Here is a 241,664-nt window from a genome sequence, read left to right as displayed (position 1 = left end):
CAGTTTGCGCGAGCCGGTGGGGCTTTCAACCGCCGCGACGCTCGCAACGCCTCGAGGCTTGCAGTGCCCCCGGAGCTGGCAGGGCTTCTTTTGGCCCGGGTTCCCCCGCTCCCTTCTGCTCCTCTGCCACGCGGAGCTTTGTACCTGCCTCTCGTAAATTTCCTGCCTCGAGTAGACAGACCGCCCCGAAGCCCCTTTCCAAGCCCTTGACGCAGGAGGGAACTGTGCAGAAGAGGTGTGGCACAACTACATGTCCCCCAAGGCCCGACAACTCTGCTTCTGCTTGAACCCCACCCCCAGAGCCTAAATGGGGCGTTTCCCTAGGGAAGTTACTGTTCAAATGCCAGCAGCCACATGCCAGCAGTTTAAACCTTGTGCCTCAGTGCCATTCTCCTCCTTAGGTTGTTTGGCAAATTCAGGGACTTAATGTACGAAAGGCAAGCAGGTCAGTACCTGGCACTTAGAAAGGACCAATAGAAAGTAGTGGTTGAGAACTATTGTAACTGGGCCTGGGTTGTGCACCATTTCCCCTGCTTTAGAAGCTTCTTGGAGGCCAGGAACAAGTAGTACCCTTTACTTTTTAGCCTGTTCCAAGAACGCTTGCCAAATTGACTTGAACGTGACTCAGGCCCCTCTGCCCTCAGGCAATGGGGAATCATGGTTGAGGTAGGACCCAGATGATAAGATAAAAGGCTTGGCTGGGTGGAAGCTCTGGGTGGGGGTAGGGACAGGGTCAGAGGATGATGCTAGAAATTGAGGGGTGGGGATAGGGGTGTGGAGGGAAAATAAGAGGGGCTCTCAGCTTCCACTGAGATAGCTCCCCTCCCCCCAGTTAATATGCAAACGCAGAATGGGCTACTATCAAGGCTGCCCTATAAAACGGAAGCGGTCCAGGGCAGGACACCAGGGAAGCTCACTTCCCTGAGACAGAGTACCCACGGAGCAAGAAGTCCTAGGATCAGTCCAGGGATCAGAAGAGAGAATAAAAGAGGGAGGGAATGTGTCAATGATAACCTTGATCAGCCCACGGTGTCCTTTCTAGGGAGGCACACCCTGGAGAGCCAGGAGGGACAACAGTGTTCAGCCAGGGTCAGCAACCTCCCAGGCCAACCTTCAGGGAGAAAAGGAGGAAGAGGAGGAGGGAGGCATGGGGCTGAGGGTCAAAGAGGCCAGAGAAAGACAAGGGGCATGTACACAAGCCATGGCCAGGTGCCCACAGCCTTGGCCTCTGGTGTCTGCCTGGCATGCTCCCAGGACTCTGCCCCTAGCATGAAGGTACAGCGAGAAAAAGGGAATTAAGAAATCCCAGCTGGAGGAGTAGCCTCTGGGGAGGGTAGCTGGGAGCCACAGGTAGTGGGAAGGACACTGACTTTATTATTGTTTACCTAGAGTAAAACGCACGGATTGTTTTTGATAGCTCCATGAATTTTTACGTGTATCCACTACACCTTTGCATGCAACATCCAGATCAAGATATAGAATCTTTCCATCTTTCCTCCCTGCAGACTAGCTTTGCCTGAAGATCGTATGGTATGTACTGAAGTGTCTAGCTGGCAGCTTTTGCTCAACCAAATATGTGTGGTATTAATCCATGCTGTTGCCTGTCCTAGTAGTTCATTTTCATTTGCTTAAGTGTGTAGAGTTCCACTGCAAATACACGGTCATTTAGCTATCCGCAGGAGACCAACCTTTTAGTGTGTTTGTGTGTATGTGTATTTGACCTGTTTTATCTCTTTTAAAAAAAAGAAAAAGTTTAAAACCTGATTTGAAGAAAAAAGAAGTTCCAGAATAGAGAACTAGTTTCTGGGAACATATCAGATGCACACATCACACCATGTGGTTGTAACTATAGAAGCTCTAAGTTCATTCACATGTTGGAGGTAAATATCTACTGTGAGTCTCCTTGTGGTTACAGGAGCCAGACAACTCTACTTCATGCTGGAGAACAGCAGGGTTCTAGACAGAGCATCAGACTATGATTCTAGAGCAGTGCACTCAACCTGAGCTGGGTGGGGAGCAAATCTTCTTCCACCGTGTTGCTTTGAACTAGTGTGAGGTGAAGGGATGGGTGGCAGTTGACAGAGAGCCACCCTCTTGTTTCCTATCTTGAACTTCCATTTCATATTTCACTGGAAGGAGAGGTTCTACTTACTGCTTTAAAACTATTAGAAACCCATGATTTTAGAGTAGACACGGTCAGAGGCACTCTCCAAGAAATGTCTGGTGTAAATGATTCCATGGATACACAGGGCAGATTAAAAGACTACATTTGGACACTTTGCTTCCTTCCTCCTTATTCACCACTTCCGTTACACTGACTGTTCCAGGAATGTCATGTTGCCACCGCAGGGCCTTTGCACTTGCTATTCCCTACGCTTGGAATGCTCTTCCTCCACATCCCACCCTGATAACCACATTTACAGATGCCTTACCTCCTTCATGTCTTTGCTCAAAAGCCACGTTCTCAGTAAGGTTTCCTCAAGTCATCTAATCTAAAAATATCGTCCACCAGCCCTCTATGTGTTCTTTAACTGCCTTACTTTTTTTTGTCCTTTGCACTTATCACCGCTTAACATACCATGCCGTTTACTTATCTTGTTTAGCAGATCTTTGCCCAGTAGGATAGAAGCTCTATAGCAGCAAGGATTTTTTTTTCTCTTTTTCTCCCCCACACCACCATCCCCACTCCAGCACACACACACTGTTATATATAAACACCTAGAACAGTGCCTGGTAAACATGCATTGAAGAGGATTTCTTTCATTTAACAGTAATTTATTGCACAGCAACTTGGTGGCTTGCCCCATGCCAGAGACAAGAAGATCAGATAAACAAAATAGACTTGACTTCTGTTCTTTTGGAGTTTGCATTCTCCTTGAGAAGGCCAACTTTATCTGAGTAATTCATTACGATTGTGACAACTACTGCCAAGTACAGGATGCAAGGCGAGATTGCCTAGAAGAAGAGAAAGGAAGAACATTCAGGGATGTGGAGCTTTGAAGAAGTCTGAGGCAAGCAGCTGTACCAGGAGCCCTACAACAGAGGAGACCTGAGACGGAAGATGTAGCCTTTGGCTATGTCCTGTTTGGTGGGGTGGGCTAAGGTGAAAGTACAGTCTTTATCCTAAGTGCTGTTGAAGCCACGGATGAGTTTAACAAGACTCTCTGCTGGGGACTGTCTGTGGTCTGCTTTCATGAATAAGGGCCTGGGAGAGGCTGATCCCCTTGGAGCGGGGACACAGTGGGAGAATTAAATCTCCTTGGGAGTTGAACAGGAAGGCAGTTCATAAAGAACTCCCCTCCTTTTCTTATGCCCAAGAAAGATGCGAAACTACTGGTGTCTGTCAAAGGAAAGGTCTGAAATGTCATCAGCTCAGCTTTCTCCTGTATTTACTCCCAGACAGAAAATCTAAATACTAAGACTGGAACTTTAAGTGAGAGAAAAAAGCCTTTCTCCAATACCTTAGGGCTTGCTCTCTCCATGATACACCTTCCTTTAGTCTGAGTGCAAACTATAGTTTGGGGTGAGATTGTCCCCAATCTGCAGTGAAATGAGAAAGCTAAAGGGGTAAATGGAAAAGGCAATGGCACCCCACTCCAGTACTCTTGCCTGGAAAATCCCATGGACGGAGGAGCCTGGTAGGCTGCAGCCCATGGGGTCGCTAAGAGTCAGACACGACTGAGCGACTTCACTTTCACTTTCCACTTTCATGCATTGGAGAAGGAAATGGCAACCCACTCCAGTGTTCTTGCCTGGAGAATCTCATGGACGGAGAAGCCTGGTAGGCTGCAGTCCATGGGGTCGCACAGAGTCGGACACGACTGAAGCGACTTAGCAGGAAAGGGGTAAATGTATGAATACTATACTAGGTCCAAATAAATTACCAATTAGTTGGTTCTCAGCAAACACTATTTTTTATTCTGATATTATGTCCTTCCAATTTTTTTCATTTCTTGGAGGTTTGGGTAATTTAAATGCTCCTTTTTTTAATGAGTGTTGGCAATAGTAGACGGTATTTGCCTGCTTAAAATGTCCTCGGTTGACCAAATCACAAGGACAATTCTCTGTTGGCTTCCTAACGCTCTCTCCTCATTAATTTTATCTTTGATATTTTAAGTGTACCAAGATCTGAATAACTTTAATGAAACATTCCAAGACAGTGTTATTGAGTGAAACAGGAAAAAAAAAACCAGTATCACTTAGTGAATGAAAAAGTCACCCAAGAAGGACAGAAGCTAGGAAGATTAAGATTTTTCGATCATAATTGCTAAGATTTAATGCCCTACTTTGCACTGAATATTCCTTCAGTGGTTTAAGAGAAAACATTGTTTCTTGAAGCATCTAAGTACCTACAGTATCTTAGAAACTGGAGAAAACCTAGCTCATTTCACTGAAAAGCTCAGGCCTGTGCTGGTACCACTGCAGACATCTGTAGAGAGTTACTGAAGATAGGATTAACTTCTAAAGACTCAACCTTGGAGTCAGAAAGAGGTGGAGCTTCCCAGAACATCTGTGTTTGAAACTTAACCAGATTTTTCCACGAGCTACACTGTCACCTGTGCACACACTCATCAGAGACAGCAAGTTTTATTGGTCTGCTTATTGCACAGTAGGAAATATCATGTCACATTTACAAAAATTAATTCCAAACAGGTGAGACCTAAGTGCAAAACCTAAAACTATAAAACTTCCAAAAGAAAAGAAAGAAGAAAACCTTTGTGGCCTTGGATAGACCTAGATTTCTTAGATACAAAAAACAAACAAAACCACAGGATCTATAAAAGAAAAAGCTGGTAGCTTGGACTTCATCAAAATTAAAAACTTCTGCTCTTTGAGAGACACTATTTAGAAAATGAAAAGTCAAAGACTGGGAGAAAATATCTGCAAAACACATAGTTGATAAAGGAATTACATCCAAGATATATGAAGAATTTTTACAATACAAGTGAAAAACAAGTAATCTGATGAAACATGAGGAAAAGATTTGAATGGACATTTTGTCAAAAAAAAAGTATGAATGGTTAATAAGCATGTAAAGAGACACTCTACACCATTATTCATTAAAGAAATGCAAATTAAGCCACAGTGAGATACCACTGTACCTAAGAAAGGCTTAAATAAAAAATCCTGACATTCCCAAGGGCCGGGGAAGACATGGAGCCACCCTCAAACAACACCAGTGGGAGTGCAATATGGTATGATTCCTCTGAAACAACAGTTTGACAGTTTCTTACAAAGTTAAACATACACTTACTATGTGAGCCAGCAATCCCACTTCTAGAAATTTACAAAGAGAAGTAAAGACATATGTTCACATAAAAACCTGTACTCAGATATTGATGCCTCATCACCAAAATTTGGAAACAACCCAAATGCCCTTCAGCTGGTGAATGAGAAACAATGAGCAGTAGGTACCTCCACACCATGGAATACTACACAGCAAGGCAAAGGAATAAACTCTGGACATATCTGTGCAGCACAGGTGAATCTCAAATGCATTATCCTAAGTGAAAGAAGCCAGTCTCCAAAGGTCACATAGGGTGTGATTCTATTCAGGTGACATGGTAGAAAAACCAAAACTACAGGGATGGAGAACAGATCAATGGTTGCCAGGGGTGGAGGGAGGATTTGACTACATGAGGAAGAACAGCAGAAGGGAATTGGGGAAGCAATGGAAGTAACTTACATCTTGATTGTGGAGGTGGCTAAGACAAAATACATGTCTATAAAACTCAGATCTAGTCACCCAAAAAAGTAGCCATCGCTGTATATAGATTGTACTAAGTCACTTCAGTCATGTCCGACTCTTTGTGACCTTATGGATGGTAGCCCACCAGGCTCCTCTGTCCATGAAATTGCCTAGGCAAGAATACTGGAGTGGGTTTCCATGCCCTCCTCCAGGGGATCTTCCCGACCCAGGGATCAAACCCATGTCTCTTACATCTCCTGCATTGGCAGGAGGGTTCTTTACCACTAGCACCACCTGGGAAGCCCATATAAATTATGCCTCAATAAATCTGACTTTTGATCATTTGGAATTGAAAAGGCCCCCAAGCCTCCACATTCCACATTGTCTGCCCTCTTTATAGTAATAACCGCAAAGCTACAATTTTGTAGTTCTGCTGTGTGCCTAGCACTGTGGGTAAGCCCTGTGCTTTCCTAGGTGTTCTTTCCAGTAATTCACCCAGTTACTCGGGCCATAATCCTTGGAGGCATCCATGACTCATGTCTTTGCCTTATACCCTATCTCCCGTCCTTCAGCAAATCCGCATCCTGAATCTTACCACTCCTCTTCATCCCCATTGCTATCACTCCAGGTTAAGCTGGGATCACTTTCCAGCCTTCTAAATGGCTCCCTACTTCCCCTCTTGCTCCTGGAATCTGTTAGGATAGATTCAGTTAGGTTATGGTTACAGTTCCCAAAGCTTCATGATTTATCCTGATGAAGGTTGATTTCTCACTTAAGTGATGTACCCACTGCAGGCCAGCTGCAGCTCTGTCCACCTACAAACCCAGGCTTCACCTCCAATGTTGTTCACTGCTCACACAGAAGGAAAACGAGCCCTGGAGGGTCTTGTACTGGCTGCTGCTGCTGCTAAGTCGCTTCAGTTGTGTCCGACTCTGTGCGACCCCATAGACGGCAGCCCACCAGGCTCCCCTGTCCCTGGGATTCTCCAGACAAGAACACTGGAGTGGGTTGCCATTTCCTTCTCCAATGCATGAAAGTGAAAAGTGAAAGTGAAGTCGCTCAGTCGTGTCCGACTCTTCATGACGCCATGGACTGCAGCCTACCAGGCTCCTCCGTCCATGGGATTTTCCAGACAGGAGTACTGGAGTGGGGTGCCATTGCCTTCTCCGACTGGCAATTGACTGCTTTCCCTGGAAGTGACACTTTTGACTTCTGCCCCCCCAACTCATTGGTCAGAGTATTATAGCCCCACTTGGCAATAGGAAATGCAACCCACCGTGTACCTGGGAGGTGCAAGAAATACTTGGCAGTCAGCTTAGTGATTACCGTGATTCTCTAAAGCCTCTTCTCCAAACAGTAGGCAGAGGATCCTTCTAAGATGTAGATGACAGAGTCACTCCCCTTGCTCAGAATCCTCTAATGACTTCTCATGACACTTTGGTTAAAATTCAGAACCTTTTTTTTTTCCCCTAACATTTTCTTTCTGTCTTTACATTTAATAGTCTTCATTTTATCAGTATAAAATATATCAAGGATGTTGATCTTTTCTTCTTAATCAACTTTGAGATGACAAAGTAAACATTCTGTTTTTATTCCAACCTCATAGTATATAAAAAATTAATAAATCATACATTTTCTTGAGTGATTCATGAGCTAAATTGAATTAATAACTAAAAATTACATGTAGTGCTTTAAAACGGTATGAAACCCAGAATTTTGACCCTGGTCTTCGAGGCCTGCTGACTTCATCCACTCCCAACTCAGCGCCTCTTGCAGTTTCCTGCCAAGTGCAGCCATCCCTCAGGATGTTTCTGCCTGTTCTTTCTCCAGATATTCCAATGGCTCCGTCTCTCTCATGGTCCAGGTATCTGCTAAACACCCCCTCTTCAAAAAGAACCTCTCTGACTAAGCCATCTTACCTGGTATCACCCCCCTACCACCACCACCCCCGTCTCCTCATTATGCTTTACACGTCCTGGCATAGCATGATGTATTGTTTGTTTTTGCCTGATGCATCCACTAGAATTTAATTTCTCTCAGGATGATGGCTTTGCTTTCATTCTGTATCCCTAGTGCCTAAAAGAGGGTAGGAAATGTTCCTACACAGTTGTTGCTGTTTAGTTGCTAAGTCGTGCGTGACTACTCAAAAATTACTGGTGGAACGAATGAAGCACTTTTACATCTGTTACCCCATGGAAACCCCAAACACCCCAGTGAGCCAAGAACTGTTATGACTGTTTGACGGATGAAGAAACTGAGTCAGTGAAGTGCCCAGAGTCAGGGACAGGGTTTGAATTCAAACTAAACATTGATTCCCCAGCTCCACCCCTTCATCTCTGCTTCTAGAGCACAACTTTCATTGAAAAATAACCAGTCGGTTTTGGAGGGAGCCTGAGGAAGGTGGCAGAGATGGAACTTCAGGTGGTCTTTTTTGACAGCATCGTGGGGTCCTCTTAAAGACAAGGAGGTTCTCTGCCCCAGCACATCTAGTTTATGGTCCCACGTTACTGTGAGTTCTTGCCAAAGCAGACAAGCCACATGTGCCAGGACCATGGGACTGAATGATACACATCGGCACTGCTGCAGTTGGGGCTTCGGAATATGCAAAGCAAGGGGTCCCGTGACGGGTGTGATTTCCTGCATTGATTCAAGGAAATCTGATGCCTTGGGCCCAGAAACTAATTCCCCAGTAGCTTGCTCCTGATGCTTGCATTTCCGCCCTTAGAATCACAGTCATAGAATTTTGAGGATGGAAAGGAGAGTCAAGACAATCCATCTAGTTTTGCTTTTTAGGGCAGAGGCAGAAACCTGTGGCTGCAGAGGTTATGGAGGGTTTCAGCCCTGTGGCGCCCTTGGTCCTCACAGCTATCCCCATGTGAGTCACCATCCTCTTCCTCAGAACAAGGATGCTCCATGAAGATCAGGCAAGTCAAAGACCCCTGAGCAGGTTTTTTGAGCAGGTTTTAAACACGGGCTTCAAAACCTGCTTCTCTGAGAGCAGGTTCTCAGTACTAAACCACAGAAGAAATCCCCTAAAGCCAAACACCCTGGACTTCATTATCAAGAATTAGATTAAGAGGTTCCCCTGCAGAACATGTAATGGTGGGATTTATTTACATGTTGTCATGGACTGAATTGTGTCCCCCACATAAATTCATGTGTTAAACCCTAACCCCAGTCACCCCAAAATGTGACTGTATTTGGAGAGGCCTTTAAAGCAGCATTAAAGCTAAAATGAGCCCATTAGTGTGGGCCCTAATCCAATCTGACCAATGTCCTTGTAAGAAGAGGAAGAGACCCTAGAGATGTGTATGCACAGGGGAAAGGTCAGGTGAGAACCCAGCCAGGAGGTAGCCATCTGCACGCCAAGGAAAGAGGCCTCAGGAGAAACCAAACCTGCCAACATCTTGATCTTGGAACTCCAGCACTGTGAGACAATACATTTCTCTTGTCTAAGCCATGCCCTGATCCATATCTGTGGTATTTTTGTTATAGAAGCCCAAGCAGACTAATATAGTGTCATGAGTTTGTGGGCAGTAAAGAGAGGCCACGGCAGGATCATAATAACCAACATACACAGAGTACTTACAGTTGAGATGGTAAACAATTTAAGATTTTTTGTTTTGCTTTCATTTTCTGGGTTTTTCTTTTTGGGGTGGGGGGTGGTGGAGTCTGAACCACTAGACCACCAGGGAATTCCCAACAATTTAGGTTTTTTAACTCAGTGAATGCTAACAAAAACCCTGTGAAGGGTCTGTGATGGAGCCTCTTTTATACACAAGGAAACTAAGACAAAAGTCAGTTGTCCTGAGCTGCCCATTTGGAAAGTGGCAGGGGCTTCCCACTTGGTGCTAGTGGTAAAGAATCCACCTGCCAATGCAGGAGACTCGGGTTCAATCCTTACTGGGGAAGATTCCCTGGAGTAGGAAATGGGAACCTGCTCTAGTCTTCTTGCCTGAAAAATTCCACGGACAGCAGAGCCTAGCGGGCTACAGTCCATGGGGCCACAAAGAGTCGGACACAACTGAGTGACTGAACATGCACACACACAGAGGGATGTGAACCCAGGAGGCCTGGGTTAAGTTAGTTATCATCATTCCCATCTTCCAGATGAGAAAACTGAGACTCAGAAACTTGTCCAATTTCCCACAGCCAGGGCGTGGCAGAACCAGAATTCCAAGTTCTTTATCCTTCATCACAAACTAAATGCCTGGAACTCAAGAATCCTGAAAGTCACTCATTGGAAGGAGTGGAGGGACCCACCTGGAGGGGTCAGGACAAAAAGCTATGGTCTCACTAAATGCATCTGCAGAGGAGAAGCATCTGATATGGAAGTGTGGGCCACATGAAGGTTGAGGGGAGATGATAATGTCCAGCCAGAATCTGGGCAGGCTAGGAGGAGGGGCACTGTCTTTGAGGAGCACTGTTTCTCATCTCCTCTTCACACCCTTGCCTCCCCGTGGCTACTGCTCATGGACAGAGATGCAGTAACTGGCTCCAGGTCACTCAAAAAGGAAGGCAGCTGGCAGGACTCATTCGGCTCTCCCTGACTCCAAAGATCACTCTTACTTTTAGCTTTAGATTTTAGCCTATTTACAAGGCACCCACCGTGCACCAGCTTTCAGGTGCTGACAACCCTGGGAGAGAGGCCATGGCAGGCCTCAGCTGCTGGAATGCATGGGCTGAGAGAAATAGGCCTTGAGCAGAAAATGACAGGGGTGGGGGAAGGCGGCGGTGGCCAGGTGATTGTAATTGTCCTTGTGTTCTTTTGTCTCCTGGCATTTCCCCCTTTCCCAAGCAGTTAATTCCCTATCTGAAAGGAAGCAATGTGACACAGTAGAAGCAAAAAAGGCCTGTCAGTCTCTGTCTCTTGTGTTCCCTAATTATAAACTCTCCATGTTCCCAGGGAAGCTTAGGGGAAGTATGGAATAAGCAAATCTTCAGAAGAAGAAAGCAGACAGAAGTGTTATTTTATTTTGGGGGGCCACACCACGCAGCACACAGAATTTTAGTGCCATGACCTGTGTCCTCTGCATTCAAAGCATAGAGTCTCAACCACTGGGCTGCCAGGGAAGTCTTTGGAAGTGTTTTTATGAGACAAGAAAACTTCCCAGGTGCCGCAGGAGAGACAGAAGGCAAAGAGGTAACGAGATGGAGAGGGCAAGGGCCGAACAGCAGGGGTGTCTGTCTGCAGACCTCCAGAAGGGTGGCAAGATCTCAGAGCAGGCATGGGGCTATCTATGCAGATACAGCAAAAGCCACCTTGTAGAGATTCCAGGGACCCAGCATGGAGCGGGCATTGCCAAGATAACACCTAGACTGGAAGCGGCCATGAAGAGAAAACCAGGGATGTCTCTATGGCAACCTGTGATGAACAGATGCCCTGAGACCAGGGAGTCACGTTCCTCAGCACCCTCACACCAGGCAGTCTAGAACTTGGATAAAATACTGGAGAAAGGGGAAGCACCAAATGGACCGAGATTGAGTTGGGATGGGGGCTCAGGTTAAAATCAAGGAGAGAGAGATAAAAATAAGGAAAGATATTGTTCTCACACGACTGAAATGCACACCTGCTATGTTCTATTAGTGACAAAGTAAGGTGCATGAGAACATCCAGCCAGCCAGGATTGTCTAGGGAAACAAGTCAGGGAGGACATCTGAGGTCGAGGGAACCAAATATGCAGTGATACTTGGCTAGTGGACCACAGATATGAGTGAGCTAGAACTCAGAGCATGTGTGGAGCGGTTGAAGTGAGAGTCCAGAGAAGTAAGCCCCATCTTGAAGCATCTAAGAAACCATGTGGATTGGAAGGATTTCATCTTGAAGACAAGGGTAGGCTATTGACACATTTTAATCAAGGAAGTTGCAGAATCAGTACGGAGTTTTTAAATTCTCTTTGAGAGTAGTATAGATGGTGGTGACTTGAGTCAGACTGAGAAAGGGGGCAATTAACCAGTAAAATGACAAAGAAAAGAACAGGAGAGGGTTAATGGGAAGGAAAAAATGAGAGATTTTCAACAGTAGAATCTCTTGGACTTAATTCATGATTGCACTTTGTGAGTGAAGCAGAGGGAGGAGTTAAGGATGATGTCCAGTTTTCTGACTTGGGTGAATGAGTCAACGATAGTGATACTAACAGTGATAGAGTGTTATGAGAGGAGGCTGTTTGGAGGAAGAGATAATGAGTTGAATTGTGGATATGATGAATTTGACATTTTACTTAGGATGCTTTTGGCTGCAAGTAGCAACAACAAAAACAACAAAAGAAAAGCCCATACAAACAATGAGAAAATGTATTATTTAAGATAGTTGGAAGCCCCTGTCCAATTAAGATGCCATCAACTGGTTATTAAGAACCCAGGTTCCATCTTTCCCTTATGGTTGCTGATGGTTGTCACTACTCCAGTATTACGAGGGAATACAACATCTAGAAGAAGAAAAGGAACCATTTTTAATGTATCTCTTTAAGAGGGAAAAAAAATTTTCCTAGACATTCCCAGAACTCTCTCCTGGCAGAATCAGGTCATGCACCCACTCCTTAAAGAACCCATAGGCTTTGACTAAACATCTGGAATGGAGTGGCCTTTAGTGAGTTCACCATCACCACCTCTACAAGGTGACTGTGGCACATGCAAACAGAGAAATCTTGGAAAGGTGGATCAGAGGACAGATTTTGGCTGAAGATACCACAGAGGGGCTGTGAGAGGAAGGCTGCAGGGATGGGGCAGAGAGAAGAAACAGGGGCCAAACAGAAGTCTGGGAACAGCAGTATTTAGGGGGCTGCCTGGGGAAGAGAAATGACTGTGTGGTAGTTTAGAATTTGAGTCTGGATTCAAAGAACCCTAGATGGGAATTCCAGTCCTGCTACTTATCAGCTACGTGATCTGGGGTGAAGATTACTTCATTGCTCAGAGCCTTACTTTCCTTGTCTGTAAAGTGGAACCTTAAGTCCTAGCTCCCAGACTGAAACATTGATAAGAAAAGACTCAAGAGAGCTCTGTGTGATGTGAGCACACAGCAGCTGCTGGTAGCCACTGGTGGAAAAGAGAAGGGCCTAGAGAGGGTCTGAGAGGGAGCTGACGGGCAAAGCTGAAGTATAACCCGGATGGGGTGGTGCTGTTGAAGGCACAGGGTGAGAGGATTTCAAGGAGGAAAGAGTGGGCAATTATGTCATCTGCTGAAGAGAGGTCGGGTCAGAAGTGGACTGAAAAATGCCCTTTGGATTTAGCAATTAGAAGGTCACTGGTACCCTTGACAAGAGCACTTTGAATGGAGTGCTGGGGTTGGAAGCCAGGAAATACGGGGTCAGCAGTCAAGACCGGAATTCAAGTTGCTTGGCTGCCAACATCAGCATCCTTTCTGCTATGCCAGGAGCTCCTTCATTCTGAAAATTCCTGGTTTTTAAAGTCTTGCCTCAAAAATACTCATTCAGAGAGCAGTAAAGAGTAGGACTCCACAATCTGTGAATGAAACAGTCCCTCTTCATCATTTTTTTATTTTTGTGTGAATCAAGCGAAGGTGGTTGTTTCCTTTCATTAGAAATATGTTGCATCCTTTTGGAGGGTTTGTGTTTACATTACCATTTTATTGCTATACGGTTCTTTTTTATATAACATATTTTGCAACTGCAAAAACAAACAAACAAACAAAACCCAAACAACATATGTGCTTTGCATTAAATTCAAAGAGTTCAAACCCCTCTCACTCTGCGCACATTTTTGAGGCAAAGTGTGGGATTTGGAAAACCCTAGAAGAACCATGCAATTTGGCAAATCCTCCTTTAATAAATGATATCAGTTGCTTTTGAGACTGATTTGGTCATAAGGATCATGTTTGTCAGGGCTGTCATTAAAAGCCTAACATTTTTCTTGTTGCAGAATGTCTCCAAGTAATCCAAACGTGGGCAGTGGTTAAGCACGGTCAATTTCATGACCTCCTTCCTGCTACCCACCTCCCCCTCCTGGCTATCTCAACTCCCCAGTGGATGATCCCTCATCCCTAGCAACAACTGCAGCTGCTACTGTTTCTTGACTCTGGCGAGGAAAGTGGGCTCAGGGCCAAGTCTACTGTCCAGGGCTCCCTGTGGAAGATACTAGAAGAACACTGCACACCCTCTCACTGTCCGTGACCCAAGTCCATCACCTCTGCCGAACATCTGGATTGCAACACACTGAGTTCAAAGGTCCAGCACGTGGGTCTGCACCTGGCCTGACTGTTTAAACGGAGCTGACCTCAAACCAAACACCGGGCCCCGTGCCCCGTATTTATGTGGAGGGTTGGATGCCAAATATAAATATTAACTTCAGCATCTTCTCCCTATAGGCCTTTGTGAATTTTTAAAAATGCATATTAACCATCTACTGTGCAGGAAAAACCACCCAGCTCTTCTCTGAGTCCTACTGTCTTTGCCCAAGCAGGCTGTTCTCCCTTTTGATCCCTGTTTTGAATGTTTAGTTTTTTTTGTTTGTTTGTTTTGTTTTTAGTTTTTAAAAAATTTTGAAGTAGGATGACACATTTTCAGGAGATTTGTAAAATATAGAACAAGGTTACATGTATTCCAGTATATATTACAATTACTTTTTTAAGATGATAAATTAAGATTTTTAGTTGGAGTTCCAATATCAAGCTCTCAAAAATTAATACAATAGGGAGAAGTAGAAGGATATAATAGACCTGAAAAGCACTGTGAACCAGTCTGAATGTCGGTTTACTTGAATAATATCACAGCTCCTTTCCAGAGGCGCCCACTGTAGCCTCTTGTATTTCAAGTCATCAGGTGGTGGGCCTGCTGCAGGGGTGGTGTTTCCCATCCCCAGGAGAGGCTATGAGCGAGCACCGTATGTTATTAAGACCTCTCAGAATTCACTGCCAGAGCTGGGAGCACAATCAGAGAAGAGCAGGGTAAGATGGGGCCTTGAAGTAGAAGTCGGTTCTTAATTCTCAGCAACTCTGAGACTGTCCTTCTCTTTGAAGTCAGCTAAGGAAGATGGATGAGCATGTGTGGAGGGTGTGGCTGAGAGCTGCCAGGAGCAGAACAGGGGTAGCCTGTTTAAGGAAAAGGGAGATCATGCATTTCTTGGGCATAGGAATGGACCTAGTTTTTCTGTTTCTGGAAAGAGGCCTGAAGAGAGAGGGCATGGTTTAATTTCTACTAACATTTATTAACAAGTTGGCTGTAATTATTATCCAATGGAATAAGTTCTGGGGCACATATACAATATTATAGGGTAAAGAGAAGGAAAAAATTCTAACATTCACTCAAATATTTGACAAAAGTTTCACCAAGGAAAGAGTGTTTGAATGGGATTGTTCAGTCATTCCTTCACTCAACGGGTATCTGTGAGCCTTACCGTGTGCTAGCAGCACACGGGGCACTAGGGTGAGGACAGGCAAGGTGGCTCCCGTCATGAAGCCGCCTCCTTCATGAAGCTGCACGGCATGCCTCTTTGGGGACAGGCCCTGTGAGATGCCCTCTTGGAGATAAAAGTCTGTTGAAACAAATGAGACAGTCAGAGAGGTCATTCTAAAAATGTGCCATAGGTGTTACAATGGGGAAAGAACAGGGAGCTATGGGGTGATAAGAAGGAAACCTGATCTAGTTCAATGGCTCTCAATGGTACAGAGGGTTGCATTTTTTCCTCCAAAGAATATTTTACAGTCTCTAGACACGTTTTTCTTGTCTCAACTGTGGGGAGAAGGGAGCTGCAGGCATCTAGTGGGTAGAGGCCAGGGAAGCTACTAAACATCCTATAATGCCCAGGGCAGCCCCTACAACAAGAGCTATCCAACCCTAAATGTTAACAGTGCTGAAGATGAGAAACTCTGGTTTAGTCCCAGGCTCAGGGAATGTTTTGGGGAAGAAATGCAGTTGGATTTAAGAACTGGAGGATGGTTCAGAACACTGGGAAATGGGGGTCTGGCATGAAATCAGAGGACACAGTAAAAGCAAAGAGAAGTCAAGCTGAGGATTCAGGGAAGGTAGAAGGGAGATGGTAGGAGATGAAACACAAATCCCAGACTGTTCCCAGAGAGACTAAAGGGTCGTCTATGCTACATAATGTACAGTGTGGACTTTATTTGGAGGGCATGATGGACTGATACAATCTCCCACCCATGTCCCCTTACACACACATCTATCCACTTGGAATATTTCAAATCCAGCGATATGATTCCATTTGCTTTGAGAAAATCTACTCTAACAATGACGCAGATGATTGGAGAGGGGAGAGCTTGGAGGCGCATGAGCGGCTTTCATGATACAGAGATGACAAATGGAAACAGAGGCCATGAACATAAAGAAGCTGCCACAGATTCCTAAGAGTAGAGACATTCTTATACTCTGTGATTAACTGGATGTTGAGAGGGAAGGAGTGCTGAGGATGACTTTGAGATTTCCCGCTGAGGGCTGGTGTGAATAGTGAGGTGTGTCATGGAGGAGAAGTAATTTGTAGGGGACGTAGTTCACTTTAGCAATATGGTGTTTATAGTCCTGGGAGACATCTAAGTGAGCACATTTTTTGCACAGAGAGAAAGGTGGATTAGATGCTGAGGAAAGACCTGCACCTGGAGACTATGGTGGTGGCTTGGGTCTGTGGAGGCTTAGAACTGGAGAAAGCATTCAGGGAAAATGCCTAGAGAAAGATGAGAAGGAAAAGGCAAAGGGTAGGATGTCAGGGTTCATCCACAGTTTAAGGGCAGGAAGAGAAGGGAAAACAGAGAAAGGACCAGAGAAGTAGAGCAGTGACATCTGCCAAGGAAGAGACTCACTTTAAGAATAAGAAAGTGGTCAGGCTGTCCAGTGGATCAGGGGTTCAGCAGGATGTAAAATCAGATGAAGCTGTTGGACATGTCAATCAAGAGGTCATTGGTGACCTTTTCAAGAACAGTTTCACTATAATGGTGAGTGTGGAATTTATTTAAAGACACTTGATTATCCAAATGTAGAAAAGAAAATGGAAACTGAATGTCTTTATATGTAGGCAAAATTTGTATAGCAGTCATTTTCCAGACTTGGCAAACAGAAAAGGAGGGTATCAATTAAGTAGCAGAAAATCAGATTCACAATAGGCCAAATCACAAGAACAGTTATTGTGTACGAAAATAGAAATTTGAAAGCAAGCATCCCCAGAGTCAGTCTAGCAGTTTAGCAATGTCATTAGGAAGCTGGCCTCTTTTTTTTTTTTTTTCCTGCTCTGTCACCCTCATGCTTATAACCACATGGTCACAAAATGGCAACTGCAGCTCCAAGCATCACATCCTCAGCTGACAGTACCTAAAGCAGAAAGGAAGACAGCAGGGGCCAAAATGAGGCTCACCCCACAGTACTCTCTCCTTTTCTTGGGAGATTTCCCCTTATATTTCATTGGAAACTCAATCACATGCCTTCTTCTAGACCAGTTAAGAAAAAGGTAAATGGGACAGCCATAAATGGCTTACCCAAATCATGATTCCTCCCTCAGGGTTAGGCACATGAAACATGGCTGCCTGAGTAGAACTGGTGTTCTGTTCACAAGAATAAAGGGCAATTGACAGTTGGGTTGGCAACCAGCAGTGTTTGCTGTAGGAAAGCATCCTTTCACAGGGTGAGGATGGATCATGGGGGAGCAAACCAGAGACTTTACAGAATGGGACAAGCCCTCAGTTTAAAAAGAACAATTAAGTTTTACAGTTGATATTCACAACAGAGATATGACATCCACCATTTACTTACCAACTTTTGACAGAAGGCTGATTGCCTTGCAGATCATACACTGGGCATCACCAAGATGTAGGCAATAATTATAATGATGCTGGCCATAAAGTACTCTTACTGAGTGCTTACTATATGCCACACACTTTACATTGATTATCTCAATTCATCCTCAAAACATAAGTGAGATAGATGTTATTAATATTCCTATGTTATCAAAGAGAAAATTGGGGTGTATAGCAGTTCAGTAACTTGCCTGAGGTCCCTAGTAACAGCCAACTCAGGGCTGCCTCTTCCCAAAGTCAGTGCATTCACTGACTGCCTCCTTAGATTAAAAAGAAGCCACTGGGAAGTTTTACTATATCCAAGAGGTAAAAGCGATGATATCTAAGAATGGAAAATTTGCTGTCATGAGCTTTCTCTTTCCACCAGTGCTTTGAGTTTTCAGTATTTCATTTTTCCACACAACTTTGCATCCTAAGTACATCCAATGGACAGCCCATTCCTTCCAGCTTTGCACTCTTGTTTATAAGCTCACTGGCCTAACACTGCACTTCTGGGGCCTGGAGACCAAGAGGGAGAGGCATGCTCACGGCTAAGTGCACATCACGGTAGCCAGAACTTCTTCCTGGTAGGAGAAGCAATGTAGACAAGGTTTGAAGGACTAGGATTGAATTCTGAAAGCATTCACGTGGAGTACAGGGGACCTCCAAAAAATGGTGACAAAAACTGTCTCAGGTGTTCAACAAGTTCTCAACCAGAATTTAGTTTCCCATCTTGAGATGTGAGAGGAACTGTCATTTATGAATGCAAATGTTCTTGGCTCTGTCCTCACTGTTTTACATGTGTTATCTCACTGAACCTCCCAATGAGGTTATGGAGAAGAAACTTATTATCTCTGTTTTTCAGATGAGGAAAATGAGTCTTGGAGTATTGAAGCATGTTGCTTCAGGTTATAGAGCTGATGAGAGACAGGGATGAGATTTGAACCAACCCAGCTCTGTCCCTGCAGACTGATTGTTTTATTAACCACTATACTACCAAGGTAATGCCGTGTTATAAATATCTCCAGGTATTGAATGAGACTGGGGTGAGGGGGCAGGTGGGAGGGGATCTTGAAACTCAAAATTCTCTTTCTTTAAAATCTTATCTCTGTTCCAAATATACTCCAGTGTGTGTATTTCAGGATGAGCACACATGCCTAATTTAAATCATGGCCTCCTGTTGGAAAGGCATCTTAACATTATCTAGAAACGAAAGAAAAGAGGCCATAAATACTATGTAATCCTTTAGTTGTGCCCATAGCATCCTGGGGGTTGGGCAGAAGTACTTTCAGTGTCCTCAGAAAGAAAGAGCTCTAAGGCAAGCCAGCCTTTCACTAGGTTAACACTGACCTGCTCTAAGGCCAGGGCGAGTCGTTTTGCTAACCGAGTTTTCAATTTCTTTCCCCACTATTGCCAAGACTGCTAAGATTGCCCTGTGGCTTGGATTAGAGCTGTGGGTGGAGAGACCAGCTGGGAAGTGGCAAGGAGATAACCCTGCCTTCTCACCAACATGTGGAAACTCAGTTCTAGGCACCCATGTCAACACCTCTTTCGCTTGAGAACTTAACAGAATTTGAATTCCTCTTACCAATACAGAGATTAGAGGTATTATCCAGAAATGGCATCATCACAGAACATAATCCAAACCTAAAGCAGGAGGATCTGAAACAATGTTAAATCTATCCAAGGCTGCTTCTGGACCACAGTGCACCCACATGGTGCCCTGGCTTGGAATTAGAACAGGGCACCTCTCCCTCTAAGCAATACAGCCAGCCTAGTATCAGGATTCATGACTCGATGAGTGGAGGGCAGCCTGGATTTCAGCTCTCACTGTGCAAAGTACAATAGGAAAATGACAGCCCTGACCCAGGTCTTGTCTTGGATTCCTTGGAACATTTTCCAGCGGTTAAAAGCACAAAGATGAGGGACACCTTCTCACCCAGCTTAAAAGGGAAGGAAGGGAATTCTGAGGACTCATTTCTTGTTGTTGAATTACTTAAGTCCTGCAGCTCAACCTAGAAAGACTCAATCAAGAGGAGCTGTAGGAAAACCTCAGAACCATGAAAGGCCCAAGGCCATGTTCAAAACGCTTTCAAAACCTGTTAGCATGGAACAACTTTGTTTGGTTCACAAAATTGGCATTGACTCAGCCAATATCTTTCCTCTTAGCTTCATCTCTCAGCCTCATTCTTAACTCCTCCTGGCCCAGGAGGAAGGCATAGACAGTGCTTAAGAGAACAGGGCTATAGATTTAGGTTTAGAATTGGCCATAGTTCTTTGGAGTTGGGTGAACTTGGGCAAGTTATTTAACTTTTCTGAACTCCAGTTTCTTCATGGTATTATCACAGCAAATAAATGGGATAATGATGTATAAAGCACTTCACATTATGTTAGCTCTTTGGAAAATGGACAGTACATAACAGTCATTATTAACCGAAGCAGTGCTAGAAAAAAGAATGCAAGAGTGATCCTATTTGATCATTACTAAGCCTATCTGATCCTACTTTTTTTGCCTAAACACTCAGATAGGTTATGACCAGTATGGTAAGAACTTTGAGAAGTACATATGACTAGAAGTTGGCATGAGCAACTTTGTCTTTCTTTACTTATAGAACATCTATATATAAGGCACTGAGTTAAGTAGTGCTGAAGTGGTGGTGAAGACATAAAATGAAAAAAGCTCCTCTACCCTTGAAGAGTCTGCAGGCTGGTAAGGAAAGAAGTTGGCTTCTCAGATGGCGCAGTAGTAAAGAATCTGCCTGCCAATGCAGGAGACACAAGAGACACAGGTTTGATCCCTGGGTCGCGAAGATCCTCTGGAGCAGGAAATGGCAACGTGCTCCAGTATTCTTGCCTGGAAAATTCCATGGACAGAGGAGCCTGTCAGGCTACAGTCCACAGGGTCGCAAAGAGTCAGACATGACTGAGCACACACACCCAAGAAGAGAAGTAGAAAACAGGCATCTGTTATTACCAGTTTAGAAAAAATTCTGGAAGCATCTATCATTTTCTCCTTGCCCCATCCACCACCTGGTGGAACAAGCCTTTCATGTCTCATGACCTGACTCATCCTGGGTACAGTTGATTAGACCAGAACTAAACACTTGACCACACCAAGCCAATAAGTTTCTTCCCTGGGAATTTAAAATTGAGCACATCTGAATTCAGACTTGGGATGAAGTCTGTCATGATGGTGATGGGTACAGAACTCGCAGTGATGTAAACTCAAGGCTGACAGAATTTTTAGCCTTGGGCACATCAACCATTAAGCAGAGAATTTCAGAGTAAAGCAATGATGGGAGGCCAGGCAGCTCCAAAAAGAGATGGAGGCAGTAGCCCTTTTGGATTCTTTATTTTCTTTGCATTTAAAAAAATTATTTATTTTTTATTGAAGTATAATTGCTTTACAGAATTGCCCTTTTGGATTCTTAATGCTTTTCAGTTCCTGTGAGGCTCAGCTATCCTTCCTTCAGTGGGGTTTCATGAGTCTTCTCTTCTGATAACCCACTTTTCACCTGAGCAATAAACACCCCCTTGTTCTACAGAAGGGCTAAATGTGTGGGACCCACTGATTAGATATAAAAAGCTGCCAAAGGCCATTCAGATATGATTCCTTTAATCAAAATAACTGCCCTTTAAAAGCCTGATTAGATTAACCATTTGGTTTTAATCCAAACAACTGTTTGGCAATTGATCCAGGAACACTGGAGTATCCTCCCCTCTTACTCAGAGGACCTCAATGTTATATGATAGTAGACCATTAGGAAGAGTTCCCTGAAAAACGCATACTTCTGGGGAAATAAAGTGCCAAAAGTTATAGACAAAAGGAAAGTGCAGTTAAAGCTCTTTTAGGCTTTTTTAGGTCTGCCTTGTGATTTCTAGAGGGAGCCAATTGTTTGCTTTCAGGTTTTGGGCTTGTAGGTATGTATTTATTTTCATGGCTGACTTAAGAGACAGTCTATGCCAGCACCACCCAGCTGTGTAGAAGACAAGAACAGCTGGCCATCAATCCAAATGCAGCATCCATCCAAAACATCTTTTTAAAAGGCACAAACATAATTACTTTCATCCTATCACCCTTTCTAAATATTCTGGGCGTGCTGGTACATTAGCAACATTATTTTGCCGTCACTAAAGCCTCTAAAATTTAATTCAGGGAAGTCTATGAAACGGGTATGGCATTTGAGGAATATGTATATTGCCTGTGCATCAATTGGCATCTTGGGACTGCTCTGGGGCACAGAGGTCAAAGCTTAGTGATGCATGGAGTTGTCGTCCTAATGGTAAGTATTGATTAGTAGCCTTAGAAACAACCAGTAGGCACTCAGTCTTTCTCCAGCCAGACGCCAGCCTCCCAAAGAAGGAGTGTCTTTCCCAGAGAGCCTTGAAAAACAATGCATGGAACACTCAAGCCTGCCGTACAGAGAGGCACTGAGATAGTGAATGAGTGCTTCAGTGGCTTAAGTGGAAAATGATAAATTATATTGTGAAACATCTGCATAGCTATGATACCTGATAGGAAAGTACTCAAAGCCAATAAATATCATTTTCATAGTGTAATATCAGAATGTAAATACACTAACTTTCCACTGCTACCCAAATTACCCCAAACTTAGTAACTGAAAATAACACAAATGTATTTTTTCATACCTTTTAGATCCACGGTCCCAGTTGGCTGGACTGATTCCTCTGCTCTGGGTTTCACAAGGCCAAAACGAAGGTGTCAGCAGGACTTCATTCCTCCTGGAGACATTCTGGATACATTGCTTCCAAGCTCATTCAGGTTTTTGGCTGAATTCAGTCCCTGACAGATGCAGGGCCAATGTCCCAGTCCTTGCTGGGAGCTGGTGTTTGCCCCTAGAGGCTGCCCACATTCAATCTCATTCTGGACACATTCTCCCCAGCACAGCAATGGCAGGGTTCCTCTCACACTTCAAATCTCTCCAACTTTGACTTCAGCCAAATCTCTCTTACCTCCAGCCAGAGAAAGTTCTCTGATTTTAAGGCTTCATGTGATTTGACTGGGCCCACTGGATCATCCAGAACAATCTATTTTAAAGTTTGTAACCTTAATTACATCTGCAATTTCCCTTTTCCCATGTGATCTAACATATTCATAGGTTCCATGGATTAGGATGTGGATCATTTTGGGGTTTCTACTATTTGACCTACCATGATATACATACACTTTTCTATCCTGAAAAGCAGACTTACAGGTGGACCAACATGGTGGGGTCTGCACTGCAATCTAACTGAGCAAAATGCATTGGATGGTGTGTTAGTCACCTACTGCTGCATAACAAATTGCCCCAAATTTACCAGCTTAAAACACGTCTTCATTAACCCATGGCTTTCATGTGTCAGAAAACACATGCAGCTTACCTGAGTGCCCTTTGATCTCTAAGGAGGTTGCAGTCAAGCTGTTTTCCAGGGCTGAAGTTTAATAGGAAGACCCCACTTGGGTGTCAAAGATCCACTTTCAAATTTATTCACATGTTGGCAGTTCTCAGAAGATTCACCTCCAAGTTCAATCAGATAGTTGTTGGCAGGCCTCTACTCCCCACCATGTGGATCTCTCCATAGGATGTCTGAGGGTCTTCCCAACATGGCAGCTGATGACCTGAATGAGAACCAGAGCCAGAGAGTAAGCATACCAAGAGGGAGTGAGAAAGGCTGAGATGGAAGCCACAATCTTTTTTTTAAGCCATCTTAACCATTTTGAAGGGTGTAATTCAGTACTATCAAGTATACTCACATTGTTGTATATCTCCAAAATGTTTTCTTCTTGCAAAACCAACATTCTGTATTCGTTGAACAACTCCTCATTTCCCACTACTCTCAGCTCCTGGCAACCACCATTCTACTTTCAGTCTCTTTGAATTTGACTACTCTAGGTGCCTCATATAAGTGGAACCACACAGTATTGGGGTTTTGTAGTTAGATTATTTCACTTAGGACAAGGTCTTCAAGTTCATCCATGTTGTAGTATGTGGTAGGATTTCCTTCTTAAGGCTGAATAATATTCCATTTTATGTGTATATCACATTTTCTTTATCCATTCATCCATCAGTAGGCATTTGGGTTCCTCCCACCCCTTGGCTATTCTGAATAGCCTAGCTGTGAACATGAGTATGCAAATATCTCTTTAAGATCCTGCTTCCAATTCTTTTGCCGATATACCCCAATGTGGGATTGCTGGATCAGATAGTATTTCTATTTGTCATTTTTGAGGACCCTCCATCAGGTTTTTCACAGCAGCTACATCATTGAATATTCCCACCAAATGTTCATATAAGTCCCAATTTCTCCACATCCTCACCATCACGTTTTCCCTGTGTGTGTGTGTGTTTACAGTGACCCATCTTCTTTGGATGGAAGATACATTTTTGGTAGAAATCTAAAATCATAAATAATGTCTTATCAATTCTGCTGTATTCTGTTTATTAGAAAGGAGTCAATAAACCCAGTCCACACTCAAGGGGAGCAGAACGCCAGAGGCAGGGACCACAGGGGTCATGTTAGAGGCTGCTTGCCACGATGGAGTATCCAAGTCCATGAAGAAGGGCAGTTCAGGCCTGCTGGGCACCAAGGATCTCTTCCTAAACGTTGGCTTTGATAAGAATCATTTGAGAAGCTTATTTAAAAAGCAGATTCCTAGGTTCCTGCCCTGGAGGTGCTAAATCAGTGGATCTTGGGTAGGACTCAGGAATCTGCTTTTTAAAAAAATCTCCTAGGGAGTTTTTTTTTTTTTTTTTTTTTTAAGATAGAATTTTCATGCCATAAAATTCACCCTTTAAAAGTATACAATTAGCAGTTTTTAATACGTTCACAAATGTGTGCAGCCATCGCTAAGAACAGTTCCATTACCCCATAAAGAACCCCTATTCATTGGCATTGCCTCTGCATTCCTCTCTCCAAACCCCTGTCTCTATGCGTTTGCCTATTCAGGATATTTCACATAAATGAATTACACAGTATGTTGCCTTTTATGTCTGACTTTTCATTTTATATAATGTTATTAATATTTATCCATGTTGCAGCAGGTAGCCAGCCATATGTCATTCCTTTTTAAGGGTGAATAATATTCTATTATTCACTTCGGCTGCGTCGGCGCACAAGCGCGGGCGGCTGCGACGGCGCACAAGCGCGGGCGAGAGGAGCTACCCCACGTCCGAGGTCAGGGGCAGAAGCCAGGAGGACCCCGTGCCCGAGGGGCAGCGGCCAAGAGGAGCTACCCCGCGTCCGAGGTCAGGGGCTGCGGCCAAAAGTGCCAGGCTGCAACGGCGCATGAGCGGCCGGGAGGAGCTACTCCCCGCCCGAGGCCAAGGCCGGCAGCCGGGAGGAGTTACCCCACACCCGAGGCCAGGGATGGTGGCTGGGAGGAGCTACCCCAGGGCCAAGGAGCCCTGGCTGCCCGGGCGCAGGAGGGCCAAGAGGAGCTACTCCACGTTCAAGGTCAGGAGGGGCGGTGGTGAGGAGATAGCCCACGACCAAGGTAAGAGAAACCCAAGTAAGACAGTAGGTGTTGCAGGAGGGCATCAGAGGGCAGATACACTGAAACCATAATCACAGAAAACCAGTCATTCTAATTACACTAGGACCACGGGCTTGTCTAACTCAATGAAACTAAGCCATGCCCTGTGGGGCCACCAAAGATGGGCGGGTCATCGTGGAGAGGTCTGACAGAATGTGGTCCACTGGAGAAGGGAATGGCAAACCACTTCAGTATTCTTGCCTTGAGAATCCCATGAACAGTATGAAAATGCAAAATGATAGGATACTCAAAGAGGAACTCCCCAGGTCAGTAGGTGCCCAATATGCTACTGGAGAACAGCGGAGAAATAACTCCAGAAAGAGTGAAGGGATGGAGCCAAAGCAAAAACAATACCCAGCTGTGGATGTGACTGGTGATAGAAGCAAGGTCCTATGCTGTAAAGAGCAATATTGCGTAGGAACCTGGAATGTTAGGTCCATGAATCAAGGCAAATTGGAAGGGCTCAAACAGGAGATGGCAAGAGTGAACGTCGACATTCTAGGAATCAGCAAACTAAAATGGACTGGAATGGGTGAATTTAAATCAGATGACCATTATATCTACTACTTTGGGCAGGAATCCCTTAGAAGAAATGGAGAAGCCATCATGGTCAACAAGAGAGTCCAAAATGCAGTACTTGGATGCAGTCTCAAAAAGGACGGAATGATCTCTGTTCGTTTCCAAGGCAAACCATTCAATATCACAGTAATCTAAGTCTATGCCCCAACCAGTAACACTGAAGAAGCTGAAGTTGAACGATTCTATGAAGACCTACAAGACCTTTTAGAACTAACACCCAAAAAAGATTTCCTTTTCATTATAGGGGACTGGAATGCAAAAGTAGGAAGTCAAGAAACACCTGGAGTAATAGGCAAATTTGGCCTTGGAATATGGAATGAAGCAGGGCAAAGGCTAATCGAGTTTTGCCAAGAGAATGCGCTGGTCATAGCAAACACCCTCTTCCAACAACACAAGAGAAGACTCTACACATGGACATCACCAGATGGTCAACACCAAAATCAGATTGATTATATTCTTTGCAGCCAAAGATGGAGAAGCTCTATACAGTCAGCAAAAACAAGACCAGGAGCTGACTGTGGCTCAGATCATGAGCTCCTTATTGCCAAATTCAGACTGAAATTGAAGTAGGGAAAACCACTAGACCATTCAGGTATGACCTAAATCAAATCCCTTATGATTATACAGTGGAAGTGAGAAATAGATTTAAGGGACTAGATCTGATAGAGTGCCTGATGAACTATGGACTGAAGTTTGTGACATTGTACAGGAGAGGGATCAAGACCATCCCCCTGGAAAAGAAAAGGAAAAAAGCAAAATGGCTGTCTGGTGAGGCCTTAAAAATAGCTGAGAAAAGAAGAGAAGCAAAAAGCAAAGGAGAAAAGGAAAGATATAAGCATCTGAATGCAGTTCCAAAGAAGAGCAAGAAGAGATAAGAAAGCCTTCCTCAGCAATCAATGCAAAGAAATAGAGAAAAACAACAGAATGAGAAAGACTAGACATCTCTTCAAGAATATTAGAGACACCAAGGGAACATTTCATGCAAAGATGGGCTCAATAAATGACAGAAATGGTATGGACCTAACAGAAGCAGAAGATATTAAGAAGAGGTGGCAAGAATACACAGAAGAACTGTACAAAAAAGATCTTCACGACCCAGATAATCACGATGGTGTGATCACTCACCTAGAGCCAAACATCCTGGAATGTGAAGTCAAGTGGGCCTTAGAAAGCATCACTACTAACAAAGCTAGTGGAGGTGATGGAATTCCAGTTGAGCTGTTTCAAATCCTGAAAGATGATGCTGTGAAAGTGCTGCACTCAATATGCCAGCAAATTTGGAAAACTCAGCAGTGGCCACAGGACTGGAAAAGGTCCATTTTCATTCCAATCCCAAAGAAAGGCAATGCCAAAGAATGCTCAAACTACCGCACAATTGTACTCATCTCACTTCAGTTCAGTTCAGTCGCTCAGTCGTGTCCAACTCTTCGAGACCCCATGAATCGTGGCACGCCAGGCCTCCCTGTCCATCACCATCTCCCAGAGTTCACCCAGACTCACGTCCATCGAGTCAGTGATGCCATCCAGCCATCTCATCCTCTGTCATCCCCTTCTCCTCCTGCCCCCAATCCCTCCCAGTATCAGAGTCTTTTCCAGTGAGTCACCTCTTCGCATGAGGTGGCCAAAGTACTGGAGTTTCAGCTTCAGCATCATTCCCTCCAAAGAAATCCCAGGGCTGATCTCCTTCAGAATGGACTGGTTGGATCTCCTTGCAGTCCAAGGGACTCTCAAGAGTCTTCTCCAACACCACAGTTCAAAAGCATCAATTCTTCAGCGCTCAGCCTTCTTCACAGTCCAACTCTCACATCCATATATGACCACAGGAAAAACCATAGCCTTGACTAGACGGATCTTTGTTGGCAAAGTAATGTCTCTGCTGTTGAATATGCTATCTAGGTTGGTCATAAGTTTCCTTCCAAGGAGTAAGCATCTTTTAATTTCATGGCTGTAGTCACCATCTGCAGTGATTTTGGAGCCCCAAAAATAAAGTTTGACACTGTTTCCACTGTTTCCCCATCTATTTGCCATGAAGTGATGTGACCAGATGCCATGATCTTCGTTTTCTGAATGTTGAGTTTTAAGCCAACTTTTTCACTCTCCATTTTCACTTTCAGCAAGAGGCTTTTGAGTTCCTCTTCACTTTCTGCCGTAAGGGTGGTGTCATTTGCATATCTGAGGTTATTGATATTTCTCCCGGCAATCTTGATTCCCGCTTGTGCTTCTTCCAGTCCAGCGTTTCTCATGATGTACTCTGCATAGAAGTTAAATAAGCAGGGTGACAATATACAGCCTTGACGTACTCCTTTTCCTATTTGGAACCAGTCTGTTGTTCCATGTCCAGTTCTAACTGTTGCTTCCTGACCTGCATATAGGTTTCTCAAGAGGCAGGTCTTGTGGTCTGGTATTCCCATCTCTTTCAGAATTTTCCACAGTTTATTGTGATCCACACATCAAAGGCTTTGGTATAGTCAATAAAGCAGAAATAGATGTTTTTCTGGAACTCTCTTGCTTTTTCAATGATCCTGCAGATGTTGGCAATTTGATCTCTGGTTCCTCTGCCTTTTCTAAAACCAGCTTGAACATCTGGAAGTTCATAGTTCATGTATTGCTGAAGCCTGGCTTGGAGAATTTTGAGCATTACTTTACTAGCATGTGAGATGAGTGCAATTGTGCAGTAGTTTAAGCATTCTTTGGCATTGCCTTTCTTTGGGATTGGAATGAAAACTGACCTTTTCCAGTCCTGTGGCCACTGCTGAGTTTTCCAAATTTGCTGGCATATTGAGTGCAGCACTTTCACAGCATCATCTTTCAGCATTTGAAACAGCTCAACTGGAATTCATTCACCTCCACTAGCTTTGTTAGTAGTGATGCTTTCTAAGGCCCACTTGACTTCACATTCCAGGATGTCTGGCTCTAGGTCAGTGATCACACCATCATGTACTCATCTCACACGCTAGTAAAATAATGCTCAAAATTCTCTAAGCCAGGCTTCAGCAATACGTGAACCATGAACTTCCAGATGTTCAAGCTGGTTTTAGAAAAGGCAGAGGAACCAGAGATCAAATTGCCAACATCCGCTGGATCATGGAAAGAGCAAGAGAGTTCCAGAAAAACATCTATTTTTGCTTTATTGACTATACCAAAGCCTTTGACTGTGTGGATCACAATAAACTGTGGAAAATTCTGAAAGAGATGGGAATACCAGACCACCTGACCTGCCTCTTGAGAAACCTATATGCAGGTCAGGAAGCAACAGTTAGAACTGGACATGGAACAGCAGACTGCTTGCTTATTTAACTTCTATGCAGAGTACATCATGAGAGATCCTGGGCTGAAAGAAGCACAAGCGGGAATCAAGATTGCCAGGATAAATATCAATAACCTCAGATATGCAGATGACACCACCCTTACGGCAGAAAGTGAAGAGGAACTAAAAAGCCTCTTGCTGAAAGTGAAAGTGGAGAGGGAAAAAGTTGGCTTAAAACTCAACATTCAGAAAACAAAGATCATGGCATCTGGTCCCATCACTTCATGGGAAATAGATGGGGAAACAGTGGAAACAGTGTCAGACTTTATCTTTTTGGACTCCAAAATCACTGCAGATGGCAACTGCAGCCATGAAATTAAAAGATGCTTACTCCTTGGAAGAAAAGTTATGACCAACCTAGATAGCATATTCAAAAGCAGAGACATTACTTTGCCAACAAAGGTCCATTTATTCAAGGCTATGGTTTTTCCACAGGTCATGTATGGATGTGAGAGTTGAACCGTGAAGAAAGCTGAGCGCTGAAGAATTGATGCTTTTGAACTGTGGTGTTGGAGAAGACTCTTGAGAGTCCCTTGGACTGCAAGGAGATCCAACCAGTCCATTCTGAAGGAGATCAGCCCTGGGATTTCTTTGGAGGGAATGATGCTGAAGCTGAAACTCCAGTACTTTGGCCACCTCATGCGAAGAGGTGACTCATTGGAAAAGACTCAGATGCTGGGAGGGATTGGGGGCAGGAGGAGAAGGGGATGACAGAGGATGAGATGGCTGGATGGCATCACCAACTCAATGGACGTGAGTTTGAGTGAACTCTGGGAGATGGTGATGGACAGGGAGGCCTGGCATGCTGTGATTCATGGGGTCACAAAGAGTCAGACAGGACTGAGCGACTGAACTGAACTGAACTGAATATTCTATTGTATGTATTTACTACGTTTTATTTATCCGTTCATTGGCTGAAGGACCTAAGAGATGCTTACCTGAAGGGTAGTTTGAGAAAGGCTGCAAACTACGTTTTATAGGGAGATCAAAAGCAGTTTGGATGTCTCAGGTGCTCATAAAAATGTAGATTTCGAGACCCAACCCAAATCTCCTGAGTTAGAATTAGAGGAGGGCCCAGAGATCTGTATTTTAAACAAACTTTTCAAGGAGATTCTTTTGCACAATGAAACTCAGACTTAGAGTGCAAGTGAGATGAAGTGGATAGCAGGGAAAGTGACTATTCCCTATAAAATCATTGTTCCCAAGTGGCACCTTTTTCAAAAGTTTTTAAAGACAACGTGAAGAGATGAAACCTCATCACTGAGCAATATGACTATGATGAGAAGACTTGAACAGAAGCTCCACAAACACAAATCTTGAGACACAGAGGAGGCAGTCAAAGATGATGCCTCTTACTATTTTTCCTACTTTGTGTTTTATTTCTCTGTAGACCCTACCCTCTGGTCAGGCCTCAACCCCAGATCAGTTTCTTCTGACATAAGAATTTAACTAAATAGGTGTAATGTCGTAGATTCTGAGAGCTGAGAACTTAGGAGCTTATCTTGTTCAGATGCTCCAAACGTGTGATCGTCCAGTGAGTTTTCAGGGTTCTTTGAAAAACCCTTCTTTACAACAGTCCTCTCCCCAGCTCCAGCTGTCTAGATTTGATAGCTCTGGGATCTTGACATCTATGGCTTTATGAAGCTATTCAGGTGAATCTGAGTGTCAGCCAGATATCTATAACCACTGGTCCAACACCCTCATTTTTCAGAGCAGGAAATGGACTCAACAGAAAACTGTAGGAAAGCACATTCCCTAGAATTTAGGTCCCTAAATTCTCATTGATATTCTTGCAAACCTGTGTTGTCAAAATGTCTAATCATTAGAGTAAAAACTACATGGAATTTGAGAATTTGGTTGCTGACACTGGAGTACATGTCTATACACAAACAATCAGGATTTAACTCAGTCCTCAATGTTGTTATGTTAACTGGCCGATGACATGAAATTGTGAAAGAATGAACAATGAATGAAATGGTCATTATCAAGTTAATGCCCTTAGGAATCAGTAGCCATTAGTATTTCAATTCTAGCGATATCTCCTGGTGGTTTGATTATCATTAAGATGTAGAAATTAGAAAACTTGGACATCAGTCATATCATAAATATGGACAAAATGTTCACTTGCACTTATTTACCGTAAACCTGGAAATAACAACTTTCCAGCTCAACAGTTCTCCAATTTCACTGTGTATTAGAATCACCTGGGAGAGTTTAAAAATAGACCCTTGCCCAGTCCCATCCTCAAGACAAGAGAATCTAGGTCCAGAGCCCAGGCTCATGTGTTTTTAAATGAAAACTCCCCAAAATATTCCAATGCATGGCCAGGGTTGATAATCACTAGTGTAGCTCTTTGGATGCCTAATAAAATAAAAAATAATTAGAAAAGTTTAAAATTTCTCATCATATTCCTGAAAAATATTTTCACCCTGAATGGGCTCACGAAGGATCTCATTCTGTGCTCCTACAGCCTAGGAATTATAATCAGTAACATTTGTGCCCTGCTTTGTAATTTACTAAGTGCTTTCACATACATGTCGCCACCCAGTTATGATTATTTATGAAGTGTCTATCATACCTTTTCTGCTAGAAGTTTAAGGTGGTAGAATCTCCTGTCCATTCTAAAAAGGACTCCATTAGTGAGGCTTTTCTTTTTAGAATTTTAAATAAGTCAAAGGAAAAAAATGTCAGAAAACAGGACAGAACTCTTTTCACTGGAAAACTGTGCTGTAAGTAATGACCCTGGGATACCTTGCATATTGTGTGTTGAGACTGAGCTAAATTCAGCCTCGGAGGTTCACAGACTGTTGGAGTTGAAGTAATGATGAGAAAGGAATCAGGGGGAAAAAGTGAGTTCTGGACCAGGGCTTTTCAAAGTCTGAATGCATATAAATCAACTGGGGATCTTGTTAAAATACAGATTCTGTTTTGGTAGGGCTCAGGTTGGATTTGAGATTCTGAATTTGTAAAAGGCTCCCAGGTGACACCGGTGCTGCTGGTCTGCAGATCAGTGTGAGTGGGGTGATTTTAGAATTAGGGACAGGCAGCTGGAAAAGAATCAGGAGATCTGTGCCCAATCTCTACCCCCAGGTTCTGGTACCAAGAGGCTTTGGAGAAAGAAGTCACTTCATCCCTCCAATTCTTAGATTTCTCATCCACAAATTGGGGTTGGGATACTGGTCTTGATCAAAGGTGACAAATACTTAACCCTTGTGACTGCTCTGTCAGATGCTGTGGAAAGATGCTGGATCAGTCAGATGCTGGAGACAGGATGGACATGATTTCCAGTCCTCGCATCCAAAGAATGTAGGTGGGATCTTCAGGAAGACCTTAGTTAAGTTGTCACATGTATAAACTGTGACCCATTAACTCTTTAACATGGATCTGATTATCAAAACAATTAGGTGTAGTGAGTCAGACTTGGTATGGATAAGTTGTAATGGGAAGAGAAGCCACAGTGAGGAACATGAAGCTCCCAGAGGCCCTTCAACAGGAAAGATGCTCAAAGAGAGGGAAGGAGTCCAGAGGCAGGGGAGCCACAGGGCATAGACTTAACTCACTTCCTAATATCCTGGTCCTGGGGATTACCATCTCAAACCTTGGTCTTCAGTTTCAGCCCTCAAACCTGGACTTCTTCCACAGAAGGGACTTCTCCAACCCAACCAAAGCAGAAGATAAGAGATCCCTAGAGGCAGAGCCTGCTCACTTTCTCCCTCAGGACCCAGGTATCCTTTCCAGCTCTGGCTGGTCCTGACTGGTGCTGAGAGTGGGCTTCCAGGACTTCCGAGGGTGGGGTAGAGATGGCACTCAACCTCATTTTCTGGAGTTGTGCTCCAGCATCTCTTAATTTCACAAGGAGATGGTTCTATGTCCATGAATAGAAATGCAAGTGAGAGCTGTCCAGGGATAAAACTGATCAATGCAGTCCTCAGGCAAAATCTTCAGGGGTCATGTGACTGGCACTGTTCTCAGATTTTCAAGGTTAAAAGAGATACTCCCAGAGGGAAAAGTACATATACTCAGATATAGACAGTGTGCCAAGGCACTGTGCTAGCAACTCTCACTTTTACCTCATTGAAGCAGCACAACACTACAAATTTTGTGTTATTGTTCCCATTTCACAGGTGAAGAAACCGAGGCTCAGAGAGGTCACCAAACTCGTGCAACTTGCACAGCTGATATGTAGATGACATGGCATTTGATTACCAAGTCATCTGACTCCAAGTCTGCTGCTCATGATGCTGCATCTCATTGCCTCCAAGGTGCTGTACTCGGAGGGAGGAGTCTCCATAAGCTAAAACTAAGCAAGACTGATGAAATGGAGTCAATTTTATTCCACCTCTCTAGCTGAGGACAGAACAGGTACTTAATTCGATAGAATACTTCTTACAGTTCTTCAAAAAAAAAAAAAATGTAGGCCTGGCTTTTCTGTCTCCAGGTGGTAACCGCAGGATTTTGGGGGTTGATGACATCAAGAAGGTGCTAGGATGCTGACTGCCTGCTTGAGTGGGGTCCAGCTCCTTCTAGATACAAACTGTGGATGCTCTTAGCAACTCTCATATGTATACCCCCAAACCCTGCAGTCAAGTCAGACATGTTTTGAAATGTGACAACCTGCCAAACAGAGTGGCAGGTGCTGCAAGGTATATGCAGGTGAACTATGCAGATGAAGCCCCCTCCTCAGGGCTGACCTTCTGGTTGGGAGACAGGCAAGGGAGCTGGTCACAAGTAAGACATTTTATGTGTAAGGAAGATGATGAAAGGGGGCCCTGCAGTGCTCTAGGAGCACACAGGGCCCCAACCTCTCAGTGGGCAGCGTAGAAAGCCAAATGGATGAAATTAAACTGAAACAACCTTCCCCTGCCTGGAGGAACTTGAGCCAAACCAGAGGGTGAGCCACTTGGCTGCCTGGAGCCGTGGCTGCCCTGCCTCTCATTTGCAGAAACACTCTTTGCTAAGGTTGTAATAAATCCTCCACCAACTTGGCTAAGTGCTGATGTTAAAGTACCAGGCGTGTACACACATGTGCACACACACCGCATAAACACACACGCACAGCCCACCGCACTCACAAGGTCATATTTCACATCCTTTCTCTCAGGTGAAGCCAAGTGGATGGGGTTTCCTTCCCAGTCTGCCCTGGAGATGCTGTTAATGTACTTCAAAATCATTTCCTTTGTTCTTTGGGGAATACACTAAGACATTAACAGTGCTAGACCTGGGTGGTATAATTATGGGAGAATCTTTTCTTCCATTTTTTAAAAAATCGTTTTTATTCTGTAGCTTTTCCAAATGAGCATGGATCACTTGTGTTATAAAAGAATTAAAAATAAAAATGAGATTTCCTTTGCTCCACTACAGCTGCTCTCCAGTTCACATTTGCCCTGGAAGACAAGGACACAGGTGGTGTCCTGGAGGCTTGTGGCAGCCATGGTATGATGACAAGATCATTGGATTAGGAACTACAACACACAAGTTCAGTTCCCAGGCTTCCAGAACTTTCTAACTTTGGTATACTGGGCAAGTCCCTTTACTTCTGTGAGCCTTCATTTTCTCATCTGTAGCATGGAGCAGTAATAGCTCTCAAAAGATGAAATTTTTGCATGAACGTCAAGTGGGATTATCATTATAACTATTTACATAACTGAAAATTGCCTATTTCATGTTTGTGTAGAAAGAAGAAACAAACAGTGGTTCTGTGAATAGTGGCTTAGTCAGTTTCAGCTGGTATCTGAAAGTGGTAGATGGCCTCTAGTGATTCTCACTTCCTGGCATTTATGCCCTTGGGTATTCCTCCACTGAGCTGTGCTGACCTGTGTACCCAATAGGATATTGCAGAAATGACAGAGTGTGACTTCTGAAGCTAGGTCATAAAAGAAGACATTGTTACTCTGCCTTCCTCTTTTGCATCACTCATTCTGGGGGAAGCCAGCTGCTATGTCATGAGGACACTCAAGTGTCCTTATGCAGAGGTCCTCGGAGTGAGGAACTGAGGTCAACTGGCAGCACCAACTAGCCACCCATGTAAGAGAGCCACCTTGGAAGCAGGACCATCTGTCTCAAACCTTCAGATGACTCCAGCTCAGGGTAACATCTCGACTGCAAACTCTTGAGCAACCCCAAGCCACAACCACCCAGCTAAGCCACTCCCTATTTCCTGACCCACAGAAACTGTGAGAGAAGAAGGGTGTATCATTACTCTAAGCTACTCAGTTGTGCGGTGATCATTTATGCAGCAAGAGATGACCCTTCAGCTGGCAGCAATCTAGGAAGGTTAGGGACCCACATGGCTTTGGGAAGGGAAATTCACTCCAAGCCGATTTCTTTTCCTTTTGTGATAAGGTCACCTGGTATATGAACAGGGAAGGGATGGGGGAGAGCAGTAAGCATATCTTTCAGACCTCAGGAGGGATTTTAATTTGATACCACATGCCATGCTCATCAACATGCCTGGAGGCAGGATCTTAGCATGGTTCATTGATTTGGCCCCAAGAGAATGGATGCAGGAGCAAATTGAGGATTTGAGGGAACCAAAGGAATAATGATACTGATGCCAGTACCAATACTAAGAGTAATACTCTTCACTTCTACTCATATTAGCTCTGCTAACACTCATCACATGGACACCTCCCCTTTGGAGAGCCCCAAGTTCTCTGGAATTCAGTAATCACCCTTTCCTTTAATAAACTAGGGAAATGGTTTCAACCTCCATGGTAGTGCTTTGACAAGTCTCCTTCAAAACCTCCACAGACTTCCAGAAAGATCTACCTTCTCTGGTCATGAGGGCTGTAGCCTTGGTCACTACTGTTTCCTAGTCCTTAACCATCATTCATTGCTCTTGAGGCTGCCATCCTGTGTCCCCCTCTCTCTTACTCCCAGACCACCTCACTTTCTCCACGTCCCAAAGCACCATGAACACATGGCTAGTTCCCAAAAGCTCGTGGGTAATGGGAGGGGAGTAACAGTCCTGCACAGCTGATGGGTTAAAGGGAATCTCCACCAGCCTGGTCCTCGAGTTCTTCAGCTGTCAGGGTTTCTCTTGCTCTGTAGATGCCCTTGCTGATCACTACTCCCCTGAGCTGCTTTATTTTTCCCTGAACCCTCTCCTCTCAGTCTCTTCCTTCTTTCCATCTCTAGTACTCGCCCCCAACTGCCTTTTCATTGGCTCGCAGTCCCCAACTCCAAATTTCCGTCACCTTTTTTTGCAGGCAGGCTACCTTTACTGTGAGTCACTTTCCCCACCAGGGTAACATAGACATAATAAAACATGGGCTCTGAGGCCAGAAGAGAACTGCCCACCCTCCTCTCCCCCACCCCCACCCCTTGAACTCCCAGCTCTGCCTTACCTCCTTGAATCCTTCCTATCCCTATCATACAGCTGACATCACTGACGTCTAGGGGGACAAGGTTTTGTGCAAGGAAGGACCCAGGGTGAGCAGGAAGGCTCTGGGCCAACTCCCAGGCTCTCCCAGGCAGGAGGAGAACTGGGTTGGAGATCGCTGGTTGGGGGCACCTGCAAGGACTAAATTGAGCCTGCCTGAAGCTTAGGAGGGAAGGAACATACATATAGTTCCTAGAGGACCACTGCTCATCTGTCCTGAAAAGTTACAGGGCCAGCTTTCCTGAGGTGAGGGGAGGGGGCGGGGTCATATGTCCTGAGGTCATTTCTAGCTTGATGATTCACACGACAAAATCCCAGCGTGGGTTCAGCCCCTCTGTATGTACTTTCATTTTGCATTATGATTTGCCACTTGAGCTGATGTGAACCCAAATTGATGTCACTTCCCTCCTAATAAGCTCTTGACCAGAAAACATCTGTTTCTCCATCTAACTTGGGATTTTTTTTTTCATCCAGTTCCTACAAAATCATCTTGCACTTTGCCTCAATATTTTTTCTTCTCTTTTAAAGATAGCATTTGTCAGGGCTTCTCCTCTGGTCATAAAAGTAATGTACATGCACATTTCCAAAGAATCTGGAAAGCATAGAAAGCTGAAGGAAGAAAAGAAAAATTATATATAACGTCACACCCATGGACAAACATTAAAGTGGTAGTATGCTTGCTGTCTTTTCCCCATGTATATGATACTTTTTTTTTTTTTTACCATAATTGTATCAAAAGCTTTTTTTTAAGACTTCTATTTAAGAGTGGGAGAGAAGGATTATACATTCTGGCTTTGATGAAAAATAAATTTTAATAATAGCTACACTTACTGAGTACTGACACTGTTCCAAGTGCTTTATTTGCATTGCCTTAATGAAGATAAATCCTTTAGATGCATTGCCCTGTTCAGTGCTTATAACAACCCATTGAAGATGCTAATATCCCCTGTGCCCATTTTACAGAGGAGGAAACTGAGGCTCTGAGACCATAACTTGCCCAGGACAACTAGTTCATAGCACAGTTGGGATGGACTTGAGGGAAGATCTTTACGCTTCCACAGGCTAGAATGGTCTTTATAGTACATATACAGTTCACTTCTTTTTAGCAATAATTGCCACAACTGGAAACACCACAGTGGAAATACAGGCATGATTCTCATTTAAGTGGGAATATCTTAATTGAACCATAATACATTCATGGAACAAAGACCTCACTCCATTTTGACCTCCTATAGCTCTTTGCTTGTAAAAAATACAGGCAGAAAGAAAATCCAAGTGAAAGGTCAGAAGTTTAATAGCTGTTGCTGGTGCAAGCTTAAACACACTTTCCTATAAGCTGTTGCTATTTTAGTGCCTGATGGCCATCTAACATGTCCCCAGGCAGAGGAGCAGCTGACGGATGCCAGGGTTCAATGCAGATGTTGTAAAGTGACTGCTCATTCTTTCCACGGGCATTCATTGAGCATCTACTGCATTTCTCTCAGGCACAGTGCTAAGCATGGTCTCCAAATGTAAGCAGTGTAAAGGCAGCACCCATGGGTTCAGCCTAAGTGGTGAAGTGGTCTTCTAATTAAAACACACAGAATTAGGAAATGAAATCTAATTTTAAAACAATAGCACAAAACGATCTACTGATTAAATAGCATATCTCAGGGTGCTTTGATTGCAGGCAACAGAAATGGACTCTGGCAGATCTAGACGAAAAAAGAATTTCTTGGACGGATACTAGAGAGTATGCTAGAACAAGGGAGGGCTAAAGACTCAGGCTTGCAGCTATCAGGCACCCGGTATCTCCAGAAGGTTCTTGGCAGCAGAAAATGTTCAAAAATCTCACTCAGCTGCCTCGGCTGGAATGAGAACACTCCAACTGTGCATGTTTTGGGCCTGAATCCGTGATTCAGATTTCAGAGCAGGAGCTCCCATTGGCCTCTCTGGCAGTCATGTGCTGGGGATGGGCAGTACCTGGCTCATCATTCCGTCAGAGGACATGGGAGAGCTACTAGCTGAGGAGTATGGGCAGCTGACAAACAATGAATGGACTTGCATTTCTTGAGAATGATGAGAGCCCAGTACAGAGGCTGTGACAATGTTTAAAAAAAAAAAAAAAACCCTTCCTCTTCTATCCATTTCTCTCACATGCTGATGCTGCTCCACAGAATTTCTGTCTCCAGTTCTGTGCAAATCTCCCTGCTATCCAGTCCTTTACACCCTTAGTGTGAATGAATCTGCATCACCTGGGAGCTCTTCAGAAATGCAGAGTCTCAGGTTCTGGCCCAGACCCACTGAATCATGATCTGCAGTTTCACAAGATCCCCAGGTGGTTCCAATGCAGATGGTTGGAGAATCACTCACTTATAGACTTTCCTTTCCACTCCTTTCTCAGTTTCTTTATTATACAGATAACCTAGTCTCTCACCAACCTGAAAGAATCCCTCCTCTTCAGCGAGAGGGAGATGTGTTGTCAACTACAAGATTGTTCCGGTGGGCTGAGGGAGAAGACATAAGAACATTCGCATGCTAACAATTTCTGTCTTGTAAACAAGGACTTAAGCGGACACAGTCTGTGACCTTGAAGAGCGCATGTTCTAGAGGGAGGAGCTGGCCAGCCAGTCCAGATCTTATTGAGGGCTTCCAAGGGGCATGGCACGGTTCTCAAGGCTGAGCTGGCTCTGGTATGCTAGGTCTGGTGAGGATCCAAGGTACAAAGGGACAGAATGGGCAATTAAGTTTTATTGTGCTTAGACGCATCTGGAAGGCCAGAGGTCCTTTAGGTGCCTTACCAAATGCCACACTGAGATATAAAACAGTGCCAGGTACTCAAGGCTGATCTGTCTTCCACTCAAAGAGAACAAACGGAGCTGGTCCCAGAGGAGGGCGCAGAGGGTAGCGCAGCGCCTAGAAAGTGGAAAGTTGTGAATGCAATTTTGAAAGCTTTTGTGTTCAGGTACACTGCTGCTGGCCTCTCATCATACTGGCCTTTGCAACATCCAAATAAAGCTGGCACAAGATTTCCCCTAGAGTTAGAGTCTCCTGTGACTCATTTCTCAGAAACTTGGTGGCAGCCACTCAGCTGAAAGCAGCAGTGAGGAGGAATGTCCAGGCATGTGGTTTCAGCCATGGGCGCGGTGGTGGGCGTGACTGGAGCAGGACAGAGACTGTGGGTGTGGTCACAGTCGGGGGCGTGGCTGTAACAGAGGAGGAGGGTCTGTGGGCGTGGCTGTCAGCCTCAGCAGCCCCCAATTACTGTCTGACTGGCCTCAGCTTAGTAACGCCATGGCAGGACTCCAGATGGTGCCCTTGGGCCCCAAACAGGTAGAACTAGAGCCAAAGGTGTGGAGAAGGCGATGGCAACCCACTCCAGTACTCTTGCCTGGAAAATCCCATGGACAGAGGAGCCTGGTGGGCTGCAGTCCATGGGATCACGAAGAGTTGGACACGATTGAGCGGTTTCACGTTCACTTTTCATTTTCATGCATTGGAGAAGGAAATGGCAACCAACTCCAGTGTTCTTGCCTGAAGAATCCCAGGGACGGGCGAGCCTGGTGGGCTGCCGTCTATGGGGTCGCACAGAGTCGGACAGGACTCAAGCGACTTAGCAGCAGCAGCAGACCCAAAGATGAGCACAGACCCTAGGAGGGTCTGAAAGATCAGAGAAGAGGTCCCAGTCACACACCTTGGTTTTTTCTGTCGCTGCTGTGGCAGTGAAGTCCAGCATGAGGGTGACCTGAAATGCCTTGACCCCACCCCGCCTTCAGGGTGTCTGGACTGCACCCGGGTTCAGGGAGCCCCAGGAGCCCCAGCTGGCAGTGTCTGAGGCAGAGGGGTGCACAGTGAGGACACCCCTCCCCAGCTTCCCTGGGGATGCAGCAGGATTCTCCTGCAGGATTCAACTCGCCCTCACCCTGCTCTCATCATTCAGATCCCTCAAGGCCACATGAAAGTATTAATGGCATCCCACCTCTTCCTCATCTCCTGTTCCGAGGCCTCACAGTCTACCAAATAATATCTCTTCCATCAGCAGAAATAAGTAAAGACACACCCCCACACCAACCCCAATCCCTCATACCAAGCTATGGCTTCCCACCAGCTTAGTCTTTCCGCAAACGGAAACGATCGAATTTGTTAGAACTCAGCTAGAACACTCTGTGGTGGGGTCCAACGAGTTAATGGTTGCGAAAGCTCTTAGAAAAAGACAGACACTCCTGGAAGAGTGTGATTTACATTTCTTTGACATTCTCCAGTTTCAAAAGCCACTTACCAATGCCAGTACTTCTGAGTTTTACTTCTGATACTTGTACCCACAAAGTAAGGCACCTTTCATAAAAAATTTAAAAACCCTTTAAACCATACTCTTCAAGACAGGAGAATGGAAGATGCAAAAAGAAATAATGATGAAATAAATAAACAAGCAGATCAGTTTGCGAAGTAGCCCCAGCTACAAGTCCACCCCTTGCCAGGATCTTATCAACACTGATGGCAAAGGTTCACCCAGCACTCACCTGGCAGCACTACTTCCAAGTGCTTTACAGCAGCTCTAAACAAGTGCTTTTCAAACAGGGATTATTTTTCCCTCCCCTCCCCAGGGGATATTTGGCACTATCTGGGGACATTTTTGCTTGTCACAACTGTGGGGAAGGGAGGATGGCAATTGTTACCTGGTACGTAGAGGCCAGGGATGCAGCTTAAACATCCTATGATGGTCAAGACAGCCCCTACAGCAAAGACTTTCTGGCCCAAAATGTCAATCAATAGTGCTGATCTGGGACTTCCTAGTGGTTCAGTGGCTAAGACTCCATGCTCCCAATGCAGGGGTCCGGGTTTGATCCCTGGTCAGGGAACTATTGTAGATTCCACATGGCTCAATTAAAGAGTTTGCATGCTGCAACTAAAGATCGCATGTACTGCGACTAGGACCCAGGGCAACCAAATAAATGTTTAAAAGAAAGAAAAACCCTGATCTAAGAGATAAAAATGAGCTTAACTGTTTTACAGATGAGGAAACAGAAGTTCAGAAACGTGCTTCAAGAATCTTAGGTTTATAATCGAACATAATTAGCAAAAATGAGCGAAACAAGAGATGGAGAAAAGTTTGCCAATATTTTGAAATGAGCTAAGAGAAACAGGAACTTGGAAACTGTTAGCTTTGTGTCTGCCCTGTAATTTTCTAAGTTAGGATAACGTGAATCCTTGGCTCCTATTGAACTGAATGGTTCAGGCACCGGATTGAAGGCAGTGACACTGCTTTCCAAACTCATCACTCGCTATCCCTATTTGTGAACACTCTGTTTTCCAATCTCACAGCCACACTTTTCACTCTCTTCTCAATTTGTAGCCGGTGCTTCTACCTTATTAGGTCCATTTGTGAAAGCTCAGAGCAGTGGTGATGAAGGGAGGCACCTGCCCTGCAAATACAGCACTATCTCACTTTAGACTGAAAGCCCGCCTCTACCTGGGGGTGGACAGGGTAGGTGGCTAGCTGTCTGTAGTCTCGCCTTTCTCTCCTGGGCAAAACCGCCTCAGAATCATTGGGAATGTCAGCTGATGGCTATACAAGGAATGAGGGCAGAAGGAATAAAAAAGAGGCTAAGACTTACACGGACTGTCACTTTTAAAAAATGCTCAGGGTATTTGGAATGAAACAGCCAAGTACAAAATTGAATGTACATCAATGATGACTTTTTAAAAACTTTGCACTTTTGCATATTCCATTTTCTAAATGAATATGTATGACTTTTATCAGAAACAAGTTAATTATTTTAATAAGAATGTTTTTTTTAAAAAAATCCCACATAAGGAGTGAAATGAGTGAGGTCCACAAAGGGGAATTAAAAAAATGCTCAGAGCAGCCTTTTTGTGTGTGAGAACTAAAGCCATCCAAATGAAGTGGAGAAAGGCTAAATAAACTGAGGGTGTTTTGCTACAACAGAATACATAGCAAGGGTAAAAGAGCAGATTACTACCTCCCATGGCCACACAGACGAGTGTTAGAGACATAATGTTAAGGAAGCTGGACAGAACACAAAAACGTACACCTATTTTATTTAGGTATTGTATTCAGGTGAAGCTCAAGCCTGAGTATTGACTGCAAAAGGGGCAGAGAGCCTGGGACGGGTGCGGGGTGGGGCGGCTCCCTCTCCTGCCTCACCCAGAGCCACTGTCTAGCCCTTCATTTGCATAAACCAGTCAGCAAAACAAAAGCCCTGGAGGCAACAGAAATCTGCTCCTTTCGAAGGCAGGAGGTCTTTTCCAGGTCTCATTGGAAAAGACCTTGATGCTGGGAAAGATTGAAAGCAGAGGAGAAGGGGATGACAGAGGCTGAGATGGTTGGATGGCATCGCCGACTCGATGGACATGGGTTTGAGCAAGCTCCAGGAGTTGGTGATGGACAGGGAAGCCTGGCATGCGGCAGTCCATGGGGTCGCAAAGAGTCGGACATGACTGAGCAACTGAATTGAACTAGCCACAAGGTAATGGGACTCTTAGGGTGCTGCTACCCGCCAACCCCAAACCCTTGCTTCCCTTGCTCCCCCACCACCACTAAAGGAGGTCCCATCATTACTGTTATATCAGGGATCCTATTTCACCAACATTATGCCTGTGTATTTTAGTTTCCCACTGGAAACTAATTTTTTTTAAAAAAAAATAAAAATTTTAATTGAAATCTTATTAACAATGTGTCAATTTCTGCTGTACAGCAAAGTGATTCAGTTATAAGCATATATACATTCTTTTTTTCATATTCTTTTCTATTATGGTCTATCATAGGATATTGAATTGTTTCCCTTGTAGCTCAGTCGGTAAAGAACCTGCCTGTAGTTCAGGAGACCCCAGTTTGATCCTTGGGTCGGGAAGATCCCTTGGAGAAGGAAATGGCAATCCACTCCAGTATCCTTGCCTGGAAAATCTCATGGACAGAGGAGCCTGGTGGGCTGCAGTCCATGGAGTCGCAAAGAATAGGGCATGACTGAGTGACTAACACTTATAGGATATTGAATATAGTTCTCTGTGCTATACCGTAGGACTTTGCCATTTATCCTGGTAACTGTTTTCTTGGTGCTGCTCTGCTCTGGGGCTGAGCCAGAACCCTTACTGCCTCAGGGGAGGAGAAAGATCTTTCTGAATAAAGAGGCCATTGATCATCATTAGCATCTAAGCTGAGGTTCTTGACCCCTGCAGGGGGACAATGGCCTTGAAAGGCAGGCTCTGAGAAGGGGGGCAGGTATTTCCCAATAACTCAGTTCCTTTCTCACCAAGTCAGGTAGAGGGCTCTAAGAAGGGCTTTTCAACCAGAGTGCCTCTGTACTGTCCAGGAGACTTGGTCCCCTCTGCTCTCAGAAGAGTCTGGCAGGATCTGCGTGGCTGGGGACCCTATTAGTCCTCCAGAGCAGCCCTCTGGGGTTCAGATCCTCTCCAGGACCCAGTGGGCCACACCCATTATTTCCTAGGTGGTGTTTGCTACCACATGAAAAAACTGGAGAGGTATGGCTCTTAATCAGGGCACTTTATCATTCCGAGTAACCTGTTCATGCTACCCTGGTGGTAAGGAGGAAGAACGTGCAGACCATTGATAAAATTGGATGACTCCAGGGAGATGAGATTCAGAAACATTAAGAAAATGATGGGAAAAGTATGAGAACATCGGGGTAAATGGATCACATATCCAGGGCACAGTGCAAGGAACTCTGCCAGGCCCTGGAGGTGGGGCCCTGCCTCTGGCTGAAAGCCCTGTGTCCCTCAGGCCAGCAGCAACGGTGTGCAGGTGGTATGTGAAGGAGTGTGTAGACCAGTCTAAAGAAGATGCCCTGACCCTCTGTGGCCTGTACGGGGCATGGAGGGAGACTCAGCATCTCCCATGGGCCTGATGAGGTGCCAGGGAGGCGCCAAAAGTGCTGGGAAGCAGCTCTAACCTGTGATCAGGAGCAACAAGCTGCCACAAGCAGAGTGTAAAGCCAACGGCAAATAACCTGGACTCGGTGCTGCCAGGGTCTGTCCTGGCCTATGGAATGCCTTTGTGCAAACTAGAAAAAGCCTCCTTCTGACATACTCAGCCGCCGGGCTCACAGCTCACCTAGTAAAGCTCTGGCTAGATTTCAGCCCCTCTGCGGGTTCCCTTGTGCAAGGCATAGCCCCCACTCCTGTGAGAGATGGCTCCAGTTCCACATTGCTCCACCAAAGAAAGTTAGGTGGACAAATTACTCCTCTGTGGTCCCTGGTGTAGGTAGCAGCTAAGACCAAGCCTTAAAGGAGACCCCGATCCTCTTTCACTTTCTACTTGTCCCCCATGTGGTGAGGGAGTTGAGGTGTTTGCGGTGAGGGGGGTGGGGGGGAAGGGGGATGGGGCTGGGAATTCTGGCTGTATTTCTCTCTCTGCTCAGCCATGTCAAGACTGAAGGTCCCAGAGATTATTTAAATCACTAGGCTAGCATAAAATCATATATCCCCCCTTCACTACCTGCAGGGAAGAAGATGTATTGTGGAAAAATAAAGAAGCTACTTTTTTTTTTTTTTTTGGTACATTCAAGTGTTGAGCAAGTAAAACCACAACTCTACTGAACAATTTTTTCTCTCTTGCTATATTTCTGGGGAGGTGCAAGCACCTCTTATGAATGAGGTAACCAAACGTTGCTGTTTGCCCTAGAACTGTCCTAGATTTTCCTGACCCCCAAGATCATTATTATTGGCTACCCCTTTCACTCGGAATAGATGATAAATTATGTGGTCATCTACTAACAAAGCCACAACAGATGTCAAGCTTGGCTTTTGCTGTCTTTCCTTCTAGCTTTGGTTAGTGCCAAATAAGAATGACAGGCATGGTGATCAGAGGAGGAAGGAAGGAGAGAGGAAGGAGAGATCCTTCTGGGCTGGAGAATACAGGCAGGAAGAGGAATTTGATGTGAGCCTTGAGGGAGAGAGCATTAGGAAAGGAAAGGAGTAAGCCTTCTAGGCAGGAGAGTGAATATATTAATTACTTTCATAGCAGAACACATTACTAGCAGCTTAAAACAGAAATAAATATTATCTCACACAGTTTCTGTGGGTTAGGGATTTGAGAGTGGCTTAGCTGGTGGCCCTGGCTCAGGGTGGGTGTAATCAAGATATCTGCTGGGGATGTTGTCACCTGAAGACTTGACTGGGGCTAGAAGATGTTTCCACAATGGCTCCCTCACATGCCCATTAACAGGAGTTCCTCACCATGTGGACCTCTTCACAAGGCTGCTGGAGTATCCTCCCAGTAAGGCAGCTGTTCTTCCTCAGAGCAAGTGATCCAAGAGAGAAAAATGTGAAGGTCACTCAGTCGTGTCTGACTCTTTGTGACCTTATGGACTATACAGTCTATGGAATTCTCCAGGCCAGAATACTGGAGTGGGTAGTCGTTCCCTTCTCCAGGGGACCGTCCCAACCCAGGAATCAAATCCATGTCTCCTGCACTGCAAGCAGATTCTTTACCAGCTGAGCCACGAGGGAAGCCCAAGAGGGAGCAGAGGAGAAACTGCCAGGGCTTTCATGACTTAGCTTTGGAAGCCAGGCTCCATCGTTTCTACAATATCCTAATGACTACATCAACCAGCTCTATACATATATGTGAATACAAAGTGGTGGGGTTTAGTGGGGATCATCTTGGAGGCTGGCTGACACCCTGAGTGTGCACTGAGGCACAGAGGCAGAAATAAGAAGTGCGTGCTTGGAAAACTAGTGACTAGGCAGTTGTCTGGAACATTTACTGACTTCCCACTATGTTCAGCACCGAACAGTCCTCTCTAGCCAAAGTCCAGCCATCCGATATTGGAGAATATTGATTGCCTGAGCATGTTTGAAGACACGGAACTGCAAGCCCTTAAGCATTGCTGAGCTCTAAAGCAAAGTGCTAAGAAACATTTTACTTTTGCTAGCCTGAGAAATGCACTATATAGAAAGCACACTGCTGCCTTATATAGGTGTTGAAGATTACTCCTTTTTAAAAGTACACGCTAGGAAAAAAAATATATATCATTAAAAAACAATCTTTGAAAATTCCTTCTTCTTTTTCTTTAAGAGCATTTTTCTCATTTACAAAATGATATACTGCTTGTGTAATTTTTAAAAAATTAAAAAGCATTACAAAACATACCCTGCACAGACCTATCATGCTTTTCCAATACCAGACTCCTGTGAGGCAAAAGAGAATGAGTTTCAGGAGTCTGTGCTGAAGAATGAAACAGCTAAGGTCGGGCCAAGGAGGGGATCACTGTGGTTACCAGATGCCTGGCTTCTAGCTAGGTCAGCATTTTAAGAAGGTTAGAGTAAAGTTTGAGCATTTGACTTGTGGAGTCAACTGATCTTTATTTTACTCTGTGATCCTATAATACTGGCCTATCCTTAGCTAATATGTTATGCGTTTTATACTATTGTTTTAAAGTGTTACTGCTTGAAACTGATCTGCTTGTCCTTTAGAGAACAGTGCTCCCTCACTCCACATCCATTTATTTAACAATTATTTTTTGGTCCCTAGGGCCATCATGATGCACACACAGACACAGTCTTGCCCACATGGACCTTCCATTCTGATGGGAAAGGGAAGGGAATACTGCTTTACATTTCATTTACAGAGGATCCACCTCAAGGGAAAACCTATTATTATCTTTGTCTCTTAGATGACTTTAGAGTTAACTTGAAAGAAGACTGGATGGAGATATTAGATCAACATATAAATACCATGTAAATGTACCAAGTAGCCAAAGAATCCTCAGAATCATTTATGTCTTATATCTCTCTGTGATTGCTCTATCTTTTCCTCTTCTCCATTTCTATTACAAATAAATGATGCCAACGATTTCAGCTATTAGGAACACATAATTTTCTGTGACATATCATATATCAATGGGATATAACTTGGTCATAAAAAGGAATGAAATAACATCATTGCACCAACACAGATGGACCTAGAGATGATCATATAAGTGAATGAAGTAAGTCAGACCAAGACAAATACCATATGATATCACTTATATGTGATATCTAAAAAATGATACAAATGAACTTATTTATAAAACAGAAACAGACTCACAGACACAGAAAACAAGCTGATGGTTACCAAAGGGGAAAGGAGCCAGGAAAGACAAATTAGGAGTTTCAGATTAGCAGATACAAACTGCTACATATAAAATAGATAATCAACAAGAGTTTACTGTATAGATAGTTCAGACAGTAAAGAATCTGCCTGCGATGCCGGAGACCTGGGTTTGATCCCTGCGTCAGGAAGATCCCCTGGGGAAGGGAATGGCAACCCACTCAAGTATTCTTGCCTGGAGAATCCCATGGACAGAGGAACCTGGCAGTCTATAGTCCACAGGATCTCAAAGAGGCAGACACAACTGAGTGACTAACACAGACACAGAGGGTACTCTACAATAGCTGGTAATGACCTGTCATGGAAAAGAATCTAAAAAAGAATATATATACACTTTGCTGTGCACCAGAAACTAACACAAGATTGTAAACCAACTACAGTTCAATTTACAAATAATAATAATAATATATAATTTTCCATGTTAAAAAAAAAGCCCATGTAGGTAGTAAGCACTATGTGTCAGGCACAAGGCTTATGGTCTCACTTGTATTAATCTCAACTAAATCACACAACAGCCCTACCTGTGAGATATGTCCTTTTTTTATCCTTATTTCACTGGTGAGAAAACTGTAGCTCTGAGAGGCAAGGACACATGTTCAGGGTCACCCAACTGGCAGAACAGGGACTCAAATCCTTGTGAATCTGGCCCTCTCAGCCACCACTGTGCCAGTTCCAGTCCTAACTTTTGGCTTTTAGTTCCTATAGAGTCTATTTTGACATTAGCAAGAATTTACTGGTAGCTCCTCTGAACTTAAAACGGCAAACTAAAAAAGAGAGAAGAAAACAGCTTGAAACCTGTTTCAGACCCTGCATGAGGCAAGGAACAGAGTCAGCGGAAATAAGAAGCCAGCTGGATTCAGCAAGTCTTCAAGTAAGGGGGGCCGTGTGAACCAACTTAATTGGATGATTATTTCAATTATCTAATTAAGAAAGATTACAGCTGAACAAAGCCGGAGCAGGCCTCCAAGGTGATAGGAAAAAAGAAGTTGATTAGCTGGGATGGCCCTTGGCAGCACTGGGAGGTGAAAGGGACTTCCCATTGGAGGCCCCTGCCCTTGGGACAATCAGCCACCGATAGGGCCTCCTCTCCCACCCCTCCCAGCCCTCCCCTGTTGAAAGCGGTCTTCCACCTTACTTACTATTTGAGACTCAAGTTGTCGAGGAACCCATTTTCTCCTCCCTCCCTTCCTGCCTCCCTTTCCTTCTTCCCACCATTTTTCTTACTTACCTTCCTCCTTCCCTTTTCTCTTATTTATTGTTGTACCAGTTAAAGCAAACAAAAGCCAAGAAACAGTGCAGATTTCCCCCTTCAGTTTAGGACAGGGTTTATAGTCTGGCGACCACCACCTTCTGTCTCCCCTACCCTATGTCTAGCCCACATACCTAACAAAAAGTTATTCTCCAATATTTCTAAGTCAAAGATTTCACATAAAAGTTCATATCTCTGGCTTTGTCTAAAAAATCAGATCTGACAACACTGATATGAGAGAAGGTCTTCACATCAAAGACCTTCTTGTAGGCCTGGTTCAAAATGTTTAATACTGCATATGGCTCTGTACAGTCCTGCAAGGTGCCACATCCACACACACTGGAAGGAGAGGGGGCCTCTGTCCCTCCGATGAGCTGTGAGCTCCCAGCTCCCAGGGCCTCTGTCTGTCCTTTCGTCTCCTTGACACGAGGTGAAAGTCACCTGCCTGACCCACTCACAGTAAAGAAGGAAGAGAGTATGTCCTCAGGCTGGGCTTTGCTCTGTTCTGTTATCTGCTTGGCCTGAGCTGGCTTTGATCTTATGATCCTTGTTTTACTCAGCCCAGGGCTTTTACTCTTTGACAAATATTGGTGGAGGAATTTCATCATGTGACATGGTGTAGCAGAGCTCTTGAAAGGAGCTATGGCATCAACAGTTCTGGATTCAAATTCTGTCTCACTCACCCACTAGTTGTGTGACCTTGTTCCATTGCCTGACTTTTAAATGAGGAAATTTACAAATTTGTCTAAATACTTAAATTGCCATAATACTTGTTTCTCTTACAATGTAGTTGTGAGTTTTATGGTAACATTCAATGAGAAAACATAATAAGAGACCTGGCTCAGGGAGACCTGTTTGATCCCGGGGTCGGGAAGATCCCCTGGAGAAGGAAATGGCAACCCACTCCAGTACTCTTGCCTGAAAAATCCCATAGATGGAGGAGCCTGGTAGGCTGTTACAGTCCATGGGGTGGCAAAGAGTCAGACATGACTGAGCGACTTCTCTCTCTAAATGACCGTTTGGGGGAAAAGTACCAGCTCTCATTTTTGTTTGGCTACACTCTCATAATAATATTTACAGTATAACTATGCTGTACACCCATGTGTTTTATTCCTTCCACTCAGTCCTCATGAGATCCCTAGGCAGTGGATAGCATTGCCCCCTTTTTTCAGAAGAGGACACTGTCCATCAGACATTGGAGTCTGTCTTTAAGGATCCAAGTGTAACAAGAGGATGTGCATATGGAAATATATAAGAGGGTTAAAAGGCAAAAGTACACCACTAAATGGGGGGAAGGGAGCAGTAAATTGACCTAGGGGATGAGAAGGAGAGATTAAGTTTTTTGCTGGGAAATAAATGACAGTAAAACAGTGCTTCTCAAATTTTCACGTACATAAAAATCACCTGGAGATCTTCAGAAAATGCGGATTCGGATTCAGACAATCTAAAGTGCGGGGGAAGGTTTGGTATTTCCAACAGGGCCGGAAGTTTTCCTACTGGTCCATGGACCACACTTTGAAAAGCAAGTTAGTCCTAAGTTAGCCAAGGTACTGGTAGCCAGTCACATTACCCTATTTCCATCTCCACAGTGATTGGTTCAGGCACAACCAATGGAACCAAACTTGGTCAATGAGAGTCTTCCCTGGTATTATACATGCATGTTGGGAGAGAGAAGCTCTCTGTTTCTTTTAGGGCCATTAAGTGGAGATGAAGAAAGCCTGGGTTGCTTTGAACCAGGTCAATCTGTTGTATATCCAGAAAGAGTCTCTGGTATGAGAGAATGAAGCTTCTCGAGAGAAGCCAACAGTGAGAAAAATATCTGATGACATTACTTGAATATGTTGAATCTGCTCTAGCTCTAGTCTTCCTGAAGACAAGAGCAATAATAATTATTTTTTTCTTCCCCTCACTAGTTGAATTGGATTTTTATTACCTCCAACTCAAAAACTCCTGAGTCAAATATTAGTATTAGTTAGCTTGGTGTATTCATTATTTATTACTACCTAACAATTACTCCAAACTTAGTAGTTTATGACAATAAACATATATTCTCTCACACAGTCTCTGTGAGTCAGGAATCAGAGGGGAGTTTAGCTCCCTGGTTCTGGCCAAAGTTCTTTTTTTTTTTTTTTATAATCCTTTGTATTTCTGCATTTGTATTTCTGTCTGTTGTAACCTCTCCTTTTTCATTTCTAATTTTGTTGATTTGATTCTTCTCCCTTTTTTTCTTTATGATTCTGGCTAAAGGTTTGTCAATTTTGTTTATCTTCTCAAAGAACCACCTTTTAGTTTTATTAATCTTTACTATTGTTTCTTTCATTTCTTTTTCACTTATTTCTGCTCTGATATTTACGATTTCTTTCCTTCTACTAATTTTGGGATTTTTCGTTCTTCTTTTTCCAGTTGTTTTAGGTGTAAGTTAGGTTGTCTTTTCGATGTTTTTCTTGTTTCTTAAGATAGGATTGTATTGCTATAAACTTCCCTCTTAGAACTGCTTTTGCTGTATCCCATAGGTTTTGAGTTGTTAAGTTTTCATTGTCATTTGTTCCTAGAAATTTTTGATTTCCCCCTTTTTTTTTTTTAATTTTATTTTATTTTTAAACTTTATATAATTGTATTAGTTTTGCCAAACATCAAAATGAATCCACCACAGGTATACATGTGTTCCCCATCCTAGACCCTCCTCCCTCCTCCCTCCCCATACCATCCTTCTGGGTCGTCCCAGTGCACTAGCCCCAAGCATCCAGTATCGTGCATCGAACCTGGACTGGCATCTCGTTTCATACATGATATTTTACATGTTTCAATGTCATTCTCCCAAATCTTCCCACCCTCTCCCTCTCCCACAGAGTCCATAAGACTGTTCTATACATCAGTGTCTCTTTTGCTGTCTCATACACAGGGTTATTGTTACCATCTTTCTAAATTCCATATATATGCGTTAGTATACTGTATTGGTGTTTTTCCTTCTGGCTTACTTCACTCTGTATAATAGGCTCCAGTTTCATCCACCTCATTAAAACTGATTCAAATGTATTCTTTTTAATGGCTGAGTAATACTCCATTGTGTATATGTACCAAAGCTTTCTTATCCATTCATCTGCTGATGGACATCTAGGTTGCTTCCATGTCCTGGCTATTATAAACAGTGCTGCGATGAACATTGGGGTACACGTGTCTCTTTCTCTTCTGGTTTCCTCAGTGTGTATGCCCAGCAGTGGGATTGCTGGATCATTAGGCAGTTCTATTTACAGTTTTTTAAGGAATCTCCACACTGTTCTCCATAGTGGCTGTACTAGTTTGCATTCCCACCAACAGTGTAAGAGGGTTCCCTTTTCTCCACACCCTCTCCAGCATTTATTATTTGTAGACTTTTGGATCGCAGCCATTCTGACTGGTGTGAAATGGTACCTCATAGTGGTTTTGATTTGCATTTCTCTGATAATGAGTGATGTTGAGCATCTTTTCATGTGTTTGTTAGCCATCTGTATGTCTTCTTTGGAGAAATGTCTATTTAGTTCTTTGGCCCATTTTTTAATTGGGTCATTTATTTTTCTGGAGTTGAGCTGTAGGAGTTGCTTGTATATTTTTGAGATTAGTTGTTTGTCAGTTGCTTCATTTGCTATTATTTTCTCCCATTCTGAAGGCTGCCTTTTCACCTTGCTAATAGTTTCCTTTGATGTGCAGAAGCTTTTAAGGTTAATTAGGTCCCATTTGTTTATTTTTGCTTTTATTTCCAATATTCTGGGAGGTGGGTCATAGAGGATCCTGCTGTGATGTATGTCAGAGAGTGTTTTGCCTATGTTCTCCTCTAGGAGTTTTATAGTTTCTGGTCTTACATTTAGACCTTTAATCCATTTTGAGTTTATTTTTGTGTATGGTGTTAGAAAGTGGTCTAGTTTCATTCTTTTACAAGTGGTTGACCAGATTTCCCAGCACCACTTGTTAAAGAGATTGTCTTTAATCCATTGTATATTCTTGCCTCCTTTGTCAAAGATAAGGTGTCCATATGTGCGTGGATTTATCTCTGGGCTTTCTATTTTGTTCCATTGATCTATATTTCTGTCTTTGTGCCAGTACCATACTGTCTTGATAACTGTGGCTTTGTAGTAGAGCCTGAAGTCAGGTAGGTTGATTCCTCCAGTTCCATTTTTCTTTCTCAAGATCGCTTTGGCTATTCGAGGGTTTTTGTATTTCCATACAAATTGTGAAATTATTTGTTCTAGCTCTGTGAAGAATACTGTTGGTAGCTTGATAGGGATTGCATTGAATCTATATTAGTTAGCTTGGTGTATTCATTATTTATCACTACTTAACAATTACTCCAAACTTAGTAGTTTATGACAATAAACATATATTCTCTCACACAGTCTCTGTGAGTCAGGAATCAGAGGGGAGTTTAGCTCCCTGGTTCTGGCCAAAGTTCTTACATGAGGTTGCAGTCAAGATGCCAGCCAGGGCGCAACCTGGAGCTTGACTGGAACTAGACAGAGCTCCCACAGTGGCTCCCTCATACAGCTGGAAAGTTGGTACCAGTTGTTGTTGGGAGTTCTCTGTTCCCCCCTAAGTGGACCTACCCTAGAGGCCTATTGAGGGTCCTCAAAACATGGTGGCTGGATTAAGAGAGGGAGGGAGGACCAGGAAAAACTATCTTCTTTTTATGACCTGAGAAATCACATGGTACCACCTCTTCACATTCTATTCATTAGAAGTGAGTCACTACATTTAGAAGGGGAAGGGAATTACACTCTGATCTTTGAAAGGAGGAATGTCAAAATTTTGTGGACATAGTTTTAAATTGCTATACCTAGCATGTAACATGGCTGATTAATTATAGAACCAAGATCTGGATTTCTGTCCTGGATTTACTACCAATGGACCATGTGGCCCTGGGCAGGTCATTTCATATCTCTGAATCGTGGTTTCCTCATTTGACAAATGAGGATGTTGGATTTGACCTAGTTAGCCTTAAAACCCTACAAATGTTTATAACCAAAAACGCTTAAGGCCACACACATTAGTGCTCGTGTAGGAGCCTAATTGTCTTTGCCTTCCTTAAGCCTCTAATCTGCAAAATGACTCGGACATGAGGAACCAAGATGTTTTTCAATAGTGAACATAATTTGTCTCATATTGCAACCCCAAACTCATCAAGCAGGACTTAATTTAACTAGTCACCTCATTAAACAAATCTGATCACATATGAATCCAGGGGAACACATGTGTTTTAACCAGGGTCATTTGGGAACAATTGCCCCCACACTGTTCCTCAGTCAAGCTTCACATGGGGGAGATTTCAGGATGGGATGGAAGTTGAGAAGACACATGACAACTCAGTTGGTGAAATATTTGGAGGGAAGACTTAATATTATTAATCATGATAAAGGTAATGCCCTGAAATTGAGTACCTACTGTTTGCGGTAACTGTACCAAGTGTGTCTTTTATCTATTTCTCACCATAACAATCTCATGAAGAAGATAATATTAGCACCAGTTTATGGATGAGGAAATAGAGATTAAGAAGAATAGGATGAATTGTGCAAATTCAAATACCTAAAATGGGGTGAAAATGGATTAAACATGGGTCCACTGGATTTATATGCCTGCTTTTCATCACTATACTAAAATGCCTATTTCTTTTAAGTGGCCATATAGCCTCTCAAAATTCAAATTGAAGATTTGGTCTGACTTTATTGTCATTGTCAGTTTTCTTTTTATCATAAACTTTGGTCTTCTACCTTTTTTTTTTTTTTTTTAGTGTGCTTCACAGCTTGTAGGATCTTAGTTCCCCAAACAGGGATTGAACCCAGGCCCCCATCAGGGAAAGCACTGATTCTCTCCACTGGACCACCAGGGAATTTTCATGGTCTTCTACATTTTAAAGAATGATTAAAATTTAAGATAATTTTAAATTTTATGAATTATAAACGTAATGATTTTAATTAAAATAAATTTATAATTTTAATTATAAATTTTAAAATAATTATCATTATAAAACACTCATGAGGTTCCCATAGTGTGATCCTTTATTCAAAAAAGATAAACAGACTCAGCCTCAAATGCAACTACATAAAACAAAAAGAGAAGTCCAAGATGGTGCCATGAATTGGGTAGGTGATGCCAAGGTAGTAAATGGCTCTGGAAAAGGAAGGGGAATTAATCAGAAAAGTCAAAGCCAGATGAGTAGCCAAGAGGCACATAGGGAAAGGATGATGTTGGCAAATATCTGTGAAGTCCTGGATCAAAGCTGAGCTGGACACTCAAAAGCTGGGTGAGTAGCTGGAACTGTTGTGGTATGCAAGTCAGTTGCCACAGGCAACCCAGGAATAGTCAGAGGATGAACAAATGCCTGGGGTTAGGGCACACAGAAATCAGGCAGATGATGGCTAGAGATCAGGAGGGCAACAAAATCAAGAACAGGACAAGGCAGCCAGCCAGCACAGGCAAGTAGACTTCAGACCCATGGACAGGAAAAAGTAAGTGGTAAGGATTATGAAGACACAGTTTAGGCAGGAGCGGAGAACTTGGTGAATGGACGAAGATACACTTCCATTTCCACTAACGGCAGGACCAACCTTTCTCAGGAAACAACTAAACTTGCTGGATAAACTGAGTATCTTACAGGCACTTACTAGTTAATTATATAATAAGACATTATTGAAGGAAAAACAGGAATCCAAACAGATAAGCAGAGCATGGAAATCACTTTTGAAGAAAGGGCATTGTTGATTCTAGCCATCTGAACTTTTGTTTTGATGGTCTTTGTTGGTGGAGTAAGGGAGGGAGAAATCAAAATGGCAGTCTAATTGGAGATCCTCTCAATAACAGGGACCCTCAAATCCCTGTACCCTCAGGGAAGAGGTGAACCAGAAGTAATCTAGGCCTTGTGTACTGAATTTGTAGCCATGATTCAGTGCTTGGTGGTACAGGCACCTCAAACCTGAATCTGGTTTAAAGGTCCCCAGGTTCCTGGCAAATGTACATAGATGATATCCTCTCTGGAGGAAGTTACAGTTATCCTAGACCTCAAGTTATTCCTATGGATTATTTTTCAGGTACAATGAGTGGCATATAATAAAAAATAACCATGAATAAAAAGAAATAAGGCATCAGAAATAAGAACAAGCAGAAACAACGCCAGCAGAAATAGTCCTGCTAAGACTTTAGATAATACAGATAATAAACTATGCTTAATATGTTTATGAAAAGAGAAGACAAGGTGGAGGATATCTACATGGATCAGGAAATTCTCAATTCACCCAGTAGATTTGAAAAAAGAATCAAATAGAAATTCTAATAATAAAAAATACAGAACATCATCAAAGAAAAAAACTATTTTAGACACAAGAGTATATTCCATCAAGGAAACTCCTTGGAAACAAGTCTAAGACACAATAATGGGATGATTTTTGGCTAGAGGAAAGAAAGTACCAAATTAAATGTGTTTTAAATGATAGACTATTTGCTATCTTACATATCAAGAAATCCAACGAGTGGGCTGTCCCAGGGTTATTTCTGTAGTGAAGTATTGTCATCTAGGACTCTGCCTCCTGGCTTCTTTTGAGCCACAATCCTCAGTGTGTTGGCTTTTGTTTTAGACTTGTCCTCTTGATTGTTAAGACGGCTGGAGCAGCTCCAGCCATCATATCTTTATATTATCACATTCAAAGGCAGAAATAAAGGGGACCTTCTCTTGTGCATCTCTCTTTCATTAAAGAGAAAAATCTTTTCCAGAAACAACTTCACCACACTTCTCTTCACATCTACCTAGCCGTGCTTTAGCTTCAAAGCAAGCTGGGAGAGTGAGTTGCGTTGTCAGTCTCTAAAGTAGAAGGTGGAATCTACAGCCAGAAGAAGAGTAAGAGAATGACCACAAAGTCAGCAGCCCTGACTCCATGTAGGTAGAAGGGGACAATGGTGATAGAGGAAGAGGAGAAAGATTATAAAATTGAAGCAGTCTGCCTTCAGGAGCAATGAACTTCCTTTTGTATACTATTTTTTTTTTCTTTTGGAACCATTGTCACATGTCATCTCCCTTTTTAACCCATTCTCCTAAGATCCTGAAGCCCTTTGTCTGTAATTAAAGAGGGTCTTAAAAGCAATTCATCAAATAGTTTACATTAGCTGTCTGTGTTACCATTCCCAGAAGAAGCACAAAGAAACCTGAAAGGAATGAACACAACGGTGATATTTCTGACACTGTTGACTTGTTGAGGGGTAGGGGGCAAAATAAGTAGAATGTGGGGACTTCCCTGATGGTCGTGGTAAAGAATCTGGCTGCCAACGCAGGGGACATGGGTTTGATTCCTGGTTGGGGAAGATTCTACATGCTGCAAGAGCAACTGAGCCCATGTGTCACAAGTACTGAAGCCCGTGTGCCCTAGAGCCTGTGCTCTGCAACAAGAGAAGTCACTGCAATGAGAAGCCCATGACTGCGACAAAGAGTAGGCACCATCCACTGCAAATCAAGAAAGCCCACACACAGCAACAAAGACTGAGCGGAGCCAAAAATATATTAACTAAAAAAAGAAAAATGTGGCGGGCAGTGAAGTTGGGGACACACTATCCAGTGACCTGGGAATTATACATTCAATGAACCCACGAGTCACTTGACTAGCCTGATAGAATGAATGTACGTGCGCTTGGACTCTGAGAACTGGGTGCCAGTCCTGACTTAGAAGCTGGGGCTGGCTGGAGAAAGGGCACTGCCTCTCTTGACTCCATTTCATTCATCTAGAAAACAATAAAGGTTGGCTCCTGACTTTAAAGCCCCTCTTTTTCTCAAACAATAATAAAACCCAAATCAAAATAAAAAAGCAGTAATAGTTAAAAAGGCGAATTCAAAAGAAACTGAAACAATGTTGTTGGGACTTCTTCCCTCTCTGCTTTTCAGGTCTGCCTTTGTGTGTGTTTTGGCTTGATTTTCTTCCCATAGCAGGAAAAAGGAGGGAAGGCGAAGGGAATGGAGGGTGGACAGAAGGATTTGGAGGCATTGCTACTCAGACCTCCAGACTTTCATCATTTTAGTTCAGAAAAGGAAACAGAGAGGGTCTCTATTCTAGCATTTATGTAAAAATCCTAAGAAAGGATCTTGTCTATTTCATATGTCCATGCTTTATGCCTAAGCCTGGGCCTTGTTGAGGGCATGAGGGGTGGTGGTAATGACTAGTACTATGATTAGCATCTCCACTAGAACCACAAACAATAGGAGATGCTATTACCAGAAAATGGGATTTTTCTGGGCAGGCAAAAAGAAAAAGAAAAAAGGAAAATGTCTGCCTAGTATACTTTAAAATTAAAAGATGCTTGCTCCTTGGAAGAAAAGCTATGACCAACCTAGACAGCATATTAAAAAGCAGAGACATTACTTTGCCATCAAAGGTCTGTCTAGTCAAAGCTATGGTTTTTCTAGTAGTCATGTATGGATGTGAGAGTTGGGCTGTAAAGAAAGCTGAGTGCCAAAGAATTGATGCTTTTGAACTGTGGTGTTGGAGAAGACTTGAGAGTTTCCCCTGGACTGCAAGGAGATCCAACCAGTCCATCCTAAAGGAAATCAGTTCTGAATATTCATTGGAAGGACTGATGCTGATGCTGAAACTTCAATACTTAGGCCACCTGATGTGAAGAACTGACTCAATGGAAAAGATCCTAATGCTGGGCAAGATTGAAAGCAGGAGGAGAAGGGGATGACAGAGGATGAGATGGTTGGATGGCATCACCAACTTCATGGACATGAGTTTGAGCAAGCACCAGGAGTTGGTGTTGGACAGGGAAGCCTGCCATGCTGCAGTCCATAGGGTCTCAAAGAGTCAGACACGACTGAGCAAATGAAATGAACTGAACTGAACTGATAATGATAAAGAAATTGAAATCCAGAGAAGTTAAGCAAATTATCCAAGATACAGACAGCAGGTAACTATCACAGCCAGATTCAATACTAGGTACACCTACCTCTGAGGCCCAGGCTCCTTCCATTGTGTTTCAGTGCATCCTTGTAATCACAAAACTATTTGCTTTACTCTACGTGGCAATTCTTTGTCATCATTATCTTCTGAACTAGATCAAAGGATAAGTTTTATTCATTTGTAGGTCACCTTCTATTACTGGACAACTCTCTTCATTAACTATAACTGTTCCACAAGTCATGGGAGAGGATGTGCAGATAAGGGGCAGGATAGTCACTAAGCAGCTATGGCCAACAGCATCACTTCATAACAGGATTTTGAGGGGAGATAGAACAGAGAGGAAAATGGTGGGGGGTTGTCTCCAACAGAGTCATAATGTTCTTAGCTTCCCAGAAAGTGCCCCAGTAGTCCAGGAAATGGAGAAGTGTGATAATGAATGGTGGGTTTTTAACAAAGACTCCCCAGACCTGATAGATGATTAAAAGGGTTGGGAACACTTAAGTGTCATGAGTAGAAAATGTCTACTAATTGTGCTGAAGATACAGAACTTATTACCATCACAGGAGATGTAAGGAGCAGAGGGGGCATCTTGTCTGCTGCTGCTAACAGCAGCTCACTAAACAAGCATCCAAGTTCGCCTCATTATTTCTCAGTATCTATTCAACCCACAACATCTCCAGTCTTGAATACTGCTCCTTGCTTATGTTCAGTGTTCCTGGCTCCTCTGTCAACAAAATCAGTCTCAGAATTGGTCCTTTCTGCTAACAAGTGGCAAAAATCAAGCAGGGAGGAAAGAGTGGTATCAGAAAAGGACAGGTTCCTGTTTGGAAAGGAGAAAGAGAATCAGTTCAGTTCAGTCACTCTGTCATGTCCAACTCTTTGCAACACCATGGACTGCCCCATGCCAGGCCTCCCTGGCCATCACCAACTCCCAGAGTTTACTCAAACTCATGTCCATTGAGTCAGTGATGCCATCCAACGATCTCATCCTCTGTCATCCCCTCCTCCTCCTGCCCTCAATCTTTCCCAGCATCAGGGTCTTTTCAAATGAATCAGTTTTTCGCATCAGGTGGCCAAAGTATTGGAGTTCCAGCTTCAGCATCAGTCCTTTCAATGAATATTCAGGACTGATTTCCTTTAGGATGGATTGGTTGGATCTCCTTGCAGTCCAAGGGACTCTCAAGAGTCTTCCCCAACACCACAGTTCAAACACATCAATTCTTTGGCACTCAGCTTTCTTTATAGTCCTACTCTCACATCTATATATGACTACTGGAAAAACCATAGCTTTGACTAGACCTTTGTTGGTAAAGTAATGTCTCTGCCTTTTAATAAGCTGTCTAGGTTGGTCATAGCTTTTCTCCCAAGGAGCAAGCGTCTTTTAATTTCATGGCTGCAGTCACTATCTGCAGTGATTCTGGAGCCCCCCAAAATAAAGTCTGTCACTGTTTTTACTGTTTCCACATCTATTTGCCATGAAGTGATGGGACCAGACGCCATGATGTTAGTTTTCTGAATGCTGAGTTTCAAGCCAACTTTTTCACTCTCCTCTTCCACTTTCATCAAGAGGCTCTTTAGTTCTTTGCTTTCTTCCATAAAGGTGGTGTCATCTGCATATCTGAGGTTACTGATATTTCTTTTGGCAATCTTGATTCCAGCTTGTGCTTCATCCAGTCTGGCATTTCTCATGATGTATTCTGCATATAAGTTAAACAAGCAGAGAGACAATATACAGCCTTGACATACTCCTTTCCTGATTTGGAACCAGTCTGTTGTTTCATGTCCAGTTTTAACTGTTGCTTCTTGACCTGCATACAGATTTCTAAGAAGGCAGGTCAGGTTGTCTGGTATTCCCATCTCATTAAGAATTTTCCATAGTTTGTTGTGATCCACACAGTCAAAGGCTTTGGCATAGTCAATAAAGCAGAAGTAGATGTTTTTCTGGAACTCTCTTGCTTTTTTAATGATCCAACGGATGTTGGCAATTTGATCTCTGGTTCCTCTGCCTTTTCTAAATCCAGCTTGAACATCTGGAAGTTAACGGTTCACATATTGTTGAAGCCTGGCTTTGAGAATTTTGAGCATTACTTTGCTGGCCTGTGAGATGAGTGCAATTGTGTGGTAGTTTGAGCATTCTTTGGCATTGCCTTTCTTTGGGATTGGAATGAAAATTGACCTTTTCCAGTCCTGTGGCCACTGCTGAGTTTTCCAAGTTTGCTGGCATATTGAGTGTCGCACTTTCAAAGCATCATCTTTTAGGATTTGAAATAGCTCAACTGGAATTCCATCACCTCCACTAGCTTTGTTCGTAGTCATGCTTCCTAAGGCCCACTTGACTTCACACTCCAGGAAGTCTGGCTCTAGGTGAAAGATCACACCATCATGATTATCTGGGCCGTGAAGATCTTTTTTGTATAGTTCTTCTGTGTATTCTTGCCACCTCTTCTTAATATCTTCTGCTTCTGTTAGGTTCATACCGTTTCTGTTATTGTAAGTTTATGTAATGCAAACTCTTTGCATGAGAAGTTTTAGCCCATAATATCCTTTAGTGTGTCCATAATTAGTTGGGAAAAAAGGGGGATTAACCAGGTTGCTTCTGCAGCTCTGAATGGACATGGGAAATCTTACCATATGTGAAGCAGGAATGAGAAGATAAGGTTTCAAGTAGCTTCAGAATTGTTGGTGTAAGCATGTGGATGTGCATGCACTGGTGAGTGCTCAGGTATTCCAAATTGTAGGTATGTGTATGCATGGATGTACACACAGGGACATGCATGCATGGGTGTGAGAACAGGTGTGTGCATGTGTGGGAGTGTACATACACACTATGGTAATGTAATAGACTGGAGGGTGGACCACACTTGATTTTTTCAGTCGTAATCAGAGCTACTAATTATTTAGTGCTGATCTAGGCCAGATATTCTGCAGGCAGTGTTTTATTACCTTACTGAATCTTATCTTAGTTTGGGTTCCCCCAAAGTAGAGACCCAGAAAAGTATGTGGATGCCAGAAGTATTTTTGGGAGGTGATCTCAGGAAACAACAAGTAGGGAGTGGGAAGGATGAGACAGGTGAAGTAAGACACGTCAGTGTAAGGTGAGTCGTTGAAGTCACTCCACCTTGTGGGCAGTGGAGCCCTACTGGGAGGATGTGGGTGTCTCCCAGTAACTGTCCACCCCAAGACTAAGGCTTCTGGGGTATGTATCACCCTGTTCCTGCTGCCCTTGGTTTGAGGTTCCTCCCCAGGACAGATGCTCAAAGCATCACAGAAGGCCCTGTGTGTTGTGCCCCAAGGAGTACCTGTACCTGCCCACATGGTGTCCCACCTGAGACAGGCTGGGGCGCCAGGATTATCTGGTGAAGGTCCTCATCAAAGGATGAGGAGGAATCAACTGTTAGTCTCATTTTATACATAGGGACTGGATTGGCCCAGAACCTCCCAGTTGGAAAGCAGCAAAGCCAGAGTAGGAAGGCAGGTCAGGGCTGTGAGCCCTGGACCATTGATATTTCAGAACACCCAGGACAGATCTCAAAGAGGACCATTTCCTGAGGGTCAATGACATGTCAGACAATGTGACTTCATTGCCCTTGATGACTCCTACACACCTTGACCAGATCTGAGGGGACCCCAGTGCAGGACTGTTGACTTGGCTCCTCAAGACCTCTTAACTTGGGGCTTCCAGAGCCATCCAGCGGCATCCTTCTTTCTTGGTGTCATCAAAGTCAAGTTCAAAATTCCAGAGCTCGCAGAGCCAGTCAGGACAAGCCCAGATGCCAGGACTGCCAGGAGCTTTTCATTTCATTTAGTCCCTTTGGGATCCTGCCCACATCCCAGCCCTGTGGGCATCCGGCCTCTGCTCACACACTTCCCTCAATGAGGAGCTCACTACCTCTTAATCTATTTCTGACAACTCCCAGTGTATTTCCTATAGGATTTTCTGTGACAAACTAATCCCCAAAGCTAGCCTGGGGGCCAGAAATTGTTGGTGGATAAATAAGTTGGAAAAAACTGCTTGTGATAATATTTGCTTAGAGATTTAAACCACAATAGTATATTCTGGGCTCTAAGAAATATGGCCACTGAGAAACTTCTTTAACTTTGCTTAACTGAGATTCATTTGACTACAGAACTAGAATCTCCTACCAACATCCCCAGAACCTTGTGTATCTAGGAAGTGCTGAGTCACCAAGTTTTTTTCCTGAGGTTGGACTCTCTCTTCCTGTAGGTTCTATTGGCTTCATTGGAAAGATCTGAGCTACAAAGGCCAAGATTGGCCCCTCCACAAATTGGAATAATCAGATCTAACCGTTACTGAGCATGTAGGTGGAGCCAGGTACTGTGCTGAGTACATTTCCCAGGTTACCCCACACCCCTGGTTTAACAGATGAAGAAGCAGAGAATCAAAAAGGTTGATGTCACACAGCACAAGCTGGAAAGCAAACCCAGCATTAACGATATTTAAAAAAATACTTCAAAGGGTATTTGGCATGTGGCAAATGCAAGTGTCATGTGATAAGTGTTATCTGTGTTGTGTTGTGTTGTGTTGTTATCGTCATCATTATTTGACTGAAGTAAGTAAGTGCTCATAACCACTCTGTCTCCTTTGCTGGCATCTTCAATCTTCTGGATTAAACAGTATTAATATTTTTCCATGTTACATGACGTCTCTTTCCTGTCCACTTCTCTACACTGTACAAACCAGGAAGAAAGACTGAGTGCTGAAGACATCTTTTCTTGTTGAAAGCTTTCTTCCGTTTGCTGTTTCCACAGATTTTCATCCTCTAAATCCTCAGAAATGCAACAGTAATGAATCCTTCAAAAAGGTCACTGAAGGACAGAGAGCAAGAGGCGGCTGGGGAGAAGATGTGGGGAGGATGAGCCTAACCAAGACCAGAGAGCAGCTTGCTACAGCCCACAGGCCAAATCTGGCCAGTCCTTGTTTTTCGTAAACAAGGAGCACAGCTATGCTCATTCATATATGTATTACCTGCAGCTACTTTTTTGATTGTAACGGCAGAGTTGAGCAGTTGCAAGAGACCTAAAGTATTTACTGCGTGGACCATTAGAGAAAAAGTTTGCCAACTGCTGCTTTAGATTGTGGAAAGGAGAAAGGTAGGCTGAAAAAGTTTTTGATGAGTGAATTTTGAAAAATTCACTGTTTTCTGGATACTCTTGGAAAAGCCAGCTGACAGCTGCTGGGGCCCAGACCAGGATGCCTTCTAAGAACTTGCAAAGAATATGCTGCTCTCTGCTGAAGTTAAGCTTTTAATCTATTCATGGTGGTTCAGAGCTAGGATGTGCAAAGTCAACTGTATCACCTATCTCAAGACCAGATCAATGTGGCTCTCACTAAATCAAGGTAATGGCCTATCTAAAGAGAGACAAGGGCTTCCTTGGTGGTCCAGGGGTTAAGACTGCAAGCTTCCACTGCAGGCAGCATGGGTTCAATCCCTGGTCAGGGAACTAAGATTCCACATGCCACATGGTATGGCCAAAAAAGCCTTGCTGCAACTCCATGATCTCAAAGCAGCCTTCTGGGTATGACTTGGCTGATTCTCATGTAGTTCTGTCTACAGAGAGGGAGATTCTGCACCCCAGGTCACTGGTTGGGTTTCAAGGTGACTGAGATTCCCCGAAACTGTGTGCAAGATGCTGTGGGTGTGTGAGAATGCACATTGCACCGAGGACAGGGATCTTTGTGGTCATCAGAGCCTCAGAGGGCTCCATGAAACAAAAAGGGGCTGTTTATCTCTGCAAATATTGAAGTTAAGGTTTCCGCCCACCCCCTAGACTTGAGGACAGGAACTCTGCAGGTTTCATACCATTGTTTCTCTGGCTCTTACCCTCATGCCTGGCTCCTAGAACATGCTCATGAGGTATTTGTCAGAGCAGAAATAGAAGGAAGGGAAGAGGAGAGGCTAGGAAAATGGAGAAGAGGAGGTAGGAGGGAGGTTGGGTGGGACAAGCAAATATGAGTGTTCTGGTCCCTGTGATATTCAGAATTTCCTTGAAAACTCATAAACTGACCTTCTGGTTTTATACAAGAGTCATGAGGGTGGTTAGCAGGTTTTCCCTGGGGCATAGAACTGCTCCTGGTGTGCTGCCTGCAAAGCTCATGGCCAGAGCCTGGGTGAATTCCCAAGTCACCCATGGGACTCCTTGGAGACAGACTCCTGGCTTTTTTCCCAAGTAGAAGAGGGTTTAAGTTTTGCTGTAACTGTGTTTCTACTGCAACAACGGCACTTGCTCTCTTTCCACAGTGCTGAGGACATTCAAATCCAATGTTTCAGCGTCTAGGCCAGTGTTGGCACCCAGTAGGAGTTCAGCAAGTTTTTATGGAATAAATGGATGTTGTGCTATCTTGAGGAACCAATAAAATATAGATTGTACAATTATTTGTGCTACTAAATCTATGAACATGATTGAATAACTCACAAAGTAGTTGCTATAGGCTGCAGCTAGAGACTTTCTAAAGTATAAAGGCTAACAAGAATTGAAAAGAACCATCATAGCTAGTTTTGAAGCATAGGATCCATTGACACACACAAGAGCCCAGTCTGACCCCAATCTGCCATCTTGAGAGAAAAGTGACCCAGTCTTACTTAGGATAAGTGGCAGAAGTTTACAGCTTGGTAGGCAGCAACCATGTGAATAAGTGATCTTCAAAGTGGGTTCTTCAGCCCCAGCCCCTTGGTTAAGAATGCGACTTCAATCTCGTGAGAGACCTTGGACCAGAACAGCAAACTAAGCTACCTACAGAAAATGTGAGAAATAATAAGATGTTTAATTCTTGCTTAAGCTACTAAATTGTGGGTAGTTTTTTATGCAGTGATAAATAATATAAAACAGTTATTGAATTTCAAGTTTCTCAGGTGTCAACAAGAGACTCTACCCTAGTTAGTTTAAACAGAGGATGAAGTATTAAAGGAACTGGGTCGTTCACTGAGTTACCGAGCTAAAGTGGTCTTGACAAAAACAAGACCCCTCTAGTAGGGATCCCTCTGCTGCTTGCTATTGCTGCTGCTTTGCCTCTGTAGCTAGATGCCTCCACCACCACCCCTCTTGAAGAATGGATTCCACATGGTACTTACTTCCAAACCAAAGCCTTGAGTAAGGATTAGGTCATATGCCCATGCCCTGTTTTGATGGTTAATTTTACATGTCAACTTGGCTGGGCCACAGTGCCCAGATATTCGGTCAACCATTATTTGGGGTGTTTCTGTGACTATGTTTTTGGATAAGAATAAATTCAGCTAAGTGAAGTTTGATTAAAGCCCAACTGTCTTCCAAAGCGTGGGTAGGCCTCATCCAATCAGCTGAAGACCTCAACAGAACAAACACTGACACCCCCCCCAAGCATGAAGGGTTTCTGCCGGCAGGTTGTCTTCAGATTTGAACCACAGATTACCTCCTCCCTGGGGCTTCATAAGTACAGGAATCAATTCCTAAAGATAAATCTCTCCTCCTCTCTCTCCCTCTCATTTTCTCTCTCTTCTCACCCCATCCTATTAATCCTGTTTCTCCAGAGAGCTCTAACACACCTACAAGGTACATCAGCCTTCTAAGTTACAAGCCTAAGGGAGGCTTGTAAAATGAGTTTCTAGTTTAGACATATTCAGACTCGGGAAATTTCATAGGCATTCTAGTTTCTGGGTGGCCAAGAAGCCTAACCAATATCCATCACAGTTATAATTTAAAGAACCAAACATCACAGCAATCTTTTATATCAAGTTAAACTTATCCCTCAATAACCATGTCTCTTACCAATCCACAGAGAAAATCCTAGATGACAGTTTGGTGGATATCCCTCAAGCTATTTTTTCCAAGTTGTAGACTTTAAATTAATGTGTTTGGGACATGCACCTGGTGAGATCCCAGGGAGTTCTACTTATGTTTAAGCCTTTGGTCTACAGACAGTAATGTCTTTCTTCTGTATATACCCACTTTCTTTAATTATGTACATTTGTAAATAATGACATTTCCCATGAGAGATTTTCTAATTTTATCTCTTGATCCAAATTAAAGTCTGACCATAATTCCTTCTCTAGGGAATGATATTGTATGTCTGTAAGTAAAGTTATAAGCACCACAGTCTCTTGGGAGGAAGGTGGTAGTTCTCTCTTAGCTGGAAAAATCCCAGGAAATCTCATTAATTCAGATTCCTTAAAGTTGGAGTTTGTGATTATTCAACCTTCCCTAGGTTGGAGTTTGTCTTTTCATTTTCTCTGGTCACAGGGATGAAATAAAAAAATTGCAAGAGAAATATTTTAGTAGCTATAGTTTTGGAAGGCTTTAGCACATAATTTCTTTGGGTCCAAGTGTAATCTGCTACCTAGAAGTAATTTTGCTCCCCTAAGTCAGAAGAAGTGATGGAGACTGATTCTAGTATAGAATCTTTGTTTTCTGACAAGACTGCCATAAAATTTTGTTACGTACTTTAAACAACAGCAAAGCTGGAATCTGCATGGGACCTTGAATTGAAAGAAACAGCATTAACCTAGGAATATGATATTAAAAACCAGAGACATCACTTTGCTGACAAAGGTCTGTATAGTCAAAGCTATGGTTTTTCCAGTAGTCATGTATGGATGTGAGAGTTGGACCATAAAGAAGGCTGAGTGCCGAAGAATTGCTGCTTTTCAACTGTGGTGCTGGAGAAGACTCTTGAGAGTGTCTCGGATCACAAGGAGATCAAACCAACCAATTCTAAGGAAATCAATCCTGAATATTCATTGGAAGGACTGATGCTGAAGCTCCAATACTTTGGTCATCTGATGCAAAGAGCTGACTCGTTGGAAAAGACCCTGACACTGGGCAAGATTTAGGGCAGGAAGAGATGGGGGTGACAGAAGATGAGATTCTTGGATGGCATCATCGACTCAATGGTTATGTCTTTGAGCAAACTCTCGAAGTTAGTGAAGGACAGGGAAGCCTGGCATGATGCAGTCCATGGCATCACAAAGAGTTGGACAGGGCTGAGTGACTGAACAACAACAACGATTCAGGAATGATTCATGATCTAACAGAACTATCCAAGAGAAAGGCAATCCCAAAATGACTGCCACAGTTGTCTTCTAAAAAGGCATCTACTAGACTGCAAGCAAATTCCAGGCGTGATAACAGTATTATTGAGTGCTTAGAATATTTTAAAATAAAAATAAATACCTGTAATAATACTAGCCAAGTTTCAGAACTTCAAGAGAAATATACTTCCATTAGCATGAAGGAGAAGAACTTAGGAATTATGAGTTTTCAATGAAAAGGGCTTCTGTCTTATAACCAACTGAGCTCTTGCTCAGTGTATAGTTTCCAAGTAAAGAAACTGGTCTCACCAGTTCTTGGGACAACTGGGCAGGTTCTGGGACAACAGAGTGCCCAGGAAACACATTCTGGCTTCATGTGGCCTTGATTTTTCAGTGACCGTAGAGGTATTATATCTACTACTTCCATAGGGAGCTTCCACAAGACTCTTATCCTTATGATCAGAGGGCAGACAGAAAGAAAACCACAATCACAGAAAACTAACCAGACTGATCACATTGATCACAACCTTGTCTAACTCAATGAAACTATGAGCCATTATATCTACTACTGTGGGCAAGAATGCCTTAGAAGAAAGGGAGTAGCCCTCATAGTCAACAAGAGTCCAAAATGCAGTGAAGTGAAGTGAAGTCACTCAGTCATGTTCGACTCTTGGCGACCCCATGAACTGTAGCCTATCAGGCTCCTCCGTCCACGGGATTTTCCAGGCAAGAGTGCTAGAGTGGATTGCCATTTCCTTCTCCAGGGGATCTTCCAGACCCAGGAATCAAACCCGGGTCTCCCGCATTGCAGGCAGATGCTTTATCATCTGAGCCACCAGGGAAGCCAAAATGCAGTACTTGGGTGCAATCTCAAAAATGACAGAATAATCTCTGTTCGTTTCCAAGACAAACCATTCAATATCACAGTAATCCAAGACTATGCCTCAACCACTAATGCTGAAGAATCTGAAGTTGAATGGTTCTATGATGACCTACAAGACCGTCTAGAACTAACACCAAAAAGAGAGATGTCCTTTTCATCATAGGGGACTGGAATGCAAAAGTAGGAAGTCAAGAGATACCTGGAGTAACAAGCAAGTTTGGCCTTGGAGTACAAATGAAGCAGGGCAAAGGCTAACAGAGTTTTGCTAAAAGAGTGCACTGGTCATAACAAACACCCTCTTCCAACAACACAAGAAACAACTCTACACATGGACATCACCAGGTGGTCAATACTGAAATCAGATTGCATTATATTCATTGCAGCTGAAGATGGAGAAGCTCTAAACAGTCAGCAAAAAACAAGACTAGGAGCTGACTGTGGCTCAGATCGTGAACTCCTTATTGCCAAATTAAGACTTAAATTGAAGAAAGTAGAGAAAACCACTAGACCATTCAGGTATGACCTAAATAAAATCCCTTATGATTATAAATGGAACTGACAAATAGATTCAAGGGAGTAGATCTGATAGAGTGCCTGAAGAACTATGGACAGAGGTATATAACATGGTACAGGAGGCGGTGATCAAAACCATCCCCAAGAAAAAGAAATGCAAAAAGCAAAATGGTTGTCTGAGGAGGCCTTACAAATAGCTGAGAAAAGAAGAGAAGTGAAAGGCAAAGGAGAAAAGGAAAGATAAATCCATCTGAATGCAGAGTTCCAAAGAATAGCAAGGAGAGATAAGATAGCCTTCCTAAGTGATCAACGCAAAGAAATAGAAGAAAACAATAGAATGGGAAAGACTAGAGATCTCTTCAAGAAAATTAGAGATACCAAGGAAACATTTCATACAAAGATGGGCTCGGTAAAGGACAGAAATAGTATGGTGCTAACAGAAGCAGAAGATATTAAGAAGAGGTGGCAAGAATACACAGAAGAACTGTACAAAAAAGATCTTCATGGCCCAGATAACCATAATGGTGTGATCACTCACCTAGAGCCAGACATCCTGGAATGTGAAGTCAAGTGGGCCTTAGGAAGCATCACTATGAACAAAGCTAGTGGAGGTGATGGAATTCCAGTTGAGCTATTTCAAATCCTAAAAGATGCTGCTGTGAAAGTGCTGCACTCAATATGCCAGCAAACTTGGAAAACTCAGCAGTGGCCACGGGACTGGAAACGGTCAGTTTGCATTCCAATCCCAAAGAAAGACAATGCCAAAGAATGCTCAAACTCCCGCACAATTGCACTCATCTCACATGCTAGCAAAGTAATGCTGAAAATTCTCCAAGCTAGGCTTCAACAGTACGTGAACTGAGAACTTCCAGATGTTCAAGCTGGATTTAGAAAAGGTAGAGGAACCAGAGATCAAATTGCCAATATCCACTGGATCATAGAAAAAGCAAGAGAATTCCAGAAAAACATCTACTTCTGCCTTATTGACTATGCCAAAGCCTTTGATTGTGTGGACCACAACCAACTGTGGAAATCTTAAAGAGATGGGAACGCCAGACCACCTTACCTTCCTGCTGAGAAATCTGTATGCAGGTCAAGAAGGAACAGTTAGAACCGGACATGGAACAATGGACTGGTTCCAAATTGGGAAAGGAGTACAACAAAGCTGCATATTGTCACCCTGCTTATTTAACTTTTATGCAGAGTACGTATGTGAAACGCCAGGCTGGATGAAGCCCAAGTTGGAATCAAGATTGCTGGCAGAAATATCAATAACCTCAGATATGCAGATGACACCACGCTTATGGCAGAAATCAAAGAGGAACTAAAGAGCCTCTTGATGAAAGTGAAAGAGGAGAGTGAAAAAGCTGGCTTAAAATCCAGCATTCAAATACTAAGATCATGGCATCTGGTCCCATCACTTCATGGCAAATAGATGGGGAAACAATGGAAACAGTGACAGACTTCATTTTCTTGGGCTCCAAAATCACTGCAGATGGTCACAGCAGCCATGAAATTAAAAGATACTTGCTCCTTGGAAGAAAAGCTATGACCAACCTAGACAGCGTATTAAAAAGCAGAGACATTACTTGCCAACAAAGGTCTGTCTAGTCAAGGCTATGGTTTTTCCAGTAGTCAAGTACGGGTGTGAGAGTTGGAACATAAAGAAAACTGAGTGCCAAAGAATTGACGCTTTTGAACTGTGGTGTTGGAGAAGACTCTTGAGAAGACTGGTTGGACTGCAAGGAGATCAAACCAGTCAATCATAAAGGAAATCAGCCCGAATATTCAGTGGAAGGACTGATACTGAAGCTGAAGCTCCAATACTTTGGCCACCTGATGTGAAGAAGTGACTCACTGGAAAAGACCGTGACGCTGGGGAGGAGCAGGGGACAACAGAGGATGAGATGCTTGGATGGCAACACCGACTTGATGGACATGAGTTTGAGCAAGCTCCAGGAGTTGGTGATGGACAGGGAAGCCTGGCGTGCTGCAGTCCATGGGGTCACAAAGAGTCAAACAGGACCGAGTGACTGAACTGAACTGAACTGAATACAGGTGTTACCATCTTCCAGCTGCCCTCACATGAGACAGGTTGGGAAGCTCTGCAGGAAAAGGAAGTAGGGGTGGGGATGAGACTGGAGATTCTTCTTTGTACCATTTTCTTGGCAGCTGCTTAAGTAAAGGCCCTTGATGCCTTAGTATGTGTGCTCTGGACATGTGGATGAGGACTCAGCCCATGACTATTCCACAGACCTCTGTGTCCACACCTTTCCAGATGTATAGTTTTTTCAAACTTAAAAGGTCACATATGCTTATCTTTAAATGCAAATATTCCAGGAAAAGCTGATCATAATAAAGTGAAACACCTTCTTATCCCAGAGTATTAATTGTGAAGAGCTGGGTATGTATCTTTCTGATCCTATTCTCCATGCATGGACAAACACTAAATTTTATCTGTTCTATATCCATCAGTCTATCCAGCTACCTAGCTATCATCTATCTATTTGGTCATTCTGCTTATATATCTAAATTTACTTACATTTTCCCATAGTGAAGGAGGCTCGTATGCCAGGCAATAATGGGACTAAACTCAGCTGTACGAGATAGGATTCTTTCTGGTGTCAGTTACACAGAATATGATGAAACCATCCTAAGAAGCAAAAAAAAAAAAAAGAAGAGAAAGAAATTTGTAGGTTTGCTTTGTGCAGAAATTTGGGGGCAGGTTTAATTTCCATTCCATTTGATTCAGGAACCCAAATACATCACCAGGACCCTATTTCTCTCTCCCTCCTCCTTTCATCTCCTACATTGACTTCAGACTCCAGGGATGGGCAAGAAAGTACCAGCAGTGTGGGATCCCCTGCTTTTCCAAGTTCAAACCAGGGGGAAGAGTAAAGAGACCTAAAAGAAGTCCTGCTGCCTCTTTGGCTCTCACCGCCTTTGCCCCTTGTGTTACTCTTATATCTCATTACCTTGTTTTATTTTCTTCTTAAGCACTTATTATCAACTGAAATTATTTTCAGTATTTGTAACTTGTTTTCTACCTGTCTGCCTACACTGGAAAATAAGCACCACCAGAGCAGCATCACTGCAGTGAGTCACTGCAGCCAGGGAAATACCATGCACTGACAGGCCAGGCTCAAGGCGCATGGCCCCTCCCCAACACCTGGAATGAGAATTGGGGAAAAGAGGGTACCCCAGAGGAAAATCAGAGTATCATTTGCAAAAGGAAGCTGACTGGAATGATCTGTTGAGCAGCAAAACCCACTGAGGTCCATTCCATCAGCTAAGCTTAGATGTGATTTCCCCAATGTAAAGACCAAATACTGTGGTGCTATATTTAAATATGGGGTTTGCCACTTGTTAGCTGAATGACTTTTTACAAGTTACTTTGCTTCTCTCAGCCTTGGCTTCCCTCATGAGTAAAATAAGAAATAGACCTAACACTTCATACAACGATTAGAAGTAATATAACTAAAGTTGTCAACAGACAGTGTGCTTGTGTGCTCAGTCACTTCAGTTGTATCCAACTCTTAGTCCTGTCTGACTCTTTGTGACCCGATGGGCTGTGTAGCCCACCAGGTTCCTCTGTTCATGGGATTCTCTAGGCAAGAATACAGGAATGGGTTGCCATGCCCTCCTCCAGGAGATCTTTCTGACCTAGGGATTGAACCCGAGTCTCTTGCATCTCCTGCATTGGCAGGCAGGTTTTTACCACTAGCGCCATCTGGGAAGCCCCAATAGACAGAAGATTCCGTTAATAGTAGCTTTTACTATTTTTGTAGCCCTGATTACTCATTCCTAGTGATCTTCTCCTTTTGATATTTTAAACAAACTCCAGTGCAAACACATTTCAAAAACCCTGAATGTGAGGGCATTAAGAGTTAGTTAAACTGTGCCTCCACTTGTCTTTTTTTTTTTTTTTAAAGCAAAGTTATCAAGAAATTTAACCCTAGCATAGTGTCACCCTGACACAGGAGGCTGCTGGCAAACAATGATTTGAAGAAGATCGGTGGCCTGGGTGATTTCTATAAATATTTAACAACTGGTCCAGCTGGATATTACCCAATCAGAATAATCAACTACATCAGTTAAAAAGGATGCTGGCCTTAAATAACATGTCCAGCTATCTTAGGATGCTTTAGTGGGAGGCAGGTCCAACTAGAAGTCACCTTTCTGCGAATCCCTCATCAGTGTCCATCACACAGCTTCACATCAGGAGTGGTCATGGCTGTGCTTCATCCCCATGTAGGAAGATCTTATCCACTCCAATTTGCAACTGGCAAACAACTTGGCATTTGTGATGCCATGGATGATAGCTCTCCAGCCCATCCCCCAGATTTTCCCACAGTAAACCAGACACTTGGGCTTTCCAAGTGCCTGTCCAGCTAAACTGACCAGCCAGGCGTTCACAGAGAAGGGTGCACAGTCTTAGTGGCATGGAGGAGCTAAGGGCTGCCCACTAGCTGGGGCCAAGACTCAGTCCTTAAATGGTATGTGCAGTAGCCACAATCCTGGCAGGTTATTGGAAACCGAGTAATTTTTACTGAAATCAGCATTGTAAAGACAGCATGCAGACTGAAAAGTCAGATCACTGGTAACACTACTAATGACAGCTCCAACTTTTCCTTTAGACTCTTTTCTTGGCATTTTTATAAAAATCACTGAACTGGAAGTATCAAGTTTCTCATCTCCCAAGTGGATCTATTCCTGAACCTTCAAACACAGAAAGCAAACTCTCAGTGGCAGTCCATCACCCCTTCATCAGTAACCATCTTTAAATATTATGAGTCACGCAGCCAAAAGACTTTTCAGTTTCTTGAGCTTTTTCCTGCTTTCTTGAAATACATTTTAACTTCTTTGCTTAAGATATACCCTTCAGTTCAGTTCAGTCACTCAGTCATGTCCGACTCTTTGTGACCCCATGAATTGCAGCACACCAGGCCTCCCTGTCCATCACCAACTTCCGGAGCTCACCCAAACCCATGTCCATCGAGTCGGTGATGCCATCCAGCCATCTCATCCTCTGTCATCCCCTTCTCCTCCTGCCCCCAATCCCTCCCAACATCAGAGTCTTTTCCAATGAGTCAACTCTTCACATGAGGTGACCAAAGTATTGGAGTTTCAGCTTTAGCGTCAGTCCTTCCAAAGAACACCCAGGACTGATCTCCTTTAGAATGGATTGGTTGGATCTCCTTGCAGTCCAAGGGACTCTCAAGAGTCTTCTCCAACACCACAGTTCAAAAGCATCAATTCTTCAGCGCTCAGCTTTCTTCACAGTCCAAATCTCACATCCATACATGACCACTGGAAAAACCATAGCCTTGACTAGATGGACCTTTGTTGGCAAAGTAACGTCTCTGCTTTTGAATATGCTATCTAGGTTGGTCATAACTTTCCCTCCAAGGAGTAAGCGTCTTTTAATTTCATGGCTGCAGTCACCATCTGCAGTGATTTTGGAGCCCCCCAAAATAAAGTCTGACACTGTTTCCACTGTTTCCCCATCTATTTCCCATGAAGTGATGGGACCGGATGCCGTGATCTTTGTTTTCTGAATGTTGAGCTTTAAGCCAACTTTTTCACTCTCCTCTTTCACTTTCATCAAGAGGCTTTTGAGTTCCTCTTCACTTTCTGCCATAAGGGTGGTGTCATCCACATATCTGAGGTTATTGATATTTCTCCCAGCAATCCTGATTCCAGCTTGTGCTTCTTCCAGCCCAGCATTTCTCATGATGTACTCTTATTATGACCAAATTATTATGAGCAAATTTCATCCACTTGAAATTTGTCAGTGTTTAAAAATTATGGTCACATACCTAGCACAAAATTTTGCCCTTTAAAGGCTATTAAAGTGTACAGTTTGGTGGCACTAAGCACATTCACATTGTTGTGCATCCCTCATCATCCATATCTAGAACATTTTTCATCTTCTCAAACTGAAACTTTATACCCATTAAACAATAACTCATCGTTCATTCTCCTCCATCCCCTGGCAACGACCATTCTACTTTCTATCTCTATAAATTGGACTATTCTAGGTACTTCTTCTTGCCTGGAGAATCCCAGGGATGGGGGAGCCTGGTGGGCTGCTGTCTATGGGGTCGAAAGAGTTGGACACGAATGAAGCGACTTAGCAGTAGTAGCAGTAGCAGGTACTTCATATATATAGAATCATACACTTTTTGCCTTTTGTGACTGACTGATTTCACTTAATGCAATGTCCTCAATGCTCACCCATGGTGCAGCACATGTCAGAACTTCCTTTCTTTTTAAAGCTAAATAATACCACATTGTATGTATTGATATATGCCACATTTTGCTTATCCATCCTTCTGCTGATGAACATTGGTGCTGCTTCTACCTTTCAATTATTGTAAATAATGCTGGTATAATCATGGGTTAACTCAGTGTTCATGGTTGTTATTTTTTCCCCCAGAAACTTGTTAACTAGATTCCCACCTTGAATATCAGTTCTTGTATCTATATTAAATGGTTATTACAATACCCACCTACTAGGATTTATTATACCTGAGTTTAGACACGCTGTGTCAGATTTATTGTACAATTTAAACCCAATAAGATCCCAGGTGGCCTCTTTCAAATCCTTTCACACTCTTCTGTTACAGCCACTGTCTGCTTGCAGTTCTTGTCTAATCAGCCCCAGAAAGACAATCCTCACTTTTACCTGAAATTAGAGCAGGTTTCATTTTGTCAACAGTTGGTTGGTAAGAGATAAGAAAGAAGATTTCAGAAATGGCTACCTAGTGGACAATATTCATTTTCTTTTTTATACTCTTTGGTATAGCCTACATCATCTAAAACGGTCTTGTATTACTTTGCCAATTAAAAAAGAAAATAATATTGTTTTTCTTTTCACTTGTGTTAAAAACAAAATTGTGCATGAGGAAATCTGTTTTTAAAATAGAGGTCAGCAAATTTTTCTGGCATGCTGTAGTCCATGGGGTTGCAAAGAGTCAGACATAACTGAGTGACTGAACAACAACAGAACTTTTCTGTAAAGGGCCACATAGTAAATATATTAGGTTTTGTGGTGCACAGGCTCTGCTACCACTACTCAACTCTCTCTGTCTTTAGAGTGTGAAAGCTGCCATGAGCCAGGTAGAAACACATGCGTGTGACTCTGTTTCAGTAAAACTTTATTGACACTAAAATTTGAATTTCTCCAACTTGAACATCCAACCAGTCCATTCTGAAGGAGATCAGCCCTGGGATTTCTTTGGAAAGAATGATGCTAAAACTGAAGCTCCAGTACTTTGGCCACCTCATGTGAAGAGTTGACTCATTGGAAAAGACTCTGATGCTGGGAGGGATTGGGGGCAAGAGGAGAAGGGGACGACAGGGGATGAGATGGGTGGATGGCATCACTGACTTGATGGACGTGAGTCTCAGTGAACTCCGGGAGTTGGTGATGGACAGGGAGGCCTGGCGTGCTTCGATTCATGGGGTCGAAAAGAGTTGGACACGACTGAGCGACTGATCTGAACTGAACTGAACCTGAACATTTTAAGTCATCAATAAAGATCATTCATAGTTTGAGAGCTGTACAAAAACATTTGTACCACTGATCATAGTTTGTCAGATCAGATCAGATCAGATCAGTCACTCAGTCGTGTCCAACTCTTTGTGACCCCATGAATCGAAGCACGCCAGGCCCCCCTGTCCATCACCAACTCCCTGAGTTCACTGAGACTCACGTCCATCAAGTCAGTGATGCCATCCAGCCATCTCATCCTCTGTTGTCCCCTTCTCCGCCTACCCCCAATCCCTCCCAGCATCAGAGTCTTTTCCAATGAGTCAACTCTTCGCATGAGGTGGCCAAAGTACTGGAGTTTCAGCTTCAGCATCATTCCTTCCAAAGAAATCCCAAGGCTGATCTCCTTCAGAATGGACTGGTTGGATCTACTTGCAGTCCAAGGGACTCTCAAGAGTCTTCTCCAACACCACAGTTCAAAAGCATCAATTCTTTGGCGCTCAGCTTTCTTCACAGTCCAACTCTCACATCCATACATGACCACAGGAAAAACCATAGCCTTGACTAGACGGACCTTTCTTGGCAAAGTAACGTCTCTGCTTTTGAATATGCTATCTAGGTTGGTCATAACTTTCCTTCCAAGGAGTAAGCGTCTTTTAATTTCATGGCTGCAGTCACCATCTGCAGTGATTTTGGAGCCCAGAAAAATAAAGTCTGACACTGTTTCCACTGTTTCCCCATCTATTTCCCATGAAGTGATGGGACCAGATGCCATGATCTTCGTTTTCTGAATGTTGAGCTTTAAGCCAACTTTTTCACTCTCCACTTTCACTTTCATCAAGAGGCTTTTGAGTTCCTCTTCACTTTCTGCCATAAGGGTGGTGTCATATGCATATCTGAGGTTATTGATATTTCTCCCGGCAATCTTGATTCCAACTTGTGTTTCTTCCCATCCAGTGTTTCTTATGATGTACTCTGCATATCAAGCTCTCTCTAAAAATAGCATAGATGAGATAAAAAGTCCTGTTTAAATTTTATACCAATTCCAGTCTTTTCCATGCCTTCTCTTATTGCTTATTTGCTTATTATACCTTATTATGGAAAGCTGCAGATATACACAAAAGCAGAGAGAAAAGCCTAATAATCCCTACATATCCATCACCCAGTTCTCAACAGTGATCAGCTGGTGTCTAATCATGTGTTATCTATGGTGCCACTCACCCACTCTCTGTGTTCCCCTGCATTATCTGAAGCAAATTTTCGATATCATACCTTAGCCACAAATATTTTAGGATGCATTTTCTAAAAGATAATACTTCATTTAAAAATACCATTACCAAGAATTTCCTGTCAGTCCAGTGAATAGGACTCTGCACTTTCACTGTCTGGGCCCAGGTTTAAACCCTAGTTGGGAAAGCTCTGCCAAAAGAAAAATAAAGCCACAGTATTGCATCTAAAATAAGTGACAATAATTTTAGCTTTCAATATGCTAAAGCAGAATTTTTAAAATTCCTTTAAGTGACAAGACATCATCAATGACATTCAGAAGTTCATGATAGTGTACTGGTTGAAAGACTGGATTCTAAAATCAAGCTACTTTGCAGTGACGTGGTTATGAGGAAAGACACTCGCCCTCCAAAATAAATCTTTGGAGAGAAATCATACTCATTCTTAAAGCTTCTGCTGTTAAGTGTTATTTCTTCTTTTCTTTTTAGTTACATTCCTCTTTAAAAAAATTTTTTTATTAGAGTATAGTTGACTTACTGACGTGTCATTTCTGCTCACATGCCGTTGGCCAATGCAAGTCACATGGCTGTGTGTCTCTTCAAGTGGGCAGGGAAGTGCAGCCCTACTGTGTGCCCAGAGGAAAGAGAGCTAAAATGTTTGTGCACACCCTCATGAGTGCCACAGAGTTGACCATACACAGTTTCCATCTGTGACCTCTTCTTACCATTCCAGTCATGTATATAAAGGCATTCAGAGAGAGTTACACCTGCCATCACCTCGAAAGTATACCATCACTTTCTTCCTGGACCAAAATACCCATTCTAAGGGTAATTGTGTTTTCTGGTAAGCAAAAGCAGTCTTAATTCTACTAACTTGTTCACCCTGGACTCATTTTTCATCTCTTAAGTCACTGAGTTTATTTGAGAACTTCTCAAGCTGCCTCCCATTTCTGTAAAGATAAACAAGCTGAAATTAGTCAGAATAATTAGAATAGCCTTTGACCACTGCAAGGTGACTTATTCTGCACCTTTCTGAATTAGGCTGCTGTTTTTTTGACAACTGTTGTGCTGCCAACTCAAATTCTGTCTGAGGCCCCAGTGAGCCCAGCACTGCTCCCCCATCACTCAGATTTTCCACATCTTCAGAATATTTTTCCCCTACAACTCATCCTGTTTTTGATGTACCACCTCTTGACTATAAGTCTTTCAAGTTATTAGTATTTTAATAGTAAGACAACTGGTCTATCTCCTGATACCACTCTAATGGCAGAAAGTGAAGAGGAACTAAAGAGCCTCTTGATGAGGGTGACAGAGGAGTGAAAAGCTGGCTTAAAACTCAACATCCAAAAAAATTAAGATCATGGATCAAGTCCCATCACTTCATGGCAAATAGAAGGGGAAAAAGTGAAAGCAGTGACAGATTTTATTTTCTTGGGCTCCAAAATCACTGTGGATGGAGACTGTAGCCATGAAATTAAAAGATGCTTGCTCCTTCGAAGGAAAGCTATAACCAACCTAGACAGCATACTAAAAAGCAGAGACGTCACTTTGCTGACAAAGGTCCGTCTAGTCAAAGCTATGGTTTTCCAGTAGTCAGGATCATCTGTGAGAGCTGGACCATAAAGAATGCTGAGCACCGAAGAACTGATGCTTTCAAACTGTGGTGTTGGAGAAGACACTTGAGAGTCCCTTGGACTGCAAGGCGATCAAACCAGTCAATCCTAAAGGACATTGGAAGGACTGATGCTGAAGTTGAAGCTCCAATACTTTGGCCACCTAATGCAAAGGGCCGACTCATTGGAAAATACCCTGATACTGGGAAAGAGTGAAGGCAAAAGAGAAGGAAGCAACAGAAGCTGAGATGGTTAGATAGCATCACCGACTCAATGCACATTGCATGCCCAGGCACTTCAGTCATGTCCAACTCTTATGGGCTATAGTCCACCACGCTCCTCTGTCCATGGGATCCTCCAGGTAAGAATACTGGAGTGGGTTGCCATTTCCTCCTCCAGGTAATCTTCCCGACCCAGTGATCGAACTCACGTCTCCTGCAGCTCCTGCATTGCAGGCAGATTGTTTACCACTGAGCCACAGGGGAACAGGAGTTTGAGCAAACTTGGGAGATAGTGAAGGACAGAGGAGCCTGGTGTGCTGCAGTTCACGGGGTTACAAAGAGTCAGACACAATTTAGTGACTGAACAACAACAACTACCCCCTGAATAACTAAAGCCAGCCCTTGACAGTTATTCTTACTAGAAAGTCACAGTTAAAGGGCCAAAATTTACACTGTTTAACTCAGATGTGCAAAAAAGATTTTTTTAAAAAATCTTCCTTTAACTGACCTCATTTAGCTCTAGAGTCCCCATTTCTGCAGATGGAGAAAATGTAAACTTGACAACTGGAGGTCATTCTACTTCTCTAGTTTAAAATGGTCTCTTTCAGGTTCAAATTCCCTAAGGGAACCATTTCTTTCATCTTAAGAGGTTTCCATCTTTTGTATTCTTTTTCCAGATGGCATCTATGAACCACCCAAATGTCCTTCAACAGTAGAATGGATAAACTGTGATGTAATCCCACCACAGAATTCTACCCAACAGTGGGGAAAAGGTGAACTATTACTTGCAACAGCATGTAACTTTGCTCAAATTCATGTTCCCTGGTGGCTCAGCAGTAAATTTCAGAGGCATAATATTGAATGAAGAAAGCCAGACAACAAAACTATATGCTGTATGATTCTGCTGCTGCTGCTGCTGCTAAGTCGCTTCAGTCGTGTCCAACTCTGTGTGATCCCATAGATGGCAGCCCACCAGGCTCCGCCGTCCCTGGGATTCTCCATGCAAGAACACTGGAGTGGGTTGCCATTTCCTTCTCCAATGCATGAAAGTGAAAAGTGAAAGTGAAGTTGCTCAGTCATGTCTGACTCTTAGCGACCCCAAGGACTGCAGCCCACCAGGCTCCTTCATCCATGGGATTTTCGAGGCAAGAGTACTGGAGTGGGGTGCCATTGCCTTCTCCGCTGTATGATTCTACATATGTGATATTCCAGAACTAACTAATGGTTAAGTTAAAAATTGGTTATCTTTGGTGGAGAGTATATACTGGGAGAATGCACAGGAGTACCTCCAAGGGTATAAACATGGCTGTATCCCACTGTGGGCCGTGAATACACAGGTGTGTATATCCATCAGATCAGATCAGATCAGTCGCTCAGTCGTGTCCAACTCTTTTCGACCCCATGAATCGAAGCACGCCAGGTCTCCCTGTCCATCACCAACTCCCAGAGTTCACTCAGACGAATGTCCATCGAGTCAGTGATGCCATCCAGCCATCTCATCCCCTGTCGTCCCCTTCTCCTCTTGCCCCCAATCCCTCCCAGCATCAGAGTCTTTTCCAATGAGTCACCTCTTCACATGAGGTGGCCAAAGTACTGGAGTTTCAGCTTTAGCATCATTCCTTCCAAAGAAATCCCAGGGCTGATCTCCTTCAGAATGGACTGGTTGGATCTCCTTGCAGCCCAAGGGACTCTCAAGAGTCTTCTCCAACACCACAGTTCAAAAGCATCAATTCTTTGGCGCTCAGCTTTCTTCACAGTCCAACTCTCACATCCATACATGACCACAGGAAAAACCATAGCCTTGACTAGACGGACCTTTCTTGGCAAAGTAACGTCTCTGCTTTTGAATATGCTATCTAGGTTGGTCATAACTTTCCTTCCAAGGAGTAAGCGTCTTTTAATTTCATGGCTGCAGTCACCATCTGCAGTGATTTTGGAGCCCAGAAAAATAAAGTCTGACACTGTTTCCACTGTTTCCCCATCTATTTCCCATGAAGTGATGGGACCAGATGCCATGATCTTCGTTTTCTGAATGTTGAGCTTTAAGCCAACTTTTTCACTCTCCACTTTCACTTTCAGCAAGAGGCTTTTGAGTTCCTCTTCACTTTCTGCCATAAGGGTGGTGTCATCTGCATATCTGAGGTTATTGATATTTCTCCTGGCAATCTTGATTCCAGCTTGTGTTTCTTCCAGTCCAGCGTTTCTCATGATGTACTCTGCATAGAAGTTAAATAAGCAGGGTGACAATATACAGCCTTGACGTACTCCTTTTCCTATTTGGAACCAGTCTGTTGTTCCATGTCCAGTTCTAACTGTTGCTTCCTGACCTGATTACAAATTTCTCAAGAGGCAGGTCAGGTGGTCTGGTATTCCCATCTCTTTCAGAATTTTCCGCAGTTTATTGTGATCCACACAGTCAAAGGCTTTGGCATAGTCAATAAAGCAGAAATAGATGTTTTTCCGGAACTCTCTTGCTTTTTCCATGATCCAGCGGATGTTGGCAATTTGATCTCTGGTTCCTCTGCCTTTTTTAAAACCAGCTTGAACATCAGGAAGTTCACGGTTCACATATTGCTGAAGCCTGGCTTGGAGAATTTTGAGCATTTCAAGCAATATATTATGAAGCAGTATCCTTTTCTTTGTGTATTTTATATCTCAATAAAATAACAACACAGATGATAGCTGCATATAGAGGAAAGTTTAACTAGCTTTGGGTGGTGGGAGAAGACCGGCTCATTCGTGGAAACTTCTGAAGGGGGTCTTTCCTCTCTGCTCAGGGAATGTCCCTCATAGGTATCTGTGGAGGGGTGTTTGGTTCCACATCTTTTAGGAGACACACGGCTCAAGCCTCCTCTTCCTTAGCCTCCTGTCTGGAGCTCCCCATTTTAACCCCAGACCTCTCTCTGGCTCACTGTTCTCTGTGTATTTTAGCCCCTCCTTCCCTCCAGGTAGGAAATCCCTAGACCCTAAGGAAAGAGGCCCGATTGAAGGCCTACAGTTCTGGATGCCTCTTTTAGTCTTTCTATTCCACTGACTTGGCACCCACCCCAGTCAGAGACTTTTAGGGGAGGGGCTGTGTCTCCCTGATGCCAAAAAGGGCTTCTAACCTTCCTGTCTGTTAGCAACTGCCTGTGACATTTCCTCTTTGGGGCCAGCTCCCTTCTGTTTCCTGGGAGATGGGTTACAGGTTAAGAAACTCTCCTGCCATTCAGAAAAGTCAGGTACATTGGGTGGCATTAAAAAGGTATTATACATACTACTCGATTTCTTTCATGCAAAGTTTGATTTCTTTTCATCGTGTGACTTGGATGATTCAAATGTGTGTGGCTAGAATAGAATCACAGTATTTTAGCAATGAAGCGGTTCTTAATTATCATTCCAGATTCTAAGTGGGACAGTTTCTCTTTGTGTGGTCCTAAGCATTGAATACATCGAACACCCCCTTCTGATCCCCACATCACATACATAAATGCCACTCATTAATCAGTAAGATCATCACAAATACCCCCTGCCCTGCCCCCACTTCAACACAACCATAGTTCTAAATGCAAGAAGGCAGGGTTTTAGCCTAAACTGTTTATTTTAGAGATTCTCTTAGAAGTAAAACCTAAAGCAGAAAAAGGACTTATCCAAGCCAGTGGTCAAGCAGGGATTAGACCCTGATCTCCTGATGACCAGTATGAGGCTTTTATCACACCCCACTGAATTTCAGTTTAGGTTTAAGGAACTGCCAGGGAACTTCTGTTTCTTACTGAATTTCTGCTTTCCTTTCTTGCAGTGGAAGCTGCCCCATCATTTCCTCTTTTCCTCCCTTGAGAGCTAGCAGATGCTGTGGTTCCAGAGCGTGGTTCCCTCAACCAGAGTAGCAATGGGGACAAGCCTGAGAACTCACCAACAGACACACCCAGAGCGAACCGGCACTGTTTGTCCACACTCTCCACCCTGACCTGTTTATACAGATATGCAAACACACAGCCATTCCTTCATAACCTCTGCTTTCCACCAAAAACTGATAAAGGACAGATAGAGAACACTCAGTTCTAATTGAGCTACAACGAGATGAGGCTGACAGCCTGCTGAGCGAAGTAAGAAGGACATTCAGCAGGGTTGCTGAGATTAGAACAGTTGGACCCTTTCATTAACTCATTCATTCATTCTTCATTCCAGTATTTATTGAACATTTACAATGACTGGGTCCATTCTGCACACCAGGTAACATACTGGCAAGCACAACTTTCCCTACTTTTGTGAATCTTGGCATCTGTGTAATTCCAAAAGCTGGCTCTGCTGCTTACTAGCTGTGTGTGTTTGAGTGAGTTGCTTAATCTCTCTGAATTTCTAACTCTTCATTTATAAGATGAAAAAATGGAAATAGAGTGGTGATGATTAGGTGTCAAAAAGTATGGGAAGGGACTAGCCTAGCTCCTGGCACATCATAAGTGCTTTGGAAGTGGAAGCTATTTTATTACTAAAAATTTAACATTCTGAAGGAGAAATCCTTAAATCTCCATACATATGCAATCTGGACATCAAGTTTTGGCTGAGAATTCTCCATTTTCCCCAAAAATCATGTATAATAAACTTACTTTTTCCAAAGTTGTGTAGTTACATATTGTCAACCAAAATTGTGTATACACTATATACATATTTATAATTCTGTATCCTAAGATGAGGAGAGCAATAGTTTTTATTTGTAGCACACTTTTAAAAGAGTCTTGCATAAGAAATACATGATAATGACATCATGAGTTTTTTAATATTCTATTCTCTTCCCTGGGCCTCCACTCTTGACAGACACGTTACCTTATTTAGCCTCTGCTGCCTGGTCTTGAAACCTCTAAATAGATTGGTTATTTCAGGCTGGCCAAACCCTTGAAATTATTTGCCAGCAGTCTTTTGGAAACATATCCCCTTACTGTGTGTAAGAGAGGCCAAAGGGAAGGACTGTGTGTTTGTTCCCAGTCCTCTTCCTTCTAAGCCTCTGCTTCAACTGTGCAACTCACAGGAGGAATTATAAGCCAAGGAAGGAGCCTGGCTCTGAGGTCATTGCCAAGTATGTGACCCTTGGCAAGTGACAAAGCTTTAAGAGCCTCAGTTTCTCCATTGATAAAGTAGGCGGCATATATTTAACTGTATCACTATTAGGATAACTGGTTAAGGTAATGATTAAAAGAGTTACTCATAACCGAAAGGTAACAAGAGGAAGACTTCTAATCACAATCAGGGATTCCCCTAAAAAGCAAACTTCCTGGTCTTCACAGTCATATCCAGGGATGTCCCGATATGAGGATATGACATCTCTGGAGATTTCTATGTGCCCTTTATATGAGGGGAAGGAGTAGAGAGAAGGCTTCTGCTCACGTGTGGGAGGAGCCCAGGACAGAGGGAACATGTGACCAGAACTGGCTACAGCACATCCTCTACAGCTGGCTTGTCTCCATCCGGGGCTGGCAGGGTTCCTTACAGATCACCACAAACTGACAGGGTTAGGTACGGGTCTAAACAGCTGCTTCTCTCAGAAACGCGATACACTTTAGGTGCATCAGCTGGATGAATTCAACCTGCAGGCCTTCCATGTTGCTTTCTAAGGCCCCAAGACTGCCTGCACACACTTCTGGCCCTAGAGTTCTCTATACTTGGAAAAGACTTTCTTAGCATTTTCCTTTCGAGAGTTTCCTTCTGTGACAGTTTACTCTGTCCCAGGTGTCATCTTAGGAGCTGGGATCCTAGCAATGAACAGACTAGATTGATCCCTGCCTTCTTGAACTTGAACTTTTGGGAGGGGACGGGGGAAACAGCCCATGGTCCATGTGTGATAAATATGAGGTTGTAATAAATTCTGTAAAAGACTTAGAGCAGGAGTCAGAGAGAGTATCAGAGAGGCTGTCTGAGGAGGTGGCAATTGAGCAGGGATGTGCATGATGTGACCCCTGTAGCTCTGTGGCAGGAGTATCCAGACACAAGGAATGGCAGTGCAAAGGCCCAGAGACACCAGCCAGTCATGACTATCATTCTACACATTATGACATTGAGGTTCCAGAAAATGAAGTTACTTGTCCATGACACAGAGAAACCTTAAATGCATATTACTTAGTGAAAGCCGGAGAAGGCAATGGCACCCCACTCCAGTACTCTTGCCAGGAAAACCCCATGGACGGAAGAGCCTGGTAGGCTACAGTCCATGGGGTTGCGAAGAGTCGGACACAACTGAAGTGACTTAGCAGCAGCAGTGAAAGCAGCTGATCTAAAAAGGCTACATACCATAAGATTCCAACTATCTGACATTCTGGAAAAAGCAAACCTATAGAGATAGTAAAAAGATCAGAGGGTGGGGGTAGGGAAATCATAGGTGGAACACAGATTTTTAGGACAGTAAAAATATTCTATATGCTACTATAGTGATGGATACATGTCCTTATTCTTTTCTCCAAAGACTGAACCCTAATGTAAACTATGGATTTTGGGTGATGATGATGTTTGTCACGGTCTGTTATCAACTGTAACAATTATACCACTAGTGGGGTAGGGGGAATGTTAATAGTGGGGTAGACAGTACATGTGTGGGGACAGTGGTTATGTGAGAACTCTGTAAGTTTCTACCCAATTTTGGTGTGAACTTAAAATTGCTCAAAAAAGTCTATTTTGATAAAACTCCAAAATAAAAGTAAAATAAGATAAAATAACCAAGGCTACATTTCCTAATAATTTTTAAAATGTATCTTTTTTCTGTCATTTTCTCCATGAATCCACTTCTAACCACCCTAACCAGATTATCAAAATATATTTCCTGTTTGTCTAGCAGTTACCATTTTGGTTACATTAAAATTATTGGGGGATTCATCTTATTTCCTTTACTATAATATTTTGGAAGGTTATGGCAGGAATGACAGTGTACTTCAGTTCTCTTACAGTGCCTTCCCATGCCTTGCCTATTTTGTTGCTGTTTAGTCCCTAAGTCATGTCCAACTCTTTTGCAACCCCGTGGACTGTAGCCCACCAGGTTCCTCTGTCCATGAGACTTCCCAGGCAAGAATACTGGAACAGATTGCCATTTCCTTCTCCAGGGGATCTTCCTGATGTAGAGAGTGAACCCGCGTCTCCTGTATTGGCAGGGAGATTCTTCGCCACTGAGCCTCCAGGGAAGCTCCTTCAGATGGTGCTTTAAAAAAAAAAAAAAGTTGTGAAATTTAATCATTAAATTCTAAATTTCCTGCACTGTTCAATAAGGTATTCACTAGCCACATGTGAATTAATTTAAAAATAAATTAAAAAATCAGTTCTTCCATTGCACTGGCCACATCCCAAACTCTCGTGTAGTTAGTGGCCAGTACATTGGAGAGATCAGATATAAGTTATCGTCGAAGAAAGTTCCGTTGCAAAGTGATATTTGGGAACATTCTTGTTGACCTTTTTCATTTAGTCCATGAATTAAAACTGTGTTTGCAATGCTTATATCTTATTTCTACATTAAAAAAAAAAAACAAAAAACAAACGTTTACTTAAAAATTGTTCAAATTGCCAGATGGTGCATTCTACATACCATTTACCACTAGAGAAAACAGACTCTTTAAAGAAATGACTGATTCCAGGTCTAGGGCAAAAGTCATATAAGCCTGGCCATCTAGTCTAGGAGTCAACTTACAGAGGCTTCCACTGGCCAGCAGTGGGATGGTCTGAGCATTTGTAAGAAGAACCACAAAGGACTGCATCACATTGCATCTGTAAAACTTCCTGAGTTCATAACAAAATAAAAACAAACAAAACCCTCAGCCCTTTTGAAAGGTGGTAAGGAAACAATTCATTATTCCAAAAACTGGTAAGTAAAAGGGGAAAAAATCATTTATCCTGTTCTTCCTGTAGGAATTGTTCCTCATGGTAACCATAAACAGCTGAGGATAGAACACTGCCTTCTATAAAAGTATTTCAGCTAATAAACACAGAAGGAATAAAATAATCTGAATATCACATTTTGCAAACACCTACTGAAATAATGGATTGAACAAATGACTATCAATGACTGGCGTTGTTACAGAGAGACAGGCATGATGGGCCTCCAACTGCAGGAACATACACTGGTGAAGACAGATCTGACCTGTGTGAGACCAAGCCTTGAGGTCATCAGGAAACCAATGACCTAGAAATCAATTATCAGGAAACATAGGGGAGGAGGAACATGTTAAATGGCACCAGTGAGTTAAAATCAGTAAATCCAGACCTTGTGAAACTTTACTGTGTACATGAGGAAAAAACAGATGAAGTAGATAAAAACTTAGAGACATCTCACACAGCAACCAAATGCAGCAAGCAATCTTGTTTGGATCCTGATGTAAAGAAATCAATTTTAAAGGGGCAGGAGATGGAGAAGGAAATGGCAACCCACTCCAGTATTCTTGCCTGGAAAATCCTATGGACAGGGGAGCCTGGTGGGCTACAGACCATGGGAAAAAGATAAAAAAATAAAATAAAATAAATAAAGGGGCAGGAGGAGAGGAAGTAGAGGAAAACACTGATGATATACTTGGTTAAATTAAGGAATTATTATTGATTTTTAAAGATGAAATGATACAGTGCTGAGATTTACTCAAAATAATCCAGGGGTAAATCAGGAAGTAGGTGAAGGGTACAGGTAAGCCTGGCCAGGAGTTGGTGATTCCTGTAGTTGGGTAAAAAAGTTGATCTCTCTGATTCAGTCTCTGCCTTTCCCAGCTCCATCCTATGATCTTTTAAAATAAATTCTCCATGTCAGCAGTTTTCTGGTCTAATTTTGACAAGCAGAGGGGCTTAGGCAGGAATGTTCTGAGGGGAAAACCAGTCTTTGAAAATATCCCAGGGCTGTTTCATTAGAAATCTTAGCAGCAAAATTTCCCCAAATGGCAATGGGTCTTACAATGCTTTACTATCTGCTGAGGTTTTCTTTTTTTAAGGGCATTCTAATCCACTAACCAGACTATCATTCAAGTAATATGCAAATTGCATTATTCTAAAAATTTGCAGGTCAGCCTAGAGAGGTTTTGAATGGCAGTGGGGAAGAAGCTCCCTCCCTCCCTTTTCTCTCCCTCCCCACTTTTCTCTCCCTCTCTGACTTCCTCCTTTTGCAAAAGGTAGAGAAACTCCTCTTTCAATGAATGAGTAACTGAAGCTACTCTCTGAGAGAGCTTCTTTTGTTCTACTCCCTCTTGGCCTCCCATGATGAGTCATAACAAGAACTAGAATCTCAAACCTCCAGCTGGAAGGAGGCTTTTCACATTGGTCAAACTCCCGGGGATAGGCGAATACTGTTTTCTGCTGCTGCTGCTAAGTCACTTCAGTCGTGTCCAACTCTGTGCGACCCCATAGACGGCAGCGCACCAGGCTCCCCCATCCCTCGGATTCTCCAGGCAAGAACACTGGAGTGGGTTGCCATTTCCTTCTGCAATGCATGAAAGTGAAAAGTGAAAGTGAAGTCGCTCAGTCATGTCCGACTCTTAGCAACCCCATGGACTGCAGCCTACCAGGCTCCATCCATGGGATTTTCCAGGCAAGAGTACTGGAGTGGGGTGCCATTGCCTTCTCCGAACACTGTTTTCTAAGGGGTTAAAATTTCTCCATGGCCTGGGACTAGTTTCTATCTTCACATTTCCTTCTAGGATGCCTGACTACCTCTTCTGATTCCTACTCAGTAAATTATAATCACATTCCAGACCTACTCCTAATTCCCAATGAATCAGCTGCAGTTTTGGACATTCTGGCCCTCCTTAATTTCAGAGTTGCCGATAGTTTCGTGGTCTTTCTTAAAGATAGGGCGGCAGACTGTATGTTGTTCCCCTCAATCTAAGCAGTGCTCCTTTCAGTATAAAGACTTCCCAGAGGAAGACTATACTTCCCAACTTCCTGTGTAGCTCTGTATGGCTATTAGACTAAGTTCCAGCTGGAAAGGGTAATGTTGATACCCATTCTGGATCTTGTCTTTAGAAGAAAACAGAGGTGTCTTCCTGGTTCCTTTCCCCCTTCTTGCTGGTTGAGGTCAGAAACAGACTCACACATGGAAGGCATGTGGTGAGACTGGAGTCATCCAACCAATCCTGAATTGCCACCTCTGGACTATGACAGGAGAGAGACATAATTGTACCTTGTGTAAGCCACTGAAGCTTGGAATCTCTCTGTTCAGCTGCTTACCCTGTTTCTTAACTAATACAGATGGCTACCCTGTAACCAGAGGGTATAAATTTTACTTTAGGCAACTCTTGTCACAACTTTATTTCCAAAAACCTGGGGTAGCCCCCCTCGTCACCTTCTTGTCCCAAATGACACCTGTGAATCCATGCAATGTGGTCACTTTGATGATGTGCCTATTCATGGCTATAAACTCAAGAATCATTTTGTCAGGCAGAAATTTCTCAGTTGAGCACCCTATGCCAATATTTTCCCTTAAAAGTCAAATGACAAGGAGGATCTGGAAACACCTGAGAGCACTGGGATGTATTCCTATTTTTCCAAATCCTTAGCGTTTGCATCTTGATTCTTGCTTGGAAAGAGCATTTTCCACCAAGAGCCAATAGCTCTGCCAACACCAGCAGACGTACTCCATTACAACTAATAATGGGACTCAAGCACTTCAGAAGCTTTTACTAATTGAGCCGCTAAATATCTCTATGAAGTAGGTAACCATTATCGTCCCCAATTACTGTCAAGAAGCTGAGTTGCAGAGACATTAAGTGGCTTGCCTGGATCATGCAGTGGCATCGCAAGCAGATTAAGTTCCCGGGTGGAGCCTGAATTTCAACCCCAATCAAGGGAACTAGAATTGGCTTGGAAGTTGGGAGACCTGTATTCTACCATTAACCACTGAATAGAAGTCATTTCCTGTTTCTGTGCGTGCATGTGTGTGAGTGTTGGGGGTGGGGTCTGAATAATCTATCCACCCTCTGTGGTTTTTCCCACTGAAGGCTGAAGAGGAGTTTCCCTGGAAACAACAGACATCCCACTGCTGATTCTCCCAGAAAGTCGTTAATCCTAAGACCCAGAAATAAAGACTTAAGAGAAAATAACCTCTTTATAGGACCAAGACTCAGAGGTGAAGATAGGATAAAGTATGGTCTCCAGGGTGTTCACTGGCGCTGGGAGATGGGCCTAGGACACAGCAGGAGGGAGGGGTGGGAATTCAGGGCTCCTTTCCAGGCCAAACTGCAGACATGGAAGAAGGTGACAACTGGAAGACAGCCCAGTCTGACGGTGACTGCCTCATGTCAAGTTTATGGAGTGACAGGGCGAGGCCAGCAGTCCTGAGAGGAAAAACATGGGGGACTTGTGCCCAAGGAGGAGCAAAGCAGCACCCTGGGAAGTATTCTCAATCAACAAGGAAACCGAGGAGAACAGATGCCCTGCCAAGAGTCCATTGTGAGCTAAGCCATCATAATTTGGGAACAAACTGAAGCCACAGGCTGTGTGACCTAGGACAAACAGGTATCTGGGAAAGGAGCCTGTCCATGTGGCTTCCCTCTCGAACTCCACTTTTTTCTTTTCCTTTTTGTCTGTACCATGTGGCATGCAAGATCTTATTTCCCAGACCAGGTATCAAACCTGGGACCCTGTAGTAGAAACTCAAGTCCTAACCACTGGATGGCCAAGGAAGTCCCCTCAGATTCTTTCTCATTGAGATGCAAGAGCCACAGTCCAGGGCTGCTGGGAATCCAGCTCCAAGGTCCCTGGGCAAGAGTGAGTTAAGTTTCACTCCCCTACAATCCATCCACACTGGCCCTGGCATTTTCGCCACTGGCCCCAGGTTGTAGGTGACTGGCTAAGGTTGAGTTTAGGGCAGACGGCCTTTAGTGATAAGAGTTTGGTTAATTATCACACAGAGAAAATGGAGGGTCCTGTGGTCTGTCTGTTTCCCATACCTATTTCAAATGAATTAAATTTTGGCTAACTCATTGCAAGGTACACTTCACTGCATTTTGACAAATATCACCACCATGCCAATCAAGATCTAAGACATTCCCAATTGCATGGAAAGTTCCCTCAAGCCCTTTCCAGTCAATCCCCCCACCTTCCAACAAGCAAGCAATATTCTGATTTTTTATCATCTTTGTTTAGACTTGTCTGTTGTAAAACTTGTTATAAATAGAACCATACTGTATGTACTCTCTCTAGATCTGTTTTTAATATGCAAATGATGTTTTCAATTACTTGCCATGAGTAAACATGTCACACCGAGAAGATCCAGTGCATTGATCCTGTGGCTGTGCATCACCCTCAGCACACCTGAATGCCCTGATATGAGTTTACATAGCAGAAATATGTGAACCTCAGTTGTTTGCTTAGCAGCGGCCAGGTGAATCTCTCCTTCCCCCACTCTGAAGTCCTGAAACCTCAGGCCTTACCGCCTTCCAACTCTTCTCCACCAGCCCCAGCACCGAGTAATGACTGTACCCTGAGGGTCCTGGCATCCTGAGAGGTTCTATTTTTGGCTAGAATAACAATTCCCAATGCAGAAATAGAGCTGTTACAGCTTAATAGCTAATAATAATATTAGCTACCATTTACTGAAGGCTCTCCAAGACCCGCTTATGTTTGCATACAATATCTCATGTAATTTTCACAGCTTTCACCCTACTTCCACCCCAGGTATTATCTCTATTTTACAAATGAGGAAGCTAAGGCTCAGAGAGGTTAGAATGGCACTTCCAATATGTTAATGGGCAAATGATTCATCTGGAGTTCTTATTAAAATGCAGATCCTTATTCAGTACATCCAGGGCTGGCTTGAGCATCTGTACCTTGTAAAAATTCCCAATTGATGGTAATGGTACTGGTTCATGGATTACATCTGAAGTAGCGAGATGTACTGGCTAAAGTCAACTACCAGCAAAGGGAAAACCTAAGAAATTAACTCTGAACATCTGCCTCCAAAGCTGGTGCTTTTAACAGTTTTGTTTATGTAGCGGGGAAAAGAAGAGAAAAACAGGCTGAATTCCTGTTTTAGGAGGCGAGTGTTTTTGTTTAGCAAAACACCTTGATGACTATATATAAAATAGATAACTCATAAGGACTTATTGTATAACACAGAGAATTCTATTCAATACTCTGTAATGACCTATATGCAAAAAGAATCCAAAAAAGAATAGATTTATGTATATGTACAACTGATTCACAAACTACAATGTATTCCTTAGTTTCATCTTTTCCACCTTTATCTTTCCCAAGGAAGAGTTCAGTTCAGTTCAGTCGCTCAGTCATGTCCGACTCTTTGCGACCCCATGAATCGCAGCACGCCAGGCCTCCCTGTCCATCACCAACTCCCGGAGTTCACCCAGACTCACGTCCATCGAGTCAGTGATGCCATCCAGCCATCTCATCCTCTGTCATCCCCTTCTCCTCCTGCCCCCAATCCCTCCCAGCATCAGAGTCTTTTCCAATGAGTCAACTCTTTGCATGAGGTGGCCAAAGTACTGGAGTTTCAGCTTTAGCATCATTCCTTCCAAAGAAATCCCAGGGCTGATCTCCTTCAGAATGGACTGGTTGGATCTCCTTGCAGTCCAAGGGACTCTCAAGAGTCTTCTCCAACACCACAGTTCAAAAGCATCAATTCTTCAGCGCTCAGTCTTCTTCACAATCCAACTCTCATATCCATACATGACAGGGTAGTCTTGGCCTAAAACCATCTCCTCAACACCATCCAACACTATAGGTTACCTGTGCCTGGCACATGCTTGCTGGCATAGTTTCCCTTCTACCTTTACTTCTTCCCATATTTAGAACACAGCTCAAGGCCCTACCATATCTTTGACAGTTCCTTCTCTAATTTGTAAGATGAAGCTCAAACTCAATGGCATTGCTCTATGACATACTCCACACATACGGCCTCAGGGCACAAAGCAGCTACCTGTCAAGAATTTTATGGAAGCTAGAGGGTTGGGGGTGCTTCCCAGGTGGCATTAGTGGTAAAGAACCCACTCCTGCCAATGCAGGAGACTCAGATGCAGTTTCAATTCCAGGGTTGGGAAGGTCCCCTGGAGGAGGAGATGTTAACCTGCTTCAGTATACTTGCCTGAAAAGTTGCATGTACAAGACGAGCCTGGTGGTCTATAGTCCATGGGGTCACAAAGAGTCGGACACAACTAAGCAGACATACACACATGTAGAGCCTCCTGGATAATTCCTTGGCTCCTTGATAGCACTGCTTCCTTGAGCCTCAGGGCTTCTGAAGCTATAGGAAAAAACCAAGATCCAAATTCCAAATAATACCTGCCTTTCTGTTATCACTTAGCTTAGAACAAAGACTCAATGGATATGAGTTTGAGCAAACTCTGAGAGATAGTGAAGGACAGGGAAGCCTGGTGTGTTGCAGTCCATGAGGTTACAAAGAGTCGGACATGACTTAGTGACTGAACAACAAGAACAAAGACAAAGGCATGGTGGTTCCTTTTTGATAAATGCCTCAAGGTGATGTCTTCTGTCTACCCTGAATGAATTAATCATGTATAGCCACATGAAGCATATTAAGGTACAAGCATATTAACTCCTAAGTCATTTATGATGGAAAAGAGTTAGAAACCATCTAAATATCAATATGACATTGGTTAAACAATTAATAGTATATACATATAGCCATTATGCAGCTCTTATGCAGGAATTACTATGCAAGCAAGAAAAATAGTAGAGAAAAATATTGAACGATGGGAGAAAATAAGATATATTGCTAAGGGGTAACATCAAGCTGGTTTTAGAAAAGGCAGAGGAACCAGGGATCAAATTGCCAACATCCACTAGATCATCGAAAAAGCAAGAGAGTTCCAGAAAAACATCTATTTCTGCTTTATTGACTATGCCAAAGCCTGTGACTGTGTGGATCACAATAAACTGTGGAAAATTCTGAAAGAGATGGGAATACCAGACCACCTGATCTGCCTCTTGAGAAACCTATATGCAGGTCAGGAAGCAACAGTTAGAACTGGACACGGAACAACAGACTGGTTCCAAATAGGAAAAGGAGTACGTCAAGGCTGTATATTGTCACCCTGCTTATTCAACTTCTATGCAGAGTACATCATGAGAAACACTGGGCTGGAAGAAGCACAAGCTGGAATCAAGATTGCCAGGAGAAATATCAATAACCTCAGACATGCAGATGACACCACCCTAATGGCAGAAAGTGAAGAGGAACTAAAGAGCCTCTTGATGAAAGTGAAAGAGGAGAGTGAAAAAGTTGGCTTAAAGCTCAACATTCAGAAAACGAAGATCATGGCATCTGGTCCCATCACTTCACGGCAATTAGATGGGGAAACAGTGGAAATAGTGTCAGACTTTATTTTGGGGGTCTCCAAAATCACTGCAAATGGTGACTGCAGCCATGAAATTAAAAGACGCTTACTCCTTGGAAGGAAAGTTATGACCAACCTAGATAGCATATTCAAAAGCAGAAATATTACTTTGCCAACAAAGGTCTGGCTAGTCAAGGCTATGGTTTTTCCTGTGGTCATGTATGGATGTGAGAGTTGGACTGTGAAGAAAGCTGAGCACCAAAGAACTGATGCTTTTGAACTGTGGTGTTGGAGAAGACTCTTGAGAGTCCCTTGGACTGCAAGGAGATCCAACCAGTCCATCCTAAAGGAGACCAGTCCTGGGTGTTCATTGGAAGGACTGGTGCTGAGGCTGAAACTCCAATACTTTGGCCACCTCATGCCAAGAGTTGACTCATTGGAAAAGACCCTGATACTAGGAGGGATTGGGGGCAGGAGGAAAGGGGGACAACAGAGCATGAGATGGCTGGATGGCATCATCAACTCAATGCACATGAGTTTGGGTGAACTCTGGGAGTTGATGATGGACAGGGAGGCCTGGCATGCTGCGATTCATAGGGTCACAGAGTCGGACACAACTGAGCGACTGAACTGAACTGAACTGAACATAGTAAAATCCTATTTTTAATTAAAAAAAATTTGTACACACACTGCTATAGTCTGAACTGTCTCTCCAAAATTTATATTGAAGGCCTAACCCCTAATATTTACTAAATTGGACGACAGGGCCTGCAAGGAGGTAATTAAGGTTAACTGAGGTCATAGGACTGGGACTCTGACACAACAGGATTAATTCCTCCTGAAAAGAGCAACCAGAGAATTCATTTTCTCTCCACCAGGCGATCACACAGTGAGATGGTAGCTGTCTGTCTACAAGCCCAGTACAGGGCTCTTATTAGAACCCAACTATCCTGATCTCAGAATCCTAGCCTCCAAAACTATGAGAAAATACACTTCTGTTCTTAAAGCCACTGAGTATATGGCATTTTGTTTCAACAGCCTGAGAAGACTAATATGCACATATACATAGATGACATAAGACAATGTTAACAGAGATTATCTCTGTGAAGAGGATTACTGATGACTTTAGTTTTTTCTTTAAATGTTTTCTAGACTTTGTTACAATGAACCAGATCTATTTTTATTAATGCATAAAACCAATGTTATCTTTATATGAAAAGACCCTGATGCTGGGAAATACTGAAGGCAGGAGAAGGGGACGAAAGAGGATGAGATGGTTGGATGGCATCACTGACTCAATGGACATGAGTTTGAGTAAACTCTGGGAGTTGGTGATGGACAGGGAGGCCTGGCATGCTGCAGTCCATGGGGTCTCAAAGAGTCGGACATGACTAAGTGACTGAATTGAACAGAAGTGAAGGAATGGACTTCCCTGGTGGCTCAGATGGTAAAGAATCCGCCTGCAATGCAGGAGACCTACCTGGGTTCAATCCTTGGATTGGGAAGATCCCCTGAAGAAGGAAATGGCTACCCACTCCAGTATTCTGGCCTGGAGAATTCCATAAACAGAGGAGCCTGGCACCAGCACCAGACATGCAGTGGTTTCTAAGTTACAGTTTGTTGAGAGAATTCTAAAATACGAGGTCTCTCTCCAGACAGTCCATGGAGTCGCAAAGAGTCGGACACGACTGAGCGACTTTCACTTTCACCGAAGAAATTAATGGTTTTATATTCCTTTTGCTAACCTGTACTTCCTAAAATTCTACAAGTATATATTAATTTCATTTTTATAGTTTTATAGTTTCATTTTATATTTTGACAATTTCAAAGAGATTGTCCCCCTCCATGTGAAATCAACCATATGAATGCATGAAGTTTTGTGTGTGTGTGTGTGTGTGTGGGTGCACATATGTGTGTGTGTGAGAGAGAGAGAAGGAGAGAGACCTCATATTTTAGAATTCTCTCAACAAACTGTAACTGAGAAACCACTGAGGTCTGGTGCTGGGCTAAATTTTTTTCTTTAGCGCAGTAATAGTTTTCTATTTGTATAACAATCTTGTGACAAATTTTTCAGCTTAAAACAACGTACACTTGGCTCCCAGTTTCCATGTGTCGGGAGTCCTGACTTGACTTAGCTGGGTCCTATGTCTGGGTCTTGCCAGGGTGCAAACAATATGTTAGCCAGGGCTGAGGTTTCATTAGAGGTTTGACTGGGGAAGGATCTGCTTTTGTGCTTCTTCAGGTTGTTGGCAGAAATCAGTTTCTTGTCATTTATCAATAGAAGTAAAGGTTTCAGTTTCTTGCTAACTGTTGGCCAGAGGCCACCCTCAGCTCCTAGAGGACTACATGAGGTATCATGGGGTGTCATTCCCACACAGGGTTCCCCAACCTGGATTCTTGTTTCCTCCAAGCAAGTAAGGGATGCAGAGATTGTAGCAACATCTATGTACTGTAATCATGTACATTCTGTCACCGGGCTGTGTTCTATTGGTTAGAAGCAAGTCACAAGTTCTGCCCACATTCAAGGGAGAGCATCACACAGGACACAACCAGAGGTGAATTGCAGGGCCACCTTAAGCATTGGTCACAAACACTGTATTTAATTTTATTTATCATATGTGACACATTTAAAAAAATGAAATAATGGAAGATTTTTTTTCCTATTCTCTCCTAGAGACTTATTTTCACAGGGCTTTAATTCTTTTTTTTTTTTTTTTAATGTTTTGAGACTTTTACTCATATTATATTTATTTTACAATATAAAATTTTTAATGATGTATAAATACACCTACAGAGAAGAGAACAAATCATAAATGCATATACTGTTAGATGACTTTTCATATCCACCTTACCAGGACTCAGATCAGCACATTCCCAGGAAGCCCCCTCCTGCTTCCTGGCAGTCACTGTGCACCCCACCCACTAAAGGTGCCCACTCTACTGGCAGAGCTGCACTTGTCTTCTCCTCTAACTTTTTCATGCCTGCCGGCCTCACTTATGAAATCATCCCCCAACAGGGATTTTCAGGCTTAGGAACAAGACCTGCTCAGCCAACCAGGACTGACAAGAACCTCTGCTGCTGCGGCTGCGGCTGCTGCTGCTGCTGCTAAGTCGCTTCAGTCGTGTCCGCTACAGACCTGGTACTGATAGAAATGATGCTCTGGCTCAAACAGGATTGAGCTGCTGGAATTTGCAGCTTGATGGCATCCTCTCCACGAGATAATTGGAAGAAAAAACCCGTGTTCAAGGGACTCAAAGGCTAAGAAAGGAAAAGCTGCTGCCTGGTGCTCCTTTGCTCCCTGAAATAAGTCTCTGCTTCTGGACTCAAGTGAATCACTTTCCAGGGATGTAAAGAAAACCTGCAGATGCGATTGGGAAACTCAGAATTCTCTAAAGCAGCACTCTCCAATAGAAATATAATGCAAGCACATTATGCAATTTAAATTTTTCTGGGACTTCCCTGGTGGTACAGTGGGTAAGAATCCTCCTGCCAACGCAGGGGACGTCAGTTTGATCCCTGATCTGGGAAGATTTCACATGCCTCGGAGTAACTAAGCCCATAAGCCATAATGATTGAGCCCACATGCTGCAGCTACTGACGTCTGTGTGCCCAGAGTCCATGCTCGGTAACAAAGAGAAGCCACTGCAACGAGAAGCCTGTGCACCACAATGAAGAGCAGTCCGTGCTTGTGCAGCTAGGGAAGGCCCATGAGCAGCAGTGAAGACCCAGTATAACCAAAAATACAGAAATATTAAAAATTTCTGGTTGCTGCATGAAACAAAGAGTAAATAAGATTTAACCATTTTAATAATTAAATATTAATTAATAATTTAATTTCAATATTTTAATTAAACACAACATGAATGATATCATTATAACCTATAATCAGTATGAAATTATGAATGGGATGTTGATATTGAAAAGCAATGAAATATTTTACCTTTTTTTTTGCACTAAATCTCTAAAATCCAGTGCTTTAAGTCTAGTATTTTACACGTCAGTTCAGAGTAGTCACATTTCAACATCTCAGAAGCATATGTGGTTAATGGCTACCATGTAGGAAAATGAAGTTTTAAAGAATCAAGAAGAGATGCCAGGACATAAGCAAAAAAAAAAAAAAAAAAATCCAATTTAAAAAATTCTCCAAGAGTGGGTTGTAATGATATGCAAGAAGCAAACATGCATTCATTTATTAAATAATTTTTGCATGCAGAGGACAGAAAGAAGAACTCTGCCCTCAAGGACCTCATCATCTAGCAAGAGAGCAAGACCTGAATGAATTATTATAACATCAGGTGGCAGATATAGTGCCAGAGACAATCACAAGGGAACAGAGAGATGCACCATCCTCTGGAGAAGAAGGCTGGAGAACAGGGCCCTAATATCACCATCCATTACAACTGGTTAAGGTCTCTGATGTTCTCATCATTCATGAAATTCTCATCATCTCAGGAGTTCTGCATCATGAAAATAACCTGGTTAAAATGCAAATTCCTATTCAGGCAGGGAGAACACATAAATGCATGCATGCCCATTTACATGCATTACTTTTTGAAACCAGATTTATTTGTGTTATTTGGCAGAAAACAAAGCTGGGGGTATGAGACAAAAGACGAAAGACTTAAATATGGAGCTTCTAGAAGGCTTCTAAGATAAAATAGGCAAAGGAGAAAGGGAGCAGTGAGAGATTAAGGTGTCAGGAAGAAAGGCAGGAAACTGCCCAACTCTGAGCTTTGGGAAACTATTCCAGACTAATGTCTTTTGTTATCCTAATGTGTGATCACCCAGAGGTCCTCAAAATGTGACCCTCAGACCTCCTGCAACAGATTCACCGGCATATACTACTAAAAATGCACAGTCCTGGCCCCATCCTAGACCACCTCTGGCAGAAAGTATTACTGTTCCTTCTCTCCTCTAAGATGATTATTTGCTCCTTCTTTCCTCTAAGATAATTATTCACCTTTGATATGAGTGGTGTGTCCCCTAATGGGGCTATTTCTTCTGTGTCCTTAAGTGAAGAAAGTATGGCAGACTGACTGATACAATAAAAAATATTACTGTTTCACATTATGGTCAACATGTAATGTGAGTGAGAAATAACTTTTTCTTGTTATAAGCCATTGAGATATGGGGAGTTATTTGTTACTGCACCATAACCAAGCCAAAGCTGCCTAATACACCTACCGAATAAAAATTTCCAGAGGAGACAGTGGATCCGAGCAATCTGCATTTTAACATGCTCCCTGTGAGACCCTCATTCTCATGAATAACATCTGAGCAAAGAATCCTCTTTGGGAAGTGAGGCTTTTATCAGCTTGAGAGATGAATGCTGCCCACAAAATAGACATTTAGAGTTTTAGGTTTCAGTAGTACTCTTGCCTGGAAAACCCCATGGACGGAGGAGCCTGGTGGGCTGCAGTCCATGGGGTCGTGAAGAGTTGGACACGACTGAGCGACTTCACTTTCACTTTTCACATTCATGCATTGGAGAAGGAAATGGCAACCCACTCCAGTGTTCTTGCCTGGAGAATCCCAGGGACGGGGAAGCCTGGTGGGCTGCCGTCAATGGGGTCACACAGAGTCAGATACGACTGAAGTGACTTAGCAGAGAGCAGAGAGAGTACAGCATACATATGAATCTTAATTCCTCAGTCTGTCACAGTCCTAGAAATTAAGGAAAACTAAAGCAAGTTAGCTCAGGTAGATGGGCTTCCCTGATAGCTCAGTTGGTAAAGAATCCGCCTGCAATGCAGGAAACCCTAGTTTAATTCCTGGGGCAGGAAAATCTGCTGGAGAAGGAATAAGCTACTCACTCCAGTTTTCTTGGGCTTCCCTTATGGCTCAGCTGGTAAAGAATCCACCTGCAATGTGGGAGACCTGGGTTTGATCCCTGAGTTGGGAAGATCCCCTGGAGAAGGAAAAGGCTGCCCACTCCAGTATTGTGGCCTTGAGAATTCCATGGACTGTATAGTCCATTGGGTCACAAAGAGTCAGACACAACTGAGCGACTTTCACTTTCAAAGCAAGGTAGAGGCAGTCTCAGCAGCTCATCGGCAAGCATTTATTTGAGTATCCTGCTTTATAAAAGGCACTGGGCCAGATGCTGTAGGTGAATTCCTTGCACCAACACTGAAAGTCCCCAATCCTCCAAGACTTTTCATCCATGAGGCCCTGACAGTGCCAGTTTTGTCTCTCAGAATTGGGCAGAAATGGGCTTCCTGGTCCTGTGATGAACAGGAGCTTTGGTAGGAGGGTGAGGAAAATTCTACTGAGAAGTTCAGAGTGGGTCCCACCCTCCCTCTCCCACAAACACACACTGGAAGGAGGTTCAGCCTCCAGGGCTCCAGCCTGGTCCCCCCACTCCACTATTTCCGACCTGCATGTGGGAAACCCTAGGCGACACCACTGTAGCCCCAGCAAGCTGGGATGGGGGAGGTACAGTCTGTCAGGAGGGCTTGGGGTGACAGCGGTGGGCTCCAACCTGGATCCCAGGAAGTCTGTGGGGACAGAGGGAAGGGAAGAAATCAGCTTACATTTGGGTTTGTTTCCCAGGCTTTCAAGTCAGAGTGAAGCAAAACTCTAGCCTCCTCCTTCTATTCTCGCAGCTCTTTTGATCTGTCCAGCCCTCCACACGCAGGTGCAGAGTGGATGGAAGCACCTGGGGCTTAGGACCCCAGGTCAGAACCATTCAGCTCCTCATTCTTCTTAACGAAAACCCTGAGAAAAATCTAAAGTTTTACTAACCAAAAAGAAGCATGTGAAAACACCTTGGGAGTTAAAGATTCTCCTCAGTCAGGGGTACACGCATGGAGCTTAGCAGGAAAACGGCAGACAGTGGTTCAAATTCCGAATGTGTCCCTCTCCTTTCAAGGACCTTGGGCAGGGTCTCTACTGCCCTGATCTGCCTCAGTTTCTCCCTCTAATGGTGGGGAGAAGGGTGGTGGTGACAGCACCCACTGCTCCTGGAGCTGTTGGGAGAATCCATTGAGATGATGCATGTAAAGCATTCAGCACAGTGCCTGGCGCTCAGGAGGGGTTTCATTAATTTTTTTTTTTTTACTAATTTATTTTTTTTTAATCATCAGTAAAAAAAAACACTGCATGAGAGAATGAGGGTGGACCTTCAGCTCTGAAAACCCCTCGAGTGTGTGCCCTGTGGCCTTTGTTGGAGACCGTTCCAGCAGGTGTGGAAGAAATTCCCACTGACTGCGCTACCGAGGACGCTAACCCGGACAGCACGAGCTGCAGAGGCAACCACTGAGCCCTCGGTGGGGCTGAGTAGCAGGAGGAGGGGACTCATCATCATCTGAAACTGTCCCAGGGAAGCCACCTTGCCAAGAGGCCACCGGAGTGTTGGGGAGAGATGTGGGCCTTCCTGGGGCTGCGTCATCTGGCAAAGAGCAGCTGGTCCCCACCCTCACCTCTTCCCACCCATCCCACATGTACAGACCCTGATCCTGGGCACCTGGCCACTGTGGGCCTCCCTGTTCCTGCTCCCAGGGTCAGCCTAGGGTGCCTGGGTGATGGCTCAGTTGCAGCTGTGCACCCATCGTGGAATCAGGCTGTGGGGACCAGACACCCTCTCGAAGACACGTGGGGTGAGGTGTGTTATGTCAGGATGCAGGGGACACCTCGGGACTCTGAGGCTGGACCCTCAGGTGAACCAGGACATCCAAAGGCATGGACACTGGGGATGGGCTAAGGGTTGGGGGGTACAATCTCTTTCCCTCTGCTCCCCGCATCCCTGCTTGGTTCTCCCTCCTCTTCCCTCCCCTCCCAGACCCCTACCTTCCTCCCTTACCCTCCCAGGGTGATTAGTAGTCTGAATCTCCAAAGATGAGTTGGTTTCCTTGGACAGCTATAACAAGTCACTACAAACTTGATGGTTAAAATAAATAGCAATTGATGCCCTCACAGTTATGGAGTCTGGAAGTCTGAAATCAAGGTGTCTACAGGGGTGGTTCCTCCTGGAAGGTCTGAAGGATAATTCACTCCTCCCTTTCCTCCCAGTTTCTGGTGGCCAATCCTGGGCATTCCTTGGCTTCAGAGCACATCACCTCAATCTGCTGCTCTGCCTTCACATGGCCTTCCCCTCTGTGTGTCAAATCTCCCTCCACCAGTCATCAGATTTAGTGCCCTGCCTAATCTCAGGATTATCTCATCTTTAGATCTTTAACATAATTACATTGACAAAAACTCCTTTTCCAAATAAGGTTGTTTTGAGGTTCTGGGTGAGTATATATCTTTTTGGGGGGTGTGCTACTTAACCCACTAAACTCTCCCTTTTCTCTCCACTGGCCCAGTTTTTATTTCCATGCCCTTTCCCCACCTTTTCCTTCCTTTGCCTCTCCCTTTCCCTTCTCTCCCTCCTTCCTTCCCTCCACCACTCTCTCCCCTCATCTCTCTACTGACCACAACGTCATGTAACTTTATAGAGCTGATATCCAGCAACAGCTAGTCTAGAATTCTTAATTAAAAATTCTTGGGAAAAAGGATTTGCCTGGGACAGCCTAGTCAGGTGGCCAATCAGATGTGGGCTGAGAGGCAAAGTTCATCACCAGATGGTTAGTTACCAGGTAGAGGCAGAATGACCTGGCCCCCATGGAAGGCTGTGGTGCCCTGATGGACCTGCCTCTAAATGGATCCAGTGTATGTGTCATCAGAACTGTCTGTCCAGTGCCTGTGGCTAACGGGGCATCAACAGAATTTCAAGATCCCTCTCTCTTGCTTGGATTTAATAAATCCACTCTGTCTGGAAACCCACTCTTTCTGGGGCTATATTTTAATGCCAGGAGGTGTAGCTTTTCTAACTTGCTTGACTTTAAGACTCACGTAGGGAAGGAAGATGTTTTGCTAAAAATGTAGATGATCGGGTGCCTTCTCTAGAATCTGCATTTTGACACTCTAGAAGATTCTTACAGTCAGTAAATTGTGGAAAATATCACCATAGGGTACAGTGTCTTTCCAATGTCAAAAATTCTCTTATTCCCCCAAAGTCTGTCCCCTAAGCACAAATTCCCTTGACCAACCTACAGAGAAAATTTAGTGAAATTGTGCAATGCCAGACTGGGAGTGTGGCATCTGTGTAGTTAAGAATGTGGGCTTTAGTGCTACTGCACAGACCTGAGCCTTCTGGCTGGTGACCCGGGGGCTCTGTGACTTATCTAAGCCTCACAATCATCTGTAAAGTGGGGATAGTAATAGTCTCATTGGTTTGTTGTGAAGATTAAAGACACGTGTAAACATTAGAGATTTTTTTGAGCACTCCCTCTGTTGAATGCTCAAGCTGGACCTCTCCCAAAGCAGCCAGCACTGCAGGTGGAGGCTGTGGCAGAGAATGAAGGACCTCATCCCTGGGGTTGGAACAGTGACTACAGCCGGCCAGGTAGCCAAATGAGACTTACCTGCACAGAATTGAGATTCTCTGAGGGAAGAGAAAGAGTGGGTGGCAAGGGATGAATACTGGGTTAGAAGAAACCATGCCTGCCACATCTTCAGGCATCTCAGAGTGCTTTGTTTATTTCTCCGGGCAAGAATACTGGAGTGGGTAGCCATTCTCTTCTCCAAGGGATCTTCCTGACCCAGGGATCGAACCCAGGTCTCCTGCATTACCGGCAGATTCTTTACCATCTGAGCCATCAGGGACGTCCTTAATTTTTGTTTAAGATTTGCAAGTTGAGAGAGTAGCACAGTGAGCCCCACGGACCACGGCCCAGCTGCAACAACCATCTTTCGCCATTCATATTTTGTTTCTTTCCCCTCCTCACCACCTTTGGCACCCACAACCTGGGAGTAGTATAAATCAATTGTTCCACTTTTGTTTTTTATTTCTTAAGTATCCTTTGTTTCTTAGAGCACTTATAGGTTCATGCTAAAATTGAAGGGAATGCAGAGATTTCCCTATAACCCCTGTCTCCTGTATACATAACCTCCCCCACTATCAACAACCCCCACCTGAGGGGTTCATTTGTACAATCAATGAAACTACATCCACATATTTTTATCACCCAGAGTCCATAGTTCACTAGGGTTCATTCTTAGTGTTGTGCACTCTGTGGGTTTGGACAACTGTATAGTGACATGTAACTGTTCTCCTTTTAAATGCCACAGTGTGTATTTCTGACAGATGCCACCTGCCATGACATGAGCCTTCTGATGGGATGTTGTGGAAAGCACTGGGCACCACCTACAAAGGAGCATTGCCACAAATGCTGAGCCTGAACTGAAGTAAGCTCTAGAGTTTACAGCAACTACAGGGAATGGTGGGGGCAGGGTATGTTCAAAATCACCACCGAGAAATAGTTAAATCTATAAGGGAGGACATTCTACAGGCCAGATAACCCAGTTTTCTCTTTTAACTAATGAATACCATAAAAAAGAAAGGAAAACTGCTATAGATTAAAACAGACTAATGAGACCTATCAACCAAATGTAATGTGGGGGTCAGGAGAAAAGTTAAGTTTTTATTGGGAATAACCCAATCATAAAGACAGAGATATTGGGCATTAAATGATAATAGAGGATTATTGTTAGTCTAGGGGGGTAGTTTATAATGGCATGGTGGTCATTATTATCATTTAGGGCCTCACCAGCGTTTCTGTTTCCACTCCAGCATTCCTGCCTGGGAAATCCCATGGACAGAGGAGCCTGGCGGGCTGTAGTCCATGGCGTTGAAAAAGTTGGACATGATTGAGCAACTAAACAACAATGATAAAAACAACCATAAAAGCATTTCTTTTGACCTCAACACACAGGACAGACTCAGAAGCAACCCGAGATCTTGGTCCCAGTGCGGGCTCCACCAGTACATCACTGGTTGTCAGGTATTGCACTCGGCATGGCTCAGCCTCAGCATCTTCGTTTGAAAAATGTGCAGGATGGAAGAGGTTTCATCTGCAGCCTCCCACCTCCTACCCCCAGCACCCTGACAATGTCAGTTCCAAGCTGACACCCTCCTGAAATCCAAGAGGTGTAGAACGGGGACCTGATGGTTTAGACAAACCATGCTTCTGTGTATGTATCACACTAACTTCACTGTTTCCAGAGACAATATTATTGATTACCATTTAGCTTGTGGGCCACTCTGAGATTCTTATCTCCACTCACCCTAAGAGCCTGCCTTGGCTCAGCCTCCATCCAGGGAATGACACTATTAAATGCCTTTCTGATTCCTGTCTCCTTATTTTTCTACTTTGTCAAGATTATTTTAGCTAATAAGGCCCATGTATCATTTATTATTCAAATAGCTCTGATCACTCTAACTCAAGATGGGTAGATCCCAGACTGGCTCTGGTAACCACAGACTCACAATAATAAAAATGCCTTCCAATTCCACACAGTAGCTCAAACTTTTAAAGTGCATATGTGTGGATTGTGGCCTCCTTTTAACTTCATAGTCACCCTAGATTAGGGCTGACAGGCATTCTTATCCCCATTTCACAGACTGAGTAGTTTAGGTTATAAGGAAGTGAAATGAGAGTTCAAGACTTAGGAGCCTGACTTCCAAGCCCAGTTTCTACTACATCTTTATGACCTTGGGCAGTGCTGGGGCCCCACCAGGCTACAGTTAAGTTGACTGCACATCAGAATTATCCAGGACAATCCCAGTTTGCACCTGTTAACCTGTGTAATTATCATTTCACTCTAAAAATGTGTTCCAGCTTGAATGATAAATTATACAGTTCAAAAGCCCTAGAACGTGAGGAGCATGGACCAAACCACCAGGTTGCAATCGTGGTTGCACAACAGAATCACTGAGGGAGATTATTTAAGCTTCCAAAGCTCAGGCACTGCCCAAACCAAATAGATCAGAATATTTGCAGGGGTGGGACCAGGCATTGTATTTGGTTGGAGCTTCTTAGGTGATTTTAAGTGCAGTCAGGCCTGCGACCAGTGACAGATGCTCTCATTCTGCATCAGCATCACCTGGGAGCTTGTTCCACTGAGGATGCACTCCTTCCATCTGAGCCCTACTGACTGAATCAGAACTGCATTTGCTCAATATCCCCCAGGGATCCACCTGCAAGTCAAGTTTGTGAAGTTGACTGCTTCTAAATCACTTGGCCAATATAACTTGGCTGATGAGAGCCCCAGCAGGGCCTCCCAGTCTTGTGTCGCCTCAGTAGCTCCCCATGGTGGATGTCCTAGCTAACCATGCAGGCTAACACTTGGAGATACCATAAAATGCAGGGTGAAATAGGGGGCTAGGTGTGATAAAGGGATTAAAAAGGCTGCCTCATATATGCAGAGTACATCATGAGAAATGCTGGGCTGGAAGAAGCACAAGCTGGAATCAAGATTGCCAGGAGAAATATCAATAACCTCAGATATGCAGATGACACCACCCTTATGGCAGAAAGTAAAGAAGAACTAAAGAGCCTCTTGATGAAAGTGAAAGAGGAGAGTAAAAAAGTTGGCTTAAAGCTCAACATTCAGAAAACGAAGATCATGGCATCTGGCCCCATCATTTCATGGAAAATAGATGGGGAAACAGTAGAAACAGTGACTGACTTTATTTTTCTGGGCTCCAAAATCACTGCAGATGGTAACTGCAGCCATGAAATTAAGAGACGCTTACTCCTTGGAAGGAAAGTTATGACCAACCTAGACAGCATATTAAAAAGCAGAGACATTACTTTGCCACAAAGGTCCATCTAGTCAAGACTATGTTTTTGCCAGTAGTCATGCATAGATGTGAGAGTTGGACTCTAAAGAAAGCTGAGCACCGAAGAATTGATGCTTTTGAACTGTGGTGTTGGAGAAGACTCTTGAGTCCCTCGGACTACAAGGAGATCCAGCCAGTCCATCCTAAAGGAGATTAGTCCTGAATATTCATTGGAAGGACTGATGCTCAAGCTGAAACTCCAATACTTTGGCCACCTCATGTGAAGAGCTGACTCATTTGAAAAGACCCTGCTGGGAAAGATTGAGGGCAGGAGGAGAAGGGGACGACAGAGGATGAGATGGTTAGATGGCATCTCTGACTTGATGGACATGAGTTTGGGTAAACCCCGGGAGTTGGTGATGGACAGGGAGGCCTGGCGTGCTGCGGTTCATGGGGTCCCAAAGAGTAGGACACGAATGAGTGACTGAACTGAACTGAACATATACTCTTCACAAGGTACATGAGAATAAAAACAACATTGATCAATTTAATGGGTTTGACCATATTTGGCAGTTTGTGAATGTGTGTTCTCAGTTGCTTAGTAATGTCTGACTTTTTGCGATTCCATGGACTATAGCCCACCAGGCTCCTCTGTGCATGGGATTTCCCAGGCAAGAATACTGGAGTCGGTTGCCATTTCCTCCTCAAGGGGATCTTCCTGACTTCGGGCACAAACAAGGTCACATCCATTCTTATTATACACATCGTTGGTCCTAAGCTCCCACCTGTCTAACTAGCAGCATACTCACTGCCTCTCTCTCTCCTTTTCCCTCCCTGCACCCCTGTTTTACAAAAACTGCAGGTCCTTACCTCTCCAGAGGGATCAAACCTGTTCCCAAGAATGGAGAAACTGATGGGTTGACTCAGAGCCCAGTTTAGGGTTGCTTTCCCTCTCAAAGTTGATGGAGGAAGTCCATCCTGCCCAAAGTGTTACATCTGACTGCTGCCCAGATAGAGCCCCTGATGATCCAGATGCCTGCTCCAGCCTCCCAGGGTCTTAAGAGGGAATCTCACAGTCTCTGCGCAGCCACCCTTGACCACAGCACCCCAAGCTGGGTTCTGTATTCATGGAGCTGAACCTTAAACTTAGAGTAGCTGACAAGAAGGAGCTCTTATCCCAAGGTGAGCTCCCCTAGCCGGGGTCTGGGGGGCGGGTAGTCATTGGTATCTATCCTGGTAGCTGACCTGAGATGACACCAATGCCATCAATACAAGAGTTTAGCATTGCTCAACCTCATGAAGGTTCCCTGGTTCTCCCAAGAGGTTTCATGGCCTTCATGCAAATTTGCCTACCCTGTCCCAGAGTTTGTATACCGGGAGGCACAGAAGGGGACAGATGGGGATTATCAGCCATACAAAGGCCTGGTGTGCCTCTGGCAGGGCCAAGGGGCCCCCATCTTCTGTTTCTCAGAGAGTCCTTGTAGCTTTCTTCTAGACCCATGCATTGTTGGCAACTTGAAAAGTCACCCCCTGTTCCAAAACTAACTACAGAGTTTTGAGGTAGCCGTACTCCATGCCAGCATCATGTTGGTCAAACTGCAGGCTTTATCTCTCTGCCCACAGCCTTCCCAACTGCCCATTTCACTCAGAGTAAAACCCAAGGCCTACAGGCTCCCAAGCAATCTGCCGTGTGGCCACTTTCTCTCTGCCCACCTCTCTCGGGGCTCTTCCCTCTCCCTGCCCTACCTCTGTCCCCTCCACACCAGGTATGCCAGCTCCTCTGACACACAAGTCACTCTTATCCCAGAGTCTTTGCCCTGCCTGTTTCCTGTCCTGGTGCTTTACCCCCAGACACCGGCAAGACTAACTCCCACCTCCGTCAATTCTTGCCTCAAATATTGTCTTCGCTTTGAGACCTATGGTAGCAGTTTTGTTTAAAATTAGAACCAGGACCCATGCTGCCAGCTCCCTCTCCACCCACCTTATCTTGTTCTGTTTTTTTACAACTGAATTTGCCTTCTACCACACCACATACTTTTCCTCTTTATTCTTGTTATTCCTTATTGTCTGTCTCCCTCTGGTAGAATATAAACTTTGGAGCAAAATAGACAACTTTCCTCTTCCATTTGCTCATGGGTATGTCCCTAGTGCCTAGAACAGTGCCTGCAGCACGGAGGTCCTCAGTAAATATTCACAGAATGAATGAATTTTTAAGACGTCTGGAGGTTGGTAGAATTACAGTGCCCATTTTACAGACAAAGAACTCCAACTCAGGGGCAGGAGGTCATGCAAGAGTCAGTTATTAGCACCAGGGCACACAGGCTTTAGAGTCAGTCACTGGGCTTGTTCAAAGGATCCCACAATGCCACTCCAGGGCATATTAGAAAACTCTAATTCAGAAAAGATACACACACCCCAATGTTCACAGCAGCACTATTTACAATAGCCAAGACATGGAAGCAACCTAAATGTCCATTGACAGATGAATAGATAAAGAAGATGTGGTACATTATACAATGGAGTACTATTCAGCCGTTTAACAGAATGAAATAATGCCATTTGCAGTAACATGTATGAACCTAGAGATTATCATATTAAGTGAGGTAAGTCAGAGAAAAACAAATATCATATGACATCAGTTACATGTGGAATCTAAAATACGACACAAATGAACTTATCTCCCGAACAGAAACACTCACAGACATCAAAAACAGACTTACGGTTATCGAAGGGGAAAGAGGGCAGAGACAGACTAGGAGGATGAGACTGACAGATGCATACTACTAAATATAAAACAGGTCAACAACAAGGGCCTACTGTATAGCACAGGGAACTATACTCAAAGACCTTATAATAACATATAAGGGAAAATAATCTGAAAAGGAATATGTATATTTAACTGGATCACTTTTCTGTACGCTCGAAACTAACACAACATTTTAAATTAACTATATTTCAATTTTTAAAAAAAAAAGGCTCTCAGTGCACACAAAAATATGGATACTTTAGGTACAGTTGAGGAATAAGAATTTAATTTTGTTTCATTTTTAGGATAAAAATTCTGGAAGTAGTAGAGTGGAAATGAGAAGGATATAAGACAACTTTGGTCACCTAAGAATGTGGGTACACGTTATAATTCTGTCCTTAAAAACAGATTTAGAATCTGTACCCCAAGCTGCTAGAGAAAAAGAAGACCAGACTGATTCTTCCTTTCCAGAGACTTCAAAGTATTAACCTGTCTATTGGATGGAGATAGTGTCACTTGAGGTCAGCTACTAGGAAAAATTCCAAGATGTACTGTAAGAAACTACCTTAACACACAGGGGTTGAAACAATAAGCCTTTCTTACTGCTCTCTGGGCTGTTTGTCAAACTAGGTGTGTCCACTGGTCTGGGCCTGGCTCAGCTGATCTCCTCTGGGCTCACCAAGGCAGCCAGAGTCCCAGGTGGGGTGCTGGGGCTGGCTAGCCTACCATGGTCTCAGTCACATGTCTGGAAGGCTGTTGGATGGGGCGATGGAGAGGCTGGGGTATTGTGTCCCTCATCATCCAGCAGGCTAGCTCTGGCTTGTCCATGCAGCAGCTGCAGCACAGTTCCAAGAGAGCAGTGGAAGCATGCCAGGCTACCTGAGTTGATGCACAGTCAGCCACAGTCAATCGGCTGCATGTTATTAGTTGGGAGGCCAGCAGAGATTCAAGGGGGTGGGGAAATAGATCCTACACCTTGATAGGATTCACTGCAAGGATTTGGTGCAAGGAAAGAGGCATTGTGGTCATTTCTGAGACATAAACAAACAAAAAAAAACAGGTTAACTTAGGGTAATAGATACGTACAATATAAAGCTATAGGCCAAGCGATAGATAATGAGGATTAGAAAGATGAAGTGGGCAGAGGAGAGAGTCCTATGCCAGAAAACTAGTTTATCTTTTGAACACATATTCAGTGAGCATCTCCTATAGGCCAGGCACTGTGCTGGTCCTGGGGATGACAGTGGAGATGGATCTGGAACCACTCCCCCGGGGAACATTTTAGACCGGGAGACAGATCACGGAGGCCACCTTTTAATTCACCATGATCAGTGCAAGGGATCTGTGGACATCTGTGGGAACTCACAGGAGGGGAGCCTAACCTGTCTGGGTCAGGGAATGAAACACAGACGCCTTCAGGAAATAAACTCTGAAAAAAAAAAAAAAAAAAAAAGGAAATAAACTCTGAAACCCAAAACAAGGTTCTTGGCACTAATGATGCCACAGAGGGGTGCAGAAGAGAGAAGAACACTAGAGGCAGGGGAATGGCATGTGCAGAACCCCAGACACAGAGGTATGTGCAGAACTCCAGACACAAGAAAGGGTGAGACTATAAGACTTCCCTGGCAGTCCAGTGGTTAAGATTTTGCCTTCCAATGCAGGGGGTGCAGGTTCAACCCTTAGTCAAGGAGCTAAGATTCCACATGCCTCATGGCCAAAGAAACAAAACATAAAACAGAAGCAATATTGTAACAAATTCAAAAAGACTTTAAAAATGGTCCATGTCAAAAAAGTCTTGAAAAAAAAAAAAAGAGGGTGAGACTTGTGGATTCAATATAGCTGGAAGGAAGGAAGATGGGAGTTGAGGGCATGAATGGAGATGCAAGAGAAACTGGGGAACTGAGCCTTTATATGGAAAGATCCGATCAGTATTTAGAAAGACCACTTGCCCTATGAGCATGAAAGATGAACTTTTTTTTTTTTTTTGGTTGGGAGTGCAGTGGAGGAGGAAAACAAGATGAGAAGTCCAGTTAGGCTGCTCCAGCAATCCAAGGATGAAAAAGAGACATAGTAGAGAAAGATTTCAAAACAAAAACCTTCAGGATGGGTCCTTGCCACAAGGAGACAGAAAAATTTAGAACGTTGTCTGGGATTTCTGGCTTCAGCCAGTTAAATAGATGGAGGCACTATTCAACAAGATAGAAAATCTTGGCTAAAGGAAGTCCTCTTAATTGAGCACAAAATTTGATTCTAAGCTTCCCAGCAGCAAAGGCAAAGAAAAACCAAAATAAATGACCTCATCTCACTGCTCCTCACAGGATGCAGAGCTGTGCAGCATGGAAACCAAATTTTCTCATCAGGTATATGAGGGGATTCCAATGAGGGAATCTTCATGGAAAGGACCACAAACCAAAGACAGACAATAGTTTTATAAAAGAAGCAGGAATGTTCTTGCAGGACTGTTCTGTGTATTGACCTCTGGTAAGAGCTGAGAATAAGATATTAAATCACAGCTGTGTAGTCATTTGTGCAAGGAAGTCTGTATAATGGCCTTGGGGTCTCTCATTTGCTGAAGAGCTTTGAGTTCTTGGCATCTAGAGAAGTGAGGGGTTGGATACAAATGGAAGGAACTTGCACTGATAAAAACATTTTATAAACTTGAAACTAAGAGTTCATGACCTTAGTATATAAGTTAGTGCCAGGATAATTTTAAAGGAGAAAAATACAAAAGCTCCAATTCTAGCAAACACCATTAACAACATAATCAAGTAACTTAGAGTTTCATTTTTAAATGTTGAAACAGAATCCATTGTGGGGTTTCTTTTAATTACATTTCTTCCTGATTAACCTGGGTTTATTATAGAAATTTGGAAAATTCAGAGAAGCAGAAACGGAAAAACCTCAAATCACCTCTAATCTGAGCACAGATGACCGACTACTGTTAATATTACAGTGTATTTATCTTTTCGGTTGTTTTTCTAGGCCTACAAATAAGTAAACATTTTTCTTTTAAAAAAGTTGGGATAAGGCTGGATCAATTGTTTCATATCCTGCTTTTTCTCAGTCACATTTGCCAATGACAAATAGAAAAGGAATTTACTTTCTCATGACCTCTTTTAATTTCTCAAAATGTATGTCTTTTGTTACTTGTGCAGACTTTCTGTAGTCTCTCTGCTTCTCACTAGCTTCCTAAAAAAAGAGAACTTGATTTTTTCTTGCCAAGGACTTAATTGTGTCATTTATAATAGAAATCTCGGGGCTTGGCATTTTAGCACAGGGAGAAAGAAATATGCTTAATGCCGTGTGCTTCACAGAAAGCGCTAGAGTAATTAGCCACCCAAGGCCACTTCTGAACAGGTTGTGGCCTTGCGGCCTCCTCTGCTGGGTAACTTCCCTGGGGAAAATTCTCCTCTGGTAACTACTCCACAGGGATATAACCTCCATTCTTTCTCTTTCCTGCAATGTCACTACGGTAGATGGTAAAGATGGCCACAGTACTTTATTATTTCTCCTATCAAGAGAGAAAGTCTATCTCCTTATCCTAGGAATCAGAGTTTGTGATTTGCTTTGGCCAGTGGAAGTGGCACGTATGACAGTGGGTCAGTTCTGAGCCACAGACTTAAGACACCTTGCAACTTCTCCTGTTGTTCCCTGCCATCAACATGCAAACAGGCCTGGGCTAGCCTGTCGGGCGATGAAAAACCACATGGAGAAAGGCTCCAGGTATTCCAGCCATTACAAACCAGCAAGCCTAGAAGATCATGGTGAGCCTGGCTGAAATCAGCTGAGTCCAGTCCAGTTCAGAAGAACTGAAATTGATGAGATAAAGTTGAGAACTAGGGGACTTCCTTGGTCATCCAGTGGTTAGGACTCGGTGCTTCCACTGTAGGGGGCGTGGGTTTGATTCCTGGTTGGGGAACTAAGATCCCTGAAAACTAAATAGCTGTTTTGACTTGGAAAGCTTTGGGGTTGTTTGTTATATAGAAAAAGGCAACTGATATAGTCACTGAGCATATGTGAAGTAGATTTAAGCACATTATTGAGTATAAGGATTCGAGAGTTCAAATGTTACACTGATGAGACTAGATAAGTCTCAGAAAGGCAGCTTCCACATGTGTTTTGATCCCTGTGGCAGATCCATGTCTAACATGCTGGGCACACAGTTGGTGGTGCCTAAATGATAATAATGGCATTTATTGAATGCTTCCTATGTACCCAGCTCTATGAGACATGCTTTTATGTTGATTATATTATTTTGTGCTAAAAATAACACCTTCCCACTCCCCCCCAAAAAATGTCTGCATCCTCATCCTCAGAACCTATGGCTTTGTTACCTTAAATGGCATAAGCGACTTTGAAGATACGGTTAAGGATCTAGAGATGGAGAGCTTATCCCAGATTATCTAGGTGGGTCCTATATGATCACAAGGGCCTTAAAATAAGGAAGCAAATCAGAGGAAGAAGTGACCATGGAACTAGAGGTTGGAGTGAAGCCCTTTGAAGATGAAGGAAGCAGAGAAAAGTTCTAAAGCAGGTGATATAAGGCAGAGGGGTTGGAGAGAGGTGAAATGCTGGGAGAAGAGAGCGGGGAGAAGGGTGGGGCTGAATGTTTAAGGCTCTGTGAGCTTTGTTAAGAGCCCTCACACTGGGAGGCAGGGCAAAGACTATATATATTCAGGTGGGATGTCAAACAGACTCCATTGAGCATAAACAGCTCTGGGCCCTCTGGAAGGACCACAGCTTGGCTTGGTCTCAGATGGCCTGGGGACTGTGGAATCCTTCTGACTCTGCCCAGAGGATTGGCTGGAGGGACATAAAAGGCTTTTTCTTGGAGAATTTTGTTGTCGTGTCTGACTCCTGTAACTTTAACAGTCATGCTCCTCTATCCATGAGATTTTCCAGGCAAGAGTACTGGAGTGGGTTCCATTTCCTCCTCCAGGGGATCTTCCCAATCCAGGGATTGAACCCTCAGCTCCTGCCGAGTTTCCTGCGTTGCAGGCAGATTCTTTTACCACTGAGCCACCAGAGAAAACCATATTGGAGAACTTAAGTTCACTCATCCAGGAGTGGCTTACTGGATTAATGGTATATAGCCCAGTGAGAAATCAAGGGAAACAGTTTTTAAACTCAGCTATCTATTGCTGCATAACAGTTAATCCTCAAATTTAGAAACTTCCAACAACAAACACTTACTATCTCACAGTTTCAGTAGGTCAGGATCTTAGGAGCTGCTTAGCTGAGAGCTTCTAGCTTGGGTCTCATTTAAGGTTGCAAACAAGATGTTAGATGGGGGCTTTCCTGGTGGTCCAGTGGTTAAGAATCTGCCTTGCAATGCAAAGGACACCAGTTCCATCCCTGATCTGGGAAGATCCCACATGCCTTGGGGCAGCTGAGCTGATGGGCCACAACTAATGAGCCCACACTCTGGACCCTGTGAGCCACAACTACTGAAGCCCGTGTAACCTAGAGCTTGTGCTCCACAACAAGAAAGTCACTGCAATGAGACGTCTGTGTGCTGCAACTAGAGAACAGTCCCCGCTCACTGAAACTAGAGAAAGTCTGCTTGCAGCAGTGAAGATCCAGTACAGTCAAAAAGAAAATAAAAATTAAAAAAAAATGTTAGCTGGGCTTTACTATGTGAAGAATGGCCAAGACCTTCTGATGACTCACTCATGTGTGGCTCTTGGCTCACTGCCTCGGTTTCTCACCCCGTTGGCCTCTCCACGTAGGGCTGCTTGAGTGAACTCACAACATGGCAGCTAGCTTCTCTCAGTGCAGGTGATTGGGAAACAAGGAAGAGGTCATGGTGCCTCCTATGCCCTAATACTGTATGTCATCCAGTATCACACCTGCCACATTCTATATGAACAGAATGAGTCTCTAAAGTCCAGCTTACACATAAGGGAGAAGAATTAGACTCCATCTATTTTTAAGACTTTCTCTTATTTATTTATTTAGGTTGCACCTCGTGGCATGTGGGATCCTAATTTCCCCACCAGCAATAAAACCTTCGCCCCCTGCACTGGAAGGCAAAGTGTCAACCACTGGATCACCAAGGAAGTCCCCTAGGCTCCCTCTATTGAGGGGAGAAATATTAAAAAATATTAGACATATTTTAAAACCACTATAAGCAAATCTAGAGTAGTGGTTTTAGGAATGTTCTTTGGTAGGACAGTCTAGGCAGGAACAATATGTCCAGGTTAATGGTTCTCAGATTTGGGTGTGAATACGAACCACATAGGGATGCTTTTTAAGAGTTAAGATTCCTTCCCATACCCACCTCCAAGATAGTATACACTGGGAGCTGGGACCCAGAAACTGGCATTTTTGGATAAGTTCCTCAGAGTATTTTAATGCAAGTTATTGGGGTCCAGGAATCTCTATTTGATAAGTCTCCCAGAATCATTCTGACACTGGTATCTGTGAAAACAATGCCATTGGAATTGGTGATAATTGCCCAGTAGGGTCAGAAATTTCAGTACAATTGGGAGTAGCCACGTGGATAGACGGGTCAAAGGCTAAAGAGGAATGGAGGAGCCCTCGGAGCACTGTGCACTCTCTGTGCACATACCCCTGATAGAGCAATCACAACCTGCTGCCCACTCTCCTGGACAGAGTCCTGGAAGCTTCCTGGTCCAGCACTCCAGCCAGCCACCTTCCATCACTCAGAGTTGCCACAAGACTTGAAGCTTCTTTGCCATCCTTGTCCAGGAGTCTGTCTGGTTCAGAAACTCCTGGCGAGAAAGCTATTTCCTCAGTGTGCTCAGGGAAAGAGCCGAGTTATTATGTATTATACAGTTGAATAGGGATAATGGTTGGGAGGGTCTGGGACCTCAGTGGATAGGAGTGGCACTTGACCAGCACTTAGCCCTGGGACTCTGTAGTCTGAGTCAAATGCTGGAACACTGAGCACAGAAGCGACGCTCCCCTCGATGAGGAGCAGGGTTTATGAGGTGGCCCCCGAGGTGGCTCTTTGTCTAGTGCCGTCTGGTTCTTCACCCATGTTGTCAGGAAACTTGCCAGGAGCCCCTGTGAGTTTCTAGCCATTGTCTGGGCCCCTCTTGCCCTCTTTTTATGGGATGGTTTATGTCTGCTTCTTGGCCCCAGGAGTTGCTAAGCAGCTGCTGGAGCCTTTCTGTTTTAAGCTGGGCCACTATTGTCTCTCTCTTTATCCTCATAAGGAGCCGTGACCCAGGTGGCTACAAAACTGCCATGAGAGTCTGCCGTGTTATTGGCTCATAAAAGGGCAAGGAGCACACAGAGCCACACAGAGTGTGAGGAGCAGGTGATGGTGTTAGACCCTGTCATCAACGCTGTGGCAAAGCCTCCTGCAAGTTCACCTCCAGCCCTCAGGGATCCGACCTCTCACAAACTCTGGCCTTGGGCGCTTTCGACCACAGGTCTTTGTGGTTGTTGTGTGCTGGGGGGTTTTTTAACCCAATTTTCAGAATCTGAGAAACCATTCCCCAAGAGAATGACTTGACATGGCAATAGTTTGAACCCCCGAAAGACCTACCCTCCCCAGTTCTTCTTCCCCTCTGCTGCTTATAATCCACTGATCCATCCTAAGGCAAATGTAACTATATAGTTTTCTCCACCCCTCCTCCCACATTCAATCATGCTCTGTTTAAAAAAAAAAAGAAAGGTTAGAAAATAGGGATATGGAAAAAATTCACCCTGCACCTAAAGATAATGACTATTAACATCCTGAAATATTTCTTCTAGATGCTCTTTCTCCACAAGTATATATTTGTAAGTGTGTGTGTGTATATATAGTTGATCCTTGAATAACACAGAGTTAAGGACACTGACCTCCTGTGCCGTTGAAAATCTTTGTCCTGCTGTCTCTGCCTCAAAAACAAAGGAATTTATAAATGACTCACCCAAGGGCAGGAAGCTGAAACAGTTTGAATGGGATCAGGACTCGAACTCTAGTTCTTCTGACTCCACATATTGTGATCTCTAACTGAATACAAACTTTTCCCCACATTTAACTTAAGGATCTCTAAGATGAAAATATAGATACTATATTTATTGAAAAAAAATTCATGTATGGATGAACTCCTGTGTACGTGGAATTTCAAAGTTCAAACCTGTGTTGTTCAAGGGTCAACTCCATCTATTAAACTACCAACAATTTGAGTAGGATAATTCTTTGTTGTGATGTTCAGCAGAATCCCTGGCCTCTACATTTGTGATAACCAAATATATTTGTTGGCATTGCCAAATGTACCCTGAGGGGCAAAATCACCTTCAGTTTAAAATCACTGATCACACATACGTATATTTACAAAATGGAATCATATTGCAAATACAGCCTTGTCTGTATTTTTTTTTACAAGTTATTATGCCATGAACTTGTTTCATGTCAACTATTAAAAACCTACTGTATTATTTGCAATGTCTGCAGAATTGTCCATCAGTTGGACTCATGAGAAGTAATTTATGTCATCAGTCCCCCATTATTGGATCTTCTGTGTAAAACTGAAATTATATGGCACACCCTGCATGATAAACTGCTTTTTAAATTTAAGATGTCATGAACATCTATCCACATCATAGCTGTGGGGTGTTGACCAAATTACCCCACCTCTCTAAACTCTACTTGCTCATCTGTAGAATGGGGATGTCCTGGGAGAATGACATACCAGAATGGGTGCCTGTGCCCAGCACAGAGAGTGCTCTCAAGAGAGGACCAGAGCTTTCATTCAAGTCCTTGCTATGATTACCATGTCCTAGGTTTTTAATGGCTTTTAGTGGCCATCCTCCATAGGAAGATACCATACATTAGTAAATTGCCTCTGAGGATGGACTTTGGGGGGGGGTTCTGAATTTCCATACTTATCAATGACCCTGTTGTTAATACAATCATAGATAGCTTCTCCTGGTGCTTTGAGAAATCCATGAAAAAGAAGCTGATCCACCTGTGCTAACCTGGGATGAGTGAAGCAGAAGACTCATCATATTCCTCATGGCTCCGTTCTAGAAACATTAGTAAGTGCTATGGTCCTACACACCCTGTACCCTCAGGCCCTGCCAAGCACTAATTACCTGGTCCTGAGTCAAGATGCTAACCACAGGGCATGGCTCCCAAACTAAACCCTGGATGGTTTTATTCTGCTTTTATGTTGAGCCCAAGTCCCCTTCATCTTGCCTAAAGACCACCCCAGGATGGTCTTCAAACACCATGAGATTCCCCTTCTATTCTTTTCTATTTAAGTTATGAGTGTGCAGTGTATGATATATACAACACATGTATGCGTATGTATGTGTGTGTGAAAATGTATTTGTACCATTTAAAGAGCAATAACAAAATAAATCCCCCTGTATCTACCATCCAGATCAAGAAACAGAACAGTTAATACCAATAAACACCCACTTGCATACTTGCCTCTCCTTTAGGAAGCTTTCCTCGCAGCTGTGGCGTAGAAGGAGGAGGGCCCTTGGAAATAGCGATCAGCAAAACAGATACCACCAGGGTTCTGCTTGCTTGGCCCTGAGCTCTGTGGCCCTGGTAGCTGGTTACCTCTGAGAGCTTCAATTTCTCATCTTTGAATGGAACATTGTTTTGCAGAATAAATGAGATGCTCCTTTGGATAAACACCAAGTCTGATGTCTGCATCCGAGGAGGTGCCAAAGCACAGAAGCTGTTGTTTTTATCATGGCAGAGCATTTCTAGACAAGGAAATCAGAGATGCAGTGCCCACCTGGCTCTGCCAGCCCTGAGCTGTGTGATTCCAGGCAGGGCGAGTCCTGGGTCTCAGTTTCCTCGGGTGGGAGGTAAAGAGAGCAGCCTCACTAAAAAATTTCAAACCTCCTTTTTTTCCCAGCCCTGGCCTTTTGGAATTCTACTAATTCGTAAGCTATGGAGAATGGGGGTAGGGTGAAGCACAAACTTAATAATACAAAGCCTCAGTAGATCCACAGCTAGATCTTAGAAAATGATAGTGTGGCTGGCTCAAGATCACATGACCAGGAGGTCATAATCTGTTTAGCAATGATGATATTTTAAGCACTTGTGGGAGATTTGTGCTTGAGAAACACGTTGACTCTGTTTAATGTGGTGATGACACATGTGGGCATCTTCCAGTTAATGCCCGGGCACGTGTTCCTTTAGTAACAGCCCTGCCTCCTACTCTTCCACTTGCTTCCTTTCTGCTCACATCCTGGTCCTTTTGTACTTTCTAGGTCTTCTGAGGGCTGTTTGGTTTCTCAGTGTCAGACTTCAGGTAGTGAATGTGCCTCTCCCTCTGTTGGAGGGAATTCTCTTTCATCTGTGACTCTCTGAGCTCATCTAGACTCTTCTACAATAACCTTGGCTCTCATTCACCCATGAACTGAGAACGTATCTGCTCTCTCACTCCTCTAGACTTAATTACCTGCCATCCTAAGGCGAAGTGGCCTTCGGAGTTACTTACAGAGGCAAGTAACTCCCAGGTATAGTAGCCATCCGCCAAGGGCCAGAAATCAACACTGCTAAGACCAAGGCTCCAAATGAAAAGTCTACAGGCCTGATAAGGTCTTCCTGAGGCCCCAGTGATGACATCTACTTGTCCCCAGGCCTCTTTCTTCTGCACATCCCAGGAGCTCTTCTCCTGTCTGTCCCAGACGTGAATCCCTCCTGTCAGGGAGAAAACAACACATTGAAAATCTCCCTGTAAGAGGCAACAACCACAACACATCCTGCAAAATCCTCACTCAGTCCTGACTGCTGCTCTAAATAGTGGTGCTAAGGCAGAGAGAAGGAGTAATTTCTTTACTCCCAAAGAAGGGCTATTTTTATTACATCCCAGGAAAAGAAAAATTAGGGCTCCACTCACTGCTTCTGACTGCTTCTGGGTCTGACAGACCAAAAAGGAAACATTTCCTGTTGACAAGAATTTTCAAGTTTCTCCTACTGGCCATGTTTACTTTTTCCTGACTTTTGTTGAAATCTCTGCTCTGGATCTCTCCCTGTGGAGGACAGAGACTTGCAATGCGAACTCACAGTTATTTTTTAACCACACACTTCTGTGAGGGTGCTTGACCTCCAGCCCTTCACAAGTGTGCTGTCAGTTTCCGGTCATGGCATCACATTGATTTTGGCTACCACCAAGGGTCTCTGCTTTATCCTCCCAGTTATACCCATTAAGTCTGGGAGGGGTTTTACATAAAGGCTATAACAATACAAGAAGTCTTAGATGTGTACATATAAAGTCAGAGAAACAGTAAAACATTTACTTTCCCCAGCTAGTCATTCTTTGGCAGGAAACTGGGCTCTGGGAACCTCTTAGCACTCTGGTCTCCCTGAATTCGCCACCTCCCACTGCCCTCTGCTTTCAGTCCTGCCAAGGTCTCTACACCCTTCTGCTCCTTCTGCTCTTCTTCCTCTCTGGGTCCTGGTTCCATAAAAAAGTAGTGGCAGCAGTTCCGTCCTTTAGAGTCCTCTGGGGAAAACAGCTAGATGACAGAAACGCTCCTTTCTTTGACAAGATTGTGGTGCGTTACTGTGCAAACAGACTCTGTAGTCTCCTTTCCTGGGTAGTGTATCGGGAGAAAAGAAACTGGGGGAACAGAGAATCTCATCTTCCCCTGATGCTGCTGACGCTGCTTCTGCAGTGTTCCATGCAACCTGGAGCTGAAGAGTGGGACTTCGTGGCATGGAGCAGATGCAGTTTGCCCCACGATCACAGAAGAGTAATGGCCTTATGTTAAACCAGCGGTAATGGAAGACAGGGTTTATGGTATCTAGGAAAGCAGTTGTCTGATGAGCACAAAGATGAGCGAGCTTACAGTGGGAAACACCTCTCAGACTTGACGTGTGCTACAAGGTAACAGAGTGAGTGTGTAACTGCAGATGTATTTATAAGAACTGTGGGCGCTGTAGGGTATAATCAAGGTTCGCCAGTTGGGCCACAGCTTTATAAAGGAGGTGATTTGGGAAAACTGGGGAAATTTGAATACAGTCACTGCATGTTACATAGTATTGTATCAGAGTTAAGTTCCTTGGGTGAGATCATGGAATATCTGGCTCTGCAGGAGAATATCCCTTGTTCTTGTTGGCATGCGCTAAAGGATTTACAGGTGAAATTACATCAAGTTCTTCAACTTACTTTCAGATGGTTCAGACAATAAATAAATAAATATGAACAAACATACATACATATTTACATAAAATGTATCAGAAATTTTACAAGAGAAAGTCATGTTTGTCTTATGTTTCCCACTGAAGAGTCTAAATATATACATATTTTGCCCTAAGTATATTATAAAATATAATAAAAGTATAATCATATAATATATAGCAGATGTATATAAAAATATATGTACTGAGGAAGAGGGAAGAGAGAAAGCAACTGTGGGAAGTCATTATCAATTGGTGAAACTGGCTGAAAGGGTATATACATTGTTTCAATTTTCCATTGGTCGGAAATTTTTCTAAATAAAACGTTGGTAGAGGAAGTACACTATCTTAACCAGTGAAGTAATCATCACTGGGAGGCAAGACGCTGTCCATCTGTCTTAATTTGGGTTTCCCCAGAAGCAGATCCTGAGATAAAGGTTTAAGTGCAAGTCATTTATTTGTAGAAGTGATCCTGGGAAACACCAGTGGGGAAGTGAGAGGAGGGGAGGATGTCAATAGAGAGGACATTTCCTAACCAGCTGCCTCCCACAGTAAAGGGAGTTTCAGGCCACTGGGGAATTCTAGAGTCCTGTAGAACATCCCAGAAGAGAGGCAGGGAATTTCTGCACCAGTGCAGCATTGGTAACTCCCACAGGTGTGGGCTGGGAAGATTATAGCAGCCAGAGAAAGGCTCCCCAGTGCTTAGCGATTAGCTGGGCCCAGCTATGGTGGGCCTGGCTTTCCAAACTCCTTCATCATCCATCCATTCAGTCATCCAACCAATTTCTACCTAGTGTCCACTGGATCCAGGGCCTGTGCTAGGTGCTGGGGTTTTATTCATATTCATTAAGACAGATACAATCCTTGCTTCTACAGGGGGATGAAAACAAGTAGGGGAGAGAAACAAAAGTCAGGACACAGAAAATAACAAGAGCTGGCGGAATTACAGTCATTCATTCAGCTAATCCTCAAACTTTTCCTAGGCTTATACCTTGTGCTAATCATAATTCTTGACATGGGGACACACAGATGAAAGAATTGTAGGTCCTCTGACAAATCATGGATTTTTTTTTTTTTTTAAGAAAAAGTCTAATTAAAGGCCTATTGCTGCAGATGGGTGATGAGGCATTGAAATCCAGCTGCAGAGACACTGAATGGCTCCATCATTTGCATGTACTTAGAGAAGCCTCCCTCCTCCCCCTCCACAACCTCACTGTGCCCAGAGCGCTAACCTTGCCTGTGAACCAACCCAGAGGAATATCCTTCTATGAACTTAATTTGCTCCTAAAAACAGTAGAAGGGTGTGTTCTGCCTCCGTTCTTGGGACACAGGTCTTCTGGGTGGTGAAGCACCTATAAGAGCAACCAATGACCCCCCAGGGGGAGGAGGGAGACCCAGGGTCCACTGAGAGACACCACATGGCTTTCACTTCTGCCCAGCAACCAAACGTTGCCCCTGATCACGGGAAAGTGGAGACATCAACCAAACCTGGTTCCTTTCCCTTCTAAACACCAAATGACTTACTCGTACAAGATTCATCGTTTAACTGATGCTGGCAGGACACTGTGTGACTTCAGCATCAAACACATCCGTCTTCTGTCACAGTGTCCATCCCTCAGGAGACAAAGGCGAAGACGAGACAAGCGTGTGGCGTGAGGTACAGACATCAAACCCTGGGATTTGGGAGGTGGCAGCTGTTTTAGGGAAGAGAAAAAAAGGCAGGAGGTATAGCCTTGAGAATTGCAATCCTATTGTTCTGAGTTGTTTTTTTCCCAGAGTGGTGTGGAATGGATCCTTTTCTTTCAGTCAAGCTTTTATTGCTTTCCTGTAATTTGGATGAGGAGGGAAACCAACACTTTGTAACAAGAAGCCTGAGGAAAGCCATGGTGTGCTGGTTTCTGAATGGTGCTGGCTGCTGGTGGTGGGAAAGGCTCAGCCCCACCCTTCCCTGGGCCAGCTCTGGGCAGCCCGTTCAACTTTGTTCTGGGTTCAAAGGCCTCCTCAAAGCTTCTCCTTTCTCTCTTTTGCATACAGTCTGTCTGAGTCCTGTGGGCCCTGCATCTGTCTGTCCAGGCCACGCATCTCCTCTTCCGACCACCCCCGATGAAGCTGGCCCAGGACCCATCGCCTCCAGCCGGATGTCAGCAAAGCCCCTAGCTGGCCTTTGAGCTCAGCCTTGCCGTCCTTCAACCCCTCTCCACAGCAGTCTTGAAGAGCCTCCTACAATGTACATCTGCTTCTGGGGACCTCCAGAGTGCTCTGTGCTTCTCAGGATGAAGCCCTCACTCCCTGGCACAGCCTCAAAGCCCCCATGGCACTCCACCTTCCAGCTTCATCTCCCCTTTGCTCCACCATGGCACCCAAGCAAACCTCTGCCCGCCCTGTCGAGAGCACATGGAGACATCCACAAATGCTGCTGTCTCTGCCTGGAAAGGACTTCTTCCTTCCAGGCCCTTTCACTGTCCCAGATCATCGTCATTTTTAAATAACTTTTTACTTTGTATTGAGGTATAGCTAGTAAGTTAATGTGATAGTTTCAGGTGAACAGCAAAGGGACTCAACCATACATATACAAGTATCCATTCCCCCCTAAACTCCCCTCCCATTCAGGCTGCCGCATAACATCAAGCAGAGTTCCATGTACTATACAGTAGGATCCCAAACCTTCTTTTCACTGAATCAGTTTTTCCTCCTCTTTCTAGACCTGCCTGGGTGTCACCTCCTCCAGTGGGGCAGCCCTGAGCCTTGACACTGGGGTGAGCTTCTCCTCCCATCCACCTCTTCTCTTCCCATCACAGCCCTGCCTCACCAGCAGGGTACACTTGCATCTATGCCCACCTGAGGCCTGGCACCATGTCTTAACTTTCCTGGCATGTCTCACAGAGTTCTTGGGGTGGAATGTAGGCTCGATTAATGCATACAGGATATACCGGTAAGTAAATGAATAGATCTTTGTTAAGACATTCAGACCACTGCTGAAATGGGGTTCTTCATTAGCGCCAGGAAGAGTGTGGACCATCCACTGGTGACCAATTGGTTACAAATTAAGTATAGAAATTGAGGGTGTTTAGAAATCTTTATAACAATTTGCCTGAGAACTTTCATGTCTGCTCGACCTGTTACTAAAAATGTTGGCCTTGTATTTTGTTTGTTTGATCTATTTATGTATTTTTTATATTTTTCTATTGTATTTTTTTTGTTAATTTATTTTCATGGTGTTTTATGCAAGTATTGGGCTTCCCTTGTGGCTCAGCTGGTAAAGAATCCGCCTGCAATGGGGGAGACCTGGGTTCTATCCCTGGGTTGGGAAGAACCTCTGGAGGAAGGAAAAGCTACCACTCCAGTATTCTGGCCTGGAGAATTCCATGGACTGTATAGTCCATGGGGTCGTAAAGAGTCGGGCACAACTGAGCGACTTTCACTTTCATGCAAGTATTGGTTTGCAGGGAGTTAAAAATCTAAAACACTGGTCCTTGTATATGTATAATTGAATCATTTTGCTATACATACTAACACAACAATGTAAATCAACTCCAATGAAATGAAAATTAGAAAAAAAAATGAAATCAATGAAAGTCTTAAAGGTCTTAAAATCTCTAAGTTCTTTATAATCCACTAAAATAAGGAATCACAAAATAAAGAAATCTTCAGAATACAACATAAAAAAAGGAAAGGAAAGGAAGAATTAGAAGATAAACCTGGTTGAATCGGCATTTACAGGGACTGTTTTTGCATAGGATGTCATCAAAAAACTTTCTCAGAATCACACAACCCAGACAATAAACAGCTCATCGAACAGTCTCCTGAGCCCTGAGCCCCAAAAGGAAGAATAAATTGCAGCTATTAAGATCATCCTGTTCGCCTAACTGACCCAGACAGCCCTGTGTCACTGGGCCCCCCACCATCAAGACATGTCTCTCTCACCCACACTGGAGACACGACTTTTAAATTTGTTTCCTCACTTTCCCGCAATCTGGCTTCCATTAGAGAACTATTTCCCAAATTAACCTCTGTGCCCTCTCCAGTAAAGAATGCAAGAGATTTCCACCAACTCTTTTCTCCTGTTTCCAACATGCCACATGTGTTTAAGAGGAGGCAGCGATTTCCAGGCGAGAAGTGGTTGGGAAGGGATCATTTCGGCAACTGTTCTTTGAAAATCTACACAAAGTTGTTTTTTTTTTTTTTTTTAATGAGAGGCATCCCTTTGGTCCCTGAATGATCTCTCACATTGCCATCCTGAGGCCAGTGTTTAACTGATGTTAAAGAATTTCACATGAAATCACCTTCCAAGTGCTGAGCAAGTGGAAAAATGATGTCTGTGGAGCCAAGAGGCTGCGTGGTGGGAGACCAAGGTAACGGTTGAACTTTATCTGTGTTCGTGAGGGGAGATCAAATAAGTTACCGGTGGCCCCAGCAACAGTGTTATCATTCTCCACACTTGTTCAGAAAAAGGTCAGAACACAGGGTGCTGATCATGCATTCAAAGCCCACATCCAGTCTCCCCCAGGAACGGTTTTCTTAGCCGTGTCCTCCAGAATCAGACACATTGGGTTATTTCCTTGCAGGCAGTGTTAACCACATGTTAGTGAAAAAGTTCAAGGTCCAAAGTATAATTTCAGAAACTATGAACCAAGTTTCCAACTCACACATTTAGGTAAATGGACACAGACTGTGAGTTTGGAATCAGAAGCAATGCTTTTCCTTAAAGCTGTCATAGTCCCATCCCTTCATCCACACCCTGTATTCACACCCTTCTATGCTAACTCTGGGCTTGGCTATGAGATTTGATTTGAAAAATGCTTGTGCCCTGGTGCTTGCCTTCTCCTGCTGCTCTTTGGAACCCTGAGTCTTTCATGGGAACAAGCCTGGGCTTACCCACTGGAGGAAGAGAGGGCACATGAAATGGAGATGAACCATCCCAGGTAAGTTCCTTCAGGACCAACTAGCCTGCCTACAGTCAGGTATGTGAGAGAGGCCAGCATGCTCAGCCCCAGCTGAGCCTCCCACTGATCACAGAGACCAGCTGAGCCAGTCCAGAGAAGAACCACCCAACTGATTCACAGAATTATGAAAAATAAGTTTGTCATTTTACAACAGTAGGGTGGTTTGCTACATAGCAAAACTAACTGATATACACATCCATCCATTTGTCCATCTGTTCATTTGACAAATACTTGTTTACTCCTTCCTGTAGGGTCACTGTGATAAGAACAAAGGCAAGAGAGCCTCACCTAGGGGCCCCCTGAAGCCAAGAATGCAGCTATGTGTCTCTGTATCCCAGGCCTAATAAAGTCTGGCATACAGGAAGTACTCAAAAACTTTGTCTTATAAACACATAATTTGGAATAAATCCCAAGGGGAGAATTATAGATCTCAAGCTTTGGAAGTGCATACTGCTTGACTCAGCAATTCCACTTGTGAGCATTCAGCTGAAGAAAATATTTTCAGGATGTGTGCAAAAATTTAATTACAAGAATGTCCTATCACAGCCTTGTTTACAGTGGCTTCATTTGATTTGGCTGAAAATCCATTGGTTGCAATAATGATTTGGTCTCTATGAGAATGCAGTTTTGAAAAAAACATAATCAGTCATGGGCATGGGTAATTGTGATCCATGGTGGGGTAACTGTATGACCTTTTCGTATCTTTATTAGACACAAAATATTGAAATTTTTTCAGAAATTTGGAGGTTTTTTTCCTGGTTTTAAATTTCAAATTCCTTTGGGGTTGCTAATAATAATAAGCAGCAGCAGCAACTAAGTTTTATGTTGATCAATAGACAGTTGGTTGGGTGGCAGCAGCAGCATAAAATGGATACTTCTTGGGAATTCCCTGGTGGTTCAGTGGGTAGGACTCCACGCTGTCACTGCCAAGAGAGATATGTCTCTGCTTACATCGAAAGATAGACAAGATTGTCCAGAGAGCCAGAAGACACAGGGAGAGAGAGAGATTTTTAAGAGACTGGTTTACATGACTTGTGGGGACAGCTAAGTTTTAATTTGTAGGAGGAGCTGACAGCCAGAAACTTAGCTGGGAGTTGATATTATTGTCTTGAATCTGAAATCTTTAGGGTAGGCTGCCAGGCTGCAACTGAGGCAAGATTTCTGTTACAGTCTCAAGGTACAATTCTTCTTCTCCTAGAAATCTTTGTTTTTGATCTTAAGGCCTTCAACTGATGTAGGCCCACCCAAATTATTAAGGGAAGCTTCCTTTAAAGTCAACTCTTAGAAGATGTGAACCATAGCCACACAGTATCTTTATAGCAAATTTCTAGACTAGAGTTTGACCAAACGCCTGGGCACCACAGCCTAGCCAAGTCAATGCAAAAATGTAATCTGCATTGTTGTGATACAAGTTTTTGAAAAATCCAGTTACAAGATAGACTTATTTAGTCCTACATTCAAAGATAAAAATAATAAGATGCATGTACAGAAATTAGAAAAGGTCATCTAATACACTAACAAAGTTTTCTTTTGTGTGTGGGCGGGGGGGGCAGATAACTGTGGGTCTCTCTCCTGTTTGTCTGGCTTTTCTGTTTTGCCTGGAAAGAGATGGCTTTGCTATTGAAGGAAAACAAATAAAATGGAACACTGAATTAAAGAAAAGAATCTTGCCAATGCTTTCAGCCAAAGACCACCAGGAACATGCTTGCCATTAAACAAGCTGGGTTTATGACTTGTAATGACAGGGAATGCACACCATAGAAATTAGACAGAACCTAGTATAGAGTTGGGCTCCGGCTGGGGAATGTGGAGGAAGCTCTCATGAAGTAAGCTCACTCTAGGCTGGGTGCTGTCAGAAAGTAGTAGTTCTGTGATAGGGGATCACAGCATCTTAACTCTATAGAAAGTAGACTAAAGCTATAAAGCAGCATCATTCACTCCTGTTAGCCGAGAGAGGGAGATGTTTGGTGTTTTGTGGGATGCAAGGTGACTCTGACTGCAGAATGACCTTGTCTGATACGGATATTCTGTGAGATTGTGTCTGATCAGCAGGACTGTCAGACCATTTCCTGGATGTCAGAGGTGACTTTTTTCCCTTTTCACTCTAGATCAGGATAAGAGTAGGAACTTTATTTGTACTTAAAAATAAAAAACCAGATTTATTTTTCTTTTTATTTATGATTCTTTTTCTGTTTAACTGCATATTCCTGAAAGTTTTTATTTAGCAAATTGAACTAAGATTAATTTTTCAATCACTGGCACATACGTCATAAATTTTGAGTGTTCTGTTCTGGGAAGGAAATGAATAACACTTAGGCCATTTCCATCTTTTTAGGTGATGGCTGCATAGGTTGTTTCCTTCTTAATCCCATCCCAAACAGACTATTATTGATGGAAATTATGAAGATATTTAAAAGTATAAAAGTAAAAAACAAAAATCTTCCATTAAAAAAATTGACATTATTGCTGAAAGACGCATAACGAATTGCAAAACCATTCCAAGCAAAATTTTCCCTTTGCACACAAAAATTTCCTTTTTGTATAAACCTAAGAACAAAACATTTTCATTATCATTGGATTCAACATCCTAATCATACTGACAGCTTAATCAATTTGCTTTAGGCCAAACGGCTCTTGACCAAATTGTTTGCTCTGATGTGTAACAGTAAAACACTGGAAATAACCTAAACATCTAACAAGAAGGTTAATAAACCATGCTAAATAAATCATGGTTTGTCAATACAGTGAAAGCCATGCATTTATTTAGAGCAATGTAAATATGGATTTATTGCAAAGGCAGTAAATAAATTCTTTAAAATGCTAAAGAAAAAGAGTTACAGGCACAAATAAGCCCAGTTTAGTTTATATAGCAAACTCTAGGAATTTAACCAATAGAGATAGACATTCTTTTCTCTTAAAATCACCCACATTTCCACTGTTTATTCAGTTCCTCAAACCTAGTGTGTCCTAAATATTCTTTCCTGGCTATTTCATAACATAGTATGAGGCAGAAACAAAATCCACTTGGTTCCAAAATGGTAGGGGTGATTCCACTGCTAAACCTGCCCATCAAATCCTAGGAAGAGGAGACTGATACACAAGCTTGCATCAACCCAGGAATAAAGTGCTTTTTTCCTGAGAGAGATTTTGCTCTCTAATAACGCATAAAAGAGTGAACGTTGACATTATAGGAATCAGCGAACTAAAATGGACTGGAATGGGTGAATTTAACTCAGATAACCATTATATCTACGGACAGGAATCCCTCAGAAGAAATGGAGTAGCCATCATGGTCAACAAAAGAGTCTGAAATGCAGTACTTGGGTGCAATCTCAAAAACGACAGAATGATTTCTGTTCGTTTCCAAGGCAAACCATTCAATATCACTGTAATCCAAGTCTATGCCCCAACCAGTAACGCTGAAGAAGCTGAAGTTGAACGGTTCTATGAAGACCTACAAGACCTTTTAGAACTAACACCCAAAAAAGATGTCCTTTTCATTATAGGAGACTGGAATGCAAAAGTAGGAAGTCAAGAAACACCTGGAGTAACAGGCAAATTTGGCCTTGGAATACGGAATGAAGCAGGGCAAAGACTAATAGAGTTTTGCCAAGAAAATGCACTGGTCATAGCAAACACCCTCTTTGAACAACACAAAAGACTCTACACATGGACATCACCAGATGGTCAACACCGAAATCAGATTGATTATATTCTTCGTAGCCAAAGATGGAGAAGCTCTATACAGTCACCAAAAACAAGACCAGGAGCTGACTGTGGCTCAGATCATGAACTCCTTGTTGCCAAATTCAGACTTAAATTGAAGAAAGTAGGGAAAACCACTAGACCATTCAGGTTTGACCTAAATCAAATCCCTTATGATTATACAGTGGAAGTGAGAAATAGATTTAAGGGACTAGATCTGATAGATAGAGTACCTGATGAACTATGGGCGGAGGTTCGTGACATTGTACAGGAGAGGGATCAAGACCATCCCAGTGGAAAAGAAATGCAAAAAAGCAAAATGGCTGTCTGGGGAGGCCTTACAAATAGCTGTGAAAAGAAGAGAAGCAAAAAGCAAAGGAGAAAAGGAAAGACATAAGCATCTGAATGCAGAGTTCCAAAGAATAGCAAGGAGAGATAAGAAAGCCTTCCTCAGTGATCAGTGCAAAGAAATAGAGGAAAACAACAGAATGGGAAAGACTAGAGATCTCTTCAAGAAAATCAGACATACCAAAGGAACATTTCATGCAAAGATGGGCTCGATAAAGGACGGAAATGGTATGGACCTAACAGAAACAGAAGATATTAAGAAGAGGTGGCAAGAATACAGAGAAGAACTGTACAAAAAAGATCTTCACGACCCAGATAATCACGATGGTGTGATCACTCACCTAGAGCCAGACATGCTGGAATGTGAAGTCAAGTGGGCCTTAGAAAGCATCACTATGAACAAAGCTAGTGGAGGTGATGGAATTCCAGTTGAGCTGTTTCAAATCCTGAAAGATGATGCTGTGAAAGTGCTACATTCAATATGCCAGCAAATTTGGAAAACTCAGCAGTGGCCACAGGACTGGAAAAGGTCAGTTTTCATTCCAATCCCAAAGAAAGGCAATGCCAAAGAATGCTCAAACTACTGCACAATTGCACTCATCTCACACGCTAGTAAAGTAATGCTCAAAATTCTCCAAGCCAGGCTTCGGCAATATGAGAATCATGAACTTCCAGATGTTCAAGCTGGTTTTAGAAAAGGCAGAGGAACCAGAGATTAAATTGCCAACATCTGCTGGATCATGGAAAAAGCAAGAGAGTTCCAGAAAAAAAACATCTATTTCTGCTTTATTGACTATGCCAAAGCCTTTGACTGTGTGGATCACAATAAACTGTGGAAAATTCTGAAAGAGATGGGAATACCAGACCACCTGACCTGCCTCTTGAGAAATTTGTAATCAGGTCAGGAAGCAACAGTTAGAACTGGACGTGGAACAACACACTGGTTCCAAATAGGAAAAGGAGTACGTCAAGGCTGTATATTGTCACCCTGCTTATTTAACTTATATGCAGAGTACATCATGAGAAATGCTGGGCTGGAAGAAGCACAAGCTGGAATCAAGATTGCCGGGAGAAATATCAATAACCTCAGATATGCAGATGACACCACCCTTATGGCAGAAAGTGAGGAGGAAATAAAAAGCCTCTTGATGAAAGTGAAGGTGGAGAATGAAAAAGTTGGCTTAAAGCTCAACATTCAGAAAATGAAAATCATGGCAACTGGTCCCATCACTTCATGGGAAATAGATGGGGAAACAGTGTCAAACTTTATTTTTTTTTTGGGCTCCAAAATCACTGCAGTTGGTGTCTGCAGCCATGAAATTAAAAGACACTCCTTGGAAGGAACGTTGTGACCAACCTAGATAGCATATTGAAAAGCAGAGACATTACTTTGCCAACTAAGGTCCGTCTAGTCAAGGCTATGGTTTTTCCAGTAGACATGTATGGATGTGAGAGTTGGACTGTAAAGAAGGCTGAGAGCTGAAGAATTGATGCTTTTGAACTGTGGTGTTGGAGAAGACTCTTGAGAATCCCTTGGACTGCAAGGAGATCCAACCAGTCCATTCTGAAGGAGATCAGCCCTGGGATTTCTTTGGAAGGAATGATGCTAAAGCTGAAACTCCAGTACTTTGGCCACCTTATGTGAAGAGTTGACTCATTGGAAAAGACTCTGATGCTGGGAGGCATTGGGAGGAGGAGAAGGGGACGACAGAGGATGAGATGGCTGGATGGCATCACTGACTCGATGGACATGAGTCTGAGTGAACTCCGGGAGTTGGTGATGGACAGGGAGGCCTGGCGTGCTGCAGTTCATGGGGTCGCAAAGAGTCGGACACGACTGAGTGACTGAACTGAACTGAACCCATGATACCCTCCTTCTCCTGGAATTTGGCTTTTTAAAAATCTTTTTGAACAGCTTTATTGAGGTATAACTGTCAGACAATATGCTGTATATTGAGGAGTTCTGATATATTCATCCACCCATGGAACTATTAATAAAATCATAATCAGGATAACAAATCTATCCATTCCCTCCAAAAGCTTCCCTGTGCCCTTTTATTTTCTTTCTATCTTGTCCCAGTGCCCCCTTCAGACAATCACTGATCTGCTTTCTGTTACTGTAGATTAGATTAGTTGGCATATGGTGGAATTTTATATTGTTGCCAGTAATTCATTCCTTTTAATTGTTGAGTAGTATTCCATTTTATGTATGTAGCATATTTGGTTTATGGATTCAATGGTGGATGGAGTTTTGGATTGCTTCCAGTTTGGTGAAGTTAGAAATAAAGCTGCTATGAACATCTGTGTGATGGTCTTTGTATGGACACACAGCATGGAGAGAAATAAAACTGCAGGAGCCAAAGAATCCAGAAGGTAGGCAAGGAAAGAAGGTGGGTCACATTTGTTTCTCGTAGGTAAAGACAGTTGACCTTCCATATCCATGGGTTTCACACCCCAGATTCAACCAACTTCAGGTTGAAAATATTTGGAAAAAAATTCCATTAAGTTCTAAAAAGCAAACCTTAAATTTGCTATAAGGCAGCAACTATTTCAGGCTTCCCCAATGGCTCAGTGGTAAAGAATCTACTTGTAATGCAGGAGACGTGGGTTCTACCCCTGGATCTGGAATATCCCCTGGAGGAAGGCATGGCAACCAACTCTAGTATTCTTGCCTAGAGAATCCCATGGAGAGAGGAGCCCGGCAGGTTACAGTCCATAGGGTCACAAAGAGTTGGACATGACTGAGCATGCTGGAAAAGATAGGAGGCAGGAGGCGAAGGGGATGACAAAGGATGAGATGGTTGGATGGCATTACCAACTCAACAGACATGAGTTTGAGCAAACTCTGGGAGTTGGTGATGCACAGGAAAGCCTGGTGTGCTGCAGTTCATGGGGTCGCAAAGAGTCAGACATGACTGAGCAATTGAACTGAGAAACTATTTCTATATCATTTACATTGTATTAGGTATTATAAGTAATCTAGAGATGATTTAATGTATACAGGAGGATATGCGTAGATTATATGCAAATACTATGTCATTTTATATAAAAGACTTGAGCATCCATGGATTTTAATATCCATGGCCACTGGAACCAGTCTCCTGTGGACTCAGAGGTACATTTGTACCTGGGAGTGGGATGGCTGGGTCATATGGTATGTTAATCTTTTAAAGAAGCTGCCAAACTGCTTTTTAAAGTGGTTGTACCATTTTACATGCCCCTCTGTAGAGTGTGTGAGGGTCTGGACTTTTTTTAAACCCACACAGAAGTCTGTAGAAGAGCTATCCTTTACATAAGCATCTTTAAGAGACGTGGGTGGAAGTTGGGGACAGAACAGTTACGCAAGAACCAGCAATGGTCCACAATGAAGTGGGGAGGGCCTGTCTGATGGGTGGGCTGGCTGGCTCTGCATCTACTCCCTGCAGTTCATCCCCGCCTGGGAGTGGGTGTGGGAGAGGAGGGGGAAAGAATTCCAATAAGCTGCTGTGACTTGATGCAGTTTTGCTGGTGTCAATAAATATTTGTTGAATTAATAAATGAATGTCAAGGGAGGCCAAAAGGGAAGAGGCACAGGGCTCGTGTTCCAAAGAGGGAGCTGAAAGCGCTTGTGGAGGAGGAGCAGAGTGGAGAGCCATGGCTGGGCTGACACAAGACTCTCATTTTACAAAATGCCCAGAATCGGGATTACAGAGCCTTTTCATTACTGGGGAAATGAGGTCCCCAAGGCTTGCATTCTCAATGCCGCAAAAACAAATCGCTGTTTTTAAATTTCACAGTTAAAAAAATATTTGATGTCTCTTGAGCCTGTGGGCAGAAGGAGATTCTGATGGGACTCCTTGATTGGATGTAACACAAAAATGAGGCAATAGAAAGAGGCTAGTTTCTCATGGCCCACCTTCTTTCCTGGCCTACCTTCTAGATTCTTCTGTGCTCACAGTTTTATTCCACTCCATCCTCAATTTTTCAGCCTCTCTCATTCATTGGAATAATGGCTCTGGGATCCTTGCTGGCTTCCTAGTTGCTACACCCAATAGCCTTTCTCAGATTCTCACTCCTGCTCTCATGGCAGCATTGGGTCCTGCTGCCATCTTCTCCTTCTGGATCTTTCTCTTTCCAGGGCCTGCAGGACACTATTCTCCTGCCTATTTCTCCCATAGCTGCAAGCTGACTTCCCTGCGAAGCTGACTCTGAGATGCAGATGATTAGGGGTGCTCTCCATATTAATACCCATGGAAGTGGGGAGCAGGAGCTGAATGAGGGGGAAGCTGAGCTCTGATTCAGTCTCAGCAAAATCCTCAGCCAGCCCCTTGGGAGCTGGGGAGCTGGTATGGCATTCTGAAGCCTGAGCTAGAGCAGAAGGGCCAGCTCTTTAGGGTCCCTGCAGAGCAGCCACGGGATGAGGGATGCCCTTGGAAGGAGGGGAGGCTTGGATGCAGCAGTGTTCTTCAGCCAGAAGCCACTTGACAGCACCCCCAGCAGTTGGGGGAATCAATCCTTTCCTAATGGGGATCTGGGCAGCTCCTGACAGCATGCACTATATCTACCTTCCCTCCAACTGCTCCTTCCCGGGCATTCCTGACCCCTTAACCATGGCCTCAGGCTATGGCCTTCTGCTCTTCTCTATTTACCATCTCCCTTTTGTAAAATACTAGCAAGAAGAACTAAAAAGAGGAGCTAACATTCAGGGGCTGCTGTCCCAGGTACTGTCCTAAGCATCGCCAATGTATTATCTCACTTAAGTTCACAGAAACCAAATAATGTAAGCAGACTGAAACTCCATTTTACAGCCAAGGAAAGTGCCAGGAAAAGTTCCTTAAAAAACTGTTTCTGCCATGTCAGCCCCAAGCTCAAAGACCTTCGATGAGTCCCAGCTAGGATAAAAGTCTAATCTCCTAAATCAGCACTCAAGGCCCTCCACCATTTGTTTTGAGCATATCTTTTTTTAAATTTTTTTGGCAATATTTCCTTTTCTACTTGTACCAGATTGATCCCTTTGCCAAAACCTTAAACTGTTCTATTCCAACCTCTTCCTCGCTAACTAGGGTTAGCAGACTATGTTTATCCCTTCATTTGTCATTCATTCACATCTTCGCTGGTTCATTTATTAGAGACCTAAGATGTGAGGCTGTGTGCCAGGTGTTGGGGACACAGTGCTGACTGGACATGACCCATCTGCTCCTTTGGAGCCTTATGCTCAGACAAGAAACAGGAACATTATTCAAATAATTGCCAAAACTTTGTCAAGTGCTAAGACAGAGCTTCACAGTGTATTGAGAGCTTGAGAAACAGTGACAAAGAAATGCCACGGACCCTCCAGAAGGCAGGCACTCTTTGAAGGCCATGGATATAGCCTCTTATACCAATCACCTCCCTCCCCCAACTTCATATCTCACTCTCTTTCTGGGGCCCTATCTAAGCATCCCCACTTTGGGATCCTCCACTTCCTCCTCTGAGCATCTAAACCACTTGGCCAATAAGAACCTTGCTGTTACTTAAAAGTGCCTCTCTCTCAGATAAATTTTAAGAATCTTGTTGATATTATTTATCACTTATTCAAGTGCTCATTCTGGGCCAGGTTCTCCATATGCTTAGCATTGCTCAATCATGCAATAGCTCCATGAAAACCCTGCTTCTTCTCGTCCCCCCATTGTCTTAGTTCTCCCAGAAGTCAACCTTGAGCAGGACTCCAGTACAAGTAGTTTATCCAGGAATTGAATGAAGTAGGGGAAGGGTGGTGAGGAAGGTAGTCAATAAAAGGCAGGCCTAGTACCAAGTGCAAAGAAGGCAGTGGCACCCCACTCCACTGCTCTTGCCTGGAAAATCCCATGGACGGAGGAGCCTGGTGGGCTGTAGTCCATGGGGTCACCAAGAGTCGGATGCGACTGAACGCCTTCACTTTCAATTTTCACTTTTATGCGTTGGAGAAGGAAATGGCAACCCACTCCAGTGTTTTTGCCCAGAGAATCCCATGGACGGAGGAGCCTGATGGGCTGCCCACTATGGGGTCGCACAGAGTCGGACATGACTAAAGCGATTTAGCAGCAGCAGCAGCAGTACCAAGTGAGTTAGACCCATAGGAAACTTGAGCTGGATCCCCTGGGGAAATTCTGGGAAATGATGTAGAACATTCACACCTCAGAGTCACTGTACCCGGTGGGGAGGAAGTTGGGGGTATTTATTCACCAATTCCATCAGACATGGGTTGAGAGCTATGTTTGCATCTCTATTGGGGGAGGGGAGGGGAGGGGCAGCATTAACTTCTGGGCACTTCTGGCCACTTCAAGGGCAGATAAAATGATGGTCATGAGAAGCCAAAGTCCCCTGGGAAAGAAACACAGGTGTTAGGGTGCCCTGAAGAGGTAAAGGCAAGAGGCCCATTACTCCCATACTACAGACAGGTAAATTAAGGCCTGGAGAATCTGGCCTGAGGTTTCAGGGCCAGAAATGATCAGTGCTAAGAGTTTTTTTTTCTCTGAAACAATCTAAAATGTCCCTGGAGAGGCATTATCTTGTGTTATCCTTCAGTAACCCTTCCTGCTCTTCATACAGGCTAAGAACCCAGAGGAGACTCCACAATGGGTTCCTGATTGATGAGCCTTAAAGACTTGTTAAAACCACAGAGTAACATGCTCTTAAATATGCCTCCTTCCTTCATAAGAGCAGGTTCCATGTCCCAGTTTCCTTATAAGATCCTGTGCTTCTCAGATCCCTTGTCATGACATCCTCTCTGGGACTTTGTCATGTGAAGACAGGGAAACTGAGGCCAGCGGTCCTTGCCAGCTTCCTTGTGTGAAGTGGAAGCCAGAGCTGGAGTTGCTACTCCCTGGCCTCCAACAAAATCCAAATGCCCATCCAATCCTTTTTCCCCTCCATGAAATCCCCCTAACTCGATTAAAGAAAAAAAATCAATCAATTTACATGGTAACAGAAAAGGACAGGGTCATGTATAAAATATTCCCCCATCTGTACCAGAGGGCACGGCCTACACGCTTCAAGAGCGCAGCCAAAGGCCCTGGGGATTTGTTTTTCTTTCCCTGACCCAAGGACTCTGATCTCTCACTTAACCTCTGACCTCTTCAATTCAGATAACCAGGGAACTGGCAGCTGGGGCTGGGGGAGCCCAGAATGCCACCCTGCTCTGCCTCAGGCTCCTTCTGGCCATGGAGACAGAACAAAGGGAGGCGGGGAGCCCCAACAAAGCACTCCAGAGCCCCAGAGGGCTCCCAGGACGGCAGCCAGTCCTGCAGGGACTCCTGCTCTGTAATCACTTCCCCACCTCACACCCCTCCCATCCGGCAGCGCAGGGGGCCACCTCATTATAGCTAATGCCATTTAGAGCCAGCTCTGCGCAGAGAAAAAAATCATCAAGCAACACGAAGTCCTTGCTTTGACTTCATTTTCCAAACTCACATTGAAACAGGCTTCACCCAAGCTCCATGACCTCCCCACAATCCAAATAGGCCCCCCTTTTTTTTTTTTCCACCTCAGGCTTCATTTAATACAGGGCCAGAGCCTGGATTTTTAACAGCAGCTACTCAGAGGTGGGTATGAGCCACTTGTTTGAAATTGAATCAGCCGTTTTTATTAAACCATATATTTTCATTCTTGCCAGTGAAGCTGGGAGAGGATTTTCGTCCTCTCTGGTATACTCCCCAGCGCAGTTTCATGGCAAAGAAAGCTGCACAGCCAGCCCTGCAACCCCAAATTACCCCACTTCCAGCACACAGCTCTGGGGCCACGTCCAACTCTCTGCTGCTACTCCAGAAACAATGCATTTTAAAGATCCCCACCCCCCAAAACTCATTCTGACTTAAGTGGTTCCTTCCCCTGCCCCACTCCCCAGCCCCAGCTCTTGCAACTGCTCCAGGTTCCCAGCTCTGTGGCTGCTCCCTGAGGCGACTTACTGGTGACTTGGCAGCTCAGCAGTGACCACCGTGGTCGGTCGTGCCCCAGGGCTAGATGACTACTTAATCTCTGCTCTGGCAACAGGCTGTTTGCTGCCCGCTAGACAATTAGACGTCTTAGTGACAGACATTTCTTTGGAATCTCCAGTTCCCAGATGCACGTGGGTGGGCCTTTTACTCATTCATTCACTCACTCATTCATTCATTCGCTCACACATTCATTCACTCATTTGTTCATTCAGTCTCTTAGAACAGTGGCTGGGAACCCAAAGCTGATGCTCTGTGACAACCTAGAGAGGTGGGATAGGGAAGGAGGTGGAAGGGAGGTTCAAGAGGGAGGGGACATATGTATACCTATGACTGATTCATGTTGATGTATGGCAGAAACTATCACAATATAGTAAAGTGCTGTGCTGTGCTTAGTCGCTCAGTCATGTCCAACTCTTTGCAACCCCATGGACAGTAGTAATTAACCTCCAATTAAAAATACAATAAAATAAAAACCAGTGCCTGGCACTTAAGGACAGCCTGTCTGCAGCTGTCATTTGTATTCACAGCCAGCATTTACCAGGGACCTCCTAGTGTGTGCCAGGGACCGGAGATGAAATAAGTAAGACTTAGGCCCTACCTTCATGGACATCATGCTATTGAATGTGGTTCTCCACCCCAACCCCAGAGATTCTGCTTTAATTTGATGTGGGGTAGGGGGCAGGTCTGCATGGTAAAGGCCCCCGGTCATTTCTAATACACAATCATAGCTGCAAACATGGCTCTCTGGAGAGAAGGGCAGGCAGCACAGCTAAAGCCCAGGGTGAGGAGACTGAAAGGCAGAGTGCTGTGCCTACAATGCTGACTGGGGGCTGGAGGCCTTTCTGGGGGGGCTGAGACCTAGAACCATGAGTCACCAAGGGCTGGGCCAAGGTATTGGGAAAGGAAAAGGGGTTGAAGATTCTAGGAGATGGGAATAGCACAGGTCAAGGTCCAGACTGAAGACAGGGATAGGCAGGGGCTGTCATCTACGTAAGGGGTTTGGACTTTGCTCAAGAGCACTGGGGAGCAGAGGAGGGAAATGATTAGGTTTGCATTTTAGGAAGCTCCTTCTGATACAGAGTGGATAGAAGGCAAGACAGAATCCAAGCGAGACATGACAGAGGCCTAAATTAGGGATGTGACAGTCTGACTAAGTTTACCACCCCCAGGAGCAGGAAGCTGGGGTAACTGCCTACCAACTCCTGTCTGGCTTTGGTCCTGCTTCTGGGAGGGGTTGATCTCCCAGCATTCTGGCCTGCCTGCCCTCTGCCCTCAAGAATGCTCCTGGCCAAAGACAGCTCCCTGGCAGTCTCAGATGCTGGAGTAAGGCAGCCATGTACCTGGGTATGGTGAGAGCCAAGAGGATACATGCAGAGCTTTACCTGATTAGTGCTTTATCCAGTGACTGAGGGGATCAAAGACTGGCCAATAACTCCTAGGAGAGGCTGGTGAGTGTGGTGTGATGGATGGGAGACGGGAGTGAAGAGGCAAGGAGCGATGCCAAAGAGGGGAGTGCAACCTCGCAGATGCCAACCAACCAAGGGCAGGCCAGTTAGAAGCTGGGACCCCAGGGGAGATCAGCACAAACGAAGGCAGATACCAAACAATAACCCTGAGTGTACACTCAGGGCAGAGCTGTGGGATCTGGCTGTTTGAATTTCTTGGACTTTGATTTTCAGGAGGGAGCAATCTGCATTATCTGTAACAGGTCAGAGTTCAGGCTCAAGAAAACACCCTGCTGGCTAGTCAAAACCTAGTTTTAATTCTGGTTCATCCCCCAGCCCCAACCTGTGCCTCCTGCCTTCTCTCCCTGTAATACCATCTCTAACTTCATCCTCCATTTCTTTTCCTTGTCTCCTCTGTCCCATGCTATGCTATGGTATGTCGGTTGTAACTATCTGGTGGTCAGCAAAAGAAATCCACTTAGACCAATGCGAGTCCCAGAGGCTATTTTACTGGGAGGATACAAGGAGAAGAAACTGAGAGCAGGATATGTGACCAGGCTTCCTGTGGGTACAGAGGCAGGGACCATGAGGACCTCAGGAATAGAGACCTTTCTCATTTTTTTCCTGAGGTCATATTGACTCTTATCTTTGTCTCTTTCTCTCTGTTCATCTATTCCATCTCTCACTCTTGTTTCTTTCTGTTACCTCTCCTCCAATATTTCTGCCTAGGTGAGCACGTGGCCACTCCAACCTGTGCACATTAGGTGACTCTTAGTTTAAACTGACATACGTGAACTTCAGTCTTCGTGTCTCAGTTCCTACATCTCAGAGGAGAATAACCTGATTTGTAAGTAATAGAAGACCCAACTCAAACTGGCTTCAGGAAAAAAAAAGCAAATTTATAGGCTCAAGTAACTTAAAGTGTAGGCTGCAGGGGGCTTTCTCAGTGGCTCAGCAGTAAAGAATCCACCTACAAGGCATGAGACGAAGGAGACACGGGTTCAACCCCTGGTTTGGGAAGATCACTTGGAGGAAGGTATGGCACTCCACTCCAGTATTCGTGTCGAGAAAATCTCATGGACAGAGGAGCCTACAGGGCTATGGTTCATGGGGTTGCAAAGAGTCACACATGTCTGAAGTGACTGAGCACATGTGCACATAGGCTGCAGGCATAGCTCATGCTCTTTCTTTGGGAATTCTAGCTGCTGCTGCTGCTGCTGCTGCTGCTAAGTCGCTTCAGTCATGTCCGACTCTGTGTGACCCCATAGACGGCAGCCCACGAGACTCCTGTCCCTGGGATTCTCCAGGCAAGAACACTGGAGTGGGTTGCCATTTCCTCCTCCAATGCATGAAAGTGAAAAGGGAAAGGGAAGTCTTTCAGTCGTGTCCGACTCTCAGCGACCCCACTCAGCACTATTTTGCTCTGTGTCAGTTTCATTCTCAGACAAGTTACCTCTAGGTTTAGATGCTCCACTTTAGCTATCTAAATAGAAGTTCAGTTCAGTTCAGTCGTTCAGTCATGTCCAACTCTTTGTGACCCCGTGGACTGCAGCATGCCAGGCCTCCTGTCCATCACCAACTCCCAGAGTTTACTCAAACTCATGTCCATTGAGTTGGTGATACCATCCAACCATCTCATCTTCAGTCATCCCCTTCTCCTCCCACCTTCAATCTTTCCCAGCATCAGGGTCTTTTCTAGTGAGTCAACTCTTCATATCAGGTGGCCCAAGTATTGGAGTTTCAGCTTCAGCATCAGTCCTGCCAATGAATATTCAGGACTGATTTCCTTTAGGAAATCTTTCTATCTCAGTAGAAAGAAGGCTTGTTTCTACCAGAAGTTCCAGTCACATTGCTAACGTTGACTCTCATTGAGACAACCAGGATCACAACCTTACTGCTGAACCACTGGCTCTGTCCAGTGGATGCAAATGCTGATGGGCCAGATCTGAGAAACATAAGCACCCTCGTACCAAATGGACTAAGAATGGGAGGAATATGTTTCCCCAGAGGGAAAGGAGGGACGGGTAATCAGAATGCGGTGGCATGGATAATCAGAAATAATAACCAGCATGGCCAAGGGATGACACCACCCCCGCTACCTTCCCCGGAGGGCTCAGAACAAGGCAGTTTCCTTATGATAGTGTGAGAACTAAGGCCATTACCAAACTCTACTGTCATTTCACCTCAGCAATCTTTCTGAAATCTGCCTCAGTCTCTCCAAGACCCAGGAAAAAGCCAGGATTGACTAGGCTGCTTGTGCTCTTACAACCATTAGCATTCGGAAAATATCATACCACTGCCATGAAAGTGAAAGTGAAGTCGCTCAGTCGTGTCCGACTCTGTGACCCTGTGGACTGTAGCCCGCCAGGCTCCTCCGTCCATGGGATTCTCCAGGCAAGAATACTGAAGTGGGTTGCCATTTCCTTCTCCAACACTGCCATATCTACTGGTAAATATCACTAGCCTGAATCCTCAGCTCCCTCTACCCCACCCCACTGAGGCCCGCCAGGCCCCTCTCCTGGAACCCCCAGATTGCCAGGGTCTGGCAACTAAAGGGTTAACATCGAGTACAGCAGGGGCACCAAGATCTTTCCCCAGCCCCTTCTGGCTGTTTGATCTCAGAACCTACCACGTGTTCCATTGCTCTGGGGCCAGTAGTTAAATATTTCAAATATCACTTTGATTCTAGCAACAGCTTTCTGTCTGTTCTCCTTCAGGCCACTCTGTCCCTCAACCCACAGTCCACCCTTCACACAGCTGCCAAGGAGCTTCCTAAACTCCAGTGGCCTCTTAATTATTCCCTGATGTGTCAAGTCCTAATTCTTTTGCAGGTCTCAGCTTGCTCCTGAGGATCTTGTCCCAAAGCCTTTTTCAGCCTTATCTTCCCAGCCACTCCCACTCAAACTACCTGCCTTTCCAGAGGTGCATGCCTTTTCATGCCTCACTCCCCATACCCGGGTGGTTTTCTCCATCTGATACCCTTGGTAAATTTCCCCATTACCCAGAAATTTACAGAAGGCCCAGGACATGTCAGGCACCAGCTTGGAGTAGAAGAAAGAAAAACAGGAAAAACAGGACAGAGAGATGCTGTGAACTATAGACAGAACAGCTCAGCCCTGGGGAGCACTTCACCTCAGCTGGAGGAGCTCCCTGGAGGAAGATTTCTGGATGGTGGGTAGGAAGCTTTGAAGTCTGGGGCATGGAGATGAACTCCAAGGAAGCACACCTCACATTTAACGAGCGCTTTCCCCTGCGCATGCATGGCCTGCACTCACCCCATTCCGAGAGTGATCTCACTCAGCCACAGGGCGGCTGCAGGTTATACACAGATAAGTACGGTAATTTTTTTCCAGCTTATACACAGATAAGTAAGGTAATTCTTTTCCTCCACCTCCCAGCAGCAGGGATATGAATTGATTGTCAGAAGCTGTTTAAGGGCCTGTGATTGAGGAGATGATCTGAGATAAGCTGCTCCAGTGAAATAAAGGCCAACAGCTGCCTGCTTCCGTCAGCCAGCTTTTCTAAACAGCAGCACCTGCCCCCGCCCTAAACGACCCCACCCTTGAGGAGGCGGGGAGCTCTCTCCCCACGCCTTAGGGGAAAGAGATCCTATTTTGTGAGAGATGAGATGTTAAGTTGAGGACTAAACCCAAGGGTGTCAAAAAGTGCAAGAGCTGGGGCTAAAAATGTCAGCTTCCTGTTCTTCATGGACAGGGTCTCAATTATGAATAAGAATTTCACAGAAATCTCAGGATGGAGGGGAAGGAGAGGTTGGGGGAGACTCAACCTCACCTCAAGTCAAAGCATGTGAATTTCCTAGCTTTCTCTGAAGCATTTTGCACAGAATCAGTTCTTTCATCATAAATCTTATCCATTCATACACTTATTCATTCATTCAACACACACAAAATGCAGAAGAGCCTGGGCTTTAGCAGTTGACAGATGGATTCACTGGGTTTGACCACTTAGTAGCCATGACCTCAAGCAACTGATCTCACCTTTCTGAGCCTCTGGATGCTAATACCTACCTCATAAGACTATCTGAGGATTATTGAGATAGTGCCCAGTGGGGCCTGAGCCCAGTGCCTGGCATGTACAAGTGAGCAATTGCTGCAGAGTGCCAGGGAGTCAAAGAGGTGCTTCAGAGATTTCAAGATGGAATCACAGAGCTCCTTAAGGAGCCCACAGGCCAGGACATAAAATAACCATGCCGTCAAGGTGTTAATGTTATAAGAGGCACAGAAAAGCTGGCACGGCAAAAGCTTTCTTCCAACTGAGAGGACAAGGAAGACTCAAGGGGATCAGGACCCACATATGAGCTGAATCCTAAAGGCTGCGTTGAGGGAAAGAGTCTTCCCGGGAGGAGGCGACCGTGCAAACAAGTATATGCCTATATTCTTAGGACCTTGCTAGGCCAAGTACAGCTCGTAGGCGAGCAGGGGAAGCTTGTTCAAAATAGCAGACTCTTAGGTTCACCCTGTCTCACCAGATCAGAATCTACTATTTGAACAACCAGGAGGCTTAAGTGCAGATCAAAGTTTGAGGAAGTCTGGGCAGATATCTCTGACCTCTGTTAAATGCCCTTGTGGCAAATACAGAGGAAGACAGATGACCTCTCAACATATTTGGGCTGATGACAAGGGTGTACAGATGTGCCCATGCTGGGCCCTTGGCTGGGACGTGCTTCCCAGAACCAGAGGCCCCCAGGAGCACAGCGCCAGAGGCACCTGCCAGGTAAGTGCTTCAGCCCAGAATGTTCTCTGGAGCTGCATTTGAACCTGTTGCCTCAGGGGCAGGGGTGCAGTCCTGGCCACTGACTCTTTCATTCATTTATCCCACAAGCATTTGGGGGCACTTTTATGAGCCAGGTGCCCTACCAAGCTCTGCCCTAAAGAGAGTCCTCAGGCAGGTTCCTTGCCCTCAGACAGGTCCTCTTGGCTCCCAGTTTCTCTACTTGTCAAGTCTAGCCTGTGTGCATTGATACCCTGAAAACATAGCAAAAGTGACTTAGGAAGTGGGGGAGTGGGACAAAGGGGCTCCATCCTGCAGGAGAGTATGGAGACAGTGTGGGTGAGACCTCAGGGCTGTCCCCCAAACCAAGACTGCCAGGCCAGTCATAAATTCCCAGGGACTTCCAGCACTACATTGGCACAGACTAAAAGAGGTTCTGGCAGCCTGAGGACAGCTCACGAGTGAGTCAGTGACAGCTCAGGTGCAGGCTGGGGAGAAGAGCAAAAAGACCCAGGGAGTAAGGGAGGAGTGCTGACAGCATCCGCCACACTCTCTAATTACCATGCTCAGCTGAGGTTCTTAAGACGGTACTGTCATCATCACCATCATCATCATCACCATCATACCACCATCACATCACATCAGTCTAAATCTCTCCTTTTTGGAGCGCTTCTTCTGCGCCAAGCACTGCCCTACACGTTGACTGCATGGTCTATCATTTCACAGACAGGACTCTCTGAGGTCTTTTCAACTTTCCTAATGTCCACTCCACCCCTAGACCACACACCACCATTATTGCTTTGATCTTTCCTATTATAAACAAAACAATTAACATGTATGAAGGCTGCAGACATGAACTATGAAACTAGAATGGAGAAAAATCTCAGGCAAGCCAGAGTGTTTGAGGAATCTTCACCCCACCCCACCCTCGAGACTTTCCTTCCCTGCCAGGCTTTTGATAATTATCTGGAAGACAGAATGATTTCACTTCCCAAGCACTTGCACTCGGACTTCCCATTGGTCCTTTCGTGCGCCTGGAAAATTCTGTGCAGCACTGGAGACACACAAAATCGCACAGACTGAATTTTATGGTGATTTAAGGCATTTTTCAAGGGTATTTTGGACTATACATGATATCCAGCTGACTTTAAAGCCTAACCCTGTGTTAGGTTCTATAGCACAGGGTTAAGTCCTGTAGGCTCCAATAAGTCTGTAGCACAGTCAGTATTTTGAGACTGTGACACAGAGAGGGCATATAATCTGCTCGGGGCCACACAGCTAACTGGGGAGATGGTAAAATTGTAAAGTGAAGCCACAGAAGTACCAAGTCTCTGTTCTTGATTGCAGGGCTATGCTCTGCCTGATGCAGAAGGAAAGGGAGCACATGAGGGGCCTGGTCACTGTGGACAGCGCTCTGTGCAGCCCTTGGCCCTGCCCCTCCTTGGCTCCATGGAGAGGAGATAATCCTTCATCCATCTTTTTACCCAGCCTCCTGTGGTCCCTATTGGCAGCAGCTGCCTGACACCACCTCTGAAAGATGCTTAAGACTCTGCCAACCCAGTGTTTAATGCATGCAAAGCCCTTTCCAAAGAAGTCACTTAAAAAGATTACAGAGGACAGGATCACCCCTCCCGCCTCCAGCTTAGGGAGTCTTTGCAGCTGGCCTGGAGCTAAGCTAAGGAAGCAGAGTCTTTAGCAGCCTGAAAATAAAGTGAGCCTTCATTTGAGAAATCACTCAGAATACCAGCTGCAAGGGCTCCATTCATTGATTTGTTCAGTAACTATTTGCTGCACACAAAACAAGTGCAGGCACTGCTCTGGGCGCTGGGACAGCCTGGGGACACAGGCCCTGCCCTGCTGCGGCTGACATTCCAGGAGAAAGTCCCCACTGTTAGGAGCCCTACCTTCCCATGTGCTTCCCTCGTGGTGGGGGTTCTTTCTCCTGCTCTCCTCTGAGAAAAGCTCAGATGCTGAGAAGAAAAGCGCTTCTCACCTGTAGCACTTTGGGGAAGCAGTAAGATTCATGTGTGCCCTGGGGAAGGAGCCAGTGTGATTTCATTTCTTTTTCTTTTCAATGTCTGGTCTCTCTTTGGGGCTTCCCAGGTGGTACTAGTGGTAAAGAACCCACCTGCCAATGCAGGAGAGTAAGAGATGTGGGTTTGATTCCCTGGGTCCGGAAGATTCCCTGGAGGAGGGCACAATAACCCACTCCAGTATTCTTGCCTGGAGAATCTCATGGACAGAGGACCCTTGTGGGCTATGGTCCATAGAGTCACAAAGAGTCAGACATGACTGAAGTGACTTAGCATGCATCTCTCCTCTTTCCTACATGTATGGACCAAGCAGGGAGAAGAGGAGAAGGAATAGCATGTTGGTGAGTGGACAGAAGAAGGAAAGAAGGAAAAGAGTTGATGGTGAGAGGAGGAGAAGGGAACAGAGAAAGGTCCAGGCTGATGGTACTCTGGCCAGCTGAGAGATGGAGGGTAGGCTGACCATGCAGCTGCAAAGAGCCTGGCCACCCCCTCCCTCATGCCAAAGCACTTCAGGCTCTGGAAGGACCAGGAAAGGAGGAGAGGATTGATGGACAGGAAGATGTTGAAGCTCTAACTTTGCAGCTGCATCCCCCAAGGTCACCAATCTGCTCAGGTATTTTAAAAAATATTAATTAACCATCTTTCCACATGTATCAGTGCCCTAAGGCAAGACTCAGCAAACTGCAGCCCATGTGACATATCTCATCTGCTGCCTGATTTTGTAAATAAAGTTTTATTGGAACCCAGCTGCACTCATCTGTGATCATCTATGGCAGCTCTCCCACTGCAGGGTTGAGTGATCATACCACAGACTGGATGGTCCACAAAGTCTAAAATATTTACTAGGCAGTTTTTTTGTAGGAAAAGCTTGCCAACCCCTGGATGTTATTCCTAGGATCTTCAGCCTTCAGAGTTCTACAATTTCTTGTCAATTCTCAGCACATCCTTTAAATTCATTCATCAAATATTTATTAACGCCTTCTATATTAGAATATTCTCTTTTGGTGCAAGTGATGGAAAATTCAGCACAGGTGGGCTTTAGCTAGAAAAGAGGGAGAGGATTATCGTCTTTTGTACCTGAAAAGCCCAGGGATGGGGCATGTTACATGCAGCTGAGCCCAGAAACTCAAACTCTGACATTAAGCTAGTGACCAGAGCAACTGGCTTCCAATGGATGGAACACAGCAAAGGTGACAGGATGTCACTTCCATGATTATGTTACAAAAGTCTGTCCCCTCTGTCTTGCTACCAGACTCTATTGCCCTCTCTGCTTGCATATTTTGATGATGCCAAGTGCTATACTGGAGAGGGCATTTTTTCACATGGCAAGAAAGGGAGGGAGGTCTCTGTCCAGGAGTCAGCAAGCAGCTGAGACCCTGAACTAAACAGGAACTGAATTCTCCAACAAAATCGTGAGCTTGGGAGCAAATCCTTCCCCAGTCAAACCTTCAGTTGAGACCCCAGCCTTGCCTGACTCTATCATGGCAATTTGGTTTCCCAGGCTGACTGCACAGCAAAGGACCCAGCCAGCCTTTCTCCTCACAGAACTTTCCCTCTCTGGTTTTCTGTATGTAGAAAGTCTATGAGAAGGAAGTCATCAAGTTTATGATACTTAGTTACACAGCAGTAGATAACAAGTATATTTCCTAGTCCCTATGGAATGCTGGGAAGATAGTTTTTAGCTTGGCATGTGGTCATCACCAACTAGACTGGGGTTCTCTATTTAAAAAAAAAAGAGAGAGAGAGAGAGAGAGAGAAGAATGTGTATTGTTGGAAAAGTAGAAGTTATCCATAGAAGCTATGGAGGTATTCCTGGGAGGAGAGGCTGGGTCCTGGATTAGGGCCACGGCAGCAGGAAAGAAGGGTAATGTTTGGATTCCTGATTCCTTATTTCTATTAAAAGTACATCCTTTCATGTAGCAACAATCAACTATTGCCAATTTGCAAGGTCTCCTCTGCCCCCTTATCTCATGACCTCATACAAAGTTCCAAAGAGCAGCTCAAATCAGAAACACAGGTATAGCAGGAAAACAGACTGGACACAAAAGCCATTGGCTAGTTCACAATCACACATTTCCTCTCCTTCCATCCTACTGATCTCGTTACTTGTGGGATCTGGTGGCAAACTAAAACCTATTTCATGGGGAGTGGATAATGTCTGTAACTCCAGATGCAGAAACAAAACTTACCCTTTAAAGTGTCTGCAGAAATGAAAAGAAACCCCAGTCCCTGTATAAACATTTTAAATGTAAACAGGACAGATTTGGGGGGTCTAGACATGAACTTTATGGTTAAAAATCCAGCTAGCCCAACCCTTCTAAGTCTTCACTTGGGGAGTTTGGAAAAGGCATAATTTTAAGTGAGGTTGAATTTATGAGCATTGTAGTTATAGCAACAGACACTTCAGCTTCTGGGAGGCAGGTCTATGAGACTCTTACATAACAGTCAACTCTGTGGAGAAAAAATGCGAGAACACCAAGGCTGCTAATATATATAAATAATAGGACCCAGAGAAAAGGAGATGGTGGGCAAAGGAGAGCAGTGAAGGCTGGGAAGGCTTTTTCAAAGAACATGAGGAATCTTTGTGTGAAGGGGTAGAAGCTCCGTTTTGTAGGCTCACTGCTGCCAGCTCAGGCATGTAGAAAGAAACTCATCAGACAAAAGAGCAGACAAAAATATGGATGCAGCACTCAGGGGCCTGCCAAGCAGAGGATTAGGAAACACCAGAAAACATATGGATTGTGGAGGGAAGATTGTTAGATTCAGAGAAGGTTGAAAGGAAGGCACAGGCCATTGTCAGTGTGCTTCCAATTCTGTTTCTCCTCTGATCTCCCTGATTCCAAGACATTCCTTCCTATCCTGGTTAACCTTTTCCTTGGGAGGCAAGAATCACAAAGATTCATCTCCCCCAACTTCAGAAATGCCATATGAGCCTGGTCTCCAAATTGGAGATCAGAATTTCAGGGTTTTAGCATGAACAGAAGAGCCTTTAGAATCAGGCAACATGGTCTTGCCCCTGTCCCCGTTTTAAAGGGTCCCTCTGGTTCTCCTATGTCCTCGTGTTTCCCCACAGAGTCTATGAGACCAAGGAGATGTGTCCATGTGGCCCCCAGGGCCTGGTCCTTCTAGACTCCACACTGGGCACCTGGGACTCCATAATTTCCTTCCCAAGTGGCCCTGATCCTGTCTCCAGGGCATGAGGACACCCTCCTTTTCTTTCTTCCTTGAAAGACCAAACCTCCCCAACCAGCATGCACACCCTAAGCTTGAGAAGTGGGACAGAGCATGGATACAAAGACTGGAGTGTCCATAAGTAAGAGAGCCTGCTCTTCATGATGCAGGATGGGACCGAGGTTGCAATAGGAGACTAGTGGGTGGGAACTAATGGCAAGGAACACTGAGGATCCTGAGAAGTCTAAATTCATTCCTGGCCTTGCAGAGCATTAGGAAGGTGTATTTGTCAAGGATAGAGGGAAGAATGTATTTTACATACTCCACTGGTGAAAAATATCATTCTGAAAGACTTAGCGTATGTGGACTCCCATCTGTCCTCTTGCTCCAGCTTCTATAGGATTAGGGGCTCTGCCTGAACACAGACTGGGGGTTCTGCTCTGCTTGGATCCCTTCATCCTGGCAGGAGAAGGAAGGGAAGTTAGAAGTGTCAAACCCTGTCCCACCATAGGGCTGGACACTGGAGACTTTTGAAAGCTATAAAAAACAAAGAAAATACATGGGACTCTTTGCTGGAGCAACAGAGCAGCTCTTCACAGGCATCCTTCATCCCACGAGACACACAACGGCTGCGAAGGCTCTTACCCTGCTTCTGACATATGCCCTCTCTTCCATCACCTTCAGCCAGCCTCTCCCCCCACACCCCCACACCCCTCACACCCTCCACACCCCCAGCCATCCTCTCTGAGCTGGCTCACACAGCTGACACAGAAAGCAGTCTCTTGTCTCAGCCTCAGACCCTAGCAAGAAAAATCAATAGCAATTTGGCCTCCAGCCAACCTCATGTCACTCTGGATAAGCTAGTCTTATATGCCATCCACCAGATAAAGCCAGGGCGCCAGAGCCTTTGGACAGAAAGAAGCTCAAATCCTCTTCCTGGGCAATCCTGGCACAGCCTGATTTATTTACTGCCTCATGGACCTGCTCTGGCCAGAGGTGCCCCAGCCTGGCCACATCTCTAGACCGAAGGACAACCCAGCCCTGCATTTAGCTGACAGTGGGCACAGCTGTGATCCCAGCATGAGTGTGGTAAATGAATGGGCTGGGCCTCTGGAAGTTGATCTGTTCATGGATGGTTCGGAGAGTTTCCGGGGGAGGACCCACCCTAAGGGACAACAGAGCTGGACCCTTAAGTTCAGCTCTGTAACAAAGCTTCCATTGTTAAGCAAAGCACATGGACTGTGGGGTCTGTTCCTATGTTTTATACTCCAGTCTGGCGTCCCAGGGACTTGGGTCAGTACTAGGTTAGGAGTGAGGACCTGGTACAGACTGCAGGCAGAGAAAAAGATTTTATGAAAACTCCGTAAAGTGTTTCTTTTTTTTAAAATTAATTTTATTTTTTTTTAAACTTTACAGTATTGTATTGGTTCTGCCATATATCGAAATGAATCCGCCACAGGCATATACGTGTTCCCCATCCTGAACCCTCCTCCCTCCTCCCTCCCCCGTAAGGTCTTTCTGATGGGGAATTGCTTTTAAACCTCCTTTCTCATTTCTACAAATGAATAACAATTTGTAGGAATTTATTAAACACAAGTTAATAACAATAACTTTTAGTCGGGGCTTACATTGTGCTAGGCTGAACTAAGAATTTAGTTCCATTTTTGCATTTACCTTTTACCACTACAACCTTATGAAACAGTACCCTTTTCATCAATTACGTTTTGTGAAGAAGAAAACCAAGGCCCAGAGTGTCACCCAGACAGTAGGTAACCAGGCCAACCAGGGTTGAACCTGGGCAGCCTGATTACAGCCTCTGACTTTTAACCATTGAGCCACACTGCTCTGATTGGTCTGTTCCAGAATCTTCTTGGATCAGGTTTGCAGTAGAATGGGGTTATAATGCATTAAAAGATCAGAACATGATAGTAACTTCTATCTTTTCCTTCCATGCAGCCAGGATGCCAAAAATATCAGACTTGGGTATCTGCAAGTTGTGGGGGGAATTCTAGGGGTCAGAGATCACCAGGTGCTCTGGTTTAAGATCTAACCATTTGAAACCTAGTGTCCTCCCCCAAATTTGTGTCCACCTGGAACCTAAGAAAGGGAACTTATTTGGAAGTAGATGCAATTAGTTAACAAGGGAGCATAGTGGATTAGGATGAGTCCCAAACACAATAACCGGTGTCCTTATATGAGGAGAGGACACTCAGAGGTCTACACAGGGAGACACTCTTGTGAGGACAGAGGCAGAGACTGAAGTGACACAGCCTCAAGCCAAGGAATGCTAAGGGTTGCTGGCAACATCAGAAGGTGGGAGGAAGTGAGGAGGTGAGGAAGGATCCTCCTCTCAAGCCTTCTGAGGGAGTGTGGCCCTGCCGATGCCTTGACTTCAGACTTTTGCCTTTAGACCTATGAGAGAGCAAATCCTGTTGTTTTAAGCCACCCACTTTGTGGTCAACTTTGTATCGCAGCCCGAGGAAACAAATTCACCAGTTTAGGAAAAAAGAAGGTGCTCCATGTGGTCCAGTTAAGCTACCAAAGTTGTTTGTGTTGCAGTTTGGAGCCCAACTATCAAAAAGTGACTCTGCTTCCTATTGGCCATTATTCTATGCATACATATCTCTCTTAGATTGGTGTACAGGCATCATTTTTTTGGCTGCTTTCAGAATTCATTCTCCATCCTTGCCACACCCAGATTTCTTTTGGGAGAATTATACTTTCCTTGATGCATCGTCCTTACCCATTCAGGGATGCATTAGAACTCTTGTGAGCCATTCCTCCATTTAAAACAAATATTAAAAATTATACTTTATGACTGCATTGGAATCAAGATGAATATAATTTAGGCTAGATTTATTATTATATATTTACTATTATTTATTTTTCTATTATGTTCTAAAAAGACATTAAAGTCACAACATTATCTTGAGCCCTAAACAGTATCTGGGCCCTAGGCACTGCATCTATTGGACCTAATGGAGAAGTCAGTCCTGCCCCCATTCAATAAATATTTATTGAACATTTATTATGGGCCAGGAGCTGCCCTAATCTCAGGTAAGAAAAGAGTCTCTGTTCTATGGGACTTATTTATTTTCTAGCATAAGCTCCATATCATTCCTCAAATCTTCTGAATGAGGAATGGAGTTTTCTGAGGATTTTTGTCACCAGTAATTATGGGGTATCAGAATTAAAAGGATCCTTCCTTCGTTTCTTTTACATTTGGATTTAGGAAGAAAAGCGTCACTAGTCATGCTAGTTGATGGATCTACAGTTCATTTTGGTCTCAGAGCAGTGAGAGGCGGTGTGCATTTCTGTCCTGCAAGGCCTTCCCTTCTAGAACGGAGTCCTTGAGGAGGCAGTGCAGGGCAGTGCCAGGCAGCAGGTACTAGACTGTTCAGTTTCCAGCCGAGGCCCTTCCTGGATGCATAGCTTTGGGCAAGATACCCTCACAGCAAATGTAAAATGTTCCCAGTGTGCAGGATTTTTATGAGGATTAAAGGGGAAACTCACTTGTAACACAGTGAGAGCTCAAGAAATGTTCACTATTAATTAATGTTTGAGCCTGCCAGAGATTGCGAGTCCATGTGTATGAGGGGATCAGTCCATTAGCTATGTTGGCCATGGAAAACTCATTACTTCTGTATCTGTTACCCCAAGAGCAAGCCTGGGGTGGGGTGGGGTGGGGGTAAGACCAGGGCACCAAGACAAGGATGACAGTAAGAGAGCCTGCACTGGCTGGGTGTGCCCTGTGGGTGGATTCCAGGCTGCTTACTTGACTCACCGTATGTCGTTTCATTCTCTCAAGTCAGTGGTGAGGTAGGCATTATTGTTCCCATTTTACAGTAGAGCAAGTAGGGGCTTGAGAAAGTAAGTAGGTACTACGGTAAAGGGGAAGCCACAACCATGTGGGAATCATCCTCCTTTGGCTCTTCCCCTTTTAGTAGAGTTGGACGTAGAAGTGATAGATAACACAGACATCAGGGAAAACCTGGTGTGGTGTCAGTATAAATCAAATCACACATTGCCTAACTCCAGCAGACAGGTACTTTGTGGATATGTCACCAATTCAAGAGAAAGTGTCTTCTGGCTGCTGCTGAAGTGGAATTTAAGACTTCTATGGCATGTAACACTTGCCAGACTTGGGAAGAGCAGCTGAAGAGCTGTGAACAGTGCTTAATCCTTTCCCCTCTTTCTTTGAACCAATGAGGCCATTGAGCACTTGGTTTCACCAAGCCTTTGAATGGTTCTCATCACAGCTGCCAAGGACAATAACAGCAGCAGCCATTGAGAGATTTCTAGAGGATGTTCACATCTTCACCTCTCAAAACTGTAAATAATACAAAGCTCCCGCAAGCCACGTGGTGCGTCCTTTAGAACCCCTTGCACTGAATCTCTAATTCCAGCCCCTGTCCACCTCTCCTGACTAGGCTCCTCCCCAACATCTCTCCCCCTGGCCTTTTGCTCTCTTAATATTTAACCACCTCTAACTCCTTCAATAGCCTATTCTTTTTCCTTCTATGTGGATTTTCAAGATGCACTTCTCCATGTATTCCCTCCCCATCTGACTATCTGCTCTTCAACTCCCAGCTCAGGAGTGCTCTATACCAGATATTTTTCTCTTCCAGAATGGTGGCTCAGTGGAAAAGAATCTGCCTGCAACACAGGAGACCCAGGTTCAATCCCTGGGTTGGAAAGATCCCTTGGAAAAGGGAATGGCAAGCTACTGCAGTATCTTGCCTGGGAAATCCCATGGACAGAGAGGAGCTTGGTGGGCTACAGTCTGTGGGGTCACAGAGAGTTGGACATGACTGAGTGACTAATACATAACACAACCTATTGCTCTGTAATAAACCACCCCAAACTTAGCAGCTCAAAGCAACAGTTATTATAATTGTTCATGGTTACTCAAGGGGCTCTGGGTTGCTGGAGCTTAGCTGACTGGTTTTCACTTAAGGCCTCGTATGCAGTTGCAGTCAGATGACAGGAGTCGTGGTTGTCTGAAGGTTCATCTGGTTGTCTGAAGTTTCACCCAAGACAGCTCCTTCACACATCTTTCCAGGACTCGACTGAGACAGATGAAACCACTGGCTTTTGGGTGGGTAAATTGCCATCTTCTTGTGTTGCCTTCACAGGGCTACAGTGGGTTTCCTCACAGCCTGGTGGCTCAGCATGGTCAGACTTTTTACATGATAGCTGGTTTCTCCCAGAGCATGTGTTCCAAGAGACCAAGGCAGAGTTGCAAGTTTTTTTATGACCCAGCCTCAGAAGTCACACAGGGCCACTTCCACTGACTTCTGTTGGTTACACAGGCCAGCCCAGATTCAGCACGGAGGGGGTGTACCCAACAGCGTGAATGCCAAGAGGTGCAGTCCATTTGGAAACTGTCTTTGAATATTGGTTAACATACTCTCCCGTCTTTTCCCCTCTCTGCTCCCACAGGAAACACGTACACTCCCACCTCTGCACTCCTCTCAGGGCACTGCCCTTGTTTCTTTTTCTGTCTCCCTGGCCCACTATGAGTGACTTTGGTTGGTTGGTTTGGTTGGTTATTTTTGAGCCTTCTGTGCCTGGTCTAGTGCCTGACCCTCACCCAACACAAATCTTCTCAGTGGGACTGAACTAAGCTGCAATTTAGAGCTCCCCTCACCTGTCACCCACGTCAGATGTACTCAAGGCTCCAACCAAATCAAATGGTACCCTCACCTCCAAACTAAAGACAGTCACCCTGAAGCCCAGATCCACTCCAGGCTAGTAACCTGCCAGACAATACGGAATCAAGCACTTCTCTTTTTTTCCTTTCCACGGTAAGTTAATTCAGTTCTTCAAAAAGACACCAACTGACAGCCCCACAGATTGAGGACATATGTCTTTCTCCAGAAGGGCCCTTGTGCACCAAGAAGCAGGAGAGAATTCTGAGGAGGGCAGCTAAGCGTGAGCACACGCCAAGACCCAGCCTCACACCTTGACTCCCAGGGGCCAGTCCTGCCTCTTGAGCAAGAGCCAAGAAGGAAGGATGCTTCTTTAACAAAGATATCACCTCCAGGCACAATCTGACAATCTGACAACCTGCCTGGATTCAAGCTTTAGTTCTGCCTGAGTTCTTCTGTCTTTACTAGATTAAGGGTGGATTGGAGTGAGAAGAACAGTGAAGAGAAAATCTATCTTGATAGTGGAGACCAAGGGGAGGATTATAGGATAAAGTAGGAGAGAAGAAAAATGAAAAAAAAAAAAAAAAATCTTCCTTCAACAGGCTACGAGCAAAATAAATGTTCGATAGTTCCTGTCTACAAATCACATTCACTTACCTTTCTCCAAATCATGACCCAAACCTTCTTCATTCAAAATAACAAATATTACAAAAGCTACCAGTTAATGAGCCCTTGGGCTTCCCAGGTGGCTCAGTGGTAAAGAATCTGCCTGCCAATGCAGGGGATGCAGGTTGGGTCCCTAGGTTGAGAAGATCCCCTGGAGAAGGAAACGGCAACCCACTCCAGTATTCTTGCCTGAGAAATCCCATGGACAGAGGAGCCTGGTGGACTACAGCCCAAGGAGTCGCAAAAGAGTCAGACACGACTTGGGGACAAAGCAACAACAACATGCACTCACTCTAGACCAGGCACCGTGCTGAGCATTTTATGTGTACTACCCCCCTGAATCCACAGCATTCTGGGAGATGGTTATCTAGCCCTCCCTTCCCTCCTGCTCCCAGTTTCCAGAAGACATTGAGAGCTCTTCAGAGAGACAGAGGAATTCGGCAAAGATCACAGATTTCAAAATGGCACAAGATTGTCACGCTGGCCTGTCTGCCTCTAGAGTTTTGATGCTCAAAACTGGCCTGAGCATCAGCATCACCTGGGAATTTATTGGAAATGCAGACTCTCAGGCCTTACACAGGACCTACTGGATCAGAACCTGCATTTGAACATGGTCAGTTTGGTGATTCTTTCACACAGTGCAGTGCAAACCATCTCAGCCTGTGTCCTCCAGGCAGAGGCAGTCCTAGGTCCATTGGCCTGATACAGTGGCATTGACTCAGGGTTGGGGGACTGGTGATTGTTACCCAGCATTGTGTCAGCAAGAGCACCTGTGATTGGCTATCTCAAAATGAGGCTAAGAACACAAAGCTACTACTGTCAAGCTGCTCATCCCAGGCATGGTCTTTGGGAGGGTTCATTCTGCATTCCCTTCAGACAGCCCTACCAGTGGAAAGGAATTCCCTTTTTTCTTTTATATTCCTTTTCTATTAATGTTTAATTTACATGCAGCTCAGTGCCCAAATCTTACTTGTGTAACCATCACCTGGATAAAGATATCAAACATTTCCAGAACCCTAGATGGCTTCTTTATATGCCTTCTCCCAATCAACACTTGCTTAACATTCGCTATTCTACTCTTTACCATCACAGGTTCACTCTACCTGTCTTAAGCTTCAAATGAATAGAATGACATAGAATGTTTTATCTTGCATCCATGTGGCCATGAAATTCAGCCATTTTGTTGTGTATTTCAGCATTTCATTCTTTTATTTTGACCAGTAGAATTCCACAATCTAGAATACTAGAATTAGTTCTAGTATTGATGAACATTTGGGCTGTTTCTGTTTTTTGGCTTTTATTATTTAAGCTGTGGTGAATACTACTGTACATGTGTTTAGCTGGACATATACTCATTTCTCTTAGATGAGTGTATAAGCATTAAAATTGCTTTTATTCAGCACATAGGAGGCTTTGTTAGCCACTGTCAGTTTCCCTAAGCAGATGTACCAATTTATACTTCCACCAAAAGCATGTGAAAGTGAGGTTTCCTTTTTAATTCTGGTCCTACAGTTAGCAGATTCTAGTACCCTGCACTGAGTCATCCTCCTTTGCAAAGGAGAAAGAAAAATTTGCTCCTAATTTCCTATCTAAGACATGACAGCATTACACGTCATCTGAAACTAACAGATTTCTTCGTGCACGTTTGTCTGACATCAACTATCTGATGTAGAATCTTTTTATGGCCCTCGTGAACAGACACTTGATCCCAGTGAGCTGAGACAATTGAAACTTTACAGCTTCTGCTCACATTAAGAAAAAGTCCCAAAGATGTAATCAACCTTTAAAAAACATATGGGGCAAATTTCAGGGCAGTGTATGGGGAATTCAGGGCACAGCTCACAGTAATGATAACCTGAAATAACAGGAGCTCCATGGAGAACTCTGGGCGGCCAGGAGAAATTACACCCCTGAGGTCTCCTTCACATTAGAGGCCATATATTAACACATACTTCCCTCCTGGGACCCTGCAGTTTACTAGAAAGAACCATGACCTGGGTCTCAGAAGTAAGGGTTAGGGGCTCAAAGTCCATGCTCATTGTTCACTGACCCTTGACCGGCCATTTAGCCTTTCCATGCCTCAATGCCCTTTCCAATAAACCAGCAGCTGAAACTTCCACCTTCTTTCTTTCCCTTCCCTGACTCTTAGCCTATACGTTCTTCTTCACTCATTTTTAAAAAAATCTTTTCATTTAAAAATCATTAGAATCATATAGGAGAATGGTAAGAAGAGAAGGAGGAACTCCCTTAAACATCTTTGCCCAGTGTTTTCAGTGCTAACATTTCACTGTATCTGTTTTAATCACTTTCTCAGTCTAAATAAACAGAAACACTTGACAGTCCACTGTAGACACCTTACTCTTTTATTCCTAGCATATGTGTGTATTTTAGTTGCTCAGTCCTGTCTGATTCTGCAATTCCATGGACTGTAGCCCTCCAGTCTTCTCTGTCCATGGGATTCTCCAGGCAAGAATACTGGAATGGGTAGCCATTCCCTTCTCCAGGGGATGTTCCTGACCCAGTGATTGAACATAGGCCACCTACATCGCCCTAATATTTCAGTCTAAATTTCCTAAAAACGAGGACATCCTCTTATAGAAGAGAAAATAGGATTTTTAAAATATCAGTACAAAACTATGACTTAATCTACAGCCCCTATTCAAATTGTGTGACTTGAATGAATAATACTTTTGTAGACCTCCTGCTTCTCCCCAGTCTGGACCAGTTTAGGAGTGTGCCTTGCATTTAGCTATCATGTTTGTATAGTCTCTCTTAATCTGAGACAGTATTTAAGCCTTTCTTTCTCTTCCATAAAGTTGACATTTTGAAGGTGCTGACCCCTAACATTCTATAGAACACCCTTGAACGTGTCACTCTACACTCCTACCACACACATATCTGCAAGTCCACAGAAATGTTTTCTTTCCACCAGGCTTTATTGCAGCCAACCCCACAACCCCAACTCCCTTCTTCTTTCCCCTGGGAAATTCCCATTCTCTGAAAGATCCCCTAAGCTTGGAACCCTTCCACAGGTTCCTACTGCACCCCAAGCTTAGCCCCTCTGAGCATCTCCCAAACTGCACTTTGTCATCTGTGTGGTGAGGAATCACGGACAACTGCCCTACTGGGGGCTTTCATATCTGCCCTGTTCAGGATCCCCCTAACACATACAGGCAGGAAGCCCCCTTGCTCCACACCACCCACTGTGTGCTCAGCGCCCCTCCCTGGTTCACAACTGAGCACTACCGGGTAGAGCTCTCCTAGTTCTGGCAGAGATGGCATGGCCAGCATGACCAGCTAATCCTGGGGAAGCCCTCTGTGGACAAAGCAGCACTGCAGACATCTGAAGATCATCTGGGCCATGTGACAACAATAACTACAACAACAGGAATTACAATAGCAAACACACAGCACTTACTCTGTGCTATGTCTAAATTATTTATGGAACGCAAAGCATTTACTTCTATGAGTTAGGTATTTTGATAGCGTGTTGGTGGTGGCTTGTACTAGTTCAGGAGGTATGTGTGTGTGTGTGTATGCTCAGTCATGTCTAACTCTTTCAACCCCATGGACTGTAGCCTGACAGGTTCCTCTGTCCATGGGATTCCCCAGGCAAGAATAATGGAGTGGGTTGCCATGTCCTTCTCCAGAGGATCTTCCAGACCCAAGAATTGAACCCACATCTCCTGCATCTCCTGCATTGCAGGCAGATTCTTTACTACTATGTCACCTGGTTCAGGAGGGCCAATTGTTAAATATTTGGGAGTTTCATCATCTGGTTTTTAAACCATTGATTGCTTAAAACTGACCTCTGTGGGAGTATTTATACCACAGAAATCAGCAAATGCTAAAAATCATGGCTTTTTTTTTTCTTTTTTGGAAAGCTGATTAATTAGCACACTGGATATAATCAAGCTCATTTCATAAATGAAGAAATTAATATATATGTATATATAAAATTTCTCTGCTTGGATGAGATGTCACCTCAGGTAACAAAAATGTCTAATAACAAAAAATTCCTTGAAAGGAGGATTACAATAAAAAGCTGGGCTTTCAAAGCAGGGTCAAGGGAACTGTCACAGTGTGGCCTGGGGCTCCTGCTTCCAGCCTGAGACTGAGTAAAGATTTATTGATAAGGAAAGCCCAGAGAGGAGCCAGCAGAGTTATGAGAGAGGATTAACTCAGGGACAGAGTGACAAGAGGAAAAACAGGCGTAGCCATCGGTGACAAGCTGGCCTTGGCAAAAGGCTGGCATAAATCTGAGGGCAAGAAGATGGGAAACTTGGAGGTCAAAGGTTGAGGTGTCACACCCAGGAGGCACAACCAAAGTAGCCTAAGTGAGTCAGTAGGGCCCTGGCCTCTGTGTACCCAGTGTCAGGCAAGACACTCGGTTCCCAAAATGTGGTTCAAGTCAATTACTGGGAAAGGGAGGCCTTTCTAACTCAAAGCTGATGATCACTGTATTGGTGTAGGCCCCTGAGAAGCAGCCTCAGGATGAGGATTCAAGTGCGGATGGTTTATTTAGGAGGTGAAAGAGAAATGGCTAGGGCAGTGGAGAAATGAGACAGGTGAGGGCACACAGTTATTAAAGGGCGACCACTGTAGGCAACCGAAGCTTCATTCCATAGGGATTTCTGCAGGTGTTGGAAGTCTGGAAAAACACTCATGAATGCCCAACAATAGGGGATTATGTCAATAAATCATGGGCTATGCTCTCAACAGAAAGCTATGGAGAGAGAGGGAGGGAGAGACTTTGATAGTAATTACAAGTAATTTTCATTGCAACCAAAACTTTTGCTTATCTGTTCTCAGATTTTTCCATAATCAGTGCAGATAACTTGTTTAATAAAAATGACAGACATTCCAAAAAAAAAAAAAGAAAGGAAGTGCAACTCTTAAATATAATAGGAAATTTGGCAGGTAAAAAAATTCTAAGGCACATCCTTCTGAAAAACAAAGCTCCCCCCGTCTCCATCCCATAAAGTCAGCATGGCTCTCTAGTTTATCTTTGGTACAAAAATACAGTTTTAAAAGGAAGAGGGGGTACTTCCATACAGAGAGTGTGCTCAGAGCCAGGGTCACCTCCATCTATTCCCTGAGCCAGCCAGAGACTTGCTGGGTTCTATGGAACAACACCTCTGGCTCAAGTGGCTCTCCTGGCCACCTCTTGTCATCCCATGATAAGGAACCACCAGTGTACCCCATCTCTGCATAGTATCTGAAGAGTCAGTCTGGGGCCATATTGCCCTAACTTCCACCAGGTCCTAAGTCCAGGACCCAGCCTGGCAAGCCAGAGCCTGTTTGCCCAGGCTTAGCCAAGTGGAAGCCTAGAGGCCGAGTGATGGTGGCAAAGCCTGTCAGGCAGGACCAACTTGCAGGTCAGCCTGCTCACTGCCATTGTGAGGGCAGAATCTCCTCCCTGAGAAACTAAAGTTGCATGCCCCAGGGGTGTTGAGGAAAAATCATAGTTCCTCCACCATACAGGGGCATACAGTTTCTTCCTGTCGGATGGCAGCCACAGGGACTTTGAATATTCTTGCAGACCCTGGTGGGTGGTGGGAGGGAGCTCATATCATTTGAGGATCATGATGGCTGAAGTAAGAAGATGAAGATATGAAGATATGCCCCAGGGACAAAGACCCTCAGCTCCACACATGATAGGAAAGCAGATTCAGTGCTTCTTGGCTCTTCTCTCACCAGGGTAAGGGTCTTCTGCTTCAATCAGACACTAAACTCCTTCCTCCCTGCTTCCTTTCCCCTTCCCCTCCCCCAGTGGGCATCCCAAGCCTATTTCCCCTCTCCTCTGTACATAATATGCACCATTACTCCCCACTCCTCATAACTTTCCAACTTCACATTTTCTCAGTGCTTAAGGTTCAGTCTGATACTCATGGAAGAAAAGGATCTACTCATCCAACTCTTACAAAGTATGAATGAAGAACAACACTTTAATGTATTCAGACAAAGGAATGAATCTCTAACAGCTGAATTCTACCATTTGGCAGGCCAGTAGGCAGAGGTTTTGTTCTGTTAAATACCTTCCTAGAAAAAAAGTTCCAGACCAGATCATTTTGCAATTGGGAACTAGATTCTCAATAGAATATAAAAACAGCACTGCCAACCTGAGATGCATAATTTATTCAAACTTTAAGGGAAACTAGAAACTATATAATAATAACAGGAAACATATGTTGAGTAATTATGCTACAAAAATTATCTTTTTCAACCCAGGCAACAACTTCATGAAGTAGGCAGTGTTATTCTCATTCCTATTTTATAGACAAAGAGCTTGTGCTTGGGGAGGATAGTAGTTCTCCTGAGGCTACACGGCAACAAAGGAAGCTGGGGTTGGAGCCCTAAAAGTCTAGCTTTAGGGTCAGGGCTCTTCTACTGCATGACTGTCTTCCACCTATTTTTTATAGACTAGGAAAACAAGATTGCATGAGTTACTAGGCTTGGCCAAGAATGATGAGTGAGTGGCCAAGATCAGCATCTTCCTCCTTCTTGGCACTAGTTCTCTTTTACCAGTAAGCAGGAAGTGCAGTTCTATGAGTCACAGAGAGCAGAAGGAGGCAGCAGAGATCCTGACAATTACTTCCAACAAATTGGTATTCAAATATCTTTTAACCATGACAGCTTTTGTTCTAACGAGATGTTGCTTAAAAGTCCAATATATCTTGCAGATAAAAGTGAGTTACTCCAGTTGAGGGTGGGAGGAGGCAGTCCAAATTTGAACTTTGACCCAATGGTGGCCTCCTGAGGCTGTCCCATGAAAGCACTAGGCTTGAAAAGCCCATGTGGAAAATCACTCCCTGTTATAGGTTACAAAAATGGCCAAAATTCTTTGTAGCCCTTCTCATCAAGAGATGGGATTCAGTCTAGCATTGGTGCTAGACTGCTGACTTGCTTTGATCAACAGAGTGAAATGGAAGTGTCATCATGCCAATTCTGAGTCTGGGCCTCAAAAGGCTTCTATGCTTGCTCTTGGAATCCTTCTGCCACCAGGTGAGAAAGTTCAGGCTAGCCTGTTGGATGATGGGAGCCACTTGGCCCCAGCCATCCCAGCCGAGACACCATAAACCAAGTCACTAGCTTATGATGCCCATCTGAGATCAGTCAGTTTCAGCTCTGACCATAAGGACTGCCCAGTTGAGATCAGCCCAGATGGCTGATTTGATCCAACCAGTCCATCCTAAAGGAGACCAGTCCTGGGTGTTCATTGGAAGGACTGATGCTGAGGCTGAAACTCCAATACTTTGGCCACCTCATGCGAAGAGCTGACTCATTGGAAAAGACCCTGATACTGGGAGGGATTGGGGGCAGGAGGAGAACGGGACGACAGAGGATGAGATGGCTGGATGGCATCACTGACTCGATGCACATGAGTTTGGGTGAACTCCGGGAATTGGTGATGGACAGGGAAGCCTGGCATGCTGCAATTCATGGGGTTGCAAAGAGTCGGACAGGACTGAGCAACTGAACTGAACTGAACTGAGCTAAGTAAACAATGCTGCTTTAATCTATTAAGTATCAGAGTGGCTAGTTATGCAGCAACAACTAAATCATACAATTTTCTGGTAGAAGAATCTTAAAATGATGTAATGATCTTCCCTTCAGATCTCGAAATGCCAGGAAATACACAGTAAGGAGTTCATCCCCAGAGCAGACCCTCTCCCCGTCCTAACCAAAGCTCTCCCCAGTCCACCTGTGCCTTGGGGTGTGGTGGATAGAAGCCAGGCATGTCCCCCTAACTTCAAACAGAATTATAATCACAGAGGGGGACAAAGACTCTATTATTTGACCCCAAGAGGGCCAAATGTCCATCTACAGGATTCCATTCAGAATCACATGTGCAGCAAAAGGGTACCTCCTGGGTTCCCCACAGATGCCTCCAGGCTCAGGGAATTCTTGAAGTTTGAGGTGTGGGAAGAGGTGGTAGAGTGAAGGAAAGAAGGTCTTCAAATTTAAACCTAGCATGTTATAGCTGCTCAGAAAAATGCCAAAAAATGTAAATGAAAATTTTCAGCCGTAGTGGGAGAAATCAAGGCCCAAGGCCCCAGGTTAATCTTTCAGACTGTCGGGCATACTGCAAAGCTGTCTCCATTTATTTATGTCTAATTGAAAGCTGGCGTGCTGAGGGTTACTCCACCCAGGCATGAACTGCAGCCATCCGTGAAAGATTTCCCAAGACCTCTCCCTTTGCAAAAGCATCCTTCATGTGCTTGAAAGGGAAAATGTCATGGGGACACTAAATTAAAACTCAGTTTTGTCTTTGAAAAATAGATCCAGTCCTCAATAGGATGCGGTTGGAGAGATATCAGTAGTAGCATAATTCCTTAGTACACTTTATAGGCCAATCAGGGGAAAAAAAAAAAAGGACATCTAGAAATCTACCAGAAAAAAAATCTCATGGGGGCCACACATGATCATTTTCACAGATAGAGACTTCTGAGACTCACAGTTAACAATGGGTGATTTTCTTTGGGAGATTGTTACCTCTTACAGAGTGGTTTCAAAACAGTTGGTCAGCTGGTGGGAAATACCATCCAGGAAAAAGAAGCTGACTTGCTTTTAAGATTGTTTGCTATGAAAAATTCATTACTTCACTCCTTCACTGATCCAACAAATCCTTATTGAATCCCTACGGTGGGCAAGACAGTGTCTTGGCTACTGGGCATACAACTGCAAACCAGCTTCCTAAAATACTAGTTTACCAGAAAAGAGATATGGACAAAAAATTAAGACAGTCCTCCATTTACATAAGGACTCCCTTTGGAAAACCTTCTGTGAGTCACTTTTGGACATAAAACAGAATTGCTAAAAACTCTGGACCCATTCAGCAAGTGACCATACAACAGCACTGGAGACATCTGAGCACACAGCAGGCAGCCTGAGAAGGCTCCTATCTTGCTTCTTAGACAAACTCTATCATTAGCATTAAAAGGCAAAGAACATGGGCATTGGAGCTGGGCAGACCTCCATCCAAGTGCTGGCTCTGTCCTACCATTAGTGAAGTTTTAGGCAAGATTCCTGACTCTTAGAGCCTCAGTTTCCTTTTTGGTAAAATGAGATAGCATTATTAAAGGTTGCAGTGAGCCCAGCTGAAAGACTATCTTGGCCAGCCTCTCTTGCAGCTAGGTGTGGCCATGGGAGAAATCTCTGGCTGATGAAATTTAAGTGGTAGTTGTTGGGTGGGATTTCTGGGAAAGTCAGCTCATAAAAGAACCTGGCACATTAAAAAATATATATATTTTGGTTTCCCTCTTTGTCCCCATTGTCAGAGATGTAAACAAAGGAAGGAGTTACTGCAGCCATGCTGAACTCTGAGGTAACCTGGAAGATGAAACTTTGAACTAAGAAAGACAGAAGGAGCCTGAGATTCTGATGATCATGGATCTACTCTTAAGACCATGGCCAACAAGTTTCAGGCTTCTTTTTTTGTGTGAGAAAAAATAAATATTTCTTAAAATCACATTATTTCTGTTCTCTTGAGGCATTGAAGGGAACTTCTAATATAAGGAGCCATAGTTTTATTGTGAAAATTGAATGAGTTCATTCACACTGAAAATTTAGCCTAGTACCTGGCCCATAGTGAGTTCTCAGGGCAGAAGAATTCATATTGTGATTACTCCTATGAAATAGTTACATTGTCTTAGCTCAGGCTGCTAGAGCAAAACACCATAGACTGGGAAGCTTACCTAAATGAAATTTATTTCTCACAGTTTTGGAGGCTGGGAGTCTAAGATCAAGGTGCTGGCCAATCTGATTCCTGGTGAGAATCCTCTTCCTGGCCTATAGATGGCCACCTTCTCACTGTATTTCCACATGGCAGAAAGAGAGGGAAATCTCTGATCTGTTTTCTTCTTGTTGGAAGGGCACTAATCTCATCATGGGGCTCCACCCTGATGATCTCATATCTGAAACTACTGTGTTAGTCACTCAGTTGTGTCCAACTCTTTACGACCCCACAGACTGTAGCCCACCAGGCTTCTCTGTCCACAGAATTCTCCAGGCAAGAATACTGGAGTGGATTGCCATAACTACCTCCCAAAGGCCTTTCCTTCAAATACCATCACACTAGGGGTTAGAGTTTCAGTATATGAATTTGTTGGACCTCAGTCCATAACATACACAGACCCTAACAGAAGTTTTAAATATAGTTGGTTTGCTGAAGCTAGATTAGCAGAAGTAGGAAACCTCCTGGATTATACTTTGAGAGTCCTCAGGAGTATGATAAAGGAATACCGAAGGGCTAAAAGTCCAGCATGGGGACTTCCCTGGTGGTCCAGGGGCTAAGACTCCATGCTTCCAATGCAGTGGGCCTGGGTTCAATCCCTGGTCAGGGTACTAGATCCCACATGCCACAGCTAAGACCTGGTAGAGCCAAATAAATTAAATACATAAAATAAATTAAATAAAATAAATACATAAATAAATTAAATACATAAAAAGAATTTTAAAAATAAATAAATAAAAGTCCAGCATGATGGTAGGACTGCAGATTGCATCCATATGCCATGCTTCCTGGCAGCACTTAGATAAGAGGGCCACTCATTTGTCAAGGCCACTCCTAACTCATGAGAGTAAAACCACATCATCTGATTAAGAATACCTCAAACAATGAAATCTATGTTCAGACCACATATCCATCTTATGTTTCATTTTTTGCTTCGTGGATGGCAAAACAACTTCAGCAGCAGACTATAAAGAGAATGTGCTATGTTCCAGGCTCTGTCCTAGCTCTTGCCTCAGCATGAATCAGCAGAAGGGCCAGAAGAAACAGAGGGCATGCTCAAATTAGGAACTTTGAGAAGAGTTTAATAGAAAGAATTAAACTCTATTAAATAAATAGAATTGATGCTTTTGAACTGTGGTGTTGGAAAAGACTCTTGAGAGTCCCTTGGACTGCAAGGAGATCCAACCAGTCCATCCTAAGGGAGATCAGTCCTGGGTGTTCATTGGAAGGACTGATGCTCAAGCTGAAACTCCAATACTTTGGCCACCTGATATGAACAGCTGACTCATTTGAAAAGACCCTGATGCTGGGAAAGATTGAGGGCAGGAGGAGAATGGGACAAGAGGATGAGATGGCTGGATGGCATCACCGACTCGATGCACATGAGTTTGGGTGAACTCTGGGAGCTGGTGATGCACAGGGAGGTCTGGTGTGCTGCTATTCATGGGGTCGCAAAGAATCAGACACAACTGAGCGACTGAACTGAACTGAACTGAATAGAAAGACCATTTGCAAAGATGTGAGCAAGATACAGAGAAACCACAGGGAGAGTGCAGCACCAGGGGATTATGAGTGGGCGGTTACTCTCCCCTGTCCCCCTGGGCCTGCAGCCCTAGGAGACAGAGCAGCCCCCACATTTTATATGCTGCCTGACAGCAGTCACAGCCTTGGATCACAGGACCCAGGCAGCTCACCAGACCCCACAGGAATGAGCCTGACTTCACTCCCTTCCCACTTCAACCTCATGTTCCCACGAGCTAAACTTTCCAGAAACCAGACAGCAGTAAAGCCTGTGACCATAGCCCATTGGGGTCAGTGTTTTAGACACAGAGCAGGGTGGAGAGTGAATTTGGAGGGGCCTTGTGCCTTATTCTTTTTATCTTCAACAACTATCCTATGAGGTAAATACTATTATTACCCTCATTACACAGCTGAGAAAACTGAGGCCCAAAGAGAAACCATTTACACATTTGAAACATCTAATTTTGTAAAGATGTACAACTTGGATTCTCTAGAATGAGATGTCGAACTCCTGTTACTTAATCTATTTAAAATAAGGTAGTATCCCTATTAAAATATTTGCAAGTCTAAGTCAGAAATTAACAGACATAACAACTCATGCCCCTATGAGATGCACACTCTCTGGTTATCTCTATTTTACTGTTGAATAAACAGAGACTTAATGAGGTTGAGCCAGGTGACCTCTACAATCCTTTAAAATCAAAATAGTCTCTAGTTTGGTGACTGCTTAAACCATTACTCGTGATTTGTAAAAACAAAAGCACAAAAAGTCCCCCACCACCAACAACAAAAGTTTGTACTGAAATTATAAAACTCTTTCCATCAAAATAGACCACTGCAGTAAATCCTTCTATTTAGGGACACAAAAGTGATTAACATCAGTTAAAACAGCCCAGATAACCTAAAATCAGGGGCAAACATGTTCTATCCCTCCCAATTGCATTCCTGGTCATCATGCCCCACATTCTTTCCTTTATCCCTCCTTTGTATCCCAAGACCAGTTTCTTGGGGAGAAAGAAAAGGGTTTTCTGGAGACATGACATATCATAGTGTTCTTGGCCATAGTATTAGTTGGGATTCTGAGGATACCAGCTACAGGAAATCCAGCTCAAGCTGGCTAAAACTAATAACAGAAAGCTATTGGCTCATGCCCTGGAATAATGCAGGCTTCAGGTACTGATTGATTCAGGGCTCAAAGGATGTCACCAAGTACTAGCTCCCTTTTCTGTGTCCTTAACTCTGCTCCTTGGTATTGACTCCATGCAGCTGCAAAGTGGCTATGGACAGTTCCACAGACAACCCTCTTGCAGCATCAAATCCAGCAGGAAAGCAGAATTCCACTTCTTCCGTAATCCAAATGAAAAGAGCAGGATTGTGCCTCTGACCCAGCAACCATGGCATGGATGCTGTGGTGTCTATGGCCAAGGAAACATATCCCGATCGGCCAGAGTGGAGTCACCAGTCCTGCTACATGCAGACAGAGGCCGGGCAGAGGATAACTCCATAGAAGCAGCAGGGCTGCTGATCAAAGAAAAAGGAAAGGACGTGATGTGGGGAAGGCAGCCCCTCTCCACCACAGTCAGCAAAACCATCAGCAGAAAGATGGACCAGGGAACTTTGGCAGCCACAGTAGGACTCAGGAACATGACTGTAACCTCCTCTTTGCACCCACCCCTAGCGGATCCCCACCCAACCTTCTTCCCAACTTGGGGAAGCAGTCACAGGGTGGAAGACGTGCCTCCCAAGACAAACCACCTTCAGTTTGCCCCTCAGTCCTTGAAGAATTCCTCCCCTTGCCCCTCAAATCTGAGCTGAAACCTTGCCTTTTCCCTGAAGACATTGCTAACAACTCTCCCCAACTTCCCCAAGAGCTACTATTTCCCTCTTCCAGGTACTTACAATACTTTGTACGTACATTATCTTCATTCAAGTGTTTTTTTAATGTATCAAAATTATTTGGTTACACACAAGTCCCTCCTATTCTACACTCACTCACACACACACTTACACCTAACCAGATTAGAAACTGTTTGAAATCAGAGATCAGCTTTTCTTCACTCTGAATCCCTAATATGCAGCCTGACATATGGTGTTCAGAAATGTTGGGTGAATGAACGAATGTATGAAAGTCTTCTATAGCTCTTGACCAGCAGATAAAATGTGCAGCACTCCTCTGGGCATTTAGTCAGTCAACAGTTTTTTGGAAAAGAATGAAATAATGCCATTTGCAGCAACATGGATGAACCTAAAGATTACCATATTAAGTGAAGTAAGCCAGACAGAGAAAGACATATATATGATATTGCACATATGTGGAATCTTAAAAAAAAAAGGAACTGATACAAATAAGCTTATACACAACACAGAAACAGACTCATAGACAAAGAAAACAAATGTATGGTTACCAAAGGGGAAAGTGGGTAGGGAGAATTTACGAGTCTGAAATTAACATGAACCAAAAAAAAGTCCAGAAGCAGTGTTTAATAAAGGCTTACCACTCCTGTATTCTTGCCTGGAGAATCCCAGGGATGGAGGAGCCTGGTGGGCTGCCATCTATGGGGTCGCACAGAGTTGGGCAAGACTGAAGCGACTTGGCAGCAGCAACTGAGTATATATTTGGCATGAGGAAATTGTCAAAATTAAAATCAAATCGGTGAAGTGAAAAGCAACAATATGCTTATTCTGCTTGTTTTAAAACAGGAACAAAAAAAAAAAAACCACGAAATAAAGAGAACATTCCTGGTCTAAGCATTCTCATGTGGGAGCTACACTGTCAGGTGGGGAAAGGAGACCCAGAAAGGGTGAAGAAAACACCATGAAATCCAAGAAGTATATCCAGTTTGTCCCCACAAGTGCAAATGCATGGGATGTGCTGAAATCCAACTGCCTCCTTCCCGCTTGCCTGCTGTGGGTCTGAGCCTCTGCTGATTGGGACAAACATCCTCGGCGTCCAGAGTTCAGTCCTGGAGGCGTCCAGAGTTCAGTCATGGAGGTGCCCTGAGTGAGCGGTGACGCCAGCACAGCCCCATCGCAAACACCTATCTGGTCCACTAGAATCCTGAGTCTGGAAGGGGAGGGGGACCATACCCTCTAGTCAGTGTAGCTTCCTCATTTACTTTCCCCCATCTTGACTTCTCCTAACTTTTCTCCACCCAGCAGACAGAAGGATTGTGCAGACTTGGATTGTCCCCAGCCTGTCCTGCCTGAAGTCTAGAAGTTTCCACCATAGCCCGTGAATCCATCCGTGCCTGACCAAGCTTCCTCCCTGGCCACACACCATGTACCGCCTTGTCTGCCTGTGGCTCCAGCGTGCTGACCTTCTATCTGCTCCTGGATGTGCAACCATGTCCCACTTTGGGATTTTGCCCTTACCCTTCCTCCTTCAGGGCAGCCTGAGTTCCTAGATTTTAGCAGCTTCATCCTTGCTGTCATCCTTGCTGTCCTTCACATCTCCCCTCAGCCCTCTTGACATCACATGCAAGTCCAACAGGAATAGTCTTTCTGCTACCTGAATTTTATTTTCTTCATCACATGGATTACTGCTTGAAACCATCTTATTCATTTGCTTAATTGCACCCAAACTGGACTATCTGCTCCACCAATGCAGGGATGTAATTTGGGGTCTCCAGACTCAAGGATGGTTCCTGACGCATAATACACGCTCAAAAACTATTTTGTGGTTACATCACTTTGCTGATAAAGATTCATATAGTCAAAGCTATGCTTTTTCCAGTACTCATGTATGGATGTGAGAGTTGGATCATAGAGAAGGTTGAGCACTGAAGAACTGAGGCTTTCGAAATGTGGTGCTGGAGAAGACTCTTGAGAGTCCCTTAGACTGCAAGGAGATGAAACCAGGCAATCCTAAAGGAAACCAATATTCATTGGAAGGACTGATGCTGAAGTTGAAGCTCCAATACTTTGGCTGCCTGATGCAAAGAGGTGACTCATTTTAAAAGACCCTGATGCTGGGAAAGGTTGAAGGCAGGAGGAGGAGATGACAAGATGAGATGGTTGGATGGCGTCATCAACTCAATGGACATGAGTTTGAGTAAGCTCTAGGAGACAGTGAAGGATAGGGAAGCCTGGTATGCTGCAGTTCATGGAGTCACAAAGAGTTGGACGCAACTGAACAAAGAATGAATGAGAGGAGGAAGAAAAGAAGGGAAACAGTGGGGGAAGCACATCCCTCAAAGGATGATTATAGAGACTCCATTGGACAACTCTCCTAAACGTCTCATATAGTGCCTGGTACTCAGGGATGACTTAATACACCAATTATTATTCAGTTATTAGCATAGAATAGTGGGCAGCGCACATACGGAAGAAAGAAAAGCAAAAACAGTCGCGGCACTTTGCTTGAATTCACCTGGCCTCTGAAGAGAACATTGGAGGCCTCTAACAAGTAACATCCCCCTTGGCTCCCCTGAAACTCTTGCTTGAAGCCAGTTCAGACCCCAAGGGTTTGGAGTTCATTTTTTTTTTTTTTTTTTTTGGCAAACCATCAGCTTTTCTTTTCTAAGGGAAAAAATAAAATACAAAAAGACACTTACATAGCATCTTGGAGATCAAATGACTCTTGGAAAACTGCATTTTGATGAGTGAGGGAATCAAAACCATATGGATTAAATTCTCCTTAGGTCTCCTAGTGGGAAATGGGAGTAGGAGCAGGGGAAGGGCACGGATGGTGGTGCAAGTCTGCATTGACTTTTCCGAACACAAAGCTAGCCGTGAAGGATGGCCGGGATGTCTCAGGTCCTTCAAAACAGTTTGTTGACCACAAGCCAGCTGACTCAACAGGAAAGGAAATGTGAAGGGTTTTTTTTTTATTATTATTATTATTCACTCCTGTTTTTTCCCTTCTATTTCCCCCTCTATGGGACTGACTTTGGGGTCTTGTTAGTGACCCAGAAAAGGTACTGGGTGGACATTAAGTGTGTATAATTTCTCCCAGAAAGCAACCTTCAAGTCGCTCTCTGAAGCAAGGGCCTGAAATATCAATATATGCTGAAGCTAACTATTTGTAATCAGGTCCTTAGATGAGCGTCATTCTTGCTTTTTTTTTTTAATGCTTGTGTTTCTGTCTGCATTTTGCTGATGCAGGCAAGTCGCAGAAAGAGACTCCACATAAAGCATGATCCACACTGTCACTTGCTGTGAGAGGAAAACAAGGGGAACAAGTGCTTCCAACTTTTTTACCTCAAACACACAGAAACCTCAAAAGCCATTCCCTCTGTTCTGCTAATCCTAATTTCCTGAGAGCAAGGGACACTGCTGACCACCAGCCTGGATGGGACACTGAACTCAGCTAACACTGCCAGTTTACACTGCTTCAGACCCCTGCTGCTGCTGCTAAGTCACTTCAGTCGTGTCCGACTCTGTGCGACCCCACAGACAGCAGCCCACCAGGCTCCGCCGTCCCTGGGATTCTCCAGGCAAGAACACTGGAGTGGCTTGCCATTTCCTTCTGCAATGCATGAAAGTGAAAAGTGAAAGTGAAGTCGCTCAGTCGTGTCCGACCCTCAGCGACCCCATGGACTGCAGCCTACCAGGCTCTTCCATCCATGGGATTTTCCAGGCAGGAGTACTGGAGTGGAATGCCATTGCCTTCTCTGCTTCAGACCCCTACTGTCCTCTTATTTCATCCTCCCAACTACTTCAAGGCAGGTGTTCTTAATGCTCTCATTTTACAAATACAACTGAGGCACAGAAAGGATAAGCAACTTGACCAGGGTAACACAGTGAAGAAATTGTAAATAAAATTGAGTAAATAGTAAATAGAATTGAAGTAAATAGTGAATACAGTTGAATAGCAAATATATTTGAACCAAAGTTTTGCCAGTTCCAGAACCTGTACTCCCAACTGTTATTTCCCTCAAAATATCCTCTGTTTTTGGAATTTGTGTCTTTGCTTTTGCTGTTTAATTCATCTAAAAACCTTTCTCACTACTACTTACCTTTTCTCCCAGCTGCTTAACAAGAATCGTCCTTACCCTCCAATGTGTGTCTCATATGCCCAGGAAAGCTTTTTGCATACAAGCATGCTTAGTTGCTCAGTCATGGCCGACCTCTTTGCGACCCCCTGAACTGTAGCCTGCCAGGCTCCGCTGTCCATGGGGTTTCCCAGGGCAAGAATACTAGAGTGGGTTGACATTTCCTCCTCCATAGAATCTTCCCAACCCAGGGACTGAACCTGCATCTCCATCTCCTGCATTGCAGACGGATTCTTTACCACTGAACCACCGGGGCTTCCTAGGAAAGCTTTTCGGAAACCTCCAAATCGGTTTGGGACTCACACCTCTGAACTCAGGACACCTGGTGCCTCTCTGTGGCTGTCCAGCCCATTCTGTGTCATAAAGCCAGCCTAACGCCACCTCGGCTTTAAATGAGACACACTAGTTCCCTGCTGGAACACTATACATTTACAAACCACTCCAAGATTCAGATTTCTTATCTACAAAAGGGGGAAATTGAGACAACCCATGTGAGCAAGTGGCCAGCTAATACATGCAAGGCATGCCCTCCACCTCAGCTACTGTTTTCTAGTTACTTGGCTGCTTGAGCTCCCCCACCTGACTGTAAATTCTCTGAGGAAATGTAATAGTCACTGATTGAGGCAGTGATTGGATTAGGCATTTGGCTAACTGAGTTTAAAGAAGGAGAAAGGAGAGGGGGTTAGTGGGAACAGCAGATGGAAACACATCTCAGAGGGAATAAGGTCAGCCACTGTGGCCTCAGGGCCTGTTGTGTGCAGGGTTTTCAGGATTAGTTCATTTAATCTTCACAGCCATCCTGGCAGCTAGGTCTACTATTATTCCCATTTTACAGATGAAGAAACTGAGGCCCAGGGATGTTGAGTGACTTGCCCCATGCCAGATACGTAGTTGGCAAATTTAGTCAGGATTTGAACCCTGACATTCTGGGTCCAGACTCCAAGGTCTTACCTGCTAAACTAGATTACCACTAAAAGGCAGGGGTGGGGGTGGGGTGTGGTGCAGCTTTAAAGCTTTCAAATAACAATAAATCAAAAGACTGGGCATACCCAACTTGGATTGGCAGGTATTTAATGGGAACAAATCTGTGATAACTTTACCAACACATTCCTGGAAGTTCATTCAAAGGGAAGAAATACTTTAGGCTCCCCCACAGGAAGCTGTGTTGGCCTTGTGGTGGCACATGGACTTGATTATAAAATGGGTAAAATACTGACTGAAGTGAGGAGGCTTTGGGTGGGATTGTATACATACATATTTTATCATGTTTGTATAAAGTTTCATGTTTTTTTCTTGAAGGACTTGACTTCACATATACCTCAAAGTAAGGTTCAGCAAACAAGTTCAAGACTGGGGAAAAGATGAGAGATCAATATGATGATTAAACATTTAATTAGTCCTAAAAAGGTGAGTGATCAAGGGAGTCTTCCAAGAATAAGGGACAGCTGGACTGAGACCAGAAGAGCAAGTCTGAATTGGCTTAATGAAAAGGACACTGAGAGTTGGATCAGTCTCTGGCCATTTCCAAACACTTTCCCTCCACTATAGATACTTGAAGAATGAGAAGCTTCCAGCCTCCCTTGAAGCTGGAGGGGTCTATGAGTCCAAGTTTGGCCAATGAGACACCAACACAAGTCTGTTAGAGGTTTTTCTGGGAAAAAGTTTTACTTTCCTCATAAAAGAGACAGAAATGGCTGGTTTAGTCCTTTCCCATTATTTCTATGGGAAAGGAAGGATGTAATGCCTGGAGCCATGGTAGCCATGACCATGAGGCAACACAGAAGCAACCCTGTTGTCATCATGCTGCTGAAGCAGAGCCAGGTGCTACCTACCTCTATATTTCTTACATGAAGAAAAAGAGCCACTACTTGAGCTCATCTACACCCATTGTTTCATTCAGTTCAGTTCAGTTCAGTCACTCAGTCATGTTCGACTCTTTCCGACCCCATGGACTGCAACACGCCAGGCCTCCCTGTTCATCACCAACTCCTGGAGTTTACTCAAACTCATGTCCATTGAGTCGGTGATGCCATCCAACTATCTCATCCTCTGTTGTCCCCTTCTCCTCCCGCCACTGATCTTTCCCAGAATCAGGGTCTTTTCAAATGAGTCAGTTCTTTGCATCAGGTAGCCAAAGTATTGGAGTTTCAGCTTCAACATTAGTCCTTCCAATGAATATTCACAACTGATTTCCTTTAGGATGGACTGGTTGGATCTCCTTGCAGTCCAAAGAACTCTCAAGAGTCTTCTCCAACACCACAGTTCAAAAGCATCAATTCTTCGGTGCTCAGCTTTCTTCATAGTCCAACTCTCACATCCATACATGACTACTGGAAAAACCATAGCCTTGACTAGACAGACCTTTGTTGGTAAAGTAACGTCTCTGCTTTTTAATATACTGTCTAGGTTGGTCATAACTTTTCTTCCAAGGAGTAAATGTCTTTTAACTTCATGGCTGCAGTCACCATCTGCAGTGATTCTGGAGCCCCCAAAAATAAAGTCTGACACTGTTTCCACTTTTTCCACATCTATCTGGCATGAAGTGATGGGACCAGATGCCATAATCTTCATTTTCTGAATGTTGAGCTTTAAGCCAACTTTTTCACTCTCCTCTTTCACTTTCATCAAGAGGCTCTTTAGTTCTTCTTTGCTTTCTGCCATAAGGGCGGTATCATCGGCATATCTGAGGTTACTGATATTTCTCCCAGCAATCTTGATTCTAGCTTGTGCTTCATCTAACCCAGCATTTCTCATGATGTACTCTGCAAATAAGTTAAATAAGCAGGGTGACAATATACAGCCTTGACATACTCGTTTTCCTATTTGGAACCAGTCTGTTGTTCCATGTCCAGTTCTCACTGTTGCTTCTTGACCTGCATACAGATTTCTCAAGAGGCAGGAGAGGTGGTCTGGTATTCCCATCTTTCAGAATTTTCCACAGTTTGTTGTGATCCACACAATCAAAGGCTTTGGCATAGTCAATAAAGCAAAACTCTCCACCATGACCTGTCTGTCTTGGGTGGCTGTACATGGCATGGCTCATAGTTTCATTGAGTTAGACAAGGCTGTGATCCATGTGATTAGATTGGTTAGTTTTCTGTGATTGTGGTTTTCAGTCTGTCTGCCCTCTGATGGAGTTGTTTCATTGGCTAAGTGGCTAAGTCACTTCAGTTGTGTCCGACTCTGTGCGACCCCATAGACAGCCCACCAGGCTTCCCCGTCCCTGGGATTCTCCAGGCAAGAACACTGGAGTGGGTTGCCATTTCCTCCAATGCATGAAAGTGAAAATTGAAAGTGAAGTCGCTCAGTCGTGTCCGACTCTTAGCGACCCCATGGACTGCAGCCTACCAGGCTCCTCCGTCCATGGGATTTTCCAGGCAAGAGTACTGGAGTGGGGTGCCATTGCCTTCTCCAAGTTGTTTCATTACTTGCAATCAAAAGCGTTTATAACTCATACACCAGGTGAAGAAGGAAATAATTAGGACAAAAACGTGCTGGTCAAGACAGAGGGTCCAATATGTGCATAAACCTGGAGGAGAGAAAGACTGCTGTGTAATCCGAAGATGAGAGATTCAATATATATGAAGTACATGCTGGTGATGAGTGGTGGCAGCTGGCTGGGATGAGCAATGAGATTGGAGAATCACACAAGAGCTATAACATGCATGGCCTTGCACAACTTTAATCTTAGCTTTGGATATTATCTGTAACAGTGGTACAGCATGGAAAGCCAAGTGTGTGTGTTTAATCAGGGGAATAGCTGGGACAGAGTTCTAGAAAGACCATTCTGGCCTGAATTCATTCATTCAGTAAATACTTAATAAACATGGGAAAGCAAACCAGTAGAATCGCTTTGGAAAACTGTTCTGAAGTATCTATAAGACTAAACATTCACTACCCTACAAACCCAGAAATTCACAACATAGGACACACACCAGAGAAATAATTGCATGTGTCCTCCAAAAGACAAGCCTGCTGCTGCTGCTGCTGCTAAGTCACTTCAGTCGTGTCCGACTCTGTGTGACCCCATAGGTGGCAGCCCACCAGGCTCCACCGTCCCAGGGATTCTCCAGTCAAGAACACTGGAGTGGGTTGCCATTTCCTTCTCCAATACATGAAAGTGAAAAGTGAAGTCGCTCAGTCGTGTTCGACTCTTTGAGACCCCATGGACTGCAGCCTACCAGGCTCCTCTGTCCATGGGATTTTCCAGGCAAAGACAAGCCTAGGCATGCTCATAGCAGTTTTACTCATAATAGCCCCCAAGAGGTAGTAACCCAAATGCCTGTCAAGTCTAGAAAAGCAAAATAATTAACAGGTATCCTCATACAATGAATCAGTACAAAGAATCAGCAACAAAGAACAGGGACACCTTACTGCTGCATGCAACAACATGGATGGAAATCCAGACTTAATGATGAGGAAAAGAAGCCTACAAAGAAAAGTGGACATTTGTCTGGGTCGTCCAAAAGGGAGTCATGCCAAGACTAACTGTCCAAGAGATGACTAAGGGAAATACCTCCAGGGAAATGGGAAGGGAGCCTAAAGAGGCTGGGAACAATCAGACTGTGACTCAGGTCTGCCCCTTGTGAAGGAGAGAGGGAAGGAAGGGATGGAGGGAGGGATATTGGTTAGATGGAATTATCTTAGACCACCATGCAGTTCTAACAAAGCTCAGCAAAACTGATGGGGAATCCTTGAGGCAAAACTGCTGGTCAGTGGAGCTGCCCATCTCTCAGGAATGGTCTGCACTAACCTTCCTGCTGCACCTGGTCAAAGAGAGGAGCAGCCTATGGGAAGTGTGTCCTCTCTTAGATGTAGTGATGGATTTCAGAGCCCAGGAGAATCAGCTGTAGGTCAAGCCCTACAGTCAGAAATCAGAAAGATACATTTTCAAGACCACAACACTGAACAATTCCATAGACGAAAGTCAAGAGCAGGTGAAAAATCAATGTTCGGTGATAAAAGTCACAATGGTGGTTTATTTCCAGAATGGGTTGAGCTAGGGTATGTGACAGAGGGCATGAGGGAGCCTGCTGGAGTGACTGGAAATGTTCAGTATCTTTATTAGGGGGTGGGGATTGTGTGGGTAAAAATCTCTTGAAATATCACTGTAGGGTTTGTGCATTTTGTAGAAAAATTGAAGAAGTTCTCATTGAGCAAATGCTTTCTATTAAATCCTGAACCCTGGGCACTGAGGGATGACTAAAGCAGACAGGGGTGCTGACCCCAAGGGACATGGTCTAAAACACAAGACGGGGCAGGGGGGCCCATTTGGAAGCCATTTGGTGCCCCCATTGAGGACAATTGTGGCAGGGTGCCCAGGGCATAAGAGACTGTCTGCAGACAGCCCAGCCCAAGAAGCATTTTTGTCAAAGACTCTTGAAAACAGAGAGTAAAGCAAAATGACTGACTTGCAAGAAATGAGAACTAGAGATATGAAAGCAAGTCAGGAACCATTGGAACTGCTTACAGAGGAAAATGCTTTCAGAGAGATCAGTGACAGGAAAATTCGGTGTAACTTTACTGTCGGGACCGCAGGGAGCAGAGCCCTGGGAATTGCATCTTTCCTGGAGCCAGGCTCATCTCCCTGTGCCCAGCCATCAGGTTCGTTTGGTTTACAAGGACCCACTGGGAAATTATGTCTGATATATTTCAAAGTCAGCAAAGGATTTTACACCTTTATGAGGACTGCAGGGAGGCAGGTAAAAGAATGTAGCCTCTTGGGGTAAGGGGTGCCAATTAGAGCTAATTAGAACTAAATTGACCAGGGTCATTTGGTAGAAATGCCTCATGGAACTCACCCTGTTCTAGAAAACTGAAGATTTCTCCTGTGAGTTCATTTGCTCAGAGAAAGTTCTCTATGGAGAAATGCCTATAGGGATCATTCCTTAAGGAAAAAAAATTTTCTTTTAAGTAAACTCATCCAAGTGACTATGTTTTTCCATTGCTTCCATTATCAGTCCTGAATTTCCAACCATTTTCAATTTTAAAGGGTGATGTTGACTGTCATGCTGTGAAACAAAAAATGTTAATATCTGTGTATTTTAAACCAACATGCCCTCAAAATGTGAACTTGCCACAGCTTTCCAGAAGGAAGATCTATAAATAGAACATTTTATACTTGTCTAACTTTTCCTAGGCTTTTAAAAAACTGTCCTATCTTTTCAGTCTGTGATAAAAGAAAAAAATATCCAATAATTTATTGTGCAAAGATGGCAGCATAATTGAGTCACCCAAGTCAAGTGCTTTAGGAAAATTTCCATCAGGTGCCATCATGTTCTCGGTCTAAGCTTTATTTAAACTCACTGGATCAATTTGACCTGTACACACTTCAGGGTATGGTTAGTTTCAAATCAGGTAAGCTCCTTATGACTTTATGATTAAGAACCCAAGGTTATAAAACATTAATATAAAAAATCACAAATTATAAAGTGAAAAGTAAAATCTCCACCCAAGGTTTCATAAAAATCACCAGAATCATTATGTAAGCTTCATTAAACAAACAAGGTGAGAGTAATTAGGTGGTAAATGAGCACAGTGGTTTCAAAAGGCTCTAACTGGGACAGACCAAACAGTTTAATGAAAATTAGGAAGCCAGGGTCCAGGGCAGTTTCTTTCCCTAGGTTCAGATCTGAAAAGAGTTCTTCAGATGTCTGGTGGCCCTTGCAGCAGGAGCTCATGGCTCCTGTAAAAACAGAGAGTGGACCTTCAGGCCCTTCTCTGACCTTGGCTGGCCTGCCCTTCACCACCAGACACAAGATGACAACCTCCTTTTGCCTGGAGCCAGCAAGCAGCCACGTGAAAGCATTTTAAGGATCACAATGAAATGTGATTCCCACCTTCTTGAGTTACATGGAATTTTTCTCTCCTGGTTTTGGACCTCAGGAAAAGGAAGTAAGGAGGAGGGAGTGGATTAGCTTTTAGCTTAAAATAATAATGAGGGCTTTCCAAGTGCCAGGTCCCTTGGTAAGTCTGATCATTGTCATTTGTCTTTATAACTCCCCATAAGGCTGAGCTGGGTTCTCTTAATTCTCATCCTATTTTAGAGACTGAAGTACAGACAAGTTAGGAAACTTCCCCATTGATCACGTGGTGAGCAAGGGGCAAAATCCAGGCCCACATGAATCCAAAGGATGGATTCTTCACCTCCAAGGGTGGAGAGGTCACTTAAATTCATTCATTCAACATGTATCTCAGTTTAGTTCAGTTGCTCAGTCATCTCCAACTCTTTGTGACCCCATGGATTATAGCACGCCAGGCTTCCCTGTCCATCACCAACTCCTGGAGCTTACTCAAACTCATGTCCATTAAGTCAATGATGCCATCCAACCAACTCATCCTCTGTCATCATCCCCTTCTCCTCCTGCCTTCAATCTTTCCCAGCATTAGGGTCTTTTCCAATGAGTCAGTTCTTTGCATCAGGTGGCCGAAGTATTGGAGCTTCAGCTTCAGCACCAGTCCTTCCAATGAATATTCACAACTGATCTCCTTTAGGGTGGACTGGTTGGATCTCCTTGCAGTCCAAGGAACTCTCAAGAGTCTTCTCCAACACCACAATTCAAAAGCATCAATTTTTCAGTGCTCAGTTTTCTTTATAGTCCAACTCTCACATCCATACTTGACTACTGGAAAAACCATAGCTTTGACTAGATGGACCTTTTTCGGCAAAGTAATGTCTTTGCTTTTTAATATGCTGTCTAGATTGGTCATAACTTTTCTTCCAAGGAGCAAGCATTTTTTAATATCATGGCTGCAGTCACCATCTGCAGTTATTTTAGAGCTCAAGAAAATAGTCTCTCACTGTTTCCATTGTATTCCCATCTGTTTCCCATGGTGATGGGACTAGATGCCATGATCTTAGCTTTTTGAATGTTGAGTTAAAAAGTTAAGCGAACTTTTTCACTCTCCTCTTTCACTTTCATCAAGAGACTCTAGTTCTTCTTCACTTTCTGCCATAAGGGTGGTATCATGTGTATATCTGAGGTTATTGATATTTCTTCTGGCAATCTTGATTCTAGCTTGTGCTTCATCCAACCTGGCATTTTGGATGACTTATTTGCATAAGTCAAATAAGCAGGGTGACAATATACAGCCTTTCCCGATTTGGAACCAGTCCATTGTTCCATGTCTGGTTCTCACTGTTGCTTTCTGACCTGCATACAGATTTCTCAGGAGGCAGGTCAGGTGGTCTGGTATTTCCATCTCCTTAAGAAGCTTCCATAGTTTGTTGTGATCCACACAGTCAAAGGCTTCGGCATAGTCAATAAAGCAAAAGTAGATGTTTTTCTGGAACTCTGCTTTTTCGATGATCCAACGGATGTTGGCAATTTGATCTCTCATTCCTCTGGCTTTTCTAAATCCAGCTTGAACATCTGGAAGTTCACGGTTCACGTATTGTTGAAGCCTGGCTTGGAGAATTTTGAGCATTATTTTGCTAGCGTGTGAGATGAGTGCAATTGTGTGGTAGTTTCAGCATTCTTTGGCATTGCCTTTCTTTGGGATTGGAATGAAAACTGACCTTTTCCAGTCCTGTGGCCACTGTTGAGATTTCCTAATTTGCTGGCATATTGAGTGTAGCACTTTCAAAGCATCATCTTTTAGGATTTGAAATAGCTCAACTGGAATTCCATCAGCTCCACTAGCTTTGTTCATAGTGATGCTTCCTAAGGCCCACTTGACTTCACATTCCAGGATGTCTGGCTCTAGTGAGTGATCACACCATCATGATTATCTGGGTCATGATCTTTTTTGTACAGTTCTTCTGTGTATTCTTTGGAGAAGGCAATGGCACCCCACTCCAGTACTCTCACCTGGAAAATCCCATGGACGGAGGAGCCTGGTAGGCTGCAGTCCACAAGGTCGCTAAGAGTCGGACACGACTGAGCGACTTCACTTTCACTTTTCACTTTCATGCATTGGAGAAGGAAATGGCAACCCACTCCAGTGTTCTTGCCTGGAGAATCCCCGGGACAGCAGAGCCTGGTGGGCTGCCGTCTATGGGGTCGCACAGAGTCAGACATGACTGACGCTGCTTCTGTGTATTCTTGCCACCTCTTCTTAATATCTTCTGCTTCTGTTAGGGCTATACTATTTCTGTCCTTTATTGTGCACATCTTTGCATGAAATGTTCCCTTGGTATCTCTAATTTTCTTGAAGAGATCTGTAGTCTTTCCCATCCTGTTTTCTTGTATTTCTTTGCATTGATCACTGAGGAAGGCTTTCTTATCTCTCCTTGTTATTCTTTGGAACTCTGCATTCAAACAGGTATATCTTTCCTTTTCTCCTTTGCCTTTTGTGGTTTTTCTTTTCTCAGCTCTTTGTAAGGTCTCCTCAGACAACCATTTTGCCTTTTTGCATTTCTTTTTCTTGGAGATGGCCTTGATCCCTGCCTCCTGTACAATGTCATGAACCTCAGTCCATAGTTCTTCAGGCACCCTGTCTATCAGATCTAATCCCTTGAATCTGTTTGTCACTTCTACTGTATAATCATAAGGGATTTGATTTAGGCCATACCTGAATGGTCTAGTGGTTTTCCCTACTTTCTTCAATTTAAGTCTGAATTTGGCAATAAGGAGTACATGACCTGAGCCACAGTCAGCTCCCAGTCTTGTTTTTGCTGATTGTATAGAGCTTCTCCATCTTTGGCTGCAAAGAATATAATCAATCTGATTTCGGTATCGAGCATTTGGTGATGTCCATGTGTAGAGTCTTCTCTTGTGTTGTTGGAAGAGGGTGTTTGCTATGACCAGCACGTTCTCTTGGCAAAACTGTTAGCCTTTGACCTGCTTCGTTTTGTACTCCAAAGCCAAATTTGCCTATTATTCCAGTTATCTCTTGACTTCCTACTTTTGCATTCCAGTCTCCTATAATGAAAAGGACATCTTTTTGGGGTGTTATTTCTAGAAGGTCTTGTAGGTCTTCATCAGTTCAGTTCAGTCGCTCAGTCATGTCCGACTCTTTGCGACCCCATGAATCACAGCACGCCAGGCCTCCCTGTCCATCACCAAATCCCGGAGTTCACTCAGACTCACACCCATCAAGTCAGTGATGCCATCCAGCCATCTCATCCTCTGTCGTCCTCTTCTCCTCTTGCCCCCAATCCCTCACAGCATCAGAGTCTTTTCTTCGCATGAGGTGGCCAAAGTACAGAGTTTCAGCTTTAGCATCACTCCTTCCAAAGAAATCCTAGGGCTGATCTCCTTCAGAATGGACTGGTTGGATCTCCTTGCAGTCCAAGGGACTCTCAAAAGTCTTCTCCAACACCACAGTTCAAAAGCATCAATTCTTTGGTGCTCTGCTTTCTTCACAGTCCAACTCTCACATCCATACATGACTACTGGAAAAACCATAGCTTTAACTAGACGGATCTTTTTGGCAAAGTAATGTCTCTGTTTTTGAATATGCTATCTAGGTTGGTCACAACTTTTCTTCCAAGGAGTAAGCGTCTTTTAATTTCATGGCTGCAGTCACCATCTGTAGTGATTTTGGAGCCCCCAAAAATAAAGTCTGCCACTGTTTCCACTGCTCCTCATCTATTTCCAATGAAGTGATGGGACAAGATGCCATGATCTTCGTTTTCTGAATGTTGAGCTCTAAGCCAACTTTTTCATTCTCCACTTTCACTTTTATCAAGAGGCTTTTTAGTTCCTCTTCACTTTCTGCCATAAGGATGGTATCATCTGCATATCTGAGGTTATTGATATTTCTCCTGGCAATCATTCAATTTCAGCTTCTTCAGCATTACTGAATTACAGGATTTTGCCTCCTCTATGTTCTAAGAGCTAAAGATACAGTGTGAACCAACCAGCTAGGTTTCTGCCCTCACAGGGCTTTCACTGATGTGCAATGAGACAAGTGAAAGTAAGTTATTAAACAAAGTGACAAACTCAAAGAGTGATAATTCTCTGCAGAGAATGTTCAAAGGGTAATGTGATAGTGACTGGAGGCCTCTTTCACTGAATTGTCACATTTTAAGAGATGGCACATGATTTGAGATTTTAATGACTAGAATGTGTCAGCTTTCCCAAGATTGGGGAGAAGGACACTTCACCTGGAGGGAAGGGTAGGCACAGAGATCCCCCAGGGATGAATAAACTGGTCATGTACAAGTAACAGAAACAGGGTCAGGGCTGTGAATTTAAAATGACCACAAATTCTTTGTCTATATTTGTTCGTTTGAATCTGGGTGCATCTTGTGATTTGCTTTGACCGGCAGAACACAAATGAAGCGTCTGTGTTTTGGTTCTTGGCCCAAGATTCTGGCAATTTCCTATTTCACTCTCTTGAAGCCTTGAGCCAACATGTATATGGATCTAGCTACACTGTTGGAGAAACCACATGGAGAAAAATAGATTCTTGGATGGCTCCCAATTGAGAAGCCAGTCATGTGAGAGAGGAGTTCCAGCCCCAGTAGAAGTCCCAGCCAAAATGCAGCCACATGAGTAAGCCTAACTTTACCACAGAGGAACAGAGATGAGCCTCCCAGCAGAGCCCAGCTAACCCACAGAATTGTGAAAATAACTTCTGGTTGCTGTTTCAAGCCACTAAGTTTCAGGATGGTTGGATTTGCAGCAATAAAAGATTAAAGCAGTCAAAGTGACTGCAGTTTAGAGCAGCAAAGGGGATGGCAGAGAATAAAGCTAGAGCTCATTCTTCCAGCAAGGGCTGGATCAGGTAGGGTTGGAAAGCTAGGGTGAGTAGTTGGTATTTCATTCAAAGTGTGATCAGAACCATAAAAAGAGGTATGACATGATCTGATGATTTATTTATATTTTAAAGCTTACTCTGTTGTGTGATGAATGAATAGTAGGGTGTGGGGAATAACAGAAGAAGCAAGGAACTGTCAGTTACGTGGCTACCATGGGAAGGCCAGCAGGGGAGGATAGCAAACTGGGCCAAGGTAGGAGCAGTGGAAATTCAGTGAACTGATCGACCCTGTGTTTTGGAGAGGTAGACAAAAGATGTTGCTAGATGGAGTGCATTCAGGCTGTGGAGGATAACTGCTCAATCTTTGGCTTAGGGAACTCAGTTGATTGTACGCCATCCTCTGAGATGAAGAAGACTAGGGTATAGGAGCAAGTTTGGAGAAAACAGAATAAGAGTTCTCATAATCATGCCATGTTTGATGCATTGATAAGATATCCAAGTGGAAAGGCCACATGGATAGTTAACTACAAGAGTGTAGCATTCTAACGCGAGGTCACTCCAGGAGGCTTTTGAAGTCCTGGGGAAAGAATGGTATCTGAAGCCTTGAATCTAAAGAGAATGCTTATATAGGTAAGAAAAGGGGGCTCTGGATTTAGCCTCGGGGCATTCAACATTTGAAGATGAGAGGAAGGTGGAATGTAGCCACAGAGGCACAGAAGGAACAGCTAGTGAGATAGGAGGAAAACCCAGAGTCTTTGGGATCACAGAAGCCAGAAGAACAAAGTTGTTAAAGGAAAGAGGAGTCAAATGAAGTCAAATAAGACAGACATGACCATTGGTTCATGGAACCAATAGAAATCACTGGTGATCCATGTGATTCATAAGGAAACATCCAGAAGAATTATACACTTCAGGGGATGATGGCACAGAAGAAAAATTGACTCCTATTTGTGCCTAATCAATACCATGATAGTATTCAAACCCTTCAGTCTTTGGTCAATACAGGGGAGGATAGAGAATAAAAGAATCCAGAATTGAGTGAGCTTAAACTTTAAAAGAAAGGGTTTTCCCACAGATGTTATTAGGAAGAACGAAGGCTCAAAACAGAATACACAGAAATGAGTTCTAGAAGTGGGGAAAAGAAGTAAAAAGTGAGTTAAATTTGGACACCATGCTCAAAACCATTGTGTCTGTTCCATGACTTTACCACCATCACCACTGTGGAGAGAGGAAGTCATCTTTGGGGGCTCTACAGCATTTTTGAAAAGAGGCCCTTTCCTTTTCTTTTGTCCTCTTGGTGAGGACATGTATTCTACCTCCAAAGCCAGGAAAGGGAGGTCCAGAGAGATAACCCCCTTGTGACTGGGGGAACCTGCAGGCAGAAGACACTGGAATTCTATTTGCTAATTGGAAGCCCTGCTGACATATCTTTGTGTGACCAGAAGAAATCAGATGGTAGAATTGGGGTACGATGGCCTGGGGGGTCCCACGAGGAAGACAGGGGACAGAGTATCCCACTCTAAGTCCCTAGTTCTTGAGTGGTACAGGAGTTGAATCTCATATGTGCCCAGGAACCCTAAAGTTGGCCATAGAGGACAGATAGAGCATGGACACTACACTGTGGGGACCAAGAGGTCTCCACGCAAAGGATGATGGCAGGATAACCTGGAAGGTGTGGCCAGATCCAGGAATGGAGCCACAGCACCCAAGGAGGTACTGGGAGACAAACCCATTGCAAGACCAAGGGCAAGCAGCCTACAGAACCCTAGGGTAATAACTGCACTGGCCAATGGCAGAAAAGTCTGTCGGCTTATCAGTAAAGGGCATGGGATGCTTCCTTTCCTTCTTGCCGCCTTTATTAGAGCCAGTACAAGGAGGGGTGGGGAAAGCAAAGGGTGTGAGGGAACATCCTCCTTTCCTCTCCCTCCAGACCCTTAGAATCAGAGTTCAGGCCTGGAAATGGGCTTTCAATCCAAAATAGGGTTGAGGTTTTAAAATGAACAGGATAGGGAGTAAACAAGCAAAAGTGATGGTTTTAGTAAAAGAACTGGTACATTCTAGAATCCAGCTGAACCTCTAAGGATGTGTTTCCTGATGGAAAATGTAATATGGCTCAACTGGGGACAATGATTAGAAACAATAGTCATTTCTTATTTATCCTGCCAATGAATGGAGACACTTGAAAAAATAGGTTACAATGGACCGAGGAGTGACCCTGTGCCAGGCACTACCTGGGGCACTTTGTATGTTTCATTCGTCTCATCGTTACACATCCCACTCGGTGGGTGCAGTTAGTACAAGTGGTATAGTTAGTATTCTTTTGCCTGTTTTGCTAATAAGAAATTAAGGCTGACACTGAGGCCATATAACAACTAAATGACAAGGTTAGGGCTCAAACCCAATGTACAGTGACTTAAAAATCTAATATTTCAACTGAGACCCTGATTCATTCAAAATGTCTTATTTAATCACAACAGCAAAAACCAGGTCACATTGTAATACACGTGGAATTATAGGCTGCAAGCGCAACCATGGAGGAATATTTCTCCTTTTTTTTGACAACCAAAGTTAATTTCTTTGTCAGGTCTCTGATCCTGGAAGTGGCAGAAACAACATCACTCTCATTTAGGAAATTCTCTGACTCTCCCAGGCTGAGTCCAAGCTCTGGGGCCCTTAGGAGAATCAGGTGCAGGAGGCAGGGGTGAGTCTAGCCTCCTTGAGGCTTCCATATCAGTTCTCGCATGTCACCCTGAGACTTTCTCAGACCTTTCTACCTAAACTCAATTGACCATCATCAGTCAACTGATCCCATGCTAAACCGGGCATGGGAACCCTACCCTAGCTCTCCCCTCACTATCTAGGGAATGGCTAGGTATCCAGGCTCTGGAGTCAGATTAGCTTGGTGACCTTGGGCAAGTTACTTAACTGCCTTGTGTCTCAGTTTCCCTTTCTGTAAAATCAATGGTCTCATAGGGTTGATACAGGATTTTAAAAAATAAAGTATCTGTAGAATACTTAGGAACAGTGCCTGGCACATCATAAATGCTTAACTGAAGTTTACTTCCTTATTTGGGGTTGGGTGGGAGGAAAACAATGACTGTCACTAATCAAGTCTTTTTTTCAATGCTTGGACAGTAGCTTTGGAAATTACAGTCATATCCCTTCTTTTCCTAGGCAATATAGGCAAATTATCTGGCTTCCCCCAAACTGGAGAGGTTGGGGTTTGGGTGTGGTCAATATCTCAAAATTCCACCATGCTCAGTCATAAGTGGACAGGTCTATTTGAAACCCTATGAGCCATCCCCCAACAATCTTGCAGTTCCCACCCACTCTCTCCACACACTCCGCCCTACCTCCAGCATCAGTCTCTACAGGTTAGAATTTGCTGGCATCTAACTCTCCTACAATTCAGTTTATCCTGCAGCCACATCCATTCTTTGGAGCCTTATCACGACCTTTGAAAATAAAGAAAAGTAGATTCAGTTCTCAGCTGCTATCCCCCCTTTTTTTTTTTAATAAAAATTTTTTTTCATTGTGGACAATTTCAAACATACAAAAGTGGAAGGAATAGGACTTCAAACACCCATACATACACCATCCTCAACTCATGGCCAATCTGGTTTCATCCATCACTACCCATGTACTTTGAAGCAAATCTCAGAGATCATATAATTTCATTTATAAATATCACTGTGTGCTTCCAAAGATTTGAAACACTCTCTTAAAACACATTACCATTATCACAACTTAAAAAAACAAAACAACCAGTGATGATTCTTTATCATCAAAAAGCCAACCAATGTTCAAAATTTTAACAGTGCCCCATATGATACATCAGGGCACAAGGGTGGGGTTGCACCTCGAGAATTGTTTTAGGAAACAGCGTGAGGCCCGCCGGAAGAATAATTCCACCCGTTTCCTCCACAGACAGAAATGTCATAGCCAAACCCACCACTGGTGGTGCCAGGAACTCCAAAAGACAACCACGTGTCAAATAATCATGGAGACACAGTGACAGAAGGAATTTATTCCTTGCTCCCTTGTTTAGAAAGAGCAGTCAAGAAGCCGCTGAGTGCGGAGGCAGAAGGCAGATGCTGTCCACACCTCCTGATGCACACCCTGGCATTCCTGATGCATCAGGGCATCAGGAGGGCCCACAAGAGCTCGTTCAGCAGCTGTCAGTACCGGGAATTAGCACGTGCGCTTGCTGGAGCTGGCTTGACCTCGGTGCCGGAAGAATTGAAATTGCCTTGTTACTTCCTTCTAATGGTTCAGTGCAGTTTTGAGCTGAATCTAGCAAAGAACTCAACTGAGGTATTTTGACTGACTAACTGATTGATTGATTATATTTTATCTGGTTCTAATGCTGGTCATTAACATGACAAGCCTTGTGATATCTTTAATTGAAGGGCAGTGCCAACCCTGATTCCTTGAAGTGACTGCAGTATTAGATGTGTAGCCTTTTAAATGGTTTTCCTTTAGACAAGTTACATAAATGGTGCCAGTAAAGCAAGAATGGAGTGATCCTATTTTCACTTTTAGAACATGTATGTATAGGATTTCCACAGCTGATGCGCTGGTGCTCTGCCCCTGCTCCTAGGCCTTCCTGCTCCTGTGTCACTCTGCCCCAGGCTTTTCCTGAACTCCTGGAGGTAGTCAGGCCTGGAGTCAGAGAGGTGATGCCCTCGGTATTCCTCAATGAGAGACCTGGGTTGGTGGATAAACACTCTTCAAGTGGGGTCAGTCGGAGGGGCTTTCTAAAGCACTGTACAGAGCTCCCAAACTGGCCACAGCCCCAGACGTCCCAGGGCTGACCTGCTCATTGTCAGTTACCCTCCCTTCCTAAGTCACGTTCCCATCCCTCTATCAGTGCTTCTTGTCATCCCTCCCATTACATGGTGACATCACTCTTTGCGACCCTATGGACTATAGCCTGCCATGCTCCTCTATCCATGGGATTTCCCAGTAAAGAATAGTGGAGTGGGTTGCCATTTCCTTCTCCAGGTGATCTTCCTGACCCAGGGATTGAACCCGAGTCTTCTGTATTGCAGGTGGATTCTTTATCATCTGAGCCACCAGGGAAACCCAGTTATACCTTATCTCCCAAATAAATCACTTGTACTCAAATCCTGGACTATAAAGAAGGCAGAATACCAAAGAATTCATGCCTTCAAACTGTGGTGCTGGAGAAGAATTCTGAAAGTCCCTTGGAAGCAAGGAGATCAAACCAGTCAATCTTAAGGGAGATCAACCCTGAATATTCACTGAAAGGACTGATGCTTAAGCTCCAGTATTTTGGTCATCTGATGCAAACAGATGACTCATTGGAAAAGTCCTTCATGCTGGGAAAGATTGAGGGCAGAAGGAGAAGAGGGTGTCAGAGGATGAGATGGCTGGATGGCATCACTGATGCAATGAACACGAACTTGGGCAAACTCCGGGAGATGGTGAGGGACAGGGAGGTCTGGCATGCTGCAGTCCTTGGGCTTGCAAAGAGTCGGACATGACTGGGCAACTGAAAAATAGCAAGAACACTCAAATGCTAGTCTAAGGCTTGGTCCTGAGACCCAAGCATATGATGCTCCTTAACCCAAGGCACATATTCACAGAAGAGTCTGGAATAAGATGTGCCTCTTAACTAGGTATCCTTTGTGAACAGAGCCCTCTTGAATTGGGCAATGGGGCAGTGCCAGACTCTTTGGGTGTCTGGGGGTGGCAGTGAATGAGGATTTTTTTTTTTTTTGGCCAAATCTGTATTTAATTTTTTACAAAGAATATATAGCATTTGTCTATTTTTTTAATACATAATAAAAACTTGGGTTTTTAAAAACCCAAATATTTGTTTTATAATTTTTAAAAGGTCATTTCCATTTAAATTTTTTTAAAAAGAATGAGAGAAACTAGGGTTTAAAAAATTTTATAATGACTTAAAGCAATAGTTTTTTGGTTTTGCTTTTTTTTCTTTTTGCTTCCAAATCTTCTTGTGATGGAATCCCTACATGGCTCCTCCAGTTACCAAGTGGCACTTCTGTGACTAAAACAAGGTGTTGGGGCCTCCCCCACCAGCCCCCCATCCTCCACCTCAGGTAATCATTAGGTACTTTGTAAGACCCTTGGGGGTTTTGTTGGGACCAGCATGAAAGCTAGAACCAGTGTGAAACCACTGTTGTAGATTATTTCATGGTATAAAAAAACCATTAATGTTTTACCTTAAAACATGTTCTGAAATGAAAAGAGCCAGTCAAAAGCAGCACACACAGTATTTTGATTTTTGTGGCAAGGAAAAAAACAAAAACCTGTATTCATGTACACCGAAAAAAAGTGAGAAGGAAACATACCAAAGATATTCATGGTGGGTTATCTGGGGAGGGGACAACCTGGATCCCCAGTATCTTTTTACTCTGGTTTCTGTGTCAATGCTATATTTCCTCCATTTTCTATGGTGGATATATGAATTATTCTTTAGGCAAATAAAAGCATAGCACATGATTTTAAGGAGGTGAGAGAGTAGGAAAAATGATCCCAAAGTCACATGCAGACAGTAGCAACATCTGACTAGATTTTCACTATTTTTAGATACTGATCTGAAAAGCAGGGCCTTCTCCAGGTTGACAGAGTTTAGACACTGAAGCCTGCATAACTCAAGTTATAACGTGTCAATTCCATGCTCAGCCAAGTCTTTGAAGTTTCTGATGATGATATATGAGCACTGCCCACAAAACAAGCAAAACAAGGAGTAACTCTCTTGCCTCTATTACCATGGAGTGGTTCAGACTGTGAAGTGGGTGATGCCTCCCACAAATGTGGGCACAGTCGGGTCAGACTCACGGCCAGGGAGCCTTTGAAGGGAGGTGGAAGCTTTGCTAAACCTGAAGTTAATGTAGGAATTAGAGTGTGTAAGTCAGTGGTTCATTAGAATTACCTGGGGGACTTCTCAAAAATGGGTTCCCAGCCTACCCACTGATCATCTGATTCAGGAGGCCTGGATGGAACTCATCATCACCTGAATGTTTTTTTTTTATATCTTGGTAGTATTTATTTACTTTTTGGCCTTGTAGCATGTGGTATCTTAATTCCCCAACCAGGGATCAAACCCTTGCCCCCTTCAGTGGAAGCGTGGAGTCTTCACTGGACAGCCAGGGAAGTCCTATCACCTGCATTTTTAACAGTCATACTGGGGAGTTCTCCTGAAACAACTTGGTAAAGTTCATTATCATTGTTAGTTTGTAAACTCTGGGAAACCTGTTTGTGGTTGTAACCTGGATACTGTTGGCACAGCCCCTGATGCCATTCAATAAAGAGTCACCTCTGTACCCGATATTTTGCAAAGTGGTTTCAGGTCCTTTTGCTTTAATTACAACTCAGAGGAAAGCATTCCTATATCCATTTTGTAGGTGATGAAGCAGATTCAGAGAGGTTAAGAAACTTGCCTAAAATCACTTACAGAGGCCATATTCAAATCCTGACCTGAGGGCCAAACTCTAGCTCATCCCATTTGGCCATATCACTTGTTTCCTGGGAGAAAAACGGTAGCAGAATTCTCCATTCACCTTACTCATCTCCTATCTTCTACCTGTTCCTCTCTTCATCCACGCACACGTGCACACACACACACACACACTCCTTCTAATTTTGCCCTGCCCTGGTGGCTCATTGGTTAAGGATCTGCCTGCCAGTGAAGGAGATGTGGGTTAGAAACCCTGGGTCAGGAAGATCCCCTGGAGAAGGAAATGGCAACCCACTCCAGTATCCTTGCCTGGGAAATCCTATAGACAGAGGAGCCTGGTGGGCTACAATCCATGGGGTTGCAAAGAGTCAGATACAACTTAGCAGCTAAAACAAACAAAAATAGCATTAGAACTCTATTCCAGGACATGCTATATAGAGCTTTATTTTCACAATTTTCTGACTTGTCATGACACGTCTTTCCTAAGTTAGAGGAAACCCATTATTCCTTGATTCCACTGTAATTCTGTTACTTATTTGAAAGCAATTGTTGCAAACTATTCTAAGCTATTTGATTATTAAAATTACGAGGTGTTTGATGATAGCTTTCCCATCCCCCCCAAAATAAGAAATCCATGAAAGCTTCCTTCCCAATTTCCTAACCAGATAGTATGATACAGAGCGAACCTATCTTAGTCTGAATTCCACCACCAATGAACAGTTAGTAGCAAGCAGGCACGTCCACAACCACACAACCCATCCTATGAGCCAAGGGACCCCTCTGTGAGCTGTGTTTTAGACACTTGGATAGCCTCTTTCATAAAAAGTTCATTTGAAATGTATGTGACAATCCTGTCAGTGCAATACTTAGCTAACCCAGTCAGACAGGTGAACAAATCAACAGTATAATATTCAGACTCAGGACTGCTTGAACTTCAGAGCTCAGGGCCTTTCCAAGAGACTGAGCAACTAGCCTTGCTCAATTCATTTGCAAAGCTCATACAAGACAGGCTCACCATGAAATGTTTCTAACTATCTACCTTTTTTGAACACTATTATTTTCATCAATGAAAAACCATTTTAGAAATCCATTATGCTAATTAACACACCCGTAGGTGCTGAGCTAAGCCAGATAATTGAAGCACTTAGGGAAACTTCCTCTGGAATGTGGGGCTGTGATCCTTCCAATGTTAGATAACTGCCCCTACAGTGCAGATGAAAGCGTGCATGTGCATGCACACACAAACACATGCACGTGGTCACATGCAGCATATTACCTATGCTTTAGCTTTAGAAGTAAATCACAGGCAACACAGAATAATAGCCACCTTGTAATGAGAACTTACTAGATGCCAGGTACTGTGCTAAATGACCAGAAAGAAAACTGATCACATTTAATCCTCACTGAGGAAACTGTGGCCCCAGGAAACCCAGTTAGGAAGGATGAGCTGGACTCACACTCTGGCTTACTTTAAAGCTGTAAATCTCAATCAGGAGACTGGTTGCCAGTGAGTTCTTCTGGGCCTCCCAGGAATCCCCTAGCCATCATCAACAGTAATTTTTCACTGTTGGCTCAAAACTTTGACCGATAAATAAAATCTCCGTCCCCAGAAAGTATTCCACAACATGACTTCTGAGCATATTCTGTCCTGTAGCAGGCTTGGGAACTCTTCTCTGAAAATACTGTGTTCCACCTGGAAACATGCAGGGCAGCCTGCTCTAAGAGATCCTAAGGGCAAGGGTGGCTGGAGTTTGAATGCCCTCCATTTCCTGTTAGGTTCCCGCGTGGATGCCCCTCTTCTGCATTCCTCTGCTTTGTCGTGTGTCTGAATTTATCAGTCAACCAGACAGGTTCATACAGAAGCCAAAGAAAAGAACAGCCAATCAGAGCCCAGGAACACCCTCCCTCTCTTCCCTGGGAGGTACAAGGACCCCCAGGTCCTCTATGATAAACTATACTGCTGTCAAGGAGTTTATGAAGGGATAGAGCAATGTGGGCAGTGAAACGTAGTCAAAATCTGGATACACTGAGAAAGGAGAGTGAAAGAATTTACTGATGTATCCATATAAGGACTACAAGAAAAACAGGAGTCAAGGCTGACTTTAAGATTTTGGGACTGAGATGAGAAGAAGTGAGTAGTCATGAATCAGATGAGGCAGACTATGGAGAATAGCTGAACACTTTAGGGCTGAGGTGCTTATTAGGTATGCAAGGTGTACTTGGTTTTCTATTGCCACATAACAACTTTCCACAAACTGAGCAACCTGAAGCAAACCCATGAGCCCAGTTCTGTAGGTCACAGGCCAGGCAGATTCGGAGGTTTGTCTGTTCAGGGTACCAGGAAGCTGAGGTCCAGGTGTTAACTGAGCTGGATTCTTATCTGAGACTCTAAGGAAGAATTGAATTCCAAGGTCATTTTCCTTGCTGGGAGGTTTCAACTCCATGTCCTTATAAGCCAGAGGCCCCTGTTTCCTTGTGGCTGCCAGCTGAGAGCCACTCTTAGCTTCTAAAAGCTGCTCACTTTCCTTGCCATGCACCTTCCTTCATCTTCAAGTCACAAAGGCTGAGTCAAATCCACCTGCTTTGCACCTCTCATTTGCCTGCCACCAGCCAGAGAAAGGAATGGCAAACAGCTTCAGTACTCTTGCCTTGAGAACCCCATGAACAGTATGAAAAGGCAAAATGAGAGGATACTGAAAGAGGAACTCCCCAGGTCGGTAGGTGCCCAATATGGTACTGGAGATCAGTGGAGAAATAACTCCAGAAAGAATGAAAGGATGGAGCTAAAGCAAAAACAATACCCAGCTGTGGATGTGACTGGTGATAGAAGCAAGGTCCGATGCTATAAAGAGCAATATTGCATAGGAACCTGGAATATTAGGTCCATGAATCAAGGCAAATTGGAAGTGGTCAAACAGGAGATGGCAAGAGTGAATGTTGACATTCTAGGAATCAGCGAACTAAAATGGACTGGAATGGGTGAATTTAACTCAGATGACCATTATATCTACTACTGTGGGCAGGAATCCCTTAGAAGAAATGGAGTAGTCATCATGGTCAACGAAAGAGTCTGAAATGCAGTACTTGGATGCAATCTCAAAAACGACAGAATGATCTCTGTTCGTTTCCAAGGCAGACTATTCAATATCACAGTAATCCAAGTCTATGCCCCAACCAGCAACGCTGAAGAAGCTAAAGTTGAATAGTTCTATGAAGACTTACAAGACCTTTTAGAACTAACACCCAAAAAAGATGTCCTTTTCATTATAGGGGACTGGAATGCAAAAGTAGGAAGTCAAGAAACACCTGGAGTAACAGGTAAATTTTGCCTTGGAATACGGAATGAAGCAGGGCAAAGGCTAATAGAGTTTTGCCAAGAGAACGCACTGGTCATAGCAAACACCCTCTTTCAACAACACAAGAGAAGACTCTACACATGGACATCACCAGATGGTCAACACCGAAATCAGATTGATTATATTCTTTGCAGCCAAAGATGGAGAAGCTCTATACAGTCAGCAAAAACAAGACTGGGAGCTGACTGTGGCTCAGATCATGAACTCCTTATTGCCAAATTCAGACTTAAATTGAAGAAAATAGGGAAAACCATTAGACCATTCAGGTATGGCCTAAATCAAATCCCTTATGATTATACAGTGGAAGTGAGAAATAGATTTAAGGGCCTAGATCTGATAGAGTGCCTGATGAACTATGGAATGAGGTTCGTGACATTGTACAGGAGACAGGGATCAAGACCATCCCTATGGAAAAGAAATGCAAAAAGGAAAAATGGCTGTCTGGGGAGGCCTTGCAGATAGCTGTGAAAAGAAGAGAAGCAAGAAGCAAAGGAGCAAAGGAAAGATATAAGCATCTGAATGCAGAGTTCCAAAGAATAGCAAGGAGAGATAAGAAAGCCTTCCTCAGCGATCAGTGCAAAGAAATAGAGGAAAACAACAGCATGGGAAAAACTAGAGATCTCTTCAAGAAAATTAGAGATACCAAGGGAACATTTCATGCAAAAATGGGCTCAATAAAGGACAGAAATGGTATGGACCTAACAGAAGCAGAAGATATTAAGAAGAGGTGGCAAGAATACACAGAAGCACTTTACAAAAAAGATCTTCACGACCCAGATAATCACGATGGTGTGATTCCTCATCTAGAGCCAGACATACTGGAATGTGAAGTCAAGAGGGTCTTAGAAAGCATCACCACGAACAAAGCTAGTGGAGGTGATGAGATTCCAGTTGAGCTATTTCAAATCCTGGAAGATGATGTTGTGAAAGTGCTACACTCATTATACCAGCAAATTTGGAAAACTCAGCAGTGGCCACAGGACTGGAAAAGGTCAGTTTTCATTTCAATCCCAAAGAAAGGCAATGCCAAAGAATGCTCAAACTACCGCGCAATTGCACTCATCTCACATGCTAGTAAAGTAATGCTCAAAATTCTCCAAGCCAGGCTTCAGTAATACGTGAACCGTGAACTTCCAGATGTTCAAGCTGGTTTTAGAAAAGGCAGAGGAACCAGAGATCAAATTGCCAACATCTGCTGGATCATCGAAAAAGCAAGAGAGTTCTAGAAAAACATCTATTTCTGCTTTATTGACTACGCCAAAGCCTTTGACTGTGTGGATCACAATAAACTGGAAAATTTTGAAAGAGATGGGAATACCAGACCACCTGACCTTCCTCTTGAGAAACCTATATGCAGGTCAGGAAGCAACAGTTAGAACTGGACATGGAACAACAGACTGGTTCCAAATAGGAAAAGGAGTACGTCAAGGCTGTATATTGTCACCCTGCTTATTTAACTTGTATGCAGAGTACATCATGAGAAATGCTGGGCTGGAAGAAGCACAAGCTGGAAGCAAGATTGCCGGGAGAAAAATCAGTAACCTCAGCTATGTAGAAGACACCACCCTTATGGCAGAAAGTGAAGAACTAAAAAGCCTCTTGATGAAAGTGAAAAAGGAGAGTAAAAAAGCTGATTTAAAGCTCAACATTCAGAAAACTAAGATCATGGCATCTGGTCCCATCACTTCATGGGAAATAGATGGGGAAACAGTGTAAGACTTTATTTTGGGCTCCAAAATAACTGCAGATGGTGATTGCAGCCATGAAATTAAGACTCTTACTCCTTAGAAGGAAAGTTATGACCAACTTAGATAGTATATTCAAAAGCAGAGATATTACTTTGTCAACAAAGGTCCGTCTAGTCAAGGCTATGGTTTTTCCAGTAGTCATGTATGGATGTGAGAGTTGGACTGTGAAGAACGCTGAGCACTGAAGAATTGATACTTTTGAACTGTGGTGTTGGAGAAGACTCTTGACAGTCCCTTGGACTGCAAGAAGATCCAACCAGTCCATTCTAAAGGAGATCAGTCCTGGGTGTTCATTGGAAGGACTGATGCTAAAGCTGAAACTCCAATACTTTGGCCAGCTCATGCTAAGAGTTGACTCATTGGAAAAGACCCTGATGCTGGGAGGGATTGGGGACAGGAGGAGAAGGGGATGACAGAGGATGAGATGCCTGGATGGCATCACCAAGATGATGGATGTGAGTTTGGGTGAACTCCGGGAGTTGGTGATAGACAGGGAGGCCTGGCGTGCTGCAATTCATGGGGTCGCAAAGAGTCTGACATGACTGAGCGATTGAACTGAACTGAACTGAGCCAGAGAAAACTGCCTTTAAAGTGCTCTTGTGATGAGATCAGGTCCAGGTGGATAATCTCCCTTTCTTAAGGTCAAAGGTATCTTGTAAACTAATCTAATCACGAGAGTAAAATCCCTTGTATTCTCAGTCTAGGAGAATCTTCAGATGAGTGCACACTGGGATGGGGGCAGGGGCAGAAAATCTTGGAGGCTTCCTTAGAATCCTGCCTGCCACCCAAGTGGAAACATGGTAGAGACGGTCTCCTTCAGACAGTCTCCTTCCAGGGCTGAAGGATGGAATGGGAGGGGCAGAAGACAAGCCCATCTGGAGCTCTTTAGCCTCTGGAACCTAGAGCACTTGGGGAAGAAAGCCTGGCCCTTTGAAGCCGCCCTACAGAGCCATGTCTCTGAGCCTCACAACAGGCCTGCCTGCCAGTCCTCCTGCACGGGCCCTGAGGCATCTTGGCTGCAGCATCCCCATGTCTGGCAGGTGAGTCAACATTTGGCTTCTCTCCTGGGCTTTCTTGGAAAGGGCTATGTTCCAGGTTGGCAGCTGTGCTGGCGGGGAAAAAGAAAAGAGAAAAGCCAAGTTCCGGGGGCCTTGCTGCCAGGCAGGACACCTGGGCCTTCTCCCCTGCAGCCACTGAAAATGATGGGAGGAAATTTTACTATCATTCCAGGGAAGCTGGAGCAATAGGAAAGCAGAACGCAAGTGGAGTCAGATGGGTAACTTAGCCTCTCAATGTCCCTATCCATAAAATGGGGACAATCATTAGTAGCTACCCTACTGGGGTTGTGACAATTAAACAGCATGGTATCTGTAAATCATTTAGCACAGTGACTGGCATATAGAGAGTACCAATAAAGCTTGCACAATGGATACTATTAACTGAAGAAGAAAGAACTGGCACAGTTCAACCAGATGAGGTTAAAAAGGAGGAAGGGATGGAAGGGATTAGGTAAAGAGGTCAAGGGGATAGCCAACTCCCTTTATAAGAAACTCTCAAAATATTGGAATCCAAGTTAGTTGTTTCCATAAAGACCTTTGAATTTCCAAGGGACAATTACTAAACTTCAAAGCATGATGAATTTTGACTGGGCAATGTGGTAAATCTGGATAATGATGTTACTCCTGGGTAGCCAGATAGGTTTTCTACTTCCTGTAGAAATTTAGGAGGGAAAAGAGGGACAAGCAAGGGGCAGATTACTGTGTGGGTATGTCGCATGCTGCATTTGGTTGCAAGGAATAGAAATCCACCCAAGTTAGCCGTGGAGGGTAACATGTGAGCATTAACAGTGGGTTCGCCCAATCCTTCCATACTTATCAGATTTCTCTGCTGCATTCTGAGGACTTCATTCTTCATCTCTACCTGCAATCTCATTCACTTCTTAGTGAGTCTTTGTGGAGAAACAAAGCAAAGACAGCTTACACTTAGGACAGCATAGTGGCGGGGAGAATAAAGATCATAGCCTCTCCTCCAGCATTGCACCAAGGAGTTGAGAGTTCCCTGAGTTTACATAAGGCTCTTATCTGACATGGCCCACCAAACCCCATCAGCTGTCCAGTTTGCAGTGATGTGTCTCATGGATAACACCCTTCCCTCCTCTAATGACCAGGACAATGCCTCCCAGGACAGAGGGGCCCATGGAGACTGCTGGACCCACTGAGTGGTATAAGATCTCACTCCTTATCACATTGGATAAGCTGGGACCAGTTTTGAATCCCCACTGAGTGGAAACTTTAACGATGCTTATTCTAAAGATGCAACAGGCAATCCCACGGACACCCAACAGTAGGAAACTGAGGTAGCCAGGCCCTGCCACTGCATGAAGGTCAGCTCGTTTCCCCATTTCCCTTTACAGATTGGCATGCTCTCTGTCTGCCTTTTTAAGAGAGTGCAGGTGATGTTAGAGTCCTTTCACCATTTCTCAGTTCAAGTGGAGAGTGCTCCCTGGCTGGAGTTGGTCATTTAGTTCACATGTCTGAAAGGCAGAGGCTGATTGGCTCATGGACACCTGGGTCAGGAGTTTACCTTTGATCCATTTAGTGGCAAGGGGTGGGGTGAGGTGTGGGGGTCCCCTGGCATAGATATGGCTGCCTCAACCCACCTCTTTCTCCCAGTGGGACTGTGTGTGCCTAGATTCTCATAAGAGAGACGGGGCTTGGCCAGCCCCCCTGGGGCCCAAATATATCCACCACAAACCATCCCCAACCCAATTCAGATTTCACATGTTCTCTCTGACCCATCATGACAGACATTAATATCTAATCTATTCCAGAACATTCCCAAATGGACCAGGAGGGAACCAATATCTATGTATCTATCCCCTCTTTCTGCCAGAATCAGATTTCCAGGGTTATTTTGAAATGAGCTATACAGAAATGCCATTCTGCAAAACAAAGTCTGTTGTGGTTAAATAATTGTCTACCATTTATCTTTTCAACAAGTCTCAGTTTTCACAGAGTGGGCTTAAATATGGGGTACACCCATACGAGTATTTCTAGGGCAACAGTGTATTACAGAACAAGCCAATTAATGACAGGAGAGTTCATGGCCTTGACCAGGTTAATAGTAAGGCCAAGGACCATTTGCTGTGTCTTCAGCTCTTCATTTGACTCAAATCCCAGCTGTAACTTTCCGCTAGGTCTGAGAGTTCTGACTTTCCTTAATCCACGAGATAGAAGCAGAGTGACAGCAGAGGCTGTAAATACTCTGTCAGGGCATGAAGAATAACAACAATAAGGCATTCATATTAGGAGAGGAGATTCATTCATCACGGTTTGTTTACCCTCTCAACAACCCAGTAGATTCGGTGTCGCTGTCTCTGGGGAAGCAGCTGGTGTAAGGAAATCAGATTGCAGTGAAAAGAATGTGAGCTTTGCAGTCACATGGACTTGATTTCAAATCCTGGCCTAGGCCCTTCACTTCTCTGATGAGACAAGCCTGTATGGAAACTCTGATTGGTTAGTGCCCATGCCCTGACCTTACATGGCTTGAATGTCAACCTGTTTTTCTGGTCCTCAGTTTTTCTTCTGAAAAATGGGGGAAGGATAATACCTACTTCATAGGATGATTGTGAAGATTATATGAGACCATATATATGAAAATAACTTGTGTTTAGTGGGTGCTTATTGTGTTTACTTCTTTCCCATTATAACTGACTTTTTCTAGGTTTGGGTTTGGGCTAATCTTCTGTTAAGGTTTTTGAAAACTTTCTCTTATCAAGGTTTCATAACAGAACACTGCAAGACAAAGAGAAGAAAGCCAGACTTTCTTCATTCTCATGAGAAAAAAATCTTTCTAAATCAGTCCTGCCTCAGGTTTAAATCCCATCCTTTTTTTCCAGACCCTTGCTTCACTGTGGCAAAGCCTTCTCACTGTCCCCTAATATCAAGCCTTCCCTAATTCTATAATAACATAATTCGCATGCACACACACCCAAGTTTAAGCTGAACATATAGTCAACAACAGAGAAGGCAATGGTAACCCACTACAGTACTCTTGCCTGGAAAATCTCATGGACGGAGGAGCCTGGTAGGCTGCAGTCCATGGGGTCGCTAAGAGTTGGACACGACTGAGTGACTTCTTTCACTTTTCATTTTCATGCATTGGAGAAGGAAATGGCAACCCACTCCAGTGTTCTTACCTGGAGAATCCCTGGGATGGCCAAGCCTGGTGAGCTGCCGTCTATGGGGTAGCACAGAGCCAGACATGACTGAAGCAACTTAGCAGCAGCAGCAGCACAGTCAACAAGAGAATACATTCCCCAGCATCACTTGCAGCTAAACACAGACCATGTGACTGACTACATGACTATGCTTTCACCAATGGGATATCCTAGGAACTGAACTGAGTAATTACCAGTTACTGGAACTGATTGAGCTTCTCTTTCCCCTTTCCTACTAACTGGAAGGTAGACAAGGAACTAGTGAGAGAGCTTTGACCACATGTATGAGACAATACTCTGAGCAACAAAATAGAAGGAACCTGGGTCCGTGGACAACCTCAGGCAGCAAAGCTGTCCCAGACCATCCACGTACCTCCAGACTTTACATAAAGTAGAAACACACTTCTGTAAAATAGAAACACACTTCTATCTGTTTACCAATACTGTATTGGGAGGTCTCTTTATTATACCAATTCAATCTACTCCCTAATACCTTCCCTTGTCAGAACTCATCTTTGGAACTTGCCTTGAGCAAAAATGGTCTGGAGCCAAGATCAGCCATTAGGATGGGTCACATTTCATAATTTGGCTGCTTATAAACCAGATCCAGCCCACAAGCATGCTTTGGTTAGCTTCTACAGTATATTTTTAAAATTTTAGGTTTGTTGTCAATATTTACAAATTGAGAGACTTCACATAAAAATCTAAATGCCCAGTTTTTCTTGAGAAATCAGAAGGTTTGGCAACCTGAGGCCCATATTCTTGCTTGGCAGAATTCAGCTTCAGTTCACCACAGTCAGTGTTGTTGCATCCTCGGATCTTGCCAGTTTGGAGTCCAATGGCCTGACTTCCAATCCCCAGAACCCATGTTCCTTTGCCTGAGGACTTTCTCTGCCCTACTGGAGCCTGCTCAGCCAGAAGGGTGAGAGAATTAAAACTCTACTACCCTCAACAGCTCCTAACCAACCAATGATAAAAGCTGAGGTAGAAAGACCCCAGGTCCCTAGTCCTCAGATGGGATAGCTGAAAGGCACCTTTTACACTTGCTCCCAGAGTGTGAATCCCAGCTACCCACAGTGGTAATTCACTCCATAATGTACCTTTATTGAGAGGCTGCGTTCCGTTCCCTGTCCTGGTTTCCAATTCTCTCCCAATGTTTCCCAAGGATCACCTTCCAAATAAATTAACTGCATCAGATCTTACTCTCAGAGCTTGTTTCTGAGACTGCCTAAATCATCAGTCCCCTTAGTTTTCCACGTGACTGTTAGCATTTATCACCATGTTGCACTGTCATTTTTCTCCTGGTAGAGAAATATTTATCTGTATTTGATCTTTATTAAAAATGAAAAGGGAAAGGCAGCTCAAGAAAACAATGTGGTTTAGAAAAAAAAAAAAAAGGTGAGAGTATCTCTTTGTGGGAATAAAGAATATTCCTGCATATTTAACATGCAAATACAGGCCTGCTTAGTATACTGACATTATCTGCCTGACCCTCTGCTGTTCATGCTTGTGATCCCTGATTTACAGCACTGAAAACTCTTGTTAAAATCCAGGAGTCATTAACCCTTGACTTTGAATGAGGCTCTGAGATTAGCTAGGCAGCCATCTGGGAGCATACACTGGGATGAGGAAGGAAGACACAGACATTTCAATGGAAGGAAGGACCAAAGGAAATCTTGGCACTTAGGCCAGGCAAGGGAGCTCAAGATGCCATCAGGGTAGGGGGCCCTGAAGGGAGGTGAGGTAAGTTGTTTCCTGATCTTGTGAAAATATCTTGCCCCACAGCGTCCACTGGTCTCCATGTCCACACCCTCCATCAGAGCTTGGTTCTCTTTAAACCAACACAGCTTCTGGGTGTGTCTCACTTGACTTGATAGGAATCCCTGGAGGGTGCAAGCTATACTTGGTCCCCTTGTATCCCCAGGGCCTGAAACAGGGCTTGCCATGCAGTTGATGCCTAATAAAGGTTTGTCTTAAATGTCTGTGGGCCAACTTGACCCTAGGGTGAGGGATCAGAATTGCTATGTAAGCCAGGGGGCGCTGTGGTTCAATGTTCATTTCTCAGTTGGGAAACTGAAAAGGATATTATTTTGAGCTGTACACTGCAGTGATTAAGAGTATACTAGCTGGCCCCATGCCACTAAAAGCCAGGAGCATGGACTTTTGGAAAACTAGCCATCTCTTATCTAGTTTGCAAACAGTAAGTTTAAGACTGTGTGCTTTGGAGTCAGACTCAGTTCAGTCGCTCAGTCGTGTCCGACTCTTTGCGACCCCATGAATCACAGCACGCCAGGCCTCCCTGTCCATCACCAACACCTGGAGTTCACTCAGACTCACGTCCATCGAGTCAGTGATACCATCCAGCCATCTCATCCTCTGTCATCCCCTTCTCCTCCTGCCCCCAATCCCTCCCAGCATCAGAGTCTTTTCCAATGAGTCAACTCTTCGCATGAGGTGGCCAAAGTACTGGAGATTCAGCTTTAGCATCATTCCCTCCAAAGAAATCCCAGGGCTGATCTCCTCCAGAATGGACTGGTTGGATCTCCTTGCAGTCCAAGGGACTCTCAAGAGTCTTCTCCAACACCACAGTTCAAAAGCATCAATTCTTTGGCGCTCAGCCTTCTTCACAGTCCAACTCTCACATCCATACATGACTACTGGAAAAACCATAGCCTTGACTAGACAGACCTTTGTTGGCAAAGTAACGTCTCTGCTTTTTAATATGCTATCTAGGTTGGTCATAACTTTCTTTCCAAGGAGTAAGCGTCTTTTAATTTCATGGCTGCAGTCACCATCTGTAGTGATTTTGGAGCCCCCAAAAATAAAGTCTGACACTGTTTCCACTGTTTCCCCATCTATTTCCCATGAAGTGATGGGACCAGATGCCATGATCTTCGTTTTCTGAATGTTGAGTTTTAAGCCAACTTTTTCACTCTCCACTTTCACTTTCATCAAGAGGCTTTTTAGTTCTTCTTCACTTTCTGCCATAAGGGTGGTGTCATCTGCATATCTGAGGTTATTGATATTTCTCCTGGCAATTTTGACTCCAGCTTGTGTTTCTTCCAGTCCAGCATTTCTCATGATGTACTCTGCATACAAGTTAAATAAACAGGGTGACAGTATACAGCCTTGACATACTCCTTTTCCTATTTGGAACCAGTCTGTTGTTCCATGTCCAGTTCTAACTGTTGCTTCCTGACCTGCATATAGGTTTCTCAAGAGGAAGGTCAAGTGGTCTGGTATTCCCATCTCTTTCAGAATTTTCCACAGTTTATTGTGATCCACACAGTCAAAGGCTTTGGCATAGTCAATAAAGCAGAAATAGATGTTTTTCTAGAACTCTCTTGCTTTTTCGATGATCCAGCGGATGTTGGCAATTTGATCTCTGGTTCCTCTGCTTTTCTAAAACCAGCTTGAACATCTGGAAGTTCACGGTTCACGTATTACTGAAGCCTGGCTTAGAGAATTTTGAGCATTACTTTACTAGCATGTGAGATGAGTGCAATTGTGCTGTAGTTTGAGCATTCTTTGGCATTGCCTTTCTTTGGGATTGGAATGAAAACTGACCCTTTCCAGTCCTGTGGCCACTGCTGAGTTTTCCAAATTTGCTGGTATAATGAGTGTAGCACTTTCACAACATCATCTTCCAGGATTTGAAATAGCTCAACTGGAATCTCATCACCTCCACTAGCTTTGTTCGTGGTGATGCTTTCTAAGACCCTCTTGACTTCACATTCCAGTATGTCTGGCTCTAGATGAGGAATCACACCATCGTGATTATCTGGGTCGTGAAGATCTTTTTTGTAAAGTGCTTCTGTGTATTCTTGCCACCTCTTCTTAATATCTTCTGCTTCTGTTAGGTCCATACCATTTCTGTCCTTTATTGAGCCCATTTTTGCATGAAATGTTCCCTTGGTATCTCTAATTTTCTTGAAGAGATCTCTAGTTTTTCCCATGCTGTTGTTTTCCTCTATTTCTTTGCACTGATCGCTGAGGAAGGCTTTCTTATCTCTCCTTGCTATTCTTTGGAACTCTGCATTCAGATGCTTATATCTTTCCTTTGCTCCTTTGCTTCTTGCTTCTCTTCTTTTCACAGCTATCTGCAAGGCCTCCCCAGACAGCCATTTTTCCTTTTTGCATTTCTTTTCCATAGGGATGGTCTTGATCCCTGTCTCCTGTACAATGTCACGAACCTCATTCCATAGTTCATCAGGCACTCTATCTATCAGATCTAGGCCCTTAAATCTATTTCTCACTTCCACTGTATAATCATAAGGGATTTGATTTAGGCCATACCTGAATGGTCTAATGGTTTTCCCTATTTTCTTCAATTTAAGTCTGAATTTGGCAATAAGGAGTTCATGATCTGAGCCACAGTCAGCTCCTGGTCTTGTTTTTGTTGACTGTATAGAGCTTCTCCATCTTTGGCTGCAAAGAATATAATCAATCTGATTTCGGTGTTGACCATCTGGTGATGTCCATGTGTAGAGTCTTCTCTTGTGTTGTTGGAAGAGCGTGTTTGTTATGACCAATGCGTTCTCTTGGCAAAACTCTATTAGCCTTTGCCCTGCTTCATTCCGTATTCCAAGGCCAAATTTGCCTGTTACTCCAGGTGTTTCTTGACTTCCTATTTTTGCATTCCAGTCCCCTATAATGAAAAGGACATCTTTTTTGGGTGTTAGTTCTAAAAGGTCTTGTAGGTCTTCACAGAACTATTCAACTTCAGCTTCTTCAGCGTTGCTGGTTGGGGCATAGACTTGGATTACTGTGATATTGAATAGTCTGCCTTGGAAACGAACAGAGATCATTCTGTCGTTTTTGAGATTGCATCCAAGTACTGCATTTCAGACTCTTTCGTTGACCATGATGACTACTCCATTTCTTCTAAGGGATTCCTGCCCACAGTAGTAGATATAATGGTCATCTGAGTTAAATTCACCCATTCCAGTCCATTTTAGTTTGCTGATTCCTAGCATGTCGACATTCACTCTTGCCATCTCTTGTTTGACCACTTCCAATTTGCCTTGATTCATGGACCTGACATTCCAGGTTCCTATGCAATATTGCTCTTTACAGCATCGGACCTTGCTTCTATCACCAGTCACATCCACAGCTGGGTATTGTTTTTGCTTTAGCTCCATCCTTTCATTCTTTCTGGAGTTATTTCTCCACTGATCTCCAGTAGCATATTGGGCCCCTACTGACCTGGGGAGTTCCTCTTTCAGTATCCTCTCATTTTGCCTTTTCATACTGTTCATGGGGTTCTCAAGGCAAGAATACTGAAGTCGTTTGCCATTCCCTTTTCCAATGGACCACATTCTGTCAGATCTCTCCACCATGACCCGCCCATCTTGGGTTGCCCCACAGGCATGGCTTAGTTTCTTTGAGTTAGACAAGGCTGTGGTCCTAGTGTGATTAGATTGACTAGTTTTCTTTGAGTATGGTTTCAGTGTGTCTGCCCTCTGATGCCCTCTTGCAACACCTACCATCTTACTTGGGTTTCTCTTACCTTGGGCGTGGGGTATCTCTTCATGGCTGCTCCAGCAAAGCACAGCCACTGCTCCTTACCTTGGATGAGGGGTATCTCCTCACCACCACCCTTCCTGACCTTCAACATGGGATAGCTCCTCTAGGCCCTCCTGCCTAGGAGTCAGACTACCTAGGTTCAAATCCTGGCTCCTCCAATTACTAGCTGTTGGACCATGACATGTGACTTAACCTCTCTGTGCCTCCATAAAAAATTAAATGAGCAAATGCATGTAGAGTGCTTTGCACTGTGTTTATACAGAGGAAATGTTTAAAACGTGTCAGCTATTATTGGCCTGAATGAGGACAAGAGGATCCTAATTCAAAAGAAAGACAGTGTAGAAAATGCTCTGGAGAGAGATGCCAGTCCAAGCCCCAAAATGAGACCTAAGACAAACAGAAACCACGTGTTTCAGAACAAGGTTCTGACCTTTCTTGTGTTGGCATCCAGTAAAGTGATGAACTTCAGTGATCGATGCAAAGTAAACAATAGAATGGGAAAGACTAGAGATGTCTTCAAGAAAATCAGAGATACCAAGGGAAAACTTCATGCAAAGATGGGCTCAATAAAGGACAGAAATGGTATTGACCTATCAGAAGCAGATGATATTAAGAAGAGGTGGCAAGAATACACAGAAGAACTATACAAAAAAGATCTTCATGACCCAGATAACCACGATGGTGTGATCACTCACCTAGAGCCAGACATCCTGGAATGTGAAGTCAAGTGGGCCTTAGGAAGCATAACTATGAACAAAGCTAATAGAGGTGATGGAATCTCAGTTGAGCTATTTCAATATGCCAGCAAATCTGGAAAACTCAGCAGTGGCCACAGGACTGGAAAAGGTCAGTTTTCATTCCAGTCCCAAAGAAAGGCAATGTCAAAGAATGTTCAAACTACTGCACAATTGTACTCATCTCACACACTAGCAAAGTAATTCTCAAAATTCTCCAAGCCAGGCTTCAGCAGTACCTGAATCATGAACTTCCAGATGTTCAAGCTGGGTTTAGAAAAGCCAGAGGAACCAAAGATCAAATTTCCAACATCCCCTGGATCATCAAAAAAGCAAGAGAGTTCCAGAAAAACATCTATTTCTGCTTTATTGACTACACCAAAGCCTTTGACTGTGTGGATCACAACAAACTGTGGGAAATTTTTAAAGAGATGGTAATACCAGACCACCTGACCTGCCTCCTGAGAAATCTGTATGCAGGTCAAGAAGCAACAATTAGAACCAGACATGGAACAACAGACTGCTTCCAAATCGGGAAAGGAGTACGTCAAGGCTGTATATTGTCACCCTGCTTATTTGACTTATATGCAGAGTACATCATGTGAAATGCCAAGTTGGAGTCAAGATTGCTAGGAGAAATATAAAAAACCTCAGATATGCAGATGACACCACCCTTATGGCAGAAAGTGAAGTAGAACTAAAGAGTCTCTTGATGAAAGTGAAAGAGGAGAGTGAAAAAGTTGGCTTAAAACTCAACATTCAGAAAACTGATGGGATCCAGTCCCATTACTTCATGGCAAATAGATGGGGAAACAATGGAAACAGTGAGAAACTTTATTTTCTTGGTCTCCAAAATCACTGCATGAAATTAAAAGACACTTGCTCCTTGGAAGAAAAGTTATGACCAACCTAGACAGCATATTAAAAAGCAGAGACATTACTTTTCCAACAAAGGTCTGTCTAGTCAAAGCTATGGTTTTTCCAGTAGTCATGTATGGATGTGAGAGTTGGACCATAAAGAAGGCTGAGCGCTGAAGAATTGATGCTTTTGAACTGTGGTGTTGGAGAAGACTCTTGAGAGTCTCTTGGACTGCAAGGAGATCCAACCAGTCCATGCTAAAGAAAATCAGCCCTGAAAATTCATTGGAAGGACTGATGTTGAAGCTGAAGCTCCAATACTTTAGCCACCTGATGTGAAGAACTGACTCATTGGGAAAGACCCTGATGCTGGGAAAGATTGAGAGCAGGAGGAGAAGGGGACAGCAGAGGATGAGATGCTTGGATGGTATCACTGACTCAATACACATGAGTTTGTGCAAGCTCCAGGAGCTGGTGATCGACAGGGAAACCTGGGGTGCTGCAGTCCATGGGGTCACAAAGAGTTGGACACAACTGAGTGACTAAACTGAACTGAACTGAAAGTGATGAATCTGTTTTCAGATAATGGCTTCAAAGGCACAAAATAAAATACACATAATTACAGAGAAAACCAGTTATGTGGTTCTCAAAATATTAAACAAATTTATGATGTAGTAATACTGGCACGACTTTATCAACACATCAAAAAGCAATATCTAGCAGTGGGTCTAGTTACAGCTAATTTTTAAATGGAGATGAGCATAAAATGTCATTTTCAGATATCTGTGACAACTGTAGATATGAAAATACCTCTGATTTTTATGGATGACAAAGTCACAGGCACAACTAATGTTATTATGGGGTTGGATGTCTACATTTTGAATAGAAAGAAATGCCAATTTTCACTTAGAGATTGGGAAATACAAATAGTACTTTTCCCACCCAAGATAAGAACCTTTTGCCTAAGGGAAAGAGGCCCTGAGTGCCTTCAGGCAAATGAAGAGACATCCAAACTGGCCTTATCACCACTCCTTCCTTCCTTCCCTCCACCTATAAAAGTACAGACATTGGGGATCTGAGCAGGAGTGTGAATACTTGGGGAGATGGATGAGTCTCCTTTGAGTCAAGGAAAGAACACTCTGGGAGAGTGACTTAGAGACTGCAAACTCCAGGGAATGCTCTTCATGTTGTCTTCTGTGCCCCAAAGGAGAGAGTAGGGGGAAGAGGGGCAGGGGAAGGGGAGGGGTCCTTAGAGCCGACCCAGCTCCCTCCTCACTGCAGCCCCTCAGGGTGAGTCAAATCTGACCAGAACAGAGGGAGGGCACGAGGCTAGGATTTTAAACTGGACCTTTCTACATCATAGAAGGGTGGGTAAGCTTGTTTTCCCAGGGACATCCCTCCAACAATGGGGGTGGCAGCCAGTGGCTAAATGCCCAGCCTCCCCACCCTCCAACAACACAAAGGGACATCACAAAAGTCCATTCCATTCCTGCAGTTCCCTGCAGGTCACCCAGTTTGTACCCTGAAGGTAAGGTGCCGTTTTGGGCCCTTCTTCCTTCCTTCTCTGACCGCCCCTCCCCAACTCCTGCTTCCTGGATCAATTCCCAGAGATCAGCTACTGCCCTGGTGCCCTTCTCTCAGGACCAACTTTAGAAGGAGCCAAAAATAGGAGAGTGATGGTCCCCTCATCTGACTAAATCAGGCTTCCTTAGAGGGTCACCTGTAAGGATTCAGCACTCTGGGAAGGAAACTGGGGAGTGGGGATGGAGAGGAATCATGGCAGGCAAGGAAAATCATTGGGAAATTATAAAACTAAGTAGCTTTTTAAAAGCTGAAACCTGGCTGGGAATCTGCTGGAAGAGCACAAATTGAAAAATGTGCTCGTGACAGATGAGAATCCGTCAACTGACAAGAGAGGGCTTTGCGGAGAAAACGAAGCAGAGCACGGTGTCAGGGGGACAGATTGGCCCAATTAAGGACGTGGGAGGCCCTGGGGAGGGGTTTGGCAAGAGTGAGTTATGGGGCAGTGGGGAGAGATGGGTCCAGAGAGGAGGTGGGCAAGTCACTGGGGTGTCCATGTGCTCCATCCCCAGGATCAGGCAACCCTAAGGATAGGGATGAGATGCTGAGTCTCAAAAGGAGGGGAACAGACCCTGCAGAGGGCTGTGTGCTGCCTCCTTGCTTAGGTGCATCGCTTTACAGAGGTAAGCTTGGAGATTCCTAAATGTGTGCTCTGTGGAATGCTGGTTGTGTACTAGTCTCTAGGAAAAAGAAGATAGGGTAGCGGTTCCGTGGAGAACCCTGCTTGGAGATTCCTTCCTCCAACAAGTGTCCATCCATTGAGTCTGTTCCGTGCATGGTGCTGGGTACAGGACTGCAGGAGTGGATGGTACAGATGACATCCCTGCACCAAGAGTCCAGCAGTCCTTTAGGGGAGACAAGTATTAAATTACATTGCCTAACGCAATGCACAGGGAGTGCTAGTCTAGCTGCTCCACATGTACTACCTCATTGAATCCGCACGACAACCTGTGAGGTGAAAACTAAATGTTTGTTATTTTAGGGGTGAATAAACAGGGGCACAGAAAGGTCAGGTAAAGGGCTAAGGTGACAACACAGGTGAGGTGTGAACCAAACCTAGACAAAGAGGCTCCCAAGTGTGCACTTTGACCTACTACAGCTTAGTGTCTTTTATGTTAAGGGATCTGACAAGTTCTGTAGATTAGACCAAAGCAAATGGAGAATGAGCAGCCCTGGCTGGTGGTATTGGCAGCATGGGGGAGCTTACCTCCTCTTGCCATGGGTGCCCCAACTCACAGTAGATAAATGATCCTCAAGGGATTATAACCCCCTTGGTACCTGGGTCAGAGATAGCTGAGAGGCTCCCACCAAACTGTCTGGCAGTGTGCCATGGCACTGCCAGCCCAGCATCGAGATAGCTGCCACTTTGCCCTGAGATACCACCTTGCTCTAGACTAGCACTTCCCATGCACTGGGTATTAGACCCTGTGGACACTGGACCCCAGCTTCGCCCCTCACAAGTACCTAGGTCCATGTAGTTGGCAGAGGGTGAAAGTAGACCACTCCACCCCCAGGAGTAAACCAGTCTCCGTCTTGAACTCCATGATCTGAGTGCCTTGGTGACATGTTTCTGGGCAGGGCAGGGGGAGCCAGCAGACACCAGGAAAGAGAAGTAGGCAGTCAAGAGCCCACCTTAAGGAGACAGTGAGAAGCGGTCTCCTGGGAGTTGAGACACACAGTGTCTAGCACAAACTCTATTGTCCTATCAATCGTCACTTATAAAGCACGACTTCAAAGATAAAATTATTGAGAACTTCAAGACAGCAACAACAGGGCACAAAACCCAAGTGCAGGGCCCTGTGGCTGCCCCTGCACACAGCCACAAAGCTGGTCCTGCCTGCACTCAAGGGAAGTGGGAAATGGCTGGAATGTGGTAACCAAGGTTTCCCATGTTCATTCCAGCACAGGACTCCTTTGGGGATTAACAGTCCCATGGACTCCCCTCTTGGAAACACTATATCAACTTATCCAAAACCTAGTAATAGTCCTGAGTCAGGCAGGGCCAGGGTTATCACCACTTTCCCAAGAGGGAGAAACTGAGGCAAAGAGAGGCAAGTGTTTCACTCAGAATATGATAGGAGGTAAGAGGCAGGGCTGGCTCTCAAAACCAAATATCCAGGCTCTGGATCCAGTGCTTCCCCCTGTGATGTAACAAACTTCCCAACCCTCTCAGATGCTTTACACATCCCTTGTTTGTCACGCAGGAGAGGGCTGAAATGATGGCAGGTTGCCAGCCTGAAGCTACTGTTTATTAGGAAATCTCCAGACATGCCAGGAAATTACAGACCAGCAAATTAGTTTAGTCATTTCACTAGTTTATTTAAGGAACTCTTCGTGAGCTCTGGGGAAAAAAAAAAGCTCTTTCAAGCACAAGTTGTTGGAAGGGGTGTTTTTTGGTGCCTCTAAGATGCTGTGTTATCCTGGGCATCTGAAGGCCACCTTAGTGAAGAGAATTCCCTTCAGACTAAGAAGAAGCTTGAATAAAAGTCGAGAATACCACTGCTCCCTTCACAAGTGCAGCAGTCAACCTCTAAGGGGCTCCCCGATGACCGCTGATTCCTGTTATTCACACCCTGGTGTAGCCCACTACCACGTGAATATGGCTGAACTGCACAGTCTGTAGAATATTGCAGAAATGATTCCTGTGACTTCCAAGACTAGGTCATAAAAGATACTGCAGTTTACACCTGCCTCTGTCTTGGATCTCTCATTCTGGGGGAAGCCAGAGGACGTAGCCTGAGAACACTCAAGCAGCTCTGTGGAGAGGTTTATCTGACCAGGACTAAAATCTTCTAACAGCTATATGAGTGGACATCTTGGGTGTGGATCCTTTAGCCCCAGTTAAGCCTTCACACAAAACTAGCCCGTCCGATGTCTTATCTTCAGCCTCTTGAGAGACCTTGAGCTAGCTGAATCCCTGACCCACAGAAGCCATATGGTAAAATCTCTGATTGTTTTTTAAGATACTAAGTTTGGGGCTCATTTGTTATACATCAATAGATAACTAATACACTCTGTAAAAAAGGTAGCAACCAGCTGCTATGGAGTGGGAGGGAGCTAATCGTCTTAAATAAGATCCAAACGTAGTTACATCCTTCAGGCCATTGTGCTCTGTTTCTGCCACTGTTACTTCAAGAGAACCCCAGGGACAGGAGAGTCACAAATTTTGGAGGGAGATGGGGAGAGTGGGGAAGGGAGCTTACACCGGATCACAAAGGTGGTGTGGGGTAATAGAGACTACACACCAGAGATGAGAAGCAGCATACACTCTAGTTATGTATTCTATGGCTGTGAATTGTGACCTAAACAATATGCCTCACTGGTGATCTGCATGCTGATAACTTCACATTTGCTTTTGGTCCTTTACCTAAATAATCCCGCACAATAACCCAATGACATAGTTCACTGGTCAGAACACATCCAATGTGAGGGACAAACCCAGCTCAAATTGGTTTAAACCTAAATGGTGGTACTGATAGGCTCATTAACTGAGAAGTGCAAGGGGTCTGTGGGCTTCAGGAACTGTTGCATCCAGGATCTCAAAGTTGTTTTTTTCTTCTCTCTCTCATTCTTTCTTCCTTCTCTCACCTCTCCCACTCATCTCCCTGATTTCTTTTTCCAAGAAAATTGGACACCAGTAGGCCAAGTTCCTAGTCTTAAAGCTCACAATCTAAAACCAAGAAAGATCCTTTCTCCAACAGCCCTGTATCAGATCCCATAGAGGTACTCTTGCTTGTGCCCCTTAGACCGGGTCTGGAGATGGAGCACAGTAATTGGCTGGGCCTGGATTATGCACCTGGCAGGTAGGTGGGGCCGAGTGAGTCAGTCCCACCGGAACCACATGCAGTGGTAATTTCCAAATTGGAAAGGGGATGATAGGCAGACAAAAATAAGACATTTATTACTATTATTGTCCTCATATTGCAAATAAGGAACCAACTTGGAGAAGCTACAAACCTGCCTGGGATCTCATAGGTGATAAACAGCAAAGCCAGATCTATATGGGTCCAGCTCTGAAGGTTTTTTTATCCATAGTCAGTAATGATCCTTCCACCTTTCTTACTCATAGGATCCTCTGACACACACAGGAGGTCCGCAGGGAGGATTATATCCCTTTCAGAAGCCAGAATAATTACCTGACCCCTATCCAGCCTCTGTGACCAATGCTGTATCCAACCCAATCTGGATAGTTAACCCAGTTAACCCAAGGCTAGAAAGCATTTCCCAAAGGGCCTCCCATCCCGCCTTTGATGGCATCAAGAGTCAAACTGATCACACACATACACACACACATACACACACACATACACACACACACACACACACCTGCCTTTCCCCACCCCGCGAAACTCCTCAGTGGTGCCTTGTTGTTGTGGAGTAAAGACTCAAAATCTTACCTCAGGTATGAGCCCGAACATCTGACCCCTGCCAACCCCTGCCAACCCCTACCTTGTTTTTTCTGCTCTCTGTGTCAGCCACAGTGGTTTGTGAAAGTGCCTTGCTTCCTCTCACCCCAGGACCTTTGCATGTTGTGTTCCCTCTGCTTAGAGTGCTCATTTCTCTTCCCTTTGATTTAGAAAACCCAACCTTCAAGTCAGTTCCTCAAGGAAGCCTCCACACCCACATAGTTGGGGTCAGTTCCTCTGTTTAGATCCTCATGGAAATTCAGAGCTTGCACTGACGTTATGAGAATAAATTTTTGAATAAATGTGTGAATTATGGTGAAAATCTGTCTCTTCCACAGACTACAAGCTCATCAGAGCAGAGCCCATGTCCATGTCTATACTCACTATGTCTAGCACTTAGCCCAGGGCCTGGGCCAGAGTAGACCCTCAAAGAACATTTATTGAATAAATAGAAGGAAGGAAGTGGGGAAAGAAGAAAGGAAGGGGTGGGGAAAGAGGGAGGGAGGGACTTTCTGTGCCTCTTATTAAGGCTCCGTGGAGTAAATCACAAGCATTTCAAAGATGTTGATTAAACTCTTAAACTAGGATGAACATGAAGAAAATGAAACTATTACAAGCATTAGAGGATTTATTGGCTGAGCCTGGCTGCTTTTCAGTATTATTCCCTTCATTCTCATTTCTTGAGAACCATGGGCTGAAAGTCCTGCAGTTGGGGCGGGGCTGGGAGGGGGGGTAGGCAGTGGCGGGGGGGGGGGGGAGAGGAGGATCCAAGAAAAGGGAAGCAGAAACAAGAAAGAATAGAGAAACAAGGGAAAGATGATAGGTGGAAAGGGTAAATAAAGGAAGGGAGGGAGGGAATTTGAGAGGGGAAAGAGAAGTAGAGATGAGGACAGAAGAGAAGAGGAGGGAGGGAAGTGGAGGGAGTGGGAGCAGGGACAGTGAGGTGTGGGGAGGAACGAAATAGAGAGAGAGAGAGAGGGAGGGAGGGAGGGAGGGGAGAAAAGGAGGCAGGAGGAGGAGGCCTAAATGAAGAGGGACAGGAGACGATGCAGGACAATTCTGGCAAGCCCAGCACGGAAACCCGTGAGCCCCATCATACCCAGGAGAAATCCTGCTCTGGGTCCCTGCCAGTGACAGGCCATCATATTGCAGTGGGGAGGGAGGTGGAGAGAATGTGTCCCTCCTTTCCTTGGCTGTGGGTGACCCACGGATCCCCTCATCACCTTGTCGGCTTTTGGACCTCTGTTTTCCCCTCTGATTGTGTCAACAGGATGAAGGGATGTTTATTGCTAACACAGCAAAATGTAGTCCAGTGTCTGGGAGTCTCCCTGGCATGATTAATTCATGTTCTGAACAAATGAACAAGACTTTGCACTGTTGAAGGGGGTGCTGTATACATGGGGATGTGGGGCCAGAGGCTGGGGATCTGGAATCTGGCACTGGCTGTTGGCAAGTCACAGGAGGCACAGACACTGCACACTGAAGGAGACCCTGCAATGTGCCAACTCCCAGCTTGGGTTCTGGGAGGGTTTCCTCTTAAAAGTCATATAAGCATGTCCATTGCCTCTAGGGGTGAGAAGTGGTCTCCAGCACAGAAGCATGCATCTCAGGTATTTTAAGCAAGGACAGGTTTACAAAAAGGTAATACAACTGGAAACAATGAATGGGATGACTGCAAAAAGGAGGGGGAAATCTCTAAGGAAGAAGCAGCTTGGTGAGTGAAGTTTCTCTACCAACCCCACCCCTAGGCCCCCATGTCTTGGCAGTTTACTCCTGTTGGGACCACTCATTCATCACTGGAACTCACACAACTCTTTCTGACAGGCAAAAAATAGGGAATTTATCGGCTTATGTAACTGAAAAATCTAGGGATTAAGTGGCTTCAGGCATGGCTGGATCCAGGAGTTCAAGAATTATCATCAAGGCTGTTTTCTCTGTCTCTGGATCTATTTTTCCTCTGTGCTGGTAGGCTGCCTCCATGTGGAGCTATCCCTGCTTAAAGAATGTTTCTCTTTCCCAATAGTTTCCCCAAAATCTCAGGCCTGAGTCTTACTGGCCAGGCTTGGAACATGTGCCACTCCTGGAACCAGGAATTAGGGATCAGTCCCACCCAAATCAAGATGCTATTAACTAAATGATAATGAATGGCTGTTGCGCAGACAAAAACAACAGATGTGACCACAGAGCTGTGTTGATAGCTACAAGATGACAGCATCTTTTCCCAAGAATTTAAATACAAATGCTGGTTGCTAGGGAGGAATGCTGAGGACTGACCACACATTGGTACTTTCTGGGAGAGAGCTAGGCAGAAAAGATTCTTCCTAATAGGTCTCTGGAGAGTTTACTTGGCAAGTAAACTCATCTTGGAGACACATCCTGGTTTCTCCAGAATTACCAGACCTGCAAGGAGGCATGTAAAAACCTCCCTAGGATGCTATTCAATCATTCATTCATTCACCCATCCATCCATTCATTCATTCACCTATTCATCACTCTCTCACCTCCTCTTTACCCTTCAACTCTCTGCCATCTGGCTTCTTTCTATATCTCCCAGGGGAGCTTGTCTTTGTGAAAGTTGTCAATGACTTCTTTTGTTCAATCCTGTGGACAATGTCCCTTCTTTCATTCCTTGCTGTCCCAGATGATTGGGTACTGTTGCCTGCCTCCCTCTTGAAACCTGCCTGCCCTCTCCATGGCTCTGGCTCCATGGTGCTCATCCTCCCTCAATGAGGATGTGGCCTCAGTTTCCATCTCTCTTCTTGTCTCTTGTCCAGGTGCACAGACCAGACCACTCTGTTGAGTTTCGGTTTTGTAAATATAAGTACCTTCTAGAACCTCCACTTGGACATCCCCATGGCATCTCAGACTCAACATGACCAAAAATAAACTTTTCACAGCTCTATCCCAAGACTTCTTCCCTAGGGTTACCTAAGAGCCTGGTTCCACCATCCACCCACTTGCTTAAACTAGAGACCAAGTCTTGACTCAGCGTCTCTGTCTCTCACCCCTACATCTTTTCAGTTCTTGGAAATATCCAGCTACTTCTCATCATCCCCACCACATCCTTCTGTGGCTCTGACTCCCATCATTTCACATCAACATTCTGCCAACAATGTCCCAACTGGCCTCCTACCTTGTACCACTCCAATCTATCATCTACTCTGCAGTCAGAGCCTTCTAAACACATATCAGATTATGTTGCTTAATTATTGGTTTCTTACTGCTCTTAGGAATAGGTCAAATTCCTTGAGGTGGCCATTACAACCCAGGCTCTGTTTACTCCTCCAGCTTCCCTTACTTTTTATCACTCTTTTCTCAAAATCTACGTGCCTGTCACACTGACTTGCTTGCCTCCAACTTTGTATAGGCTGGTTACTCTGCTTGGATCACCCTTCCTTCTGCCTCTTCATTTAACCTTCTTCTTGGTCATCCTCCAAGTCTCCTCTTATATCTATTAATCCCTCCAGGACAACTTCTCTGACCATCTAAGACTAAGCTAACTATCTTTTCCATGTGCCTCCAAATGAGAATGAATGAATCAATCAATCAACTAACTCTCCAGGGAAGATGGTGGTGTGTTTAAGTTCTTGATGAAAAGGAAAGGTCACAAGAAAAGAAGGGAAATCTATAAGTATATTTTTAGCCAATAAGGACTTTCTTTTTGACACTTATTTTCCAAACAGCTGCAACTGTGCTTGGCATGGATATACCACTGAACAAGACAGATAACTACCTTATCCTTTGATGTGACGTGAAAGTCATTGAGTCATGTCTGACTCTTTAGGACCCCATGGACTATACAGTCTGGGGAATTCTCCAGTCCAGAGTACTGGAGTGGGTAGCCTATCCCTTCTCCAGCGGATCTTCCCAACCCAGGAATCGAACTGAGGTCTCCTGTATTGCAGGCAGATTCTTTACCAACTGAGCTATCAGGGAAGCCCACCTTATCCTTTAGGAAATGATAATTGAGCAGACAAGATAGATACAAAAATAAATAATTCGGCATAATTTACTGTGTACTAGACCCAACCCAAGGGAGAGTCCCACCCTTGGACTGCAAGGAGATCAAACTAGTCCATCCTAAAGGAAATCAGTCCTGAATATTCATTGGAAGGACTGAGACTGAAACTGAAACTCCAATACTTTGGCCACCTGATGTGAAGAACTGACTTATTGGAAAAGACCCTGATGCTGGGAAAGATTGAAGGTGGGAGGAGAAGGGGATGACAGAGGATAAGATGGTGGGATGGCATCACTGACTTGATGGACATGAGTTTGAGCACACTCCGGGAGTGAAGCCTGGAATGCTGCAGTGCATGGGGTCTCAAAGAGTCAGACACGACTGAGCAACTGAACTGAACTGAGGCCCAACCCTCTTGCATAGAGTGTATTGTCCACAGATGGCTGTACCAATATACATCCCATTTGATATGCCCTCTCACAATGTGACACTCCACCACTGAGTTGTGGAGTCTGTGTTCCTGCCTCCCAAAACCAAGTGGACTTTGTAACTGCTTTGACCAATAGACTGTTGTAGAAGTGACACTATATGACTTTCAGGTCCATAAAGGTCACGTGGTTTCCACCAATTTCTCTCCCACCCGTCTCTCCCTTTCTCTTTCTCTCCATCTCCCTCTCTCAACTCTCCCCTCTGGAACCCAGTTCACCATGTTTGTAAGGAAACCCAGACCACACGAGAGGCCACATGTAGATGTTGCAGTCAACGACTAGCTAGTGTCTCTGACGACAGACAGCATCAACCTGTACTTGTGCAAATGAACAAGATTTCAAATGAACCCAGCCTTTGGCCCTTCCAGCAGAGTCCCTAGACACCCAGAAACAAAAAGAAGCCATCCTCATTGTTCTCCATCATATTCTCAATACACAGACTCTGTGAGCATAATAAGTGGTTGCTTTACGCCACTAGATTTTGGAGCAATTTTTTCTGCAGCCATGGCAACCATATTACCTCTCCAGGCTTACTCTCAGAAAAGAACACTGGACTTGAAAGAAAGAGGGTGAAATATACTGCCATCTCTATCTTTTAACAACTGTGGATAGTCATGGGCTCTGTGAACTTGGGCATGTCATTTTCCATCTCTGGGTTCTTAGTCTTCCTGTGTATAAAATAAGGGGATGGGGCTGGATGATTTTAAGACCCCAGGACGTCTGAAAATTCTTCCAAGGGAGACTCATTCAAGGTATAACCCAATCTAAATCACGTCAATTGATGTGGCAAGAGGTGAACTTTTTATTTGAAATTCCTGATTATTTTTTAAAATCTTTCTAGGAGATGAACTCAACTAAAGCCTTTAGAAAAACAAAGGGATTCCTCTAATGCATAATTCATGAAAGGAAAGTGGGCTTAACCCAGCAGGTCATTTGAAGTAAAAGTGCCATAAAAATAAAATATGTTTCCCTCCCCTTCTGCCTCCCCATCTCTTACACTAGCTAATGGAGGGAGAAGAGTGAATTAAACTGGAGTTCAGGTCAAAGGTTTAGTTGATTCATTCCAGAATGGTCATCCCCTTCAGCCACTGCTCCAGTAACAACAGACACTGCAGATGTTCAGGCTGGTTTTGTCCTCACCCCAGGGCCCCCCTGCTACTGAGTGCTAAGGCCCCGCCTCCTTCTCTGGGGAGATGACCTCACCTTCTAATGGCTTGCCCAATTAGGAAGCACAGGAGACTGGTGAGAAGACACCCTGTCTACTTCAAAAGCTTTGGGGAAATTCCCCAAGGGGCCAACCTGTTTGACAGAGGTGGAGGGGGAAAAAGTAGACAGCCCATAATTAGTATAATAACCTGTTCGGATTCCACCTGCCTGTGATTTCCTCAGCTTGTTCATCCATTCATGTATTCATTCACTCAGGCAACAAATATTTACAGAGCAGCTGTGATGTTCGAGCCCTGGTGATACGACAGGTCCCCCAGAAGGAGCTAACGATTTGTGTGCAAGCAATTGATTAAAGAAGTGCTCCCAGGGGCATCGGTGGGGAGTAGGGGGAGGTGGAGCAGAACAGAGAAGAAGACTCGAGCAAGCCCAAGCCTCAGCTGGATCCTGAAGGGAGCTCTGGAGTAGAAAGTACACCTTGGCATTTGTCCCAATTCAAAGCAAAGGAGTTGGGCTTTCACACTTCTGTACGAGTCATTGGTAAGGGCTGCTCAGTAGGGGTGTAAATCCCAGGTACCCTTGTGCTCTGGACTTGCAAAGTGGCTCCAACAGTCATTTTGTAGAAGTGAAACCAGGGGCCAGGGGCAGACATTTTTCCATTCTGCCATCCCCATTATATCAGTACTATCTCACCTCATGGTTGCAAAATGGCTGCAGCAGCTCCAAACATCCCATCCTCTCAAACAATATCCAAACGCAAGAAGGGAGCCAGTCCTCCCTACAGATCTGACTTATCAGGGAGAAAAATTACTCCCAGAAGCCTCCAGCACATTTTGCCTCTTGTCCTATTTGCCAAAAATGGGCCAGCGCACACTTTTAAACCAATCATCACCAAAAGGTAACAGGATTACCATGAATGTTTTCCTGGATTGAGGAGGGGTCATTTCCTGAGCACCTTCCCAACTACTTGATACCCAATGATGGGTTCTTTTTAACCAGGAAGAAGAAGAAATGGCTTTTGGATGGACACTGGTCTGTGTATGCTACAATGACCAATCACAGAGTACCATGCTCTCTGCGGTACAGTGACTGGTTAAGGTATGGGCACATCTTAAACCAATCAGAGATAATTCTGAGCATTTTGCTGTAGTAATCAGGAAGAGACACTTACTTGTTCCTGAAAGCATCTTAGGCAAGAGTTGTGGCAGCCACTTGGTATCATGAGGAGCCTGAAAACAAAGCCAACATAAGAAAAAAAATGAAGTGGAACCAAGAGTGGTAGACAGATCAAATCTCTTTGATGACTTATTCAAAATCCCTGAATCCAGGATTCAGGGTCAATTCAGGGTCAAAGTCAATTCCAAACTTGAGTGGAAAGAAAGTCCCTTTTTGGCTAATCCAGCTTGGGTTGGGATTTCTGTTCCTGGCAACCAAAAGGTTCCCAAGTGATACAAATGGTGAACAAGGCAGACCCAGTCTCTGTGCTTATGAAATTCACAGTCAAATGGGAGCTGCTGCTGCGGCTGCTAAGTCGCTTCAGTCGTGTCCGACTCTGTGTGACCCCATAGATGGCAGCCCACCAGGCTCCCCCGTCCCTGGGATTCTCCAGGCAAGAACACTGGAGTGGGTTGCCATTTCCTTCTCCAATTCGTGAAAGTGAAAAGTGAAAGTGAAGTCACTCAGTCAGGTCCGACTCTTAGCGACCCCATGGATTGCAGCCCACCAGGCTCCTCTGTCCATGGGATTTTCCAGGCAAGAGTACTGGAGTGGGGTGCCATTGCCTTCTCCGAGAGGCAGGTGCTAAACAAAGAATTACAAGTGTAATCTGGATTACAAAGGTCAAGTGCAGAAGACTGGCAGACCACATAAGACAGACAAGTCACACTGGTCTGTGGTCTGAGAAGTCTCTTTCTCAGAGGAGGTGTGGTGCAAGCTGAGACAGGTGGGAAGATGGCTGTGTTTTCCAACGTTTGACTCCTGTGTGACATCTGTACTTCACAGACATTGCAGGCTGTCACTTGGGGAAGCCCACTGATTCCATCCTTCTCGGACACACCTCTCACTCCTTCATCCATTCTCCCAACACTCCAATTTGTTCAAAACCAGCCAAGAATGACCAGTTTCTGTTATTCCTGCACTCCTTTAAAAGCTTTGCTCTCTGGAGAAAGACTGTGATGTCTTTCACAGTCAAGTGTGTTTTCTTTTGCATTCCTTCATTCCCTGTATAAATCAGAACCATTAAGTCAGGTCTCAAGATAACAGAGGGATATAAAGAACTCCCAGCCAAGTGCAGGTCATCGTTGTAGCTGAGAGTTGCTGAAAGTGGGGAAGTGCTCCAGGAAATGTGGAACTTACACCTTCCCAGAGAGAAAAAACACTCGTTGCTCTCCACTAGTCTGGCCCAAGGATGTGTGTTCTCTGCATCATTCACTGACTCAGAGAGAGAAGAACTCTAGGTTCAAACAGCCTGGTGTCACTGCCTTTCCCTAGCTATGTGGTCTCACACTGCTAGCTATGAGCCCTCACTTGGAGGGTTCAACAGGCACCAAAACTGATACGTGTGGTGACAATGCTGCTTCCCCAGCCCCCAGGCAAAGGAAACAAGCCTCCTAGTTCTTCTGCTCTGCTGACCACATCACTAGTGGCCCAGTCTTGTGGCCAGTACTGTAGCTTCCATAGCAGGCACTGGACCAAAGTGGCCAATTGGAAGGGTCATTTTATGATTCGCCACTGCAAGATGGGAAGACTTGTATTCATGGGCCATTGTGTCCACTGCTTGAGGCTGTCTAATCTGCTCCTCTAGGATCTAACTTCACCACTAGGCCCTTCATCCTGGCTCCCAAATGGAAGAGCTGGGGCAGGTCCTTGGTGCTTCACCATCTACCTTGTACATAAGTCATCCTGGAAGCCCAACTCCTTTCATGTAATATGCTCCACTCAGTTTGGAGTTGACACTTGGACACAGCAACTCTTCTTAGCTTTGTAATCATCACTTGAGCCTGTGAGCATCTTAACTCACCAGGACTACCTCGGAAAGAGGTAGTCACCTTCCTTTGAAGTCACCAGGTTAGTCTTTAAAAGTAAAAGTCAGGAAACAGTCTGAGAGCAATCTTGGCCTCTGCTCCTCAACCATCCCTGACTTTCTAAATGGTGTCCAAGGTTGTTTCAGGGTCCTCAGAGGAAGGGGTCCTTGTGGGGTCTCTGAACCCCACATAGACAGCGCCCCCTTATTCCAACTTGAGAGAAAGCAGCTAAGATCCTGAAAGTTTCAGAAGAGGGCTCTGAATAAGAATGTGTTTGAAAAAAGGAAAGCAGGAAGGAAGCGGGACTGACAATTAGGCTAGTAGGTTGTCAAGACTTGTCAGCTTTTCCCATTTGATGACTTGCCTACAGCCAAGAAATCTCTGATAGACATTTTTGTTCTAATGACTTCAAGGAGACAAAGTCCTTTCACGACTGATGTGGAGTCAATGGATCAGTTGTTTCTTAATCCAAAACAATGCAAGTGGCTCTAAGATAAAAGATTCCTTAGATATGCTCAGGGATCCCCTGGGAGCTTGTTAAAAATCCAGACTCCTGAGCCCCACACCCCAGGGGAGTGACTGCGAGTTTGGGCTCAGAGCCACGACCAGGGGGCCTGGAGGCCCCTCCACCACCCAGCAGCTCTCTCACTCAGAGCACACCAGTCAGCCTCTCTGTGCCTCGGCTTTCTCACCAGGGAAGTGGGTGTGGTGTATGTACCCTAGAGTTTATGAGGCTAAAATGAGTTAGGAAGTGAAAAAAGCACTTAGAATAGTGGCCAGCACAAAATACATGTTCAATAAATGTTGCTATTATCAGGGTACAGCCTAGGAAGCTGTCATTTAACAAGCAGCCCTGGGCGATTCAGCTGCAGAAGATCCCTGGGCCCCCCTTTGAGGACTTCAGATGAGTCTCCACCACCTGCAGGCAACTCCTTTCCTTTTGTTAAAAAGCAAGGAGTAAGCTTCTTTGGGTCTACCAGGCTATCTTTTTGTCTGAATAAGCAGCAGCTATTTTGCTCTCAAATGGAAACTGCTTGTTATTCCAATTAGACATGTAAGATATGCTAATTATCCTTCAAAATCAGAAAGATGGAAAGAAAAAAAAAAAAACTAAAGAATCCCAGAACTCAGAGAAAAGTGAAAGTGAGAGTCACTCAGTCATGTTCAACTTTTTAAGACCCCATGGACTATACAGTCTATGGAATTCTCCAGGCCAGAATACTGGAGTGGGTAGCCATTCCTTTCTCCAGGGGATCTTCCCAACCCAGGGATCGAACCCAGGTCTCCTGCATTGCAGGCAGATTCTTTACCAGCCTAGCCACCAGGGAAGCCCAAGAATACTGGAGTGGGTAGCCTATCCCTTTTCCAGTGGATCTTCCTGACCCAGGAATCAAACTGGGGTCTCCTGCATTACAGGCGGATTCTTCACCAGCTGAGCTACCAGGGAATCCCAGAGCCCAGAGAAACCAACTAGTAATGTGTTGTTTCTATGTCCCCCCACATACAAGCACAGAAAAAAATTTTTTCTTTAACCATGACCATTCTTTTGCCTTTAATAATGGGATGGGAACATCTTGCTATGTAAGCATGGTCACGTAACATTCATTTCAATGCTGCTCAGTATTCCTAAGTATGGACATAATACAAACTTAGCTAAATCCTAACTGTCAGACATTTAGGTTATTTCCTTTCTGGCTGGACAGATGATCAACCACACAGGGATATTTGAGTTGCAGGTAGCCAAGCACTTTTCCTTCAGTAACAGTGAACATGTCTAGGTTTTGATCAATGTCGGCCTTACCTGGGATGCTGAAACTCTCACGTCAAACCTGGCTCCACTGCCAAAATCAGCTCTGTGACTTTGGGCAGCCAATGAACCTCGATAGGTCTTGGTGTCCTGGCTATCAAGTGGGAACAGTGATGGTGGCATCTCAGGGGCTCACCCTGAGCAGTCTCTGAGGTCACGTATATGAGGTCTTAGCAGGGCACCAGGCACCGGTTAAGTCTTCGTCACTTATCAGGCACTTACCAAATACTTAATGGACTGAAATATCACTAAATAGCTTTTACACTTTAGTCAAAACTCCTGAGGGTAAGTTTCTAAGAACAGAAGGGCTACATTTTTTAAAGACTTAATTGATATTATCAAATTGCCTCCAGAAACAACACATCACCCACAAAACATAAGAATCCTGGTTTCCTGCCAACCCTCCAAACACAGCTGGGTATGTGCTGGGTTAATGTGTCTTCCTTCTGTGTTGGGAGGGAGAGCCTCGAGCCGGCATAGCAGATTCTCAAGGCTGTAGAGGTGAGGCCTCCAGAGTCGCATATCTCTAAGGAAGAGTAAGACAGTTGGTGTCCCTGAGGGCAAAGAGGCATTTCTCACTGTGACTAAATCACATTAGACTTGCCTGGACCTTGGCGTCATGACTGCCAAAGTGTATCAATGAAACATTTAGGCATCTCTATCCTAGAACCTGGCCCTCAACCTGGCATGTCTCTAGTGGGCAAGGGAAAGGTCTGGAACCAGCACCACCCCTTCACAGTAAGGACTGAAGACCAGCACAGATGCTTCTCTGGGTATCACAGCTACCCAGAACCCAGGCCTCCCTCCAAGGCCCTTCTCCTCTCCCAGCTGTGACCAGCTGGGGCTGTTTCCAGCCGCCAATAGCTAATTTCAGGATTACACTTTGTAAGTTGATGAAATGTAATATCCAGAATGTAAAAGTTGTAGACTTGCTCCCAGCAGCCAAGCCTGGGGTGTTTCTCCAGGGGCTGAAGATCGCATTTAGACCACAGTAGAGCATGGCCTGCACCATAAACCCTTTCATGACCCATGGTCCCGTGACACCGAGGGAAAATGCAGGCCCAGAAGTATCAACTTTATCACAACATTTTTTTGGCTCCTGAGGAATTGAAAAATCTGCTCTAAGTCACGTTCTCAAAAATGTGTGGAAAAAGGACAGGGCAGGGTAGGAGGCAGGGGGTTAGGGGGTGGAGTTTCTTCGAGGTGCTTTGACATTCTCTCTCCAAAGTTTCACACTCAGAGTGCATTTAGGAAAGGGGTTTTGAGGATCATAGAAAGAAAAGAAGCATGTTTAAAACAGGGAGCTATTTCTCATCTTCTGTGGTGAATTGACACCTATCACAAAATAACATCAATCCATGGAAAGGCCTTTGTTAGGGCTGTTTTTTTTAGTTTCCTTCTCACCTGAAGAATGATGACATTTTCCCCAGATTTTTTTTAAATTAGACATTCAAAGAAATCTAAGCCTAAGAAAAATTATTAGTAACAAAAATAACAAGAAGAATCATAGCCATCATTCATGAAGCACCTAATGTGTTTTAAGGTTTTCACTATAATGCTTACATCCACTAAATCTCAGTATAACAATAGCTCTGAAGATGAAGGCTGTATTATCCATTGTTTTATAGATAAGGAAACCAAGCTGAAAGAGGCAAAACAATTTTATCAATGTTGGCTAATGAGTTTCCAATATTTTATTAAATCATCATCAGAAAAATATACACATTATAAGTAATCAGGGGGATGGATTTCATGAAGTGAACACTTTCATGTAACCAGGATGTGGATCAAAAAGCAGAACATCATACTAGCCCCCGCAGGAGCCCCGTCTTGGTCCTCCCACCTACTAATCCCCAAGGGCAACCTCTACTCTGATTTATACCATAAACTAATTGTGCTCATTCTAAAATGCACAGAAATGGAATTGTGCAGTCAATAGTCATTCTTGTCCAAAATTTCCCACAATGTCCCGGTAGTGAGGTTCACCCGTGTTGCTCTGTGTGGTACTAGTCTGTTCATCCTCATTCCAGGGTAATAATCCACGGTGTGGATTTCCAAACTGACAAGCTTTTGGGTTATTGCCTGCTGGTGGCTCCTACAAATGGTGACATCATGGCCATTCTTGAAGGTGTCTTCTGGTGCACAGAGGTTTACTTCTGTCAGCATGTACCTCAGAGTGAAAGGGTTACCTCTGGTAGAGTATGCTTTCCTAAGTGTTTGCACTCATCCACATACCCACCAATGGCATAGAAGGGTTCCAGTTGCTTTATTGCCTCATTAAGATTTGGGATTGCAAGACTTTCTTGGTGGTCCAGTGGTTAGGACTCCATGCTTCCAATACAGGGGTATGGGTTCTGTCCCTGGTTGGGGAACATACTGGGTGGTGTAGCCAAAAATATAAATAAATAAATACACATTAAAGATTTGGGATTGCCTCTCACTTTTGTCCTAGCCATTGTGCTGGGGTCAGATAAACTTTGGTTGGAGGAGCTGAGCGTCAGACCCACAAATTTCTAGAACAGTGTCTAGCCTGGTGCCTGGCAGCACTTGTCATGCTCACAGGATATTGATTAAATGAATGGCCCCAATGCTCACAGTGTTTTTCCTACAGTATTTTGCTTGTTGCCACCACCTCACTCCCAGACTCCCGCATACCAAGCTCCCAACTTCTCTGAAACCACATGGTTTCATATATCAGGCAAAATAACCTGATGTTACACCTTTGGTCTCTCAGATTTAGAGTCAGCAGTAAAAGGAAGCCAAGGCAAGCTGTGAGTTGATCCAGGAGCCTCGGCTATGGGAAGTAGGCACAGCCATGGGGTGGTGCGGTCCCGGGCTTCAGACCAAGGCAAATGTCCCAGGTGGCCACCTGGAACCAGATGGTGACTAGAGGCTGTTCCCCTCAAAGGAAAGTTGATGGAGCAAAGGGCGGAAGGAAAACAAGAAGATGGCTGTGCCAACAACCCCATGTATGTATGCTAACACATCATACAGCAGAGAAGAGTGACCTCAGGATGATGAAGAGTCTCTTAATTCCCTTGCAAACTACATGGCTTCATTAGGGCAACTCTTTCAGAGGAAGTCAAATAAATGACTGTTCCAATTTTAAATGCCCTCCTGAGAACAGGATTAAGTATGATTAAGACAATTCTATTCATTGGGAAAAGCAGGCAGCTGCTCAGGACCTGTTTTCCTCAAAAACACAGGGTCTGAGAGAGATTTCTTCCTTTTGCACCTTCTTTATTATCTTGCCAGCAAAGTCTGGGAAAGGAATCATACTAGTAATAGCATTTTGGAGTGCTTACTATGTTCTAGGCACTGCCCTGAACACTTTGCCAGAGTCACTTCATTTAATCTTCACTAAGATTCTGCCAGATAGGGACAACCATCCCCATTTAAAGTAAGGGATAGAAGCTTGCAGAGGTAATAAAGATCAAACAGCTCGTTAGCAAGTGGTCAAGGAGGGCCTCGAACCCTGGTGCTCCAGTGATAAAGTGCATGTAGTAAATCACCCCAACATTTGACAGCTTAAAAAGACAACCAACCATTCCTTGTGATGTTGACTGGGGTCACCTGGTGGTATTCAGCTTGGAAGGGGCTCATCAGGAGGGCCCTTGTGTGACTGGTGCCTTGGCCAGGAGGCTGGGCTGCTCAGCTGGGACTGTCACCTGGAGGGAATAGGCATGATCTCGCCACAGCTATTTTGTGGTAACTACCACACAGCTGGCTTGTGGTAACTGCACTTTAACAAGGCAGCTCAGGGCTCACAGAGTTCTGAGGGAGTCAATGGGGGTTGCCTGAGACTTGGGAGAGAATGACTCCAGGGCAATCAGAGAGCCCAGCCAGACCTAGCAGAGGGGACACAGACTTGACTTCTAGAGGAGCGCCAAAGAATCTGCAGCCATCTGGAGTCACCACATTTTGTCTTTGTTGGATTCCAGAGCCCTCAGCCATAACCATGAACTTACACTGCCTTACTGGTTATTGTTGACTTTCTCCTCTGTGCCAGGTATTTGACACATTTACATATTCTGGTTTACTTAGTTTTAAAAGATTGGCAAAGTTGGGGGTTAAGAAGGAGGAGGAGGAGGAGGAGGGGGAGAAGGGGAAGGAGAAGAAGTGGAAGGGGAGGAAGAGGAAGGGGAAAGGAAGAAGAAGGGGGAGAGGTCGGGGAGGAAGAGGGGGAGGGGGGAAGGGAGAAAGGAAGATGGGGGACGGGAGGGGAAAGAGGAGGGGAAGAGAGGAAACCTAGTTCAGTTCAGTTCAGTCGCTCAGTCGTGTCTGACTCTTTGCGATCCCATGGACTAAAGCACGCCAGGCCTCCCTGTCCATCACCAACTCCTGGAGTTTACCCAAACTCATGTCCATTGAGTCAGTGATACCATCTAACCACCTCATCCTCTGTCGTCCCCTTCTCCTCCTGCCCTCAATCTTTCCCAGCATCAGGGTCTTTTCAAATGAGTTAGCTCTTCACATCAGGTGCCCAAAGTATTAGAGTTTCAGCTTCAACATCAGTCCTTCCAATGAACACCCAGGACTGATCTCCTTTAGGATGGACTGGTTGGATCTCCTTGCAGTCCAAGGGAGTCTCAAGAGTCTTCTCCAACACCACAGTTCAAAAGCATCAGTTTTTCAGTGCTCAGCTTTCTTTATAGTCCAACTTTCACATCCATACATGACTACTGGAAAAACCATTGCCTTGACTAGACGGACCTTTGTTGTCAACGTAATGTCTCTGCTTTCTAATACGCTGTCTAGGTTGGTCAGGGTTTCCCTCCTAGCTCAGTCAGTAAAGAATCTGCCTGCAATGCAGGACACATGGGTTCGATTCCTGGGTCGGGAAGATCCCCTGGAGAAGGAAATGGCAGCCCACACCAGTATTCTTGCCTGGAGAATCCCATGAACAGAGGAACCTGGCGGGCTACAGTCCATGGGGTTGCAAGAGTCAGACACGACTGAGTGATTTTCATAACTACTACTACTCACTACTAGGTTGGTCATAACTTTTCTTCCAAGGAGCAGGCACCTTTTAATTTCATGGCTGTAGTCACCATCTGACTTTGGTGATTTTGGAGCCCCCCAAAATAAAGTCTCTCACTGTTTCCACTGTTTCCCCATCTATTTCCCATGAAGTGATGGGTCCAGATGCCATGATCTTCGTTTTCTGAATGTTGAGCTTTAAGCCAACTTTTTCACTCTCCTCTTTCACTTTCATCAAGAGGCTCTTTAGTTCCTCTTCACTTTCTGCCATAAGGGTGGTGTCATCTGCATATCTGAGGTTATTGATATTTCTCCTGGCAATCTTGATTCCAGCTTGTGCTTCTTCCAGCCCAGCATTTCTCATGATGTACTCTGCATAGACGTTAAATAAACAGGGTGACAATATACAGCCTTGACGTACTCCTTTTCCTATTTGGAACCAGTCTGTTGTTCCATGTCCAGTTCTAACTGTTGCTTCCTGACCTGAATATAGATTTCTCAAGAGGCAGGTCAGGTGGTCTGGTATTCCCATCTCTTTCAGAATTTTTCACAGTTTATTGTGATCCACACAGTCAAAGGCTTTGGCATAGTCAATAAAGCAGAAATAGATGTTTTTCTAGAACTCTCTTGCTTTTTTGATGATCCAGTGGATGTTGACAATTTGATCTCTGGTTCCTCTGCCTTTTCTAAAACCAGCTTGAACATCTGGAAGTTCATGGTTCACATATTGCTGAAGCCTGGCTTGGAGAATTTTGAGCATTACTTTACTAGCGTGTGAGATGAGTGCAATTGTGCTGTAGTTTGAGCATTCTTTGGCATTGCCTTTCTTTGGGATTGGAATGAAAACGGACCTTTTCCAGTCCTGTGGCCACTGCTGGGTTTTCCAAATCTGCTGGCATATTGAGTGCAGCACTTTCACAGCATCACCTTTTAGGATTTGAAATAGCTCAACCGGAATTCCATCAGCTCCACTTGCTTTGTTCATAGTGATGCTTCCTAAGGCCCAATTGACTTCGCATTCCAGGATGTCTGGCTCTAGGTGAGTGACCACACCATCGTGATTACCTTGGTTGTGAAGATCTTTTTGTACAGTTCTTCTGTGTATTCTTGCCACCTCTTCTTAATATCATCTGCTTCTGTTAGGTCTCTACCATTTCTGTCCTTTTTTGAGCCCATCTTTGCATGAAATGTTCCCTTGGTATCTCTAATTTAGGAACCCAACATTTCTCTCATTTTACAGATGAAACTGTCATTCATAGAAGTATAGTGTCTTGTCAAATGTCACATGGCTAGTGAGTCAGAGTTCCTTCCATCCTTCACACTTCCTTCCATGTCCATGAGCCCTTTGCCCTGGCCAGTCTACAGCCATACTTCTGCCAGGTCCCAAATATCACCCTACATGTAAGAGTTAAAGGTATCCTTTGATCCTTCAGATCAGATCAGTTGCTCAGTCATGTTTAAAGAAGCCCCAGTTTCCAGAACAGGCTCTCTCAAGAGTTTCCTTCCCTGAGCAGCAGCTCTGGTTTGTTCAAAGGGAGAAGAGTGATTACAGGGATTAGCTCTAATGGCAGAGAAGATTTTCCTCCATCTCTCCCCCTTCCAGACTCAATTTCCTCAAAAATGCTCTGTGGAGATAGATATTGAAATGACACATGCCATTCAGGGACCAAAAAATAAATAGTTATCCCAGAGGATTGACAATGTAGGAGCAGTTTTGAGGATGTACATGGAGCACCCAGAAAACCACCAATGAAACCAAAGAACTTTCTGCACAAGATTTCTCATCCTTCATGCCCTGACATAACACAGGAGCTGCTGCCTTTCCCACACTGTTTATTGCTATAATGTGTCAGTGTGGCTAACAGAAAGCAGGCAAGGAAGGCTTAATTATAAAAAGGAATCTTTTCAAGACACTTTAATTCCCTCATTTTTTTTTTCCTGACAAGAACTCACACACAAACACAAAAATGTGAACCTACTTTAATCTGGGGCTCTCGAAATTACTGCCAATGTGATATCTTAATACCTGTTAGTCCAATCTCAGAATTTCAAAAATTTCTGGCTAAGATTTTCTGCTGTTGGAGGCAATGGAGCAAAGAGGTTTAAGGTGTGGATTCTGGAGACAGCCTTCCTGCCTCTGAGTTCCACCCTACCCCTCAGCAAACAGGGAGCCTTGGGCAACTCATGCCCAAGCCCCAGTTGCTTCATATCTGAAATGAAGAGACCAACAGAGCCTGCCTCCCAGCCTTGCTGTGAGGTTAAAGGAAGAAAATATGAAAAGAGTCTAACAGTCCCTGGCACTTAAATATGAAGTGTTCATGTGTTTTAAATGTCAACTATTTTAATATCATTATATTTAAGTAGCCCAAAGAGTTCATATATCTAAAGTATCACATATAACATGTGGATATATGTGTGAGTTGATATAAAATGACCAAGTATACATGTCTCTGTCAGTCACTCAAAAACATGTAAATTACTATAAAAGTAATTTGCTTATTGTGGGAAATGTTTGGGCTATATAGAAGTAGAAAGAAAAAATAGGAGAAGGCTCTGGCACCCCACTCCAGTACTCTTGCCTGGAAACTCCCATGGACCGGTGAACCTGGTGGGCTGCAGTCCATGGGGTTGCTAAGAGTCTGATACAACTGATCGACTTCACTTTAAAAACAAAAAAAAAAAAAAAGAAAGAAAAAATAATCACCACCTATTATCTAAATTTGTTGTTAATTTGCTAAATCGTGTCCAACTCTTTACAACCTTATGAACTGTAACACTGTTTAATGACATGTGACTATATTTATGATATACAAATCTGTATACTAGTCATATATCAGAGGTATAGTCATGTCATTAAACATTCCTTGATCTCATCATATTAAATAGCTATATAGTCTTCCATCTGAATACATCACAATTCATTTAACTGATCCCCAACTATTGGACATTTAGGTTGCTTCCAACATTTTTACAATATTAAAAACAACATTGAAATGAACAGTCTTGAAAATAAACTACTGTGCACTTCCAAGTTCTATTCCTAAAAACAGAATTTCCAGGTCAAAATTTCTGTGCATTTTTAAGATTATATATAGGACCATAGCACCCTCCAGGAAGGGTGTATCACTCCCTCAAGGGATGTATGAATATTTTTTTCCTGTATTTACCACCCCGAGCGTTCCTTGTTCAATTCTTTCAACTTTTTTTTTTTTTAATTGCGGTCCCGCTATTTTCCGGCATTGTTGGGAATGTCTAGAACACAGACTCATTTCAGTCTGGTAGCTTTCTCTCTCAACTTTACTGTCAGAGAAATAGGACTGTCTGATATGTACAACAGGGCAAGGCAGGGCTTCTGTCTCTGAAACTACGAAGGGTCTCTAAAACAGGAATGTGCCAGTCCTAGTATCCCCTTCTTACTGCTCTTGGGTCCTCTTGTTCCTGTCTACTCTTCTGATCTAAGCCTTCTGCATAATGTGTGGCAAGAGCTTATAACTCCAGGAAGAGGGTTTCAATGCAAACACCAACTCTAGTGGATTATACCTGGATCTCCGATTGAGAAGGATTCTGAGGCTATATTTGAGTTCATTTGAAAGAGGACTATGATTGATTAGAGATGTCTGCCACCGAGACAGGAATGGGAAATAGTGGTCTGTATACTTATAGATGGTTACTTACTCAATTCCAGGTTTTGGCTGTCCTTAGGATGGAACCTTATGGATTCATGTGCCATTTTCCTATATTTCTGACTTCTTTTGCTCCTTTCTTCTTCCTTATACTCTCCCCTAATTTGCTTTGCTTTCTCCTTTTGTTTTGGTATTTCACACACATTTCTCATCTCTGTAAATTTTGTTTCCTATAGACCACACCCGCATTGTGTTAAGCTTGCAGAGAGAGCTCACTGTTGCACTTTCTTGCATGCCCTTGATCTTTCTCAGCTTCTCTACTCCTACAGATCATCCACTCAGCTTCTCCTGTGTTACCAGAAGCTGTCAATAGCAAACAGTATTCCAGCAATTTATTCTTACTAGACTGACCACAGGAGGGCTGTTTCCCTCAGGAAGCCCCATTGTTCAGTCAGAAGATGCCTGATGCTCTGATACAGTCACCAAGAATCCACCCCCACAGGAAACAAAGCACATCATTTATGATGCCTTGTTCACGTTATAGCATCCGCTGACTGCTTCACGAGCTCCTGGAGACTGGTAAAATGTTACTTGGAGAATAACTCATTGCTGGCCCCGGCCTGTGGACAGGCCTCATGGGTCAACTGTCTTTGGGTATAGTATTACATTTCCCATAGACAGCCTCCCTTTACTGAGCTCTGACCATGGACCAGGCATCGTGTAAAGGGTTTGCATGTAGTATCTCAAGGAATCTTCCTGTTCATCTGGAAGCTCGTATCATCATTGCCCCATTCTGTAGATAAGAAAACTGAGGCTTGGTGAGTCTTAAGTAACTTGCCCCAAATCACTCTGCTAAGGAGCTGAGGAGCCTCCAACTGGTCTGTGCCACTCCACATAATACATGAGTCAATATGATACACTGCTCTTTGTGAGGGAGCCAAGGTGTCCCACTTACCCATCCTGCCCCACTGAAGAACTCAGAAATAAGGAAGACAGAATTGTCATCTTGGAGTTAAACCATACAATCAGCACACAATGGATCAGATCAGCAAACTGCAAGGTGGTTTTAAAGAGATAGTCTCTCTTCCATGTTTGTAAGAATAAAGATATTAGTAAATTTAAAGAAAATAATTGTGTCCCTTTGAAGGAAGCTTGACTACTATCAGTAGACACTTTTAAAAAGGGGACTGAGGACTTGCCTGGTGGTACAGCAGAAAAGACTCTGCCTGCCAATGCTGGGGACACAGGTTCAATCTCTGGCCGAGGAAGAGTCCACATGCCACAGAGCAACTAAAGGCCCATGCACCCTAACTACTGAAGCCTGTGTGCTCAGAGCCTGTGCTCCACAACAAGGGAAGCCACCGCGATGAGAAGTCTGCAATGAAGAGCAGCCCCCACTCACCGCAACTAGAGAAAGTCTATGCAAAAACAAAGATCCAGTGTAGACAAAAAGTAAATAATTTTTAAAAAATTCAAAAAGGGGTGGACTGAAAGGATGGTCACCAAGCACCACCCAGGAGAGAGGTGAGTACACCAAGTCTGCTCTGTAAGGCTATGCATTCATTAAACTATCATGTACAGAGTACCTGCCCCACGCCAGCCTTGGTCCCAGCACTCATGGAGCCTACACTCTACTCAGGAGTTCACTTATCAAGAACAAATGAAGTCTGAGCATCAGGGCCCTCACCTGCCTTGGGCCCCTTTCAAGAGCCCTAACTGTGTTCATGGGGTCATGTGGTTTTATAAAATTTGCCAGAATAATATCCTTCAGTGGCCATCAGTTAAGGCCATTGCCTCCACTTTTATTTTCTCACTGTATTTAAAATAAATATTCACTTCTGTGCTGACTTAATTTGGTTCCCCTGGAAGCAGCCCTTGGGACAAGAATGGGAATACGGTTGGTTTATCTGGGAGGCGTATTGGCAGGCATGTAGGGAAATGAGACCAGGAAAGGCAGTCAGCCAACAAAGGCTGCATTATCAAGCCAGCTCCCACTGTGGGTGTCTGGAACGTAATCCCATTGGGGCCTTTGGGGAACAGAATGTTTTAAAATACGGGTTTTATTATTATTTAGCTAAGACAAGGCCAACAGATCAGAAGGCGACTGCCACTGAAGAGATAGCTTCTTACTCACAGTTCCCAAGAGGAGGGGACACAGTACATTGGGAGCCACATGGAGAAGCACCAGGAGGCAGAGGGAGGGGTTGCCATGAAGAGACTTGATTGAGGTTTCTTACAAAGGAATGGTTGAGGCAGCTTAAGTACATTTGTGATTGGCTAACTTCACTAATTTCCATGAGTTCTGGGTACAGGGCTATTCTTAGTTGGCTGGTACCTGGGCCTGGGGTAGTTAGGGACAGGGGATGATGACTTGAAGTGTGAGAGCCTGCTACACAAAGAAGGTGCTTGGATAGTTTGGTTTGAATGTGAAGGATACATGGACTGTGCACATTTGCTATCTCTAAGACTTGGCTAACCCTAGGATGTGGGTATTCCCCCACAGTGGGTCAGCAAGGCCTCAGAGGTCAAAACAATAGCAATACAGGAAATAAAGACATGGTTGATGCCCAGGATAGAACATACACCTCACTGACGTCCCACCAAAGGGGTGAGGCAGTCACTGGCTGAGGGCTTCTGAGTGTTGTGGTAGGAGTTATTTCCCCAGCACTGTTGGTGGGCAAAGGCCCTTGGAGACATCTGGGGGTTCTCACACTGAGTGCCAGAGCCTGTGGGACATGAGTGGGGCAGCAACAGCTCTGCTCCCTGCACTGAATTCTACATTCATAGTTGTATATTCCTTTTTTTTCTGTTGGTATTTTTATTAAGAGTGTGTAGAAATCATTTATGGGAAGTTGACACCTTCAAGGTAGCAATGTCCATTTGTAAGTAAAATAAATCATGCCATTGCTACTTAATATTCTTATTTTTCTGCCTACAATAGTAATAGTAATTTTATCTCATAATTTCTGTAGGAGAAAGGATAGTCAAGGAGTTTGGGATTGATATGTACACACTGCTATATTTAAAATGGATAACCAGCAAGGACCTACTGTATAGCACAGGGAACTGTACTCAATGTTATGGGGCAGCCTGGATGAGAGGGGAGTTTGGGGGAGAATGGATACATGTATGTAATATGTATGTATATATATATATTCTTTTTTTTACCAAGAAGCCTTCCAACATTGTATAAGCTTCAGACTATAAAACTGGGTCTGTCCCTATGGGGAGATAATCAATATCTGATCATTATGAACTGAATTGTGCCCCCTCCCAAAATCATATATTGAAGTCCTAACCCCAAGTACCTCAGTATATGACTATATTTGGAGAGAGTCTTTAAAGAGGTCATCAAGTTCAAATGAGGTTATTAGGGTGGGTCCTGACCCAATATGGCTGGTCTAGTTGTAAGAAGGGGAGATTAGAACAGAGATGCACTGAAGAGTGAAAACACGGGGAGAGGAACAGCCGTCTGCAAGCCACGCAGAGGCCTCAGAAGACACCAGCTCTACTGACACCTTGACCTTGGTCTTCTAGCCTCCAAAACTGAGGAAATAAATATCTGTTGTTTAAGCTACCCAGGGTGTGATACTTGGTTACAGCAGCCCTAGCAAACTAGTACACTGAGGAAGTTCTGACAGGTTGGTACCCTTCCACACTGGGGTCCAAGAACCTCCCGGGTTGGGTCCAGCCTCCCTCTGCAGCTGTGGCATCATCTAATTCTTCAAAGAGCAGGCCTCCAGCTGGATGGGTCTGTGGCCCTCCAGAGGGTTCTTGTTCCTTCTAGAAAGGGCAGTCATCCTTCGCTCCAACTGACCGTTCCCAGATCCAGATCTTCTGGTTTCCCAGGAGAAGCCAGAAATCTGCATTCTATATGGAAACTCCCTATTTTTAAGAGTTGGTAATAAATTCAAACATTGTAAAAGAAATACTCTTCAGGCCAAACAAAACAACACTACAAGGAAGATTAGACTAGTGTACACGGTTTGCAACCTCCAGCTGTATTTCTTCCTCGCAGGGAGCTACGAGGTGCTCATCTGCTGGACATTTCCCTTTCTTGTTGTCAGTGAATCACTTGGCATTGACTTGGGAGCCAGATCAACCTGAGTTAAAAATCCCAGCTCCACCACTTACTCCTGCTGGAGCTCACGCAGCTCACTTCACCTCTCATGCCTCAGTTTCCTCATTTGGAAAGTGAATGTCATGAGGACAGATGTGCTGTGAAGGTCAGAAGCAAGGTTTCAAAGGGCTGAGGGTACAGCAGGCATCCAGAAAATAACAGCGCTTTACATCCCACCTCATCCATTTGCTTTACTGGCTGATGTCAGCCTCCCAGCACCGCTGCAACAGGCAGTGTCTGAGCCCATGTGGGGCCTGTGATAACTGAATCACAAGGTAAATATCTCCTGGTCATGACCTTGTCAGGCTGCTGTCCTCTCCAGGGGATGATCTGACCTTGAGACACTCTCCAGTGTCTGCACAATGGAATGAATCACTGTTAGTTTGGCCTTAGAGGGTCCCCAGCACTGAGTTCAAAAGTTGGAGCTTCTTCTCTGATCAAAATCGGTCTCTAAACACGTACTTGGACACGTGCTTCCTGGGCCCCTGATCATGATGTCAACTGATTCCAGAAGGAGGTCAGCTCCAAAGGCATGCCAGGTTCTTCTGTTGGATTCACTATATCACACACGTTCGTTTTAAATTCCCAACCAGCCACATAAAGACAGGAAGAGACTGCCAAATATCGATCCTGGGAAATGAGACATAAATCAAGCTAATTCTGTCCACCCGGGCCCCATTCCCACAAGCAGGCTAGAAAAGCAGGCAGAGCCAGCATCTTCCTTTTTTTTTTTTTTTTGGTATTTTTCATAAATTAAACCTGACGCTTGGTCCATGGATCAATCTGTGAACACAGGCAATAGTGCAGTTACGATGGGCCAAGTTTCCTATGGATCTAGGGGATGTTCTTGTGAGCGTTTGTTTGCTAGAAAGGAGACAGCATAGCCAGGTTGTGGAAACAAGTGCCTCTATTGTAGCTTGATTATTTCCTTGCTGTATGAGGACTTTGAGCAAATCTTACTGAGTCTTAATTTTCTTATCTGTGAAATGGGTAAACAGTAAGACCTATCTCATTGAGAAGGTAAGAGGAATACACAAGGTAATGTTAAATACTTAGTCTAGGGTTGCCCTTAGTTGCTAAAACAATAGTGTGCAGCTCTTTATATGAACATGTATTTTCTAGACTATATGATTTTCATGGCAGGTTCTCTGTCTGGTTTATCTCATAGAACTCAGCAGATGTAGAAAAAGTTTTTAATTCTTTGTACCAACACATACTTTGACATGGATGGGCCTTGAAAACATTAGGCTAAGTGAAAGAAACCAATCACAAGAAAACACATATGATGTGATACTACATAAATGAAATGCCCAGAATAGGCAAATCTTTGGAGACAGAAAGTAGACCAGTGATTCCTAGGGCTGGGAGGTTTAGGGGGAAATGGAGAATGACTGGTAATGGTATGATGTGTCTTTTCACAGCAAAATTGATTATGGTGATGGTCTCACAACTACGAATACACTAAAAACCACTGAATTATACACATTAAATGGGTGAATTGTATACAATGTGAGTTATTTTTCAATCACACTGCTAAAAGTTATTTGTTAAATGAACAAATGATTTAATAATTGGATGATTCCATGTATGAATGAGTTTCCTTGTTTCCTTGGCTATTTCTTGTTTCCTTGGCTGTTACAATACACTTTGATATTTATCTGTAATTCAACTCACTTACTGGACATCTGCTGCTGCTAAGTCGCTTCAGTCGTGTCCTACTCTGTGCAACCCCATAGACGGCAGCCCACCAGGCTCTGCCGTCCCTGGGATTCTCCAGGCAAGAACACTGGAGTGGGTTGCCATTTCCTTCTCCAATGCATGAAAGTGAAAAGTGACAGTGAAGTCGCTCAGTCGTGTCCGACTCTTAGCAACCCCATGGACTGCAGCCCACCAGGCTCCTCCATCCATGGGATTTTCCAGGCAAGAGTACTGGAGTGGGGTGCCATTGTCTTCTCCACTGGACGTCTAGTAAGTGCCAAATATGGTATTATGGGCTGAGGGTTCAAAGACAGAGGAGACACAGGATCCATCTTCTCAAAGACACACACTTGAGAAAGGGAAACAGATTGTAAATGCAGCTGCGATAGATAACACTGACATATCACTTACTATGAGCCAGGCACTAAATATAAGTACAAATATATGTTCTTTCATTGAATCTTCATAGCAACACTTGAGGAAGGTACTAAAATTATTTGTAGTCTTTAGATTGGAAGACAGATGCACAGAGGGTCAGTAACTTGCCTAAGGTCACCCAGCCAGTAAGTGGTCAGGTGGGACTTGCAGCCCAGATAGCTTGATTCTATGCCCATGGCCTTGTCTCCTGTGCTCCAATGCCCATTCAGGGTTACGCTGCTCTAATGGCAAGGGTCCTAATCATGGCAGTGATATGAGAGCCAAGGGCACAGTCTCATCCCCACCTTGGGCTTGGTCTCTCAACCCTTCAAAATCTGTCTTTATAATCTTTCCCTGTCCCCTCTCCTCTTACCACCTGGCCAGCCGCTGGCCCTGATCACACTCTTGAGATCACAGGAAAGGACCCCTAGTCCTATCTCTGGCATCAGGTATTGCCTCGACAACTGTCTGCTTCTCTTCCTTTCCTGCAGCAGAGCAGAAACACCACATCATTTGTTATGGACTGAACAGTGGCCCTCCCAAACCCATCTGTTGATTTCCTACCCCCAGTGTGACTGCATTTGGAGACAGGCCTTTATGGAGGTGATTCCAGTTCAATGAGGTTCATAATGATGGAGCACTTATCTAATTAATAGGACTGGTGCCCTTACAAGAGGGAGAAGGCAATGGCACCCCACTCAAGTACTCTTGCCTGGAAAATCCCATGGATGGAGGAGCCTGGTAGGCTGCAGTCCATGGGATCGCTAGGAGTCAGACATGACTGAGCGACTTTTTCACTTTTCACTTTCATGCATCGGAGAGGGAAATGGCAA

General features: G+C 44.1%; 3 long non-coding RNA genes across 5 annotated transcripts; 1 reads left to right on the top strand and 2 right to left on the bottom strand.

The window, feature by feature from the left end:
* The first annotated feature begins 17,726 nt into the window (after positions 1-17,726).
* Positions 17,727-22,741, top strand: LOC133235210 (uncharacterized). Its single transcript, XR_009732479.1, has 3 exons — positions 17,727-18,424; positions 20,036-20,133; positions 22,081-22,741. It is a non-coding gene; the product is annotated as an uncharacterized LOC133235210 (long non-coding RNA).
* A 212-nt stretch (positions 22,742-22,953) lies between these two features.
* On the bottom strand, positions 22,954-98,478 carry LOC133235209 (uncharacterized). 2 transcript variants are annotated; one of them, XR_009732478.1, is made up of 4 exons: positions 96,179-98,478; positions 71,447-71,557; positions 65,088-65,238; positions 22,954-23,043 (listed from the first exon to the last, which is right to left on the bottom strand). It is a non-coding gene; the product is annotated as an uncharacterized LOC133235209 (long non-coding RNA). The 2 variants fall into 2 exon arrangements; XR_009732477.1 differs by lacking the exon at positions 96,179-98,478 and adding an exon at positions 75,436-76,078.
* Positions 98,479-120,065: 21,587 nt separating this feature from the next.
* LOC133235215 (uncharacterized) lies at positions 120,066-203,623 on the bottom strand. Of its 2 annotated transcripts, none has more exons than XR_009732480.1 (3): positions 203,546-203,623; positions 123,677-123,846; positions 120,066-120,670 (listed from the first exon to the last, which is right to left on the bottom strand). It is a non-coding gene; the product is annotated as an uncharacterized LOC133235215 (long non-coding RNA). The 2 variants fall into 2 exon arrangements; XR_009732481.1 differs by lacking the exon at positions 203,546-203,623 and adding an exon at positions 189,029-189,329.
* Positions 203,624-241,664: the final 38,041 nt, after the last annotated feature.

Source organism: Bos javanicus, chromosome 22, assembly GCF_032452875.1.
Source record: "Bos javanicus breed banteng chromosome 22, ARS-OSU_banteng_1.0, whole genome shotgun sequence".
NCBI lineage: Eukaryota > Metazoa > Chordata > Mammalia > Artiodactyla > Bovidae > Bos > Bos javanicus.
The sequence above is the reverse complement of the archived record's forward strand: the minus strand, read 5'-3'. Positions and strand labels throughout refer to the sequence as shown.